This window comes from Ochotona curzoniae, unplaced genomic scaffold (genome assembly GCF_017591425.1).
Source record: "Ochotona curzoniae isolate NIBS_2020 unplaced genomic scaffold, NIBS_Ocur_1.0 contig_1014, whole genome shotgun sequence".
In the NCBI taxonomy this organism is placed as follows: domain Eukaryota; kingdom Metazoa; phylum Chordata; class Mammalia; order Lagomorpha; family Ochotonidae; genus Ochotona; species Ochotona curzoniae.
Genome location: NW_024464920.1, coordinates 24570126 through 24858483, shown reverse-complemented (window position 1 = coordinate 24858483; position 288358 = coordinate 24570126). Strand labels below are relative to the sequence as shown.

The following is a 288358-nucleotide window of genomic DNA, read 5'->3' as shown; positions in this document are numbered from 1 at the left end:
TATATTTACCTTCAAGTGACAAAGTTATAAACCCTTTCAAGTAATTCCCACTATGAGAATGTCACTTCTTTTATATCATAGAGGGTCACGACTAAACAATTCTATAATAATTCAAACATTTACTGCTAGTCACTGCCAGCATGCAATTCAGAGATGTCTTTAGAAGAGGCTCAAATAGTTTCCATGCTGCTGTTCTTACTTTATTTATTGTTTGTTTTTTTAATCCACCTTCTCAGGCAAATAATCACAGGAAAATGTGATAAACTTCAAATTAATTATGCAACCTGTATTATCTCTCTCATAAACATTCATTTGAAATATATTTTTTTAGCCTTCTGGAGATTCAAGTATGAGTAAGTGGCTTAATTTTGCTCAATAGACAGTATATAAAACTGACATGTGCTAGGTAGAGATTAAAACTAATTTCTTCTAGTACTATGCGATTCTCTCTCCCTTGCACAGCGGCACTCACAGTCACATATTAAATAGAGCTACAGGATTTTTCTTGTTGGAAGGAGCTAATTAATCAGCGATAGTTGTCTTATACTTTAAATAGGTGAGAAATGGGTTTCTGCTATGTTAAGCCTTTATGTATTTCTTTTTATAATTACAAGCAAGATGTTTTGGGAGAAAGAATATGAAATAGAATAATTTGTGATAAAAGATATTGACTTACAGTGCTTTATACTCTAACACTCACCGCGGTCTGGCTGCAACACTAGGTGCAGTCTCTAGACAGCCCAGAAACAGGAGCGGGGATCACTGCTGATCCTCTCCTACTCTCTCCTGCTTGTATCTCGCCACTCTGAAGAGCAGCCTGCATTCTAAACGGGTGAGTCCATATGTTTCCTTGTATATCTGTTATATATTTCGAATTGATTTGTATCACCTAACGCATAACCTTTAAAATGTTAAGATTTCTCACCAAATTTTGTGTATATACAAAAAAAAAAAATGAATTTGGGGGAATACACAGCTACAGCCTACACCACAAGATTATTTCCACAACCTATTCTGCTGTCAATGAAACAAATCTGCAACAAATCTTCTGTACCCATGTTGGAAACCTGGACCTGCTCTTTCTATATTGATGGTTAAATTGCCATTTGCAGTGCCAGAATGTTCATTATACTAAAACCAGATTACTATGCTCCTGTTGCAGCTTCCTGCTAATGCACCCGTGAAGGCAACTGAGAACAGCCCAGGTATTTGGGCTCCTCCCACCTATGTGTGAGACCAGGATGGAATTCTTGTCCCTTGGCTTTAGCCTGGTGTAGTCCTGGCTGTTGCATCCATGTAACAAGTATAAGATCATCTTCTTCCACACTCTCTCTTTCTGTTCCTTTCTTGCTCTCACTCTCTCTCTTTCTCTAGATCTATATTTATCATTCATTAGCTAACATTTTGGGCTCTTCATGTTAGCTTAATGGCTGAAGTCCTCACCTTACGTGCACCAGGATCCCACATGGGCACTGGTTCTAATCCCGGCAGCTGCACTTCCCATCCAGCTCCCTGATTGTGGCTTGGGAAAGCAGTGGAGGATGGCCCAAAGCTTTGGGACCCTGCACCCATGTAGGAGACCCAGAAGAGGCTCTGGATTCCTGGCTTTGGATCAGCTCAGCTCCAGATATTGTGGCCGCTTGGGGAGAGAATCAGTTCTTTCTCTCTGTATAACTCACTATTCAATAAAAAAATAATTAGTTAGCATTTTAAAAACTTATTTAAAATGCTACATGGTACACTATCATATTATGATATATCTGTATTGGTACTTGTTCAAGGGGCTTCTAAACTTTTAAATTGACTAATCTGCCAAAAGCCTACAATGTTATCTAAGTTTTTTCTAGGCATACTCAGGAAAACTCAAAACATGATCCTTTCCAAATAAAGACTGCATTCAATATTACAACTTATACTCAACATTACAATTTATTCTCCAATAAATGAATAAATGTTTATAGAATATATTGGGTAAATTAATACAGACATTGATAGTTATTTCACAGATTTCCACTAGATTAAAATAAAGAAAATGAAGTCTCTAACAATCTTGACTGAGACAAGGAACAATTTTAGTTAAATTATTCTGTCTCAGGGATACTTGCAATCAATGAGCACAAAGGAAATTGCATCCATTATGAAGGAGACTTAACTTTCCTAGATGAGGCTAACGTGCATCCTGCCAACCAGAGCTCTACTATACCTCTGATTGCTCACTTGCAAATAATTCATCTAAGATTAAACTTTCACAATATGTTCTTTTATAAATTTTATGCATTAAACTTATTTTTGTGATTTTGGAATTTGCTATTACTATTTCTTTTTCATTTGAAAGGCAGAAAGGAACAGAGACGGAGCGGGAAAGAACCTTCACCTGCTGTTTCACGAATCCCCAAATATCACAACAGGTGGGGTTTGGCCAGGCTGAAGCCGGGAGCCAGGAACTCAATCCACGTTTCCCATGCAAGTGGCTGGAAGCCAAGGACTTGGACCATTGTCTGCCTTCTAGGCTGAGCGTTAGCAGGAAGCTGGAGGGAAAGAGCTGGCACTGGAGCCCAGGCACTCTCCTATACTGAGCTGCAATGTCTCAAGAAGCATCTTCACTACTATGCCAGATGCTTGACCCTTACTTTTGTTTATAGAAGACCATGAATATACCAACTTCTTGTTTTGATTCCATGATACACATATTAATTCTTTTAATATGCCACTGTTTTCTTTACAAAATTCAAAGATGCCATCTTGATTGCAATCACATTTCATTGAGATAATCAGAGATTGCAATTTTTTCATCCACCACATTTCAATGCATATTGAGATATGTGTTGAGAGAAAAAGACCATCTTACTAAAACAAATTTTATAAAAGTAAAAATAAGCTCTTAAGTTTTTGAGAGAGATTTATCGTGTGTAAGCTATAGTCAGCATATTGACTGGGAATACAAGACAATGACATAGTCTCATCCCCAAAACTATTTAAAAATCAACATTATTATTAGGAACTATTTACTGAGATCTAAATCTTCCATATAAAGATAATATTTAAGAGAATAACTTAAAACTTTGTTTCCTTCTTTTCCTATTTTAATCTATCATGTTTATGTGCCCTCTGCATCAGCCAATCCATTTATGTACACTGGCCCTTCAAGTCAAGTGAACTAGACCACTTCTATGATATTAAATGCCAGGGTACTGCCTCTAGCAAACACTTTTTATACCTCCAAATCTTTTACTAAGTGTTTGCTAGGACTGTAGTCCTTCAATCCTATTAAGACCTCTAAAGAAATAATCAAAGTTAAGCAGTTGCTTTTCAAGTATTTTTGAGAGTGTTCTTGACATTTTTGGTGGGCAGCGTAATCGCTAAAGTTGAGTTATCTTGCTTCATTTTCTGAGTTGGCCGTGTACTGACTGTCAAACATTTTTGTCATTGTCTAGGAGGTCTGAAGCTCAGTTTCTTCATTTTCACCTTTAAGATTGAAGTGATGACTTTCTCAAAGAATTTAGTGAAAACCTATCACAGTAGGTAGAACACAGCACAAGATTTCATTGCAAATGAAAATTAAGTTACACTGAATGGTTCCTATTATTACTCTTGCTTCACATATTACTATTATTTGCAAACAGTGATTTCAGGTAGTTGGCTCTTTATTCTTGAATGATTAGGGAAAATATTAGGAAGTCACTAATTTTTCCCCTCGTATTTGAATGAATGGATCTGTTTTCAATATATAGTTTTGGGATTCAGAATCAACTGAATTGTCATTTCCAGAGAAAATTCAAAACAATGGTTGTTTATACAGAAAAAAGTTTTTTCTTCCATAGCAGAGGTCAATAGGTCATTATCTGGGAAGAAAAGTTAGAGGAGCTTTATGTCTAGATTTTAGTGACTCACCTAAAAACAAACATCGGTCAGTCTCAGTATCAGAAACTAGAATAATGTCCATAACAAGATCAAATGTAGCCCTCTAATCTTTAATTGGTATTTTTCCAATAATTTTATTTTTACTTTATCATAGTCTTTCAGAAGCACTTAAAAAAACTAATAGAGAGACAAGGAAACAGAGAGGCAGAGAGCGCTCCCACGTGCTGGTCTGTTCCCAAAGGTGCACAATGACCAAGTCTGGGACAGGCCAAGGTGAAGGTGAAGACAAGAAACATAGAAGCTGGAAATACAATGCAGATTTACCGTATCATTTGAGTCACTGCCATTGGCTCCCAGGTTGTACATTAACAAGAAGCTAAACTCACAGCCAGAAACTGTCCCTAGGCATTTGGGAATGAGAAATAAATATTTTAACAGCTAGGCAAAACACCTGTGGCAGTGCCTTTTTTTTTTTTTTTTTTGATTTATATATTTTGAAGAGAGAGAGAGAAAGAGAGAGAGATAGTTTCCCTCTGCTGGTTCACTCTCCAGATGGCCCCAGTAGCCTAGAGATGGGCCAGGCCCATGCCAGGAGACTGGAGGTCTCCCATGTGCATAGCAGGGGCTTAGGGACATGGACCATCTTTGGCCTCATCCCAGACAAGGAGATGGAGCAGAGGTGAAGTAGCCTGGGCTTGAATTGGTGCCTATGTGGGTTGCAGACATTTCAAATAACAACTACACCAGCTATACCATGCCAGTTCCTGGAATGAAGATTTCTGAGGGAAAAGGTAAAATGAAAATCCTGAAGCAATTTGACGACAGGAGATGTGAATGTCTGAAGAAATATCTGAAAATTTCCATTCAATCATTTATCATGTGTTCATTCATGATGAATATGCTATTGCAGTACTTTTTGTTTTTTCCTTTCCTGAACCTTGTTTACAGTGAACATAATGCATGCACACACAGACTCATCTGGCTTTACATTGACCTGATATCACTAAAAAATTAGTTTTTCCCAGGGGAAAGATGACTTGAGGAGAATTTTCTGTCGCAGATGCAATTTTAAACTAAACATGTGTTTATGTGTTTTCCGGTAAGGCTTTTAGCAGAAAGAAATGTGATTTGATTGTTTCCAACTAAAGCTAGAGAAGATATGGTATTTAAGAAATTGAAATTCAATGCAAAATGTAATTGAAACAATGCATTCTAACAAACAGAGGGCATTTTTATTCCAGTTTTCTAGGTATATTGCTTGTTTTTTTAATGACTGGAAAGATATTTAGTTGGCTTTGGACATACAGAAACTTAACCAAATTGTTTTGAGTTAAATTTTTATTATTTTGAATATTGTGAGCTCTAAGTTAAAAATGATTGTAATCACTATATTAACATATTTTCAGACTTTAAGTACTTTAGGATAATTTTCCTCTCTTCATGGGGAATCTACATGATAAGTATAATATTGATGCTAAACGTTATGATAATGTAACAGCCATTTGTCTTTCAGCATATTGGCCACATGAGCTGAAATAACGACAAAAACAAAGCTTTAAAAATCAAAAATTCATTCTAATTGCCCTTGCCTGATCACTCAAAAGCAATTAAGAAAATACAATAGAAGCATTTTAATAGGAATCTTAGTTCTAGTGAATGAAAAGTCTGCTCTACCATGTTACATGCCACACAGTATGTAAAATTCATACATTCTCTCTACATTCTCTATTGATGATAGAAGCATTTTTGACAACAGTTGATTCACTGTTTATTCACAGCTTATTCACAGAAATAGTTTTACTAACTTGTTGAGCAAATCTAAGCAAATGGCATAAACACAAGCAACAATGTAATCATTTGTAGCATGAAATTTATACTGCTAGAACTGTGTGATTTAGCGTTGGATTTGCTGCCATGTAATGCATTTAATCAATATGAATACATTTTTCTCACTTGACAAGAAAACTAGAGACAGATAGTCCAGGGCCATCAGCATCGGGGCCCACTTCTATTTGCTGTTTATATCATCCTTAACAAGTTGTTTTCACCGCTGTGGTTTCACATCTGTTCCACTTCAGTCGTTATGTCTGCACTCCAGCATGAAAGAACAGAGAGAAATAGATTCCTGTTCTTTCTTTTTTTCTTTTTTCTTTCTTTTTTTCTTTTTTCTTTCTCTTTTTTTGGCAAAAGTATGACCCTATAATCCGTATTGTTCTTTAATTGCTTTTTCTATATTAAAAACATAACACAAAATGCCAGGATATCATTCTACGTTAGTATATGGGAACTTACCACATCAAAAAAAGCAGAGTATTGTAGGACATGAACTTTCAAAGCATTGTCAAGGCTATGGATAATGTGGCAAAGAATATACTGCGTAAATCTACTTATTTACTTGAACACACAAAGAGAAAAGGAGAGAGAGAAAAAGGAAAGGCTTTGTCCTCTGGTTCATTCACCAATCCCTACCACAGTCAAGGCTGGCTCTGGCTGACGTCAGAAGTGTGGCACTTCAGGTGAATCTCCCATATACATTTGACAGGAGTCCAAGTTTTTCAGTCACCGTGTTCGGACCCGCACAGTGAACGTTAGCAGTAAGCTGCATCACAAGCAGGAAGTAAGAACTTGACTGCTTTAAATGAGAGCCTGTGTCCTAATTGGTACATTACCTTATTGTGTTATAATGCCCATCCTACTTTTTAAAATTTGAAAGACGTTACTAAAATAGCCTAGGAATACTGTGTCGATTCCAAATTATAATAGCAAAATTAAGTGTTTTATTAGTTTATGTATATTTCAGTCCTTTTTTTAAACTTGTTACTCTTGGTAATTTTATAGATTTAGGAGTGGAATTTATAGTTTTAGCTCTAATTTCTTTCATTTTAAGTGGATTGAGTGTCAAATGTTTCAGAGCAATTTGCATATTTCCTTCGTATATCATAGACTGATTTATAATTAAAATATTATTTATATATATTTATAATTAAAATATTATGGAGTAAGCACATTTTAAAAATATAAGTTGAAATTATTTATGTATTTAACACAATAATTCATCTTCATTAGATACATAAAAAAGGTAGCTCAGTTACAGCATTTCATTGTTCCATTGAAATCTAGGCACTTAATTTACATTGTCCCAAATCAAAATCTGCTCAATAAAATCATTACTAATGCCATCATGTCAGATATTTACATAGATAACCAGGTAGCATAGATTCTATATATCAGAGAGACTTAAAAATATGATATATTGGTGAGTTAGAAAAAATTTGAGTGATCTACCTCCCAGGTTTATTTGATGATTAAACATTGGAAAAAATAATGTAGCTACTGACAGTTTTGTATCAAAACTTCTAGACAAATGTAAAATGCCATGGTATTATCAATATAAGCATATTACAGAAAAGAAGCTGCATTCCCCCCCCCACACACACACAGAATAAAACTCTTGAATGTTTACTCAAAATTAACATGTAAGACATCATAAAGGGATGGTGTGGTGAGGCAATCATGGACTTTGGGTAAACTAGGTGACATCAAATCCGATCTTAATCATGAATTACCTCTGTAATAAGGGGAATTTAATTTTCACTTGATCTTTACTTGTACTAGACTTTCTGGCCAACAAAAAGTTATAGGCAGATTTGTGTAAAAATAATTAAAAATCATTCTTGTTTATCCGAATTCTTGTTATTTGAATATTAGAAACATTACAAACATATTAATAAAATAGAATCTTAGCACTTGTATTTTATACCACTTTCAGTATGTTCTTTGGTCATTAGACACAATAGTTTCCAGTTGGCTCCTTTTTGGTAGTCTGCTGCCTTGTTTCAAAGCCCATCCTCTCAATTTTCTGTTTCCAGTCAATTTGCTGGTTGTTCACTGCATTGTTATAATCATTACATACTTTGAGAAAAGAGCTGCCACTCTTAGAAGCCACACAAAGCTATTAGAATTTGCATTTGAAATATACACCAAAATAAATTAATAACTAAAAAAACCCTTACTGGCAAGCACTATCAATCGGCCTTAGAATATTGCTACTCTTAGTTCTAAACTTTTGAGTTCATGAGTGGTATCATTCATAGGTCAATGAGTTGCTTATACACATCCTTACCTATGCTTTGAAAACCAAAGGCACTGCATCCAAATGTTAGGAAGGTCTATGGTTCATAGATGCTGAAGTGAAGTTAGAATTCAAGCAGTGGTTCCTTATGTGAGCAAAAATGAATTCGTATACTTGTCAAAATTTTCCTTTTCAGATGCCTTTTTTGGAATGTATTTTTGCATCACAAAGTTCTATTTCTCAGAATAACCCAGCATCTAATTTCTGCCACTTCTTTATATTCCAGCTTCTTTTGTGGGCTTCTCTTAAAACCCTTAAATAACTATTGTCTACTGTTATTATTTCTCTGCTGTGACGCTGGTTCATTTTGTTTGTTGGTTTCTTACTTGCTGGAGACAGCCTGAAGCCTGAAAGTATTTGTGTTATATTTGTACACACTAGCACAAAGATGAAGTTGAATACATATGCAGTGGTTTGAATGAGTGTGTCTCTCCAAAACTCACACAGGAATGGAGGGATCTGCCTTCATGATTGGGATTAGTTCTATAGAGGCTTACAGAAACCCTTTGGCCTTCCAGCACTTCAGGGCACCACTGTAAGACATCTTCTACAAAGGAGAAAACCTTCCCCAGACACTGACTGTCTTGGTAATCATCATGGTATCTCGGGGCCTTTATACATTATGGACTGAGATATCACAGAAATAAATCTGTTACAGCTATTCACACATTTAAAGGTTGGATTCGTGAAAAAAGTTAAAACTTACAAAGTCAGTGCCTGTCTGCATACTTACAAAGTAATCTTATATATTGAATTTTATAATAAGCACAGCAAGCTTTTTTAGAACAGTGATATCATTTAAACATCAATTCTGTCACATAATAATGAATATTTTATTTTGGTTTTTATGACATTTTTTTCCTGCAAGAATGAACCACAGCAAAAGTTACAACAGCTAATGTCTTACAGACTTAGATATCCTCAGGGTTCATGTCAAATAATTATTAATGAGATAAGGAAACGTTAATCTACTATATTGCTACATGTAAATGATGCTTTCTTTTGATTGATAAATCTAAGATAATTTAAATTAATGTATTACAGAAATAGAAAAAGTTTACTATTGATTGCATTAAATATTAAAAGGTTTTCCCTTAGAATAAACAAATCATAGTCTAATGAAATATAACATCTATCCTTGATGTCTTCTTTAGCTCTTGATTATGAAAACTAATGATGAATCTCATCAGTTGCTAATTTTTGATAAATCACTTAATAGCTCAAAACAAAATCATAAACAGAGCATATTTTGGTGCTATCACTTCTTTCATGTGAAATAAAAGTAATTATTGAGTATTGCAAAATCACTGACTTTGCTTCTTCTTTCACTAATTTTTCTTCAGTCTCTTTTTTGGCTTTAATGATAATCTTCAATTGGAACCATTTGTATAGTGCTCTGTATTTCTGTTATACAGCTCAGCAGGGACTTTCAACACAACTTGTAGGCACCTAATGGGAAATATCAATTTGTTCCTCTGATAAAATAACACATCCATTACTTTATTCTACACTATTCTATATTGTCTTCCTGCATCATTGTTTAAACCATGTCACTCAGTGATGAAAAGAAGCTTTCAGTTAAGGGTCATATAAAATCACATCATTAATATAGATTGCTTAATGTCTTTATGTAATAATGCAAGGTCAATATTTTTTTGAAATTTCTTTTTCTCCATACAAGTAGTGTTCAGGGAGTATTTTCTTAAATTTTATTGAAATATCAAAGTTACCTGTGGCCTTTCTTTCAATTTTAGAAAGAGTTGATGACCTAAAGATCCTATGTGATACATTTGGGTTAAGAAATTTTCAATAGATTGCAATAACTGAAATAGTGTAATGGACCATCATACATCATGTCCTGATGATGCATTTCTTCTATAGCCTACTCTTGCGCTCCATAATCTGAAAAGATTAGATGCAAGAAAGCCCAAGGATTATATCATTTCATCTGTGTTTGTCCCAGTGGGCATGTCAAAAAGAAAATAAGATACATGTACAAGCAAAACTCAGAACTCAGTCTAGATGTGATCCAATCAAGTTGGAATTTTTCCATCACACCAACACTTCACATGTCTGATTTTTCAAAAGCAATCTCTCTCTTTGCCATCCAATCCTCACAACCATGGGTTAATTTTGAATTCCTACTTTTACATTTCCCAGAATGCTTCATGGTTGTTAAAACTAAATTGAAAATCATTTGATTGTATGCTTTGAAGCATGACAGTAATTTAAAAAGTTTGTGGGGAAAACAGAATCAAAAGACTGGTAATTTCATGAAATCTGTGTATAAATTTTACTAGTAACATTTCCATGAGATCGTTGAAGACTCTTTGTATTTCTGCATCTTTTACTCTGTGAGAGTGAGCTTAGGCATTTTACTACTAAGCTCACGTTGTCATTGTAATATTATGTGGTTAACTCAGGTTTCACGCTGATTGTACAACTTTCTCAAACCAGCAATAAAGATAGAGCTTTCTTGGATTTCTTGGGATTGCTTTAATCTTACTTGTTAAATGGGGTAAAATGAACATTTTAACAATATTTTATTTTCCGGCTTATGAATGTAGTGTGCAATTCTACTGATTTAGGCTTCTGCTATTTCTATCATGGAAGTTTACTTACCAGTACACAAACACTGCGTGTCTTAAGTGTACACATACTATTGCATATGACTTATTTTCATTTCAATTATTTGTTGGTATTCAACAAATTTAAGGCTTACTTATTTTTTTGTAATGTTGCCAAGTGCTTTTTTTACTTAATAGTTAACTTTTTTTATATTATTTGGCTTCTTCTATGTGGATAATGATGTCATGAGCAAATAAAGAAAGTTCTTTCTAGAATCTATGTACTTGTTTTACCAGATTGACTGGAGACTCCATTATAATATTGAATAAGATTGAAAGTGGTGGATAGCCTCTCTTTTTTCCCTCACTTTTATTAAAAAAATTATCTAGACTTTTATCACTTTATATAGGACCTAAACTGCAAAACTGTTTTAAAAGTGAAGAATCCTCCTTATACTCCTCTTTAGTCTCCTTTAGTTTTATTTTGTTGGAAGATTTTATCAGAAGGAAATGTGATTTTATTTTTTCCTTAAGGTACTGAGATGAAAGTAATCTTATTTCTTCTTGCTTAGTCTGTTGATAAGGAACATTACACTGATTAACTTTGCAAGATTTTTAATCAACTTTGCATTCATTGGACAAACTTAGTTTGTCTTTTAATCACTGATGTAATACATCAATGTTTCAGTATGGGTTATTAAGTGTATATTTCTAAATGATAAATATTATTATTTTTTCTTCTAATCTTGGACTGGTTTACATCTAGATAATATTAACAACATGGAATGTGTTGGAAAATATTCTTTATTCTTTAATTTTGGGAGAAGTGTATTTATGCAATATTTAGAAGAATTTTCCAGCAATGCCAACTATGTCTTTTTAAAGTTCTTTGCATGATTTATACGAATTTGTTACTGTAATAGATCTAGAACTACCCAGCTTGTTGTTTCTTTGTGAGTGCCTTGTAAATTTATGTACGTAATTGTTATTCTGCGTTTCTTTGTAATATCTGCAGGAGGTGAGAATTTAATTCTGTATTAAAATGTTCAGCTGCTTTCCAAAGCACCTTTCTATTTCAAGAGTAATTTTAAGCTTGCCACCAGAAATAATTTTTTGGATTTTAATTATTTTTCATTTATAATTCTGTTACATATGTTCTATTTGGTTTTTTTACATGTTTTAAAATTAAACTCTTGTATTTTCAACAATAGCTATTTTGAAGATTATTTTTCTTTCTAAACCTCATGAACATTTTTTTCAGAGCACTATGTATTCATGTATTTATTCATTTAATTGAAAAACAGAGAAACTGCTGTTTGGCGTGGGAGAAAGAGCATGCGCATGCGCGTGAGAGATTATCCACTGGTTCATTCGCCCAGATGGTGGTCAGGTTCAGGTCAGACTGAAGCCAAGAACTAAGCACTCCATTCTGGTCTTCTATAAGTCTTCCTAGCAGGAACCTGGATTGGAAGCACAGAAACGTGAACTAGAACTGGTATTTGGATATAATCCAATGTCCTGTTAATATATACTGTATGATGTTAATGTATACTGTATAATAAATATGATGTATAATGAATATCCTAGGTGGTAACAAGTGATGGCTCAGGTATATAAGTCCCCCAAACCACCGGGCTACCTGGATGGAGGTGCAGGCTCCCAGCTTCTGTTAAGCCCAAACCTGCTTGTTGTGGCTATTTGGGGAGCAAACCAGAGGATAGAAGAGTTCTGTCTCTACTCTATGTTCTATTTCTCTTACTCTGCCTTTTAAATTAATAAATAATAATCCTAGTTGTCCTGTTTTCCTCTGATTACTTGTAACATGTTTCTTTTTCGTATATTTTGTAATTTTCAATTGTCTGTTAAACAATATACGTCACATTTCTGAATGCTTGGGTTCATTATCTTCTTTCAAAAAAGTGCTGTAATTTATTTTTGACAAACTAATCTTATATGTTGAAGCAATCGCTTGTTTACTCAGGCTTCATTGTGTTAGTCTAGAGTCATCTTTAGGACTATTACAAAAATTTGCATTATTTCCGAACAGTCTGCTGAATGTCAGTGTTCACCAATATGACTCTTCTGGATGATAGAAACTCAAATGTTTTGCAGATCTTGGAATTGTTCCATGTAGTATTATCCCTGCAGTTTTGATATGTTCAAATGCTGACTGGTATTCACACAATTTAAGGTGCACAATGCAGATTCTTAAGACTATTTCTCTTCATAGTCTCTTACACATACTCATCCTTACAATTTCCTTGTTTTAGCCTCTTAGAGATTGTTTTGTTGACCCTATTTCTTGAAGAAGCTGAGTGAGCCACCTGATTTCTGCCTGAATTTCACTGCCCCAAATTACAGGAATTTCAGTTCTCTGTCAAGTAACAGACTGTGGTAAATGTGTGTTTAGCATGTTTATGTGTCTCATTGACTGTATCTCAAAAATGTTTTAGGGAAAATCTTGTCAAAAAATGAAGTAAATCACTTTTAAATTCTGGATATTGTTTAATTCAATTAATGCTTAAGATTAGGGATTATTTTTTGCATCTCCTTATGTTTTAAGCTTGTATGACTTACATGCATTCGTACATATCACAATTAAATTAAGACTACTAGCATACGTGATAGTAGACCTTGTCAGAGTATTTTATCTGAGGACTGTTTCATAATTCCTTGAAGCGTAGTGCTGACATTCCAGAAAATCTATGCTTGGTACTCTGAAATACTGAAAAATATTTACCTAAATGAGAGAAATATTTGCTTTAAGTTTCACTGTTGTTCCACCAAAAATGTTTACTTTCAGACATGTACACATTTTCTGTCCACTTTCATAAAGGGTAATGAGGACAGAAACCTGTGCACATAAGTAAATCCTAATTCTAGTATAGGGAAGAATGAAATAATTGCACAATAGAAATATATTTAATTTCCCTTACAGGGCAGGGAATGTATATACAGTTCAAATAGGAGATGAGAGATCTAAACTACCACTAAATATGAGACTATAAAGAGATCAATTGATTTGAATAATAAATAAGGGATATGCTTTACTATCTTGAATTCTGAAAGGAGTGCTCATTACAAAATGGTTTGTTGTCATTAATGTATACTAATCCCAAAATAGGACAAAAAATGAAAAACCTGTCAGTTACTTCAAAGGAAAGTGAAACATTGATTAATCCCTTGAAGGTCTCTTAGAAAGTCAAAACAGGCTAACTTTGAACTGATTATGTATCTGAAATAGCAAAAGTTCAAGTAGGAGAAAAAACCTTGACAGTTTCACAAACATCTGGCTATTTTTTTGTGCATTGAGTAATTACATGAAGATATTAAATTTAGAGAGGTACAAATTGATGACTATATTTGTAAAGATATCCATGGAAATGACAATACATTTGCTAACTCAATCACTTCTTTTGCTAATAGAAATGTTAACTGCAGAATAAGGCAATCTTCCAAGTTTTCGTTTGTTTCTGTCATCTTTAATTAAATTACTACCATGTTGATAATTGTTTCAGCTAGCTGTGAAAGGACCAATGGGTGATTCCGTGTTTCTCAGTTTCCTTTCTTCCGTCTGTTTGAGACTATGTGATTAACTATGAACCAAAAAAATGTGCATTTTCATATCTGGCCTCTCAAGTATTCTGTGACAACCTCTGACCCCAATTACCTCCATAGGCAAATGCAGAAGACTTCTTGGGAAGCCTTAAGGACCTACAAAACAGAAGGAACATGGGTCCCTAAATGGAAGGAGCATGGAATCTGACTGTCAACATTGGATTGGATTGACTTTCAATGAAAAATAAAGCTCTGAATTTTAATTTGATTGATCTGGTTTAATTTGAAATTGAATTTGATTTGGGAGTTGTCTGCTTCAACAATGGTATGCTCTGATTCCATTAAAATAAATTTAATATTTTGATTTTTAAAAGTTCAGATTTCAAATAAAATGAATCATAGAGCAAATGCAGAACAAGAAGCTTTCAGGTTTTTACAAGAGTTAAATATTTTTGGGCAGTTACTTGAATGCTGACAGTAAAACAAAACCTGGAAACAGAATAGAAAAAGGATTCATACCTAAAGGTGGGAATAAAACAGACACCTTAAGAGAGTGGGATAATGTAATCTGCGGAAAGCAGACAATTATGCATTCTGAAGAACATACAGCTAATATAAAAAGTTTGTTGAAAGTATGAAAGAAGTTTATTTTTATTGGAAAATTTTTTGAAATCTGTGCATATAAGGGTCTATAATGAACTTCTTGGAAATACAAATTATGCATTTCTGCACAGTTTTTCTGTACTTTCCACGAACTGTTTGAAGTGCCCTGGTATATCTTCAATAAATATAGAGTACCATCCATCATTCTTTTACATGTTTTGGGGCTTGTGTCTTTCATCTTGCTGATTATAGACATAGCAGCACAATTCATGGATTAAAATAACTGAAACTTCTTTAAGAAATAGTATGAAGTAACAAATATCAGGGTGAATGTAATAGAAGTTTCATCTAAAAACAATTAAAATTTATGCTTGTGTGAAAATTTTTGTATGGAAATAAGTAATGAACTAAATCAACACAGGGAAAATATTCTTAAATACGTGTATGGAAACAAATCAGTTAACATATAGAGGGCCTGAATCTGATTCACATCTGACCTTTTAGAGAAAGCTACAAGCCACAAGAGAATGGAGTGACATATTTCAGATTCTAAAAGCAAAGTCTAGATGACTAACGTTCATTCTGTAGCATGATAGTTAACTTCATGTTGTAAATTTTCTATTTTCTCTCTGTTGTTGATTTTGTCTTATGACTTTTCATTAAAGGGGATGTATAGTAGCTGTGTAGTAGAGACTATCATATCCAGATGTGAAGACACAAAGCAGCGTGCATCTCTATTTCCAAATCAAACACGGACTCCCAATGAAGTTGTTAAATATGTCCTGACAAAAAAGCTGCTGAACTCTGCCCTTGTCCACACCTACAATGTCAGGACATACTTAAATATCAGAATTACGGACTTATGACTGTTTATGAAGGACTATACTATTGCAAGATAAAAGAGAAATCAGTAGAAGTGCGAGACTTTGGAGGTGGGGAGAGCAGATCCCAAAGACTATGGAACTGTATCATAAAATAATAAAGTAAATAAATAAAAGAACAATAACTAACCTAAATTCTCTGAGAGCAGGGTGTGGCGTGAGGAAGAAATGACTGTATATGTACCCAGTCATCTTATAAAAAATAACATGCATATTATTGTTATGAATTAATAATTAATATTTTTAAAAAGATTTATTTATTTTTATTGGAAAGGCGAATGTACAGAGAGGAGGAGAGACAGAGGAAGATCTTCCATCCGATGATTCACTCCCCAAGTGGCTGCAATGGCTGGAGCTGTGACAATCCCAAACCAGGAGCTTCTTCCAGGTCTCCCATGTGGGTGCAGGGCCCCAGAGTTTTGGACTGTCCTCGACTGTTTTCCCAGGGAACAAGCAGGAAGGTGAGAGGAAAGTGAAGCAGCCGGGATATGAACCAGCATCCATATGGGATGTCAGTGTATGCAAGGTGAGGACTTAGGCCACTAGGTTCTGATGCCAGGCCCCTAATTTTGTTTTGCTCTGTTTTCAAGTCTGTATTTTTTTATTAACTTTTTTTCATTTAGAAAAAATTATTGATGATCTTTACATAGTTGATCAGGGTGGGAAGGGTTGAGGATTAGGGGATAGAGGGTTTGACCCTTGTTTACACATTTTTTGCTTCTTCTCCCATATGGGGAGAGGCGTAGTCAAGAGGAGGAAGCACACCCAGCTTCCCAAGTGCCGCATTACCCCAGGGACTGGGGACTGCCACCCGGTATCATCCCCAGTTCCCCATTGTGGAGCATTTTCTGAGGGTTCTGATCACATATTTTTGATAGTTCTCATATGTTGCTGATATCAACGCTCCAAGGAAGAGGAAATCTTTCTGAGGTCAGTTGGCTGTCATAGTCTGCCTCTGAATCTCCATTGACCCAAAAGTTTTCTGTCAAGTTTCACTGAGGTGTTTGATCAGTTTGTTTTATGCTATATTCTCAGCTGCAGACCAGCCCAACCCTGCGCAACACACACTGGGTTCCCCTGTGCCACAGGGAGAGCTGCAGCCCCTTCAGAGCAATCCCCAATATCCCCCACTGGACTTCCCCCCAGCTCTGGTTCCTGTGTCTGCCAGCATGAACAAATGTGATAAATTTCTATCAGCTAAGCCGGTCAATTATTATTTTGTCAATGCAGTCATTTGTCTTATATGACAATGTGTCTTTTTTTATGGATTAATATCATTCAGTAAATATTGCATATGCAATAACAAATAATTCTGTCTGTATTTACTACATTCCAAGCAATATATGAAGACTAGCACATATACTATCTTGCCTTTTATTTGCACAATAGCCTAATTAGGAAGCTAAATGTGCATGACAGGGAAGCTGAGGCTCCGAGTTGGATGTGACTTGTCTTGTGGAGTGGGCGCTGTTCCAGAGGTGAGAGAGAAAATTGCAGTTTTGTAACATGTATCACAAAAGTAAGCTCAGTTGGCATAACACTGAATTTATACATATGAAATCTGTGGGACATGCTCTTACTAGCAAATAATTGTCCAATGCCATGAGACTATAATCTCAGATTGAAAATGGAGAGTGGAGTAAATTGTAATAAGGATACACTATCTCAGAAGCTGAAATAACTAACATTTCACTCCTTGGTTCAAAGAAATAAAGGCAAATGCTAGTTAATATCTTCTGATATAAACTTAGGTATTTTCAATAATGGTTAAGCCACAATGGAAACTTTGTGTGTGTGTTATCCATTCATACAAGCTGATTATTTTGACAGTGAAAGCAGACCCTTTAATGTCAATATAATCATAATTGTAAAACTTTTTTCTTAATCTTACACTAGTGAAAAAGGAAGATGTATTGCCGATTAAACTTAGAAGTCATACTTGCAATGTGCAGGGACAATCTGACAAGAGGCAGATGTTTTTTCTGAGTGATCAATGAAATGATAAATTACTAGTCCTCCATTAACCTAGAAATCAACAATAGGATCAGATTTTATCCAATTAGGTTGACACCTCTTCGGGTTTCATCTTTCAACCTCTGACGCAGCATATGGGATGCTATTTAAACTTATCTCTAAGTTTCTATAGATGGCTGATATCACAAGAAAATGAATGAAAGACACATAGTAGATTCCTGTGCACAACTGGGCATCCAAATGGCTAAATCAACGGCAAGGTCATGTGCACTGAGATTGGCAGGGACTGAGCAAAGGAGATAATTAAAGACTGAAAATTAAGCCAAATAAGAAAATAGGTGAAAATGAAAAGGATACCATAGAACAGAGGAAATTGAAGAATGGCTTAAAAAATAATGAAGTCCGTTTTAGAAATAATGATACCTGATTTTTTTTTCCAACCAGAAAATAACAACAAAAAAAGGGCCAATTTATAAGACAGATTTAACCTGTAAATTATGAAATGTTCTTCTTCAGACATTTCAACAGTTAAAATTTTTTATGTACAGTTTTATTTTAATTTGAATGACAGAGTAGCACACCCACACATACACACACACATACACACACACTCACAGAGTGGGAGGGGGAGAAACAGGAGGAAGAGATCTTCCTTTTGCTGCTTCAGTCCCCAAGTGGTTGCAGCTGCCAGAACTAGGCCAGGCCGAAGCCAGGGGCACGAAAGTTCATGTAGTTCTCCCACTGGGTGCCAGGGATCCAAATGCTTGGGCCATCTTCTGCTGCTTTCCTAGGCTCACTATCAGGGAGATAATTCAGAAAGGGAACTTTGGGACTCAGTTGAACTGGAACTCCCATATGAGATGCTGGTGTTGCAGGCATTAGTTTAACTTACTACACCACAACGCCAGCCCAAGGTCACATCTGTTTTGAAGATACTCATATAAGCATGCATGCATATCTATGTGTATATGTATATTTGTAGTAATATCAGACAATGTTTTATATGTTCATGAATTATAGTGTATAATGGTTTTAAAGATAGGGAAAAACAGGGCTTGGCGCAGTACCTGGTGACTGAAGTCCTAGCCTTGCATGTACTGGGATCCCATACAGATGCCAGTTCATGTCCAGGCTACTCCACTTCCCATCCAGCTCCCGGCTTGTGGCCTGGGAAAGCAGTCGAGGATGCCCTAAAATTTTGCCCTATACCCACGCTGGAGACCCAGAAGAAGCTCGTGGCTTCTGTTCAGCTTATCTCTGGTCCTTGCAGCCACTTGGGCAGTGAACCAGTGGATGGAAGATTTTCCTCTCTGCCTCTCCTTTTCTTGGTAATTCTGACTTTCCAGTAAAAATCAGTAAATCTTTTTTAAAAACCTTTTAAAATCATAGGTAAAAACAAAAGATTGTTTATCAATCTTCAGCTCAATTATTATTTTTTTAATTTCTTGATGGTTGAACAGGTATGATGGGCTTTTAAAAATCTTCCCTATATCCACTATCTGCAGTACAGATGTTTATTACCTCACTAAGGTGTGAAAAGACACTCATCCAAGTTACAACCAAATGGACACAGTAGTCAGGACTAGCCCAGGCTAAAACCAACAGTTTCATCCGAGTCTCCCCTGTGTGTGGAGGAGGGTACAAGTACATGGGCCATCTCTGGCTGCTTTCCTAGGTGCACAAGCAGGGAGCTGGACTGGAAATGCAGCCAGAACTCAGAGCAGCAGCCCAGTGGGATGCGAGCATCACAGACAATAAGTTCCATGTTATGACTTATACTAGACTCAGTTTATGTTTCTTTAAAAAATGTAAGCTTTACTATGTTAATCATTTTATTATATTCTAGTTTTGATTATCTTATTATTACTAGTATATGCATTGTTTTGTCTTTTAATGAGTTTGCTTTGAATTTTAGAAATATATAAGATTTATAGAGAAGAGAAGAGAAGAGAAGAGAAGAGAAGAGAAGAGATGAGATGCAGCTTCACTCTCCAAATAGTTGCAGTGGCATGAGTTGAGCCAATCTGAAGCCAAGAACCTCTCCTGGGTCTCCCACATGGGTTCAGAGCCCAAGGATTTGAACAATCTTCTACTGTTTCCCACGTCATAGCAGAGAAATGGACAGGAAGTAAAGCAGCTGGGACTCAAATTGACAACTGTATGGGATGCCAGGGCAACAAAAGGAAGCTTATCTCGCTACACCACTGCCCCAGCCTTACTATTTACCATTTTAAGTTTTTAAATTAAAAATTAACATGAAGGTGAAATATTCAGGTGGAGGTAGGTGCTTGGGGTAGTAGTTAAGATGTTCTGTGGGCCTGCTGAGGCCTATATCAGCATGTGGATTCAAGTACCAGCTCGACTTCTGATATCAGTTTCCTACTAGACTTTACTTTGTGAGGTAATAGGTAATGGCCCAAGTGTTTGGGTTGCTGCCACCATTGAGGCAAACCTGCATTGAGTTCTAGAGCCCTGTTCTCTGTCTCAGCCAGCTCTGGTTGTTGGGGGCATCTGAGGAGAGAACTACTGATAGATCTCTCTCTCTCTCTCTTTCAAATAGTAAAAAAGCAAATTTTAAAATTAAATAATAAAAGATTTAAATGACATGTTACTTATTTTTGTTGAATTTGAGCAAGATATATATTTATACAATTTATTCCTAGATTGTCCAGAAATTCAGATACACAAAGAAGAGGAGAGACAGAGGGGAAGTTCTTCTATCCGTTGATTCAGTCCCCATGTGGCCACAATGGCCAGAACTGAGCCAATCCGAAGCTGTACTGATCTGAAGCCAGGATTCCAGACTTCTTCTGGATCTCCCGATGGGTGCAGGATCCTAAGGTCTGAGCCATCCTCAACAGCTTTTCCAGGCCACAAGCAGGGAGCTGGATGGGAAGCAGAGCGAGTGGGATTAGAACCAGTGGCCATATGGAATCCTGGTGAGTGCAAGGTGAGGGCTTTAGCCAGTAGGCTACCGTGCTGGGCCCTAAACTGCTCTTTCCTTCCTTGGCTTTAACACCGCTAAAGGTAACAATCACCTGACACAGTGCAAAAAAACCCAAAAATCAAAAAACAAACAAAAAAAAACCCTCCTTATTCTAATTCTTAACCTTTTTTGTTTGTTTTAAGATTTATTATATTTTTACTGGAAAGGTATATTTACAGAGAAGGAGGGAGAAAGATTTTTCATCCACTGTTTTACTCTCCAAAAGGCTGCAAAAGCTGGTGCTAAAGCAATCTGAAGCCAGGAACCAGGAGCTTTTTTTTGGGTACCTGATGTGGGTGGAAGATCTCACAGACTTGGGTCATTTTCCAATTGTTTTCCAGCCCATACGAAGGGAGTTGGGTGGGAAGTGGAGCACCCAGGACATGAACTGGTGCGCATATGAGATCCCAGTGTTTGCAAAATGAGGATTAGCCAATTGAGCCACTGAGCCAAGCCCTCAATTTTTAACTCTCTGAGAGTGTAACTTTTTTTTCCCTGAACATTTCCCATGCATTTATTCTACATTTCCTTCCATGAAAAGACAATGTATTTTGTCCATTTATCTGTTGAGTTTTCTGTCTTTATCTTGTTAACTTTTGGATGTTCTTTAGACATTCGGAATGCAAGCATCCTTATAATAATATGCAGATATATTCTTCTGGCTTTGTACTTGCCACTTTATTTTCTTTTTCATCTAAATAGTGTCTAATTTATCCCTTTTATTAACTTTAGCTTAGTACATTTGATTCTTTGTTTTAAAGAATCAAAGGAGTGTATATGGGTTTATGTTGATATCCCTTAAAGAAAAATTTAGCCATCTGTCCATAGGAGAGTTTGAAAAAGGCTTTTTAAACAAATGACAAAGGCGAATGTAAATGTTAATGCCATGAGCATCTTCTTCTCTGCCTCCAGGGAAAAAAGATACAGTTCATGGAAATTGGATCTCAAATTAAGTAAGTTGACAAATTAATTTTAGAAAGATGTGAGTTTTAAATACAAACAGATAGTGCTTTGTCTTATCAATGGGACAAAGACCAGGCTGAATTCCACATACGGCACACCCAAGTGCGAGGACTTTCCTATACGCCTACACACACTTGGAGGAAACTGAAACCCTGTCTATTGCAATTTGAGGGTACTTACAAAATTATGTTAAATCACATATCCTATTGCCTCTTTATTCTGCTCCAGTTGTTTAGTTTCCCATGTCTAAGCAAAATAGTAGATGCTGAAAGAGAATTCAGAGCAGTGTTGGAAGTAATATACGTATTTATTGATTGTGGTTGCTTCGAATCAATTCTATTCATCCTTTTGTGGAGTACTATGCAGTGTCACAGTAGTGTCACCGTTGTAGTCAAACTGGTACAGAGCGGATGCTCTTTGATGCAGAGAAAATTTAAAGACAGCAAAGCATAAAGTGATTTATGATGGAGCATTCAGTAATTTTCTGAGTAAAACAAAAATAACTATATTCTGTACCTGTGTGGATTTCTGTGAGTACTACCGAAAGTCTGTGGAAAATGGAATGTCAATACATTTTGAATTTGTTGCAAAATGATTGTAATCCAAGCACAGGATGGGTCTTCTGGAACGTTTGTGGGAAATGCGTATTATGAAAACACTAGGCATCATTTTCAAAAGTGCTTCTGCCAAGAAATAAACTTTACTTTTAATTTTGCTTTTCACAAAATTTTTAAGTAAAATTACATAAGAAACTGGATAGACGGATATTTCTGAAGAAGCAAACTATGCTTTAGCTCTGTTCTTCATTCTTTGAATATCATTTTGTTTGCATGAATTACCTTGGGCAAGAGTGCTCCAAGATGAATGAAGCATTCACTGATGGAAAGATGTGCCCATCTCTGAAGCCATGTCTAAGATGTAAATGTTATCTGAAATAGGCCTAAGATATTTAATGTCAACTGGAAATAATGTCATCTCAAGTTAATGACTCTGCCTGTTTTATAAATACCAAGCCAGATTTGTGGTAAGAATTTTTCAAAATGAACTCATGACTGGTATGCTTAAGTACTTTATGTCTCTTCTGAAGAGGTGTAAGTATCTTCTTTCCCTTGTTTTTAAAACTACAGCTTTGAATGTAGATGCTGAAAAACTAAACAATCAATGGGAATTCAGAAAATATTTATTCTACTTTGTACCTATGCATGCTACTATCATTTTATTCTATATCTTTGTGTGTACAATGCAGTATTTTCATATTTGGGTGTATAGCTCGTGTAACTTGCATCTATTGACTTAACCGTAACAAGAAGCAAGTGTTTAATTTTTGTTGTTGTTACTTTTTAGTTAACAAAGTCATAAAGTAACATATTCCATAGTCAGTGATTCTGCCTCAATGTGACTGGAATTTAGGGATTCTTTACCATGCCTAAATTTATAGCAACTAAACTTGCTTAATCTTTTATATTTATTTACTTGAATATAAAATTACAGATTTGTTCTAAGATATAAATGGTGTACTTCTCACAGTAAAATAAAAGAAGTTGCACAGCGAGCCTCAGATCAGGAGAAAACTCGCTGGTGATTGAAACATTGCCCTTCCATCACTACAACTCAGTAAACAAAACAAAACTAAACAAACAAACAAAAAAAGAACACCTCTCACATAGGAATCAAAATAGCTTAGACGAGGAGCTAGAGGTACAAAACTTCGTTCTTGAAATCCGTGTTATGGATGGGAAGTGAATTCACTGATGGGAAGTGGAGCATCTGGGACACCAACAATGACCATATGGGATACTGGCGCTGCATTGCAGGCAGATCAGCCAGTTGAGCCATACTGCCAGCTTCCCAATCAACTCTTAAATGTTCTTTAACATTTATTTATTCATTTGAGAGGCAAAGCGTTAAAAAAGAATGGAAGGAGGAGGGAAGAACAGAAAGCAGAAAGGGAAGATAGGATGAGGAGGTAAAGAGATTTCATTCCATTGTTCCATTACCCAAAATATCTGCAACAGCCAGAACTGAATCAGGCTGAACCCAGGAACTAGAAACCCCATCTTAGTCATCCACATGGACGGCAGGAGTCAGGCACTTGGGGCATTTTCTGTTGCCTTTCCAGGCACATTAGGAAAAGCTGGATAAGAACTCGAGCATCGGACCCGCCACGATAGCGCAGTGGTTAAGGTCTTCAACTTGCATGTGCCAGGATCCCATAGTGCGCCCGTTCTAATCCGGCGGCCCTGCTTCCCATCCAGCTCCCTGGGAACCCTGCACCTGCGTGGGAGACCCGGAAGAGCTCCTGGCTCCTGGTTTCACATTGCCTCAGCTCCAGCTGTTGCATTCACTTGGGGAGTGAACCATTGGACGGAAGATCTTTTTCTCTGTCTCTCCTCCTTTCTGTATAACTGCCTTTAAAATAAAAAAAATAAATAAATCGAAGAAAAAAAGAAGTCGAGCATCTGGGACGGGACCTAGTACATTGTTTTTGGGTGTTATTCTTGCAGTCAGCTGTTTAACTTGCTTTGCCCTCACACCTACCACATACATGGCCATTAACTTTGTTGATTTTCAATCCATTGAGCCTGATTAGTTGAAATCCACGTGACCCTGCTCTGTTTACATCATATCCTAACTCTCTTCACCAAGTTACTGAAAGGAAACTTTCCACAATAAGCCTTTTTATTGGTAATAGGAGTTCTTGATACTGTGACTTCAATCTTGCCTCTTGTTTTTGCCTAAACACCCTGTTATTACACTGGTCATAAATGCTAGCCAATTGTTTTCAGCATTACCTTATTCCAACATCTTTTAGCTATTTGAGAATGTTTGTTCTAAGAATAGAATCTTAAGAATAGCCTTGAGTGCTTAATATCATTATTAAGTATATGATAGATTAATTAGTTTAAAAGAGGACATTTTGGAGATAAGAGAGTTTTCAATAGTTACATTGTGTTAACGGACCTAAGCTAAAAGTGGCAAAGGCACATTGGGATATATAGTTACTTATCAATATTTCAGAAATTTCTATGCCAAGCCTTAGAAATGATTTTTAATCTCTTCTCACAACTTTGACTAATATGTCATTGCTGCCAGGCAGTGATAAATTGTACTGACATAGCTTTTCATGGACTTTAAAGGACATATCGAATAAACCATCTAACAACCTTCCTGTGTTTTCCTTTTTGATATTAAAATTAAAGTAGTTTATCATCTGTGGTATACATAATAACAGGTGGCCATGCGAACACTTCACTGATCCAGAATATAGACACCTGGGCTCCAGACGACATGGATGCCCAGGCAAGTGGCTTTGCCAGCAGAAGGTAAACTACAGCTCCAGATGGGTAGCTTGAAAATTCAAGCCAATAAAATATACTGGCAAGGGGCTCCCTTGCAAGTCCTTGAAGGAACTTGAACACACTCCAGAAACTGAAATCTCATGCCATTTGAAGGAAATCCTATGCTGGACTGCCAGGATCATGTTTAATGGTCCTCATCTGCCATATTATTTTGTGTTTGCAATTAGTAAGAGAGTTTTTACACTTTCTCACTCATCCATCAAGTATATTTTTGCTTAGAATATACTAGATCTGTCATCAGATTTCAGAGTCGAATATCAGTCTTGGGAAAGTATGACACTTCACATTGTAGTTTTGATCTCTGGCAAAAGCTTATATGAGCATAAAGTTAGACACAAATTCCCCAGGACTAGAGCTTGTGGAAGTTGCTTCTGTCATTTGTGTCAGTCTCTTGCATCAGTTACCTCAGGCAAGTCCAAAATTTCAGAAAGGATTTTGGCGAGAGAAGGTGATAGCACCAAAACAGACACTCCTAATGTGCTTGAGTTTTCCTATCTTAGTGAAAATTATTTAAATTTACCTAATCAAGTCTTAATTCTGTGTCTTGTATCATTCCCCATACCTGTTATCTGAGATTGCCTTTAAGTTCCTGAGCTTTCAAAGTGACATGGTCACAAGATAAAAACAGCGCTATTTCTATATATTCATGATCTCTCAATATTATTATAAAATTCAGATGTGGCTGTTGTGTAACAGGAGGCCCACGTCCCATTCTAGAGTGCATTTTTGAGCTATATAATATTTTCTATTTTATTTAGGTTAACACATCTATTAATCATACGTCATCTTCATCTTAAAACAGAAAATGATTCTATCACATTTTACAATGCATGAAGTTACAGTCTGAATAACGTAATGAGTAACTTAGCTAACAATAGGTTCAGTAGCAGTTCAAGGTTAGAAGGATTTCCTAATCTATACTTTTAACTATGATGGTAAAGAAAGAGGAGCTAAGGAAGACTCAATCCGTGGCCACAATAACAAAGTTATAATTGGGGAGTGAAGGCAGATATGAGAGGAACTCAGAGCGGAAGCCGACTCAGCCGCTGTGAAGCTCAATGCTGTTTTGGGATGAGAGGATGAACAGCAGATCAAGAAAAAACACAGAGAGAAACCATGTTGAAGAAAAAAGAAAACGATGTTTTCCCAAAAACAAAAAAGTGATTCTTCCGGAAAAAAAGGAAGTTATTTTTGTCAGCTGTTTACAAAAGCAGAGCTTGAGGAAATCCAAAGAACATTTGGAAGAGAGAAGAATGCAGGGAAAGCAGCAATGAGGCTCCTTTTCCACATGGTTTCCCTTGATGTGAGAGGAGAAGTTCAGAGCAACTTTTTAACAGAAAATGTGTAATATTTTTCAGGCTGGTGAAGTGACTATGATAAAGTGAAGTCATCATATCAGGAGTTCTTTGGGATCCAACTTCTGCCAACACAGCAGCCTCTGGACAAAAAGAAAATTGCATTTACACACAGAAAATATTAACTCATGTGCGCTGAAATTCCTGGTCTCAATCAACTGTTTTTAAGCCATGGTTAAATGGTAATACCTAAATATTAAATAATAACAGCAGCACAAAGTTGGATGTGAAAATCTGACTTCCTGCCTTTTCCCCACAGATAGTTTAGTACATGCCATTCAAACTGAAGTGTTTTTTGTTTTTGTTCCTCTTCTCAAGGAGAAAGGCATTGTGTCCTGACCTACTAAAGTGAAACAAGCCTAAAAGGAGAAAGAAGTACTGACTGAAGAGGAAAAGACGTTATTCCAGTCTCATTAATACTTGTCACTTAATTGTCTGATCTTGTATCCTTTGAAGGCCCAATAAAGAAATGTGGTTAGTTCATAATCAATAAGAAAAACAAAAAAAACAATAGAAATTGTCATTAAGGGGGATTTTGTGTATATCAATGTGGCAAGGCTTCAACCTATAGTTCTATTAAAGATTTAAAATATTTAATCCATTTAGGTAGATTTCATAATTGGTATCCATTGTCCAATGTGTTATTTAGGGAAAAAAAATATGGTTTTTACACTTAATTGCAAGCGCTTTAGCAAATAGCTTTCTGACTCAAGTTGCTTGATGAACCAGGCATCACTAGCATACACTTCAAAGAACTAGGCTGACAGCAATGTGTTATTCAGCAGCTTTTAAAAGAATGTCAGTTCTAAAGTAAGAATTGAAAAATAAAAGTTAATGTCTTCAAACAAATTAAGAATAGTAAAATGAGTAGTGCTCACTGGAGCCCAAAAGCACATGGGTATTTGTAAAATCTGTTGTTAACCCTTACGTTGGTTGCAATGATATCAATGCCGTCGTATATGCCTGTTTATGACATCGAGCCCATGTACCATGTGTCTGCCCTGTACTTTTGGAATAAACTGCTCTATTTCTCGAAGTAACTATTACATAGCAAAAGATGGCTCAATATATCACTGAGGCACAAGAAAGGAGATGCATTCAACTCAAAGCCATCTGCTATTCCAAATGCAGTTTATTGAGTAAAGATTAATCTGTGGACATCTATAAACTGATCAGCTGAAAGAAAAAAAATGCTAAACGTTAAAACTAATCTTCTCAGGTTGCTGCGGAACAATGTTAAAGAGGTCACCAGGCATAGAGACATATTAGGTCATATATTAATCGCTGGTTTATGTCCAGGTCAAAAAGCATTGGTGGCATGCTGTATATACAATCAATATCATACTCAGATAACACCCCCAGAGATGATTGACAATTATGGTAACAGTAATAGTGATAAAAATCGTAGGCAGAGGTTTCAGATATCTAAGAACTTTCTCTATTATTTTACTTAATCTCCTAAGTTTTATTAGAAAGAAGGTAACTTTACTTTTTAGATGAAATCTAGAAAAATTGATTAGCTACTTAAAAAATAGAAAAATAGAAAATATCACTGACTAAAGGAAAGTTTTAGGACTAAATCAAGATCACATGTTATAAAAATTAGGCCAGGAATATAAACCAGAGTTCTTGGAAAAAATACTGGGAAAAATTTAAGGAGAAATGTCCTCAGAGTTTACTTTGCTGTTTTTATTTGTTTTAATGACAAGAATAAAGCAAGGGAAGGCAGATGCTCAGGACAATATACTTTTATTTTCATCTATTTAAATGGCAGAGGAACAGAGAGAGGTATACAGAAAAGGAGAAGAATGTGTTTCATCTGCTCATTTACTCCCCAAATATCCACAACAGCTAAGTCTTGGCCAGCTTGCAGCCTGGAGTCTAAAAGTCTATCCAGGTCTCATACATGGCAAGGTTTCAAGCAATTGAACCAAGGCCTGCCAGCTCCCAGGGTTTGCACCAGCAGGAAACAGAATTCGAAGCATAAAGCAGGGAATTCAGGTCAAGGTTCCCAATATGGGCTATGGGCATTACAAACAGCAGCTTAATCTCTTACAACACAATGCCTGTCTATGCACAGTATTTATAGCCAAATATTTTTTTTAAAAAATAGATATTAATAGTACTAATATTTTATGGATTTTTAAAATTATTTATATGGTAGAATTTGTCCTCGGATAGGTCCAAAAAATAAAGAGACCACCAATGAAAGAAATGGACCAGACTTGACAACGATGTCTAGTGAGGAATATTGGGCCTTAATTTTGACACCTGCATCGAACTCAGAACAAGTAGGCTAGAAACTACAACATTTGGAAAGAAATGTAACATCAAAGAAACCAAGGAAAGCAAGAGAAAGGGATCTGAACAATTATTTATAAATAATTCTGAGGCTCCTAATTTCCTGTAAGCAAAAGCAAATAAAAAATAGCCTTCATGATATGGCCACAAACAATAGTGGATAAGGACAATCATCTGTGAAGTTGGATCAAGGAAAGTATGAAGAGAAAAATGACAAGGGCATCCTATTTGAAACCTGACCCAATCTCTGGTCAAGCAAGGTCTTCAGTCCAAACGAGGGGATTTCACAGTCTGCTGGGAAAGAGTGTGAGTTCCCACTGACCAGTTGCTTCTTTTTTTTTTTTTTTAAATAATACCTTCAGTATAAGAATATTTTGCCATTATGTTCTCCTGTTCCACTCATTTATAATTGAGTGGTGATAGGAAGAGAGTATGCAAATAGTATGTTTTAAGAAGTTCTTAATTATTTTCCATTTTGATACATAAGATTTTTAAACTTTTTTGTTTTATTTTAAGGTAAGAGAGATAGATACAGAGTCATATAGAGAAGATTTTTATTTGCTGGTTCACTTCTCCCCCCCCCCCCCCCCTCTCTCTCTCTCTCTCTCTCTCTCTCTCTCACACACACACACACACACACACACACACACACGCACATTCAATGCTGGGGAAGATGGAGAATAACATCATGTATTTTCATGTGTTACTGACACAGCAAGAGAGAGTCTATCTCAAAAATACACCCACCAAGAAATTACCGAATGAATGTACCTCCAACTGGTTCTACAAAATAGCAGAGAAAAGTAAGACCAGTAAATGAGCTTAATCTATGCTGTATGAATATAAGGATATGAGCCGTAAAGAAGGGCAGATCTCTGAGTGAGCCAGAGGAGCTCAGGATAAACCCTGATACGAGGCTAATGATGAGTCAATGGGTAAAGTATTTATAGCAGAGTCAGTCCCAGCAAGAGAGAAGCCTGTGCAAACCTTCATTAAAACCTGTATTTCTGTTGGTAGTTACCATGCCAAAAACACCATTGTGAAGTTTCAGTGCAGCAGCTCTGTGAAATATCCTATCCACTGTTCAGATTTTTCAGCATCCATATATGGAATAAGAGTATTAATGTAGTTACATAAACTATCCCATAATTGTTGAAACTACCTAAAGCAAAATTATCAAATAATTTTACCTTTGGATACAAATATGATTTAAAACATTGAACAAAGAGAATTCTTTGGCAAAAGAAGGAAATTAGACTGTGCTTATTAAGATAAAGATAATTAAATAGCAAAATGATTGCCAACTGCTGGTATATCACAAGGACATCATAACAAAGATTATTTTAGCATCCATTTTAGTACAAACATTTCATGGAACAATTTGGAAGCCATGCTTTTTGTTGACTGAGAAAACTTATTTGCCAAAATACATTTAGATATTAAGAAAATAAAACCAGTAAGATTTTGGTTTGTTTATACTGAAGGATGAACATTTTACCTAAAACAGTTATGTGAAAATCAGGCAATCGCAAAGACCACAGCCATACACACATCAGCTTTACTCTACAATGTCGTGTCACGCAGGTGATGTGCAAGCACTCAAAAGCTGGTGTAACGTTGGCCCTTGAAGCAGAGATTTGCAAAAACTAAGATGCACTATAAAGGATTGGCATTGCAGCATTGCCGGTAGGGACTGGTTCAAGTCCCACTGCTTCACTCCTGACATTTGCAGTCATCTGGAAAGTGAAAGTGACCTAGCAAATGGAAGATCTCTCTCACTCTCCTTCTCTGATTATGCCCTTCAAATAAATAAAATAAACTTTTAAAAAAGATGTACCAGGAAAGCTCATCATTGGCCATCATCACTGGAGTTGCTGATTAAACACTTTTATGATTACATTTGAAAATTTCCTAGGTGATACTAATGTCACTATTCTGAGGACTGCACTTGGAGAACCACTGAACTAGAATATTGGATTACAGATGAGAATGTATGACAAGTCCCCTAAGTTAATCACTATCAAAATTTATAAGCTGGTAAGTTTTCTACTTCTTAAGTTATCTTTTCTTGGGATAATTATCATTTGCATCTAATAAATATCAGAAACCTCTCAACTTCCTTAATTTTTAGGTGGTTAAAGATAAGGCAAGCGGGATTTAACATCCTGTAGAGATAACATATTTTAAATAGGAAATTTTTACAATAGCATGAGGATAAAAATACAGAGAGGTACAATCCTATAAAAATTTAAGGGCAGACATTGTGGTGAGTAGTTAAACTGACACTTGGGATACCTGCATCCTATAGCAGAAACCAGTTTACGTCTGACCACCCTGTTTCTGATCCAGCTCCTGATAACGTATCATGGCACACAGTGGAATGGTTCAAGTGCTGGGTCCTTGTCACCACATGGGAGACAGATGGTGCTCTGGGCCTCAGACTGGACATCACTCTGCTGTCAGGTAACTGGAAAAAAGTAAGTAAGGATTCTTTAAAAGAAAATTCTTTTGGGGACTGTCTTATCTTAGTGACATTGTAAAGTAAATTGGGAATACATTATTTTTAAAATTAGTGTAAAAGTAAGAAAGAAAAGAGAGAAGATGAGAGTAAGACAGTGATTGAGAGTGGGATGGGAATGACCAATATGCTTTTAAAAAATGCAAAACATATAAAGTATTATGGATTATTAAATAGTCCATCATTTAATTATAAACCCAAGTTTCTGGCTGAGAAAATAAAGAACTTAGATTTATGGTCAACCACCATCCTCTTTGAGACAGACCCTTGGCATAGCGGTTTAACTGCCACCTGTAATGCCAGCATTTCATGTGGAAGTTCCTGGGTTGAAGTCTTGGCTCCACTCCCATTACCTGCCTGTGTGCCCTGGGAAAAAGCAAAAGATGGCTCAGGTTGGGTCGCTGACACTTGCCTGGAGATGTGGGTTAGGTTTCAGGCTCAGCTTTGGCCTGGCTCAGCCCTGCCATTTGTGGGCATTTGGAGAGTTAACCAGCACACAGAGGCTCTCTCCCTCAGTCCTACTCTCTCCTTTTCAAATAAATAAAATTCAAATTTAGAGAGTAGAAAAACTCAATGTCATGCGCTATAAAGAACTATTCAAAGCAGCCTTGGTAAATGCTGTGTCTTGATAATTGCTCCCCTAGCTGTCCCTCAGGGGAATTAACGGATCCCATTGATCAGCTGTTGCAGACAGTGAGTGTCCATCTCTTTTACTTGATTTTGTTTTGTGGCTTTTCATTTAAGCGGGTGTATAATAACTATGTAATAGAGACTATCATATCCAGATGTGAAGATACAATGCAGCATGAATCTCTACTTCCAAATCAAACATGGACTGTGAATGAAACTGTTAAATACATATTGACAACAGGCTACTAGACTCTCTTCCATTGTCCAGGGTTCAATATCGGCGAACACTCAAATAGCAGAATGATGGACTTATGACTGCTCATGGGGACTATACTATTATAATAATATAGTGCAAGTCAGGAGAAGGGTGGGAATTTGGGAAGAGGGTAAGGGAAATCCCAGAGCCTATGGAACTGTATCATAAAAGAATTAAATAAATACGTTTTAAAACATAATTTTCACATGAAGATTAGTAAAAATAGTGATGCATTTTCAAAGAGGTTTGCAATATTTAGCTATTGATATTTAAATGATTCTCTAATCTTTTTTCACCTTATGATAGTTTGAAAAGTAAGGAAGACATTAAGTGAGAAACTTTCTAGTAAGAAAAATGAAAGACTATTGGGGATTGACTTGACAGAGTTAAACTAGGAAGAAGAACAAGCTACTGGTTTCATAGCCTTCCTGGGTGTACATTGAAACTCACAGAGAATTTGAATGCCATGTATGACCTCTCCACAGGCTTGCCAAAGCAGGGGCAGGGCTGCTGAAGGGATTTCAATACAATGAAAGCATTTGGGGGAATTTTTTTTTGTCTCTACTGAGAACTAAAAAGGCAACTGGGTTCTGAGAGGCCGAGTTATATTTTTTCATCATTATGAAATGCTTTTTAAGATTAAAGGAAATCATCTAAGATTTTGTGTCTAAGAAGGTAGAGGAGGAAGTAGGACACCAAAAAGTACAGCAACTGAACAAAAATAGCAACCCCGAATAAAAACAGATGAAGCTTGAAGTACGAACATATTATTTATTCATTTGACAGTCTCTGGAATCAAACAAGAATTACATGTTCTGAATACATCAAATATTAGAATTTGCCAGGAATTGCACAAGAATAAAAATGAAGAAAGCAGAGGCAATGCTCACTGTGTCCTCAAATGAAATTTAAGGAGGATAGCTATTCTTGAATGGACGCAGCCTACAATTACCTATCTGGGTCTCTAGGTAGTTCAGGACATAGTGATTATACTATCAACATGAACAATTAATTAGATATTATTTGGGTTTTTTCTCAGACTCACAAAGTTTCGATACCATAAAAGCATTATGGCCTTTCTTGATGTGAAAATGAGAGTTAATCTGTATGACTAGGGGCGCAGTGTTTGCACAGCAGGAATGAAGGCTACTGTGTGGAGAATGCCTCCTGCAATTGTTTGCTACAGTTATGCTGGAGGAAGCACCAGCTAGACTGATCAATCCAAGAGAGTGCAGGGAGGGCAATCCTAGGCACAAATCAAAGGCTTAAAGGAAATATGAGATATCCAAAAAAGTGCTGCATAAAAACGTTCAATATTTTAACTTATCAACATTTGGGTAGGTCTCGGCATTTGCCACCATTCTCTATGGCAGTTGCCAAGCCTTGCTGGAGAAGAGACTTAACATTGTGGTAAGCCATAGAACATTATAGTGGTTACAGCATACATATGTACATGTTCATGTCATGAAGCCTTTCAAAATTGTTCCTAATATACTTTGCACCTATTCCACAGGATGTGGCAAAATTGTCAATTCAATGAACCCTGTCATAGTTGCAGTTGGGCTAAGAGTGAGACACATTCTTTGGCATTCTTGTTCCTCTTAGGAGTAGTTCAGGAGCAGGCTCATGAACCATGATGAATCCAATGGACTGATTTGAATTAGTGCTGGATGGAAAGAGGATGAACTAGCACTCACACTCTCTCTCTCTTATTAAGAATTTCACTGAAAAAAACAGTTGAATCCTGTAAAAGTCAGCAGTGCTTCCTTGTGGAGAGCAAAGTCAACAAAAAAGAATGCAAAATCAGGAGAGACAGTGAGAGAGAGAATATCAAATCATATCTTTGGACTCTTGATTGTTTGGATCCTCATACATCCTGCCCAGTTACATGAGCTTAGGAACATTTTGATTGGTTTATGGAGTTAATTACCACTACTTCAGGCCCAAGTGTTTTTGATTCTAATAGTATACTTATTTTCTGAGCTTAAAACTAGGATTCACAGGTCCGGCGTGATGGCTTATTGGCTAAATCCTTAAGATGCAAGTGCCTGCATTACATACAAGCACCAGTTCATGTCCCAGCTGCTCCACTTCCCATCCAGCTCCCTGTTTATGGCATGGGAAAGCAGCTGAGGATGGTCCAAAGCCTTGGGCCCTTGCACCCACGTGGGAGATCCAGAAGAAACTCCTGGCTTCGGATCAGCTCACTTCTGGCCATTGTGGTCATTTGGGGAGTAAACCAGTGGATAGAAGATCTTTCTTCCACCTTCTCTCTGTAAATTTGATCTGTCTTCCAACAAAAATAAGTAAATCTTGAAAAAAATAGGATTCATATGTTAGATATAGCAACATTCCCTATACAATGTAGTCTGACTTGGCATTTCAGATGAGAACCGTTCCTATAACAATTACATAGCTGACACGTACATAGCTGTAATTAGTGTATTTCAGGTACTGTTCACAGCGATTTGCAAATATCAAATCATTTAACTCTCTTCATAACCCTCACTAAAGAGAAAAGAATTAGCCACACATTTAATAACTTTTCCTAGATCATACGAATAGCAGAGCTGCGAAACAAATCTGGGCAGTCTGGCACTAGACTTCTGCTTCCTGTTACCACTGCACACTGAAGGAACAAGGTCAGAGAAATGATCACACCATGATGGGATGGACTTCATCCCACACTAACTGAAACAAGAAGAAATACGGTGTTCTCTGAGGAGACTGAAATTTTCATTTCAAAAGTAAAGTTCCTGTAACCCAGACACTGAAAATTTTGTGATGAGTTGAAATGTTCAGTGTTCTAAAGTGGAAGATCATGGGAGATGATTGACAGCACACAGAAGTGCTATTGATAGACACCAACTGGTGTGTATTGATGGTGCTGCTGCTGATAGCAAAGGACTTAACAGAAATAAAGGGACTGACTGCCTGTGGAGTCCACCCAGAAAGTGGCCTGCTCTATTGTTGAAAACGTTGTGGCATGAGCAGCAACAATAAAGTCCTGAGTGATTAGCAGTTCCTTAAAGAGCTGTCCTTCTATGAAATCAGAATGCTTAAAACCATCAATTCTAAACTCTGACACCAGCCCAGACCAGGGTATGCAGATGTGAAAGTAGAAATTTCCATGTGATCAGCCAAGCTTCATTTTTGTGATCTGTGTTGCATACACTATTGTTATACCATCATCACAGTGCCTTTTGAATGGAAGTGAAGTTCAAAGCATAAACAACCCAAGGACACAGAGACGATGGAATCTCAACCATCTCTCTACCTTCACTGCATCGTAGAGACAATTATTGTGGAAAGTCAAAAAGAGATTTTAGAGAAAGCTAACACATTTGTAGTCCATTGCTTGACACAACCATTCTATGAATAATCTGAAGAGATGAAGAAATTGTCTCACTTGAAAATAAACATGTTTCAAATGGATTAATTAGCACTGTTTGAAATGCAGGACAATTTGTTCAAACACTATAAGTAGCCACTATATTAAACCATAAGACAAAAGACACTTGAAAAACTCCAGAATATAATAAACTTCAAAAGAAAATATATTGTAGGGTTAATGAGAATACCTCTAAATAAAATGGACATTGTGATCATATATGGGCTGATTTAATGAGGAGTATTTTGGTGTAGCTTTAATGTAATTTTGGATTGAAATCTTATGATGTTAAGGAAATACATTCATCAGAGAAACCAAAGCATATGCCTTCTCTGGCATTATTAACAAAATTTTCTCCCTACAAAATTTAGATTTTTGTCCTTACCACTACTGGCTTTTCTCCTTCAACAAGATAATAAAGTAGTTATCTTAAAGGCATCACAAAATATCTTAAGAGGTAATATACAACTATTCAATATTTTAAACTTTCCATTGTCACTTTTTTACTGAAGAGGACTTATTGAAATACTTAATAATCATAAAATAAATATGTCACAAAAATCAATATATCTTCATGAAAACAGCTACTAGAATTTCAGTTTAGAACAATATGTCTAATTCCTTTGGGAAAAAAATGTTATTTTTATACTGATGATGCATTAATGGAAGTTGAGCATTTATATTACTTTCCTGAATATGAGTAAAAAAGAGACATCATTGGAAAACTCAACATGGAAGAGAACTTTGCTGTGTGACTTGGACGTGGGTTGAAAAGCAGAAATAAGCAGGAACCCTGGAGTCTGAAGTTTGTCACATACTCCTTGGGCAGTGCTGTTCTCAGCATTAATGAGATAGAGATAAGAGGGTTATTCCAAAATTCATTGAAACACATTTATGGTAGACCAATACAGAAATTTTTTAAAAAAATGGTCCCAAATGAGTTTATTTCTTACTTTCATTTCATATGAGATTCTGATGTAACCTTGTATGTCATGTGTGTATATATAGCTATAGTTTAAATATATCTCCGGAAGTTCCCTTGTTAAAACTTAATTCCAGTGTACAGCATTATACATTGAACATTGTACATTGTACAACATTGGGAGGAAGAATTTTTAAGATACTTTACAACTACATAAATGTCATTGTCACGTGAGTGGTTCATTATTATAGGTGTTCTAAATGGGTTGGTTCTAAAACGAGTTGTTTTCTCTGCTCTTTCTTCCTGTCTCACCGTCTACCACAAGAGGACTGTGAGAAGGCCCTCACCAGCAGCGGCCCCTTGAACTTAGACTTCCCAGATTTCATAGCTGTAGCAAATAAATCTTCATTGTTCTTTATAAGATATGCAATGTATGGGATTCTGCCATGCATCCTCCCCTCTTTCCTTCTCTTTCCTTCTCTCTCTTCCCTTTCCCTTCCCATACCCTGCTTTCCTTCCTTCTCCCTTCCTCCCCTCCTCTGTCTCTCCACTCAGTGGCCTACATTCCTCTTGCTCTTTTCCCTTCTCTCCCCTCTCTCCTTTCATTTTTGTCTCTCCTAACCTCATTTTGCTTGCCTTTTTTGGATTATCATCATTATGTAAATATTTTACCGAATGGTCTGAGGGGAAAATTGCAGAGCTTCAGGTGTACATAAAACTCTACAACTTCAGAGGAAGATAAGCCTCACTTCTGGGGCTTCTGTGACCCCAAGAGAAGTTCCGAACCTAGCTCATGAAGTTGACTCCCACATAGAAAGTCCTCATTGTGGCCAGGAAGGGATAGCACTCTAGATTAGAAACCAGCATGATGTAGGCACCACCACCACAAGAGCAAGGGGAGTTTCTGATTTCGGGGCCAAAGATGCAATGGGCTGAAGGTGAAGTGATCTCCCTAAGGTAATAAAGAAAGGAAAAAACTTCCCAAATCAGAAGTGACTGTACTAAATCCATTCCAAATCAAATAAGAAAATGAAACAAGTTCTCACAATGGAAAATCTGTTAATATTTACTTCCTGTGTCTTGTTTTTCAAGAGGCCATTGATGAGTGTACTCAAGACAGAAGGAATCAATCAATCAAGATTTTTTAAGAAGGCACAGCACTAAAGCCTAGTGGCTAAAAATGTCACCTTGCAAGCCCCAGAATATGATCCCATATGGGCATCGGTATTAAGCCTAGTTGTTGAACTTCTGATCAAGATCCTTGCTTGTGTTCTGGGAAAGGAGTGGAGGACAACCCAAAGCCGTGGGACTCTGAACCAGTGTGGGAAACCTGGAAGAATCTCCTGGCTCCTGGCTTTGGATCGGTTCAGTTCCTGACATTGGGGCCACTTGGGGAGTGATCCAGCTCACCAAAAATTTTTCTGTCTCTCTTCTTTCTGTAATTCTGACTTTCCAATGAAATAAATAAGTAAATAAATCAGAAAATCTTCATGAGGAATAGGGATTTCTATAAAAGTAAGGTAGCAAGATTATAGCAAACAAAACACAAACCTTCAAAGTTCTATGCTAGCGCCTTCAAAACGTTGGATAAAATTCATGGAGAGTTACAAGGCAAGTTTATAGTATACAACACAACTTGAATAGAATTTTTTAGTTCTACAGGAAATCTTTGAGGTAAACTGATTAAGAAACAGTAAAAATTAAGCAAAAGAAAAATGAAATAATTAATGCATATCAGAAAAAGCAATCATTACCCATGGATAATTCTGAATATTTCACTTTGAATGGTTTTTGTATCACATTTAGTTTGTGTCCTTGTGGGATTTGTGTGCAGCTTTAGAAGAGGATATGGAATGATTAATACTGAATTGAAACTGTAAGTTAAAGAATAAAAGGATCTATATAAAATGAAGATCAGTCACAGGAAAAATAAACCTAATCTTTAGGTGAGTCTTAAATTAAACACCCATTCAATACAGGGATAGAGTTCTTACCCAATCTCACTGCAATAGTTTTTTTTAAAATGGATACCAGAATTCAGCGTAACAGTTAAGATGCTGCTTGGAGACCCTTCTTTATTGGCATGCCGAAATTCTAGTCCCACCTCCACATCTATCCAGATCCCTGCCAGTCCACACTGTGGAAGGCAGTGTCTAAAGAAGCTAAGCCTATCATCCATATAGGAAACCCATGTGTGGGTTGTTCTGGCTCCTAACTTCAGCCTTGCCCAATTCTTGCTGTTGTGGGTATTTGCTCCCTTTCTCAGCCTTTCAAACCAACAAAATAGAATAAATTTTGGGAGGCCTCCATAATAATTCTGGGTCAGTCCTGGGTTAACAAAAGGATTGATCAAAAGTCACTTCCCTTTTTAAAATACATGCAAAGGTGAGCCAACATCATCTCCAGAGAAAGCTTGAGGCAGGTTCATGAGCACAGGGAAGGCCTGAGCAGAGGAGTGAGGCAACATCAACAGCTGGGTACAGACATTTAACAACCCAGGGGACCTGATGAAAGAGATGCAATAGATCATTATTTACCACTATTGCCAATGTAAGAGAAAAAAACTTTAAAAAATACTCAAAATTGTCTTTGTGAACATGGAAGCAGAAGCTATTGAAAATGCCAAATGAATGTAGGACTCCTAGTGAAACATAAATATACCTTTATATTATGATACTAGATTTCCACCTTCTTCCCTACTTGCAATGTCATGAAGCATTTAAACATTAGAAAGTTAAGCTTGTAACTTGTATTAAGGAGCTATAATTTTATGACAATAACAGACAAATGGTAGGAGGGAAAAATGGTGAGGAACTCCTATGCCAACAAAACTGTATCATGGAAACTAATAAATTTTAAAAACACATTAAAAAGAGTAGAGGAAATAGAATTTTAAAAATACATATTGTTTAATTCCTCCTCTAAAATGTTGTGTGTTTATGTGTGTTTAATGTTATTGTCAGTCTTGGGAACTAATTATCTTTCATTTATGCCATTTCCTGCAACTGATGCTGTATATTCACTGAAAAAGCCGACATTACTGCACAGTTGGCTTAAAATTTTCAATGCACCATGGTGTAAATGTTAAAGTTAAGCTCTGTTTCCATAGCAACCACAGTTTAGTCTCTTAAGCATAGTTAGACCTTTTTGTAGTTTTAGCCTACGTGAATGCAGAGAGGCTTGCTAATCTTCAATACACCATTTACAGGGCTTATTGTTATATAAGCCTATGCCTGGGGTTTATTTCTTGCATTGGAAAACTCAGTGACAATTTTCCATATAGTAGCTGTTGAAGAACAGATTGGGTAAAAAGTCATAATCATGAGCAATTGAACATTCAGATATATTTTCTATAATACCCATGACTAGTTTACTAAAAAACATGAGGATTTGACAATTCAGCTGTGAAAACAACTCTTGCTCATTTTTGGACGGCCTTCTGCTTCACAGAGAATTCATACACACATCCTGGAGTAGTGAAGGCTCTCCTTAACCTCCACTGCGGTGTCTCAATGATCTCAGCTGCCGCTATTTGATGCTTACTGTCTAATAGACCAAGGTTTATTTGTACTGCACGTAAGGGTTTTTTTTTAAATTATTCTTCTTTAAATAAGCATGTCTCCTGACTTCCAAAAATTGAATCAACCCTAAAATATTCTGTAGATATATTTCTATGGGGTGAATGTATTTCTATTTTGCGATTTCCGAATGTTAAAGAAGAAATAGAAACAGTGAAGTGAATTGTCCCTGGAGCTTTACCGTGGACACCATACACTCACAGGGGAACAGCCATTTTCTTGACTTGCCAGGGAATTTTAGGAATAGGCTTTTATAAAACTGAGAAGAAGTGATGTTAGGTTGTTCACCGAAATATTAGATTGCTTGCTTTCTTCCATTCTTTTCTGAAAAGGTCTTATGAACAGCTTACATTCAGATTTTATTCACTTTAGGCTTATGGTATTTCATGTTCAGAAGTTTGGGCATTGTGCTGGAGTTAGTTAAAACTAGATTGCATTATTTTTTCCCAGTAATTTTGTTCTCTCTCCAACAATCTTGGCTTTTTATTTACTATTTGGAATTTTTTATTTTGTGTACCCACACATGTAAACATACATACACAGACCTGCAAATATGCAGTTAAATGTGACTTTTCCTAAAGTAATGCAAAATACTGATAAGAGAGTAAGTGAAAAGGGCCCAAGTAATCCTGTTTCTTGCCTAAACACATTTCTTATGCTTTGGACAAGATTATTCAGCATGTTCACTTAGCATACAATTTGTAACTCTAAAAATCATGGTTCATAAATGCACTTGACTTTTCAGAAATCTTAGCTTCTATTTATAACTGTGGTCTTCCACATTACTCAGAGCTAGTATTTAAAGACTTCCCACATGACTCTCTAGTTTTCTAACCTCTTCTCTTCTAGCTTAAAAACATCTTTCCTATTTCATATAAGAAATGTGTGTCACCACATATGGTTGCCCAACACCTACATCTTTTCCCTAACCAACTTCGAATTATTTATTTTTTTTACCACAATTCATTTTCTTTTATTTTTAAAGTAATAACCTACTTATATCTGAAAGTCTGACATGTCTATTCTGGATACTATGCTTGTTACCACTTTAATGATCTTGAGAATTTTCCCCAGCCATCAATCTTGTTTTATATTGACATTCTTGGTCTATACTGCTACTTTCCCCCTTGTAGCTAAAGATAGATTCAAGTGGTTTTCATCTCAAAAATTAAAATCCAACAAGATAATTTTAAAACTTTAGCTTTACCTAGTGTTTCTTATTCCATTTATATTTAAGATGATCAAAAGAATACACTAACTCAGTATCTTTCTTTCATGCATAAATTTTTCCTACTTGTCAGTCTATAATGTTTGGATTTAAAAAGCATTAAATAATAAACTGACCATGATTCCAATAATTCCAACAGGTAAGCCTTGCAATTGTGCTCTGATTGTTAAGTCAAAAATTATTTTCCTATCCTCTTCTTCTTTGACTACAGCTTTCAATTCCAGTTACCACGCTTTCCCTAATCCATCTTTTGATTCCATAATATCATTTTCTTCTCCTTACCTTGTTTTTTCCTGAGATGCTTTGCTAACTTTTTTTGCAAGTCTATTTTGTTATTTTGTTTGTTTATTTATCCTCTGTCATCAGCCATGCTTTCTTTCACTATGGAGTTTCCCCTTTAAAGATCTTACATATACTAATTGGTTAGCAGCTTATGTAAGTAAGAAGCATGACTCCCCCCACTTTTCAACTTATGCAAAAATCAGCTCTAAGTGGAGAAAGACCTAAATTTACACCCAGAAACCATCAAATTATTAGAGGAAAATATAGGAAGCATTTTGCGAGATATAGATATTGGTAAAGTCTTATAAAAGCCACCAAAATCATAGGCAGTCAAAAACAAAATAAGCAAATGGGATTAGATCAAACCAAGAACCTCTGTTTTGCAAAGGAAATGATCAACAAAGCAAAGAAGCAACCAACAAAATGGGAGAAAAAAACCTTGCAAACTACACAACAGCTAGGGGAGTAATATCCAGGATTTTAAACAGAGCATCAGAAACAACAGCAAAACAAACAAATCTGTAAAGAAAAAGCCAAAGGAAGTAAGTAAGCCTTTTTCAAAAGAACAAAAACAAATGGCTAATAGACTTATGGAAAAATGCACAGATTCCCTAGCTATTAGGGAGGCACAAAGGAAAACCACATTGAGGTTTGTATTTTTTTTTTCAGATTTATTTTTATTACAAAGTCAGACATACAGAGAGGAGGAGGCAGAGAGGAAGATCTTCCGTCCGATGATTCACTCCCCAAGTGAGCGCAACGGCTGGTGCTGTGCCGATCCAAAGCCAGGATCTAGGAACTTCCTCCAGGTCTCCCAAGAGGGCGCAGGGTCCCAAAGCACTGGGCCATCTTCAACTGCTTTCCCAGGCCACAAGCAGGGAGCTGGATGGGAAGTGGAAGTGCTGGGATTAGAACCGGTGCCTATATGGGATCCTGGGGCGTTTGAGGCAAGGACTTTAGCCACTAGGTCTATATTCAGAACTCTATTAACAATGCTTGTTGGTGTGGAGGGGAAAAAAAGATACCCTCCTTCATTCTTGGTGGGAATTCAGGCTAATGAAGTCATTATGGAAGTTGAGTGTTAAGGCAACTGAAAACTGGTCCATCACAGGACCCTCCTATCCCGCTCTGTGAGGACATGGGAAAACCCAGATGCTTGTTGAAAGAGCAATGAATAAAGAAAACTGCGGTACTCTTTAGCCATTAAAAGAAATGAAATTCAACCATTTGCAACAAACTGGTCCCAGCTAGAAACGATTATGCTCGGTGAAATAAGCCTACCCTAAGGGACAAATACCATATATTATCTCTGATACAAAGCGACGTTCATACAAAATACAAATCAAGATATAGGTATGCATGTATATATATATATATATATATATATATATATTCTCATAGATGAACTCCATAATGGAGACTAGCATACTGAGAAGTGAAGATGCATTGCAGTGTGCATTTCTACTCCTGAGTGGAAGCAGGGCTCCAAGTGAAATGTCAAATATATCTAGATGATAGAACACTAAACTTTGTGTCATTGCCTGTCCGTACAATGCCATGGTACACTTACACAGCAAAATGTTTGACTTGTGACTGTTTCTGAAGGGCCCTACTATTGTAATAATAAGGGGGGAAACAGTATGGGGAGAAGAATGGAGAGGCAGGAAGATGAGATGGAGAGGTGATTTCCTATGACTATAAAACTAAAACATAAAAATAATATAATTCTTTTAAGAATCAGATTTGAACCAATTACCTTCTCTCTTCCACCTAACAGCATCGATATCTACTTTTATTTTTATTTTGCTCGTTGAAAACAAGAGGTAAATAAAATGCCAAGAGAAAATGCAGAGAGGAACGGTTAATGTCTTAGTTGTTTTTCTAGAACAAAATGCTGTTGTTTTAGCCAAGCTTTTGTATTTTTTCTTTAATAATTCACCTACGCAAGCTCAGTGAGTCTATAGTAGGTACAGAACAAATATCTCCAGAATAAACATTGAACATCAACGATTAAATCAGTTAACTAAAGGTCACATTTAATTAAATGTAACTTTTTTTTCTTTTGCCCTGAGAGCTCACTCATTCACTCGCCTGCTCATTTGACTTAACACACACTAGAAGACAAATAAAAAATGTCTATAGGTTAGTCAGCCCACAGTTTCACGAGAAGAATGAGTAGCAGTTAATGGCCTGTTTTGTCTTACTCAGCAGTAGACGTCCACATTAATTAGTTCTTAATGTGAAACAGAAAATGTCTCTTCCTGAGAGACCAAGAGTCCTCCTAGGATGTCTTCTTTTACTTACATCCTAAGTCCTTCAAAGTTACATGTATGTAATTTCCACTTTTGGAAGAAGGAGAACCAACAAGATCTATTTATTTATTGTCCAATCATGTTTGTATTTGCTTTAGTTTGTTCTGTTTTTGCTAATGTTCTTATTAAATAGTAAACTTACATAGCAAATGATATTTCTCAATTTTATTTCCCTACCTCACCCCAACACTCTGCATTTTTGGTGCAAAATTTTCAGAACATAAGGTCTCTCAAAATGCAAAATTGAATTTGTAATAGTTACATCATGAATTTTATTTTTTTTTAATTTATTTTATTTTTATTGGAAAGGCGGATATACAGAGAAGAGAGACAGAGAGGAAGATCTTCCGTCCGATGATTCACTCCCCAGGCGGCTGCAATGGCTGGAGCTGAGCCTGAAGCCAGGAGCCTCTTCCGGGTCTCCCAGTGGGTGCAGGGTCCCAAAGCTTTGGGCCATCTTCAACTGCTTTCCCAGGCCACAAGCAAGGAGCTGGATGGGAAGTGGAAGTGCAGGGATTAGAACCAGCACCCATATGGGATTCCGTGTGTGCAAGGCGAGGACCTTAACCACTGTGCCATTGCACCGGGCCCATGAATTTTATTTTTAAAACTAGTTAACTTCTACAAATATATAACAATAGATTTTCCAGATGCAATTCTAATTGCATCACAATTTCCTCCCTTCCATCTCTTTTTTTTTCTTTTTAAGATTTAAAGTACCATACATGCATTCAACTTACCTCATAACCATAGGTTGAATGTTCCACTAAATAATCCACAAGCAAAAAGTAGAAAATCACTTTTCTGCAGGAATATGGACAAGGGCTTTAAGCAATAATCAAATTCCAAGTTGTCCATTTCACTAATCTACACAGAGAAAAAGAGAGATCATCTTCCTGCCGTTTCCTACACGGGCCCAAGGGCTTGAGACATCACCTCTTGGCTCTCACAGGAATGTTAGCAGGAAGCTGGATCAGAATCAGGACAGCTAAGACTTGAACCAGTGCCTATGTGGGATGCTGGCATCGCAGGCTGCAGTTTAACTCTATACACCACAACACTAGTCCAATTCCATTCTGTTATATGACTGAGTAGCGTTCTGCCTTGTACAAATGTCATATATTAAGTAAAGAGGGAGCCACAAATATTTGAAAACTGCATCTAATAAAGATTAATATCCAGAATGTCTAAGGAATTAAAGACAGTCAACACTAAATCAGGAGTGAGCACTATGGCTCATCCAGTTAAGTCACTCAGCATTTATGAAGAACAAATAAATATGAAACTGAAAAATATGTAACTTTGACATATGTTTAACTTTTATGCATTTAAAAGTTGGACAATAAATAAAGGGAGTTCAGATAAAACAAAATAGGTAACATTGGGTTTGGATTATTAATTTTGACTAATATACTTACATGAGACGTGATAGAGGAAATGAGATGAGTGGTATTTGGGAACCCAGTTTATCACTACCTCATAATCTTTCTTTTGTACTTTCAAATCTAGTTTGAAACAAATTTTTTTAAAGTGGAAAAAAGTTAAAATGAGCAGGAGTTTCAGTTTTATTATTAATTCTAGGGTTGGGCTTAACAAGATATGAACAGCAACTATGAAAGTAATTACTTTGATCCTCTCCTGGTTTCCCCATCTTCCTTCTTTGGGAAACTTTCAGAGTGTGGGGGGTTTCATTTATTTCCTGGCATCATCCCTGTTACTGTGCAGTCTATGACCACACAGGTCAAAGAGTTTTATGCATGATTTGCTAATGAATACCTTCCTTTGCACTTAGTCTGGCACAAAAACGTGACTCCGTTTGCAACAATATAAGTGAAGGATGATTGGCAGTTAGCCATAATTAATGATTCTTAGTCTCCCAGTGAATCCATTTGCAATTATAACTCATGAAGGATAAATTGAAGAAAGAAGTTAGTGTATTTATTAAAACAAAAAAGGAAAAACAAATGAGCTTTTTCTTTTCTTTATCGTTTCCCACTCTGCATTTAATCAGCTTTTTGGAAAGAAGAAAATATAAGTCAGAATAGTAATTTTAAACATATAAGTAAAAGATGGATTTATAATGTTGATATTACATATATACTTGGTAGGAAAGAGTAGCTGATGCAAAGTCACTGGTAGGATAACAGAGATTAAAATTTCAAATAACAATTCTGAAGCAAGAATAATAGTAAAATATATTATTAAACCTTGCAAGTAGTAAAATAAGCAATAAAAAGAATTTGAAGACAAAATCCATTCTTTTGTGGACTCATTTCCTCCTTTGATGTTCATTTTGTCCTTCAACCTGAAATGAGTCTACCTCTGCATCTGTATTTGTCATCCAGGCATTCCACTCTGTCCTGGACGCAGACTCCCCAAACCTGTACATATGATCACAGATTTTTATTGTTGCTAAGAAATCATGAAATCTAGTGTATTTCTTCTCTAGGCAAACTGCTTCCTTGCCATTTCTTCATATACTGCTTTTCAAATTCTGGCTCACGGCCCCTGGGCCCAAGTAAAATGTTTTTAATTTCACTATCTCAAAATCCTATACAGCTTTATCTGTGAAATTGCAATGGGTTTTGCACAGACTTTTTTCATATTTTATGAGAACTTTCTAAGTATTTGTTTTCTGTAAAATGGAGATAATAGACCACACTCAAACAGTTGTTGAGAAAGTAGATCATGCTTGTATGATATAAAATTTAATAAGTTCTATATTAATGCCATTTTGCCATGATAATAACCTTATATAGTCATTTATATTGTAGGACAGTATATGTCATAAGTCAGCAAATGTTATATAGTCCATTGAATATATGTTGAGTATCCAGTATATTTCTAACAGAAGGAGGAGAGGGAAAAAAAGAAAAGCATTTTATTATTAACCAGCTTGAAAATTGTGGCTGAAAATTCTATCTTCCCTCACAATAAAGCAGATCAACTGCCCAGACTCTCTAATTATCAGAAATTATGTCCCTAAAATGTACAAATTAATAATTACAAAGCATACATACAAATAGACAAACAGTAGTTTAAGATTTGGAACAAATAGCACTTGGAGACACAGACTGTCAGACTTATTTTTTATTAATTATTTTTTATCATTTCAAGAGTAAAAGAGAGAGAGAAACTGAGACAGAGACCAGTAGATTTCCCATGCACTAGTTCATTTCTAAAATGCCCGCAACATCCAGGGTTGGGTCAGCCCAAAGTCAGGACCTAGAAACTCAATGCAAGTCTCCCATGCAGGTGGCAAGGAAGCAGGTGTTTGCGCAATCCATCACCTGCCACCACCCAGGTTGTGCATTGACAAGAAGCTAGACAGAGAGTAAGGTGGGGTGCACTAGCTTAGTGACTACCATTTGCGCCTTGCACCCACCGGGATCCCATATGGGCTCTGATTCATGTCCAGGCTGTTCTACTTTCCATATAACTCTCTGCTTGTGGCCTGGGAAAGCAGTGGAGAATGGCCCAAAGCCTTGGGACCCTGCACCTGCCTGGGAGACCCAACAGAAGCTCCTGTCTTGTGAGTTTGGATAAGCTCAGATCTGGTCCTTGTGGCAGTTTGGCGAGTGAACCAGCAGGGGAAAAATCTTTCTGTCTGTGTTTCCTTCACTCTGTAAATCTGACATTCCAATAAAAATTAATAAATCTTTTTAAAAAAGTAAGAGTAAGGACTCACACACTTGTACTCCAGCATGGGATTCAGGCATTCCAAGCAGCTTCTAAACTAACCCCTGAGCGAAACAGCTGTGCCACAAGGAGGTTTCCATTCTCTACTTTGGCTTAGTCACCTATCTATATCATTTTGGTCAAATTATTTTCCAACATTGCTTTCCCTGCATCCTACTTGCAAAGATGGAAAATACTAACATCCATCATGTGTGTTATGGGCTGAATGTTTGTGTTCCTCACAATTCCTCTACTTAAATCTTGCCCTTCAAGGTGGTAATATTAGCATGGGAATCGTTAGTGTCGTTAAATCACAGCTCTGAATGAATATTATAATACCCTTAAAAGAAGCTGCAGAAAACCACAGTGTCCTTTCCAAAATGTGAAGATACTATTCAAAATTTTGTCTATCCATAACAGTCCCTCACTTTACACCAAATCTGCCCATCTTCAACTTGGATTTCCAGCTTCCAGAATCACAAGAAATCAGATTTCTAATCCTAATTATTTACCTGGTCTAAGATATTCTGTAATAACAATCAGTATGAACTAAAGAATCCTGGAATTTGGGATGAATTCAAGGAACCTGACTGTAACAGCCAAAGCTAGGATCCATGAATTCCATTCTAGTCTCCCATATGAGTAGCAAGGGCAAAAGCACTTCAGCCTTCGTCTCTTACCCTCTGGTGTGTTAGCAAGAAACTAGATTCTAAGCAGAGCAGGCAAGACTCAAATCTGGACTTAAATATGGCATCACAAGTGGTGGGTTAGCTGGCTGTGCCACATCAGTCCTGCAATGTCCTTTTTCACACACTGACATATGTATATAAGCAGACCTCTGTATCCATGAGCTCTAGATCTGTGAACTCAACTGTAATAAAAAATACTAATTCATATGATCATACTGAAATTATAAACTAATTGTTCTTTCTAATGATCCCTTAAGACATAACATTGTTCATAGCCTGACTTGTAGTAATGTATTATTGTGAGGTATCTATGTAGCTGAAAGGACGATTAAGCAACAATAAAACATTCAAAATGGATTTCTTTCATGAAATTAAATTTAATATAATTTCTCTTTAAGAAACTTTATGCAAAAAGAAAGGCAGCCTGACAAAACACTAAATATTACTAGTACGTGTATTCAAGTTCAGATTGCAATTGTCTCAAAATGAAAATACTCACGTATTTCTTCTCTTTCTTGTTGAGAAATAATGTGACAAGTCACACACATATCGTGTGGCTTTATTCAAATTTCCAGACAAATCAAATGAAAAATCAGCCTGGCAGTCATATTAGGCAACCTGATTAGACTGCACTGGGACAAAAGCATATTTACCTGTCAGGGATCCCAAGTAGCAGATTCAGAGACTTTAAGCATTAAAAACATTTGCTGGGGAGAGACTTTTAGGTGAACAGTTCAGAAAGAAATGTTAAAGAAGGAAGACTTAACAGGAGGCTCTGTCCTTCTATGAAGTGCTGGAGCTGAAGTGGCCTTGGAACTGGCCCTTTCTGGTCCAAATGATTCAGGCTGCAGACTTGGTCCATCCCTAAAAGGGCATTAGCTTGAGTAAGTTGTGTCTCTGTGTCTATTCCTGTACAACTAAAAAAGTCAACTGATGGCATTCCTTGTGTGAGCCTTCCAGATTTTTGCACAATGCTGAGGAGTATCCGACACTATGTAGCTAATTTCTTGACCTTTCTGCTTTGCAGTCATATAAATTAATTTCCATATAAATGAGATCATTGTGTGTGCGCAATAATTACTGTTAAAAAAGAATATGGGAACTAATATGACCCAAACATACCGGACAATATTTTCAACCAATATTTTTGAAAGAAACAACCAAATTTGGCAGCCACTCAATTCTTCTAGCCCTTCTTTATGTCAGGGCTTTTATTGTCTCATAGGTGATTTTATTTACAGCTATAAAGTTTGAGCTAGCAGCCATTATTTAGATATTCCAAAGCCCATGAATAGCATTGTAGATGCAACAGAGATTTGTCACAAGATGAACACAGAGAATGAAAGGAATAAACAGAGATTGGAATTGGTTAAAAACACTACGACAGTGCTGCAATCATGTCAGCCTGTTTCTTCCCCCAGCAACTAGAGATTGCAGTTCCTTGAAAATAAAATAAAAAAGAAATACCATTTTTAAAACCTTTGGGAAATGGCTACCTCTTCGCAAAGTAAAGATTTCTGAAGAAACCCTTGAGGCACAATAAGCCTTTTAGAAAAAAACGAATTTGATCCAGTTTCTTCTTCACTGTGAAGAAGAAATGATTCCAACTGCCAACAAATTCAGAGGGCAAACATTTGATAGCAGGTCCCTCAATAACTCTGTGTGTGTGTGTGTGTGTGTGTGTGTGTGTGTGTGTGTGTGCGCGCCTTTCTTTGTTTCTTATGGTAACATTGTGGTAACATGGTGGAATATTTCCCAATATAAACAAAGCTGAAAACTGCTAGTGCTGAGTTTAGAGCTTGTAGAAAATATCAGCTAGTGAAGAACAGCTGCCAGAGTAAGACACTCACAGAGCTTATTTTTCTTACATAAGTTGAAAGAAATTGTAATGATGAATCATAAGTCCTGCTATAAATAAATTATGACTACAAATTGCCAGATACAGAAATATTCTCATTAAAGTCCATTGTCTTCGAAGACAAAATTGCCTCATTTATTATTTCAGTAGACTCAAACCAATTTAGACCAATTAAAGCCTGCATTATCAAACATGCTTGATATGCATTGAAAATACATTAAACCAGACACAGGTGCTGTTCTGAGCTAGTAGGATCAATCACTGACTGTCTACTGTCAGAAGCATACCACTTTATTGTGGAAGCAATTTATAGTATCTACTGAATGAGTACCGATTTCCAATCAGCCAAAGACAATTTAGCATCATCCTATGTCAACTAGGTCATTCATTCATTCAATCACTCAGTCCATCAATTTTCTACATTTCCACTGAACCTATCATCTGGCAGGTAATTAATCAAGCATTATGAAAAATCCAAATATGAGAAAAGTGTAGTCATTTAAACTGATTAAATTTCCTTTTACTTTTTGCCTTTTGAAAGAAAAAGTGACAGAGAGAAGCAGAGGAAGACAGAGATCTTCCAATGCTGAGTCACTCTGAAATGCTGGCAGCAGCAAGGACTGAGCCAGCTAAAAACCAGAATCGAGAGATTTCATCTGAGTTCCTCACATGGGATAAGAGTAATTGGCCTATCCTTTATCAGATGTATTTTTTAAAAGATCTATTTTTATTAGAAAGAGAGAGAGAGAGAGAATCTTCTATCTGATGGTTCACCTTTCAAATGACCACAATGATTGGAACTGAACTGATTTGAACCCAGAAGACAGAAACCTCTTCTGGGTCCCCCACATGGATGCAGAGACCCAAAGACTTGAATCATCCTCCACTGTTTCCCTGAGCTATAAAGAGCTGAATTTGAAGTGAAGGTGTCAGAACATAAAACAGAGCCCATATGTGATATTGCCATAACAAGCAGAGAATTGGGGTACTACATTGCAATGATGGCCACATGATGTGTGTGTTAAAAGGAAAAGTGGATTGGGAGCCATGGCAGAATTAGAACACAGCTATTATGGTCTTGGATGCAGAAATCCCAAGCAGCAGCTTAACTCACTGCACACCAATACAAACCACAGATGTATATTTTCTAAGACATCCAAAATAGTGCATAGTTATATATGAAAATTGAGTTGCACAAGCTAAATTGTGCTCAGAGACACAATCTTTGAGTAATAGCAATATGAAGGTATTTACTTAGGACTACAATATTACTACATTTAGATATTAAAAAAAAAACTCCCCCATGGGACAAAGTGCAAAAATTAACAGAGAGACTAATGGTTAGGTGATTAGTCAATTGAGATCAAGGGAGCATTAAATAAAATCTATGGACTCAGGGAAAAATTAGAAAAGTAGAACAAATTGATCTGTATATATCTGGCACATATCAAGGCACAAATGGCAACATATACATGAACTAAAACTAGAATCATAATGGACATGAATATTCTAGAGTACTTATGAATGGTATAAATACTAAGGCATCCTTTAAAATACATATTTTTTGTATCTATATGCATATGCTCAATTTCTGAGCTAGTGTAGAGGAGTTGGATGTGATGGTAAAAGTGTGTAGTTCATTTAAAAAGTCGAAGAAACAAAAGGACACAACTTTCAAATGTATGTAATTTCAATTGAATTTTAATAAGAATAACAAGCAAAGCTCATGTTTTGGCACAGAGGGAGATGCCACCCTCAACAATGCTAGCATTTCATGAAGATCCAGTTCACATCCTGGCTGCCCTGCTTCTGATCCGTCCGCCTGCTAAGGGTCTGGAGAAAAACAGCACATGATCAAAGAGCTGAGAGCCTCGCCACCCAGACAGGAGGCCTCCACAGAGCTCCTGATGCCTGACTGTGAATGAGCACATGGAATCCCTCTCTCTCTCTTTCTGCCTCTCTCCCTCTTTATAACTCTGACTTACCAATAAATAATTCTTAAGGAGTAACAAAAATATGTAACATAATTGTAGGATGCATTTAACATACTGAAATTAAGTATATGAGAAAATTAACAAAATTTTATACCAATTCAGAAAAATAAATAGCAAACAAAACAGCAAAGTAAATCCGGAGTAAGCCAAAGGAAGAATATTGTAAAATTACATGATGGAAATAGAAAAATGAAAAAAGAAAAAACTAACACATCCAAAAAACCTAATTAAATGACATATATCTGAGCGCTGTGGTAGCCTAGTGGCTAAATCCTCACCTTGCATGCCTGGGGTCCTTTATGGGCACCGGTTCATGTTCCTGTGGCCATAATTCTCTTCTAGCTCCCTGCTTGTGGCCTGGGAAAGCAATTGAAGACAACCCAAAGTCTTGAGACCCTGCACCCTTGTGGGAGACCCAGAAGAGACTCCAGGCTCCTGGCTTCGGATCAGCTTAGCTCTAGCAGTTGTGGCCACTTGGGCACAAACCAGTGGATGGAAAATCTTGCTCTCTGTCTCTCCTCCTCTTTGTACATCTGACTCTCCAATAGAAACTACTAATAAATATATTTATAAATGGCATATAAATGGCATATATCTGGCATGAATGAATAGTAAAAACATGATCAAAGTTTGAAGTAATCAAAGTCAAAGTAGACACAACAGACATAGCTGGAAATGTAGATATTCAATAAAATAATCAAAGAATATTATTGGCAAAAGTAGAAATGTAAATGAAATGGATAAACAAAACTGCATAGAATATAACTCAAATACAAACTTTAACCAACACTAACATGGATAGAAGCAAAATAATAATAATAATAATTCTAAAAGTGTTAAGCCACTGTCTATGACACCAATATCCCATAGAAGGGCTGGTTCAAATACATATTTCTCAGCTTCTGATGCAACTCTCTGCTGATGCAACTGGGATGATAGATAAAATAGCCTGAGCCCTTGGGCCACTGACACTCACATGGAAAAATATCCCATACGGTTTCTGGAACACAAATTCAGATTACACCCACAAATATCATTTGGAATCTCAAATGTTATGTGAATACATAATTGTTTGGTTGCTATTTTGTAGAGTTTTTTTTCTTTTGCTTATTGCTAATTGATTTGTGTATTTAAAAGAAAAAAAATATGTTAAAATACATAAAACAGGGCCCAATGCAATGGCTAAACCCTCATCTTGCAAGTGCCAGGATACCAAATGGGTGCTGGTTCATGTCCTGGCTACTTCACTCCCCATCCAGTTCCCTGATTGTGGCCTGGGGAAGCAGGAGAAGACAACCCAAAGTCTTGGGATCCTGCACCAGTATAGGAGACCAAGAAGCTCGTGGTTCCAGATTGGCTCAGGCATTTGAAAAGTGAACCAGCAGGCAGAAGCTCTTCCTCTCTGTCTCTCCTTCTCCCTATAAATCTGATTATCTTTCCAATAGCAATAAATATTGTTTTCCCCCAAAACAATAAATAAATATTTAAAATAATACAGAAAACATTAAAATGGCTTTAATCATATCCTTAGGGGTCTATATTGATTTCTCTATAAAATAAAACTGTACATGTATTCATCTAGAGGAACTGTAAAATAGAGACTACCACATCAAGAAGCGAAGATACATTGCAGTATGAATCTTCACTCCTGAATAAAAAATGGGCTCCTGATGAAACTGTTAAATATGTCTTTACAATAAGATGCCAGACTTTCTACAATTGCCTATACCTGCTGAAGAACTACACTATTGTAACAATATAGGGAAAATCAGTGGGGAAATGGGTAGAAAAGAAGGAAAAATCCATGAATCTATAGAATTATATCGCAAGAATTAAAAAAAATAAGAGTTCAAAAACAAAGACAGAAAGATACGTACAAAATAAGTGTGCTGGTAGTCTTCCACTTGCAACTATAAGTACCAGTTTGTGTTCTGACTGTTCCACTTTCTATTCAGCTCCCTGTCTATGGCCTGGGAGAGTAGCAGAAGATAACCAATGACTTCGGTCCCACGCACCCTTGTGGGAGACTCAAAATCAAAAGAGGATCATATCTCCTAGCTTCAGATTGACCCAGCTCCAGCCATTGAAGGAATCTGGGGGAGTGATACAGCTGATGGAATATTTCTCTGTCTTTCCTTTACTCTGTTAATCTGCCTTCCAAAAAAAAAATAAATAAATCATTTAGATGCCACTGTATAAATTTATGAAAATCTATGTGATATTTCAAAAAGCCATTTTACCATCATTTTTGTATTTTCTATGTTGAATTTGTGAACAAATAACTATATCACTTTGAAATGAAAATTAATCAGATTAAAAGTAAAATCATATTAGATATCTTTTATAATCACACAAGAAACTCTAGGAAGCATGTCAATAGACAGACACTGAACAACATGTTTCTGAATGAACAGTGAATCACAAAGAAAACCAGAAGGAAATTCAAATGAAGATGAAAACGTGACATATCAAAACTTCAGGGACACAGCGAAAGTAGTATTATGAGGAAAATTTCGAGCAATCAGTGTCATCAAGAAATTAGACAGGCATCAGACAAATGATCTAGCAATGTGTCTCCAGGATCTTGAAAAACAAGAATAAACAAAATAAATAGGAGGAAAGAAATATCAACATTTCAAGAACAAGCAGAACTTTTAAAATATTCAAAAGATCAATGAAATGAAAGATAGTTTTTGGAAAAAAAAAACAAGATTGTTACACAATTGTCCCAACTAACCAAAAAAGTAAACAAAAAGGTTGGGGAGAAGAGCCAACTTAATAAAATATAAGATGAAAATGGAGATGTTATGATCGTTACCACAGAAATCAAGAGAACTGTCAACAAATACTATAACTGTATGCCAGCAAATTGGAAACGCTAGAAGAAATGCATAGATGTCTGGACACATATGTTGACCTAAATTGAAGCATGACAGAAAACCTAAATATATTAATCCTTAAGATGAAGATTGAAACAGTTACAGCCTCCCAACAGAGAAAAACCCAGGTCAAAGGGCCTCACTGCTGATTCCTATCAATTTTTTCAAAAAAGAACTACTCCCCATTGTTTCAAAATTATTGAAAAACAACTGGAAAAAAGGGAATTTTGCTAAATTTCTTCTATGAAATCAGCATCACCTTAATTCCAAAACCTAAAAATACACAACAAAGAAAGTTGAACGTAGTTGCAAAATCCTCAACAAAACAGTGGCTAATGGAATCCAACAGCACCTCATCTGTACAGTGCACCTTCATGGAATGGTAAATAAAAAACACAATTAAATTTATTCCTTTCATATCAATAAAAATACAATAAAGCAAAAAAAAATAGTAAGTAGAAGAAGATATCAGGCTGAGAAATGTTAATGTCTACAATTGATGTATATCCCCCAAATCTTTAGAAATCTCAAACTAGATCTACCATCCCACTCCTGGGAATTCATTTAAATGAAATAAAATCAACATGTAAAAGAATAATTCCTATCCCCATGTTTATAGCAGGTCAAGTTACAATAGCTAAAATAGGGAATCAACTAAAATGTCCATCAAATGATGACTGGATAAATGATGGTGTGCTACTCGGCCATAAAAAGTATGAAACCAGTCAGATGTGCTCTTACAGATAGGGGGAAAACATGCCAGTACTCTAACGTTACTGATTTAGTGATATTTTTAAGACCTCAGATCTTGTCTCCCACCCCACTGTTCACCTTCCTACAGCCTCTAGTAGTATGCAATCTAGTTTAGGTTCTCCATTGGTTTATCTGGGACTAAATCTGAATTCCTTAAGCAGAGAGGAGCAGTGCCAAATGGAGGAATTTGGATAAAAATCCCTTGGAAATGTTTCTGTGATTCCTACATCATGCTCAGTTTTCAACATTATTTTATTCAATTTCCACCCATTGACAAAGACTGAGAATTGGGTTGTCATAATTTTGTGGGTTTTGATAATTTGCAAATTCAAATAAACTCAATAGTGTAAGTAAGCATTTTCCCCACCTTGTAAAAAGTTCTGATTAAGACTATGTTGCTAATAAAATTAAAAGGTGATATGTGTCCTATTTCTTCAGAGAAGCATGGTGAAATATTTCCCTTTCCATCTCTGTCTCCAGTTATTTAGAAGAATCATTAAGTTGCAAAGTTACTTTCCTTAGTGTCCTAAAATCCTTCACCTGTATTAATTTTTACACCTTGGAAATGTGCCATCTGATTCTTTGCCATGCTTAAAATAGAATTGCAATGAAAAGGAACAAACACTGTTACAGTTAATGAGCTATTACTTAGGTATTTGAGCATAAAGAGAAGGGAATGAGGAAAAGGGCATATGAAAACTTTTAGGCACAACGTAATTTTACCTAGTCAAAAGTAGTTTACGAAAGTGGAAGTTTTTCAAACATCCCTTTATTGTTACTTTGAAAACAGAGCATTAACTGTTCTCCAATACATCTTGTACTTTTTCATGTTGAAGTGTATGTCTCCCCATATTGTCAGTAGACTACATATGCAAGAATCATTAAAGATTTATAAAGTAAAAGATAAACATTCACAATGATATTCCCTGCCCCTAAAAATAGTAACCGGCATTTGGCTGGACAAATGAACTCACCAAAATCCATATACCTGAAGAGAAATACTATTAAAGCTAAAATACCTCTCTTATTTCCAGTAATATTACATTCACTTAAATTTGCAAGAAATACATATATATATAAATATATATATATATATTTCAGTACATGTGAATACAAGTCAAAAATATCCTATGTGCTTAGTTTGTCATTAATGATACACTTTTTATTATTTAAAGCAAACAGTTTTTTCTTAGCTTTTGCCTATTCTGCTTGATTCATTGATGTTTCACTGACAATACTTCATTTGCTGGATAAATCATGGTATTTCTAAAGTTTAGCATAGTGTTAATGGTGTCTTCTAAAGACATGTAGTTTCCTTTTTGTAATTAAACTCTTCAGTGTGTCCAGCTGCAACTTTCTAAGCAACTTCAGAAAATATTACCAGTACATGGGGACTACAGGAAAGTCAAGAATAGGTTAGGGTCTGGTACTGTGGCATAGTAGAATCTGTAGGCTTCTGTCTATGTTGCTGAAGTATCTTAATTGGTGCCAGTTTGCTTCCTAACTGCTGTGTTTCTGATCCAGCTTCCTATTTATGATCCAGGAAAACAGTAGAGGATGTCGTTGGGCCCCTGCGTCCACATGGGAAGCCCAGAAGAAGCTGCTGGCTCCTTGCTTCAGATCAGCACAGCTAGAACCACTGAGGCTATTTGGGAAATTGAACCAGCAAATGGAAGATCTTTTTTCTTTACCTCTGTCTTTCAAATAAAAATTTAAAAAAAAATAAATCTTAGAAAAGAAACAACTATCTTCTTATTGTCAAGTACTCAAGATGAGGACTTGCAAGGAAAACTTAAAACTTTTAAAATATAAGTTAAACTTACATATAAAGGTCAACTATGTATTTATTCTTTAGTTCTTAGAAATCTTTATTGTTAGTGATATTTTAAACAGAATTCCTTGAATTCGGCCAACACTCACTCTACCCAGTACAGTTGAAAACAAATATGACTAAAAGCAACTTCTCAATTTCTCATTATTTTTTTCTATTGGTACCTTGTTTAGGCTAAGACATTTTTACATTGCTTTGAGTAGTGATGATGGGATTTCTTTAATTCATAGGCATAACCTCTTCATTGATTTTAGTAGGTCTGAAGAGCCCAAAGACGTCATAACTATGAATGCAATATTGTATTTGACTCTGAGCTGTAACTTTAGTGCCATTCTAACTTCAAAGTGTCATTTATTCCAGCTAAAATGAGCATCAGGGTAATTGCATTGCTACACGATTAAATGAGTTACACTTGCATTTTTGGACAAAAATTTTACAAATTCTCAAAAATTTCCTTTCTGGGTAGTAAGATGTGTTCCAATATATCTTTAGCTAGATTGTTCATTTAATAATTTGTGAGATGAGTCCATATTTGATACTGACAAACCTTACCTGTGAAAGTTGCTCACAGCCACATTTTTATGAGGTCATTTTGCACATGGTTTTTCCTGACATAATTCTATTTCTGTTGTTCTTGTACTGGATCTTTGAGTAGATTCAGAACTGATGCAATCACGCTAAAATATCCAGTCTTTCCCAGGCTTTTCCCTTTTCTACATTGACAGATATTGCTTCACTCTCTGGCAGGATGACAATCTATTTTCAGGCCTTGCAGTCTTTGTTGCCGTCTATCTTTTCCTTCACTTCAAACAGAATGAGAACCTTCCACAGCAGGCTTATGAACCATGGCGTTTCCAAACGCACTGTAATCAGCTGACCTATTTCATCTGCAGGGTTTTCTTTTCTGCAACATTTTCTGTACCAACATGTGGATGTAATTTAACACAGAGATGTTTGTACATGACACTCAGCTTTTTCCCTCCTGATTTATGTAAGTCACATACTTCTCTGAAAGTTATTTGATTACTTTTCAACTTTCTCATCTATGTTTTCTTTTAAATTGAACAGCTTGTTATTTTTCTGAATGTGACCATGATTCTTTCATGCCTCGGTGGTTTTGTTTGCACCATTTCCTCTCCTAAACAAGAATCTTCTGCCATGGTTCCATCAAAGTCCTTTTATCATTTCCAGGCCCATTCTTCATTTCTAGTGTAAAGTGATTCTGATATGGCCCATTAGAATGAACCCATTTCTCCTCTGGGCTCTCTGACACTGTCTTGGCACACCTAAAGCCCATAGTGTATGACTATTTTTTTCTCCACATGGTATCTCTATTTGCAAAAATTTTTGCAAGACATTGCCAAAGAAAAGATACCATTCTATATTTGCAATGGTTTGCAACATAGTATTTATGTCATAAAACAAATTATCCACATTAGGACAAGATGAAGATGATAGTTGCTATCTAAATATTAAAGAAATTGTGTCTTCAGAGGGTTATTCATAGGGTGAGTCAAGATAATTTCTTGCTGAAACTGGAACTTGAAGAGCCAGCACCATGGCTCAATAGGCTAATCATTCATCCTGCAATGCCAGTATCCCATATGGGTGACAATTTGTGTGCTGGCTGCTCCACTTCTTTTTCTTTAAGATTTTTTTTTTAATTGGAAAGGCAGATTTACTGAGAGAAGGATAGACAGAGAAAGGTCAACTACCCACTATGGCCAAGTGGCCACTATGACTGGAGCTGAGCCAATCCGAAGCCAGGATCCAGGAAGCTTCTTCCAGGTCTCCCACAAGGTGCAGGGTCCCAAGGTTTAGGGCTGTCCTCCACTGCTTTTCCAGGCCACAAGCAGGGAGCTGGATGGGAGGTGGAGCTGCCAGGATTAGAACCAGCACCCAAAATAGGATCCCGGTGCGTTCAAGGTGAGGACTTTATTTGCTAGGCCATGCTGCTGGGCCCCACAAACTTTTTTTTTTAATGAAACAAATTGGAGCTTGAGTTGTAATTTTGTATTTAAAAATGGTATAATTCATCTTCTTTGAAGTTTTCTAATGAGTGAAATTGGTTGTAAGGAGATATACAAGGACAGAAGCAAGAGCACACAGCCACTGCATTTCTGCAAAGAATGTGGTCATTATTAGAACAAGCATTTGTGAAGATGCTTTGAATCATCAGCAGCTCTGTAAACAATGCCTTGATTTCTTAACCTAAAGGTAATAAGATTTTGGAACAAAATCTGTGTTTTTATGCAAATGGTGCACATTTATCATCACTAGAGACACTCTAGAAGTTTAAAACGAGTGTTCTTATGCCAGGGCACCTCAGATTAAATTCTATCTTTGCCAAATACTGGCTGTGTATCCTTAAGCACAGTGCCTGCCAAGGCTATACTGGAGTCGGAGACAAAAGGACAAATGTGCATATAGTGTTATGCAAATGTTCTCCTATATTTTGAAGTGAGTGAAAAAAGTTAATGCAAAATCATTTTAGACATACAAATTATATATATACATATATGTATGTATTCCTCATAGCAGCTTTTAACAACATGCATGTATACGCGTATTTTTATATATACATATCTAAATATGCCATATTTACATAGTTTTATGTACATATTTGGGGAAATATCTCTTTATGATAAGGGATACAAAACACATATAGAAGACACGTATGGAGAAATAGACTATATGTACAGGGAGAGAGAGAAATGGAGATATTTATGGATACATATATTACATAAAGGGACATATATATTTTTGCATACATCTTGAATGTGTTCCTTTATATGCAATATCATATATGTATAAAAGCACACACCAATGTACATATACATTAAATCCACATTACTTGCAATTTCACTTCCTTAAATTTTATTTTCCTGTGAAGAATTATATTCATATAATTTTTACTCAGTACATCATTATAATTATTCTGCTAGTATTGCTTATGGAATATTTACAGATGTGTTTATTTGAAGCAGAGTGACAGAGAGAGAAAATGGAAGAGATCTTCCATCTAATGGTTCATTTATCAGATGCTTCTAGGAGTAAGGAAGCACTGAACTACACTAAAGCCAGGAACAGGAATTTCATCAGGGTTTTCCACAGGAACTGCAGGGACCCAACTGTTTGAACCACCATCTGCTACTTTCTCATGTGCATTAGCAGGAAACTGGATTAGAAGTTGAGGAACCAGGATAAAATTCAGCACTCTGACTTGAAATGCAGACCTCCTATGCCTCTTACGATTATCAATAGTCTCTTACTGTGCCTAACTTTAAAAATTTAACTTTGTCGGGCCCGGCGCGGTGGCGCAAGTGGTTAAAGGTCCTCGCCTTGCACGCCCGGGATCCCATATGGGCGCCGGTTCTATCCCGGCAGCCCCACTTCCCTTCCAGCTCCCTGCTTGTGGCCTGGGAAAGCGGTCGAGGACGGCCCAAAGCTTTGGGATCCTGCACCCGTGTGGGAGACCCGGAAGAGGCTCCTGGCTTCGGATCGGCATAGCATCGGCCCGTTGTGCTCACTTGGGGAGCGAATCATCGGACGGAAGATCTTCCTCTCTGTCTCTCCTCTCTGTATATCCGCCTTTCCAATGAAAAAATAATAAAAATAAATCTTTAAAAAAAAAATTTAACTTTGTCATACATGTATATGTGTGGAACATCATAGCACATGGAAGCCTAATACTATCCACAACATTAGGCATCCTCTGGAGAGTCTAAACATATTCCACACTCCCAACATAGAACGAAGGGGGCCCGCGCAATGCCTCAACTGGCTAATTCTCCACCTCAAAGTACCTGCACCCCGTGTGAGTGGTGATTCATGTCCTGATTATTCCACTTCCCACCCGATTCCCTGCTAATGGCCTGGGAGAGCGATGGAAGATGGAGATGGAAAAGACTGTAGAATATTAGATTTTCACCAAAACCCCAGCCAAAGATCCTGGGAATTTATTGGGAAAATAATGTCAAAAAATCAGCCTTTTTTTTTTAACATGCATTCTTCAAAGAGTTGTGTTTTTTTAATATATATAAAAAATATATTGATACAAATCATGATTATCATTATGACGAAGATATTAGAAGTATGACTATAATTAAAAATGACATGTATGAAAAAGATGATCAAAATTGGTGTGTCTCCTCTGTGTGGCTCCCTCTCTGCAAAATAAAATTCTACCACGGGAGTGTAAACCTGCCTTGGTCTTAGTGGATAAATTGAATTTCTAGTCCCCTCTTTGGGGAAAAACAGGTTGTATATTTATGAGATATTTATCAGCATGACAAGAACACTTAGTATCATATCAATAAGATATTATTTTCCAACAGCTATGAACAGGAAAATAAATTATTCTTAAGAATTTAGACAGAAATAAAAGTGTTATTTATTTTTTCTGGCAGATCTTATTTATTTATTTTCTACACTTTATAGCAGAGCTCCTGCTCATGAATATTCTAATCAGGCTGAAGATTACAAATGCCAGTACAAAAGTAAAGCACAAAAACTAATACTTGTCTTTGACATAAGGCTCTGTGTTTCCAGAGCCAGAGCCAGCGCATCCCTGGACGGTTGTAAAGCACAGAGCACTGTCAGGGTTTTCCTTCTCCTTTGCTAGTACATCAAACTCTATTTGATAATTTTTAGCTGTTCTCTAGGTAATTCGTTTATTTAACTATATGAGAAATGTAAATTAGGATTCTACTGTTTCAAAAAGCAGGAAGATGCCTTGTGAATGACTGAATAAATGAATGACCCATTGACAGAAAAAGTATGCATTGTTTGACGTGTTTCCTTAATCTTGACACCCCATTTAATCTTTCTATAGCAATAAAACTCACTCACTGAAAGAGACATTTTTCCCCCCAGTAAAAATAAAATTAATCTAAAATGTCACTGGCACATTTTTGAGCTGGGAAGAAAACATGCTAACGCAAACTTTTTCTGTCAAATATTTGGTTAGGAGAAATGACAGAAATAGCCAATAATAAAATGCTACACATTCTTAATGAATAGAACAAGTTTTAAGAGTACATGAAAATATGTGCGAGATGGTTGTACAATATTAATTATTTTAAATAAACTTCTAGAAAAGCATTTATATTGAGCCCTGTGGAATAACCTAGTGGCTAAAAAGTCCTCACCTTGCATCCCCGGGATCCAATATAAGCACCAGTTCATGTTCTGGCTGCTCCACCTCCCATCCAGCTCCCTGCTTGTGGCCTGGGAAAGCAGTAGAGGATAGTTCCAAGCCTTGGGACGCTGCACCTGTGTGGGAGACCTGGAGAAAGAAACTCCTGGCTCCTGGGTTCAGATCAGCTCAGTTCTGGCCATTGCGGCCACTTGGGGAGTGAACCAGCAGGTTGAAGATCTTTCTGCCTCTTCTTCTCTCTCTGTACTTCTCAATTTTCAGTAAAAATAAATCTTCAGAAAAGGAAAACATTTATATTCAAATCAATACAAATCATAAAAGACATGTCTTCTTGACAATTCTTAATATTATTCTTGCTATTTGAGTTGAGTTGATTTCTACCCTCAATTAATTTATATTTCAGAGGAGACACTTAAGCAATCACAAGGCCACCAGATAAGTGTTGCAATGGCATCAAAGGGTAACCTATCTCAGAGTGAGTAGGACAGGAAAGCTTTCTCGGCACATGCAGTAGCTAGAAGAATAACAACAAATGAGAAATTAATCATAATCCTGCTTTGAAATAGTTCAGAGGACATCCCAATGTGTCAGTTATGGCACCTGTTATAATTGTAGGTTCTTTAGAAGGAGCTGTTTCAACACTTCTTTGATTCACAGCTTAGTTTCACATTGCAGCCCTTTCCTGGACTCTCCTGTTGGCTCCTCCAGTGACTTCCAGGTTGACATCTACAATAGTGCAATAAGACAAGTGCAGGTCTCAGTTCTCTTCAAAAACTAGGCATCAAACATCTGGCAGTTTCAGGAGCAGTTATAAGGTTTCCTGAAAAAATACAAGAAGGTAAAGTAAATGAGAAAAGTAATCAGAAATTGTCAGAAAATAGGCCACAGCAGGGGACTCCTTACACATCCATCAATACACGCTGAAGGGGAGCAAAGAACGTGACGTGGTAAGGGGAGAAGAGCAGCCCTGGAAAGATAATTGCCAAGTCAAATGCCAAAGAAAGCAAATAACTTGGTTCAGGAACTTCAGCTTTGGGCTGAATCTAAGTCCCTTTCTGCCCCTCTGTGAGTTTCACGTGCAGTTTCTGAATTCCCTTCCTCCTCTACTGATCATTGAATGAATCATCCATTAATTAAGGTAATGAGAGAGCATTTCTGCCTAGCAGCCACATAGATCTAACTGCAGCAGCAGTTACCAATCTCCTTTAAAATCCATAGGCACGCACATTAAGAGTCCAGCTATATAATTTGCCCCAGTGAAAACAGTTAAAAGAAGAATAGGAAAGCTTTAAACAATCAAGATGTGGGACTGGATCACAAAGTGTAAACTAAATGAAATTACACAGATTCTGTCTTGTTCAAAAGGGAAGAAGAATAATCATATCTCTTGCTACTATTTGCTACACACCCTGTTATTTAAGTGGATGTGGAAAAGCCATGTGCCTATACTGAGTTCCTGTTCGCTAATTGGAACTGCTGCACATCACTCCGAAAATGGCTCTGCATCGGGGCAATCCATACAACATTACCAATGATCATGGTCAAGTTGCTCTTGGAGCAGATCTTTTCCCTAGACATCTTAAAGTCTTCATTGAATTTCTCACTTAAGCAATCAGAGCCAGACCCACTCTGGCTGCTTCTTTATTTAGCCTGAAAGGATGAGAAGAACAATTGAGTGATTCATGAATCACAAAACTCCCTTCCCAGTCCATGGTAACATGTTTCAGGACCTCCATGAGCATTTGAAACTGTTGGTCATACTAATCCATACTTACACTGGTTCCCTGTATATGCGTCACCTACTATGAAATTCAATACATAAATTTGGCTCAGAAAACTTTATTAGTAGTCCAAAATAAAAATGGAGTGATTACAACACACTGTGACAGAAATTGTGGGAATAAAATCCCCTCTTCTCAAACAATTGACAAATACTAATCAGTATGTACCAATCACTAAGGTTGGATGCAAAAAGCAAAAGTGAAATAGGGGATACTGTTATATACGATGGATCCTCTCACAGATGCTATAATTTAATCCTAACAACCTCCAGGAATTTAGGTTATCCTTCTTATGCAGAAGCCTGGTAGCAGAAATTTAAACTCAGGTGCACCCCTTTCAAATTGTCTCTGCCACATAACCACCCAAGCCTATGGAAAGTCTTTTCATCCTTATGTATTCCTAAACTCCCACAGCTGAGTCTTCTACACTGAGATATTAGAGACAAAGGGACCTCAGGATTCTGGGAGTTGCTAATGTGTCAGACAGGCTGATGAAACTGAAGATGGAACCATTTTTACAAAGACTACCTGGGTCCAGTGCAGTAGCCTAGTGATTATAGTCCTCACATTGCATGCACTGGGATACCATATGGGTACCAGTTCATGTTCTGGCTGCTCCACTTCCCTCCCAGCTCTCTGCTTGTGGCCAGAGAAAGGTGTAAAGGATGGCCCAAGGCTTTGGAACCCTGCACCTGTGTGGGAGACCTGGAAGAAGCTCCTGGCTCCTGGCCTCGGATCAGTTCAGCTCCAGCCACTGCAGCCACTTGCAGAGTAAATCAGATCTTTCTCTCTGTTTCTCCTTCTCTCTGTGTATCTGACTTTCCAATAAAAATAAAATAAATCTTAAAAAAAATCTAACTAATGGCTAGCTGTTCCAGATGGGATATTTAGAAGTGATTTATTAATTTTTTGTAGAAATTCTCATGAACATAAAATACAAGTCAAACAAATCCATATGATCACCAAACATATAATTAGTGAAAAATTTAAACTTCTTTTTAAAATTAAAGACCTACTATGTATCTCTTACTGCATTTTAAAGGGAAAGAAAAATTCTTCTTCTTACTAAATGTACTGTGAAAAAGAATTTTTTACTAACTGAACAATTCAGTTCTCTGATCCAATTTTTTCTCATTTGTAATACATGCTTCACAGAATTTTAATGATTACGTAAACTAAGATCAATAAATTGTCTAACACAGTATCTAGAATGTGTTAGTTTCCTGCTTTCCAAATTAGAGATGATTATGGGTAATATAGTAGTTTAGGTGAGCATTTGTGTGTTTAAGGACAGGAGAAAAAGTTTAAGTAAATTCCTATTCTGTCAATGCCAGCAGCATAGCAGAAATAGAATCTTTCATGCTCCATTTCAGGGAAGTGTAGAATAGTGACGGATGGATTTATTTTGGTACATTGAGAACCTAACTAGTCCACTGACATTTAATGGAAGGAAGAGAAAAACAACTGCGAAATCATTGCAAGAGTAGTAATCACCGGGTTTTAACACACTGCATTAGCTCATGTAAAGTTCTCCTTCCTCTTCTCTTTCCTTATAGTATTTTAATATTTGGTTACAAACCGGTACAAATATTTTGTTGAGATAAGTTAAAGAATGGGAATCCTATTAAAATGAATTTTATATTCTGTAATAATGATCAGAGTACCTTATATGATGTAATTAATAATTAATCCAATAAATCAAAGGATAAATAGAGACAGAATTTTAACAATATAAGTTTTGCCTTTTGTTCTATAATGACTATATTTATTAGTAATTGGTAATAAAATCATTTTAATTTATGCTTTTAAAGGTTGGGTACATGATAAATTTCTTTCTTAAAAGGATATTAAACCTAGAAACTGAATTTTGAATGTCTAAACAGAAGTCAGTTGATGTCATATTAGGAATATTAACATGGTATTGCTCCCTTGCTATAAATCCGATCTTTTTAAGTCTCTGAAAAAGTCACAAGGCATTAAATGCTTTGCCCAATATGAAACTTAAATACCATTCCTGCATTGAAGATACATAAAATAAGACATATTTTAAAACCTACCCTTTAATTTACTTAAAATACTATTGACTTTCCACTAACAAAATTGTTGAGATGTTTGAAATGACTATTTTCCACTTCCAGAAGCACGCTTATAACGAAAATTCAAATGAAATTACACAGAACAGCAGAACGGTATGGCAGAGTTTTCTCTTCGGACTGAATGGTCAGAAACCAGGTCAACTGTACCTGGTAGTTTTGCTCTTGAGTCCAAAGGGAATAACTTTAACTGAATCTGTCACTGTTAGTTTTCATAAATGAAAAATATGCCTGAACAGTTTCCCATTCTGTTGTTGATAAACTATTCAAATTCTGCTAAAACTGTTACAATTGAGTATTTATAAATACATGAATGTTTATAAGGTGAATAACGTATTAGTCTATGTCTTAGAACAAGTAGCACAGTATAAGTGAAAGAAAATCTTACATATTTTGCAACCAAAACACTGTGCAAATCCAACAGCATGGTTATTTTAGGACAATTCCATTTAACAAAACATGCGCTTTTCAAATAATACAAAATTACCTTTCCCTGACTTGATAGAACAAAACTCAACTATTATATTTGCAGATATCAAGAAGAATTATATGTCCCTGAGATTGCTTCCAAAAATCAGTAGAAATACCAAATATTTGTTTTAAAATAAAAATTATAAATGAAAATTTGAAATGAAACACTGTAATCGCTTCTCAGCCTTTTGGCTAAGATCAAGTGTAAATCAATGTAACAAAGAGAGATTGAAGTATGGGGCAGTCTCTGATGAGTTACTAAAATTATCTAGAACATATGTTCTTAAAAATCAGACAACCACTTTGTCAAACTGAAAGATAAGACAATAACAGATTGATAAAAAAAAAAGTATTACTAAGTGATATATTTGATGCTTTGGAGAAACTTGACTGATACATGTAATTCGAACTGTGGGATAGGCCATTACTCCGTGGTGAATTGTTCGGTGCAGATTACAGATCTGCAGGAATTCCAGGAAGAAGAATATTGATCTAGCATAACACAGTTTGGCAAGACTGTAGAGGCTTGACTTCTAAACACTAGAGGATGATTCATTCATATTTCAGAAGAAAAATAGTATCAAGGACAGAGTGTTTACATTTGCCGTAAAGAAAAATTTATATGGATAAAGAGGACAGAGGGAAATAATTTAATTATATGCCATGTCTTGGTTTTCTTATCAATAAAATAAAAATAATTTTATAAAATTGTTGCAAAAAGTTAAGGTGAAGTATATTCAAAAATCAATATTAAGCCTGAAACATTCAGCTAAGAATGTAATTTGTAAAAGATCTATGGGGGCAGATATTTGGCACATTTGTGGGAACACCATTTGGGATTTCCATATCCCATGCAGGAGTGCCTACTTGGAGTCCTAGTTCTGTAGCTTTCCGTTCAGTTTCCTGCGAATGAACACTCTAGAAAGTAGCAGTGGCTGACTCTCAAAATCGAGCTCCTGCCAACCACACAAACGGCTCAGATGCAGCCTCAGATTCCTGCTCTCAGCCTGCCCTGCCCGAGTGTGGCAGGCACGGGGGAGTGCACTTCCTGCCTCTCTCTCCCTTTCAAAGCAAAATGTGTTGAAAGTCCTTAGATAGAAGACGAAGAACTTAAAAGCAATGGTTTACCAAGAATTTGTGAGCTGACGAGGAATCAGTCCAGCAGTTCACTGGTTGCCATGCGTAGTAACTAAAAAGAGAACATTAATTCTGTCAGCATAATTTTCAGTTTCTGGAAGTGATAAAAATTATTCAGTTACTTATTAGCAAGATATGTGAGACACTAGGAGAAAGCTGTATTGGTGAATCTAACCAACCTTCTTGAATTTTATGTCCTTATAGTTAGCATGCAGTTACGTGCGTATGTGGAGTATAATTACTGAGAAATACTGATTCTCTGGACAGGAAGGAATCCACCTTGAGTAAGAAGGAAATAGTTCAGTTTTCAGTTTAATCCTGACTAAGTTTTTATCCAGATCTCCTGTTAAAAATGGGTTTCAAGGTTCTTTCTAGAGACAAATAGTCTAAGAAAAAAAAAATCACCTAATTGAAACTGTCCAAATATATTGCAAAGCTCATCTCAGTGAGCACAGTTAAGTGAGTTACTCAAATACTGGGTAGATAATTGTATTTCACATATTTTTTAAAAGATTTTTTTTTATTGCAAAGGCAGATAAAAGGAGAACAGAGAGGAAGATCTTCTGTCCATTGATTCACCCCCTCCAAAGTGGCTGCAACAGCTGGAGCTGAGCCAATCTGAAACAAAGAGCCCATCCCCTCTGCTAGGTCTCCCAAGCAGGTGCAAGATCCCAAGGCTTTGGGCCATCCTCGACTGCTTTCCCAGGCCACAAGCAGGGAGCTGGTTGGGAAGTGGAGCTGCCAGGATCAGAAACCAGCACACATATGGGATCCCGGCGTATGTAAGAGGAGGACTTTAGCTGCTAGGCTATCTCGTAGGGCCCTTACATAAATCTTCATGAAAAAACCAAAACTGTCAGATTTTATGTTTGTATTGGGTTCTTGTTTTCAAATTTGTCAAGACTTTAATTATAACTCAATAATGTTATTTCAATAAAATATATGTCAATATGCCTTGCTGTGGACTTCCATATTGAGCAAAATATTATATTAAAAGAGATTGCTGTCAAAAGATATAAATTCACTGCTTTTGTTTTTCTACTTAAAAATAAAGTATCTACTTTTCAAAAATATTTATGCATTTAGTTTTTGAAAAGAGGTGAGAGAGAAAAAGAGAGACAACCTCTCTCACTTGTTTTCTTATGAATGTCTTTTCACAGCCAGGCCTGCACAAGGCTGACTCCAAGAGCCAGGAGCTCCATCTGAGCCCCCTGCTTTGGTGGCAGGGTCTCAGGTGCTTGAGCCATCATCTGCTGAGTTCAGGGGAAGCAGGGCTGGAAGAGGTGGTGGAACTGAAACCCAGGCACTGTGATACAGGTAGGATGTAGATACCCCGAGTGGCTGTCTAATGTGCTGCACCATTTTCCTAATAAAACTTTAGCGTATTTTATTATACTATCCAATGATTGAAAACAATAATTGGCCATGGGAAATATTCTAATGAAGAATTTTGCTAACTGTATTTGGAATATATATTAAGAGTTCTGTACACTAGTTATCTGCACAGTTTTCCTTTACTAAGCTCGCTGGTTAACATTGCAGAATCTTTCAGCCATGTGGGCTCTGTTTAACTACTGAACTACAACATAGCCAGTTAGAGAAAACACATAGACATATGGAAGTAGCAATTACATAGATATTACCAAAAAAGCTTCCTTTGCAAAAGGAAATGGTATACCGGATGAATTTGAGCTACAAACCTTATTTAGGCAGCCTGTATTCTAAGAGAGCAACTGAGAATATCACTACAAAATTAAGCAGATTCTCAGATCCCTAACTTTAAAAGTTGTATCTACAAAATCCCACTGTTTTACTTTGGAGGAAAGGTGCTATTTTCAGACACGTGTACACCAATGTCTCAGGCAGACCCCGGTCATAAGCAAAGACTCTCCTTGTTCATTTTTATTCATGGGAAGAGAACAGTTGTATGTATCCTACAGGTACAGCCCAAGAGACAACTGCACTTCCCTTATTCCCCTTGCTCCCTTCCCAGTACCTCTCTTTCTCCTCCCTATCTCCAACTGTATGTGTACAGATATAATTTTAATCTACTCTGTATTCATAGGCTTAATTTGCCACTGATTATAGTGCTCAACAAGCAAAGCAAAGATCATAAGATTTCCACTGGAACATAAACACAGGTTGAAATGACAAGCATACCTCCAGTGAACAATTCATTTCATTGCCGCACTTCTGGTATTTGTTCCATGTTAGCTGCCACACCTCAGAGAAAACGTGCTATCTTCTGAAACTGGCTCCTCTTGCTCAGCATAGTGGTTTCCAGTTTTGAGAAGTAAATGCCGCACCAAGTCTGCAGAAACCTCTCTAGAAACTTCACTTTAACAATTAGACAGCATGGAAGACAGGCACAGCTGCAAAGAATCCGGCAGGCTGGTAATCAGTGGAATGGCTGCTTGTTTTCTTCCAAGACAATAGATGCTAATGTAGTTTTATCCTCCTGTCTTCACACCACACACTAATCTTTATCTTATAATGATCTGTACTGCATATACCACTGCTTAAAAGCCCATGAGAGTCGTATCTTTGAGGATGATTGAATTGTTATAATTTAAATTCTTCATGATGCTAAAAAATATTTTTAAATCCTCTATATTTTACTTTATTTTTCATGATGAGCATCTGTAGTATTTTCCTCTGCACGCTCCAGCATAGAATCAAAGACTGTCCAGGAGCTTGGTGAAAACTTTCTCAGAGGAACAGGCAGAATTTTTATTGTAACTAAAAATGGGGTTTATTTGAATAGAAAATATTGAACAAGCTAAAGAATCTTACCCTGGATAAGAGAAAGCCTCCTGAATTTCTAAGCTTCTGGATTTTGAAATTACTATCATTACATCTTAGAAATATGCTAGCAAATTTTCTGCTACAAATATAACCTATGTTGCCAGTCATTTAGTATTTCAATTAATGGTATGATGCATTTGGTGGAACAAATCTTTCCTAGAATTGAAATGTGGAAATAATATTTGGAATCATTTCTTCATAATCTTGACTCTGTATGGGACCTTTTCATCTTTCATATTCACTTAATCCTATTTTATAAAGTTTGCTTTTACGTGTTTATGCACCACTTATATTCCTTTACTTGGAGATTTAACTTATCAAACAGTGTTTGCTACTATATACTCTGCTAAAGACGTCAGCGTATCTTGAGGAATGCAAGATGACATTCTGTGAAAGCTGCACCTTCAGTAAGGGTGAGTCGGTCAATGAGTCAGTATGTGTGTCTGTGCCTCAGTCAGTTAATGGATCTGTCCTAATTGCCGTCGAGACACTGAGAGAATAATGATGAAAATGACAGAAAGGAGAAATAAAAAGAGAGTACATAGAACTCATGTTTAGTACATTTTCAGCTAGTACTAAATGAAAAAAAATAGGAGTAATATGGCCAAGAATATTAGACACTGTGAAGTATGATGAAAAAAGACTACTTAAGGAGGTTTGATAAGTATTACATTTATAGTGCACCCGTGATATGATCACCTGAAGTGACTCAAAGCAGAGTTCCCAATATCTGTTGCAAAAACTTATAGAATAGACAAAAGGAACTTAAAGTGAGAGGTAATAACAGGCCAAGAAAGGGAGAAACTATGAAGATTATTATTGTGATAGAAAAGGAGATACAAGGTGACACAGATGTTTAGAATAAGCATTCATTGCTGGATGATGGAAATAGACATCTAGTCGATTGGAAGAACAATGTGATAACAGAGGATGAGAGACTCAGGAACCTGTGTACTCGGAGAGCAAGCACGTTTCACTCGAGAGCTACAGGATGTGCTGTGTACTGTGAAGAAAGTGAAGAATAAAGGAACCAATTTCCCTGGGAACACACATGACTGGGGCACATTTTGAAGGTTTGGGGTACTTGACAGCAAAGAAGTTTCAAGGGTTACAAAGAATGACTTCAAGTACAGGATATAGTCACCTTTAATAGGGATTCGAGGAAGAATTCACATGATGTTTTAATGAAAATAAACACATACTAACCATCTCATGGTGACCCCAGTGCTCTGGCATCAGTGTGAAAACGGTTACAGTGCTTGGTACCAAAAAGATTCAGGATTACCATTCTTTATAATTTATTGAAAAACCACTGAAGACATTGGTCAGACACTGCTGTGTTCTAGAAGTTATAAAACAACCAAGAATGATCCCATTCCTCATGAGGCTTATTGTCTAGCAGAAAAATGAAGAATACAGATTTGCTATGTGCATGTAGATTAATCACAATTAATTACATTTAAATTAATAAACTATTATCATGCTACTCTTTGCCCTAAAAGCTCTTATGTTTAATATTTCAGAAAGCACATCCTAGTATAATTATTGTTAGATAGTACAGCATTCTCTGCTAACTTTCAAACTGAGTAATAGCACATATACTATATATAGCCAATGAAGAATGTTATTTATGAGTAATCTGAAGCCATGGACCCTAGGAATTGTTTTGGCACAAAGTTTAAATATACCTGGATCAGGGTTCAAGGACTTTGCATCTTTCTCTCTTTTACATTGCAAGTGTCCCATTACATTATTGCAGGATGGTTTGGTCCCCATTCAGAGCAAACTGGGTAAGGTTGTTTGCTGAAAATCTATGCTGCATGTGTCAGAAGCAGTCAGTTTTTGTCATGCATTTGTTTGATGGCAGATCCAGGTCAGACACACAAAGCTTGGTGAGTACCTTATAAATAATAGCTATGCTGAAGCCTACAGCAATGGCTCTTCACTCACTCCTACTTTCCAAAAATTCTTGCAAAACCAAGAATGATATGGGTACCTAGAAAAGACATGCAGTTCCTACCAAATCTCAATGCCAAAAATTCAATAATAGTTTTAGGTTCTTTATATTTTATCTTCTTTCTCAACAAGCTGAAAACTGTCACTATTAATAGAAAACCATTTTATATTACATAATGCTTTTCTTTAAAGCTTACCAGGCCTCAGTCTAAAGTCTCAGTGCAGTTTTATTCAATGAAATAATCTCATCCCAAAAAAGCTGTGGAAATATCTTTTCTCTTCATTTTATATTATTTACTTCATAGCTTTTAAATTGTAAGCAAAAATATTCTACAGTTGCAGATTTTATTTTGAAAGAGAATCAGTATGAAAGGACTATTATCATTTGGAAAGCAATATTTCATTCCCTAATATCTAAGCATAATTATTTTATATTAAGCATTTGGGCCAAACAAGAGTCTTCCCAAATGTTTGATTGCAGTGATAAAACATCTAGTGTAAATCTAATTTTCAAATTGGAAGAAATAAATATGCAAGGAAGAAGATGTGGTTTTACCTTACACAGTGTGTTGTAGATACTTACGTGCTTATCCAGTAAACTTTCAAACTTCAGTAAAGCTCTGTGCAAATTTCTGTACTTCTTTGTCATAAATGCCTTGTGGCGTTTTTCCTAGGCTTTCCTTCAGCGATTTCATGGCTTTGGGTCTTACATGTAGAAACCTGATCCATTGTGAGTTGATTTTTATTTAGGATGTATGTTGAGGATTTTATTTCACTCTTGTGCATGATACAATTTTCCCAAAAAATTTTGCTAAAGAGACTGTTTTTTTTCCAGAGTGGTTTTAATCAGTTTGTCAAAGATTGTAGACGCATGCATTAATTCCTGGGTTCTCTTGTCTGGTTGCATTGGCTGACAAGTCCATGCTTGTGCCAGAATCAATCTGTTTTAACTATAACTACCCTTTAATATGTCTTGAAATCTAGCATTCTGATGACTCCTGCTTTATTTTTTTATAGTTGGGGATTGAAATAACAAATTGAATAATAAAAATCTCAATGTATGCTTTATTCAAAGTCTTTTGTGAGTCCATATGAATTTTAGGCTCATTTTTGCCCCAGAACTGGGAATCTCTTTAGTATGTGTGTTGCGATCACCTTGAATCCTTACATTGCTTTGAGTAGTATACATATTTTGTTTGTTGCTGAAAAATTGTTCAAGCTCACTGGCCATCAGGAAAATGTAAATAAAGTCACCATGAAATTCAACTTCACCTCAGATAGAATGGCTATCATCCAAAAATCAAACTATAGCAAATTATTTTGAGCATGTGGGGAAAGAGGAACGCTCGTATGCTGTTGGTGGGAAAGTAAAGTAATGTAAACATTATGGGAAACAGCATGGAGATTCCTCCGAATTCTGAAACTAGGGTGATATATGAGTTAGCCATTTCACTCCTGAGAATTTACTCAAAGAAAATAAAGTCAGCATATGAAAGTTATTTGTATCCCCATGCTTGCAACAGTTCAACTCAAAAGAACAGATGCAGAATCAACCGTGATCTCCATCAACTGATGATTAGATCAAGAAAATGCAGTATATAAACAAGATGAAATATTACTCTGCTGTAAAAAAAAGCATCAGAACCTATCTTTTAAACAAAGAGTGCCATTAGAAACCTCTGGCTTAATGAAATAAGTCAATTTCCAAAGGACAGGTAGCAGATATGTTTTCTCTGATTTATTGTAATTAACATGTAAATTACCAAAAAAAGGAATGTATGTGGGTGAAATTGGTATTTTCAAATTTAATTATTGCTTATAGCTCTTGTCTGTGCACATAACAAACTAATATTTATTATCTCTTTATAATTACTTTAAAAAGAAAATTTTAAAACATTTACGTGTTTTCCTTACCTTTGTATCATGTATTTGTTGCAGATTCTAATGAATTCTTTAAAAGTTTATTTTCTTTCTAGGAGATATATGCTAATATGAGATTAATTTCTCCTTTTTAAAAAAGATTTATTTATTTATTTTTAATCTGAAAGGCAGATTTACAGAAAGAAGGAGATACAGAGAGACAGATCTTCCATACACTGAATCACTCCCCAAGTGTCCGCAACAGCTGGAGATAAGTTGATTTGAAGCCAGGAGCCGGGAACTTCTTCCGGTCTCCCACGTGGTTGCAGAGTCCCAAGGCTGTCCTTGACTGCATTCTCAGGACACAAATAGTGAGCTGGATGGAAAACAGAGCAGTGAGAACACAAACTGTGGCCCATATGGGGTCCCAGTGCGTGCCAGACAAAGGCTCTAGCCACTAGGCTACTGCACCAGGCCCTTTTTTCACATCTTGTAGAGTGCTTCTCCAGGCAAACAAAATTTTTCTAATCATCTAATCCCAAACTTTCTTATTTAAAAAGTATGTTTCAGGCAGACAAACGTATTTTACATGAACAATGGGGATAAATTTTAAGTAGTATAAGAAATAGAAGCATTATCAGTAGTTGATCAGCTTCCTCCACCTTTTCACTCTTTGTTTTTGGATAATTACTCTCATGTAAATGTATCTTAGTAGAGGACCAGCTTCTTCACATAGCTAATATTCTTGGGGGAAATTTTCAAGCATAAAACAATTTTTCTGAAGAATTGCATTATAAGAAATATTAAGTTGTATTTTGAGATACATTATGTAAAAGATGATAGTCTACACTTGTGCGTGGTATATTAAAAAAAAATTCTTCCAGGGAGAAATGTCTGCACATAGTTTCAACTTTTGCGTGCACTTTTTCAAGACGGTGACTTAGGAGAACAAATAAGCGAAAGTAGGGATCTTGTTTTCTGATGAGAACCTGTGGTCTTGCCAATTGCAAAATTCTAAAAATATATATCAAACAACTCATCAAACTTTAGACAAAATGTGAATCAGAACACAGTAAGAGACAGTTTGACATACCAAATGTAATTCCTAAAGATGAAACAAAAATATATCTGAAAAAAAGTACTGAATGGATTTTAAATCAGATTCAATACTGCAGAAAAAGAAAGCTTAATGAAACATAAACATAGAAGAAACTATTTTGAAAGAACAAAACCTCAGTGCCATGTACTTTAATATCAAGCAGTCTCAAGTACACATAGCTGAAAAGTAGGAAAAAATTCTTAATTGAAGTAATACTTACTAAAATTTCTACATGCAGAGTAACAGGGGTGAGAATTCCTACTTCTTTTCAAAATCAAGGCTGTATCTCTTCTGCACAAGTGAAAGCAAAGTTGTGCAACTTATCCGAGATCCCATGAACAGGATAAATGAAACTCAGAAGGACACTGTTCTGTGACTCTAAAATCTATAATTGTTTCACTAGATATTGTAGACAGCTAAATGGTTAAAAATGTAGAAACAGAATAATGTATACTAGTAAGTTGCTATACATTATATATTTCAAAAAGACAAGTGGATCCAGAGAAGGAAGAAGTCAGCAAAGACACAGCTAACAAGTGTCAGAAGCAGGGAGTCTAAGCATCTTGATCTGGATTATTTCACATTGAACGTCTAAGAAAATGCAAGAGAACAAACCAGAGTGTATTTCAACACAAGAGACTTTATCTTTTAGAGCAAAACCACAACTGTTACTAAAAATTGTTATACTAAAGAAACAAAATGCTATTATTTGGACTTCTTTAGAGTTTAAAGAAGTAACCTGAATAAACTATATATCGAATTGCTGCTAGCAACTCCAAGAAACATTTTATAAATGCCTGAGTAATGAAATAAATTTATTTATTTGCTCAGGATAAACACCATTACAGCTACTACTAAATATTTTAACAAAATAATATAAACATATCAGAATTAAAGAAAATATCAGAATTCATACCTACATATATGTTTTCTGATATATATTCACTTACCTTATTAATTTATTTTAAGAAGTAGATTAGATGCATGTTAATAGCTTCTGTTAGGCTCACATTAAAGTCACAGATGTACAACAAATCTACTGCCATGGTTCCTTGGAAATTGTAGAATTGATATTTTAAAAATATACACCTCACAAAAATATGTATTTAAATTTTTGTCTGAATGATATTGAGTTTTCTCAATATAGAGTTACAATATCAAACTGTTTTAAAAATACAAGTGGGAGAAGGAAGTGAATATGGGTGTCTTCTTGGAGCTGTACTTCATAGAATGCATCAAATATGTTTAATCAGGAAAGAAAAAAATCATACTCACCAAATCTTTGTCCTCAGTACACATACCAAAGTGTTTCATAATAACAATAATTACAATGTCAAATAATGGTGATCTTCAATAATTGGAAGCAATTATTGTGGTAATATTCTGTGGAAGATAACTTTAAACAGCTAATAGGAAAAACAAAATTATAGAGCCTGAATAATGGTGGTAATCAAACAAGCAGTTTGCTTACTAAAATTGCGTATTTGAAATCAACCTGGCTAATTAATGTTGTCAGTTGCAAATCAATGGAGAAATAAGCATATTAGCTAAAATAAGAAAGAACATCATCCAAAAACAATCGAGAAAACTATTCGTGCATACCAAAGAAGGCCCAATCAATTAATAATTACGTAAATAAATCTTACACATATAAATAAGGAAATGTAGATACAGGATTCAATTATTACTCACAGTACTAATTGATAGATTTTTTTATCCTTTTAAAAGTACAATGTGGTATGAAGCCTCTGTGAAATCTGTGACTTCATAGATTATTTAGTGTTGAATCCAGAGATGTAGCCTCTGATGTATGTTTGGTCTTAGTTATTTGCTAAATATGTGAACTAGCAGAGGAATATTGTTTGCAATGGAAAGATTTCTGGTTGCGTTTTCAATATGTAATGTGCACTTTCTCTTCGTCTCCCTGCTCTTAGTCTACAGGAAGCCAGGGGATTTTCCAAGATACAGGGTCAAAAAGGTAACAACGCTACTAATAAGAACTGAGAATGCTTTTAAACATTTTGCTGCTTCTTAAGTTCCCAAAAGGAACTGGAAAGCTTAACATAGGGATTAAAGTGTTTCTTTCAGTGTCTCACTATGGCACTATACAGTTTTAAGGTCTATGGGTTCCAGGAAAGCAAATGAAAACAGTAATTCAGACTCTACCCTAACTGTCTTTATAATCTCTAAGTTTTGCTCTTACTTATGGCACAGCTATTTGGGAGCTCTTACTACACAATCTAAATTCTTGAATCAACAAAGCAATTGAAGCAGCGAGTTTTTCAATCCATCAAAGAGGTTTGTGTGACAGAGGAAAATAGAAGGGCAAGAACTTATTCTAATTTATTCTCACAGTCTCAGGGCACTTTATCAGGTATCACAAATCCCTGGCTAACACAGCACTCAGAATTCTGATGTTAAAATGGGTCTTAGTTCAAGATTTCATATATAAGCCAAATTTTTGAATATTAAAAAATGGAGGTGAATACCATTGATGATTATTAGATTAAAAGTATTTTCTACAAAGAAGCAGCTCACCCAGGGGTTGGTATCCTGCTTGGGACACATGAATTGCATGTGTGGCCTGCGTTTGAGTTTGAGTTTGAGTTCCCAGATCCACTCTCAATTCTACTTTCTTGCAAATGTGCTCCCAAGGAAGCAGCAGTTGATGAGCCTGGCAGCTGTGTCCCTGACACCATTGTAGGAAACTTGGATGAAATCCTGGGTCCCTGGTTGTGCTGGGACCCAGCCCTGCCTTTGTGAGTAGTTAGAGAGTGAACCAGCTGAAGGAAGGATGCCCCATCTTAACTCATCTCTCTCCATTTCTAATAAAATAAATAAAATTTAAAGTATTTTTAAAGCATTTTATTACAAAACAGTATTCTTAGGGATATTTTGTCTGGGATAAAGACATATATAATCTATACACACGCACTTTTCATTTTTAAAGGCAAGTTAAAGGTAAGATAATGGAAAAGTTAAGAAAAGCCATGATATTGATGCAGGATAGAAGTCTTAGTAAAATGCAAAACAAACAACTGTTAACTTTGGTATTGTGTAACTAACTTGTTGTAGATCATATATGTAAAACTGAGAAACATTTCAGAATAAATGTAATTATATAAAGCCTCGTTCTGTAACTTTAAAATTGTTTAGTATTTTTGAAAAATTCAAATGTATATAAAATGCTGCAAGTTGTAGAATAGGTATAAAGTCAGGATTGAAGTCTGAAAAATGAATCTCAAAAAACATTATCCAGGATATTTAGGAAACTTTTAGGTTGATTGCGTTGCTTTGTTTTTTAGGGGTGTGTGTGTGTGTGTGTGTGTGTGTGTGTGTGTGTGTGTTTTAAAGCAACATTCAAAGTCATGAAATGATTGGAGGGTAGACTACAATGGACATTCTAGCTTTCTGTTCCAGGACTGGTAATGTTGAAGCTCATTCAGGTATTTAATCCTGCCTGCTTCTCAGCATGAACAATGGAATATTCTAAAAAATGCAGCCTTCTTTAAGTTAATGGAAAAGAACACTCAAAGAAAGCAGCCTAGCAGGAAGCAACGCACATTGCTCATTTCTAAGCGGGAATAGTAAGAGACCCAGTGTCCCAGGCTATTACCAAATGTCTCAATGCTGATGCAGGTCCTCTGGGCAAATTAACTTGTTTTTTTTTTTTAAGATTTATTTATTTTTTATTGAAAAGTCATATCTACATAGAGAAGGAGATACAGAGAGAAAGATCTTCCATTGGCTGGTTCATGTCCCACAATGGCTGGAGCTGAGCCAGTATGAAGCCAGGAACCAGGAACCAGGAGCTTCTTCCTGGTCTCTGACACAGGTGCAGGGTCCCAAGGCTTTGGGTGTCCTCTTCTGCTTTCCCAGACCACAAGCAAGGAGCTGGAAAGGAAATGGGGCAGCCAGGATATGAACCAGTGGCTATATGAGATCCCAACATATGCAAGGCCAGGTCTTTAGCCACTAGGTCACTGCACTGTGGCCCAAAATTACTTTTTGTATAAACAAAATATGAACTTCTCTTCTTTCAATTTGTTTGATTCTTCATTACTGTTACAGTGTTGGTATAATGTTAGTATGTTAGAATGTTAGAATATCAGCGTTAGGCAATGTTAGGCCCCTTTGTGCTGAGAAACAGCTTCTTTGCTAGGTCAGGAGGCGTCTGGACTGTGGGAAAACTCCACTTTAATGATAAATCTGTTCTTTGCTCCTCTTGTGAACAGTGTCACAAACCTTATCTATCAACTAACCCAGGTGCAGGAGGGCAGGGGCGCAATTCTCAGGTCCCAGGAACCGGAGGAACCACAAAGATAAGGGTGTGAGAATGGAATGAGCCATAAAAATAATGAGTGTAGAAACAGAGTAAAAATTGACATGTCTGAAGTTTGCTACTTTTTAAGTTAACTTTGATGTATGTTATAGCCAAAAAGTTGCCTTTATAATCTCTAGCCTTTTTGCTAGTTTGGGGTCCCACCTAGGCTTGGCTGGCCTTTGTGCCCCAAGAACGGTCTGGCCCCAGCATGCTGGCACAGTAAACTCTGCCTGCTTTTGCATTGCCATCGAAATGCTTCGTTGTTTCTAGGGGGTTGGCAAAAATGGATCCTAGCATTACAACTTTTTGAAACATAATAAGCCCCCACCACCAACACCACAGTTGTTGAGACATTAAAGAACATTTCCTGGATCTTCAAAGACTAGGAATTTATTATTGAGGATGCTCCACAGTTCAGTTCAGAAAATAATATCAGCTTATACCCAGCATCCTTAAGGCATTAAAAATTCCTGTCTCAACTCAAGCAGGAGCAGGCAAGGGGAGAGAATGTCTTATTAGAATTCCTAAATGACACCCCAAATTTTAGCTTCTTAAATAAAAGAATTTTGGTTTTAAGATATTAGAGATAATACAAGTGAAGAGGTTATTATAAAATACAGATTTAGGGAGAAGAGGGAGTGGCTATACTTTCTATGTAAATGATAGATTGTTTCAATACCTTATACATTATCAATAGGTTAAAATTCTGGAAGAAAGAATGCATAAGATGCCTATTTAAATTATTATACTGATCTTATTTCTCATTTTGGAGTAGTCAGAAAAAAACCCAAAATTAATAAAGGAATTGGGGATAGACCCAAGATAGAAAACCCTACTACCGTCCATTTCATTTGCTTATGTTTTTCTCACTGCATACATACAGGAGTGTACATGTGTGTAAGTGGATAAACATCCTCAACACCTCCCTTATTATATTGTGAACTTCTTTGGAGCAGGTTGCATTTTGGGGAGGGCGTCATTGCATCATAGAACCTAACATGGAATAGATACATCATAAATTAATGTTTGTTGTATCAAAGGCACATCTGCTGGAGAGTGAATAAATGCTCTTTTCAAGACAGGGAAAGCAAAACATCAGTTACATTCGCTTTAGCTTTCATTCACAAATACCTTGGTGGAAAAGATAAATTTGTGGATTTCGTAATGGAGTAAATCTTGTGTTTAGGTAAATCATGTTAGTAGCTGGTGTGTATGAAGCTAGAAAAGCAGCTATAGCATGATTGCTGGCAAGATGATTCTACAAGGAAGCTGGTAAGAATCCATTTTCTAACCCAGGTAGAGTTATCTCTTTATTGTGGAATTGATATGATTTAGGACAAAGTATTGACTGCTTCTCTGGCATCTCAGCATCACAGAACAAGTAATAAACTCTGTCCACTTAAATCCAATCAATTTTTACCGTCTTATATCTGCCACTCTCACTCCAAGAGAGAAACCTGAATTAACCTTCTAAAGAGAAAGATGAGCATGAGAGAATGGGGAAAATATGGTGCTGAATGACCTCCTTGTCTGAAATCAGGACAAGGCCACCCAGAGCAAAGATGGTCACTTGATGATGCTGGAAATTTGCCACACTCAATGTAATTGTGCCACTTCCAAGTTGCAAATAGAGAAAACAATATTGCCTACACCAAAACAGGGGCCTTCAGATTGCAAATATCTGACAAACTCTTTTTCCTAGATCTAGTTGATATTATCTCCCATGAAATTTTAAACTTGAATTGTTTTTCAACAGTTATAATTCAGGATATTTCTCAAATAAAATGTAATTCGACATTTCATAAAAAAACTTAAATTTTCAGGAAAATGGAGCTACTACATTGGCCTTATTCTAAGCATTCATGTTGTTTAGATGAAGAGAACACTTGTGTTGGGCCAGTGTGCTCTAAAAGTATCAGCTTTCATTGCAGCTGCTCCACTTCTTCCCCAGCTACCTGCTAATGTGTCTGGAAAAGAAATGAAAGATACCCCAAGTACTTGATCCCTCACCACTACATGGGAGACCTGGATTAAACTGCAGCCTCTGGTTTCAGCCTAGCTTCACCCGACACAATCCAGGCTATGCTAGTCATTTGGAGAGTGAAGCAGCAGATGGGTGATCTCTCCTCTCTCAGTCCCTCTCCCTCACTGGTATCACGATGCCAGATTTAATTCGGCCAGAGTGGGGATATTTACACTATGGAAATGTGCAAATACTGTTAATTAGACGCTCTCCCAAATCTCACCAGACTGACTTAAATATTTTCAGGCAAAGGCAAAATGAAGAGCACATACCCAATGTGAAGAAAATAGCAATTCATGAAGTCTTTCAGAAAAATCTCCAATAAAATATATTGGATTTTTTTTAAAGATTTATTTTTATTATTATTTTTTTTTATTGGAAAGGCAGATATACAGAGAGGAGAGACAGAGAGGAAGATCTTCCGTCCGATGATTCACTCCCCAAGTGAGCACAACGGCCGATGCTATGCCGATCCGAAGCCAGGAGCCTCTTCCCGGTTCTCCCACGCGGGTGCAGGGTCCCAAAGCTTTGGGCTGTCCTCGACTGCTTTCCCGGGCCACAGGCAGGGAGCTGGAAGGGAAGTGGGGCTGCCGGGATAGAACCAGCGCCCATATGGGATCCTGGGCGTGCAAGGCAAGGACCTTAACCACATGCGCCACCGCACCGGGCCCAATATATTGGATGTTTTATAAGTGACCTCTATCTATTTTTTCAAAAGAATAGCACGTGAACTATTCCAGTCACACTGAACTAACTACCGTGTCTGAAATGCTATCTTTTTTCTTTGGTTTCTTTGCAAATATGGTTCTCCTATTCTGGAGTAATATTTCCATATTACCCACAAGATTAATGCTTTCTTGCCCTTTAAGATTAAATTTCCCAACCTGTCTTCTGCTGAGCTGCCTTTTTAACTGGCCACAAAGCATGTCCTCCTAACCTACCTCTCTGCTTCTTACCATGAAACATATTGCCCCAACAGATGCAGGTTTTTTAAAAGGTATCTGAGTACTCTTTTTACTATGCATTGTGCTAGTTTAGAATATGTATTTGTCTCCTATTTGTTTGTGAAGGATGCTTACAGAACGATGCATCATCTATTACCTAGTCAGTATTGAACACAATTTTCTTAATTGTAATACGTATTTTGCATCCAGGAAGATGAAATTGTTTACATTTTGAGACGATATTTGCTTATTCAAATCATAATTACTTTATGTCCCTTGAATGAAATGTGCCTCCCAAGCCTGAAATATATGTAAAAATATGATGAGGAAAAGACATTAAAAAGAGAGAGAGGGAGAGAGAAAGTAAGCATGTGCCAAGGCTCTTGGCAGCTTTAGTCAAAGGCTACTTACAAGAAATCTGGGTGTCTTCCCACTGGATCCCACCCTGCCTTCCCTTTGATTTTTTTAGTCTGTTTCCTCCTGCTTACTTGCCTACTGCTGAAACTTTCAGCTGTTTAAAAGTACAGAAATGTAGCAGCAATCATAAATAGCTGGTTTCATTACTGAGCATTGTAAGTCTCCAAATACAATGCACGTCCATTTTGACCTTTCTTCATATTCTTCAGGGACATCCCTCATCATCACCTTATCATTAAGATTTATTGGAATCATTTCACTTAACAACTGCCCTTTTCATTGTGTATCAGGGCAGATGTTCAATCTGGCATCTTCCCCAGCTGCAATCAATGCATATAATGACACAGCTCCTTGATTGGTTTCTAAACATTTTCCTGTCTACAAATAGAAAGGCAGTTTAAAGTTTCTAATGGTGCATTTCAAGTGCTGCTTCTTAATTCATTTGCAGTTTTCTGTGTCTTGGTTATTTCATACTGTTCTTTTTTTTTTTAAAGATTTATTTTTATTATTTTTTCATTGGAAAGGCGGATATACAGAGAGGAGAGACAGAGAGGAAGATCTTCCGTCCGATGATTCACTCCCCAAGTGAGCGCAACGGCCGGTGCTATGCCGATCCGAAGCCAGGAGCCTCTTCCGGGTCTCCCAGGCGGGTGCAGGGTCCCAAAGCTTTGGGCCGTCCTCGACTGCTTTCCCAGGCCACAGGCAGGGAGCTGGAAGGGAAGTGGGGCTGCCGGGATTAGAACCGGCGCCCATATGGGATCCCGGGCGTGCAAGGCGAGGACCTTTAACCACTGCGCCACCGTGCCGGGCCCCATACTGTTCTTTAAAAATAGATTTCCTGATGTTGTAAGCCAAGAAGTGGTCTTAAAAGATTAAAACCAAGGGTGATGCACTATAGATATCAGGCTTTCTATATCACTAACTGTAAGCAATTAAATAAATGCATTGAAGAAAAGTTTAGATGTGTTGGCATTGAGATGCTAGTTAACCACATATAGGTGAAAATTTTATTCAATTTGATTTTATTTGTTTACTTTAAAAATATTTTATCAATCATAATTATATATACTTAGGCATTAAATTGTTACTTTTAAATGCATACACATAAATATATATAATTGCATTGATTAAATCAGTTTGATGAATATTCCCTCATCTTTGACACTATTTTATAATTGAAGATTTGAAGCTCTTCCAGTTTTTCTCATAAAATACATGCGGCATTATTTTGAGTTTAACGCTGTTCCTAACTAGAAACAATTTTGATAGTAATTATGAGAATAATCGTTTAAATATGAACACTTTTAATACAATTGCCTTATGGATCCTTTTATATGAATGTATGACAAATTACTCCAAATAAATTTGATACAGCAAATGTTATTTATCTGAAACCACTTTCAGTTCCTCAAATAATGTTTTTAAGCCAGTATAAGTTAAATAAAGAATCTGTCTTCATTGGGACTACTTCCTCCTAACTTTTCTTTCCTATAATTGGTATTTTATTTCATTTATTATTATTTATATGTATTTTCTGTCATTGATAAAATCCATACAATGAAGCAAATTTCTTCCAGTTCTCTCTTGAATTGATTCTGCTCTGATTGCCCAAGCTTCTGAAATGAAGAACACCTAAAAATTTTAATTTCATTTCATAAATTCTAGAAATGAGGTACCATTTAAAGTGTCTTTTAAACAAAAATAATAAAATATGCAAGTAATCAGTCTCAGAAAAATTCCTCCAGGTTCTGGAATCCTATTTATTTTGTTCCTTTGTTGTAAACCACTGTGTGTCTTTTCAAGGTAGATTAAAACAACCTATTAAGACATCAAAGAGGCCAGTTCTACACAAATTTATGCTTTTCAATGTAAGGTTATTTAAAATCACTTTTAGAAGTATTTGTATCAGAAAGTGTCTGGGGGAAATCATGAAGGAGGAAGGAGGTGTTTCTCAAAGTGACTAAGACATAGGGAGATGAATCACTTGGTCATTATATTGATCTGAATTCTTAAAGGACATAGATCATAACTTTGAAGGGGAAAGACAATGAATTTCTGCAAATGGTTGGTGCTTAAGTCCCTGAAATGCTGCTGGAAGTATTTGGGGCACCAAAGACTCGGCTTTACCCCAAAACAATTTCATCTTCAGGCTTGGCACATTTCCAAATCCCTGAGACTATCTTCTTAGTTCCAAATGTTTTTATGGACAATGGAGTATTATTCACTGGATACAGAATCACAGGGTTTAGGTTAAAACAAGTACTGTCTTTTACTAACTTTTTTAAAATTCAAGCAAAGAAGTTAATTTAAATATGAATTAACTTATATGTAAAATAGGTTTTCTTTGGGAAAAATCTACAGGGCTCTCAAAGTCAGATGACAAACAACAATGTAATACAGTCTGAAACCAAAAGAGATTCCATTTTCCCCTAGGACTATTTCAGGGGCTGATGAAAAATATTCCACAAAATTATTTGCTAATGCTTATAAACTCTGCTGGTACATTACGTTGTTGTACAAAAAGAACAAAGCATATAGGTTTGGTTTTATTAAAACCATAATTTGTTGTCAGAAGAATCTAGGAAAGACATTTAAAAATACAAAATTTTGAAATTCCTTTCTGTTAAACATGAGATTTTCTTCTTAGCCAAATTACTTTGATCTTTTTTAATGCCTCTGAACTCTTTTTCCCCCTCTGAAGTGGAGACATCAAGCTCAAATCTGACTATATCATGGAGTTATAAAAATATAAAGTAATGCTAAAAACACCTTTATATTATCTAATCATGATCTGTGTACATCTAAAGAAGCCCAAGTGTTTCATAAGCAATTCCTTTACTACCAATCTCAGAGGAGTCATCAGGTATTATATGGCATTCATTTACTCGTTATTTAAGCCTAAACTGTTACATTTCAAAGACTATGCCAGGGTAGACACATAAAACACAATTTTCCAATTTAAAATATTTTGCATTGTTGTAACACAGAGAAGCAATTCATTAATGGTACTTTGAGACAATGAAATAGGGATATTAGAATCTATTGAAATAATGGTCTGGAGTCCAAAAAAAATCTTAATGTTATGAACATGAAGTTTGTGAGTGATTTGCATTGTATTTTGTGATAAAAATTTTGGACAATCAACTCTATTTTAATTTGGGGATCAAAATGCCATATTGTGAGAATATTCTCATTACCACTTGACTGATTAAGGATAGTCAGTGAGAAACACAATGGTTGAACTTATTCATGAGTTGAGGTTTTGCTGGACAGATAAAAGAGCAAGAAGCCAACTAAATTGACCTTTGTTTTGCTATAAGAAACAGTAGATTCTAACTAAATATGAAGATATTTGGGGTGGACATTTGGCACAATGTTTAAGATCTACCTTGATGTCATATATCCCATATGGTTTTGCGGGGTTTTGGTCCTGATTGTCTTTCTATTTTAATGCTCCACTATTGTGTAAATTGATGCAAAGGGCTAGGGGCCTGCCAAATATGTACGTGATCTGGGTTGAGTTTCTAGCTCCTAGGTATTTGAGGAAAGAATCAGCAAAGGAAAGCTATATGCTTTCTGTCAGTCTGTCTGTCTCTGTCCCACTTTGTTTCTGATTTCCAAACTAATACAATAAGTAAATAAATCTTTTACAAATATTTGTGAAATGTTAAAAAATATAAAGGAAGACTGAAGCAGGGTCAGTGGACTCAAGGTTTCAGTGAGGTCTTACAAAAAAAGCAACTGGAATGGGAGAAATTGGAAAGTCTGATGTGCTAGTTCAAGATGGGCTACAAGTGATAGCAAGATAATTCAACAAAAGGAATCAGGAATGTGTCCTACCTTCTCTCCATAACATCACCTTTCAAGTAAAAATAAAACAAATCTTTGAAGACCTTTTTGAAAGATCAAGATCATATGCTATTCCAGAAGCTTTAAACCGCAGATGACAATAAACCCTTTTGGTTCTCTAAGCTTGGGATTTCAGCTCCAAATAATGGCCCATGAGGACTTGATGTTAATTTATTTTTTTTTTTACATTTAAGCAGATATTACCTTCATTTCCCTTTTACTAGACACACACACACACACCAGAAAATACAGCACAGCAGCACAGAAAGTATCTGTTTTGACAGTTTTCATCATCAGGAAGCAAGAAGCGTCGCATGATATTTTCTCACAAGCTGTTGGACAGAGAAAGAAAATGTAATTAAGATGTTGAATAATTTAATGGTGTGTACCCTCCTGAGCATATCTACTTTTACTGCTACTGCTATTTCCAGTACCTGTTTTCCAGTCAGTGATTTTTTTTCATGAGTTGTGATATTCACTTGAAACCTTAATCATTCTCAGAGATCCAGTTCTTAAATGGAAACTAGGGCTTTTCCTCCCTCCTGAAATACACTTGAAAGAACTAGAGCTGCTGTGTCAACTGCTTTCAAGAACGATGGGAGGTAAGACAAGGGAAATGCACAGGCACAATCAAATGTTTTTTAAGGCCACTGGTTAGTCAGACTTCCCTGTGGAGACTTCAGTGCCGAAATTCAGATACCAGGATAAAACACCAGGGATATAGATGACATGACCTGGGAAAGAAGCTCTGAAAAGCATTGTGTGGTCCTGTACTAATTTAATGGACATAAACACTTTCAAAGTCCAAATTCCTAGTTCAAAGGATCCTATTAGTCACTTCTGAACTGACGTTAAAATATTTTAAAGAATTTACATGCTAACTCCTATTTTTGCCCAATACTAGTCACACACCTCACAACTTCTTCTGGCTTTAAAACATAATCGCTGTTCAGTGCCTCTTATTTGCACCATCTGCTTTCCCTTCAGCGTATGGTCGCCTGACTATACCACTGTCTCAGTGTGGTGTTGTTTTTTTTTCATAGTATCCTCAACAATGCCTGCTGAATTTCTTAAATGTTTTCCTTCCCCACACTAAAGTAAGATACAGAAATAAATCACATTCCATCATGGATTTCCAAACTGAAATGCAGAAATATTTTCCTGTAGGTGTTTATAACATAATGATAGATACATTGTGTTACATAGTAAAGGGGGATTTAGTTTGTAATTGGAATTAATTTGTTACTGGCTGACATAAAAAATAGATTTTTCTGTCTTGACCTAGTGAATGTATAGTTATGGTAGTGAAAGAGTGAGGTAGAGGATGGAGATCAGAGATAAAGATGTTACACCTCTTGATTTGAGCACAGAAAAAGACACTCTGAAGTAAAGAATCTGCTAAAAATGGGAGGGGGGGTGAAAGGAAATCATTTTTCCTGGACTTGTTGGAAAGAAGACAGCATTGCCAATTCTCGAGTTCTAGCCCCGTAAGTTCTGCTTTGGAATGTCAACCTCCAAATACTTATATAATAAATGTGTAGTTGGGGAGGGGATAAGGGAAATCCCATGATCTATAGAACTGTATCATAAGTTGATAATAACAAAAAGAAGTAAAATCAAACTAAAAAAAATAAAATGTATAGTTTTAAGCCACTAAGTTTGAGAAAATTTATTACAGCAGCAATAGAAATGCTTTACTCAACTGCCTGTCAGCAGTCTCGGCTTTGTTTTTCTCCTCTTCATTGAAAATGTGCTCTAGCACTGTGTCCCGTAAGTGGTTGTTAGCTTCTTAACAAGCCCACTGCTAACCTATTGCACAGAAGGTATAGTTTTCCATTCCACTGGCAATATTTCATTTTCAAAGAATAAAAAGGAGAATTCCTGTGAAGGAATTATTAGAACTTCCTGTAGCCGTGATCTCAAGCAACATTGCTGAGAGGATCATTTTCTTCAAACTTTACCCACGCTATTCACAAAACTCTATCATCTGTGAGCTGTATTTCCCCTAGTCTCAGATGTCTTTTTCTCTCATTACCAACAGATCTACAAACTCAAACACCTTTGTTTAAATAGTTCTAGAATCTGAGGTATATTATATATATATATACACATAGTATGTATAATAATAATAATATACCACACTTTTGTAATTGCTTATTAAACATCTTTTTTCAATGTACTCTATAACAAATTAAGAAACATGATAATCTTCTAACTTATCTAATGTAATTCCAACCTATCAAATACACAATTTGAATCATTTCTCATAAAAATAATCAGAATTTTTTGTGATAAACCGTTCCTAACTAGAACAATCTATAGTAAAAAACATGATGGCACGTGAAGAAGAGAAATGTTGAAATACAAGGTATAAAATGTAAAGTTTATTTTATGCCAGTCAAGCCAGTATAGAACACAATTATTAAGCATTCAACTTTATTTCTAAAAAAAAAATCAAGGTTATAAATGTATTCATACATATAGATGCTTCCATAGTCCTGGTAATTCTCCTTTAAAAGCTATTCATCTAGGGCCTGGGGCTGTAGTCTAGTGGCTAAAGCCCTCGCCTCGCATGCTCGGGATCCCATATAGGCGCTGGTTCTAATCCCAGCAGCCCCACTTCCCATCCAGTTCCCTGCTTGTGGCCTGGGAAAGCAGTCAAGGATGGCCCAAAGCTTTGGGACCCTGCACCAGCATGGGAGACCTGGAAAAGATTCCTGGCTACTGGTTTTGGATCAGCACAGCTCCAGACATTGCGGACACTTGGTTAGTGAATCATTGGACGGAAGATCTTCCTCTCTGTCTCTCCTCCTGCTGGATATCTGACTTTCCAATAAAAATAAATAAAATCTTTTTAAAAAAGCAATTCATCTAGAATATAAATTAACCAGTTTTTCCAAAATCTTTATTTCTTTAGAAAAAGCTTTGATGTCTGGACCTAGTAATTTCAAAGTATATAATCAATTAATTGAATAAGTTACAATTCATGAGATTGATTGTGTATAGTGCAAATTTCACAGATTTCTATAATCTTTAGTAATTATATTAGATTATGATACCCTTAGGCATAATGCCTTAGTTATAAATATAGGTCATGGTTTGTTAGACACACCCTTTAAACAGTAGCAATGCCAGTATTTTTAACTAGCATTTTTGTCTTGGAGCAAACAAATTCTATATTTTCCAGTTAAACAACATAATACAAAGAGAGAGAGAGAGTTTGCTTTGGGCCTACAAATTATATTGGGTCAGGCAATTCACATTTCAAACTCAACCTGGTTGAGTTTGAGTCCTGCCTCTCGTTTCCTGCTAATGAGGACCCTGTAGCCAACATGAGTTGACCTAAGAAGTTGTGTCCTTGCCATCACTAGGGGACTCACATTGAGTTAAATGATTGGGTCTCTACTATCCATATGGGAGGCGTTTCTAGCTTTGAACTGACCCAACCAGGCCATTGTGGGCCTTTGGAAATTCAACCATAAAAAGAGAGGTCTCTCCTTCTCACTCACTCTTTCTTTCTCTCTTTTCATCCATTCTCCTTTTTCTTTCTTTCATAAGAAAAAAAAAATTGAAGATTGATCCTTTGGTTTGAAAGGCGTAGTGACAGCAGAGACAATCCAAACCCAGGAAACCATGAGACCAGATTTCTATCCAGGTCTCCCACATGTGTGTCAGGAACCAAAGAACTTGGACCATGATCCACTGATTTTCCCAGGTGTGTTAGCAGGGAGCTGGATGAGAAAGGCAGCAATTGGCTATCATCTGCAGTGAACTAATGTGTCATGCCACAAAGCCAGTCCCAAAGGGGGAAAAATTTTAAAGGGAAATAAGGCTGTAATAAAAATGGTTTTTTGAGGAACAATCAGAGAATTATTATCTTGATATGCATCTCAGAGGATTATTTCAAAATTTATTTAAAATAACAAATAATCCAGTCAGAAATAGACTACTTTGGGAAAATGCATTTTTTAAGAAAATTCATTCTAGAGTTCGCAGAAATTAGGAATGCAGTGTACAACATGAAAATAATTATTATTTATTACTTACTTCCAAAAGAAGAGAATATGTTCAATTTTGTTTAATCAGACAAATCGAGAGAAAAAAGATCTTCCAGAGAAACACAATGTTTTCACGCTATTTTCTTCTGGTTGGTAACCTTTGAAAAATCTGACATGTTCAAAGTCATGATGAACAGACAGATCAAATCTGAAACAACAAAATTCAGCAAAAAAAAAAAAAAAAAAAACTCCGTTCATCCTTCTTCTGGAAAGCTCAAGCAAATAATCTCAACTTCAGGAAAGAGCTCTTTATTATAGATAGAAAAATGTTTGAAAGTGGGATTTTTTAAAAATCAACATTAGGTAAACACACTATGATACTCATCATAGCCTTAACACTATTGCCAAGTGTTGGCGAGGAAAAGAGGCAGAACCAGAGCAGCCTGTTGTGAGTACCGCGGTTGCACAGAAGTGGGTTGAAGCAGAATGCACACGTCAGGATTTCCACCTATGTCAAGGTAACTCCACTGGGCCTACTTCAACTTCTCAGCAGGAATAGCTGATGCCCAGTTGCTCATCTTTAACCAGTATCCTTGAAGCCAGTGTTATGGCACAGACAGTAAGGCCACCTCTTCTGATGTTGACATTCCATATGGGCACTGATTTGAGTTCCAGCTGCTCCACTGAAAATCTAGTTCCCTGCTAATGGCCTGGGAAAAGCAGCAACAGACCATGTGCTCCTGTCACCCACGTGGGAGACCTGGAAGACAATGCTGGTTCGTGGCTTCCTTGTGGCCTAGCAATACCCTTTGTGGCCACCCCTGGAATAAACCATAAGGTGAAACAGCACTCTCCTTTGAATAAATAAATATATCTTTATAAGCAAAAATAGTTCCTTTTGCATTCTGTTTGTGGAGCTACAGCATTTGAAAGGCTCTGTGTGTCATTCTGAGTCATTAAGCAATTGACAACAGTTAAGACAGATTTTTTTTTTAAAGATGCATTTATTTGAAAGGCAGAGTTACAGAGAGACAGAGAGAGAGGGAGAGACAGAGAGTTCGAGAGAGATCTTCTATCACTAGTTTACTCACCAAACGGTCACAACAGCTGGGGCTGGGCCAAGCCAGAGCCAGGAGCCAGGAGAATCTTCTAGGTCTCCCCTGTGGGTGCAGGAATCTAAGCACAATAGCAGGGAGCTGGATTGAACATGGAATATCCAGGACTTCAACCGACACCCATGTAGGATGCAGGGATCACAGGCTGTAGCTTCACTGGTATGCCACAGAGCTGTCCCAGTATGTTTTACATAAGCTGTCTTATACCGCAATATTGAGGTAGTCAGGATACCTTAACTTGTTCTTAAATCTAATTCGTATATGCCACACAATATACATGATATTTCATTGTCATCTAATGTTTTCTTCTAAAACTTGGATTGTTATGAAGATAAAATTATTTGAATCAATCGTTAAAGAAAGGCAAGTTCTCTTATTAGATCTACAAAATTTGAATGACCTCAAATCCTTTGATATTTAAATAACCTCCATTTCCAGTATTCTGATTTCATTCTTAAAGGTCAATACCCAGGAAGAAAATTCAACATGTTAAATGTGCTATTCACTCTATTATAAAACAATGCTGTGTCCACATTGTATGTTCAATTACACAACTGGGGAAATTTTTCATAATTTATGAACAAGAAAAGCATTTATAGAAAAGAGGCATAACAGTTAAGAGTAATTTGAATCTAACTGTCTCATCACTAACCCAGAGAGTGAGAAAACTCCAACTTTATTTAAACATGCTTTAATTCCTGGCTCTCAGCTTTGGGAAGCAATTATGTTTATGGATATCCAGTGTTACTAGCAACTTCTACTGAAGGAGTTGTCCTTTATCCAGTATATACTTTGGGCACCTTTCTCAGAAAACAGTTGACTGAAGTAGCAAGTTTGTTTCTGGGAACTCCAATTTGCTCCACTCTTCTCTGTTAAGTGCCAATACCATGTTATTTTGGTTATGATAGCAGTGTAGTATGTTTTAAGGTGAGGTGTTGTGATGTATCCAATTTTCTTCTTTTTGCTCAAGACTTTCTCAACCATTTGGAATCTTAAAGCTTCCCTCTGAGTTTCAGAATTTTCTTTTTAGTTTTACAAAAAACTATCATACTTCTTTTGATGGGGACTGCAATGAATCTGGATAGAAAGAACATTTTACCAATATTAATTCTTCTGATTCAAGAACACAGAATGGTATTCCAGTGCCTTGTTTTTAATTTCTTTTTAAAAATTTGTTTTCTGTTTGGAAATCCGAGTTTTACAAAGAAAGAAGGATAGAGCTCTTTCATTCACTGGTTTATTTCCCCAAATGATGGCAAAGGCCAGAGCTGAGCTGATCCAAAGCTGAGATTCAGAAGCTTCTTTGGGGTCTCCCACAAGAGGGCAAGTTCTCAAGGACTTGGGACATCCTCTGATATGTTCCCAAATCCTAAGCAGGGAGCTTGAGCAGAAGTGGAGCATCCTGGACATGAATTGGCACCCATATGGCATATTAGTGCCACAGGACGAAGGACTAATGTGCTGCATTACCATACAGATTCAGCTGTCTTTCATTCATTAATATTTTGCAATTTTTAACTGTGGACATTTTGCACATTCTTGATTACATTTATTCTTAGATGCTTTTATTTTTCATAACAATTGTGATTAAGATTGATTTTATGATTAATTCTTTTCAGCAAATTTCTTATTGCTGTATTAAAAATGCTGTATTTTAGATATGGTGATTGTGTATCCTGCAACTTCACTAAATACACTTATCCTGTCTTTTGGTGGAGTCTAAACACTATTCTATAAACAGTTCTATACATCTGTGAACAAGCATAAAGTTGACATTTTTCCTACTTATCCCCTTTCCTCCCTCCTTCCCTCCCTCCCTCCCTCCCTCCCTCCCTTCCTTCCTTCCTTCCTTCCTTCCTTCCTTCCTTCCTTCCTTCCTTCCTTCCTTCCTTCCCAACCCTTTCATAATTGTTCCATAATTGTTCTGACTTACATTTCCACAATTACATTCAGTAGTACTATTTTTTAAAGTTGTTTACTTTTTTGAAAGCAGAGCTACACAGAGAGAAGAGAGAATCCCCATCCTCTCCAACAACAGCCAAAGGTTGACCAGACAGAAACCAGGAGCCAGCATCTTCACCTTAACTTCCCATAAGTTTGCTGTGGCCCAAGAGCCTGGGTCATCTTCTGTTGCTTTTCCATGAGCATTAGTGGAGCTAGATCCTAAGTGTCTCAGCCATTTTGCACATATGAAATGCTGATGAATTAGTGGTTTAGTCCACTGCACCACAATGCCCACCTTTACATAATTCTATTTTCAAAATATTTATCTATGTAGTAAGTTAATTTTTTCAATTCCATTTCCTTAGAGCAGTGAAATTGGGCTTCATTTGCTAGTGATAGATCTTAGTGAGAGTTATTTCAATTTATCCTCATGTATTATGATGTTAGTTATGAGACTGTTACATATAGTTTTTATTACTTCATTGTATGTTTCTTTTACACCTAATTTTCCAGGTTTTTAAAGTAATTAACGAATGCTTAATTCATAAGCATTTGCTTTTTCTATTGAGATGAACTATGATTTTGACCTTTTTATAAAATTTATTTTTGTAAAGACAGATTTATGGAGAGGAGACACAGAGAGAACGATCTTCCATCCACTGGTTCACTCCTCAAGTGGTCATAACTGCTGAAGATTAGCTGATTAGAAGCCAGGAACTAAGAGCTTTTTCCAAGTCTCCCAGGTGGGTGCAGAGTCCCAAGGCTGTGAGACATCCTCTACTGCTTTCCCAGGCCACAGCTGAATGAGAAGTGGAGCAACAGGGACATGAACCAGCACACTTATGGGGTCCGGACACATGCAAGGCTAGGACTTTAGCCACTGGGCTACTGCACAAGTTCTAATTAAAACATTTTTATTGGAAATTCCTTGTTAGTATGTGTGTATATATGCGTGTATGTATTTGAACATTTCCTTAAAAATTAAATTTTAGAATTTAGAATTTTCTATCATTAAGCGCCATTTTATATATTTAGACTATATTCTGTCTTTTGTTGTGAACCTACTTTTTGCTTTATTCAAAATTTACAGCTATTTGCCATACACTGAATATTTAATATGTCCCCAAAGTTCACATGGTAAAAACTGACTGCCAAAGATGGACCATTAGTGGGTGAGCAGATCAAGAAGGGAGAGACTTTAGTAATGGAATTCATGGACTTACAAAAGAATTCCAGAGGAATGGCCATGTTCCTCCTACCAAGTGGCACAGAGAAAATGGTTATCTATGAATTAGGCTCTCACCAGACCTAGAATCTGCCATCAGTTTGACCTTGTAAATGCCACCCTCCACAACTGTGAGAAGTAAACCATTACTGTTCATAAGCTGCCCAGAATTTCTCTTACTTATGGCTTTACCTGGTATTTTACTGATCAGTTCCCTATCGTCTTATTTGACTAGATTTCTCCTATCATCCTGTCAGTGATTATTCACAATTTTGGCAATGAATGATTGCCTTGAATTTCACCTTTTTCCTCATTCTTGATCTTTGTTTGATGTACTTCAAATTATGAATCATTCATTCCCTACACAAAGTTCTGCTATGCATCAAAATTTTGACATGCAGTGTCTTCATTGTCATACAGCTGTGAGCATCTTCTATTTTATAAGATCACATTTTACATAAAAATTTTTTATTAGTTTACTTTTTAGTTTCCTGATTTTTTTACTTTCAAGCAATCTTCTCATTATCAATTTTATTTCATTACATAATGAAGAAAATATAGCTTTTGATTTATATATTTATTTTTAAATTTATCTAACTTTCATTGAGGCTTCAAATGCAATTGATCTTTGTTCCTGCATTTGAAAAGACTATGAGACTGCACAGTCAGTATAGTTGAAATAGTCTTGATTCATCATTCCTTTTACCAAATGTGTCCTTTGCATTTATCCCTTTGAAATATTTTAAGTCATTCTAAATTATATTTTTTTCTTTAAAATTTTGGTCCTTTTTGTTTGCGCTCATATTTATTTGGAATATTATTTATCTTTATTTATATATCTGTGCCCCGATTTTTAATTGGCATAAATATGTTTTTTTGTGTTTATTAAGTTAGATGCTACTTCTTTATCTTAGAGTTCCTATAACTTTTGTAAATTGTCTCCTATTTTTACCTTCCTGTCTTGTGATTTTTATTATATTCAATATTTTTATTGTCAAGTGCTTGCTCCTTACTATCAATATTCAGGATTAGACACATTTTTCAGTTTGACAGTTTTGTATCTTATGTCACTAGAAAAATATGCATTACCATTTTTAAATGTTTCCCCACAGCCACTAGCACCTTAGTTTCTCATCATGTTACAATAACTAAATCTAGCTCTGGATCATTTCAAATAGAAAAGTGTGTATGTGAATAAAAAGATGGTAGCTGGCTAGGTAGATTGATATGCAGATACATAAATCATCAATGCATAAATTGAATGTTTAATTCTTATATGTGACGTCATTTACTCATTTACTTGCAATTTTATATCCAATATTCCTGGAATAATTTCCTATTGATTATTTCCTCTAAGAGTGTTTTGAAATAGAACCATGGGCTGATAAAAAAAATCATTGAATATTTTTCCCCTAAGAATGTAATTTCTTTTAAGGTATATGAACTACAGGGCCCGGCGCGGTGGCGCAAGTGGTTAAGTCCTCGCCTTGCACGCCCGGGATCCCATATGGGCGCCGGTTCTAATCCCGGCAGCCCCACTTCCCTTCCAGCTCCCTGCCTGTGGCCTGGGAAAGCAGCTGAGGACGGCCCAAAGCTTTGGGACCCTGCACCCACGTGGGAGACCCGGAAGAGGCTCCTGGCTTCGGATCGGCATAGTATCGGCCCGTTGCGGCTCACTTGGGGAGTGAATCATCGGACGGAAGATCTTCCTCTCTGTATCTCCTCTCTGTATATCCGCCTTTCCAATAAAAAATAATAAAAATAAATCTTTAAAAAAAAAAAAGGTATATGAACTACATAGCTAATATTGTTTAAAATTTCCATTTCTTAAAAACCTTTCTGCTTGGTTACTTTGCATTCAGACATATTGAGAAATTCAATGTCATTCTGATTATTCCTTATTTGCAGATAAGTGACCTTTTTCTCCAGAAGACTTTTAGAAGTGCTTTTATTTTAGTTTTCAATTCTTTGGGCAATCTTAGTCTGAGATATTTCATTTATCTTTATTTCTGATACAGCTGCATTATTTTACTCATGCAAATATTTCCATCCTTAGGTTTTTTTTTATTCCTACAGAAGGATCACTGTAAATATTGAAAATTCTGCTTTTGTTTTTGAAATGTCTTCTTATACTTCTATTTCTTATTTTCTTATTGCTTTGGACACCATCTGTGAAAGTTGTTGAATTTCATCTTCCAATCTATTAACCTTTTAGTGCTATTCACGTTGCTGTAGAAAATTGTTTTGTTGCCCATTCTCATGTTAATCCCTTTCCTACCCAAAGTCTCCCATGGAATGTGGGTGCATCACACATAAGGAACAGATGGGACTGTCAGAGTGGCAGTGGAAGTCACACACCTCCCTGGATCCCAGCCTAACTGGGAACTACTCCAGGCTCTGCTCTTCAGGAGGAGCAATCTCTCACAAACCAGTTGCTTTCAGTCTTCAAGCAGGTGGAAAAAAGTTGAAAGGAGATTAACAATGTAAAAGGGGATTTGCATTTCTTTTTTGTATTTTAAGACTTAATCTCTAGTTATCCTTTTGCTACAGAGCAGTGCCAACTCCAGCTACTGGTTTCTGCCCCTCAATGCAATGGGGTAGGCATGGAATCAAAAGGACTTGGTAAAAACTTTATTCCACAACAGATTTTTAAAGAGTTCCTCATTTTTTCCTTGCACCAGTGATCAAGCTGCTTCTGTCTCTACAGATGCTCCAAACTGTCTACACTAAGCCTAAGACCTAACAAGTCTCTTTCTGGGACATATTTAGCAATAGGTTAACAAGAGGGGTGCAGTCTAAGCTTTCTACCATCCTTTCAAGAGCCAAAGCTAGATTTAGCTTTGCTCAGTTTCTCTTTCTCCTAATATACTTGTATCAGCTCTTATTAGAAGGAATGTAAGCTGTTCATAAACTTTCAATACTATTCTTTTTTTAAATAGTGCTTGTTTCTTTGAAATATTATTTTTGGACTGAAGCTCAGCTATGTGCCAGGAGGTCACAAGGGTTGGTAGATGAATCACATTGTAATTGGTTTGGATTTTAAACTGTTAATGATTATCGCAAAGTGAGAATGGTAAAGATCAGGAACATGATGGGGCATGGAAAGAAAGAGGGAGGGAGAGCATGTTTTTAAGAGATTGTTTTTGCATATGCAACTTGAAAAAAATAACTTTCAAGTTTGAACACTACCAGTTTCATGAAATTAGGCCAAAGTTACTGAATTAAATTTTGCTGCTTCTAACTCAGCAACTTCTACATAATAATATGACATGCTTGTTTATTGTCTACTGTAAGCCAAGCACTGCAACATGCTTCTTCCCTTAGCAAAGTTTTATTATATTAATTGCCCTATCTTATTCTGCAGACTCACAAAAAAAGAAATTATTTGCCAAAGGACCAAATCTTCTCTGTCCAGACTCTTACTATCTTCGCCTAGACTACAGCTTTCATTCTCTGGGTGCAGTTAATTCTGAATACGTCCAGTAATGTAAGTAAGCCTTCATTCAACTTCCTTTCAGTTCCCTCTTTCTGGTTTCTAGCTGCCTAGATACTTTGGGGGCAACTTCCATAGAAATGTCATTTCCACAAACGTTGACATTCATATCCTCAAGGAACCTCACCAATGTCCAATTCCTACAGGTTCTTACTGGATTTCTGCCAAACTAATTGGATTTTGGAGAATTTTTGAAAAGATAATGAATTAATTTGTCTCTCCTCTCAGAGTATTTATATAAATATTAGACAACCTCCAGTGTCTTAACTCAAGGGAATGAAAAATGTAGTAATTTCCATTTTGAATCATTTTGTGTAGGAATGGCAAGAATTGGGCTTCACATAGGTTGAATCATATTGTGTAGGCAGCTTGCCCACACTCCCCACACAACAGACTAAATCTCTGATAGTCAACCTAAAATCACTGGCATTAAATACTCAATTGAAAAAGACAAACAAAAGTGAATACTTCTAGGACTACTGAAAATCATGGACAATTGTACACATTTTTATTTAACATATTTACAAAGCACATTGCTATGAAATTCAGTTTTACACAGCAAATATTTTAAAGACATATTATTAACTTCCTATATTCTGTAATGTATTATAATATCACATGTAAGAGGTCAGTTAATTAGATCAAGAGAACTCATAAGTGTTTTGTTTCTTTTCTCAGTTCCTTCAATCTCACATGCAGACCAGACCTAACTCACCTCTACACCTGTCATAATTTTGCATACTCAGCTCCGAATAAGCTAGCTTCTTGCTGTCCTCTGTTCTCATCATGCTCATGCTCTAGCATTTCTGTCCCCACAAACCAAAGCAGTGTTGTCGCAGATTTCTTCTGGAGCATATATAATGGCACTCATGCTAACAATTACCTTTGCGCACACACCTATTTATTTCATGTCCATTATTATAATTTGATATAGAATTTATTTTGGTATTTTATATCTTTCCTCCATTTAATAAAATTCTGTGCTATCAAGATGTTTGTCTAGCTTGTAGTTATTAAAATGAGTTGGTATAACAATATTTTAATTAATGGAACAGTAGAGTATATACCATATAAATTTTAATAGCAATTACATAATTCTGGAAAAAGTATTATAGCAAATGAAAATGGCATATTGCTTATGAAAATCATTCCAAATATATTTTATATGATGAAAAGATTATTTTTTCTGGATATTAATACTCTCTATAATTGTTAATTCTGGCTTCTAATAATTGAAGGTTTGGAGGACTAAAATTTTTGATCACCTGAATCATACTTGTAAGAATACAATCAAAGATAAAACATCAATAAAACAACAAATATTGGAGGTGGACATTTAGCCTCACAGGTAAGAGGTTTATTAGCCATGTGCCCCAACATCAAAATATCTAGGCTTGATATACTGTTCTGACTCTTACTCCAGCTCCCTAATGCCAACCCTGAGAGGCAGTGATAACTGTTCAGTTTATTGGAACCCTACTATCCAAGTGGAGACTTGGATTGAATTTCCTCCTGGCTTTAGCATAGTACAGTCCAAGCAACTACAGGTATTTAAGGGAGTTCACAAGAAGATGGGAAATCATCTCCTCATACATGCTTTCAATATCCTACAAGCATCATGTTAAAAATGTCCAATCTAGAGTTTCAAATACTTGTTGCAAGTCATGTAGCTAGTAAGGATGAAAACAGTATTCCCGATATTACTTTATCTATAAGACCTGTTTTGTTTAGCATAATTTAAATTCATTTATCTACAAAGCATAATACAATCCAGTTACTCATGCCAATTGGAAGAAACTGGCACCAAAAGAGTAATGTGAATTTCTGTCCCAGGGAATTAATGCTCACATTACTGTTGAGGAAGTTTAAATAAATAAATAAGTTGTAGAATACAGTAATCATAGATAAAATTCTATATGTCAATAGGTTAACTACTCTAGTATCATTGTCTATAGCTAAGGCAGGGCAGAAGGGATCCATTGCTATGAATAAAAGCTGTGTCAGCAATTCATGCAAGTCACTTTGTTAGGCCTTAGAGATTCTAAAAAAAATCTATATATCTATATATCTATATATGTGTGAAACACCTGATTTAAGATAGGGAATAAGGAATCTAATCATTAAATGTATAATGTTCAATTTATAAAAATTTATATTTTATTCTGAGGCTGATAGATTACCAACTAGGTGAGAATGTGGTAAGATATAGAATTGAGGGAAATCAGTTTAGGTAACAATTCAGTTCAACAGAGATCTGTTGAGACTCTTGTACAGTCCTAGGAGAATGCTTTTTGGTAAAGATGGAATAATAAACGTCTCTCAGAAGACTTTAAGGGACAATAGAGAGAGAAAGATCAAGCCTAAGTAGATTGTTTTCTGAAGCCCCTTTCTATTAAAATGAAAAAGTTGAATGATGACAACTTAGTTTACTTATAGCTCCCTAATAATTTACTCATCTAATAGAGAGGGGGCTGATTTTTGCAAAACAGAAAGCAGTGTGAATTTCAAATAACATAATGTTAAAAACTTCTAAAGAATATTTCAAAATAAAGTAGTTTACAGATTGATTAGGATTCATTCTCACACTACTCAATCCCTGTAGATATTTAAAACAAGTTACTTGTGAGTTGTTATAACTTAAAATACATGTAAAGAATTATCAAAGAGAAATTCAATCAAATCAATTAAGCAAGGAAGACTTCTTTGAGACTAATGCAATAGGAGAGACTGAATTCTAATGTGCTAAATCAGGGGAGTGGGAGTGTTTTAAGTGCTGGAATGATCTAGTGGAAAAATACTAGAAAGCATTAATTGGGTGATTGGTCAAGATGAGTTAGTCATCTGTGAGAATTGACACTTACTGATAGAGGCACTTGATCTCCCAAAGAATGTGCAGGAATCAGGAGGCCTATGTTTCTTTATTTTTAAGGTGTGGCTGAGACATGCTGAGAAAGATACTGATGAGCTAAAAAGCTGGCAAGAATATTGAAGAAGACTTAACTCGTCAAGACAGTGTAGGAAAAAATACAAAATGGCAAAATTTTAAGTCAATATTACTGTATGCACACTACAGAAAATTACTATACTTATATCTATGGTTTAACAAAATTGGAGCATTTTAACAATTAAGTTCCAACAGTGGCAAATTGAAGGAGAGAAAATAAGTCTCTTTAGTAAGGAAAAAATTTAGACCATATATTTCAATCATTTTAAACTTCTAGAGATTTCAATATCTACTAGACTCATTTAGCATTAAATGTCATTAAGCATACTTTAAATTCTCCAAAGTTCGTGGTTTGTATAATAGCCTGTTAACATATTCATTGTCTGTCTGGGTTCGTTATGGCTGCTGCAGGAGTCTGTCTTATGATTTATTAAATGAACATCTTCACTTTTCATTCATGACTTTCACTCCTATTTTTTTTTTTTATCTGAACTTGAAGTGAATTACACTTAGGTAAAATGTATCCTTTCTCTTTCTTGAATTATCTTTCATTTCTACAGTGAAACTTGAATTCTGGTATTCTGGTATTGATTCATAAAATATTTCAGCATTTATATTTAGACAGATTTGCTTTTCTGATCTCAGATTTCTGAACTCATTCCCGAACAGTTTTAGACATAGAAAAGATTTTACTGATGCATTGTGGGAAAAGTGTTGGATTTGTTAACCTTATCTGTCTTCACTTAGTCACCTCTTACTCCTGGATGGGTTCATAGATTTTTGTAGGCTAAATTACCTCCATCTCCACAACATAAATGGAATTTCAGCTTTGTGGTATTGCCAAAACAGAGCACTCTTACCCAAAAGTGAGACAAAAGCTTTAATAGGAGAGTATTTACAAGACTAGGTAAATATTTATACCATAAGGAATTACGGCAGAGGAGGCTATGACAAAAAATGGGAAGAACTGATTCTATCTCTATCATCCTTAATAGTGCCTCCAATAAACCGAAGACAAAATAATTTTCTTTCATTATCACTGTGGTGGTTAAATCAGAAACTGTAAGTGAAAATTCAGTATCAATCATAAAACGCCTTATAAATTCCGATCATCATAATATTTAATAAGTTCACCAGGTTAGAGCTGTGAAAAATATCTAAGCAAAGAAATCAAGAGGAACCCCAAGCTGTAGACAGCTGCCTGGTTTCTCTTGTACTTGGGCATGTGTTAACACTGCTGGGAGAAAACAGCCATTAGCTGATGGGCATTCTGGGTTTGGTTAATGCCAAATTTGTGTTAAATATGCCAACATGCCAGCATAGTTCTGCATCCTATTTTCTTTTTTAAGGTAAGTGAGGAAGGTGAGAAATGTTGGACCAGGACATGCCACCCTGACCTCCAGGCATGCCTGGCTGTACTGTCACAGTACCTCCCCACAAGGGTCTGAGCAGGGGGTGGTCCATGACAGGCCGGGCCACAGCACCCACGAGAATATGAGAGAACCAGATCTGCAGACAGATTCTGTAGGGGACTTGTGAGCTCACCTCTGTGGGACCATGGCATCCACTTGTTTATTTGAAGAGCTAGGATAGTGGATTACCTAGCCAGGCTGCACCAGAGAATTCTCCTGGCAGGAACTGCCTTATATTCACAGGACCTGGGGCTGGGAGCAGGCCAGGCAGAAGCACCCGTAGGCACATGCAAAGGTCAGGACTGAGAATAAACACGCCATGCAGGGCTGCTATAGCTGCCAGCATGTGTGTTATCTGGGGATGGGAGCAAACCTTGTAGGGGAATTTGGGGAACTCCCCTATTAGGCTGTAGCTCCTACTGGGGAGCACAAGAGCCAGGTCCGGGAGTTGGGGGCAGACCAGATCAGCAATACTGCAGCATTTGTGTTGGCCTGGTCTGAGTACAAGCCGGGCTAGGCCAGGCTGCAGCACCCACTAGCATTCACAAGAGTCAGGACAACAGTGTGTAGTCAGTGTCAGGACTGGACCTCTTCAATTACTGATGTGTGTGCAGAAGACAGCATGCTCAGAAGCACACAGGGGCATAACCACCAGTTAATCTGGGTCAGCACAAGACATCAAGTGCCTCTGCCTCATTGGAGTAGAAAGCAAACAGGTTGAACCATTCCTCTGGCCAAGGTTTACAATATGTTTTTTGGGACTGTGGATGCACTATGGTGGACCTGTCCAACCAATAGACCTTAGAAAAATATTTTTCAACCCTCATGAAATGAACACAACATCTGAGGATTATCAAAACCACTCAGGTAACACTTTTGGAACACTGTTCCCCACATTAAGGTATCTAAGTCATCCTCAAATGACTCCCTGCATCCCCAGGTGCTGATGTAATTTGACAGAAATGAGTACCCCTCCTTCTCCTCCCCTGGGAACAGAGAAGAAAAAAACAGCTAAAATATTTGTCCAACTCATTTATTCCAAACTTGACCACCCCCACTCTGAATGGACATCAACATGGGTATGTATCCCTCTCAATATGTAAACAATATTAAAAAAGAAAACAAAATTTAAAAAGAAAGCAAGAGGAAGCAAAGGAAGAGGGAAACTGCTAGCTACATAACATAGATTTTAATGGAAATGAGTGGTGTATGTTTTAAAATCCTTTCATTTCAAAGTCTACTATGCGTGAGTGTCTGATAAGGTTTTGTGAAACATAAAAATAGTAAAGGCTATTGAAAACCGCAGCACAAAGACAAACGCCAAGAAAAGAATATGAATAATTTAATCAAATAGGATTCAACTTTATCCCCAGGTTTTTTGCCTTTTATTCTTCATTTCAGTTACATTTTCCATTGGTGTTATATTTCCATTGGTGTTCACCAAGGTTGTGCATGCACCTTGAAATGTTCACAAAAGGATCACAACACAGGGATTTATAATTAGGATCTTTGTTATATTCAGAATCCCAGGGGAACTAATTGATTCCGGAAATAATTGATTATGCAAGAAGAAAATTTCTTATATAGTTTTAACTACAACAGTTTATAGACAAATACAAGCTTCATTTGCACACAAAACTCACAAAATTGATTGAAGAATATCTCTTTTATGCAAAATATACACTTTAGGATATAATTTGATTACTATTCTACTACAGGCTAACATTGTTCCTTGATCATTTAATAAAAAAATACTCTCATTGCCAGAATCTTATTTTTATAGTATTTATAATTGAGGTAACAATGACAAAAGACTTAAATTATAAATAATTTTGGTGAGTTTCTTACAAGTTGTAACAATTTTTCAGAACTGAACAAATACATGAATCAAAGTAGGTCAGTGTTGATAACTAAACACTAAAAACCTTTGTAACGTAATTGACAAGTTGATAATTAAGTCGTTTATAGGAAAATGAGATAGCCAGTGTCCATGGATCCAACCAACAAAGCAAAATAAGAGAAATTAAGACAGACCTATGCTACATCACATCAATGCCTTGTATAATTCACAGCACAGCCTACTACAGGCCCATGATTTGATGTTGGGCCTATCTGGAGCATCAGAGATGTTGATCGTGGATTTGGCCCCCCTTGATGTGAGATGGTCAAAGCTGTTGTGGACCCATGCACACCACCTGTTGGTATTTACAGTTGTTCCATAGACCTTGGCCAGACTTCAGGCAGGCCACTCATATGGGGAGCACCAAATGAGTTCCAGCCACAGTTCTTTGATAAGTTTTAGGTGCTTTGTGAAGATGCAGCAACCTCTTCCAAGTACAATCTGGTCACATAGGGAGACACATTCAGTAGCAGAAATCTCTTTCCAGTATAGTCCTTGGTATGACCAAATTCCATTGTCCCTTTTTCAGCAGTCAAAAATTCATGATAAATTCTGTGCAACACTGCAGTCAATAACAGCAGCACCAGACAGTGTATTAATTCCTTAACCACAGACCTGTGTGTAATGATAACATCCTATATGTGGTATTATATAAAAAAACTCTATCTCTAAATATCATATAGGTGCATCCAGATAAATACATTGCTGTACAAGTATTGTGACATGCAGATCATGCACTAGAACATGGAGATGCCAAATAGTACATATTTAATAGCCAATTATAAAAGTGACAGTTGTCTTCCTAATAAAAAATAAACTTCAGGAATAGGAATTAGCCAATAATCTCAAGGATCCTGAATGACTTAGAAGTATTGTTTATCCCACAGAGTAGATAACGGCATTCTCTTCTCTTACATACTTAACACACCAGATGCACTATTGCTGCTGCATTCATAGAGATGTATAAACAGACTTTTCCCTCACTCAGACGAAGACTCTCCAGGGATTTCACTGAAGTGTAGTAATGAATGCTGGTTGCTAGGTAGTCAAAACTGATACTGCAGCAAGCAACCAAGTGTAATGGTGAAATTGCTGCTTAAATCGTGCTTACCAAAAAGAGTCACAGTGCCAATTTAACATAGGTAGTCTGTAGGGTGTCTTTATTTATACACAAAGGAGGGAGGCTGCTCCATTTAGGAAAAAAGGCAGGGGTGGGAATAGGTTGAGACAACCCATTATTAAAATCACGAATATTTTAGCAAGGCATTTCTGTGCTTCATGGAGACAGATGGCATATACAGTTAAGACAGGGAGCTAAGACAGACAGACAGAAACAACACACAAAACAAAGCACCTCATTAAACAGTGCCTAAAAAAATTTGATAAATCTTTTGATTCAGAGATTTAAGGCTAGTTAAAAAAAATCTTCCTGGTTACACCAATGATCTTTCATGTTGACATAAAATTAATAAGGAAGAGGATACAAAAAAATGACACGGGAGCTTTGGATGGTATTTGGCACTTTGCCTCTGAAAATGATGACAAATTCTGGGGTTAAAAAAAAGTGACCCTGGTACCAAGCAGCAATTCCTGGCTAAGCAACGTAAGCCTGGCTGACAGTTACCTTTCTCTCATGTTTTGTGCCTTTCCCAAGTCATTAAGTAAGAGATCTGGCCTCAGCTTGCATGTAACCAGTAATGACAACCTCTTGGCAGTCATCTGTGTGCAAACAACCAGAGACATTCAGAACTCCAATGCAGCATTTATGAGGAAAAAAAAAATCAAGGAATAAATTAAACTATGTGACACAAATATTTCTTTCAAAGTACAAGAAAAACATTGTCAGAGAAACTTGCCCTTCCTGCCCCATCATTCAACATGCAGAGCAGTGGACCAGTGCTTTCATATCAGCAGGATGGTTGGATGCAAGTACATATATCCCAAACTTTCCACAGTTCCCGTGTTCTGCAACATTGCTTTCAGGTGATAGACAAGATGACCTATGCAAACGAGCAGACCACATTCACATCGTATGCAATCAAGATAGGTTCCCAAACATCTTCAGAATGGTTTAGAGTCACAAGAAATGAAGTTCCAATGACGTGGTTGTCGTTTGGATGTTAAATACATCTCCCTGAAGATATGTTTACTTAGTAGTGTACTGGCCAAAATATGACACTATTCATCTTTGTATCACAAAAGGAGATTAGGGCAATAAACATGAAGAAGCAGTAGCACTGCTTTAGATCATCTTTAAAGCCAGGGTAAGATCTGTTAGCTACCCAAGTGGCATTTCTGACTTCAAAGAGTTGTATCATGCAGGACTTATACTATTTTAATGGAGCCTGGAGTAACTCTACTTTTAATTATTTCCATGATGGGATCAACCATACTTGAATGAATACAATTGAGCTGAATGATGCTGTTTGGTTTACAAGATAGATGGAATGGGAGATCGAGAACGCCTCAGCGGACAGGGAGAGTTGTAGGGTGATGTAACTGGAGAGAGCCTCAGAGCATTGCCTGCCAAGCCCGCTATGTTGTTTAAGCTTCGGGATTTTTCATATCCTTTTATGAAAAAATGCACAGATGTCAGTTGAAGTCAACCAGAAAATAGACAAAACAACAATAGTATGCATTGTAATTGAAACTGCCACTTTGAGGTCAACGCAGAACTTGCTTACGAAGAATTCAATATTAAGATAATATATATCTTAAAAAAAGAATATCACTCTAGCTGTCACAAATTATATTTTTTAATATTTCAAGATATAGTCCATTCCAGATTTAGCAATTCTGGCATAAAAGCTACCAAAACTCTTACAATTAGGCAAAAAAAAAAAAAATGACATAAGATATAAACTTGACCAATATTTTTAAATTTTATAATCTGTTCCTGAAAAGAAGAAATAAATTGGATGTTATTCTTTTTTTAATTTAGTAAAGCATTCTAAACTTTAAGTAAACAACTCTTTTTTTCTTGAATATTTAATCTTCCAGTTTTACAAGTTTAAAAGAAAGATTCTTGAATAATGCCAAAGGAAGTCATTATTCAGGTAATGTACACTGTTATGCTCATTTCTAATATCTTGAATTAAAAAAATCAAAGAATAACAACAAAAGAATGAAATATATATTAAATCATGATTCAGGAAAATAAATTCTGAATTTTAGTACACGATGCTTTGAACTAAGTTCTTCTCTATAACCTTCTTCTTCCAGAAATGAGAAAAATGTTATCTTAATAAACCTTTCATTTCCATCATTTTGTATTGTATTCTTCCACTCATGATACAACGAACTTATAGATTAAATTATTATTTTACAAACACTAGCCCAATACTTTTATTTAACTGCCTAGTAAGTAAATACATAGTAAGGTCATCTTACTTGAGGATTCATATATTGTAATTTGTTTTTTTGATTACAATAAATTAGAGGCAGTTAATTAGGGTGTGGAATTAATTTTAAAGTGAAATGTCTTAAAAGCAGATAATTATCTGGAACAATAATCATATTATACCACTGTAGAAATGAAATACTCTACAGCCCACTGAAGAACTGTTAAACAACAGGAAAATATAAATCTCTTTGGAAAATCAATGTTGAACAAGTAGGCTCCAATGTACATATGTAATCCTTGGACCAGGATTGGCCCTTTAGAGGACTGCAAGGACTGTAGAAGGCAGAAAGAGGATTTTTCTCTTATTTTTCATGTTCCTTCCAGCCACTTCCTTAATTTTATCTTTTCTTAGAACTTTCAGGAAAGAAGTTTTGCCATTCCTCTCTGCTTTAACTGCAGAGAACTAACTTATCTGATTATCTGATTTATGATGGGGCAAGACAGATAAGGACATGCAGTGAAGAAATAGCCGTATTACAGAGTAAACTGGATTGTACAGGGAAGGGGAGTAACAACTCCTCCCCACAGACAACCTTAATTTTCAGAAACATGGTTGTCTTTGAGATTGCATAGATGAAAATTTATGTTGCTTATTAATTATGATAAAGTGCTCCAGAATATAACTCTGATAACTATCTAATAAAAAGAGCATTCTTTCCCAATGTTAGTTTTCTGAAGTGTAAAAGGATAGAGGTGGTACATAGTACATTCTGTACTGATAGATGATGCACAATTAACAGGAGGATGTCTTAAACAATTTTTTTAAATTGAAGGTAATTTACCATTACATAAGGACTTTAATGTGCCTGGAGGGTTAGTTATTACTGCTCCTCTGTAAAGAATCTGAAATTGCACCTTAAGGAATTGTGCAAAAATTAATTTATCCTAGGCAGTAGAAGCTGACTGTGTAACATGAAAATGTAAATTAGACTTTAAACATTGATTGACTTTGATTAAAGGCAAATTAGTGAATATGCATGAACCAAAGGGGCTGTTAATATCTATAAATCATCATGGTGTCAACTTATAACTTAGTACCCTGCAATCTCCAGGCTTGTTATAAAATTTCCAGAAAGCTAAATATCCATTTGGCAGTTTTGTAATGATTATATCAGTAATATGTATTTCTTAGTTAGAATTCTAAATGTTACTCTTTCTCTAAATATTAGTTAATATAAAAATTATCCATTCTGTTTATATCTGCTTATGTTTAATGCCTATAATTTCTGTGTTGATTTAAAAAGGTGTATTTCTTAAATTAGGAAGAAGTATTGCACTAGTAAAATTATATATGTTATTCTTGTTTCTTTATCTTAAATGTTACTTTTAATAGAAGTTTTAATAAAATGTTTTGTTTAGCCAACATTTACTTGAGTGGCTGGAAATATATTTACTTAGCATAAACAAAACTGAAACTAATTTGAATTAACATTGCAATATATAACATAAATTTTATTCAGTGCTTAAGATCATGTAATTATTTCACAGACTACTGAAGATATCTTTCATGATCTAGCCATGATATGTTTTAGCTTTTACACGTTCTCCTTAACACAAATGTAAAAGTAAAAACATTGCTTCTGAATATCAGGAGTTATTCCTCTAGGGAAACCTTAAATCTTCATGTGTGTCATACCAAGTTCTTACTTTGAATAAAAATAAGAACTAAAGGGAAACTTAGCAATTTGTTTATGTGAGGGAGCTTATTTAGAATCCTCATATGAAGTTATTAGAGAAATCAACTTGAAAAGTAAGTGAAAGGACTATCTAGAAAACAGATGTCAAGGCAGAATTAAAAGAACTCTTTTACCAAAATAACTGGAAACAGAGGGAAAAGTGAATGAATTCTAGCCAGTCACGATGACATACTAAAATTATTAAATAAATTTACATAAAAATGTTACCAGAGTAAAAATAAATACAGCAAGGAGTTGATTCTGGGAAAAATGACAAATAACTGAAGGTTCATGGAAAAGTTTTCAAAGATTTTTTTTCATCAATGATGGATATTTGTTTTTGTGAAGTAATAGTGAATATTTAGCTTGTATCAATATTAAATATCTTATTAATTGCTTTGTTAAAGTTTGTGATTTTAGAGTAAACTTTTATAATGACACAGTGGCTATTATTGGCAAAGCTTTTCCTCATCCATGATTTCCTTTGATGGTGTAAAATTCAAAATTCAAAACACATAGACAACATGCTCTAATGAGATCTTAACCACATAATCTTGCCAAATATATTTAGCAATTGCATATTGCATTTCATTAGACAATGCTAAAAACAACTGGAAATTTAAACACATACATATATATGTATGTTATATATAGTAAATTAAGAGATGCAACGCAATTAGAACAGTATGTTCTAGATAAGGTGTTAATGTTTAGTATCACCATTATTTAATGTGTACACATGTATTTTTCTCCACATGGTATTCACTATCTTCACAAAATATTTAAAATGTGTCCTACTGCATATGTAAACATGTAAATGTCAGATTTTAAATAAATAATTGCAGATAGTTCAAACAGGCGATAGTGCAATCAACGGATGCTAACAGCCAAAAGAATTAGAATGCAGAGGCATTAAAAATGGTACTTATGGAAGATTTTTTGCTATCTCTTGAGTTTCAAATGCATAGAATCAGAGAACAATTTAATGTGGTAAGGAAAATTGAAATAAAAATTCATCATGTGATGAAATGTCTCAAAGAAAGGAGGCATCATAAATACATTTTTGGCTTACAATAGTAAAGATTCAGATAGAAATTATAATGAATAAAAAATAAGCAAAGTAGTTTTAAAATGCAATTGCATTAATGTGAAAGTTCAGGAGTGGCTTCTCACTTGAACTGGGCCAATTGACATAAGGAATCATTATAATTCTTTTCTTATTCTGTGAACAAAAGAGACACATAACTAAGATATTAAAGCCCCTCAAATTGTTCAAGAAGGAGATAAGCAAAGAACAGATAAACTTTTAAGCAAAAATGTGTTATAATGATCACAAAGCTATTCTTAAAGAAAAGATGAAGATTTCAATTTTCTTGGTGTCTGTAGAGTTTGCCAAAAGGAGAAACTAGTTAAGGAATCCTTATAGATATTAGCAAAACTGAGGAGAGGAACCAAGAAATAAAGTGGAACTTTAAAATGTGCATTTTTTTTTGTTCCTTAACAAAGACACCTGGCCAACAATTTCAATTCATTCAACAAATACTGAACAAGCATTTGTTAATATGTATGTATCTGGCAATATGCAGTGTCTGTTGAAAAATGCTAACAAAATTATTTTTATTGGTCTTGAAGACAACTTTCCAATGTGCATTTTGTAAGTAAATAAATAACACTTGAAGCAATTAACTATACTGTTCTATGCAGCTGAAAATATTGTTCTTTCACAATATTGAGGTACTCAAATAAACCACTGGCAAAAATTGTCCAAGTATAGGATACTAGAGTTAATCAGACTACTATGTTCCATGTTTTATTTTGAAGTTATAATTATTTTATAGTCATCAATTAGCAATAACATAGGCACAGAGTCAATTAGTGAGTTGTAGTGAGTTGCAGTAAAAAATAATTTTAAAGATGGATGAATACATTACATTAAATAATTGGCTGAATGATAATATTTACATATATCATTACAGCTATGTCCATAGACAAATGACAAGTAAAAAGAAGGATATAGTGCATTTAAGAAATGACAATCAAATAGACTGTTATGTATTCTTAAATATTTATAATGAAAAGATGTGATGGAGAAAGAAAAAGAGCTTACATGCAAGTTTTGAGAAAATGATGAATGAGCATAATACAACACTCCACGTATTGCAAGCACTTAGTTGCTAAGTCACCTGTGACGATCCGGTTCAATGCATGCCTACCTTTCCTGATCCCTCCATCAGAAGCACACGTGTAATCACCTGTCGTCAGTAGGAAACATGTTTCCCCTCTTCTGTTTTTGTCTCTGGTACTAGAGCGTCTGATGGGGAGCCTTTCTGGGGGCGATAGTGGCGGCTCACTTCCTGTACTGTCGTCACCTGATAACACTGGTCACAGCACCATGCCCATGGACAGACAGTGATGGATGAGGAAATGAGACAGCACAAAGAGTTTACACTGAATGCCATAGTCCAATCACTCAGTATACAGAACACAATAATAAACATCACAGTAAGAAAAGGAATTCCCATCACTCATCACAAAAAAACCGATGTATTGATATGAAATGGAAATGTATTGAAAAAGGAATATTCATTGGGAAATTTTAATTCTTGCATTTTTTTCTCTTTTAAGAAATCAACTTTCACACAAATGAAATGAACACAAAATAACTGTGATATTGAAGTAGCACAGAGGTTAGCGTTATGTGCTACTTACGAATGTACTACTAAAATAATGTTTACATAATTTTAGTTACTCTGTCTAGAAGTTGTAAAAGTGAAGACTTCTTAAGGCAAATCTAATTAAATGTGTTTTGGCAAGTTTTTAAGAGACATACTTCTGGGCCCGGCGCGGTGGCGCAGTGGTTAAGGTCCTCGCCTTGCACGCCCAGGATCCCATATGGGCGCTGGTTCTATCCCGGCAGCCCCGCTTCCCTTCCAGCTCCCTGCCTGTGGCCTGGGAAAGCAGTTGAGGATGGCCCAAAGCTTTGGGACCCTGCACCCGCGTGGGAGACCCGGAAGAGGCTCCTGGCTTCGGACTGGCATAGCATCGGCCATTGTGCTCACTTGGGGAATGAATCATCGGACGGAAGATCTTCCTCTCTGTCTCTCCTCTCTGTATATCCGCCTTTCCAATAAAAATGATAAAAATAAATCTTAAAAAAAAAAAGGGACATACTTCTATTTGTCTCTGCTTGTAGTTTTCTTAAAAAAAAAATGAAAACAACGCCAAACAACACAAATTTTTACCCATGTATTCATTTATATGGTAAAATACTTTTGAGCACATGATGAGAAAAGATCAGTGTCTCCAAATGCCCTTGGAATAACTATTTGTTTACTTCTGTATGCTTGCCAAAGAACTTCTCATCCTATCAGCCTAAACACTAGCTTGTCATTACAACATTTATCCAGCAGCAGAATGCCCTCCTTTTTCACGTGCTTCTTCAGGGCTCTGCACAGATCATTTGGAAAATCTGATAAAATTCCAACTTGTCCAAAATACACTTGATGGACTTCAAATATAAAAGTGATCTTCAAAAGAATTCATAAATAATGTATACTGGGAAAAAATCTATACATGGATTCAATTTTTTTTAACCAAAATAAGCTTTTAATTTCATTTCCCATGATTGTTTAAAGGTTCTCTTATGTATTGACAAAAGTCATGGAGCAATCTATATAGGAACTGTGAATGCAATTTTTAAAAAGTTACTTCTAAGCACATTTTTTCCATTAATATACTAAAAATTTCTAGAAGCTAAGAAGGCACTTCTGAAAATGACACTTCCTTTTGTTATTTGCTTGCTTGTTTGCTAATTAGTGTCATTTCTAAACAATTCAAACTAATTCACACGATCTCACCATAAATCATTGTTATATAAGAGAAAGATGATGTGTGTCTGAAGTACAAGGACTTTACCTTGTACAAGACGTAAACGTAAAGTACAAGTACCTTACGTTTCATGGCTGGGTAAAAGCTAATCACATCGTTAAAAACAAAACCATATCATCTGCATGAAACATACTACAAATGATCCTACCATCAATTTGGAAAACTGAATATCAATTTACAAGCAATCCTATGGTAATAGAAGGAAGTAGGGATTCAATTAATCTCAAGCAGTAAATAATTCGAAATTTAGTTCTCTGTGAAGAAACAGAGCTCAATAAATAATGCACAGAAAGGAAAATACACAGAGAAATTCAACTTTGGCCAAAGTAGACCACCTATCTCCTAATAGGGGTTTGTCTTTATTATCTTCCTCTGGTCTCAGAAAAGTGGTAATATTTTGGGGAACCTATTATCAGAACAATGCAAATTTAATCAGCACTATAGAATATTACTAGGGAAGAGCTTTTTATCTAAATCATTATCTTCCATATCACCTCTTTTGTATTGACGCTTTGGAAATGTAAGCATCCATTCTTCTTAAATAACTGCTTTTTGTGAATTAGGCTGAGATGCATGGTACTATGTGGCAGAAGTAAAACTGAGACAAATACACCAAGCCAAACAATATGGTGAGATCAACATTTTGAGGGTGAAGGATGGAAAATGACCAATTTCATACCACCACATCATGCAAGGAAACAAAGAAACATTGGCACAAAAGTAACAAACAGGCAAAAGAAAATATTGGCACCATCAGCAAAAGGCATTCCCACTAAAGCAGGAAAACTCTATAGACCAGCTATGCAGACTTCTATATTTGGGGTTCATTTAACAACAACAAAAAAGAAAGAAAGAAAGAAAAAAGACTATTCTAGCTACCTAAAAGCATGGCACAAACACACATTTTGTGAAGGAATAGGAATGAAAATTCATGAACATTTGATGAAAATGACTACCTTCTGCCTAGGGGACATACTGGTCTATAAAGTATTTTATGGCATGCATTGGAAATTGTGCCTTACCTGATCTGTTATGTTCCAGAAGTCGACTGTCTTTGCCCAGACAGGTGTCACCCTGTGTGCTATTGCAGGCCATGTTCAATTCTGTCTTGCAAAATGTAGGCGAGCTTGCCTGAGGAGCAGGTGGGATGTGCTTCTTTCTCTTCCTTGGTAGTTTCTGCTTCGCCATTGCCAAAGAGTAGTACATTCCAAAATTGTTGACAATGACTGGCACTGGCATGGCTATTGTCAGCACTCCAGCAAGAGCACACAGGGCTCCCACCAGCATCCCTGACCATGTCTGGGGATACATGTCTCCATAGCCCAGAGTAGTCATAGTGACCACAGCCCACCAGAAACCAATGGGAATGTTTTTGAATTGCGTGTGTTCACTAGCTGATGGGTCGTTAGGTTGAGCTCCTACTCTCTCAGCATAGTAGATCATGGTAGCAAATATCAAAACTCCTAGAGCCAGGAAGATTATCAGCAGCAAAAATTCATTCGTACTAGCTCGAAGAGTGTGTCCGAGCACCCTCAGACCCACAAAATGGCGAGTGAGCTTGAATATTCTTAGAATCCTCACAAACCTGACCACTCTAAGGAAGCCGAGCACGTCTTTAGCAGCTTTGGATGACAGCCCGCTGAGTCCCACCTCCAGGTAGAATGGGAGGATGGCCACAAAGTCAATGATATTCAAAAGATTTTTGATGAATTCAAGTTTATTGGGTGAAAAAACAATACGGACTAAAAATTCAAAAGTAAACCAGATCACACACACTCCTTCTACATATGTCAAGGCGGGATCCGTTTCAATTTCATACTGGAGAATGACACTTGAGCCATTGATGACTGGTTCTGTCTTGTTCTTAACAATATTGAAAGCTTCATGTGTCTCCAGACAAAAGGTTGTGATTGAGACAAGGATGAAGAACAAGGAGGCAAAGGCAATAAACTGTAGAAGAAAAGGAAATAATAATATAACATATAATAATAATAATAATAAAACGGTTATTTGAAACACGATGGTCCAACTCTAAGAACATCAATCACTACAAATGAAAAAGAACAACACCCATCTGGAAATTTCACATGGGATCTTACTCAAGTATAAAAAAAAATTATGTGTGTAACACTAATTAGAGTGTATACACAGTGTGATTTGAGCCCTAGTTACAATTTATATAAATCCCACTTTTATGTCATAATGAAACGAATTTTTAAGTCATATATATATGAAATAAAACCTGTGTAGAGGGCATAAAAATCATTTCAAAAGTATTTAAGTGACAACAGACTGAAAAAATAGGTAACAACTCCACACAATGCTTTTGATTCTATAAAACTTTATGTATTATATCAAGTTCTCCATCAATAAAATAAGTTATCTTACACACTGAAGGAGATTGTCAAACCATTCAGACTTGACTGTGTGAGTTTCTTTAAGATTTATTTTTATTTGACAGACAGATTGACAAAGAGAGAAGAAGAAACAGAAAGAGAGAATGCTTCCATGTGCTGGTTCACTCCCCCAAATGGTCACAAAGGCTGCAGCTGAACCAGTCTGAAGCCAGGAGCCTGGAGCTACTTCCAGTTCTCCCAGCTGGGGTACAAGTCTCCAGGAACCTACGCCATCCTCTTCTGCTTTCCCAGGAACATTAGCAGACTGCTGAATCAGAAGTGGAGCAGCCAAATTTGAACCAATACCCATATGAGATCCAGCACCACAGGCAGAAGCTTAATGCACTATGCCATAGCACTGGCTCTTGTAGGTCTTTTTTTAGTTATAAACAAAATATTCAGTGTATCATGAAGTATTAAAATGGAATATATTTTTAATTTAATTGTCAATTTAAGTTGGAGATTTATCCAAAAGGAAAAAAATCTAGGAAGGAAAACAGACAATAGGACAGGAAAGAAAGACATTGATTAATAACCAAATTTAATTTTCTTCCCTTATTGAAAAGAAGCTCAAATCTTTAAAAAATATATTAGAATTGTAGTTTAATTCAACCAACTTCATCCCTTCAGTTAATAATATATGAATACACACAACCTACCTTTCATTTATAGTTTTAATTTGCAATACATTATCTTTCGAAAGTTTACATAACTATTTTATATTAACCTACCATCCAATTTTATAGTTCAAAAATTTCAGGTACGGAGATGTTTAAATCATGTTTTAAAGTTTCTATTATCAAAGTATGACACTAACCTGCCAAGTTAAGCTCTGAATTCTTCTTCCTTACCAATTTCTGGAATGTACAATAAAAGTAGATTGAAAACATTTTTTTTCAGGCTGCTAACATATATTTACTATTAAAGATCTTAAAATTTGTGACCCAGAACTTTTCAGCATAGAGGATTCTTACAGTTCGAGCCAGAAGGTTTGGGAAAAGCTGACCAGTTTCCTAGTGCTCTCCAACAATGCTATCAGGTTTGACTTACTGAGTCAATGTTCGTATCCTGTTCATTGATCATCTAAATAAAATAACTAATCAGGAGCAGGAGGATGTCAGTGAAACAGAGAAGCCCTTATTTGAAAATAATAGGGTATACCAAAAAACCAAAGTTGTCCGCTTTCATCTGCTTCTCCAGCATGGCGCTGAGAAAGAAGAGCCATGCTCATTAACAGATCAAAACCACTTCCTTTGCAATCTGGTTGATTTCAAGCCAAGGCATCTCAGTCATATCGCACCACAAGGCAAGTCATTTTCATGGCATGGACTTGCTTTCCAACACACCTCTTCCCATCGCTTTCGATTGTGACATTACCATCAGCTTTTACAGACATATTTTAAAGCATTAAGATGGTTTTAATCATGCTTCACCTTGTGCAAATAAACACACAATCACTTTTAATGAACTATTTGAGGTTACACAAGCACTAAGAATCTATAAATTTCTACTGGAAGAACAAAATATATGCTTCATAAACAATCCCTTAATCTAATCCTGGTGTAATGTATACATTTGAGAGTTACATTTGTTTCTGATTCTACCTAAAACTAGTCATTACATCCTTGACAATATGAACAGAAACTCCCTTTCCACCCTTCACTCACATTCCCCAAATACGCACTGTCTTCATAATTTCAGGCTATTAAAAATACGCATATATGATTCTATCTATGAGGCAACTGGAAAGTTAAAGAGAGTTAAAATAAGTGTAATTATATTCTTCTAATGTTCCTCAGTCTTGGTCATCAGTTTTTCGGTCAAAATTGCCACCTCGAACTCTGTCATTATTCATAGAATAGTCAGCTAACTAAGAATTCTCAATATCGTGTTTTTTCCAGAGTATCCTTAATGCATCTGTCCACCCTCATACAACAAAATATTCTTTGGTACACTGTGATGTTTATCAACATAGAGCACTGGAACCTTTCCCATCAGATGCTTTCTTACTCTGCACTCATCCATTCTTTCATTCAACAAATACACATTAAGTACTTCCCTATTGCAGGCTACAGTTCTTGACAGCAGTTAACAAAACACAATCTTGTCTTTGAGGAATTTGTGAGTTGTTCTAGGTATGCATATAGAAGATGAATCACAAAACTGTAATTTCAATTGTGGTAGATGCAGTAAAGACAAATACAGGATTCTTTTAAAGGATCAAAAAGGGGATGCGCTTAGATTGGGAGATCATTAAAAACTGCTGACAAAAAACCTTCAATGACTGAAATGTGTGAGCAATTATCATAACCCTCAATAGGAAGTTTAACTGAAATAAATGGGCTTTTTTGATCCTCTATTCTTAATTGATCTCTTAATTCTAACATCACAAAGACAGCAGGTTTTACAAATATATTTCTGTAGCACCAATCACAATTGCAAACCCAAATTCAGCTCCACAGTTTGGAGATAATGTAAAAACAAGAACCACATATATTAAAATTATTTTCAGATTAAACTACTAGGCAAATGTCAGAAATCATTCTGTACATTTTAGCACACTTTTGAAAACATATACATTAACTCAGTATGAACTATTGCAGCCTAATGCTTGTGCTCATTAGATGAGTTATGTTCTCAGCAAAAGGTCAACAGAGTCTTTAGACACTACACTATGGTGCTTGGAATAAAAGGAACATGAATCGTCTTGTACTTGAAAATCATTTAAATTACCCATCTGTAATCCTAGGAGTGCAAGTATAAAGAGTACATTAACTGGAACATACCCTGGAAGCTAACTCCAGTCAGAATTCCTTATCCCAGTGTAGACCTCAGGCACCAAGCCTCTCGTGTGAATATGAGTAATATGAATATGTGAATTAGATGATTTTTACACATACAGAATTTTAAAATAATGATTCCAGAGTGTTTGTTTTTAACACATTGTCACTATGCACAAGTTATCAAATGAGTTGGAACAGGTTTCAAATACAAGCATTTTTAGAGTCTTAAAAATATCTTAATAATAACAGTTCGTTATATCCAAATGTGTGTGGGGGATGTATTCATTTAATCCTGGCTTCTAGACTAATATTCATGAGCAAATACATTTCTGGAATGTCTGGAAACACACAGTTTTAAGACCAAAACTTTAGAAACCAAAATATATGTTTGCAATTTTCAGTGGTGTGATAGTGCTCTTTAAAGTTTCACATCAGGATTTTGTGTACGCCTGGGTTTTTGGATTTTTTTTGCTACGTTTATAGCTCTGGGTATCTTTGGTTGTTCAGTACTTTGCCTGTCTGCTGCAGTGTGATATTATTACAATAGGAAAAAAAAAAGAGCATAAAACAAAGACACAAACTTTAATATTCTAAGGAGGAGACAACATTCTTCTCAGAGATAATCATTTTGCTAGGAAAAAAAAAAAAAACCACAGCTAGATAAGCCAGTTATTTACTTTGTAAAAACTAAAGACATTAATTATAATATAGAATGGGAGACTTCTAAAAGAAAACAGAACAATGCTTCCTAATTACATGAATGGAATCAACCTGAAAGTGGGCAAGAAGAATTTAAAGTCTTCAAAGAATGAGAAGGGGAAAGTCCCCAAGGATAAGGAGCAAGAGTTCATGATGTGAAGTCAAGCAAGTGAGAAATCCTTCCGTAGGTGTGTGGGCAATAGTTCAGGACAGTAATGAAGAATATGTTAACATAATGCTTTCCTTATTGCACTTTCAACAAAATCTTGTACAAAAACCGCTTAACAATGATGTTGTTTTAAATAAAAAAGATATTAGACCAAGGCAAAATATGGACTTCTCAGCATGGAAGGACAAGTACACACACATTTCAAAAAAGCAGAAAAAATAGTAAACTATGGTGAAAAGTAATCAGAAGAAATTTAGCATATAGGAAAATGTTTGAGGATATTGGCTGGGTACATAGCTTCCCATGGAATGAAAGAAACAGATTATCAGAAATTAAGTATGAGAATCAAATGTGTAGAGTGACCCAGGAACTGGAATTATCCACTTGGATTGCATTGTCAAAGCCTTGGTGCATTTTACTTAAGTCGAAGTCTAAGCTCTTTGGTTACAGAACGTGTCTTGTTTTCTGCCTTACTAAATAGGGCTGAAATGAGTACATATGAAGTAAGATTGAATATTAATAAGAAGCTGAAAAGGAAAGAAATGGGAGAAAGGGATATTTTATTTATCTTTCCTCTTCACTTAGCTGAGAACTTTTTAAAGGCTGGCATGATGTCATACTCAATTTTCTTTAAATCTCCTGCACCCACACAGATTTTCTACTTAGTAGGTCAGGAAAGATGAATAGCAGGATGAAAAAAAAAATAAATAGCAAAAGAAATAGGCCAACCATGTTGCCAAAGGAATTTAAACTGCATGATTGAAAGAGAGATAAAGATTAAACAGTGGAGTCTGAATATTGAAGTAAAACAGCAGAGGCACGTTAAGCTGATGCATTGATCCAGACACTGTCAGGAGTACCCTCCATTCCATACATTCGTGCAGCTTGTATCTCAGAGAGGACTTAGGGGAGACAATTAGGGGCTTTCTTTTCCCCTGTGAAAAGACAACAAAATCTTACAGGCATACATAAATATTAAATTAGACATGCTTAATATATCAGAGGTTAGCCATCCAGAGAAGGTACTTTATACTGACTAAATTCATAGAACAGATGGCATCATATCAGGGAGTTTCCAAATGGAAACATCTTGTTAGAGTTTTGTTTTGTGGGACTAATAAATTGGGACTTTTCTCTTTAAGTGCCTGTTTTGGCTTCAGACAGTGCCCAGTATTTTCATCCCTCCGAACCAACATCTTATCTACCCATTAACCGCTGTGGGCAACATGTGTTTAGAATCCAGGTTCTATACGGAGGGAATGACCGTCAACCTATCTCAAAGCAAAGGTTTAGGGGCACAAGAGTTTATGCCTCTGCCTGCAATGGCAACATCCCATGTGAGCATCAGAACAAGTCCCAACTGTTCCACTTCCAATCTAGTACCTTTCTAATGTATCTGGGAAAACAGTGGAAGGTGGCTTGAGCACTGGAGATCCTGTATCCCATGGAAGAAACCTGGTTGGAATTCCAGGATCCTGGTTTTATCAGTCTAGTCCAACCTTGGATGTTGTGGCCAATTGGAGAATGAACCACTGGATGGAAGACCCTCTCTTTTTCTTTCTCCCTTACTCTCTTTCTGTATCTCTGCCTTTAAAGTAAATAAATGGGGCCCGGCGCGGTGGCGCAGTGGTTGAGGTCCTCGCCTTGCACGCCCAGGATCCCATATGGGTGCCGGTTGTATCCTGGCAGCCCCGCTTCCCTTCCAGCTCCCTGCCTGTGGCCCTGGAAAGCAGTCCAGGACGGCCCAAAGCTTTGGGACCCTGCACCCGTGAGGGAGACCCGCAAGAGGCTCCTGGCTTTGGATCGGCATAGCATCGGCCGTTGTGCTCACTTGGGGAGTGAATCATTGGACGGAAGATCTTCCTCTCTGTCTCTCCTCTCTGTATATCCGTGTATATCCGCCCTTCCAATAAAAATAAAATAAATCTTTAAAAACAAAAAGTGCCCAGAGTGGTGGCCTAGCAGACAAAGTCCTCGTCTTGAATGCGCTAGGATCCCATATGGGCACCAGTTCTAAATCTGGTGATCCTGGTTCCCATCCAGCTCCCTGTTTGTGGCCTGGGAAAGCAGTTTAGGATGGCCCAATGCCCTGGAACCCTGCACCCACATGGGAGACCCAGGAGGGTCTCCAGGCTTCCGGCTCTGGATGTTGCAGTCACTTGGGGAGTGAATCATCGAACAGAAGATCTTCCTCTCTGTCTCTCCTCCTCTCTGTATATCTGACTTTGCAGTAAAAATAAATAAATCTTAAAAGAAACCTGAAAATAATTTTTTATAATGCTGAAATACACAAAGTTCAGGGAATACTTTGACCTGGGAATCCCACTTTTAGAAACGCATTCTAGTATGTTTATATAAAAATATAAGCACAGAGGCAAAAGCACAATCAATTAACTAAACCAGTATTTGTACTTATGAAACAGATATGTTCATGAGTCAATGGTGTGTCCATAATATAGCACTACCAATAATGAGGTAGCCCAATGTTTACTAGTAAGGAATTACTTCCATATGGGATCCTGAAGTATGCAAGGCTAGGATTTTAGCCGCTAGGCTACCATGCCAGGCCCCAAATAAGTTTTTATAATTACTCCATTAGATTAAAGAAAACTTCTACAAGTCTCAATCATAAGATTGATTTAAAAAACAATGCAAAGTAGCATGAGGACAAGTATTAGAACTGTAATTTCTAAATTCCATGGTAATTTGTCTCCTCTAAATCTTCATATCTAATGTACTTAATAAATTCATGTTTTAAATGATTCCATTGTTTTGGAATCATATGAAGCATTTTGCCACCATCTAGTGTTACAGGCAAAGTCAGAGAGAGGAAACACAGAGAGAAAGATCTTCCATTCACTAGCTCAGTTCCCAGATGGCCACAATGGTCAGAGATGAGCCAATCCAAAAGTCAGAAGCCAGGAACCAGTAGCTTTTTCCATGCCTCCGACAGGGGTGTAGGGTCCCCAGACCTTGGGTCATCCTCAACTGCTTTCCCAGGCCAAAGCAGGGAGCTGGATGGGAAGTAGAATAGCTGAGACATGAACCAGTGCCAGCATGGGTGGTGAATAAATAGCCTGTAATGCCATCACATTGACCCCCTACTGAGTTAATTATTTTAGAAACATCATAACTCAAATTACTTCATGTTCAAAATAACTAAATTTACAGAATTTTGGAATAATCAGAAACATCTATACCGTACACACTATAATCTCTTAAAATCTGGTGATCATATGTACTTCCATGGATCTAACTGCCATTAATGCATCAGTGACAACCAAGTGACAATCTCCAGTATATGCCATTCCCTTAAGATTCACAATCATAGGAGCTGGTGCAAGCTGAAGAGCATAGTATATTAAGTCAACATCTATGGTACTGGCATCCCATATGGGTGCCAGTTTATGTCCCACCTGCTCTACTTCTAATCCAGCTCCCTGTTCATAGCCTGGAAAAGCAATGGAGAATGTCCCAAGGCCTTATGCCCCTGCATCCACTTGGGAGACCTGGTAGAAGATCCTGACTTTTGATTGGTCCAAATCCAGCCATTGTGGCAATTTGACAAGGGAATCAACTGATGGAAGATGTCTCTCTTTGTGGTGTTTCTCCTTTTCTCTGTAAATCTGCCTTTCCAATAAAAATATTTTTAAAAAAATTGTTTAAGGATTAATTCTATTTGAAAGTTAGATTTACAGAGAGAAGGACATACAGAGAGAAAGATAGTCTGTCTACCGGTTCACTCCCCAAATGAACCAGTATGGCTACAATGACCAGAGATATGCTGATCCAAAGTCAAGAACCAAGAGCTTCTTCTGGGTCCCCCACATGACTATAGAGTCTAAAGGCTTTGTGTCATCCTTTACTGCCTTCCCAGTCCACAAGCAGGAGCTGCATGGGAAGTGGGGCAGCCAGAACATGAACTGGCACCCATATGGGATCCCAATGTATCCAAGGGAAGATTAAGCCACCAGCCTATTGTGCTGGGCCCAATTTTTTTTTTAAACTTCATAATCTAGGTCCCAAATTCACAAGAGTCTCCAGGCTTAATTAAGGAATCAACAAAATGAAAGCAGACAAAATAAGACCCATAACATGTCTTACTGAAATTATCAGAGACACTTCACATTCCACATACAAATATATTGCTCAAACCTGATCTTCCTGTTACATATTTCAATGATTTCATGGATATTTTAGGTTTTATGTTTTTGTTTCTTTGCAATGCACAATAACAAAGGAAACTGTGTGCCGGTTCACTCCCCAAACTGCTGCAATAACTTGAGCTCAGCAAGGCTGTAGTCAGCAATCAGTTACTCCGTCTGGGGCTCCCACATGGGTGGTAGGAACCCAAATTCTTAGGTCAGCACTTTTTGCCTCCCAGGTGTATTAGCAGAAAGCCAGATCAAAGGTGGATGTGGGACTCAATCTTGAGCACCCCAATATGGCACCCCAAGCAGCACCTTCATTCACTGGGCAACAATGCCCATGTCTATCTCTATATAGTTAACCATCCTCAACTACTTAGCCAACATGATACAAACTCTATTATCTTCCCTAATATCTTCTCTGTTGAATCACCCAAAACCTGTACATTCTCAGACGCTAAATATTTCCAGTATGTTTATCCCTTTACTCCATTCCTAGTGCTAATGATTTTGTTTTTAATTCCACTTTAACTAGCTTTTCTCATGGCTTAACAGAAATAAACACTACTTTAAAGGAACAAGTATGATTATGGCATTCATTTGCTTAAATGCTTTAATGGTCTCTAATTCCTTAGTAACATCAGTGTTTTTAATGTGCTTCTAAGGATGTGTCCTCATGTGGACCTTGCTTACCTTCCCTACCATAGCAATCATCATATTTTCTGATGCTTAGGCTTTTTAAATCTTGCACCTTTGTGCAAGTAGTTTCTTCTCTAGGGATGATATTCTTTATTTTTGTGTGAGGACTACTCAGTATTTAAAATTAAAACCAGAAGTCAGTTCACTCTTGAAAAACATCCTGAAATCTCAGCAATAAAATTGAGTGTTTTCACATCAGTGTCCTCTTCGTGTCTCTACCAAAGAATATATCATTTTTACAATAGTATATGTTTCTTCCTGCTTTCCCAGACAATAAGCAGGGAGCACATTGGATCAGAAATGGTATAGATTAGTTTACTATGCCACCAAGTTAGCTTCTATTATGTTAGTTGTTTCAAAAACATCATGAGTGAAATTAACTGTAAGCAATTTCACAGAATTGTGAAATACTCAGAAGTGTCTATATATATTCATAGAAAATAAACTGTAATAGCAGGTATTTTGTGCATATTTTATGCTAATGGCACTGAATTGATGGATAGTAAGAGTTGAAGAATAATAATGACAGACTATGGCCACATCAACTGTAAGTCTAAACTGAGTCTTGGTTCATTTATTTACTATAATCAACCACTTCTTCCAAAAGCATCTTTAAGGAGTCTAGCATAGATAGAAGCAATGGAGTAGGAAAAAAAAGCATAAGCTGAGACAAATAAAAGAATATATTTTCCATTTGAGTCACAAGAGCAAATTAATGTTAAAGAAGTAAAGGAAAGGGAATACTTTAAGAAGTAGGGATTAACAATGTCAATTTTAGAATTCAAAGAAAAGAATGTCTATCTGATGAGATAATTAGTCCATTAAAAGTTTCCTTCAAAGCAATAATTTCAGACAAGAAATATCAAAATGTCCAGAATTGAAGAAATTGATGAAATACTGTTCATTGAAAAGTGTGAGTGGCAAGCATGCACAAACATGTGCACACACACTACTTCTGCTTCAAGGCACATATTTCTTCCTTTTTCATGTAAGACTGGGGAGAAAAATAGGAAAAAGTTCCCACCTATTGGGTCATTCTCCAAATCTCTTCAATAGACCCAGTTAGATCAAGAATTTAAATGCTGTCTAAAATGATAGGCGGAGTACATCACTCCCCGCCCCCATTTCACACATCGTGTTTTTTGAATGTTCATAAAAAGTAAATAACAAAAGATGATACAAAATTTAATCTGGAAACACAAGATTGCACAAATAGCCAAAGCTTTCCTGAAGTACAAAAATAAAACTAGAGTAATTACAACTCCTCAAGACTTACTACAGGGCAGTGGTCATCAAAACAGATCAATGGAAAAGATTAGAAACTACAAAGGGAACCCACACACGTGCAACCAACTAATCTTGAACTGAAAATAATACCGGGAAAAACTTTGGTCTCTTCAATAAAGTCTGTTGGGACAATGGGATAGCATCCTGAAGAAGTAAGAAGCAAGACCTTCACCTGTCAACTTATATAAAAATTAGCTCTAAATGGGTCAAAGAATCTGCACCCAGAAACCATCAATTATTAGAAGAAAATGTATGAAGCAAAAGTTACAGGCATTGGTAAAGACTTCTTAGAAAAGTCACCAAAAGCACAGCCAGTGAAAGACAAAATAAACAAATGAGATTTATCAAACTAAGAAGTTTCTTTAAAGCAAATGATCAACAAAGCAAAGAAGCAACCAACAGAATGAGAGAAAATCTTTGCACATGAAAAAACAGAAAGGGGAGTAATATCCAGGATTTAAACAGTTTCAGAAGCTCAACAATAGTCAAACAAACCTATGGAAAAAAATGGACAAAGGAAATGAGCTGAACAGGCATTTCTCAAAACAACAAATTCAAATGACAGACTTATGAAAAAAAATACACAGGCTCTCTAGCTCTTCAGCAAATACAAACAAAAACATTACTGAGGTTCAACCTAACTACAACTCCTGCCAGCATTAATGTGGGAAGAAAGGTACCCTTTTCCACGGCTGGTAGGAATGTAGCCTAATCCAACCACTCGAGAAGTCAGTATGGAGAGTGTTAAGACAACTGAAATTGATCTATCCTATCCCACTTCTGGAAATATATATGACCCTCCTGTCCTATTTCTGGGAATATATCAAAAGGAATTGAACTCTGCATATTAAAAAGTGACCTGCAATCCTGTATTTTAGCAGCACAATCCACATTAGCAAAATATGGAAACAACCTAGATCTCCACTGCAAGAAGAATGGGTAAAGAAACTACAGTACAGAGATAAAAGGAAGAACCTATATCTGCACAACCATATTATAGAAAATAATAATAATAAAAAATCACAGTGTGCTCTATAAAAAGGGGGGCCTCTGACCCTGCACAGTAGCCTACTGGTTAACGCCCTTGCCTTACACTCACAGGGATCCCATACGGGTGCCAGTTTGTGTCCCAACTGCTCTATTTCCACATCCAGCTCCCTGCTTGTGGCCTGGGAAGACAATCAAGGATGCCTCCAAGCCTTCAGACCCTACACCCACGTGGGAGACTAAAAGAAGCTCCTGACTCTTGGCTTTCGATCAGCTCAGCTCTGGCCATTGCAGCCACTAGGGGAGTGAATCAGAGGACAGAAGATCTTTCTCTCTGTAAATCTAACTTTGCAATAAAAAGGGGTGGGGGAGAAGGGAGCTTGAAGAGGTGACCATTTTTCTCTCATCGTTTGAAGACAAATAACAAGATCCTATCTTTTCTAAAAATATACAGAAATGTCCTGATTTCTTTCTACCAACTTAAGGACAATTTGGAGTAACACTGCTTCTTAGCTGACACCTACTTAGCATCAAGACCTGGACCATGTGAATTCCACCACTTTGTGATGGGATGGGATTTCTGGTGAGAAATCTGATGATGAATTAGAAGGGAAATGATTATAAAAGATGTAATAACCTCTGTAGAGGTGAAAAAAATACCTCGTGGCATCTTGGGTAACTGAAGATCATATCACAGTAACATGATGCCAGTGAAATTGTGTCATCATTTGAGACCTATCTTTTAGTGGTTAAAGGAATGTGCACAGAAAGTGTAGACATTAAGAGGTTTTAGAAAACAGTTACTTTCACTGTTCAAATGAGAGATGAAAAAGCTTTTGACACACTCTATTGTCTTTCCCAAATAAGAAACATCAAGCTCTATCTATGAAAATGGCTCCCCCTGGAGTTGTGAGTTGCAGACTCAAGCGCAGCATTGGGCCCAGGACTTGTGGGATAAAAGAGAAGCAAGGTGTAAAGCAATCCCTGATTTGTGGGGTTGGACGTGGGTGGGGAGATTTCAGCTCTATTTTCAAGGAATCAGTATACTAAGGAAAACTGCAACTTGCAGGAAGTGGTAGCATAGAATTTCTGGATATCAGGCTGCTCCTAGACAGGTCTCAGGTTCCATGATATTGAATTTTCCTACTGACTAGAAAGATTTGGACTAGAACGGGTCTCCTAGACTCCTGGCTCCACTTCCCTGGGGCAGGATGTGAAAAGCCAGGAGCACAGCCCACCCTGGAAGAAGAGCTCAGACCTGTCCCCAGCCTCCAGGTATAGTCTGGCTGTGTTGTGCCAGGCACTAGCACTCCTGGACTGCAGGGAGTAAGGAGCAAGCATGACCTGCCCACCTGTGAGCTGCTGTCATCTGAGTCTCCATCAACAGCCCCAGTCATCCAATAGAGGTTCCATGCTTCCCTCTCCTCTAGCTGGCCAGAGAGGACCCACAGTCTCAGTCCAGCCTGGAGCCAGTCCCTGTGGCCTACCTCACCCTCATCAGCAGCAGTGTAGACTGGGTGGTGACCCAGAACCCAGCTTCTCTTCCTGAGGAGCCTGGGACCTCAGCCGCTGTTTCTGTCCAAAGCAAAGGCCAGCAAGGGCTGTGTAGGAGAATTGGCAGAATTGTCAGGCTCTGCTGAGAGCCTGCTGCAGCATGCCATACCTAGACCCTAGCCCTGGGATCCACAGCAGAAAAGTGGCCCTAAAGTAGGTTAACTTGGGACAGCCAAAGAACAGGGGGTGCTCCAAACAGAGCTTCCTGAGTTTTCTTTTATTTGAGTCTTATGTAGATGTCTCAGAAACAAAAATCATAACTGGAAAAAAAAACATAAATACTAATTCTACAAAAGAAAAGAGAATTCAGCAAACTGGCTTTGGCCTAAAAAGTGTGCACTTATAATTTGAAAAAAAAGCTAACTATACATTTGAAACCAAAACATCTAGAAAATCGTGAAACACACATGAATAAACACATATGAGTAGAGTTCTTCTTTCCCCTTGATATATTTATTGCTTAATCTCACTTCATTTTAGCTAGAGAAAGAAATGATTGTTTTCATAGGTTATTTAGCTCATTTTAGAGCTTTCAAACAAGGTTTACGGGACTTGCCCTTGATATAGAGACAACAGAAGGAAAGCTGATGAATATTTAATAGAGCTAGAAAATACTACATTTAATATTCTCTTGAGCTTGCACAGTGCTGACTGAGAAGGAAATCCAAAAGTGCCTCTTTTCCACATACTGAATGTTAAAAATGTAGTCATCAGATAATTCTCTGAAATGATACCCATGATATATATATATATATTTTAAAAACATGCACTGAAAGCTCTTGCTTATTTGGAAAAATATAAATATGAACTGTGCCATAGAGTTTAACCCCTGTCCTAGTATTTGAAAAAGCAAAATCATTTGAAAAGCAGAGACAAACAAATAGAACTCCCATCTGCCACTTTATTCCCTAATTGCCTCTAACAGCCTCCAGCTGGGCCACACCTAAGTCAAAGCCAGGAGCCAGGAATTCAATCCAATTCTCCCATATGGATGGCAAGACCCAACTCCCTGAGCACTCCCACTGCAGTCTGGGCTGTGTATTACCAGGAAGCTGGAGTCAGTTCCATAGGCTCGGGGAGTTCCTTTATCCCCTTATCCCAATCTCCTCCCTCCATACACTGATTTCCCCTGTATTATTGCTGTAGCATAGTTGTCATAAATAGTCATAAATCCATCATTATGGGCATGGACAATGACAGAGAGTCTAGCCTCCTATTATCAAGATAAATTTAACAGTTTCAATGGGAGTCCATCTTTGATCTAGAAGTACAGATACATACTGCATTGTATTCTCACATCTGGATATGAAAGTCTGTACTACAAAGTTACTATACATCCCCTTAAATAAAAAACCACAAAACAAAATCAATAGCAGGAAGAAAAATAGAAATTTACAACTCTGTGAGGTTAAATAACATGCTACTGAATGACTAGTATGTCTGTGAAGAACTGAAAATCAAGAACCATCCCCTATGATTTTTCCTGTTTTCCATTACAAATTACATCATAGACTGAATAATAGTCTGTTATTCAATGCAATAAAAATTTGTTGTACTCCTTTTAAGCTGAAGGTGCTCTGTATGCTTCTGGAGGAATCAACATGAGTTCCCTGCATGGCATGAATTTAAAGAAATGTCTCAAATAAAGGAAATACATGGTCCACTTCACAATAGCAAGGTAGTAGAACTTAGACCCTGTGTTAGTTCACTTTCATTCATATTTCTCGCCCTATGTTCTCGCTCTTGATGAGGTCCATCAGTTGCTACTCGGTTGACATCCAATGTGGAAGTGAACATGTTTATGTTCCTACTCTTATATTGGTAAATGTTTCAAGAGGGGTATATCCCTTCATTGATCTATTTCCAAGACACCTTGCTCTGATTTTCTTTCTAATTCTCTGATCAATATTTCTCATTTTTTTAGGTCACTTCCTCCATACAGTCTTCAAATAGTAGAGAACTTGACTCCAGATTCCTTTTGCCATACAGATGGCCTAATTTTGTCCAATTATTAAAACATATTCTATCTGCCAGTAATTCCAAATTTAAGTCTCCAACCCAATCCTCCCAGCTTTTGACTGCTTTCCTGCTCAGTTGGTTTCTGTTCATTGACACAAATATTTGATGTAAAACACACTTATCATTTTTTATTTCATTTCTCTGAAATCTATTCCTTCCACACACACTGTCACTCAAGCCCAAACTGAGAAGTCACTGCTGCTCCTCTTTTCCTTCTCAGATTAGTGTCTAAATTACTAACTGACCCAAAGCTAAGCAATAATCAACTCTTCGGGTAATCACCCTTGCATCCAATTTAGTTCTTTGCTCACATGCTTTGGACATTAAGGTCATTCATTATCTATTGCTTTGTAAATATTCTTCTAAAGCACAGCAAGGTACAATAATACATGTTCATTATTCTAGTTTTCAGATCAGTAAGATTAATGTATCTGGTTTAGAGCCTCTCACAAGATTACAGCCAAAATGTTGGCCAGGAATTAGGGTCATTTGAAGGCTTAAATAAGGCCAGAAGAACTGCTTTCAAGTTGGATCAGTCACACTCTGTTGGCTGCAGATCTCATATTCCTTTGTACCTGTTAAGAAAATTTCAGTTTCGGACCAGGTGTCCTCAGTCCTCAGCTAAAGTCCTCAGCTTGCACGCGCCTAGATCCCATGTGGGTGCCGGTTCATATCCTGGCTGCTCCACTTCCCATCCAGCTCCCTGCTTCTGGCCTGGGAAAGTAGTAGGGACACTAAGCCTTGGGACCCCTGCACCTGCATTGGAAACCTGGAAGATCCCAGTTCCTTGCATCAGATCAACTCATCTCTGGCTGTTGTGGCCACTTTTGGAATGAACTAGAGGATGGAAGATCTTCCTCTCAGTCTCCCCTTCTCTCTGTAAATCTACCTTCCAATAAAAATAATAAATAAATCCTTAAAAAAAGGTTCAGTTTCTTGCAATGTGCCTCTGTCCATAGAACTTTATATTAACAGATTCTCCTGATAAATAGAACCAATAGCATATATCTATATATCTACACACATGCATAGACTTATCTGTAGATATAGATGATAACTAGAGATAATACACACATAGATAAATTATGAGGTTTGGGCTCATGCAATTGCAAGGAGTAAGAAATCCTATGATAACCCCTTTGCAACTTAGAGAATTGGAGAGGGCTGTCGTGTAGTTCTAAGGACCAACAAGTGGAGAGCTAAGGGTATAGATTCAGTCCAAGTCTGCAGGCCTGAGTTCCAAGAGTACTAAGGACAGAAGAAAATGGAAAACATGGAACTGTCAGACACAGAATAAACTAAACTTTCAGCCCCCCACCTTTTTTTTAAATTAGGTGCCCGAAGTATTAGATGTTACCACCCACCTGAGCTGAAAGTGTGGTGGGGTTTCTGCTTTATAGAGTTCACTAATTAAAATGCTAGTCTCTTCTAGAAATACATACAACATGTTAATAACAATAGGTTGAGTAAAAATAAATAACTCATTAAATAAATAATTAAATAAATTTGGATTATATAAATGTCATAGTCTATGACTAAAACACCTATCCAGGTTATTTGAGTCTTTTGGATAACCTTGCTGCTCAGTTGAAACGCTATTTGCATATGAAAATTAAAGAGTTGGGTAATAAATAAATGAAAGAAGTAATTGAATTTCAATTAATTTTACTTTAATAATTACTGCTTTATTGCTACTGAAATACGTACATATTTTAAGACTTATTTTTTAAAGATTTATTTTTATTAGAAAGGCAGATACACAGAAAAGACAGAAATATCTTCCATCTGCTAGCTCACTCCCCAAATGACCACAACAGCCGAGACTGGGCCTATCAGAAACCAGAAGCCAGAAATCTCCTCCAAGCAAATGTCCCATACAGATGCAGGTTCAAAAGACTTGAGCCATCTTCTGTTGCTTTCCTAGGCCATAAGTAGGGAACTGGATGGGAAGTGGACTCAAACTAGTGCCCATATGGGACCCTAGCACTTGAAAAGGGGGAGGATTAAGCCATTGTGCTGGGCCCAAGACCTATTTTTATTTGAAAGGCAGACTTATACATAGAGGAGGAAAGATAGAGACAGAAAGAGAGAGAGAGATCATTCATTTGCTGGTTCACTTCCCAATGGCCACATCAGCTGGAGCTGAACTCGTCTAAAGGCAGAAACCAAGATCCAGGAATCTCCTCTGGTTTTCCGACAGAGGTGCAGGGTCCTAAGGCTTTGATCCCCTGTTGTTTTTCCAAGCCATAAGAAGGAAGTGGATCAGAATTGGAGCAGCCAGAACTTGAATCAAAGTCAAAATAGGATGCCTGCACCGGAGGTGGAAACTTAAACCACTATCCCACAGCCCTGGCACTAATAGTTATATTAAATAGACTGACCTTAAGTCAGGTGTTCTTATCATTCATTATTTAATGAATGAAAATTAAATGATAATATAATGAAACCCAACATATTTTGAATCTGGATTGATTTGTCTGTTCTTATTAATTACAAAGAAAAATCTTAACATTTTAAAAATGTAGTTTTAAAGTAATAATTGTTACTTTTAATATACTGAATAAATGTGTTTCAACTAATTTTTATTTGCAATAAAGAAGGAATTTTAGACCTCTAAAGCATCCACGAACATAGGTCACATATTTAGAGAAGCTAAGATGGCTCTTGGTAATGTGTAATCCATCATGATATGCTCTTAAAAGTCTACTGTAAATTTTACAAACAAACGAAATAGGATGATTTCTGCCTCAGAAATGCATTGCACATGTAATTATCCAACATTTACTGGACATCTAACAATTCAATTATATTATTAACAAATAAGTGAGCATGACAGATATACACAGAGGTCTATGAGCATAGCAAAAAGAGAGAAAGAAAGAGAGAGAGACAGGGAGAAAACAAAAGGAAGAATGAAAGAAAAAAGGAAAGAAAGAACGAAGGAAAAAGAACAGGGAGAAAAAAAGGAAAAAGTTAATAAACAGCATCTAATTGATTCCTCTGCAACAAACCTTCTGAGAAATTGGAAATTTCTCTCTGGCTTCTTTATTTGTTAATGTTAGCAAACAATAGCTACGATACACATATTATGTTAGGAAAATGCACATAATGAGAAAATGACTAAATAAAATATTATTTGGCTCATTTATACAGCATAATACAGTGAACGTTTTGATACTACATTCTTAGGCACAAAATATCTCTCTTAATCGCAAAAGTAAAATATTAAAAGTTGCAAAAGCAACTTCTTTCAAGGAGAATTAAATGTTCAGAGGAAAATCCTTATCTAGACTGATCTGTGAATTGCCATTTCATCTCAGTATTCACGATGATTTATTTCAATATAAGTGTTTTTAAAATACCATACATATTCTCAGATATAATTCCTTTAAATAATACCTAAATGTATAAATACATAACAGTATGTCTCTGTATAAAATATATGTCCCCCTGTACAAGTTATGTCTTAATTTAGTGTAATGAAATAATAATCATGCAAATGTAGAATAAAACATTACTTGTGAGGAATCAACAAAAGGAATAGGTATTCTGAAGAACTACTTATCTAGATGAAGAGTCTAAAATAAGTCTGTTGTGTGTATACTTGCATAAGCAAAATACTATGCATTAAAACACAGGCCTTAGAGTTCATAGTCTATTTTCTTAGCTTCAAGCTGACTTTTGATATTAAATGTTATAGTTATTTTGTTCAATTCTTTTGTTTCATCTTTCTCATGATGTTCTGTACAAAATTACATTTTCATGGTACAGTAGAAACAAATTTTACAGAATTGGAGTTGAATCATCGCACCACCATTTCTATTCATATAACTCGAGGCAATTTACTTAGCTTATTTGTGTCCCATTTGATAGGCAGAGATAACGGAACTCTTTATATAGTTACTATTTTATCCTCAGAATGACTTCAAGTGTGTAAAAGGCATCATGTAATGCTTGCATGATTGCTAGCATAAAACATGGCGTGTTGGAAAATCACAGGAAAAGAAAGTAAACCAAGCTCTACATCTTAGCCCTTCAGATTATTTGAAGAATTATTCAGCAGTTTTGTGTCTCATCTTTTTTTCCCTAGATAGGTTTATAAAGAAAGCAATGTCCTAGATATTGAGAAAATTTGTCTTCACAATGTTATTTTCTCACTGTAAACAATCCAGGAAGTAACCTATTATTCATGATCTTAGATGACTAAGTATAGAGATTATACTTAGAGGAAATTATTTTGTATACTCTATGCTTGTTGCATAAATTTCAAAGAAGTAGAAAAAAATGAAACTATGCTCTTACTACAACTTTAACCCTTTGGGTAATTCTTTTTGTCATTCAGAGGACAATTTAGTATGTTTCTTCAAAGCCATCATCCCGAGAAAAAATTAAGGAATAGCAGTGCAAAGAAAGAGTTTATCTATGTAAATATTTTGATAAAACCCCTCAAATATAACCCTTTAATATGGAGTCAAATGAATATATATACAAATATATATATATACATATATATTCATAAAACATTTTGTTGGTAGAGAATTAATATATGACGCAGCTCCCTGGGACATTACATTGGACTCTATTGTTCTTGTTTACTTCAACTGTCGCAGCTCACACTTGTCATTAAACCTGAGTTCCTCAAAGGGGAGAACTTAAGCAACTTTCATGGTTGTGAGTACTCTGGCAAAATAAATATAATATTTCATTTGATTCAATTAATATTTTAGAAGATGCCGAGCACTGGTAAGTAAATTCAACATGATTCACACTGCTATTTAAAGACATAAAAATATATGATGATGAAAAGAAAGCTTTCTCTAATTTTAAGATAAATGGCAATTTAGAGCTCCATGTGCAGTTCAAGGGGTTCTATCTTTAAATGTATGCACTAAACATGCTGAATTTGTCTACATAACTGAAGCTTTTAAGTGGTAAAAAATGATATCAAATGTTAAAAGATTTGAAACAAGAATATGATAATTCAAAGATATCAAAAGATTTTTAAAAGAAAAAAAATCAATAGAAAAATCAAGCAACTCATACATACAAAAGGTAATTTATGATCAGCTTTTCAGAAATTCTATAGAACTCAACTTTTTCTGTGGAACTTGCTGAGTTCTGAGAATGACAATTGAAGCTTGCAATTTTCTTTCCCTTGTCAGTTTAAATCAGACCTTTAATGCTATTTCAGTAAAGGTTTTTGAACTAAAGATCTTGAAACGGCTTTGATCTGACATGATTTTAAGACACAAATCTGTCAGAATTGCCAAATAAATAAACCTTTCAGACTATTATGGAGTTTAGACTCTCTTGATAAGACAGTTCCTACTGAAGTGGGTAGAATGATGCCCATTTAAAGAAATGGAAATGTATTTATTGTTTAAAAAAAGGCTGTGGGTGTCAAAAAAAGTATTACGTACATCGTAGCAATGTGAATTGAGACTTGCAGGCCTGATTCCCTGGCTTCAGAATTCCACACAAAAGCTTGTTTTAGCTTTTGTGATCTAACTCATAATATGCTAATCATTGTTTTATTATTTAGGCTACAGTATAAAATGGTAAAATTTTTGCACTGCTTTAAAATAAACTTCACTGCATAGTAGTAACAGTAAAAGTGATAAAAGTTTATGATAAATTCTGCTGAAAAGAAAGTTCAATATGTAAGAAATACAAGAAAAAGACAAAAGCAGTATTTCTATGCTATTTCATGAAATCCATTTTCTTCATTGTTTTGTTTCTTTTCACTTTTTATAGGGTAAGATTTTTCATGAAATTAACATTAAAAAAGAATCCTATGGAGGAGTATCAATATGTTTATTAAAAAAATTGTCTTTCTAGAGTGTAATATTATATTAGTTTTAGATAGATACAAATTGATTTTAATGTCTCATTTGTATTCTTTGTAAAAGCCTGCACCTAAATGCAGGAGGTTATAAATCATTCATATAAATTACATACAATTAAGGTATCTGTTTAGGGGGCAGGTATGTAGCCTGTCAATTAAGATGCCAGTTAGAATGCTAGTGTCCAAACCAAATGTTTTGGTTTCATTCCTGAATCTGGCTCCTGACTTCAGCTTCCCTCTAAAGCAGATGGAAACAACAGCAATAGCTCAAATAAGTAAGGTTCTGCCATTTGTGTGAGACTTGAATTGAGTTCCTGGCTCATGATTTCAGCACTGGCTGGTCCAGGAACATCCACGCAGGAATTTGAAGAGTGAACTAGCAAAAGAGACCACTCAATCAATCAATCAATATCTCTCTCTCTCAATTTTTTTTTTTTAAAGATTTATTTTTATTATTTTTTCATTGGAAAGGCGGATATACAGAGAGGAGAGACAGAGAGGAAGATCTTCCGTCCGATGATTCACTCCCCAAGTGAGCGCAACGGGCCGATACTATGCCGATCCGAAGCCAGGAGCCTCTTCCGGGTCTCCCACGCGGGTGCAGGTCCCCAAAGCTTTGGGCCGTCCTCGACTGCTTTCCCAGGCCACAGGCAGGGAGCTGGAAGGGAAGCGGGGCTGCCGGGATTAGAACCGGCGCCCATATGGGATCCCGGGCGTGCAAGGCGAGGACCTTTAACCACTTGCGCCACCGCGCCGGGCCCTCTCTCTCAATTTTTAAATACAATTTGCCCACTTACAGGGAGAGAAATATAAAATTTCAAACAAACAAACTTTATTTTTAGTCCTTCAAGTTTTAATAAGCTTCTTTCTGTCTGTAGTGAAAAATTTAACCTCTCCAAATATTAAGTCAAAAATCTCAGGTCTGCAAAATATAGTTGTACTACAGCATGTAAACTTTCCAACCTGTTTAAGGAAAAAGAATCATTGGAAAGTTCTTCAGACAAAGCACATTACTGGTCTTGGATCTCCTATTGTTGGTTGTAAGGCAAATGGCAACCATGGTTTGATTATGTATTTCAAAATATTAGGATTCTTTCCCTCCCTGCTTAGAATTTTAACTTTACAATTTATGGAATAAGTACAATCTTAGTTGCATTCATGCTTAAATAAAATAATTAACGTCCCATTACTCAAATTTGCTCAACAAGTATACTGGAAAGCAATAATGTGTTTCAATTTCTTCAATATACTCCTATTAACCTCAAAAAATTAACCTCAACAGATTGACTAATTCCTTCCTTAACAATGACAATCATTCTATTTAACCTTTGAAAAAAATCTAATATGCAGCAGGGAAGGTTTCTAATATCTAAATTACCAGTTCAAATAGCCTTCAGAAAGAAATGCTATACATCAAGGTTATTTCAACTATTTCTCAGTTTTTGGAGATACTATAATGTTTCATGTACACAGAATGAGAGAGAGAGAGGGAAAGAGAGAGAGAGAAAGAGAGATGGGGCAAGCAAGGGGAGGAAAGAGAAACCCAGAATGATCTTATGAAAGATGCTCAAATAGAAAAACTAATAAACATGTCAGTATTTTAACTCTCTCTCAGTTGGAATAGACTAAAAACAAACTTTATAATCAATACCATTTTTTTCTTAAACAGTGGCAAAGGCTTTTAAATATAGAGCAAATTTCATTCAACTTACTCTTCTTTATTAAAAAAAAAAAGTAGCATTATTATTATTGGTTAGTATTACTAAGATATTTTACTCATGTTGAAATTAACTTTCAGATGAGATAATTAACACTCATTTTAATTACCCTAATTTCCAGGAGAAAAGTTCTTGATTTTCTGTTGTTTTTAATATTTTGTTTTGCATGTAACTATATCTCTGTCTTCTTATACAGGTATGTTATAAGCATTATGTATGTATTTAAATCAAGTTTGAAAGGAAAATTTCTGGATGCAAGTATTTCAAAATTTAATTCAATCAATGTAATAAAACATAAACCCATTTATAAAACTTCGGTTTTTATCAAATTTCAGTAACAAATTTAAAACATTAATAAAACATTAATGAGTACAACTTGTTAGGTCATAGCTTATTTTACTAATATTTGCTATTGAAAATTACTTCAGACATTAAAACACTATTGTTATATGAAAAATCCCATTAAAACCAGTCAATATTATAAGATTCAATAATCTGTTTAATGGGATATTACATAGATTCAAGGACCCATATTTGAAAAAAAAAGATAAAGTTTTCAATGTAAATCATCTTCTTGGCATTAATGATGTTTTCTTTGGTTATTTGGATCATTATAGTTTTTTAAAGATTTGTTTATTTTTATTGGAAAGGCAGATCTACAGAGAGAAGGAGAGATAGAGAGAAAGATGTTTCTTCTGTTGGTTCACTTCCCAAGAGGTCTCAATGGTCAGAGCTAAGCTGATCCAAAGACAGGAGCCAGAAGCTTCTTTCAGGTCTCCCACAAAGCTGCAGGGTCCTAAGACTTTGGGTCATCCTCTACTGCTTTCCCACCCCAGAAGCAAGGAGCTGGGTAAGAAGTGGGGAAGCTGGGATAGGAACCGGTGCCCATAGGGAATCCTGAATGTGCAAGGCGAGGATTTAGCCACTAGGCTATATCGCCGGTCTGGATCATTATAGCTTTTAAAGACAAAAGTTTCTTTCCTTCTGAAAAACTCCAAGATCTTAATGTTTAATTATGGATCAGTCAACTCTCTGGTAACAAACCTAGCACCATTAGAATGTCAGGAAGGAGTGTTAGGCAATGGTCATTTAATAAGACACTTAAATCGTTAGAGATGAAGACCTCAAAAGTATATTATACAAACACACATGTGATGGACAAAATACTTTTAATAATTTTGAGAAGAATAGAGGCTAAAGAGTGGGGCATTTCTTTGTAGAAACACACAGGATGTGGGGACTCAAGTATATTAGTATCAAAAAAAAGATCAAATATAACATATTTGGTCATCCCTGAGTTACAGAAAGATATTCCTTTTGTCATAATCATCACATTTTCCTTCCTACTTTATAGCCCAAACTCATTGACATCTCTTTTCATGCTTTCAGTTGCTACCCTTAAACTTTTACTATAATAATAAAATACAGCAATTTTGTTCATTAGGAAAGTGGGTGAAGTTAAGAGAACCATAAACTGAATAAACTCAGGACAGAAGTAGTCTTTAATAAAGACTGAAGGATGATAAGAGTGTTCCTTCAAGGTGGCAGCAGAACACAGTAATGCTAACCTGGCATGTGTATCGTGTTATTAATTAGGATTTTAGGATCCCACAAGTAGTTTAACAACCAGATTTGTTCATAATCAGATATTTGAACACATAGTTCAATGTTTCTTTTGTAAACTGCATGGCTTTCAAAACTAGAACTAAAGAAGAAAATACAAAAAGAACTGTTGAATCTAATTGTTTCCATCAGTAAGTTCTGTTTTCACCATCATAACATTTAGCATTTAGAGAGAAGCTTTACTAGACTCTAGGTGATTACAGCATGCTTTTTATTTTTTCATTTTATAAGTGAGGAAAGTGAAATAAAGGTTACATCCTTATGCAAGTACACAAAGGGGAGCTGGAATTCCAGTTCAGTCAGGTCAGTCTTCATCCAGATTAAATAGGAGAGTGAATAAGTAAAGTGAATCTCCACTGGTTCACTCACAGACTATCACAATGACCAGGGCTGAATCAAGTCGAAGTCAGAAATTAGGTTTTTCTATCAGGTCTTCCACACAAGTAGTTGGAGCCCAAACACTTGGTCCATATCCCCTGCATTTTCTGGTGCAGTAACAGGGAGCTGCATTGGAAGTGGGGCAGTCATTACCCAGTATGCCATAATGCCAACACTAGAGAAAATTTTTGAGTCTTTAAGATAATTGACAATCAGAGATGGAAAGAACCCTTCACTCATTGATTCACTCTACAAATGTAAAGCCAAGAGTAATGAATGCAATACATAGATGACAATAACTCAATTCCTTGAGCCTCTACTCTTCCTCTCAGAGTCCGCATTGGCATGAAACTGGCACTGAAAACTGGAGGAAGATATAGAACCAGGAAGCTCCGATACGGGGGCAGAATGTGGGTATACCAACTAGTAACTTAAATGCTAGGCTAAACATTCACATGTGAGACTGTTTTTAATCATTTGAGAAATAGAAAGAAAAATGTAGCATTTCCTTTGGGCATAAAAAGACACCCTTCAAGATGGAGATGTAATACGTGCTTCTTTGCTCTTGTCTCCAAGACTTTGCACAGAATGTACATCAAAGAACACGAACAGTCCTGAATGAAACATGGAATCTCACAGACTCAGGAAGGGTCTTGGATGCTTCCCTGAAAACCTTCTTCCACCCAATTTAATTTTATAGGAAACTTCACTATGTTCAAAGCATATCATTTTGTCCTTCCTTGCTAAATCTCATGATCAGTTTGCTTGGAAATGAACCATTCTTCCAAATAACATGAATTTCACTGAAAATATTTTAATTAAAAATAAAAAAGTACTTGAATAATGCAAGACAAAGCAGATGCACTGCTCATAGAATTCTTCATAGAATTTTTATACAAAATGTGGGAATAGAAGCTGATTTGTGTTGAGTATATGTGAGGGATAAAGTAAGTACTGACAATAATGTGTAAACTACACCTCAGGTCATAATATAGAAGGAAAAACACCTTGGTAATACAAGAAGGAAAAAATGCATTGAAATCATCTCTTGGAATAAACCAATAGCTTCACCTAAAGACAATATAGAATTCAGTCTAACATCAGAGCTTTATCTTCCCAAAGAAGACAATAAAGCATTATTGAAAGTGCATGAAATCTCACTAAATGATACACCACAGACCAATTTTCAAGACCTGATGATTGTCCTCTGGGGATTAACTCAAGGGCTGAATCTACAACGAAGTCTTCCTTGTTCTTATACTCCTTCTCTACCCTCAAGAAATGACCCATTCAATGCTTATGCTCCCTCATCTATTACCTACTTCATATAGACTTCTGTATATATTGTGATATACTTATACTAGAATTTAATTTTAGTTCACTATTTCTATGATCGCCACATAACAGTGCAACCCCCACTACATAGCGCAGAGCTGAGGATTAAGTAGCAATCCTATATTACTGGCCAACCCTGGTAGGTCTAATAATGGTTTCTTAATATTTTTATGGAAAAGGCTTTCTGGAAATAGTAATATACTGCAATAAATGATAAAACTTGTGATTTTCAGAATGCTTTCCTATTTATTATAGTTTGTTTGTAGAGTCCCCATTATCCTGCATACCCATTACATTCTTGATAGTCATCCTGTTAGAACAGGCTTGGTGATCACTCTTTCCCAGTTGCAGTTCTGTGTTCAAATGATGCAAGTCTTATACTAGAGAACATTTACTCATCAGAGTACTGGCATTTCAACACGTTTTATTTATTAATCAGTGTATTTTATTCACATTCAGTTCCTATGCAACAGTTCATTTATAATACCATGTTCCTACTAGAATAATGTATAACCATTACTTTTTTCACTACTACTCTTTAAAACTTTCACTATGACCTTAGAAGTTCCCTTGGTTGAAGACTGGTTTCATAGACTCCATGAAGTATAATAATGAGACTTCAAACTGACATGACCAACCACAGAATACCTTTGTCATATAGACTTATTGTTGTTATTTAACAATAATTTGGCTATTGTGGACAGCTTGCTAAATATTTTATCTACAAACATCCTGATTTATTTCTTGTACTATTTTTTCAGCTGCCATGCAAAAATGTTAGTAATAAAACTGTTCATTCCTGGAAATACAGTCATGTCTACACAATAGTTTAAAAATACAAGAAGTGTTTGTGCCTCACAAAAGAGAATCAAAAACGCTTCAATGGGAACACAGAGAAATTGGATATCATGATAAGCTTCACTATCTAAAATTTAGAAAACAAATATAACCTGCATTGTTAGACACCCTGTGATGAAACAGAAACCTATAGCAAACCAAAACCAGGCCTATTTCGGCCTGTGGACAGATTTCAAATTACAGCAAAATGTCTTCACAATGATTGCTTATGGCATTAAAGACTGGTTTCAGTTTAACAGACGCATGCATTTTCATAGGCTCTCTTGAGATAGAAGTTTTGTTTAAGTTTTAGCTAGCTGCTTTTTGCGGTTTTCAGAATACAGCCAAAAGGCACAATAATACCTATTTCTACTATTATATTTCTACTATTATACGGATGGCATGAAGACCAATTAAAGCACCATTTGCTGACAACTTTGAAAAGTGTTCCATAAATACAAGGCCTTGCAGTATACATATAATGCATATGGGATGCTGGTACCAAAAATGGCAGCTCATCTGCCATACCAGAAACCTACAGTACTTTTAGAAGATGAAATATTAGCCAATGATTATAAACTATGAATTCACAACAGAAGAAACACACTTATGTGTATTATAATGTTTAGAATCATTAATGAAAAATAAGTATGCCTTTAAAAATTTTAAAAAGATATTTGCTATCTGTTATCAATTAATGTGTTATACAATCCAGTGTTGATAAAACACCAATGTGTTTTCTACTGACTGGAGAGTAATTGGCAAAGAATTTCAGAAGATTAACTTAGTAATATGACCCCAAAATCTTAAACCTGTAAATTATATATACTCCACAAAGGAGTTAATCATAATTAGGTTTAAAAATTTAGCTACGAAAGTGTTCATTATAGTGTGTTTCATGACAAAAATAAGGAAGCAATCTCAATATTCATATAATAAAGAATAATTTAGGTGGATTTATGTGTATAAGTAGAATTACTTAGTGACCAATTAAAATGATGTAAAAAATATTCAATAGTATGGAAAGAAGCCCATAAATTATATGAAAACATCAAAAGAATAGTTAGGATGATTCTGTTCACATATATGTGTATGTATATGCACACATGCACATATGATAACATTCATTCTATTTTTGCAAATAAATAAAGACGGAGCTGTCTCTATGGATAGCCAGGGAAGGTGAACACCTGGCCTTTGGGTCATGGACAACACACAGATTTATTTGGTCTGGCCCTGTCAAGGCAATTGCAGGCAGGAATTGAAAATCAGTAAGTCTGTAGGAGCATAATTTTGAATTTATAATGTTGTATGGCCCACAAATGATGTTATAAATGACATTATAAATATAGGTCCTTGGCAGAAAAGTTTCCTCATCCTTGGCTCTGCAAAAATATAGTTCAAACTAATTTTACTATTCAGCAAATACAGTTCTGTGAAATGTTTCCTAAAATTCTCCAAATGTAAATTTCTTTTATAAAATGGGGTTCAAACTAACTCGCCTTCTGCTTTAACACAGACATCGAAATATTGACCTTAATTTGCATAAAAATCTAATGAAGCATTACAATTAAATTATTATTATTATCATTATAGGAAGTTGGGAAATTGGCAACTCAAGTTAATTATTATATAGTAGATTAGAGAATAATTTTACAGTTCAATTTAACAGCTAAGCTTTTAAAATATTTTTATAAAGACATAAGATTTTATGTTTTCTTACACAGTGGTTTCCATAAATTAGAAACACACTATTCTATAGCTAGCAAAAAAATAGGAAATAAAGTAACATTTAGTTAAATTTAAGGAATAAATATATTCATTTGCATTCCTCCCTTTCCAGAATCTTGAATGAAATAGGATATCAGTGATGTAAAGACTTAGGTTCCTGAATTAATTCATTCTTTTCATTACACTCTCTGATTATTTTTTTATTTGACAGCTCTGCACTTTCTTGAAGTATACCAGAATTAAACCACTTCAAATGTACTTGTGAAGAAAGTTGAAAAATCTGGAGGTCAAATAAATTAATTTATCTCCAAGGTGTCTAAAGAGCATCTCCTGTTACAAGAAAAATAAAAAATACAGAAAAATTTCTCTAGAGACTCACAATCGAGCTGTTTTACAAATGCCTAAATACAGATTCACACATAAACACATACAAACAAGACACAAATTCCCATATTCTCTAATTGATTAAGCACTGCTCTGCTATAATCAATACAAATTCTTGGGAGTGTGTTAGTATTTATTCTGCAGTATTTGCTCTTTTTAACCACCTTTCATGAAGAGGTTTAACTATCAGTTTAGACCCTGCAATTACATGGATGCCTATTTGAAAGGATTTCAAGCTATTCCAAGTACATTGATTACATGATAACCTTGCATTACACATCTTATATCAAGGTATCCTTCTAATGTTCATGTTGCATTACTATATCCCTACCACCACTGCTATTTCAATAAACAAGAGGAAGTAGGTGAACAGAACTGTGACAATGACCATAGACCAATGCTTATACTTTGAATTTTATATCATTCATTTCATTTAGTATTTACAAAGCTATGTTGGAGGTATTCTTGGCTCCATTTTATAGGGTAGCAAATTAAGTAAAACTCCTCAATCAGAAAGAGGAAGACCCAGGATTAGAATTTTGGTCATTTGAATCCAAGTCCATATCCTTCACCACTATAGAGTGGGGCTGACATAATACTCTGGGAAACAGATTCCATTTAAATTAGTATGTTTTACCTAGCAGCTTTCCAAAGAAAAGATCATCTCTCAGAACAAAAATCATAGAATTAGAAAATTAAAGGTGACTTAAGAGTTACATCATTAATGCAATAGTGTTGAAAGAATAGTGCATTAAAATTCAAAGCACTTGATTTCCCACTACAGACATTTGTCAAAATGTTTCTTAATGTAGGAATCTGACCCACATCCATTCTAAATGCAAAATACCTAGTTTAATATATTTCATTTGATTTGGATAAATATATTTTTTGCTCATCATCATAAGTTTATGTTCTAGAAAAGATTTAGAATGCAGGAAAGACTACTCTAAAATTCCACTACTCTCAAATTAAGAAGAGCTCTGAAATCACTTAAAAAGGTTAGGGAAGGTGTGAACAGGTCAGACATTCAGCCATTCAAAGAAAAAAACTTGCTCCAAATTTATTCACTACAAACTGTTCGTGACTACTGGGCTGGCTCTAGTTCATGTCATTTCTCAGGTGAGTCATTTCAGCTAAAGTGCAAGAGCATCCATAGCAAAAGAACAATGAAAAACATTTAGCTGAGAAAAGAAATAGGATAAGTTTTCTACCTCAATTTTCTCAATACATTGTATATTCTTGTTCTGCCTTCCCAGGAAATACTAAAATGCATATGACTCAGTGAGATCTTTCTAATTTGTACTCAACCTACATTTGGTCACGTAGTAGACAAGCTGGGTGAGTCAGCACCTAGCTTCAGGGCTAAGAGGTATTTTTAGTTCACCTTCAAACAAGTATGATATTGTCTCTAAAAGTAGGTTCACTAAACAAACAAAAAATACAGTTTAAGATAAACAATGAAGGCACAGTTCAAGAAACAAAACAAAAACGAACATTTCAAATTTTCCATATTAAGCATGACATTAAAAGCAAAGGGTACAGCACATTCTTAATGAAATGAGCTTATTTAGTATCTGAATCAAACAGTGAACTGGAGTTTAATAACTGTAAAACATATATTTTATAATCCATGTCCTGTCCAAAAATACTTTTAAACTCATTTTATTTCATTCAAGTAGTCATTGAACAACCACAAAAACATCAAAATAAATCCTATGTGATGGGTTCTATGCTTGGTATCTAAGACAAGAACAAATAACACTCTGTTAGGCCTGTACTGATGGACTGAGAAGTGGATAAAGAAGATACATAAAGAAATAAACATTACTCGGTGTGAGAAATATCAAAATGAAGGAGTGCTCAAAATGTTGGATTATTTTGCAATCATCACAATTTTACAAGCTGAAAGAGTTGTTACTTATATCTCTATAGGAAAAGTAGATTGGGACTAAGGGTCTAGCTTCAATCCTTTCAGGGCTAATTGAAAGAAAGTTTGGGATAGGTCTTCTCAACTCTAATCAATTATCCTGATATTAGTACAGGCTATCTTTTCCAATTTGTCAAGATGGCATTATAAATCCTTTGCTGTCATCCAGCAGTTCATAAGGTTGCTCAGTTCAGTAACATTTGAATGTCTAACAATCTTGTGAGATGTGATGCATTCTTTAATTTCTTCACTTTATTCATTGTTTTGAGGTTGATGGTTTTTATCATTTAAAGAAATAACTATTTGACTTTTCTTTTGTGTTCCCTTGACCTTAGTTCCACTTGTTCACATTAATGTCATTCAGTTAAATCTTGGACAATTCTAGGCCAACACTAATGGTTAATTTGCATATCCCTATATGCATAGCATTGTGAAAAATAAAAAAGCAAAGCCAGCGCACAGATTCTGATAAGCTAGACACTAACTCATGGACACAGACTGGGGGAATTTAGACACATCGACTCATGTATTTCAAAAGAATACTTCAGTTCACAGTGCTCTTCCCTTCTCTGGCTGTAAATTTTTGACTTTTCCAAATGACACAGTCATAAGTTTCATGGTAGCAGATATTGGTTCTGACCTTCATCTAGGAACCAAATTGTATCAAATGTACAAAAATTAAGTCCCAAGTTTTATTTGCTATATGTAAAATGAAACTAAAGACAATTAATGAATAAGCTTGTTGAGAAAGTTTGATGAAGTCATGGATATGAGTAATGAAGCTTGGTATCTGGTTTATGCTACATGCACCATAAATTTAAACTGTAGCATGCTGAACAAAGTAACACCAGAAGCTCCCTGAAACTCCAACTAATTGACTAATGTGACTAACCAAAGCTCATATTCTCCATGCAAAATATATGAATTTATGTCTAAAGCATCTGAGCGTCATATTTAATAATTTCTTCAACTTAGGGTCACCATAGACTTAGGTTTGTCCAGGCCAGTCAAAATTTTGTCCTGTTTCACGCTCCAAAGTATCTAAGGTCAGGTGGGAAGTTATATGCTCATTCTGCAAACAAATCAGAGATCTCTGCATTGGCCTGAAGTTTTATATGTTTACCAAGTTCCTCTGTATGTGTTCCCCATGGTGTTTTTGCAGTTACACTTATTGCAATATCATAAACTCAATGTTAGTTTACATAAATTGATAAAATTCCATGGAATTGTATGCCATTTGATTAAGGACTTACAACAACTAAGGAAAAAAAATTCTATAACATAATGGAAAATTTTGAAGAACGAAGAATAGAGCTACAAGTACTGGATTATTGAATTTCTGCATTCATATTCCTTTCCAAGTTCCTTTAGATTCTTGCTTTGATTCAGAGAAAAAGTAAAAGTAATATGGAAGGAAAATATGAAAACTTAGGCAGTATATTCACAATACATGTACCAAACCTCAAATAATAACACTAAAGTCTACCAGTCTATTTAAAAAGGAAATAATTCATTCAAGTCCACTGATCTACAAAACAGCAATGCTGAATCAAAAACTCAAATGTACCTTAAACAGAATTCTTTGTTCTCAGTTTCTTTTGCTCAGTGAGAGCCCACACATTACAAAATGAATAGATAACACAAAGTCCAAAATAACCAAAGAACATACCATCTGCTTTCAATATTAAGCCCCCCAAATTAAGAGTCAACTAGAAGACTGGCTACAAATTTTTAAATAAAAGAGCAGTACGAGTTAAGAATGGATTTTTATACCTTTATGTCAGTACTACATTTACAAAACTGTGTATGTGTGTAATACACAAAACCATAAAACTTCTAAAACCTAATGCAAAGTCAAAAGGAAAAATTTACTTTCTTATAAATATAATTTTGAAGTCATAATGTTTTTTTACCAAAATCATTTATTTATTTTTATTGGAAAAGCAGATTTACAGAGAGAAGGAGAAAGACAGAAATGTCTTCCATCCACTGGTTCACTCACCAAGTGTTTGTCTCTCCTCCATGTCTTCCACATGGTTGTTGGGTTCCAACGTTTTGGGTAAACCTCCACTGCTTTCCAGACAACAAGCAGGGAGCTGGATGGGAAGTAGAACAGCCGGAACATAATTCAGGGCCCATATAAGATGCCATTGCTTGAGCATTCATGCTGGGCCCCCATTTCGTTTTTTTAATAATGTGAATTTTCTATGAATTACATGCATTTTTTAAGAACTTGTGTGTATATGTATTTTTAATTGTAAAGAAGAAAACTGAAATTAAGTACATTCTGATGATTTATTTTGTTTATACTCTACTGAATATTAACTACCTATATAATTCTACTGTAATACACTAAGGAATGTATTTAATCTGCAGTCAATCAAAACATAAAATTCATGTTAATAAGAACTGGTTTTTGCAGGCTTAACATTCTCTGTTTAATATTTCTAAATCGTGAGCTCTTAGAATACTGGGTAATGTAACTATGAAGTAGATTTCTTTTCCATCAATAATTGAGCCAGGCTCTTTTTTGAATTATTATTTTAATCATAGTGAAACCAGCAAAAAAAATGCAATCTAGTTATATTTAAAATACAACTCATGAATTTTAAAATATTGAACATTGCTTTACTCACATGTTCCATTAATATTAATAAGAAATAAGCAGATAAAACAACACACAACATTCAATAATTTGCTACTTAACCAATCACATTTTGGGGGACTCCCAGTCCTTACTTCAACAACCTAAATGACATCTCTACCACAAGTTTCTATATACCCTCCAATAATTTATGTCAGAAACTCTACTGATCTTCCACACATTGGTCTCCAAAGTTGCTATTTGCTGCCTCCCTACTCTATGGCACGATTGTCTACACAGCCATCTCAATGTAAATCTTCAGAATTGTGCTATTTTCAGGCCCAGTGCTATAATCTATTGGCTAAAGTCCTTGCCTTGCAACTACCAGGATCCAATATGGACAACGATTCCTGTCCCAGCAACCCTGTTTCCCATCCAGTTATGATTGTGGCCTTTGAAAGCAGTAGAAGATGGCCCAAAACCTTGGAACCCTGCACCGTGTGGGAGACCCTGAGAAAGCTGCTGGCTTCAGATCAGTTCAGCTCTGGCCATTGCAGCCACTTGGGGAGTGAATCAGCGGATGGAAGATCTTCCTCTCTGTCTCTCCTCCTCTCTGTATATCTGACTTTTCAATAAAAATAACTAAAATCTTAGAAAATAATGGTGGTATTGTCTTTTTCCTCTTCCTCTGTTTATATCTGCAAAATATTCCACCATACTTTTTTTTAACTTTTCCTCATTTTTCACATTGTTACATTTCCTCATATTTTATTTCCCTCACTTTCATCTATCTTCCAAGAAAAAAATCCATAGCAGCTTTCCTACAGCATAGGTAAAATAAAAGATCTAACTACAAAATGAAGTGAGAACTCCTTAATGTAGCATTAAGAGACTTCACAATCCTTTACATCTTAGCAAGACCTGAAAGTATAATCTTGGTAGTTACTTCTTAATTTTTAAAGAATCTCAACAAACCAGTTTTAAGGACTTTTCCAAATACCTAAATGTAAAGATCTAATAGTTTCTAATTTTTTGAGTCTCATTTCTTCCATTTATAAAGTAAGGGAATTAATTTTTATGTTCAGGATAGAGATGAATTAAAACAAGAGGCATATTTCGCAGTTCATATTATCACCACCAGCAGCAGCTGTCTGAAAACAACCTCCATGTCTCTACTTGCCATTTCAACAATATATACCTAGACAAACTGGTAACATCCCTATATTTCATTTCACTGACAGGAAAATTGGTCAGACCATGGTCCATCCAACCACCATGCCCAACTAAATCAAGAACAAACAGCTTTAGGATTTTGCTTCTCATTGCCATTATATATTACTCAATGGCTTCTGCAAGATTCTTGAATTTAGGGCAAGAATTTGCAATATATTTCTTCTACTTCATGGTATGAAGATTCCATCTGTAAGTTTATGTACCTTATTGCCCAGACATATTACAGCACAAAGGCTATCAACTATTTTGTAGATCGTTTCACTGGTTGTGTTTTTCCATTGCTGTTAAATCAAATAATTGAAATATTGCTAATTTTCATTTTCAGCTTTTTTTTTTCCATTTCAACTCCTGATCTGCTGGAAATTTAGGAATAGTCCTCCATTAAATTAGCTGCCATTTGGTTTATAAATACAATTTTGTAACAAAAGTATGTATTTGCTATATGAGTATAACAGCTTTCTGAGACAATGATAGCAAATTAATTCCCTCTTTTGAATTTCATCTTTATTTATTCACAGTTATGTTTCCCATGAAAAATAGAGGAAGAGATAAGTACTATACTGTTGTAATTAGGAGGCCTTCAGTTTATATGATGAAAATTATGCTTTCAGCTGGTTTCATTTTGTTTTTAAAGTTGCTTGGAAGTTATTAGAATAAGTAACTTATTCTCACTGATGGCAAACTTGTTAATGTTTCTCAAAAATAGCCTACAAGTGTGTAGGTTCCTATAGTGTTATGTAAAAATACACATATAGAAAACAGGATACCAGGCCCAGCACGATAGCATAATGGTTAAAGTCCTCGCCTTGAATGCCCAGGATCCCATACGGGTGCCAGTTCTAATCCCAGCACCTCCACTTCCCATCCAGCTCCCTGCTTGTGGCCTGAGGAAGCAGTCAAGGACAGCACAAAGCCTTGGGACCCTGCACCCGCATGGGAGACCCAGAAGAAGTTCCTGGCTCCTGGCTATGGATTGGCACAGCACCAGTCATTGCAGCCACTTGGGGAGTTAATCATCAGATGGAAGATCTTCCTCTCTGTCTCTCCTCCTTTCTGTACATCTGCCTTTCCAATAAAATAAACAAATCTTTACCAAGAAAAAGAAGAAAACAGGATACCATAAATTGCCAGAAAAAATATATATACATATATTGTCTATTTGATATTTACCATATACGTTATGCATAAAGGATATATATGTAATTTAAGATATATATGAAAATACTATAAATTTAGTTGATTGACTATAATTTATAATATCTCAATTATTTTATGATTTGTGATAAGTGATCAAGAATTGAATTATGATCAGTAGTTGATTGAAATATTCTTATATATGTAAGTGTATGCATGTGTGTGTGCGTGTTTACATGATTTCTTTTAAGCACTTACATTATTCTACTATAATCATGTGTCTCAAAATGTGACCCATGGACCGACATCATCAGATCCAACTGTGACACTTTTGTACAGAATATTCCAGGAAGTAGAACTTAAAATGCAAACTACAGCATCCCCAAGTAGCTTCTAAAGGCTCAAATCTTTTAAAGCATCACAATACATTATTTGAAATGAAGACAGTTCAATGGCAAGGAAATGAGAAAAAAGGAACCACGTGAAATTCTCCATTTTTACTCCAAAAATCATACAGAAAAAACTCTCACTTTTGATGTACAAAAAGTATGGTCAGTCTGTATAATCCCATTTTAGCATAATTAATATGTTTTTCAAATTTTGTTGAAAAAGTTTTCATACTTAAATAGAAAAAATAAACTAGCACTTATATAAATAAAATTTTGTTTTTTCAAATGTCTTAGACTATCACTGTCCTGGGGATAAAAGGCTCTCTTTCTTCAACTTACAAGCATATTCAAATACATTTTGCTGAAGTTTTCATTAAAATTCATTGATGACAACTTGCATAAATATCTTCAGGCAAATTGAACAGAGATCTCCCTTGGCAAGTGATAATTATGACACTCAGCTGTACAAAATCCTTAACACACAAAAAGTGAAAAAAGTATAATTAAGAAAAATAAATGAATAATCGTCAATCATCTCTCTCCCCTCCCCTCCAAATTTACACCACTTTGTAATACAAAAAGGAAATCATACCAATTATAACATTTTTTGAATAAAAGCAAAGTTTTACTAAAAGTTAAACCTAATATTTAGACAAGTCTATCACATGCCAATAAAATAATTCTTGCATATATTTGTTAAATTAGCTCATAAATCTTGATGACAGAATTAAAAAGTAAATCAACCCAACGAGTAACTATAATATGACCTTTAGATATTTAATTGGGTTAATAGCTCTGTTCCTTTTGTTTAAAATTTGTTGCAAGAGAATTGCCAAAGATAGTGATAATGGACTGTGTGTTTTCTCTAAGAAAAAATATTAGGGAAAAGGGACTTAAATATTTTTGCATAAAAACAGTCTATATTTGAAAATATAAGATGTATCTACCCTGGCTGGACGGTAGTCATTGTATTCATGCATGGAAATATCACATATCTGATAAATACATGCAATAGTCACATGTCAGCCAAAAGTATAAATAAATAAAGTCTATCAAGGGAATGAGCATAGAACATATACAGAAAACAACAGAGCAGTTGAAACTGTCTCTTCTTCATTTCATGAGATCACAAAACCAAAATACTCCAGCAATTGTAAACACAAAATTTATATGAAAATATTCAATCCAGGAAAGCCTTTTCCTAATGTCTGTTCTCTCTCTCTCTCTCTCTCTCTATTGTTTTTTTTTTTTTTTTTTACGCTGAGAATGGTTTCAGCAGTATCAACTCTGAATTATAAGATAAATTTACTTCCATTAAAGGAAAAAGGTACGTTGCAACATGTTCCTATCCATGTATAATTGTGAAAAGTCACCCGTGGGACCACCAAACCTGATTTTCCCAGATTCAACACCCTCAATTTAAGGAAACCTTGACTGATCATCTGTGGACCCACACAGTTAGATGTAGGTTCACTGCTTGGGCAAGTATAATTTCCTGCTTGTTTAGAGCAAAATCAAATAGTTCTGCTTTAAAATGTTCTCTCAATTAAACAGCTACATAACATTTAAACATGCACATGGTACATATTAACAAAAATTATCTGCACTAAAATAGTTAAAGTATCCAACAGTAAGATGTTCTAGAATTATTTAAATATCAACAATTATAAAATATTATTATATCAGACAATACACAGTTGAATGAGTTGTCATTCTAATAACAATGTGACAGCCTGATTTAATAAAAATGAGACAGCAATATAATAAAATTATCCTGTTCTTTTATGCTTATTAAAAAATGTTTCCATGTTTTTCACCTACCTTCAAAGCTGAATGCAAACATCAAAAATTTCCCCACCTCCTCAAAATCATGCTTTCATTTACATCAACTGGTAAATATAATCACTCTCCTACTCAGGGAAATTTCTTACTTGTAATGTCCTTGATTCTATTTAACAGGAATTTTGACCTAACAGCAAGGTTTCCATAAGGCAATTCCAGCAGATATTGAAAAGTTTCCAGGATTTTAATTGAATCATAACTGATACAGATTAATTAGCTACATCTGTCCTCATGGCAGTGCTGATGTGGGAACAACAATAGAATCAAAGTTCTGTCAACAGAAATTGGCAGTAATAGACTTACTGCATGTCCTCAAACCCAAATTCCCAGTGAAAAGGCTACAATAAAATGAAATAAAAGTTTCATGACACACTGTGCTTAGAAACAGACTGGAGAATTCTAGGAACATTTAGATGCAAAAGCAATAAGAGGTACAAACAGAAATTGACAACTCTGAATATATTCTTGATCCTAAAAAAGGTTTCAATACATTCTGCTTCACACAGAGAAGACACACAGTATCAGCATATTGTATTGTAAGGGATGGAAATTTGTGTTTATTCATCATAGTTTTATAGATAACATAAGAATTACGAGGATGGAGAAATGTAGGCTTTGAGATTTGTTTATATCTGGTTTTTCATACAAAAATGCTCAAACATATTCACCTGTCGCATTTATGATCATGGTTCCCAAAGTGAATCCTCAATACTGGCAGTAATTCTACTGTATTCTCTTAGGTTAAGATACACTAATGCACTTGTACATGAGCAGCCTTATTGCTTGGTTTAATACTCTACACTGTCACTGTCTTGAAATGTTAAATTTTCAACAGTAGTGTCACCTTATTCATGGGACGCAGAGCCTACGTGCCACATTCTTATTCTAATAACTCATAATCTTCCTCTCTGCCAAATACTACGTCTTCTTTTCTTTCACAACTTCATTGTTCCCTCCCTTCATTTTGTACTCAGTTTAACGTTTCAGGCATATTATATTATGGAGAAATTGGAAACAATCAAAACAGAACACCCAACCACTCTTACAACAATGTTTAATATCATCATATCTATAATCATATAAAACTTCATTTTGCCCTGAAAAATTAAATAAATGGTTCTTGCTTTTCTCTAAAGCCACCTAAAACATAGAAAACATGATTGGACTCAATCTCTGTTCCATTTGACCTTAAAGTTAGGCAATTAATCAATTTAATTCTGGAATAGAGTGTTAGGGTAAAAAGTACATTGTTCTCAAATCTGAGCGACAGACCCCATTTGCAAATGTATTGCCACTGGAAGTAATATTTCTGAATCTCCATCTGTTAATTGTCTTATATTTCAGCAAATAAGTTACTGATAGCTATCCTGTAAAGGCTTCAAGAAAAATCACTTAACAAATATTTACAATGAATGTATAAATATTATTTATGTATTCATGAATATCGAGAAACACATTCAATATGTTAACTTAATCTACTAAATAATCTCAAATATTTTTTAACCTTTGTTACCATAATTATGATCTTGTTCTAAGACAGAGTAATGTGGTTAAATACTTTATTTGCGGTTTCACCAAGTACAGGAATCTATTTCAAGAAAAACAGATGACAGTGGCCAGATTAGTTTCCTCATGAATGTAAGTTAGAAAGGCTCTGGTAAATGGTGACCTTATTCATGACTTCATAGGATCCAGGTTTCACCCCTTCTATCTCATGGGCCATTCTGAATGAAGTCCTCAATGTTCTCAACATTGCACGATAAATAAGTTTACAATTACATGTGCATTATGACACTTTGAATCAATTCTACTGAAAACAACAGTTCAACAATACTTTTTGGAAATCAATCTCCCCATATCTACAGAAAATTAAATTTACAAATGAATTCAGAAACAAATGAATTGGCTTTTTGCCAGTTGTTTCCCACAATATTTTAAGTTTTTTAAAATATCATGAAACAACCTCAGGGAAAATAGGGAAAACAGAATGAATCCTTGTGGATAACCCTCTTTCTACCAGAGTACACCAACATTTGTCTTCTTTGCTCATTAAGCATTCTCAGAATATTCTAAGTAAAATAATCTTCAAGTAGAAATTACCTATCCTCCCTTACAGTTCTAGCTTTCTAAATAAAAGTTTAGATTTAGTATAAAAAAAGGCATATGATCAATTTGCTATTCAAAGAATCTGTGTCAAAGGGAAAACAGTATGCTTATTCAGAAGAAAAACTGGGTGACAGTAAAAAGCAAGTAATTAGGCAATTAGAGGACAAAGAGAGTAATTAATAAATAATAATAAGCAAAACCATTGAACAAAACACTCTCATCCCTACAATATCAAACAAAGGAGGTGATTAATAAATAATAGAAGAAAAGAAAAAGCATTGAAAAACATTCTCACATTATACTGATATCCATAAGCTTACCCACATTTAAATCATGAGAATATACCCTGAAACATGTAGCTCAAGGCAGAACGCTTACAACTGAGCACAACTTGCAATCAGTAGCACATCAATAATATTATTTTTACACCTTATTGTTTTTACACCTTTAAAGAATTTCTACTTTATACTCATGAGCATTCAACTATAGAAACATTACTTTTATTTCTTAACACTGATTCATCTTTTACTAATGTAAATACAACATTAACAGAAAAAGAACATTCTATGCAGTTCAGATGCAATTATAAGAATATAGGGAAACTTCCTTTTCATTCTTCCCTCACTTCTTTCTCGCACTCATTTTCTCTACCATGTTTCCTCCATCCTTCCTATCTTCTTTTCTTCCTTCCTTCATTATCTATCAGAATCTTACTTGTTTGAAAAAGGAATAAATATTTATAACAAATGGAAACTTCATATGAATGTTATAGCCGCTTTATGACAATTGCTGAGACTTGAAAGCAACCACGGTATTTTCTGATATACAAGTAGGTAAATTATGGTCCACAGATACAACGGAATAGGACACATTGATGAATAAAACTGCACTACGAAGGCACAAAAAAATGTAGAAGTACTGGGGATGGGGGATCCAGCAGGATTCAGGTTGCCTGGCCTGAGTCCCTGTGCCTGCCCGCAAGAACATGTCCTCCTCAATGAAAAAGGCAGAGTAGTGGATACAGACCCTGATGCAAATGGAGACTATGGCAGCTCATTTGGTATCATAGCAGAAGAAGGAGAACAGAAGGAATTGGACAACTGCCCCAACCAAATGATGGCAGCAAAAAATCTTGGTGAGTGGAGATTTGAGTTAAACTATGTCAGTCAATGGACATCAGGAGGTTTGCATCATCCGTGGATCAGTGAAATCGATAGCATTTCAGAATTATCCAAATCCCTGGGGCAGAACCCTCAGAACATGCACACCTCGGGACCCTGAGTTGGTATCAGTTGGCAGTTCCCCATCCCTGGGTACTGGGACATTTGGAAAGTCAGATTGTGTCTTTCACATTTATTTCTCCCCTTCCTCCAGAAACAGGAGGAAGAAAGAGCAAATTTGGAAACAATGAGTTCACTCACTCTTTCCTAAACCTTGACCTTCCCAGCCTGATCAACCATGTAATCATCATAAAAAAAAAAACAAATTATTTTTTAAAAATGAGTTTTATTGCAAGGCCAAAGTGAGGTGTGTATTCAGCACAGCTCGGCATGGATAAGTAATTATAAGATTAAAACTTGCTATTTCCAAGGGGAGGTGAAGGGGAGAAGTGCCTTAAATGCATATTTTTCAAGGAGAAACCAAACTGAAAGGATACATACTATGTGATTCCAAGTAAATGACATAATGCAACACACAAAATTATTTAAAGAATAAGATCCAAAGTCATCCTTGCTCCAAAGAAGTGAAGAAGAGGCAGATCACAGATTTTTACACTATAATTAGATACATGTCATTAGACATTCGTAAAAACTCAGAGAATCAACACTAACAATGCACACCAAGGCAAAAAAAAAAAAAATAGACTTCAGTGGCTAATAATGTAGCAATACTGGGCCATAAATTCTAACAAAAGTATCACAGTAATGTAAGATGCTAAAAAGAGAGATAAATAGATTGAGACATGAGTGCATATATAGAATTCTCTCTCAGTTTTTCTATACTTCTAAACTTCTCAAAAATAGTGAATACTGTTTCTTAACTCCATCAGAAATATTTAGTATACTTTTTTAATGCCAAGGACTTTGACAACAAATAGACCAGCATATCAATTAAAGCATTGTGGCCTAACAAATTTTTTAATCTTTGGGGAAAAACAACTTCTATGTCTCAAAGCCTAGAAATAATTGTACTATGTCCCTATTGTTTGCTTTTCTCAATTTGAAATATTTTGAAATCAGTGATATTCTGGTATTTACTCTTAGTCAAAGAAGATCAATATTAAGTTATGAAATGGTAATGACAGAACCTATTTACATTAATATAAATATGAATAAGAACATTTGCCCATTTTCAAGCCCTAAAAATGATCAACTTATTACAATAAGTCTCCAATCTGAAGCTTTTTATGTTGGCACTATTTTTATTTAAATAAGAGTGACTTAGGCACATGAATATTTGTGTTAAATATTTTATATCAAAAATACTTCATTTTATGGAAGAAAAGTTGCCTTCTGTTTTGCTTAATAAACACGAGCAGGCCTTTAAGGGCTCACATGTCTTACAGGGCACTGTCTTACTGTACCATCTGTTACTATTTGCAAAATATTTATTTCACATTACTTTGGTTGATAGATTCAGCTTTTATTTCCACAGAGAACTCAAAGAAGCTTTTCAAACATTCTAAACCTATCTGAAATCCCCTGTCTCTGTAGAATTCTTAAATTGTGTTGGCCTGGGAAGAGGAATTATTGCTCAGGAAATCATACTGGAAGAACTCTGAAGCCACACAAAATCAGACACATAGCGTGGTCTGAGAAAGAAATGTTACACCCTTACACAGAAGACATGCTGACGCAGAGTGGGGCTCTGCCCCGAAGGAACTAGATTCTGTTAGTGACTGCAGACTCACTGCTTGACCTTGCTCAAGGACTCTCATGTCACTGCATGTGGCAGATGAGAAATAAGTGTCAATGTCTTCTATATGCCTTAATGGCAATCTATGAACTAATAATATTTTCTTAGACAAAAATATTAAAAGGAATGTTGTTAATAAACGCAAGGCATCACTGTTATTTATGCAAAACATGAACAGAAAGCTGAAATGTACTAATTTGAAAAACTGTGAGTACTATCTAAAGGGCTGGCACAAATGCAAGCAACCATTTGTTCTGAGATAAATTTGCTTTCTAAGATTTAAATGAGAGAAAGATATTGAATATAACAGACACAAACCCTGACCTGTACAATGCATTCAAGGGTTTTGGAGTTGAATTCAGTTCACTTTTAGATAAAGCTCTATTCTCACACACTTTTGTTTTGCCCATGAAAGGCCCAGCTGCTTACCCAGCTGTCTGTCGGTCATTCTCAATTGTAGCATTAGCAGTAGTCTTTACTTTTGCTGTTTCCTTTGGAACTAAAAATAGTGGACATATTTTCTTCATTTGAAGGTCATATAGTAAACCTATTCTGTTAAAACAATGATCATAAAGGAGACACTATTTGGAAATTCTTATGCAAACATACGGTGTTTATAAGATCTTGATTCTGACTGAGTTCTCAGGGCTTCATTACATAGATGCTGAGTGATCAGTCATCCACAAATTGAGAGTTGGGTGCTTGCTCAAATACAGCTTTCTATTATTCCCATTTCAATCTCATTTATTAAGTAACTGCAAATTAAAAAGAACAAAGCATATCCAAAAAGAAAATAATGTAACAAATCTAAGACATAACTCAGAAGGACTATAAGATGTGGAATAACAGAGAACTAGACAGGAGTTAGCAGAGCTCTCTCTGCTAACAAACATAATGTGAATTTGGGAAAGTACATGGGAGATCATCCCTGGATTTCTGCCTGCTTCCTGGCATGCATGACCCATAGCCTGCAGCTGTGAGTGTTGTGTGTGACCTGTCGCATGATTGGAGGGTCTGGAGAGACAGACACGCCTTCCAGCTAATTATAGTGCCATTGTTGGGTGGGAGGACTAGTGGGAGATGACACCACCCCAACACCTTACCCCTTTCTTAATCTATATAAACTTATGCTTGCATTAGAATAGACAGACATGCTTGATCAAATCATCTCTGGTTATTCTTGCTGCAAAATAACACCTTTGCCTCACAACCTTGTTGGTTTCAGAGGCCTACTGGCAGGAAAACCTCTCAGACATCTAGGCCTCCATTTATACACACAAAGCAAAGGGAATGGGCAAGATTAAAGATTTTTTTCAATGAGACTACAAAATCTCTGGATTCTATTCAGTCACTTTAGGGAAAGTCAAGCAGAAACAGAAAAGAAAGTTGGATGACTGAAACTGACTGGTTTCCGCTACAATTAACTAAACAAACTTTCTTATTTTTCAAGTTCATCCTAAGACTTGGTTTTTAAAAATTTCTTTTCTAAGAACACTTTAAACCATTCAGTAGTATTTGTTGTTCTTTGTATATACTAGAGCTTTATTGGAAAAAAAAATTTTAACTCAAGATCAGTCTTAGTTGATCTGTTCCTCATCAGAGACTTACTCCTACAACTACAGGTTATTTCTCTTTATCATGGCATGACATATTTTTCACATTTCAGTATTTCACACAGCAAACCCTACTCTGGTAGTCTAAGTCAAACAGCAGTGGCAATAAAAATAGTGTAAGTAAATGAATAATTATGACTAAAATAAAAAGTTGTTTCCTTAAATATAATATAAACTAAATATATGTATACATATAATATTGCATAAGAAATAAAAACAAAAAATTATTTACAAATAATAGAACAATTATATAGACACACAACACTAAGTACTCTAATTGGAAGGGCATAGTGACAGACACTGAATGAGGGAGAAATCTTTCATCCAATGATTCAATCCCAAATTCTGTATAAAACTCAGTTTTTGCCAGGCTGAAGTCCGGAACCAAGAATTCCACTGAGGTCCCCCAGGAGTGGCAAAAACTCAGTATTTGAGCTATTCTCTGCTATTTCCCAGGTACAGTTGTAGAAAACTGAATCAGAAGCAGAGGAGCAAGCAGGACTCTAACATGCATATTCTGATAAAGGAGATGGGTATTGCAAGTGATACCTGAATCTGCTGTGCAAAAATTCCCACTCTTGGGCCCAGCACAATAGCATAGTGGTTAAACTCCTTGCCTTGCACATGCCCAGGATCCCATATGGGCACCAGTCTAATCCCGACAGCTCCACTTCCCATCTAGCTTCCTGCCTGTGGCCTGGGAAAGCAGTTGAGGACAGCCCAAAGCCTTGGGACCCTGTACCTGCGTGGGAGACCCAGAAGAAGCTCCTGGCTCCTGCATTCGGATTGGCTCAAATCCAGTCATTGTGGCTACTTGGGGAGTGAAGTATCCGATGGAAGATCTTCCTCTCTGTCTCTCCTCCTCTCTGTATATTTGCCTTTCCAGTAAAAATAAATCTTTAAAAAAAATCCCACTGTTTTTTTCATTTATTTTGTTTTGCAATAAATTGTATTGCTTCATCATTTCATGCTCCTCATTTCTTGACTGAACAATGAGACCATACATTTAGAAAATCTTATTGTAACATGCTGACAATGAGTGATAACAAATACAGACTTACAGTACAGAAGCTGGAGAGCACATTTTTTTAAGCACATTTTTGTCTTAAAACAAACCTGTCCCAGGTCTGGAACACTGTGGTCTAGTAGCTAAGGTCCTCACCTTGCACACACCAGGATCCCATATGGGTACTAATTCTAATCCTGGCAGCCCCACTTCCCAACCAGCTCTCTGCTTGCGGCCTGGGAAAGCAATAGAGGACAGCCCAAAGCCTTGGGACCCTGCACCTGTGCAGGGGACCAGGAAAGAAGCTACTGTCTCCTGGTTTTGGATTGGCTTGACTCTGTCCATTGCGGCCACTTTGGAAGTGAATCATCAGACAAAAGATCTATCTCTCTGTCTTTCCTCCTCTCTGTATATCTGACTTTCCAATAAAAATAGAATAAATCTTTAAAAAAAAAAGCTGTCCTATGTTTAACAGCAATATTCCTTGTTCCATACATGATAAATTAGAACCTCTGTGCATTAAAGTGAAATTAGAGGCTTAAATAATCAGGTTTCAAGAAACAAACAATACAAGCCATAGAATAGTAGTAATTAAACAAGCAACAAAAATGATTAAATAAAACTGCCTCTCAAGCACCAAATGCATCAGCCCCATCCACACCACAGAACTACACACAAGCCCTAAACACCGAAACTTCTAGGAGGAAAAGAAATAGAAAGAAGTCTTGGTGAAATTAGCTTAGGTAATTCTTTTCAAGTTGTACACAGAAATTAGCTGTCAAAAAATCAAAACCACATTGCATTTGACATTATCAGAAATAAAATCTTAGAGCAACCTTTGGGTATAGTAGTTTGGATCAGCACTTCAGATATCTGAATCTATACTGGAATGTCACATTTGAACCCCAGCTATTTGACTTCAGATCCATCTTCCCTGCCACCCATCTGAGAGACCTGGATGAGATACTGGGTTCCTGGCTTAGCCTCGTCCAGCCCTGATTGTTGTAAGCACCTGGAAAATGAATCAGAGGATGAAAGACAACTCTCTGATTCTGTGCCTTCCAAGTAAAAAGAAAACAAATGAAAATAAAGCAAAATCTATTTATTTATTTTTCTTAATAGAAACAGAACAGATTTTACGCATTCTGCAGTTACAATCCAAGAAGACAATCACAAACCCCTCCCTTCTCTGCTCCCTCTGCTAGTATCCCTCCCTCTCTCCTACCTCTTCAGCAGCATTTGCACAGTCATAACCTTAATCAACCCTATATTCACAAGTTAATCTGTCACTGATCATACTATTTAACAGTATAAAGTAAAAAGATCACAAGATCATACTTTCACTAGAGTGTAAGCATGGGATAAAAATGACAATCCTGTCACAAAGTGATCATTTCATCCCTACACTTTTTTATGTGCTCAGTACTAGCTTCCATGTGTCAAAAAAGGAAATAATGTTTGTCTCTTTAAGGCTGACTTATTTTACTAAGCATAACAGTTGTCAGTTACATACATTGTGTTGCAAAACACAGAATTTCAATCTTTTTTATGGCTGAGTAGTAGTCCATTATCCACAGTCTATCAGTGGTTGACTAAATTAAAAAATCTGGTTTTATTTTTGCATTAATGACACAGTAAGGTGAAAATTTTTCACAAATTACCTTATCATATACAGGACCCATATCCACAGTATGTAAATAAGTCATATAACTCAATCATGAGAGCCAACAAATCATATTGGCTCAATTTTATTTAGCCCAATAAAATATTTCAGAGAAGGATTTTTGTAGATGCTTCCCCAAAGAAAAAATAAATACAACAAATGGGCACAATTAAGGATGTCCAATGTCATTAACCTTTAGAGGAATGTGAATTAAACTTCAATTAAACACAGCTTTAAAACTACCAGCACAGCTAAGAATAGTATAATTCTGGAATGGCCAAAGATATCTGTAACAAGAACACAAAAGAGAAAAGAACATGGTTTCTCATTTTATCTTGGCATACACACATGCACAAGGACAGAATAGTTTTGGGGCTAGATAATTTGGATAATTTTATATTCATCATTAATATGGTTTTACAAATGATTTGGACAAAAAAGAAACATTCATTCTAGAAAATTATGAGCAATGTCAGTCTGACAGAACACTTTCGTCACAGTAGCATATAACCAAAAATCAATTATTAATGAAATAGTCTTAAAGCTTGAATAACATCATATTTAATTTGCAAGTCAACATGCACATTTTTTCTGAAACATTTGCCGTCTCAATACTTTGCATTCAGTCCTCATCTTCTTCTTATTTATGGGTATGGTAACCTTGGGTCTGGCCACCATGAAAATAATATGGAAACAATTTTAAATGAGGTTTAGGAGTCCTAGGTCCTTAACAATTCTGCAAATCTTCCTAAGTCAATTAATCATAATGGCACTCAATTTTTTAAGGTTTCTTTAAATGTTAAAATATCTAATGCTATTGGATGACATATGAGGAGGAAAATACAGTTCTCCAAGCCACTTATTCCAAGACATTGAGTTTAAATGATTACTAGTAAAAATTTTAAAACATTAAAATCTAACTTTTTAAAAGGCTTCCTAAATGCTGCATTTTAATCAAAAGTTACTATTTGGATATTTTAATTTCACATATGTTTCAATGTGGTTTGCTAGTGAAAACTATATTCTTATATAAAAATGTAACTCATTAGCAAGACCATACTAAATAATATTTTAAGAATATAATTATATGTATATTATCAATATAGAATGATTTGCTTATGATGCTGGTATCCCATATGGGTATCAGTTCCTGCCCCAGCTATTTCACTTCATATCCATCTCCCTGCTAATGGCCAGGGGAAACTTAGTGGAGGATGGGCCAGGTGCTTGATCCCCTGTCACCCAGGAGGGAGACCTCGATGAAGCTTTTGGCTCCTGACAGCAGTCTGGTCCAGCACTGGCTTTTACAGCAATCTGGGGAGGGATATAGAAGACAGAATATCTCTCTTCTTCTCCCTTTCTCTCTATAACTCTGCCTTTCAAATAATTAAATAAATAAGTTTTTAAAATGAAGAATATTTAACCATATTCTCCTAAGTATATAACAAACAATTTCCTGTCATATTAAATCAGGAAATCAACTTCTGATCTAAAATCATATCTGATAAATTTACATATCACAAGATTGGTATAGAGAACAAGTTATATTCAAAATGTGGGATACTGGGACTTGCCCAGTGGCATAGCAAACTAATCTCCTGTGGCATCCGACATGGGCACTGGTTCCTGACCTAACTACTGACAGAGCCTCCTGCTGGTAGCTAAAAAAAGCAGCCAAGGATGGCCCAAGTTTCTGAGCCCCTGCTCCCAGCTTCAAACTGACTCAGCTTGGTCCACTGCAGCCATCTGGGGAGGGAACCAGCAGTTGGAAGATCTTGGCCTCTGTTTCATTCTCTCTCAATATATATGATATCTATTATATATGGATATATAATTTTATATCTCTCTCTACTTCTCAAACATTATCTATATCTACCTACCTATCTTTCTCTATCTATATTTAGATATAGATAGCTATAATTCTGACTTTGAAATAAATACTTAAAAAAGGTCAGAGGTTTCCTCTCTACCATTAGAAATATATTGATAACTTTCAATTAATAAAATTTTGATTGTGACTTGTTAATTTCATTGCAGATTTCCATGCCATTTTAAATGAGACTTTTCATATGCATTCAGCTTCCATGTGTTGAGATTACTTATCTTTACACATACTATAGAAAATTTAAAGTCAAACTTTGTAATGAAAGGGATTTGTAATTCATGTTCCAAATATTGACGTAGAAACCCCAAGGAGACACTTTATGTAACAAATGACCAGTAAAACTGAAATTTTTTTCCAACTTTGATGAGAACAATTTAATTTTATGTTACACAGTACTCGGAGACATTCTAATTCATCCCTGGTTAGCTTCACTGTGTCAAACAGTTCTGGGAATACCTAAAGGAAGCTTAGATTTATTTTACCAGGAAGCCACATCATGCTGGACTCTGCTGTTTAGTCTGATGCATACACTGAAGATGCAGCACTGACAGTAACACAGCAACAGAAAGCATTAGTCAACGTCAATGCTTTAAAAAAATCCTTGAGGTTCACAAAATAAAAATTCAAAGATCTCAAAGATGACTTTTCCTTCTCAAAAGCTAGATAGTGTAAACATATTTCTTACTAAAAGAATGATAAATCTATACCGTCCACTTTAATGCAGATTTTAAAAACTTAAATGTAGTACTAGGAAACCTTCAGGTGTAACACCAGAAATACTGAGTTTAGTTCTTCCTTCTCTCAGCAGCAAAGTGAAAAATGAGAGTTAAAAAAAAAAAGAAAAAGAAAAACTGCACATTTATTCCTCTGTGTCCAAATTGAACAAGGCTTGAAATTGTTAGAAAATGAAATTTCATCCAAAAGAGAAGGATGACATTTAAATCACCAAGTCATTAACTGCAAACTCTAGATCTTCCCCATGCAAACTGACAGAATATGTGCACACATAATCAAATGGGATAGTGTAGTAATAGTACATCTCAAAGACTGCCCAGCACAGAGAGCCAACAGCCCAAGGGATACGTCAGGAATAATTCCTTCACTTGCACTGCTCTCATGCTGTGCTCTGTCACAGAGCCATTTCATCAATGGAGAGTTTATGAAGCTCTCAGGCAACAAAACTGGGTCTTCATTCTCTGCCAGCTCCTAGCTCCTTCATTAATGGAGAAGGAATCAGGTCATTTCCCCGAAATGAGCCAATGGTGAGAACTTTTTCTAACCATTCATATCTCTGTGTATGCATAAGAATCAGCAGGAAAGGCAAATGTGCCATTTCCAAAAGCAAGTAAGGGCAACAAGGGAATTATGTAGTGAAACAGACTTGACTCACGTGTTCATTTAGCTTTCCTTTTCAAAAGAAGATTCCTTCATTTCAAATATCTTTTCAAGCATAATCATGAGAGGCAAATCAGAAGAGTAAGGTGACATCTGCACTGGTCATCTACCTCTAATTTTGGATAGGCCCAGCAGCACTATTTCAAGAAAGAAAACATGCCAAAGGCCAAAATGGCCCTCAGTAAAAAGCCACAGCAGTCTGTTTTGTTAAGAATTCTCTCCAAAGACACCATTTGTACTTGTATATTTAAGCATGCAGATTTTGATTTAGCATACACATGCATGCATATTCACATCTATTTGTATAGCGATATTTTATATGTGTATAAATATCTACTTTCTACTGTTGCTTTAATCAGTTATATGTCAATGGAGATGATTAGAGAAAGAAGGGTAAACATACTGCATTACTAACATAACAGGTTCGCAGAGGGTTTTAGAAAGTGACATTGCCCTTGGGACATATTGTCTCCCCAACAAGTTTATTGCTAATGGACCTTTAAAATAGAACAATATCCTTAGCTTTAAAATAAGACAACTTGTTTGATGTTGAAATAGGTATAATGAGATATTTTGTTCGAACTTCCTAAAGGACATTCAAAATTCTAACTAAAGTTTTCCTAAAAGTTGGTCTTCACACTCAGAAGAAGGACATTAGCAATAGGCACATGAATGAAAAGGGGATGCCAGGAGTGGGTAGTGGGAATGTTGAGATCAGTTTCCAGATTTCTATAAGAGGGTACTGAATTGCTTCATCTCTCCAAGAACAATTTAAAAGCGATCCAGTTGAGGATAATTAAACTGACCATATCTAACTTACCTGAAAAAAAAAATGTGATGACTATAACTGGAAATTTCCAATGATGAGTCAGACTTGACCTGCCAGTTTATCATACCTACTATTAGCATTCCCAAATGTATAGAATTTTTCCCGCTATTTTTAAAATTTAATTATTAAGGAACACTCATGAGATGTCCTTAGCCATTGTCTTGAAATCTGAAAAATTCAACCGTTGATAAAAAGTTCAATAGTGACCTAATCTAGGGTACAAAAATAATAGCAATGATTAAATGCCTTGAGGCTAGATCTCTATTCTTTGCTGGGGTAACTGAATCATTAATTTACTATCAACCATTCTATAGAAAACTCTTGACACTTTATTTGTCTTTATTGGTGCATAAATACTCCCTAATTTAAGATGAGGTGAATAAAATTTGACATTAGCAAGTATAAACACAGAGAAAATAGGAGAACTGGGGCAAAAATTGGATTAAAACAGTGAGAATGCGATAAGGGTGAGCAGCAAGGTAAGGTAGCAAGATAATCCTCCACTTGAAGTGTGAGAAATTCATAGAGATGCCAGTTCCAGTCATGGCTACTCCACCTCCAACTCAACATCCTGATAATGAACTAGCAAAGTTGAGGATGACCTACATTTTGAGCCCTGCACCCACCTAGAGGATCCTGAAGAATCTCCCGGCTCCCACATGTGAACCATCCCAGCTTTGGCCATGGTGGCCATTTGGGGAGCAAATCAGCAGATGGAAGAAGCTCCCTCTATTTACCCATCCCTCACCCACCTGTAAAGCCATGAAACTATGACTTTCAAGTTTAAAAAAAAATTAGGACAGCTACCATGGTATATTAGAGTGAGTCTCCACCTAAGAAACTGGCATCCCATATAGGTACAGATAACTGTCCTGGCTGCTCCACCTCCAATCTAGCCCCAAATTTTGGGACCCTTCACCCATATGGGAGAACAGAAGGAATCTCTTGGCTCCTGGCATGAATCAAACCAGCTCTGACCATTTGGAATGCGAAGCAACAGATGGAATATCTCCCCCTCTCTTTCTTGCTTTCTCTCTCTCCCTCTCCGATACTCTTTCAAATAAAAATAGCTAGTCTTTAAAAAATAAAACAAGTCTAGGATCATTCTACAAGGTGACATTCAGCTACAACCATCAGGATAGTATGTTCCATCTCAAAAGAGTATCTGAAGTAAAGAGTATTAGTTATTGAGTAACTTCAAACCAGTTAAGTAGTCACCAATCTGTTTTACTTCACAACAGTTTTAAAATATGCCTTGTTCACATGTTAATTTAATCAAAGTCAGAGCAAATTTCCCAGCATTTATTTCTTCCAGATCCTATTATAAATACCCCCAAAGATGAATTTTTTCCTTAAAATATCTCTTGTCATAGTTAGATACACATAACAAAATTAACACAAGAGAAAGTTTAATTATCTTGTCCAAGGTCACATAGTCAAATCAACAATAGACTCAAGATTCCAGTCCAGGAAGTATGGCTCCAGAATCAGGAGCATTACTGCTAAGAAGAACTCTTACAGCAATCAAAAACTGACATTAGTGGAAATTGTGAATTTCATTTATTGGACAAATATTTTAAGGCCCGCACCATATGTCAGGCACTGATGATGTACTTGAAATTAAGGATCAAAATAAAGAGCAAAAGCAAGGTAAAACGCATAAAGCCTTTCACTTTAAGGGACATTGTATTCTGGTGGGAAATTCAATATAAATCAGTAATACAGATCAACAGGTACAACCTGTGGTATGTCATTTCTTTGGAGAGAAGTGGAAGCAAAATAACTGGAATTAGAGTGACTGGGGGATGAACGTTTGGCCTAGTGAACAAGATGCCTGGGTGGTTTTTAACTCACTTTGCCACAATTCTCATCCTCTGAATTTAAATTTCTTAGACTGGAGAATAACTCTTCACAGAGGGAAGGAGAGAGAAAAGGTTTTTTTTTTTTTGAGAATGCAACTCCTGAAAAAATTTATTTGGACACTGAAGAAGGAAGAAACAGGAAGAGACTGAGATGGAGCCAATGGAAGGTAAAGAGAAACCCAGACGACAGAGAAAATAAACATTTCCAGTATGATGGGATAACCAGATGGGTTCTGCGCTGCTGATAAATCTCAATGTTGTGGAGCTTTGATGTTTAGAAACCTAGTGCTGACTGGTGAACCTGCAAAGGGCAATTTCAATAAAAAGGAGAAACAAAAAGCTGAGAATATAACTGGAGGCAAAGAGAACACAGAAAAGGAATATGGACAAATCTTTTGGGGAGTTTTTTCCATAAAAGAAAGCAAAAAAATATGTGGTGGTCAGAAGAAATATATTACGGCTGTGTTCTGGTAAGAATTATCCTTGTGGTTTGTGAAAACGAAGTAATCTGCAAGCAAGAAGGGAGAATTCCTGGAGGATTGTCACTACAGAAGTGAGATAAATGTCATTCATGGAAAAGAGAAAGAAAGCAGAGGGTGAAGGCCAGCAGATGAAGGGTATTGAAGGCAGGTTTCTTTCAGATTGTTACTATTTGGTCAAGGATACATGGATAACAACAGTAATATCACTAACACTGACAATGAACTAGGAAAGGGCTCCATGGTAACTCTGTAAGTTGTTTCCCCTCACAACTGGATACAGTGCCTACATTGCTTCTGAGAAAGCAGATATCAGCGATGGCATCATTCATTTGTCTAATTCCAAGAACAGCTTAAATTGAGCATGTGATAGGGAATGAAACACCTATGCATATTAACTTATTGGCAGCAGATTAATTACTTTTTCCTTTACATAAATATTAGTTAAAAATATATAAAGCAGGACTATGAATACAGTTTTAAAAAGAGAGATATATATTCATTATAGCAAACATAAAAGTCGTTATAAAACCAAATACCATGGAAATGAAGTAATTTTTTTTAAATTTTGTATTGTCTTTAGTTTACTTTTATTAACCTTTATCAGAAAAAGGGAAATTTTCAAGCTCAATTTTTGCTTAATGACACAATCTTCCCACAATCTTTTAGTGTATAGTTTCAACCAAAAAGCATTAAAAATAAAATGCATTAGATTATGTGAATGAATTGGTTGCAAATAGTTTCAAGTAATGCAGCTATAATTTTAAGCTGAGAAATCAGAAGATTAAAAATAATGTGAGGCATCAACCACAGTTATACAAATTTTGGACTGGAAGAGAAAATATTCAGGAACAAATACAAAAGAATTACTTTCACTTAATGCATACTAAAATGCAGAGCAATAGAAACATTCCTACTTCTTGAAAGTAACCAGTAGAACCCTGCATGTAAATCTAAATTACTTTAAAATTGTGTTTATATCATCAAAGTGAAGGACAGCGGGGCAGGAACCCACAGGAAAAGAAAAAAAATAAATAATTGCAGAGTTTAAAAATAGAAAGTCACTGAAGTCACCCTTGAGCCTCTGACCTTTGGGGAACTGACAAATGACTTCAATCAATAGTAAGAGAGTGTGCTTGCTGAATACATACACAAATAAATAACAAACACCCAGCTTGCACGACATTTGCATTGTTTTCTAACTATCTCTATAAATCAAGTTTTTAGAAGCTAGCCAAACATATCCAAGATAAATTAATTAACATCATGGACTTTTTTTTTAAAGGCTTACTTATTTGAAAGACAGAATTACACACAGAGGGAAGACAGGAAAGGAGGGAGAAAGAGAGCACACTTGCACTCCCCAGATGGTCATAATCCCAAGGGCTGGACCAGGTGGAAGCCAGGAGATGGGAACTTCATTTTGGTTTACCATGTGTGCAGCATGGACAGGAGTTCTTGATTCATCTTCCAGGGTTTTCCCTGGGATTAATAGATAAATAGATAGAAAGTGGAGAAGCCAGAATTTGAACTAGCTCTCATATGGAATGCTGGTGTCAAAGCAGCAGCTTAACCCACCATACCTCAATGATAGCCCCAACAGCATGATTTTTAACTCAGAATGTCTACTGTATATATAACAGACATAATGCAACATACTAATGCAATTTGAAGGAAACTATTTAATATTTGTGATCTTCAGTTTCTATTTCCACAGAATAGGAAAACCGTTTTTTATTCAATGAGCTACTGCAGTACAGCTTCTGATAATATACATCAGGCAAATGGTAAGGGGTCTGGGACAACATAAATGAAATAACTCCAACCATGATCATTCCCATACCTGAACTGCCTTTTCTAACCTCAGTATAGATGTGTATTTCTTCTCCTTACTTCAAAATTACTAGGGCTCAGAGACATCCACGCCCATTCTTCATCCATTCCATTTCCCCTAAACTTTGAGTTTCTTATTATTTTATTGCAGTGAGTTTAAGGGCAAATTTCAATTAAAATTAGAATGAATGAGGTGATAAAAATTTGGTCCTGACTATAGATGTATAAAATATATATTTATATTTGCATATTCATATTTAATCTAGCTTACTCGTATCTAAATAACTGAAGGCTATTTAGCAGTAGGAGAAAAAGACCCTGCCATCTTCCTCCCTTTAAATCTCCACAAGGTCTAGACCAATTTCGCTAATACTGTTATATAATCATTCACCTAGAAGCAATTATTTTTAAAAATAAGTTGAAAATGAGGACTACTGTTACCACGACTAATCCTTTAATTGTCCTTATCCATTCTAAGACAGCTGCTGAGTTTCATAAGCCCAGTAATTACTGCTTGCATCCCACAAGCCCCTCACAGCTTCTTGTAAAAGAATTTTTTTGCCATTAAATTCATCTTAAATCAAACAGAAAGAACTGTGTTCATAAACCCAGTGTGGTGACTTCAAGGCTCAGATTGTTTTGTAGGGATATTTAAGCACTTTTTTCTAAGCTGTTCAACTGAAATTCAAATAAGACACAGAAATTCAATTTTACAGAATCTACCAGTGTTTTCAAATGTAAGGGCGAGTACTGTGGTTCAGTGAGTTAGGCTGCGGCTTGCAATGTCTGCATTCTGTACTGAAATTCCAGCTTGTCGTGGCTGCTCATTTTCCAATGCAGCTTCATACCACTGCATCCAGGGAGGTAACAGATGATGGTCCAGGTGCTACCCATGGGAGATACAAATGGAGCGTCAGACTGTTTGCTCTGACCAGACTCAGCCCTGACTGCTGTGTTCATTTTGGAAGCAAACCAATTTTCTTTCTCAGTTATTCTGCCTTTCAAATAAATAAAAATATGCAAACAAAAAAATCCTACATGTATGCTAGCAGGAGAAAAAGGAACTTTACAGCAATGTTTGCAATTTCTCTAAAATCAAATTCAGACTTGGTTGGAAAATAAGAAAATTACATACTAAAACCATGCAAATAAAATTTTGAGTCCAAACAAAAAGAATTTTTAAATCTTGGCTATGAATTTAACTCCAGGAATGTGACTTTTTAAATCTATGCTTAAGTTTGTTCGCTTCAAACTGAGCATCTATATATCTAAAGAGATTAATATGATTACTTAAGTAGATACTGCTGAATACATAGTAAACTCATAAAATGGCACTATCTTTCATGTATAAGATATCACAAATTTGGAAGATTCTGGAACAACAACATGGTCTGAATGTAAACCTTATCATCACTGCCATCCCCACTGTCATGATCTGTGGTTCCACACATTAACCAAAGAAGAAAAACCAGATGTTCATTTTTTTTACCCTGTACCTGGCAGAGGTCCAAAAATCAGTACCTATCCTGTAACTAAAGAAACTAGATTGTAAAGATCGTAAGATACTGCAGGAAAGTTGTAGTTTGGAGTGGTTTGAGAATCTGCCTGGGGGATAGTACTGAGGCCATAATATGTCTATCCACCTTTGAAGTGTGGCAAATATTCAGAGTTGCATTCACTCTGGCAGCTCACGAAGCATCAGAGATGCTCTTTCACAGTGCCTTCTGAGCTATTCACTAAAGACCCAGAGGAACAAAAATCTGTTGGCCTTAGATTTTACCCCTGGTTGACCAACATTTACAGAGGCCTACAATCCTGACTTGGTGCCTGCCACAAACTACAGTGTTCCAAACTAAAGCCATCAAAATTAAGATGTTTACTTTAAAATGTTCACTAGAAAAGTCTGACAATAACTAGAAATGAAAAGCAATATGACTATAATGTTATTTTTAGATCTTAAAAACAATCTAGAGTTTTTTTAATCAGTAGGGAAAATGAAAGAAAAGTATCATGAATTGGCACAGATCAATATATAGGGGATGTCTCACTACACTGAGGGAAAAAACACAAAACTACAAAAATATCAGAGAAATCAATTGTATGAAGGAAAATACAGAAGTTTGATATGCAAATAATAAGAATTTCAGATGAAGGAAAAGAAACAGATGGAAGAAAGAATAATGAAGCCAACAATAGACAAAATGTTTTCTGAACTGAGAAAACACATGAGTTACAGATTGAAAAGGTTCACTATGTCCCAGAATAGACTAATGGGGGAAAAAAGTCATCACATTTTTATTTGTATGCTAGTAGCATATTCTGAATTCCTAAGATGAGGCAAACTTCTTGAAGCTTCTATGCAAAGTAAATAGCTTTTGAAAGAAAAGGAATTAAAGAAAACAAACTAATTGAATATATATGAAATTGCAAACAATAAAAGTTAATATTCCCAGAGATTATACTGAGCATCTCCACTTTCATTATCCATTCATCAGCTGATAGATATGTTATTTCTTAGCTAGCATGAGTAGTGTTGCAAAAGACATGGTAGTATAGATGTGGTATATTGCTTTCAGTTCCTTGAGAAATGTACCCAGTATATATTAAACATTGCCAGATGCCCCATGAATATGTACAACTTTTATGCATCAATTAATTTTTTAAAAATAAAGAAATTCATACTTGGAATAGATGTTTATCACTTGGGATGCACATCTGGATGTGCAGAGATTATGAGAATATGTAAGAATCACCCACATATTTCCATCTGAGGAAAGCACATCAGAAGATACCAAGCAGCCACTGAGTAAGACTAGAAATAGGATAAGATGCAGAGGAAAGAGCAGTGAGCCAAGTGCCTTGCAAAGCACAAGGATTGATCTAAATAGTTGATTTCCAGGAATGGACGGGCAATTGACATGTGATGCTCTACTTGGAAATTATTAATTTCAATTTTGTAATCTAATGTGTTACATATATAAAATAAATAATGATAAGAAAATAAATGTGCATGAGCCAATAACATGACTTCTTCAACATTGTAGATCTAGACTGATTTCTATGTCTCACTACACCAGTAGCAGTCATATCCCACTTTTTTGGCTTTTCTGAATGTATGTTTTACTTTCCAACCATGTGTATATTTCTATATAGTATATTTCTCAGTTTTCTTTTTGTGACTTACAAAAAATTATATTTGGATGACATGCAAATTTTTCAAATTTAATATTTTATGCTACAATATGCTCCAAAAAACCATCCATGTCTTTATGTAGATGAATCATTTTTTACTTCAAGATAATAATCTATTTCATCAACTCATTTTCCCAATTGAGAATGGTGGTTTAATCAATAACAAAGAGCACTGCTAGAAGCAATTTTATATGCATTTCTTGATTAAAAAATCATTTCTCTAAGAAATATACTAAAGTTTACAATTATATCTATCAAATTATTGTCTTTTAATAAATATGAATTATATAAAGTAATGAAAAATATGTATTTTTAAATGATTTTTAAAAATTTTTATTATCACCAGAAATCTATAAGTTCCCACCAAAAGTTGTCAGAATGTGGCATTGTAATTTAGTAAGGATTCTTAAAATATAAAGTAGTACATTAAAATAGTTTAATATGCCTGTAATTAAAAATGTTAAATGAGCTCCCCGAAATTCAGAAATTAGAACACAGCTAATGGATGCTAAGAAATATTACTTTCAAGGACCCGGCGGTGTGGCCTAGCAGATATAGTCCTCGCCCTGAATGCCCGGGATCCCATATGGGCACTGGTTCTAATCCTGGCAGCTCCACTTCTCATCCAGCTCCCTGCTTGTGGCATGGGAAAGCAGTCGAGAACGGCCCAAAGCCTTGGGACCCTGTACCTGTGAGGGAGACCTGGAGGAGGTTGCTGGCTTCAGATGGGCGCAGTACCGGTTATTGGGGTCACTTGGGGAGTGAATCATCGCACAGAATATCTTCCTCTCTGTCTTTCCTCCTCTGTGTAGATCTGACTTTCCAATAAAAATAAATATTTCTTAAAAAAAAAATATTACATACTAAAACATCTTCAACCTTTTTGTACTAAAGAGCACTATGATTACCTCTGTTTAATAATTACCATGATATATAACCTTGAAAACCAAAGCTATAAATAGCAAGGTAAGAACTAGCAGAATGCAAAGATAGTCTAAAACTCTAAAATTATAGGGAAGGAAAGAGAGAAAACAACTAGAAAAATCCAGGAAGGAAAAATAAAACTATGCGGCAAAGCTATCATTAGTTATACTAAATTGACTGATTTGACTGATTTCCCCTATTAAAGAACTGAGGCCGCTACTGAAAAACAGAACAAACAAGCCACCAGGCTTAACTGTTTCCTCAATGACACACAGCATAAGACAAAGAAGGTAAAATGACTGTTAGTTATTGTTATACATAAGTACAAATAGAAGCAAAACAGAAGTGACAATACTAATTTTTAAAAGGCCTAAGATTTACAGATACTATAATTATAAAAAAACACAATTGAAAAATATCATCTAAACAAAGTCAAACTAACTAAAAGAATGACGGGATCCAGTGCAGTGACCTATCAGCTAAAGTCCTCACCTTGAATGCACCGGGAACCCATATGTGTGCTGGTTCTAATCCCAACAGCCCTGCTTCCCATCCAACACCCTGCTTGTGGCCTGGGAAAGCAGTCAAGCACAGCCCAAAGCCTTGGGACCTTGCACCTGCGTGGAAGACCCAGAAGAAGCTCCTTGCTTCAGATTGGCTCAACTCCTTGTGGTTGTGACCACTTGGGGAGTGAACCAACAGATGGAAGATCTTCATCCCTGTCTCTACTCCTCTCTGTATATCTGACTTTCCAATAAAAATAAATAAATATATCTTTAAAAAAAATGACGACCTTAGTGATTATGCCATCACTATACAATATGCTAATCTATCTTTCTGAATTTGAAGAATACAAAGCAAAAACTTTTCTTAAAGAATTTGTCTCTAGCCAACAAAACTAACAAGCTCTGTTACATCTATATTTTTGACACATTACTGTAGCTATCTAATTGTCTTATAAATTCTGAATTTCCATTCATGTCTAATGACCAATTAATATTATTAAGGTCAACTTTGTATTTATCACTCAAAAACATCAATATCAGTTAAGATTCATTATAACTCTTTTAAAAGATTAATTTTATTGGATGGAAGATTTAGAGAAGAGAGAGAGAAAGATCTTCCATCTGCTGATTCACTTTCCAGATAGTCACAATGGTTGTAGCTAAGCCGATCTGAAACCTGGAACCAAAAGCTTCTTCCAGGTCTCTCACGCAGGTGCAGGGTCTCAAGGCTTTGTGCTATCCTCTCCTGCTTTACCAGGCCACAAACAGGGAGCTTCATGGGAAGCAGAATAGTTGGGTCAGGAACCAGTGCTCATTTGGGAGACTGGTGCATTCGAAGCGAGAATTTAGCGACTGAGTCATCATGCCGGGCCCCTTTTAATAACTTTTTAATTCCTCATAATTTATTAGAGTGGACAAGTTTTAAGGATGGGGTAGCATGCTAAGCACCTGCAGCACTGGCTTCGTATATGGGTGTCAGTTCGTGTTCAGTGTTCCATTTTCAATCCAGTTCCCTGGTTAGGTCTGCAAAAGCAACAGATGATGGCTCAAACTCGGAATTCTGCTTCCACGTGGGAGACTCAGAAAAAGCTGCTGCTTCCTGGCTTTGGATTAATTCAGTTCTGGCTATTGAGGCCACTGTGGGAGTGAACCAGCAAATGAAAACTATCTCTCACTAGCTCTTTTTTTGTTTCTCTCTACAAATCTGCCTTTCAAATAAAAATAATTTAGAAAAAAGTAAGAGTTTGAAATTTAAACAAGCCATAAGTCCTATATTTGGAAACAATTTAAAGGTTACTGGAATGTCTAATATCATACTACTTTATAAATTCCTTCCTAATTCCTGGGTCACAGAAATCAACACAACTAAGTCTACAAAACATATTTATTTTAAAAAGAGGTTTGGCTTGAATACATGTACTAAAATAGATTCACTTAGATGAATACCCCTACACAAGCATTATCTGTATTGATACGTCAACATTGCTTCTTTTAAGAGCCTAGAAAACTAGCAGGGTGGTATGTAGCACAACAGGTTAAGGCACCATCTGCAAACACAATATACTGTGAGCTCAAATTCCAGTCCTGGCTGCTCCACTTTCGATCAACCTCCCTGCTAACATGATTTGGAAAGCAGCAAAGTATGGCCCAAACGTGTGCACTAACACCCAGCAAAAGACCTGGATGACCACTGTGTTTGGCCTGGCCCAGTGCCTGCCACTGAGGCCATTAGGCAGTAAAACAGGGAGGGAAAATCTTTCTGCCTCTGTGTTTCTCTCTTCCCCTCCCTATAACACTGGCTCTCAAAAAAAAAAAAAAAAAAAAAAAAAATTAAAGTCAAATTACTCCAGAAAAAAAAAAACGACTGGAAAACTTTTAGATTTTTTTTTTAATTGTTATTACAAAGCCAGATATACAGAGAGGAGGAGGGACAGAGAGGAAGATCCCCCTCCAATGATCCACTCCCCAAGTGACCGCAACGGCTGGTGCTGTGCCAATCCAAAGCCAGGAACCAGGAATCACTTCCAGGTCTCCCACACAGGAGCAGAGTCCCAACGCTTTGGGCCGTTCTCGACTGCTTTCCCAGGCCACAAGCAGGAAGCTAGCTGGGAAGTGAAGATGCTGGGATTAGAACTGGCGCCCATATGGGATCCCGGGCATTCAAGGGGGGGGACTTTAGCCGCTAGGCCACGGAGGCAGGCCTGAGACTGGAAAACTTTAAAAATCTAAAAAACAATGAAACTTATAATTACTAAAAATAATACAAAGTTAAAATATAACAAGAAATTTTTACTTTCTTCTTGCTGCTTTACCATCAATATTCATTAATCACATTTTAGAACAAGTTTTCACAACACATTCATAGTAGCAGAGTGCTTGAAGTTCTTAGGATAAAGGTCAGGATGACAATTTAAAATTGTTAATTTTGCTCTCAGTAAAAGAGGTCACACACTCAAGTGCCTAAAATTGACATCAATAAGCATGTTGAGACTGGTGAGGTATAATGGGGGACAGAGACACTCAGCTGCTAATGGAACATACAGGCCCCTCTCAAGGGCCCACCACCAGCTCCATATGGGAGTTTGCCACAGCATAATCACATTTCCAATTTTTCAAAACATTCCCATTGAGTCTATTTTGCTCTGCTTTATTTCTTGGTTATATTATTTGCCAATGAACTGAAATTTTTTTAAATGCCACCAGGAGCTCCATTATATAAACAAAAACCAAGTGGCCCAATAAAACAAATTTACAGACAGACTTGGGTCAGACTTACAGAGAGAGAGCTCAGATGAGGGCTGAGGTAGATAGTCAGGGACCAGAAGGGCCAAAAAGAGAAGATTCAAGCCTGACCTGCCAGCTTGTGGTTCAGAAAGACCAGCCTGGAACAAAACGCTAAATACACTAAAAACAAATGTAAAGTGGTTACAGTGGGAGCTGTCCAGCTCCAGGTACAAATTCCCCAAGAACCAGAAGGTCATTAGTGACTAAGCATAGATTTGCAAAACTTCCCCTAGCCCAAAGGTTCTAAAACCATAAGCAACTTCCCTTAAGAGATTTCTGCTCATGAACCCTCTCCCTCATTGCTGCCGTCAACTTGCTCTTTTAGTTTGGCACTCTGCTATACTTTGGTTTCTCTTCAGATCGTATAAATCTTTCGCCTTTTACTAGTTTTACACTCTGCTTCAGCTTAATTAAGCTTTCCTTTCTGTTTACCCTTCCTTGCCTGTGCTCCTTGATTGTCTTGGTCATGGGACGTGAACCCAGCTGGCTAAAACTGCAGACTCCTGCAACAAGCACACAATTGTTTTCACCCTCTACCTCAAACCCAAACTCCAGTGCTCTAAGAGCATCACAACATACACATCAACAGCTAACACAGTGGTATTTCCATCCATAACCTTCAATTCAAAATCCCTACCAATTTTACATATTAATTTATAATTAGAATGTATCTGAACTGATATATGTAATCCTGAACCTTATGAATAAGCAGTATCTTCAGATGGAAATCCAGCACAAGCTTCTCAAAATATAAGAAACCTTCAAAATCCATGCTGATACTAATTATAATGTTTCAATTCAAGAGATTTCGTTCAGTAAGGTTAAGCATATTTTAGTTTCATAATAAAAGACTCCAATACTCTTTTCAAAATTGAATTCACAGCCTTGATCCAAATACAACAGTCATTCAGATATACAGGTTCTAACTATCAGCTTTATTTTTAAAGTTTCTTTTTTCTTCTGTTTCTTTCTTTCATCTCTCATTCTAAAGAGGCAGGCAGAGTGAGCAAATAATATTTGTCTATTGGTTCATTACCCAAATGCCTATGACAGCCAAAGCTGAAGCCAGGGACCAAGATTCCAGGTCTCCCACAAGAATGAAGGGAACCAAAGTACTTCAGTCATCCTCAGCTGAGTACCAGGGTGCACATCAGCAGAAGCTGAACTGGAAGAGGAATGCAGGGATTCCAATCAGTACTTTAATCTAGGATGCAGGCATCCCAAGCAATAAGGTAACCACTTCGCTAAATGCCCACCTTTAACAATCAGAATTTTAAAACACTATGATTTTTGAGAGAGGGATAATTCAGTATAAACTTCCAATATATTACTGCATTTGATATTTTGTTTATAAAAGAATCACACCACCTTCCTCCAACAATCTTGGCCTGGAAACTTCCCCACACTGCTACCCAACCTCCTCACCAACAGCTCCAAATGTCATAACACCCTCTCTTCAAATGGAATTTAGAGTGACTAAAAACAAATGGGCTGCCCACCATCAATCTATAAGATCATGTTAAAACACAGAGTTTCTGGCCTTTTTACATCTTTCTATGAAAGATACTGTTTTATTAAAGTATCATCAGAATCCTGTTTGGTAAGGCTCATTCATTTTTAAACTAAAGTTTTCTTGCCTAAAGACAGACACACACACACACACACAATAATTTATGAGTTTAATTTCATTAGCTATGGCTTAAGATAAAGCAAAAATAAAAGTCAGAAAATTAAAAAAAAATAAAATCAGAAAATTTAGTTAGTTGAATTTACATTTTTAACTTCATGCAATTATGTTTTTAATTTGAAGCAGAATAATCCTTAAAATTTGATGGAATGACATATAAAACATTTAGCCAAATTAAAGTGTTTCTGAGTTTCTGACGTAGGAAATTCAAAAACAATTGTCAGTAGATTCTACGTTGGCCTTTTGGCACTCTTGATTCAGCCTCTGATGTGGACTTCATTGCAGATGGCATCATAGCAGGAGTGCACCCAAAGGAAAGTTCACATAAAACCAGGAGACCGGATTTTGGGGGCAAGGGCTGGCTAATTCTCTGATAGCAACCTTAATCCCTTTGTGATCTAAGAATCTCTGTGACCTAAGAATCTGCTAGAAGGTCTCAAATCTGAACACCACCACACTAGGAATCAAATTCTCAGCACAAGAACTCTTGTGTACTAAGGTAAAACATATTCAAAGCACAGCAGGTACATTTTAATAGAAGTTAAATGAGAAAACAAACAAGAAAATCCAAAGTTAACTATTACATTTTGGAAAACTGCCAGATTTGACCCTCCCTCCTTTTGTGTCTTACAGCAAATCTGTGTTCTCAAGTATTTCATAGAAATTATCCATTTATTCCACACAGAGTTAGGATATCTCATAAATATGATATTATTCTAGTAGCAGAGATACCATGATAGACAAAATGGATTGCTTTGCATTCTCAAGCATGTGCTTTATACTGTTTTGCTAATATAAATGCTGCCAAGAAAATTAAGTCAAGTCAAGGAAATGCTAGAGATTTTCACTTCAGTTACTGGAACAACAATTCAAAGAGGTATGAAGTGATCAAACCCAACTGATGTGAGACTTACTTTCTCCATAAATGTTCAAGGAACTTAGAGTTCTCTATGTTCTAAAAACTGATGTTTATAAAACTTCTATTATGAACCAGGATCTCCAACAGTGACTTCCCACACATTATCTCATTGGATATTTAGGATACTTCTAAAAGGGGGCTTTGCTGCTTGATTGTACGGATGAGGAGACAAAATAGAGATATTTTGAGTCCTTATCTAGTATATGAAAAAAAAAAAACCTATGTTCAGTTTTATATAACTTTACAGTTCAAATATTTCATTTTATTTGCTTGGTAAATTACTGACTTACATGCACTACTGCATTTTTTGAAAGCACAGGGTTTTGCCTATCTTTGTTTCCAACTTTGAGAGGGAGATGAGTTTCAGTGCTGTTGCCTGGAATTGTGCTCATTCCCTCTGTATTGTAAATTTACGAAGGCCAGGAATGTTTCTTTTCCCAGTTAGCTCAGTTCATACTTACGTCTTTTCGCTAAACTCCTGCAATACTTGGAATTAGAATTTCCCACGTGAATACCTATTTATCTCTCTATCTACTTATATGACTTTTCGGAAGTCTTTTTTTAAAAAAAAAACAAAATTGGGCCCAGCGCGGTGGCGCAAGTGGTTAAGGTCCTCGCCTTGCACGCCCGGGATCCCATATGGGTGCCGGTTCTATCCCGGCAGCCCCGCTTCCCTTCCAGCTCCCTGTCTGTGGCCCGGGAAAGCAGTTGAGGACGGCCCAAAGCTTTGGGACCCTGCACCCGTGTGGGAGACCTGGAAGAGGCTCCTGGCTTCGGATCAGCATAGTATCGGCCCGTTGCGCTCACTTGGGGAGTGAATCATCGGACGGAAGTTCTTCCTCTCTGTCTCTTCTCTCTGTATATCCGCCTTTCCAATAAAAAATAATAAAAATAAATCTTTAAAAAAAAAACAAAATTACTCAAAGATTTAAAGAGAGCCCTGGATATTCTCCCCAGGAAAATAATGAGTATAATTATAATAGTATACATACCTGAAACTCATCATTGGACTCTCTGCTTTGAGTGAATTTATTTAAACTAGCAAAGAAAATTACATATTCCTTGGGAGCATCAACTATAATTTTGTTTTATTTTATTGGAGCTCCTGGTAGTGCCTGGCATAGTGCTGCATAAATACTAATCAATGGGCCTATCAGAGCAGCTTAGGCTTTAGATTAAACTGATAGATTTTCATCATAAACCCCATTTCACTAAATAAAAATGTAGGATGTATTTCACAGAACCCAAGGCCAGGGAATTACCGCTTTAAGAAGGCGTGTACCATAGTTCAACTCTGTTGTTTCAGGATCCTTGTAGAAAGAATTCCAAATCTGAATGCTGAATCCAGATGTGCCTTTTTCAATGGAGTGTTTGGAGGAAACTTCTGAGGGGTGTGTTTCACCATTGCTGGGACTCACACTACCTTAAAAGAAATAGCAAGGAAATTTCCTTCTAGTGATATTATTGGACTGTCTCATTACAGAATGAATCATGAGTTATTAGAGATATCAGGTTTCAGAAAGACTATAAATCAAGCTCTAAAGACCACTGTTATGAATTCTTCCAACTCACATACCATCCTTCTCTGATTCACATTCCAATGAAGTGAACATTCCCAGAGAACTAAGTATGCATGCTCTAATATAGGAAAGTACTATAAGAGCAAACTAACATTCAAACACAGCCAAATAGAAGTCGTGGGAAACAGAAAACACTCCATTTTAATCAAGTCTCTAGACATCAAGAGAACATTTAAAAGTGCAAGCAACAGAGGAGAGGGAGCAGGGTGGTGGGGAAAGGAAGGATATTAGGTGGTATCGCTCAGTGGCTACTTGCCTTGCAAGCACCGGGATCCCAGACAGACACTGGTTTATGTCCCAGCTGCTCCACTTCACATCTAGTTCCCACTGCTTCAGGCCTGGGAAAGCAGTGGAGGATGGCTCAAGGCCTTGGAACCCTGCACCTACATGAGAGACCCAGAAGGAGCTCCTGGCTCCTGGCTGTAGATCAGCTCAGCTCCAGCAGTTTATGACAACCTGGAGCGTGAACCAGTGGTCAGATCTTTCTTGCTCTCTTCTAAATCTGCCTTTCCAATAAAAGTAAATAAATCTTAAAAAAAATAAAAAAAGTACAACAAATGGACATCTTATATCAACTATATTAGTGCTTTCAGCCTTATCCCAGGACCCACCCTCCTTAGAAGACATGTGCTGTCACCCCCACCTCAAGCACATGTCTACAAGATCTGCAGGTCAAGGCCAGAAGCCACCTCCAGAGAAATGTCTGACTTGAAGGAGTGGCATCTCCTTTGCTATAGCTATAATTTGCAGTCTCATATAAAAAATCCTCCCTTAAAATTGTTTCTTCTACAATTCCATTCACTTAGCAACACATTTTTCCTTCCACTTTGAGCACAGCTACTCCCTGACTCTCATTATCACCAGTAATTGGGCTTTTTTTTTCCCACATTGCAGTTAAAAAAAAATAGGGGAAAAAATGGAAAGACAAAAAAGAACTTCCAGATTTAATTACACATTTGTCTCTCTACATTGAGAAGTTCCTGGACTTAAAGACTTAATGTTTTTTTATGCTATCTGGTGCTCCGCGAAGGTTTGTTTGAATTCATTTTGTCTGCTCCTTTCAAAATATATAAAGGAGAATCTGGGGAAAATGCAAGCTGCACTGTCAACAGACTATCCCTGCATTGCTTTTATTATTTTGACTGCAGCTACGAATAGGATGGCAGAAAATTTACATAAATTAGCCATTAAAATTTTCTCCCAAAAAAAGAAGGCTTTTTTTTTTCCAGGCAGTTGGAAACCTGGAGAAGTCTTGGAAAAGTCAGTTAAATTTTATGTGTAAACACTTTTCCATACATTCCACATCACTCCAGTTGTGTTCCTTGACAATGGCAATACCAAATAACGTTCAGGAAATAATTTTTGAAATATTAAATTAAATTTTTTTAGAATATTAAAGCCCTGTAGATCCTAGGTTTGAAAGGATAAAACAAAAAAGACGATGAAATTTAAATTCATAAAATACATAGAGAGATAACATAATATATTTTAACATTTATAATGATTAATAAATATGGAAATTTAAGTGCCTTCTAATGTTTTTAATGTACATGAGTTAATACTAAAACTGCCTAGCACAGCACATGTGCTTTCAGCTGAGAAGTTAAGATGCCAATTAGGATGTGTATGTTCCATTATCAGATTACCTAGAAGTAATACTTAACTCTGGGTACTGACTCCAACTTTTAGCCAGTGTGCACACTGGCATACAGTGAATCAGATAGATACTATGCCCTGAATAAAGCTTTCAAAAAGAATTTCCCATTCATGTACAATCAATAAAAGACTGGAATTTAAGCATAATAAACATTAACTGAATAAAACAAAAAGCTAATGATCTCACAAACTTCGATTTAATAGTTCTAGCTCTCTGCATTGAAGGTACGTAAAGAACAATTCATTTCACATTATCCTCAAAACACTACCATTGTAATATTGCAGAGAGCACACAATACAACAGCAGTGTCCTATCTGTATCCACCATTGATTCATGTTGCAATAGAGACCAAACATTCCTGGACTTTCTGGTTATGTAGCTTGGCAGATAGCCTCCTGCCCTGGTTTTCCACCAGAAGCAACAGCCTCTCCCTGATGACATCCTATAGACCTATCTGCTAAAACAAGCAGGATTTATTGCTGGCATTTCATGTAGCAGCACTTTTTTATAATGCCATTTCTAGAGCCTTGCTAGTTCTTCACGTGCTTGGAAAAAATCCATATGCCATTTCCTAAATCCTAGGGACTAGCATCTTTTAGAGCTGCTAAAGCTGCGTGAGTTGGGGACACAAATGAGGCTAAAGCCACCAAAAGAATATCCTGACCTGACAGATGTGTTAACGTTAATTAGAAACTAACAAAAGATTGTTTGTCACATAGCTATCAGTAACTCTCCAGGAAAGGCTGCTGGTATGCCTAAGAAAGTGTTTTCTTAAGAAGAGATGGAAAGGCTGGGGCAGGGCCAGGGTTGTGGCAAAGGTGGTTAAGTCACACCTGTGGTACAGGCATCCCATATAGACACTGGTTTGAGTCTCAGCTGCTTCATTTCTGATCCATGTCCTTGCTAATACACCTGGAAAAGCAGTGAAAGATAATCAAGTGCTTGAGACCCTGACACACAGTGATGGACTCAAATGAAATTCTTGGCTCCTGAGCTCAGCATGACCCAATCCTAGTCAGTGCAGTCATTTGGGGAATAGCCCAGTCAATCCCAACCCAATTTGTCTTGTCCTCTCAATCTGTAACTCTGTCTTTCAAATGAAAAAAAAGCTGTGCAGAAAGAAAGAAAGACCAGTGACATAAAAATTGCTCAAGAGGGGATCCACTGTATGTATTTCCAGAAGATCTTGAAATAACCGGTATTTGTATCTTTTATTTCTTTTTAACTACTGCATTTTTTTCCTTAAGTACTATCTTTGTGTATGAACCTACAAAGGCTTATCCATGGATATTTAAACAGTGGATGATGCTTTACAGTGCCCTATTGACTACTCTCTGCAGCTACTATGGGTAGCTCTCCTCAGCAGCCTCTGTAGAGTGTCTGTCTTGTACCCTCTTTAGTCCTTTATGTACAGCTGTCTCTAAGCCATGTGCATGAAAAAGCAAAGACTGGCTTTGATTCTTTCTCTACTATTATTAGCTTTCACATTGTCTCCAGCCTTAATTCATGTCATCTCTAATTCCTAACACTATAGATCTCCATTGCCAGTGCTATTGGCTTCCTTTCTTGGCTGTTAAATGCTCTATCTGGTTTCAATAGGTTTTCTATTAATTATACCAATTTTGTTTCCAAAATTCCTCCTTTGAGGTCTTATTAAAAAAGCCAAGCACTCACTTTACCATTTTTAGCTATTTCAAGATAATTTTCTCAAATGTCCCCCTTTTTATGATATATTTAGTTAGCAAGTACATGGCCAGATTTAGTGTAAGTCAGTAAGGACATAACAGGGAAAAAAACAGACATGATTTGTGCCATAAGAATAAGGTTCAAAAGCAATCACACACAGAATTAGAAAATGTAAGTTGTCATATGTGTTAGCAAAAAAGTATAGGGGTGGAAGAGTCAGGGAAGGTTCCCTGGGAAGGTGATTGCCTTTGTCACAGGACTATAATCACTCTTCTTTATATCATTGCAGTTTTTGATTAGGGATTAAACAGAAAAGGCTCTATTGGTTGGATTAATATTCAGCATATGATTCAGTTACTCAGCACAGCTATGCCTGGAAGGCTTTGTCCTGCTTCCTCTGGAATTTCCTATAAAACAGAGCAAGCAATCTCATGGGCATATTTGAAGGATTAAAGTGAGTTTTTCATTTATTAGCTCAATTATAAGGTCAGATAAAAAATTCTCCACTCTATTTCTGATGTTCAACATGATCCTTGACTACTTACACCTTACAGAGAACAAGAGTGAGGCTTTCAGTGTTATATGAGTTCAGGTAAAGATCTCTGCAAGTTCATGAAAAGAAAATCTCAGGACACAAAAATCTAAATTAACAGCTTCATCAATTCTGACTGTCAATGGTGAGTGATCCGAATCGCCATATGGATGTCACTGGTGACACCTCTTACGGGTTAGACTTCGCATGGTCCCAGCCTGTTAAAGTGCTAGTAAAATGGTGCAGGGGAGGGAAAGATGATTTGGGGGAACTCACAGTGAGACCTACCTTCACAAAGACAAAAACATCACTCCTCTTATGAAAAGAAGTCCCTGTCCCCAAGACTCACGGACACCAAAATTTATTTGTTACGGTTAGGGAGGAGAAGAAACAGGACTTGCTTTGTAGAAATCCTAACAAGAGGCCCCCATGCAAATTTCATGAAATCCCATGGCAAGACACACAACTTTAGATTCTCAGACACAGAGACTGAGTCCCAGAGTCATTTACACCGTGCCACGAGACAAGGCTCCTTTGATAACTCACATAGGTTAAAACATCAGAATAGAGATGTGGTAAAACAATAGCCAAACAATAGCCAAACTAAGATCAAAATTCAATGCCAGACTCCTCCCATGTGTGACTGTTTGATCTTATTCATTTATTTAGTCCTGATGAACAGATTAGCAATTCTTTTTTTTAAAGGTTTATTTTATTTTTATTGGAAAGGCAGATATACAGAGAGGAGGACAGACAGAGAGGAAGCTCTTCGCCTGATGATTCACTCCCCAAGTGGCCTCAACAACTGAGCTGTGCTGAGCCAACAGAAGCCAGGAGCCCAGAGCCTCTTCCAGGTCTCCCGTGCGGGTGCAGGGTCCCAAGGCTTTGGGCTGTCCTCGACCGGTTTCCCATGTCACAAGCAAGGAGCTGTAAGGAAAGTGGGAAGCCAGGATGCAACTGGTGCCCATATGGGATCCTGGTGCATGCCAGGCAAGGACTTTAGCCAACAGGCTATCGCGCAGGTGCCTAAAGTATTATATTTTTTTAATTGGCCTTTTAGAAGGTTCTGAGTGAAATAAAATATCTATCTATTAGAACCATCAGTTATAGTAAATGAAATATGTTTCCTTAAAAAATGAGTACAAATTTAATAGGAAAAAGATTAAAGACTGGCATATAGGCCTTGCTCATTTTTAGAAAAAATGATTCTTCTGTCAAATGTTATTATATGAATTTAGGGTGCCACTTAAGGATAAGATTTCAACTTCAAATATGGGTACTGAAAAGACATACATGACAAAATATCCTGTTTTTCAAAGCAGTTCCTACTGCATAGATTAAGCCTCAAGAATAAGCTTATTTTAATTGGCTTGGAATCAATGATATGTAAATCTAAGTAGAGTATTGCTTGAAACCAATTCTATTCTTAATAGCACAAAAATAGATATAATGAAATGCTTCTCTTCTAATTAAATGTTTTAAAAATACACTTAAGAAGAGCAAAACAAACAGCTTGGTATCCACCCACACTCCTAAACAATTACCTTTCTGAAATATTTTCTTTAGGGCTGAACAGGCAGTCTGTGACCCTGAGTTCTGCATGAAATTCCTTTGCCTAATCATTCATTCGGCCAAGGAAACCAATATAGCAACATTCCCTCTTCTTTCTCATAAGGGAACATCCTAAATATGTCTGAGAATAAGCTCTTGGTTTTAGGCCAATCGCATCAAATTCAACACAGCCCAAGTATACTCTGCCTCTGGGGTTTGCACCAGCCTTTTTGTCTCCTCCAATTCTTTTCTACCATGATAAAAACTTTGGGGATGTCATTCTTTTAAGGGTGGTGGGAGTCAACCAACATCACTCAAAATTGCATAAAGCAGAAAAACCTTCAAAGTCAATCAGAATGCAATACATGGGTCACAAAAGAAGCTAACTTAGGGAGATTCCAAATGTTAAATTACAAATGTCCAAGGAAGATTAATGTATAATTCCACAATAAAGTTCAAAGGTTTCAAATATTGCCACATGAAAGTTGATCTTCTGTGTTTAGGGTTTGGTTCAGTATACCGCTAAACCATCCTGCTTCTCCCAAAACCATTTTAATATTGCATATAACTGCAGGGAAAAAAATAATCTGTCCTGTGCTGATCGATTTCTATGCTTTAAAAAAGAAACAGAAATAGGATTATTTCAACTAACCAAAACATATTCAGGGTATACATATGGATTTATTTATATATAAATATCTATAGCTGTAAATATTTTAAGTTGGAAAACTAGAAATTTAGTTTATAATACTTTTCAGCTCTTTGAAGATTCACTCTATAACAGGTCGCTGTTTTATAACTTTACTAAAAGTTACAAAACAAAAGATTAAATTTCAATAAAGACTTTTTTATGAGACATACATTCAAATTATTAGGAAATGGGTTTTTAAAGATATTTTAACATTTTATTAAGGATTGACTTTCTGAGATGGTTTAAATATTTAATCACACAGCAAAACAAATAATGAGCTGTAGTTCTCCCATTCAGACCTAAAATATGCATAAATGAACCAGGACACAGGGGAGTATTTGCAGATAAAGATGTCTGCTGCATGTTAAATAAGCATCAAGATATAGATTCCTAATGTATTATGATAAAATCCCTATTTCCTACTGAACTCAAAAAAAACCTATAAAAATTTTTAACATATTATGTTTTGTTTTATGATACAGTTCCATAAGTTCTGGATTTGCCTGTGCTCTTCCCCAAGGTCCCTCTGCATTGATTTCCCCTCTAGTTTTACAATGAATGTCCTTCACAAACAGTCAAAAGTCCATCATGTTGCTGAAGTATTTCCCAACAATGTAGGCATGGACATTGTCAGCGAGGCCCTCATCTTACTGTCAGGATAGATTCAATTCTTTCACTGGGAGTCCATCTCTGGTCTGTATGCATAGAGACACACAGCACTTTATCTCCATATCTGAATATATCAGTCTCTGCTACACTTCCATTATATATCCCTTAAAATACAGAACCAGTGAGCACAGTCCACAACAGGGTGAGAATAATAAGTTTTCATCAATGTGAAGTCAACAATCATGCTACTAAAATTAAAATGCATCACACGAGTGGTGAAAATAGGAATCAAAAAACTTCTTCTGTGAATAAATGCCAGTGCGTGACTCTTGTTATATAGCAGAACAGTGTTGAAATGGACATTTACAATCTCAAGTGTTCACATGCAATCCATCTTTTATGGATGATCAACTGATGAATCACAAGAACTTATTGGGAGAGATACAGATAAATAGGAAATGCAAAAAAGATAAGATTCGCCACAAAAATAATTAGATTTGTCTCTATAAAACTGCATATTGAAACAAGAAAGAGCCATTCCATAGGAAGATAAACAAAACAACTTCTAACAATACTAGCATTGAGATGTTTGATGGACGTTATCTTATATTAGAGCAAACATGTGGTATCTGACCTTTTAGGATTGACTCATTTCCTAATGTATTATGAAGAAATCCTTTTCTCCTACTGAACTCATAAAACTTACAATTTTTTTTAAATTTTTATCTCACAATTACATTTTACAAAAATTAATTATCTCCCTACTCAAATTCACCAAACTTCCTATCCATGTCATTACTCCAATTGAGTAAATCTTACCCAGAATGTAACAATGATGGTGAGCAAAAATGACAGCCAATATAAGAAAGAGCTTAAAATAAAGTCAAGAGACTTATCTATGTCCTGTTATGATGGGAAATTTGAAAACTCATGGAGCTGGCACTGTCCTATAACAATTTATCACAATTGTGGATATTAAGTGCCTCAACAAATATACAAAAGTACAACTGTCACTTGAATATTTTTTAAATAATCTCTATATCTAACTTGGACCAAAATTTAACCAGTCGATTTTTATTAAAGGATTAAATTTGAGACCACATGCTTGTGGTCTTTCTTACTAATAAAAACTTTTGAGTTTGTCCACAACACAATCAACTATTTTCTCAGTATAAAAGTCAAATCAAGCAGGAAAACAGAAGAATAAATCAGATTCTTAACTGCACTTTTGACATCTTTTTGGGTCTTTCTGCTTCAAAATGTACTAACTCTGAACATAATCAGTGGCACTATCATTTTTATTTAATTGTCATTTTTTGTAATACGTTAGCCAAGACAAGTAGAATGTGTAGTCAGTCATATGAATTTTGAAGTGGGAAATTATATGTACACTGCCATTTTGTGTGTCAAGCATCCCTTTGAAATTTCACTTCCCATTTTTTTTCTACACAACTATTAAACCTACACTGGCTATACCTTGAAACTAAAGTTGTCTCTTCATTGTTCCTAATCAGAATTCTGAGCTCTTATTCTAGATCCATGCATTAGAGGATCAAGTTTTAAAATACAAAATTCTATTTTTGTATTAGCCTTTGGATTTTGAAACCCCTTGGAAAAATATCTCAGAGGTGGAATGATAGATAGAGTGAGATGAACAGAATCACTAGTCAAATGCTCACCATCGGTATGGACTAGAAGCAAGCTGAATGCTAGGAACTCAACTCCTCCATACAGGAGGTTGGAAGAGATTCTCCAAAACCTTACAGTGTAATTTAACGAATGCAGTCTATTTTGTAGAATGTAGTAGTTGGCCATGAATGAGAGGATGCTTGGGATCTTAGTGTCTTATGTATAAGATACAGGTAGAAACTGTGTTGTGGTATGTAGGAAACCACAGGACATGCAGAATAGCTCTGGATTATATGTAAGACAAATAAGATGAGTCTTAGGCATTAAATTTAACACTGAATTCTATTTTGAATGCTATAGGGAGCCATCAGATGAGTTTAAGGAAGAAGGTTAACGATAAGATTTTAAATATAAACAGAACACTAGCAGTAAGAAAATTTAGAAGGAAAAAAAAAAAGCCTTATTGGGCACTTGTAGCAGGAAGGACCTCCAAGAGTATTTAAATCACATGGTAGAGAGCTAATGCTTTTATCTATAACTTCCAAAGAATGACCCTGGAAAATTACAAGAGAAACTGATGTACAATAACCAAGCATTTCAAAAAGCTTTTCATCATGCCCACTAAAACAGCACAGTGTGAAACATGGCCTACATTAGTTAATGCATTATATATTTTGAGGAATTTTTGCTTCCTAGTTTGTTGGTGTTTTGAGTTAGCATTTGTCTCAAAGACTAATGAATGAGAACTCACAGTGGAAATTACAGAATATAGGTACCAATCCTGCCTGTGTTTTGGCAAGAACCACATTTTAACAAAGTGAGAATTAGTAGCTACATGACAAATGCTAACTGAAAATGCAGCTCAAACTAAATTCAAGCAATATTGAAAATTATAGGATCTCTCACTTGCTTTCTGAGAAAAAGGTCAGTTCTCCAACTGTTGACAAGAAGAGAAAAAGGAACTTGATATTTAGGGGAAATTGCCTATGGCTTTATGAAACCATAGAGAACACTGACAGTTTCAGCAGTCTCTTTTATGCAACTCTGGTGACAGGAATTAAAAATTGAGTTTGTCAATTGGAAAATACAGAGAAAAATGAATGGGAAGGAAATTGAATATCTCTTTATCAGATAATCAACACACGGATTTTCATCCCAAAGCTAAAAACCTCACAGAAGACCATGAGACAATGGTTTTGCCTTAAGCAATTATAATAATAGACTAGACAAGGCAGAAGATTAAGAGTAGCACAAGGTGTTTCTCTAAAATGAGGAAAGAGGAAGAACAGAAAATTTTCTGCTTAACGAAAGAAAGCAAAGCAAATGACAGCATATTTGGAAAATAAATGTATTTAGAGGAAGATTGAGCCCATCAAACAAAAATACAAGGGAATCTTATCTATTTCACAACTCAATGTAACTTTTCAAATAAGTTGTCAATTATGAAATTGCTAATGGAATTCTCATCATCTTAAGGAAAGTCATAGATGTCTCTTAGGTTTACCTATAAAAGAACAAAACCAGTATGCATCTCAAAATACAAAATTAAGGTTACAGGTTTTTCCAAATTAAAAATGGAAACAATAAACTATAACAATTATCAACGATGATGATGGAGATTTTAAAAATAACAATGAGATAGTAATGAGAATATATGACAATGTTATAAGATATATATAATGTCCAATTTTTAAAAATAGTATTGGAAAATTCTTATCATCACACTGTTTCCATAATCTGTTATTACTTTTTTCCTAATCAATTATTTTCCTTTCTATAATATCTCAATTTTGAAAATATTCACATGGTAAATTTTAAATGAGAATGGGAGTGATGAGAGACTTTCTCATATAATAATCTCAAAATGAGCCAATGGAGAATAATAACTCAAATTACGTTTTATTCTTTAAAGCCCACAATGGAAATCTATTCTATTATATTCTTTCATCAGAAATATATTTAGCATAAAATTACATGCATATAAATGTTTAAAATGCCCTTATTATTCCAGAAAACCATCCATAATCAAAGCAGGTGTAGCTTCTAATAGGCTAGATTCAGAGCCACTGTGGTTTAAAAACATGCCAGGGTAGAACAAGAAGGTTGTATTAGCATAAATGGAACTCTCAAAATTTCTCACAATTCCATAATTCCAGCACCTGATTTACAAAATGAGTTAAAACAGCACATCAAAAAAAAATCTTCTCAGTAATTACATGCTGTCTAAATTCTTAGAGAATGCAAAGTCATGGCATAAGCACCAACTCAAAGAAAGAACTATAAAGACATGTTTTAACCAAAGAGAGAAATCCCATTTGCACATCAGAACTTTTAGACATTTATATTCATGCAAGTCATACTCATCCCTTTTCTTTATCAGAAGAAAGGAGGGTCATGCAAAAACTCTTGAAAAATTCATAGAAATGTGTGCATATTATAATAAAACTATGTATGGGTTTCAAATTGGTTATGCATCAAAAACGTGTATCTTAACTCCATTTTGCTACAGAATGTTTAAAGTATTTTTATGTATAGGATTTTGTCCTTCAAATTTTACCAGAGGAAAAAAATAGACATTCAAATCATAGAAAGGTTTCCACTGCCTGATTATGTTGATATTTTTGAAAAGTTAAACTTTAAGCCCAACAATCCCATACAGAAGACATGAGGAAAAACATACAATTGGATAGTAACCAGTGAAGAGTCAAAGTCTTCAATCTATTAATTTGTGATTTTTAAATTTCTATCTTTTCTCTTTTTTTAATTTCATTTTGTGACACAGTTTCATCGGCTCTGAGATTACCCCAACACCTCCCCCATGGCCTCCGCCCATGTTGTAATGCTCCACATTGTTGCAGTAGTACAGTTCATATCCAGTCATGATTCGCTCATTGCGAGCATACACCATACATATAGTTCAGCATCTTATTGTCCAGATAAGTTCAACAGTTTCATTGGGAGACCATCCCTGGTCCGAAAGTAGGGCTGGCAGAATATCATCCCCTCCAATGAAGAGCCACAACACAACATCAACAATTTACAACATTATGGAGTTAATTGGCAGGGTATTGAGTGATTAATATGTTAGAAAATGCAAGTTCTTAACCTCATCCTGTGATTACTTCATTGACATTTCAAGTTTAGTTTATTCTCAACCAGCTGCTATACACCCTAAAATGCTTATAGGGTATTATTCACCTGTCACGTGTCTATTTTCATTTTTATATTTAGCAGCTTATAGTATTGAAGCATGATTTTTACTGAACTTAGCAAAACTACAAATATATACAGGCGGAATCAAGAGTGATCCTGACAACCTCTGAACAGGAGGTCATATGCACAGGGCAGGTGGGGACCCCAAAGCAGGAAAACAGGACGAGGCTTGTATCCCAACCCTGGAGACTCCCAGATCCTCACCTAGGACCATTAGCACGGGCACCAAGGGCTATACCCCAACTGCCAAGCAGACTACTGGGAAATGGAATGCCCTCGTAGGCCAAGAACTCTGAGGTCATCCACTTCCTTTTGGAACTCCCACATGGGATGGAAGAAGCCCAGATATTTCCTCACAGGATCTAATATCATCAGAACAACAGCCAGGAGCCCTGAGCATTCCACAGAAACAGAACAGTAAACTTCCTTTGGGACTAGGGAGAGGAGCTTTCTCTGGTCCTTACTTAGTTCCAACTTTGGATCCCCACCCTCTTTTGTAATGACCGGAGCCCCCGCCCATGCCCCCCCAAATTAGATTAGATAGACAGAGACCAATAAAGAAAGCTTAGAACAGACAGGAAACAGTCAGCTTGGACTCACATATACCTTACTAAGTAGGACACACAGATTAGTTATTCCTCACTAAAGTACTGAAGATTTCTCTGCATACCCCTCTTAAAACTCTTTTGTGCCGCGATCATTAACATATGCCTTGTTAGAGTTATAAGCTTATATTTTCTCTTAAAAAATAGAATTTGTCTTTCTCATGCTAGTCAGATTCATGACTTCACAACTCTCAACATTTCAATTGATAATTTTTCATGAATTATTCAGGTTGTCAACAAATGCAGGTATGAATATCTTCTTTGCAGAGCAAGTTTCTTTCATGTTGGAAAAGCAAGCTGAATAGTCATCTCAAAATCCTTTTCAAGAGTTGTTTACACTTGCCTTTATCATGGTTATATGCTTCATCTCTAACTCCTGCAAACCAGCTTCTTGGGGTCATTGACCCTGAAAGCAAATAAAGAAATATTGACAGCAAACCCAAGTATAATAACACCACCAGATGAAAAACTCAAATGAAAGTCGCAGTCAAGGAGCCAGGACCCTAACATACTATGGAAGAGCTGATCCCTGCCCTAACCATTTTACCTTGATATTACTGTGGGTACGGAGTAGTTAAACACAAATGTTCAGTGATTTTTAATGACTTATATTAGATCCATCCTTCCCGCCACTCACTTTACACATGCTAAATGTTAATAGTGTGCTTTTATGTGATTTCTCTCTCTCTCTCTCTATCTGTCTATCTTCCTTCCTCTCTCCTTCGCTCTCCTCCTTCAACCATCCCTTCTTAGAAGCTGAGAAATGTGTCCTTACTTTCTGTTGGTTTCCAATGCATGTCACAGGGTTTTGCACACAAGAAAAGTTCAATACTTAGAGTTGAAATAGAATAAAAATGAGAACAGAATGCAGTAAAAGGACTTGTGGTGGTGGGTAAATAAAATGATTTTCTGTAATCTCTGCCATGATGTGGATATTATGCAGAAAAAAATGGAGATGGAAAATGATTTCCAGAGACAAAATAACCTGAATGTCATGATAGTCAGTATGCCTATAATATATTTATAGAATGACATGATGCTTAGAAGCCTGTTATACTTTAGCACATTTCAGAAGTAGTACTTTATGTGTTTGCTTGAATTGATAAATATATGAAGATTAATAAAGTCTATGTAATAATATTTAAATTCTATGCAGTAAACATTATATGTCAATAGACATAGTCCAAACCACAAAATAGGTGTTTTATGTCTATTTCCTAAGCGTATCTTCCATAATTTTTAATGTGTATAAATATAACTGGCCCTAAGTTGTCCCCAAATAAGTACTAAACAGCACCCTAAAATATTATATACTTACCCATATAGAAATCTAATTGCCTACTTATGCATTTTGAAATTAATTCTTATAATTACAGGAGCAGGGACATACATACAAACCATATTTATATATCTTTGAAGTCTACAGTCTCAATTACATTTGCCCAGAATGTGTAACTGTGTAATAACCATTTCCTTACTTGTTATTCTGTTCAATTTATTCATAAACTTTTTGAAGAATGCTTCCTGACGCAGCGTGGTAACCTAATGGCTATAGTCCTCTCCTTGAACACGCCCTTGGATCCCATATGGATGACAGTTCTAATTCCAGCTGCTCCACTTCCCTTCCAGCTCCCTGACTGTGGGCTATGAAGGCAGATGATGTCCCAAAGCCTTGGGACCCTGCATACATGTGGGAGATCTGGAAGAAGCTCCTGGCTCTGGCTTTGGATAAGCTCAGTTTTGGCTATTGTGGCCCCTTGGGGCGTGAACCAGTGGATAGATCTTTCTCTCTGTATCTCCTTCTCTCTGTATAGCTGCCTTTTCAATAAAAATTTTAAAATCTGTAAAAAAAAGAATCTGTTTTCTGTGAATCTGTCTCCCCAGTGCCTAAATTAGATTAATACAGCATATGACCATGATACATCTATGTAAAGTAAGATAATAAATAATGAAATCAACCATGTAAACAGAAAAACAAATAAGTGCTTGCTTTGCACTAAAACCAATATTAAGAAATATTAGAAGTATAAAGATTAATTAGATCTTAGTTATACACTGAACAAGAATATAAAGAAAAAACACAGAAAGTGATGGATAGGAAATTAACAAAGTGTGGGGCCCGGCGTGGTGGCGCAAGTGGTTAAGGTCCTCGCCTTACACGCCCAGGATCCCATATGGGCGCCAGTTCTATCCCAGCAGCCCCACTTCCCTTCCAGCTCCCTGCCTGTGGCCCTGGAAAGCAGTCCAGGACGGCCCAAAGCTTTGGGATCCTGCACCCGTGTGGGAGACCCGGAGGAGTCTCCTGGCTTTGGATCGGCATAGCATCGGCCGTTGCGCTCACTTGGGGAGTGAATCATTGGACGGAAGATCTTCCTCTCTGTCTCTCCTCTCTGTATATCTGCCTTTCTAATAAAAAAAATAATAAAAATAAATCTTTAAAAAAGAAATTAACAAAGTGTGGTTAAGACCTAACTCATTCAAACCAGTATGGATGTTGAATGAGCACCTTATCCAGACTTAGGACAACAGAGAGTCTTTATTTCACTTTGGCACTTGCACCTTTTAAATTATACAAGGTTTTTCAACTCTTGTGAAAAATTTCTGAGTGACAAACATAAAGCATATACTGGCATGATAAAATGAAGCAAACAAAGAAAGATAGAAAAGCCTACATTTACTCAACCTATATTAACTCACTGGCAATCCTGATGTAATAGCAAACATCTGCCATTCACAAATATATCCAATCTGTTATGCCTCTTGATTCACCTTTATTTGCATCAATGCAATGATGTATAAAATACTCTTCAAGATAGAATAAACATCTTATAAAAGGCCTATACTTGGAAGCAGTCATGAAACTTTCTACACTACTCACCAAAATAAGCAAAGCCAGGTGAATATAAGTTTTCAGACACATAATGGAAAGACCCAGCTAAAATTCCTCAAACACAAGTAAATAATTGCATAAATAAAGGGATATTTCATATGAAAAGTTACTTTAGTTTTTAACTGATGCATTGATACATTTGGTTTTCAAAATTTACCCAGAAATCAAACAGAACATAGAAGCCTTATGACAATGTATTACAGATCTTATTATCAAATATTAATTGTATAACTGTTTTTATTTACTCTTAGCAAAAGTATGTTTTTAGAAATTACTGGGTGTATACACATTTATCCTCGCAAGTACAATACCAAACTCCCACATGGGAACATGGTTTGATAACTGCCTCTGGCTCCTGATCCCAGGTTCCTGCTACTGTAGACCCAGAGAAGCAGCGATAATGATTCAAATAATTTAGCTCTTTCTACCATGTGGGAGACAAGGATTGTATTTCTATCGCACAACTTCAGCTCTCACCCAGTACTGGCCAGGGCAGACATTTGTACAGTAAACTATCACAAAAGAACACTTTCTTTCTCTCTCTCTCTCTCTCTCTCTCAAACAATAAACTTTAAAAATTTAAAAGTAGCAACTGGCACCAAGGCATAATGGCCTAATCACCAGCATTTCAGATGGGTATGCATTTGTATCCTGGTAGCTACACTTCTGTTCCAAATCCCTGCTTATGGCCTAGGAAAGCAGCAAAGGATGGCCCAATGCTTTGGCCAGCACTTGCCTCCTCCTGCAATTGCAGCCAACTGGCGAGTGATCCAGCAGATGAAAGATCTCTCTCTCTCTATCTCCCCTTCTCTCTCTGTAACTCCACCTTTCCAAAAAATAATTAAATCTTTTTTTAAAGTAGCAGTCCACGGTGATCATTGAGTAATCAAAAGTATGTTTTTGAAACACAAGACCACTGAAAGCAGTGGTTCATAACTATGATCACTCTAGGCAGAATGACTCCACCTCCACTAAAGTGTTCAGAGTTTTGTGTTTGTAATATTTCTTGGCAAAGGGGACTTTGCAAATATAAATAAGGTTATGTACCTTAAAACAGGGAGATTTGGTGAATTCAGTCTAATCACACAAACCTAAAGAAGCTGTTTTTTGTGCTGAATGTAGAGAGCTGATGCATAAGGAGAAATTAGGGGAATTCAACATATGAAAAGAAATCAATGACTGCTGGAGAAGTTAGTCATGCACTGTCAGGGAGCAATGCCACACTTCTGAGTGACAGGCAGAAAAGTAATTGGGACCTCTGCTCTAAAGCCTCAAAAAAAGTGATCCTACGCAAAATGTGAACGTATCTAGAGGCAGAATTTTCTGCCAGACATAGGAATAGCCCACGTCATGAGACACTTCATCATAGACTTCTGGTCAATGAAATCAAAGTAGCAAAGGCATGTTATTTAAAGTTGCTGAGATTGTGGTAAGTTGTTGTTACAGTAGCAGGAGAAAATATTATAGAAGTTTTGTCTCTGGAATAATTCTAGTTTCAAATCTCAGAGCCAGTGCAGATGTCATCCAAACAAGTTGGTCAATGACTACAGCTCAGTATAACCTTTGGAAAGTGGTGTCTCCACTCTTAACACTCCATATGCTTATTTGCAAAGTTCAATGATTAAAGACAGTATCTTGGGGCAACCATTTAGCTCATTGGATCAGCGATATCTTGTGATACTGCATCACATACTGGAGTACCTGGCTCAAGTCCCAGCTCCTCATTTCTGATCTACCTTTCCATTAATGCACATCCTGAAATGTGGTAGACAATGGGTCAGTACTTTGATTCCTGTCACTCACTTGAGTGGTCCAGAACAAGTTACGAGTTTCTTGATCAGGCTTACCCAACCCTGGGTGTTACCAGTATTCTGGGAAGCAAATCAACAGATGAAACTTTCTCTCTCTGCTTTTCCAAGTGAAGTAAAAACTAAATTAAAACACACACACACACAGGTTGGCCCCATGACATACAGGAACTCTAATCCTCAGTCTGCAGCACCAGCATTCCGTATGGGAGTTGGTTCATGTCCCGGTTGTTTCACATCAGTCCACCTTCCTGCTTATGGCCTGGTAGACAATGGTCCAAATCCTTTTGCCCCTGATCCCACATGGGAGACTCAGAAGAAGCTCCTGGTTCCTGGCTTCAGACTGGCTCAGCTCCAGCTACTGTGGCAATCTGGGGAGAGAACCAGTAGTTGGAAACTCTGTCTGTTTCTCTTTTTCTCTGCAACTCTTTCAAACAATAATAAATAAACTTTAAAAAACCTCAAATCTCTCATAGTTATTTTCATGCTATCACAGATACTGCAAGTAATATGCTTAGCATAGTGTTTCCTGTGTAAAATTTATAATAAATATTTCAAATATTAATTATTTCCATCTAAAAGAAAATATATGTATCAGTATATTTAGTAGGGTTTGTAAGAACGTATGCAGTTTTGCTAGAAATATGTCAAGGGCAGGCATTTGACTCAACAGTTAAACTGCCTCTTAGGATGGCTGCCTCCCATTTCAGAATTACTCAATCCAAGTATTGGCTCTGCTTTAGATCCAGTTCCCACTAATTTATTTCTTGGGAAGCAACAGATGATGGCTCAATTTCTTGGGTCCCTGCGAAATTTCTAGGAGGGTCAGACTGAGTTCCGGGTTCCTGGTTTCAGCCAGGCTGTGCCTTGGGTCTTGCAAGCTTTGTGGAAGTGGACCAGCAAATACACTCCATCGGGGTCTACCATGTAGCTAATCAGCAGAGAGCTCCATATAATGAAAAGCCAGGACTCGAGTCAATACTGCAATATGGATGCAGCAGTCTCAAGCTCCCACACTGCCATTCATAATCTCAGCTAATTAATTAGTACGAGATGCTTCTTTGAGTCTTGAACCTCTAAATTTTAGATTACTGATAATAAATGCACTGCAAAGGTTGATTGTAAATCTTATCAAATGTATTCTATATTTATTCATATCTAGAAACAAAAAATCTTAATAGTACTTCTTTTAAATATTAGCTATTTGTGTCCCAGAGTTTTAGCTTAATAGCTTTAGCTTAAGGATTCTGAAAATGAGAGTACCTTAGTATGATCATAATCCTCAAGATCAGAGCATATATAAAATTTCACCAAGTTAGCCATTACTTAACAATGGCTCTTACAAGTACAAAATAGCAAAATGCTTGCAGTTATCTCATACATAATTTTTGAAATTTAGTGCCGAGAAATATAGAATCTAGGTCTTTCATGCAACTGAAATATACAGTAAAGATCAAAATGTTGGAAATATTCAAATAGTTTAATATCCATATGCTAATTATAAAAGTCACTCTATATTATACTTGTGTTCCACAAGAATGGATAGAAGAATAGAATACCTGCACTGTAAAAGTAAGTCAAAATGAAGAGACGTAAAACCATAAAATTTTCAAATGTGTTATTTATTTTGATTGACACATAATAGTTTCTAACAATAACTCTCAGGATAATAGTCAGCAAATCGAGTTTTAGTGTAAGCCAATAAAAAAAAATGTGTATGTACTTCTTTCAAGGTACATGGAGAAAACTAATTTAATTTCACATTTTTCTAACTCATTTATAATAAATTACCAGCTTCCTCACATGACTGGAGGAAATGATATTTCCAGTGTTCATAGCACAGCAATTATGATTGATTACTCACTAAAGTTACTCCAAACATGCATTCACCCAGTCAGCTAAAATGTTAAAAAAAAAAAATTCACCCAAGATACTGTTCATGTCAGTATAATTAAAGAGGTGTTGTGAAAATTCACTGATTCTACAATAATCAACCTGGTCACAATGAACAGGAATAGCCTATAAGGATGTAAAGGGAAAAACACCTTAATAATCTGTTGGTTGGAATATAAACTATGGCAATAATTATGAAAGACAGTATGGAGATTCCTCAAAAATCTGAATATTATGCCAACAAATTTATCTTTTCAAATCTCTAAAACAGAGATGACAATTTTATACTTGATATACTAAGTTGTAGTGTAAACGATGGACTATTATACAAAACAGAAGATGAATCCTGAAGCAAGGTGGAAATTGTGGAAACAGTGAAAGATTGAATTTAAACGTAACTCTAGAAATAGCAAATTTGCAGAATAATAAAGTGGTAGCCAATGCTAATGGAAAAAGTCTTTTCCAAGATATTGACAAAGATAAGAATTATGTGGGAACACGTGGGTAATACATTATTGGTAATATTTTGTTAACTGAACAAATGAAGACCCTGAAAGTCAATTTCTATTTCAGAGAAGTCCTAAAATTCAAACAACTGCCCTGATCTACATTTCTTTTCCCTCTATCATAGGAAAAGTGAGTTCAACTTACATTTAAACTGATGTTCAAAAATATGTCTTTCTAATTAATCAACTGTTCATTTCTGATTACAAGGCTCCTTTGGAGGTTTACAAAATGTCGATGGCCCATGGAGATATTCCTCCACAGATAATGAGCTTTTAAACAAATGAGAATTTCAGCAATACTGCATTATTGATATCCAATATGAATTTTTTAATGTTTGTTATTTTTTCTATTTAACTAGCTTTTGTTTCCTTCATGAGCTCCTACTAGCTGGAGGAATATAAACATTCATTTGAACCTATAAATGATTTCCTGATTTTATCTAGCATTGAAGCAATATCTATCTGTACTTGTTTTCTGTGATAACTATTAAATGAATCCTTTCTTGTTTAATGTAAATGCAAGACTTACTAACTTCAAATAAAATATCTGGCATTATTTAAAAACTAGTAAATAGATTTTTGTCTAATAATCATTTATGATTTGAAAAACATACAACTTTGGGCTGCCAGGTATGATGTAAATTAATATGTGACTTACTGATTTGTTAAATGTAATATTGATAAAACATTGGTAATGTAACAGAATTCGTAAAAGCTTAAAGACTCAGAGGAATTACTTCCTCATAACTTGAGATAAACATTCACTGAATTTCTAACTATTTTTACAAAATGAACACTTTTAAGAATATCCTAATTGACTCTAAAATTTACATTAAAAATATTTTCAGAAAACGTAATTCATGGATTTGTCCATATTTTTTTCCTTGAAATGTTTCTGTATAAATATGTGTGCATCCAGGGCTGGGCCAAGCTGAAGTCAGGATCCTGTAACTCAATCAAGGTCTCTAATGTGAGTGCTTGAACCATCACCTGTAGCTTCTCAGCATGTACATCAGCAGAAAGCTGGATGGGTAGCAGACACTGCGATAATGCAGGAATCTCAGAGAGCATCCAGTGATATTCAACAGTATTCCCTCTTTGTAAGAGTTTTTCAATGATCGAAAATTAGCTAAGGGTTTGTTGTTGTGTTCCAGTGGGGAAAGTCTCAAATTCCAACACTGACATCCCATATTGCTGTGCCAGTTCAAGTCCTGGCTACTTCGCTTCTCATTCAGCTTCCTATTAATGTGCTTGGCAAGGCTGCAGATGTCCCAGGGACGTGGGCCTCAATCCTTCTGGAGGGTGATCCATATGAAGTTCCTGGCTCCTGGCTTCAGCTTGGCAAAAGCATTAGTTTTGTGGCTATTTGGGGAGTTCGCTAATAAATGGATGATCTCGCTCTTCCTCTGTCTCTCCCTGTCTCTCTTTTGCTCTGCCTTTAAGATAAACAAATCTTTTCTTATAAAAGATCAGTTCACCTCCACATGTATATTTAGGTAAGCATATGGAGTAATCCTACAGCAGGCTAAAACAGTTTGGGAAGTGGTGGAGAGCAAACATAATATTGGAAGTCTTTAAAAGAACTGTGGTTCTGCCTCTCAATAAAATTCATAATATTCTTATTTGCTGATAGCTGGTTCTTTGATATAATAATGATTCCCTCATCTGATCAGTGCTATAGAGCAAATACCCAAGAAACTAAACTGGAAAATAGCAATAGAAGGATGAAATAATCAGATATGATTCTTTTTTAAACACATTCATAGGGCTAGAGACAGTTATTTAGGATAGTATTTAAAGTGTCTGCATCAGATATCAGGGAGTACCTGGGTTCGGTAATAACCTTTCATGTTTTGAATACATTCACGAGCTGGCTGCCAGGAACATACAGACCAAGAAATGTGAAATGGAATGATTTATCAAATCTGATATTGACTGAACAGTGCTTGTATTTGTGGGGCTGTAAAACTTAAATGTTGAAAGCAGTTACTTTTCCATCTTTTACGACATATAAGCACTCACTGAATTTCTTAAGATTTTTAATAAAATTTTTATAAAATGTAAGTTTACAGGTTACCTTACCTCACCACCAGTTCCAGTTGCTTGCTAATGTGCACCACTGGGTAGCTGTGAGGGCTAGGCCCTTGGAATGCCTTCAGGTGGCTCAAATGGAGTTACAGCTACCAGCTACCAGCTACCAGCTTTGGCCCTAATATTCCCTGCCGCAGGGCATGGAAGGGGAATAAACCTGCAAAAGGGAGCTTGCTATCTCCCAACCCTTAAACCTGCTAAAATCATTTTATCCTGGAAATTCCTTTCCCAAGTTCACTGGTGATCACTACTTGCTAAATTATTTAATACGCTCACTCCTTTGAGCCTATTCTTCTCTTTATCCCTCAAAATATTGTCAATCTAGTTCTATGCTCTCTTGTTGAGCATTTCTTTTTTCTCCATTAAATTACTATTTCTACTTTGTATCTTCCAAATAACAATTCTTCACAGAGCTCATCCATGCTTTTCATACTCCACACACTCCTTCTGGAAAATATAGTATAACTTACTATTTTATTTTAACTACTATTTATATGTAAAACAAAGACTGTGCAAGCAGATCTATGTTCCTCGCTTCTTTCTAAAGTATCAGGATCATATACACCATGTAAATCAATGCATATGTGTATATGTATTTATTTTCTATAAGTAAATTCTTTGTTATACAAAAAATCATATTTCTGAAAAAGCAAGATGAATGAAAGAAATGATGACACAATTATATCTATGAAAGGCACTAGAAATGATGACACAATTATATCTATGAAAGGCACTAGGATTATTATTAATGTTTTGTTTCAATGCCCAGTTCACACATTTATCTTAATGCAGAAACCTTTCTTCACAGATCATCACCTTAAATTAATGCTTATGCATATTAGTTAGAATTATTCTGACAAGAGACAGTCTTTTAAAAAATTATCCATATTTCTGAGTAAGAAAAAGTTTATGGACCTGTGACACAATAAAAAATGATATAAACAAGATATAAAGTTGGCTCAAATTCTGTTTCTCAGTTTAAATTCTCATAAACAAGTATTCATCATCATCAAACATTCTTAAGTCTTTGACCCGGGAAGGAACACAACACCAACACCTGTGATTTAACCTTGATATACAAAACTATGCCTTGAGCAGATCCCGTTTTTAATAGTTGACAAGTGGAAATGCAACATTGACTTCTTTTCCTAAAGAGATAAAATTGATTAAGATTATTAATAATACTGAAAGCCCACGAAGGGAATTTAGCTGCTGCTCAGAATGGAGTCTTATTAATCAACCATCCCTATGCAATGTTCTCACATGGACTGACTCACTGCATGAATAGAACTGTGAAAATTTTGCTTTTAAAGGACCATTTTTATCTACAGTAGTTTCTAATACCAGAGCATATAAACAAATTAAATATTTTGCAGTTGCATTTTGGTTTTGCCAAAAGAGAAAATCCACTCAAAATAAAACCATTTGCTTGTCTTGTTCCAAACAAAAATCTCTATCAATAGTCATTCTCATTTTTAATTTCCCTTCTGAAAATACATGTCTGTGAATGAATAATGACAACTGGAAGAAAAAGATAACAGTACCAGTAGACCTGACATTACAAAGCATGATTTTAGGCCATCTGCTACAAAACCACCTATAGGCGTGTTCTAAAAACTAACCTAGGGGCCAGTGTTCAGTGCCACTGATTATCCCTGCATCCCATTTTACAGTCCCTGGTTCAAGACTCAGCACTGCTCTTTCCCTTACACTTACTATTGATATTCACCTTAGAAATCAGCAGGCAGTAGTTTAAGTAGTAGGGTCACTGCCACCCTCATCGGTCGTTCACACTGAATTTCTCCTGGCTTTGCCCTGGGCCAGTCCTCCTGGCTGTTCTGTAATTTAGGAAGAGGATCAGTAGATGAAATGGACTTTTCTGTCTCCCTTGTCCTCTTTTTTTCCCTCTCTCTCTTCCTCTCTCTTCCTCTTTCTCCCTTTATCTTTTTCATTCTCTCTCTCTTCCTCTCTCCCTCTCTCATTCTCCCTCTCTCTTCCTTTTAATTAAATGAGTAAAAAGATGAAGTAATTAATACATTTTAAATGGACTTTTGTATATGTCATAAAATCCATTAATGAAATATTGAAGGTGGACCAAAGATCTTTGTTTTAGTAGGGTTCAAAGGAAATCTTTATGAACATTAAAGTTAGAAGACAAGATACATTATGATTGCTTTGACAATTGATTTTGAGCAAGAAATCAGAAGCTGGAATTGAAAGCAAAGGAGGTAATCAAGAATATTTTCCTTTCAAGAAAATGGGATGTCAGAGTTCAAGATGTCCAACAGTGCTACTCACAGGAGAAAATACCAAAGAAATGAATGCATTCTGGCATGATGTCTTAGACATCATAAATCACATTATTTACTATCTCCTTCTTTGGGAACAGTTTAAGTTGCTCTATTTCCTTTAGAATTAAAATAACCAACTCAGATGACTTCATTCTGTTGCTGCTACAAAAAAAAAAAGAAAAAAAGAAAAGAAAAATGTTTCAAGCATCCAGGCTGGCCCAGATATAGCACTGTTATGCTTTATGAAGGAAATGAAGAATATCAAAACATAAACAAAATTTTACTTCTGCACAATTGAAATTGTGACTTGTGGTTATAGAAAATTGACACTCTGCAATGAAAACAATAACAAGTAAAATAGAATTTGACAACCAGGAATAAGGCAAGACTCCCTAAAAAGAGTAATATTTTCTCAGATGAAAGGATTCAATCTACTATTCAATAGTCTTACATATTACCTGCATTCAGTATTTCTCTGTTCCTCTAAGTGTGTTTATCTGATGACTGCTATTATAAATCTACTAACATTGAAGAAATGTATTACTAAAAATATGGCAATATTATCTTGATAAAATTTATCTATATAAAAGAAAATAATACTTTGGGAACATAATCCATATTTTGACAGAATTTGTTACAATTTTTATGAAATTTTGTGAGAATTATACTTTGAGAGTCCCATATTTCTCATGTGTAAAACTGAAACAACACTCTCTTTATGTATTTCACTGTGTTAGTTGATAGAATAATCAAATTGCAATATACTGTGACATAACAAATCACTCTAAAGTGCAGAGGTTTAATATTCAAAAATGTATTAACTAGAAATCAGCTGAAGGATTGTTCTAGTAGGCTTCAATGTGATAACTCGTGAGTAAAACCTACTGAGTACGGATAACCCAGCTTGGTCCACTACAATCTCATTCAGATGTCTGGTGAATAGCTAAAGTACTTCTGTTCTGTTCCTGTCCTATTCCAAGAAGGCAAGCCATAAAGTATAATCACTCACTAAGCTTCAGGTTACTAATACCTGCATCATGGTTATATCACTTTTACTCGTATCCAACTGACCAAATCTAGATTCATTGCAAGGGGACTATACAATATTGTAGATGAACGGCAGGATTCATCATGAACCACAGTATACTAAAAATGTATCCTAATTACTTTATAAGCATTTAAAAATCAAGTAAATAAAAATTAATTGTGAAAAAGTTATAAAATGTCTTGTTTGCTCCCAGGTCAAGTTTCAGCACTTTAAAAGACAACCTCTGAGATACATATCAATGGAGACACATGTGGGAGAAATGTCTCTTCAGGATTAAATTGAAGGACCAAAAGGATGACAGAAGAATATAGATAGCTGACGTGTAATAGTAAAACAGACTAATAAAAAATCTCAAAGCTAATGAAATAAAGATTTGAAGAATCACATACTTTTTATAATTTATAATTAATGCCTTAGTCTCAAAAAGATGAAAAGAAATTGAGATATGATTAATGTCTTGGTTTCAAAAAGATGAAAAGAAATTGAGAGGTTCTTTATTTCCTCCACAACATAATTTAATACCACTCTAAAAAAATTCATTTGGCCATTTCTTAAATTAACTCCATTCCACAGTCAACAATTATCACTGGAAGTAAGAGCTTTCTTCTGTTAGACAACCTTGAAAAAAACTGGCTAACTTATGCAAGAGAAGACATGAGAAATGAACAACCATGAAAAACACATTTTGATTGCTTGTACTAATGTGCAGAACAACTGATACAATATTTATGGTTACTTCCACAAAATTACATAGCTTTTGGGCCCGGCGCGGTGGCACAGTGGTTAAGGTCCTCACCTTGCACACCTGGAATCCCATATGGGCGCCGGTTCTATCCCGGCAGCCCCGCTTCCCTTCCAGCTCCCTGCCTGTGGCCCGGGAAAGCAGTCGAGGACAGCCCAAAGCTTTGGGACCCTACATCCATGTGGGAGACCCGGAAAAGTCTCCTGGCTCCGGATTGGCATAGTATCAGCCGCTGCACTCACTTGGGGAGTGAATCATCAGACAGAAGATCTTCCTCTCTGTCTCTCCTCTCTGTATATCCGCCTTTCCAATAAAAAATAATAAAAATAAATCTTTAAAAAAAATTACATAGCTTTCATCCACTTGAAGACCATTTCTATAACATCTTTAATTTTCTTCTTTGGATTATATTGCATTTTTCTAGATTGCCCCTCAATTGTTTATGTTTCACAAACTTCCACCACTTTCACTGCAATTTTCTAATTCAAAGAAGTCAATACCCATCTGTATATGTAAGGTTTCTTCATCCTACATTAAAATTAACCAGAGAAAACTAAGTACAAAATTAGCCTATTCAATATTAGATTGTTTTTAAGTTCAAAAATTAAAATATTTACTGAACACAAGCTTAAAATAATCATACCAAATATTATAAGCAGTAGTTTAATAGCAGAAATAAGTCATTTGATATATTGCTAAATATTCTTAGGTGCAGACACTTATACTAACAACATTCTTAACTAGTACATAGCTGCTTTATTTACCCACCATGAGTACTAGCTCTTCTTCACCACTATTCATAAAGAACCCATGATTTTTCACTTAAGAGTTCACTTCTTAAATAGATTCATTTACTGAAGTCATTCAAAATTTGACTGTATCTTCCCAATTTCAAAGCAATCCTTTGATGTTTGGGTAAGATCATAACTAATATAAATGTATTATAGTGAATTTGATAAACTGTGTGGTCCTGAAAAGGGCTTGGGAGAAGAATAGTACTCATTAATGAGTATTAATATGAATGTTTAGGAGAGTCATCTGATTTCAGTCATATAATAATAACACAATATATAGAGAAAGCATATACTATGTACCCTGTAACATTGAGTAAATTTTATGTGGTGTTTTTCACAAACATACCATGCTTTAGTAGGTATTCCTGCTGTTCTGATTTCATATATGCAAAAATTCGGTTTTAGAAAGGTTGAGTGACTTGTATAAAGTTACAAAACCAAATTAATATCAATTTCTGAATTCAAACCCAGATCAGACTCCAAATGCTGAGTATCCAATCTTAAAGTAACCATCCCATACCATCTCTACCAAAAAAATCATGTAACAGAATTATTGGCTCTATTTCACTGGTGAAGAAATTAAAACTAGAAATGTTAAGTAACTTGTCTAAGAGTCAACAATCTGGGGATTTGGCACAACAGTCAGGTTGCCATTCTGTGGAATGCCTGATTCAAGTCCTAGCTACTGCACTTATGATTCAGCTTCCTGTTAATGTGCATCTTGGGAGGTGGCAGGTGACGACTCAAGTGCATGCATGTAGCAGATTCAGATTCAGTTCCACGCACCAGAATTTGACCTGGCCCAGATGTCCTGCTGTTATAGGCATCTGGGGAATGAACAAGGGGATGAAAAATTTCTTTCTCCCTCCACCTTTCAAAAAAAATTTAAGATGAACAAAGTAACTTTTTATTTTTATTAAAACAGACAAATTCTAATATCAATAGCAAATTTAATGCTTTGACAGATAGTGGTTTGACTTCAGGATTAAACAAAAAAGTAGTAAGACAGTTTTGGTGCCAGAAAGCACAAATATGTAAATGTGAAATTTGGTTGAACTTTTATATAGATTTGTCATTCACAAGTCTAGAATAAACTATCAGGCAGAAAATAACAAAAAGCCTCTTGAATATATGGCCTTAATAACAGCCATGAGTCAAGCTAGCAACCACGAAGTAAGCAAGCTTAAATGCCATAATAAACCACTTCCAAACGTCAATGGCTTAAAAACAATAGCAAGCTGATTTTTTCGTAGATCTGTGGTTTGACAAGGCACAAATCACTTCTGATTCATGTAGCATATACTGTTGAAACTTTGAATGAGAAAACCACATAGAAACTGCACTGTATTTACAACAGTCTGGAAAAATCACACAATGACACTTTGCTATAGTCACAAGTCCACTTGCCTCAATTCAAAAGAGAGAAACTCAGATGCCACTTTTTGGGGAGAAAAATGTCAATGTGATAAAGCAATTACCTCTCTGCACTTCTTTTACTTCTAAACCTGTAGCACAATTGTCAAATTTAATAACTCCAGATTAATTCCCAATTCTTGAGTCTCAGAGGATACACTGGGCACTTATCTGACAGTTCAGTAACTTCACAGTGAGTCAGTCTTGCAGGTTTATGGAAATGATGTTATTGGAAGAATGTTATCCTGGAAGTTGGAATATCCAAGATCTAACTCAGGAGATTCCACAAACTTGTTATTGATTAAAACCCCCACATATTAAAATATATTCAGCATTAAGAGTAACACAATTCCTAGGGTTTTGCTTATTGTATATTCTTTCCAATAGTACAGCATTTGTGTTCTTCTAAGTTTAGCTCTTGCTTTGGTTGTTTTCAATTAGGAAATATTTTAAAATACAGAAAAGTACTGAACACAATAAAATGAGTATTTATGCACCTATCCTGAATTAGCATCTATTGAGTCAAGTTTGTTTCAGATATTTTAATGTTGCTTCCTCTAAAACATCTTTTTCTATTTGAAAGACATTCGAAGGAAAGAAGAAAGGGGGGAAATGGGGAAGCAGGTAGAAAGCGAAGAAGGGACAAAAATTAGGAGGGAGGGAAGGAAAGAGAGATAAAGAAAGAAGAGGGATAGAGATGGAAGGAGGGAAGGAAGGGGAGAGAAAAAGAATCTGACATCTGTTATTCCACTCCCAATATGTCCACAAAGTCCAGAGCTGGACAAATCTGAATGCAGGAGCCTGGAACTACATTCAGATCTCTTATAGGGATGACAGGGACCCATCTGCCAATGCTTTCCTTAGATGTGTTGAGAGCTTGATAAAAAAGGAAGTACAGGTCATCTTCCAACGCTTTCATAGTTATATTAAAAAAGAGCTTGATCAAAACTTGAGCACGCAGAACTCAAACCATTCTCAGAATTTATGGGAAAAGGCAACACTAGGGCCCAGGGGCTTATCTCTCAGCATGTAGGCATTCCTTTTTCCAGGCTCTGGCCCTGAAGTGACCCAACCAACCAAGTTTTGAGATAACCAAGGCTCACAGCAATTCATGCGACAAGGCTAAAACAAGCAATATCTCTACACAAACTACCTAGAATTTAGTGTTTGAAGAATAAAAAGTAAATGAGAAATGGCAAAAATCTTGAAAGATCAATCTTTAGGCCAAACTGCAATAATCCCTTAAATAACAAGTTTAGAAATTTGGACTTGATTATCACAATTTTTTTAAAAGAATTGCCAAATCTTATTTTGGAATAAAAACGCTAAAGAACACAGGTACTAATTAGGTACCTAACATAAATAAAAAATAGCACAACATTCCCCCTTCCCCAGTGCAGCCTCTTACAATGTAAACATTGATCAAAATAGTATCTTGTACCCCATAAATATATATAATTATCAGCTATCAATTAATAATGAAATGAAGTCTTAAAAAGCACAATATTCTCCAGTATTCTCTTTGTACAATGTAAACATCAAACAAAACAGTATTTTGTACCCCATAAATGTATACAATTATCACCTATCAATTAGGAATAAAAGTTTTAACAAGCACAATATTCTTCAAAAGACATAATGACTCATTGTATGATTGATTTCACATGTAATATTAACAAAGTAGTCCTATGGCCACTAAAAGTAAATGATACAACTTCCATGCACACCTGCTAAAGTGCCTAGGTTTTCCTTGGTTGACACGCAGTGAGCAGCAGCTATTCACTTAAAATGGGTTCTCAGGAAATACTCCCTCTCTGCCTCCTAATTTTTGTCAGACTATTCATGCTTAGAAAATCTGGCCTGCCTGACCAATATCATAATGATGAGAGAGTACAAATGCTTTATCTTTTTTTCCCTGCATTTATCTCCCTATTTTTATTATCTCATTGCAATCACTTGAATAAGACTTACTTGATGGCTATGGTTTTTCTATACTTCTTCAAAGATTAAAAGAAAAAGATATCTAATATCTAATGTGTATTTTATGCTGCATTTTATAGGTAAAATAAAAGTTCATTGTTTTTATCAAAAGCAATACAATTTCATTGTTAAGCCTTACTAGACTTTATAGTTTCCCATTAAACCTTGGCCCAATTTGTTCAAAGAACATTAAAAATCTTTTTGTGGTGTAATATTCCCTAAAATAAATCTAAGAAAGAAAGAATTATCAAGCAATTCCAATTTTCAGCTTTCTCCTTTTTTTTTTTTTTTTTTGGCCTCAATTCTAACCTAATACTGAGAATGTATCCATCTGGCAATGAAAGCATTTCTTAAGTTAGCATTATTTCTTACTTTTTATGTCACATTGCATTTCATGAAGTACATGAGTAAATCTTTTTGACAACTGATGCAATAACAAGAAAAGAATCTTGGCAAAAATTAAAAGATGATATCATCTTATCACTGTCTACCAGAACATTACAATGTGAAACACAAGTAATGAATGGCCCAAATCAGTAACTCCATGAATCAAGACTTCATTTGAAGCGAGCCATTGGAAATAGTAACAGCATATAAAAGTTGGAGAAACTCTCAGTTTATGCGTGTGTGTCTGTTTGGCAAATATGCAATTCATTTTGTTGTTTTCTCATTTACGTGGCTTCTTGCATTGGAAACATTAATGTGCAAAAGCATGTGAGTAATGGTTTCACAAGTTTTCATTCACAAATCAAGAATGCATGTTGAAAGCTGTTCCACTTGCAATCTTGCTCCTTCCTAATGGCCTGGAAAAAGCTATGGAAGATGGCACAAGTGTTTGGCTTCCAGTACCCTCACGGGAGACCTGGAAGAATTTCTTGGCTTCTGCCTGGCCCAACTCTACCATTGAAGCCATTTAGGGATATTTCAGTCTTCTAAGACTATATATTTGCTGTTCCTCAAAAAAAGTTCAGAAAATATTATACCATTATAAACATAAAATACTTCATGTTTGTTGGCTATAATCTTCATCAATATAGAAAAATTCCTTGCCTTCTTAAAGAGGGCACATTAATGAAAAACAGTCCAAATACATGACTCATCCTGTCACATTCTACTTTAGACATCCTATTAGGCATCATTCATCTTCAGTAGTGCTTCACATTTATAAATTAAATAGCCAATGTCTGCTTTCGTTTGTGTTCTGAACTATGTCCTAGAATTTAAAATATTGTTAAAAGGAAGTTACTTGCTTCAAAGAAATGGGGGAAATCATCGTATAATATGAAAAGAAAATAACAAATCAAAACATACATTATCACTAAATTTGAATGGAAAATTGGATTTAAAAAAATCACACTTTTCTTCTCAAATCCTTGGGTTCTTAACTAAGTGCTGTTGTGGAGGACTATTCAAATAGTATGAATTGCAATTTTACTTAATTCAAAGTGTCAGTACTTAAAAAAAAATTGAGCATCTTTAGGTTCTCTATGGATATGCCAGTTTGTAAAGGGTTCATCATTCTCTGATGTCTTCCTGTGAGCCATTGCCCGTGGCCTCACTTATGCTCAAGGTGTTCAGTTACACAACTTCTAACATGAACTGTTATTCCATATTTACACCCAAAGTCCACTGTGTTCTTTCCTTAGTGATATCAGCACAAAACACAAAAAGCAAATAACTATCAGAAGTCTAATCCAAAATGAGATCCCATCATGGACTGCTGCTTTTTGATCACAGGATCGAGTTTTTCGTAGGTAAGAACAATGCCTTGAAGTTTAGGCACTTCATTCCCTGAACATCTGCCAAACATTACAATAAAGCATATGGTTTTCCCTGAACTTTTTTCTTGTATTATAAAGTGTGGTCTCTACCCTGTCTCTCTCTCCCAACCTGTCCAATTTCTGTACAAAAGCTCCCAAGTATCTGGCTTCAACCAAGGAATTCACACATCTTAAAATCTGTGCAGGTTACATAATTTACCGTTCTAATGGGAACAGATATCTTGAGTGCAAATTTAAGAACTCAAAGTTCAGGGAAAATCATAAATTTTATTGTAAGATTTTGAAGTTTATGTTTGACATAGCTGAATTCTTGGAATGGCATATATTTTATTATTGCAATCAAAGAAAAATATTGCTACTCATAGGGCACGATTTATTAAAATAAAATCATAAAATATTGATTTACCATTTATATTAAGCATAATCATGAAATTGCTAAAATATTTGGGGCCAGTGTAAACTGGTATCCCATATAGGCACTGGTTCATGTACCAGGTGCTCCACTTCCCATACAACTCCCTGCTAATATGCCTGGAAAAGCACTGGAAGATGGCCCAAGTAACTGGACTTCAGCATTCACATGGGAGGATTGAAACAAGCCCCTGGTTCCTGGCTTTGATATGAATGCTTCCTGAATGTTGCTGCAATTTCAGGAAATGACCATCAGGTGGAAAAGCTCTAAATCGGTCTCTCCCTCAGTAGCCCTGCCTTTCAAATAAATGCATATAGTAAAATAAAATAAAGGGGTCATATACTTTTTTCTGAAAGCTTTATTTTTATAATATGCACATGCAGGCATATGTCTGGGATAACATTATTCTGATGGACTACCAGTCTGGTAAATGAATATCTAAGCAATTAAATCACTACAGTATAGCCTTGGAGAAGTATTTACGGTGCTTAATGCAAAAATCAATTCAGGTTGCCTGTAGGAGAGCAGGAATTCATGAGTGGTCTTGACATTTGCGTATGTAAAGTTATGGTAGTGGGCCCATTGTGATGTCTCAATGGCTAAATTCTCAAATTGCAAGTGCCAGGATCTCATGGGGCACTAGTTTATGTCTCTTGTTTTACTAAGAGAAATTTTTGTCAACACTATATTCAAGTCTTTTTTAATAGCAATAATTGAGAAAATATTACAATGAGTCCCACTAAAATAATTTTTATTATATACTTCAAGCAGAAGCAAAATGTTCCATATATAAGACCTGAGACAGAAAAAAGAATGGTAAAAACACATTGGCAAGTACGTTGGTAAACTTAAAGAAGCACAAAGATATAAATAATCAGTAAGAATGACTAATTTATGATGATATCAAGTGAGAAGTAAATTAGATAGAATTAAAATATTGAAAACTAATAACCTACAAATTGCTAGAGGCCATCTATTTTTAAAATTTTTTTCATATCTAATTGTGGCAGAGAAAGTGCAGACGGGTCCCAGAATTTGAAAACCCTGAGTACAGTATGCACATAATACCCTATGTATACATTTTTTAGTGCTACAGATAATTAAATCATGAACATTAGGGCTAATGTAACAACTAAAAAAATAGTTGCATCTGATACAGCTTTCAGAAATTACAAAAGAAATACAATGTGAGAAAAGTACATTTGAGAATACAATGTATCCAAAACAGAAAAATTGAAACAAATGGAGAGTGAGAAAAATAATAATATACATGATTTAATTTGGGGGCCAGTGCTGCAATGTGGAAGATAAAGCCACCAACTGTAGTGTTAGCATTTATATGGACACTAGTCTGAGTCCTGACTGCTTCACTTTGGATCCAGCTTCCTACTAATGCACCTTGCAAAAAACTATTTTGCTTGTTCACTTGTTCAAAACTAAACCATGTGTTGTTTCAGAACATGTTTAAAGAATGCACCCACAACATCTTGGAGACAACGGCTCAAATATTCACACCCTTCCTGTGGGAAACCCAAATTTTGTTCCTGGGCTCCTGGCCTAGATCCAGTCATTGTGGGTATTCAGGAAATGGACTAGCAGATGGGATTTCTTTCTCGCCATCTCTCTCTCTCTGTTCTTGCCCCCCTCCCTTCACTCCTTCTCTTTTTCTCTCCCTGTCTCCCTCTCTATGCTTCTCAAATTTTTAAAAGTTAAAAAACAGTACCTGCCATAAAAGGAGCATGTTGAAATAGACGCCTCCTTAGAGTCCCTCCTGTTCCCAATATGTAATTACTAAGCAAAACATATAATTTCTACATCCGTCATCTTGGGAGAAATGATTGTGCATGATTTCAAAGGAAGAATCTGTAGCAAGCAGTATGCTTTCAACAAAACTGCCTTTCACAGAATGAGCAGCTAAGATTTGAGAAACTTTAGTAAAGGTCTACTTTACAGGAATCATCACACCTATTCTCATAGTTATAGGTTTCCAGACTCACAGGTTGCTAACCTCCCAGAGATTCTGTGAATGTCATCTTGTGCAGCCTTTACACCTTGGCAGATGTGGGTCATCTATGACTGGCATGTGTGACATACGGAAGATTAGCTACAATAAAATCCTGATGGACTAAATTCCTCAATGACTTCTGGTACCTCTGCAGCAAAGATGAATGTAATCATGGTTTTAAAAGAAATCCAACTGGTAAGACTATGTCTTGAGTAATGTATTGTATGAGTTGTCCCCCAAATAAGTAGGACAGGAAAAATCACACAATCTTTTATACTTAAGAATTGTTTTCACTTGATGTAATTTCATAAATGATATAATATTGGTGCTTTAAAACAACCTAGATAGCATAAATAGATCATAGGAAAGACCCGTCACTTTCTATAATAGCTACAAAATGATAATCATCATAAGAGATTTCCTTCACATTTTAAGCATCTTGAAAATTAAATTCATTTTTATTGTTGGTCCTATCTCCATTGGTCCTATTACAAAGTAACTTTTAGCTTTCAATATAATTTTTATGATAGCTAATTAAGGAAGAAAACTTTATAACTATCACCTAACAGTCTGGTCCTTGCATAAATTTAGAAAAAAGGAAAATGCTAGATTCAATTCTGTCTTCCAATTCTCTTTCCCAAAGCAGGCACCCTCTCTTTGTTATGTCTCTTCATTTTGATCAAGACAATGCAGTAAAGATAATCAATGCACAATCTGGATTATGGACAGGTTAAATAAACTGAGGAAATTGTATATTTAGGAAGGCAGTAATGAAGTGAGGGTATCTAATGCAGTCTACTACTTAACATTTGCTCAGCAAAACAAGCTGGAAACAAAGAACACCAGAAATAGCAATAATTTTCTTACCAATAGCCAGTCTCAAAAACAAGTTATATTTAATTATCTGGAATGTAAAACGAAAAAAGTAACTCACAAACATTAAAAAGAAAGAGGTAAGTATATACACAATAATATATGATTGTATTAACAAGGCCTTCACTCCAGGCCCTACTGACAATATCTTAATTCACAGCATCTCTGACTTAGGAGCTTGAAATCTGTGTGCTGCAAATCTATAATAAAATTACATTTTCACTTAGACATTTTAAATAGAAACTTCAGGCTTCATAAACCTTTGACTTACCTATTCCATTGGAGACATTTTCCCCTGGAAATATTAGCCTATAATGGTGGGCAGGTTTTATTGATATAAAGTTCATTTAAGTAGTATCTCATTCAGGCAACTTCCATTCAAGCTTAATTTGTGCTTGGCAGACATTTGGCATTAATCTAATCCAAGGGATCTTATTTACACAATTCACTTTTGCCATCAATAGAAGCCAATAAGAGGAAACCTTTTTGCTTTCTCATAGTATTCAGTAATGGATATATAAATTTTTTCAAGCTTTTAGTTTGCCAATTTGTTATCTGAATAAGTCTTCATCCACGAAACTTAAACCATGAAATACAATAGTAACAGAATATGTATTTTTGCTTTGTGATTAAAAAAAAAGTTGTTCTAACTTTTAAAATTAAAGGAATCTAACCTTAGTTAAAAAGGAGATGTGAGGGCCCAGCGAGGTAGTGTAGCGGCTGATGTCCTTGCCTTGTACTGGGACCCCATATGCGTACCGGTTTTAATCCCAACAGCCCCTTTTCCCATCCAGCTCCCTGCTTGTGGCCTGCGAAAGCAGTCAAGGATGGTCCAAAGCCTTGGGACCCTGCACCTGCGTGGGAGACCCAGAATAGGTTCCTAGCTTTGGATTGGCTCAGCTCCAGCCATGTGGCCACTTGGGGAGTTAATCATCAGATGGAAGATCTTCCTCACTGTCTCTCTTCTTCTCTGTATATATGACTTTGCAATGAAAATAAATATATCTTTATTTTTTTTAAAAAAAGAGATGTGATTGATACTGATACTGATTAAGCTGTTTGCTAACTACTTATATAAGAAGGAAACCATACCTATACTTGGAGACTATTCATTAAATCAGTGAGTGTGATATTTTTTAGAAGTTCATCAGATAAAAGAAGAAAAGCAGTCACCACTGTTGTTGAAAAGCACAGCAATAGGCCACATCCACATATCTTTACATTGAGTGAAACTTTGGCTTCTCTCTATCAAGGGGCCCTGATGCTTTGAAATCCAAAGCAAGGCTTTTTCATGGTTATGACATTTCCCATGACATTTACTCAAAAAAAAAAAAAATCAATCTGCCTTTTAAAGTAGTGGAATAAGGTCTTGTTAAATGAGGAAACCATAACAAGGCTTCAGCCAACAAAGTTACTTTGATTTTTTTTCCCAAAAAAAGCCTTCTGAAAAGTTTTATCTGAAAATGGATCTGGGTAGCTGAACTTCAAGGGCAGAGGCCATCCAAGAGCTGTTTTTATGAACAGCAGGGTCATCTTCTTCCAGAGATTATATATTAGTCCCTTGAGACTTCAAATGTAATCAGAAAGTCAACACTGAGCAAAAAGCTAATTCTTCTTACCCTAATCAGACTCAAGTTCTATTTTATTAAGTGACAAAAAACTCCTATGTAAAAGTCTTGGAGGGTCAAGGTAAAAATATGACCTTACAAGGACAAAAGAACAGCTAAAGATTGATGCAACACTCTTGAGAAGAACCTCGGCTCTGAGTCACAAAGCAATGTGGATTCTGCTTTAGTTTTGAGGGTTTTTTTTTACTAGTAAAGTCCCTTAAATTCAGGGATAGCTTAAATATTCTGATGGCATTGGGAATTGCTGTCAATGCATTCTTAATTCATAAGAACCCAAAACAAATGATTTAAGATTACCTTACTAACGAATTGATACTCACCCTCTAGTCCAGATTTGTTAGAGATGAAGTTTCAGAGTGTCGTAACACTACTGTTTGAGTAATGGGTGGGATGGAACATTCTTCTTTCATTTCTCTCACACTAACACATCATTAATTCGTGCACAAATTATCACGTGAAGTTTTTCTTGTTCAGAGCATCTGGTGAGAAATATCATTTAGTTTCCTGGTAGCTTTCTGATTTGGGCAGTGCATTGAAAGTTGTTGCATACCCTGAATTATTGTTTGCCCATGTCCTGGCTGAAATACCATGACTGATTAAGGAAGGAATTTTTAGTGAAGCTGGCTGGAGTTGGCTTGAAAATATAATAAAAATTAAAATAATTAATCAAGTCTGAAAAAATATATGTAAGAAAAAACTAGTTAAGTATGTAAATTTTGAGATTTATGTATTTTAGATTTTGAGATGAGGGAACATACTTAATGGTTCTTATGCTGCCTATTCAACTTCAGAAAGCTTCTCTCATTTCTTGGCTTCACTTTGGCAGAGGATAACTTCACCCCATTCATATTCACAGGTTAGGGGAGGGAACTTTTCAGGTTCTGTGAACAATATCTATTTGAGACATTCACATGCTCAGGGTGCTTTTCTACAGATTTTAAAAGGCAAAGCCATGACCTTTTTATTTCACTTACTAAAACACAGGAGGATCTTTCCCTCTTCTAAGTTGCCCTTCCTAAGCAGATCTACTGGACTGAATAACAGGGAGGATAAGCAGATCCAGACATTTCTCTCATCAAGGAGAAGGTCAAGCATATGAGTCAGGGTTTGGTGTAAAGGAGGAAGACATGCTCCATCAACTCTGAATCCCACGGCCAGTGCTGGGGCTTCCCAGAGAACATTTCAAGGAGATGAAGAAGGGAAAAAGGAGGACAGGAATGGTGAAAGACGAAAACAGAATATTGTTATTATCATGCACTTTTCTATTAACTAATGAAGCTGATATTTTATTTCTCTTTTATCTGTCATTATTATGCATAGCTCCCCTAGCCAAGAACTTGGAGGGAAACAGACTGATTAGGTTATCTTTAGCTAACAGATTTCTGTGAAATCCTGCAGAATGAACAGAGTTTTTTGGAGAAAGCTATGGCTTGAAGTAAATTTCTGAGCTTAAAGTCAACCAGAACATGGATAAAAATGCTTTTCATGTGGAACAAATGGATGTAAGTTTCTGCACATTAATGATTTAGAGTAGTGGTGACATAATCTTGAATTCAAGCTTAGAAAATAGGACCACCATACTGGGAGCTAACGTCAATTATTTAAAATACATATGTTAGGTAACAGAAAAAGTGAATTATTTCCCGAACCCTGAATATTTGAAAGGCTATGTGTTGGTGTAAAATGCTCACTGTTTTGCTAGACATCCTTTGAAATAGGCTTCTCTTAACCGTGACCCCATTTCAAAACTGCCAGGAAACACAGTGCAGTTTTCTATAGCTACTGTGAAACAAACCCCAGGTGTTCTTAAAACATCATGGAGAAAATCCCACACTTCCCTTTTCTGAGATTTTCAGAAAACTGTCTTAAAGACATTAAAATCATACCTGGACTCAGATTCAAAGCCCTTTTCAAAGAGTTGCCTTTAATACATAACTGAAGCTCCTTGTTACATGACTTTGATCATTTGAGGAAAATAGAACCAATGTCAGAGCAGCATTAGCCTCATGTCTTTGATGTTGTTGTACCCTTTCCTATGTATTTGTAGTGGGAAAAATAGTTTGGACATTATGTAGTTCTCAAGTGCATGGACTGTCCCTGCCCACATCCACTCTGAGCAGCTCATCCACCACAGAAAGCCAAATTTGACTTACTTCATCTTTTTACACATTAAACCAGCACTTGCTATTAAGAATTTTTTGGTTTCCTTACCATAGGAATACTTATTGATGTCGCAAGCCAAAACAGGCCTTCAGATCCACATGTAGCATAACATGCTATATGTACCTAACTTAAAAAAACTCCAATTCTTAGAAACTGTTGGTTGTTCTGATTTTTGAAAGTGTCCAACATCCCTTCAGGCTTTCATGTAATGTAGTTGGGCATAACTATTGATTCTTAACTGGAGTGCATGCTTCTAGACTAAACTGCTGCCAAATAGAATTTTGGAAATGGACATATTGAATATCTGTAAGGAGACATGAGTGTTCCCTCAGTAAATAAATCTTGGGTCCTAAATACCAAACTCTGTAACGGCTGTTTTGTTTCCCCCTTTCAAACCTGCTTTTCTATGAGGCTAGTCAATGGTGTGATATCAAGAATTTCCCATACAGTGACCATAGGCAAACAGACAAGAGAAAAACAAGACAGGAAAAATTGAATAACCTAAAAGTTAATTTTTTCAAAGGACCAATAGAATAAAACTAACTTAGACTTATGGGGTTGATGGGAGAGAAAGAAAGGACGGATTCAAATTACTAAAAATTGGAATGAGACAACACTATAGAAATAAAGATTATAAAGGAATCTTTCATCATCATAACTAACCAAAATAAAGGAATTTGGTAGAACACGATAACATTTCATGAATAACAATCACTAAAAACAAAAACTAGGAAGGCAGGCATAGAAAAGGAACTTTCTCAGCTTAATAAAGGATAAGTATAAAACATTCTAGGGCCAGCACTGTGGTTCAATTGGCTAATCCTTCATCTATAAGCACCCACATTCCACAGGGGAGCCAGTTCAGTTCCTATCCCAGCTGCTCTGCATCCCATCCAGCTCCATGATTGTGTCCTGGAAAGGAAGAAGATGGCCCTAGACCCCTTGGGAGCCTGCACCTACCAGGAAGACCTGGATAGCCCCTAGCTTTAATTGGCCCTGCTTCGGCCATTTCAGCCACTTAGGCAGCAAATTGGCAGATAGAATACCCTTGTCTCTCTGTCTCTCTTTCTTTCTGGATATCTGCCTTTCTGATAAAAATAAATCTTAAAAAAAAATAACAGAACAAAACACCCTTATATGAGACATCATATTTAACGGCAAAAGACAAGGATTGGGAACCAAGTTAAGTATCAGGAATCACAGAAAGGTGTGCTTCCTGCCACTTCTAGTCAACAGTGCATGCGAACTTATCACAGAAACACAGGAGAGCCAAGGAAAGCCACTCCTTCCTCTTCTATCTATGTTCTCTCTGGCAAGGAAAGAATGCACATTTAAGATATAATGAAAACCCCAAACTAGAAATCAATGAACGTAGTATATAAGAAGAAAACCATAAGAAATCACATGATGTCAAAGGTAAGAAACTGTACAAATAATTTAAAGGTAAATCTATAAAAATAACCAGAAAGTTTTAAAAAATAATCATTAGAGCACACTGAACAGTGAGCTCCAGCCTTTGTTGTAACTGACACAGTGGGTTTAGACATCTTCATGTTTTGGTTCTTAATCAATTAATTTGTTACTTGTACAGTGCTTCTTTAAAGCTTAAAGGTTAGAATAATCATAAATATGTCATAGTAACTTAACAATATTCTCAATCATACAGCTACTTAGGATTGTCTTTGTTCAGATCATCATACTCCTTCCCAAATCAAGCTTTTATTCTAGCATATGGAACAATTTCTTGCACATGTGAACACTGAATAGAGATATTTTTGAATGAATGTATCTATCATTGACAATCAGAAGACAGATATCAAATTGCAGCAACTCTGAAACTAGCTGAATTGGTAATAATCAATACAACAGTCTAAATACTCAAAAAGCATAAGATTTTTTCAATGATGCTGCATTACTAGTGATAAGAATATTTAATTAAAGTTATTAAGTCAAAAGAGTTGCAGAAAGATTGTTACATCATGCTACTAGATCCCAGAGGACATTTTTATTCAATGCCTATAAATGTAAAACTTTACTTCTTGTTTAGATAACATTGTTCTGCTTATTCTGCTTTAAAGCTAACATCAAATTTGAGATGATCATTGTCATGCAGTGGGTTAAGTCACCACCTATAATGTCCATACAGGTGACAATTCAAGTCCTAACTACTCCACTTTGGATTCCCTGCTCATGGGCCTAGGAAGGCAGCAGGTTACATCTGGTTATCTAATATCAGCAATCTGGAAACTCTGTGACTAGTTGCTTAGAAAGAACTGAACTTTTTTTTAAGATTTATTTTTATTTGAAAGTTATACATCGGCCGTTGTGCTCACTTGGGGAGTGAATCATCGGACGGAAGATCTTCCTCTCTGTCTCTCTTCTCTGTATATCCGCCTTTCCAATAAAAAAAAATAATAAAAATAAGCCTTTAAAAAAAAAGAAAAGAAAGTTATACATAAAGAGAGAAAGAGATACAAGGAAAGATCTTCCAATCACTGATTCACTCCCCAAATGACAGCCCACAACAGCCGGAGCTAAGCTTATGTCCTCCGGGTCTCTCACGTGGATACAGCGTCCCAAGGCTTTGTACCATCCTTTACTGCTTTCCCAGGTCACAAAGAGGGAGCTGACTGGAAAGTAGAGCAGCTAGGACATGAACCGGCATGCATATCAGATCCTGGCACACACAAGGTGAGGACTTTAGCCACTAGGCTATCATACCAGGCCAAGGCCCAGACTTGGACAATCATACCTGTGGCTGGAATAAAAGTAACAATGCCTCAACCAAGTTTAGGTTTTGATTCTGATAAATTACAGCTTTTCTTTCCTTATAAACCTCAAAACACCAATTCAGAGTTTTCTAGTATCTTGATGGGAGCCAACTTTGACAAAGGTGGAATTGCCACAACGCAGACTCATAAGAAAAGAAAACCGATATGATTACTAAACCCTTCCAGAGATGCCATATTGAGCAGAAAACCATTGAAAAATTAAACTCAAATATTCTATCACATACCATGTAACTCTATTATATGTTAAGCATACTACTAAATACCTACTTATGCTTTCATAGCAATGACTATAATCCCTTTGAACATGTTACAGATGTAATTTTATATTTGGTTATGAAAATATTTACTAAATCTATATTCTATTCCCAATTAATATTTACACTTTCATTTATTTTATCAACAGCAAAAAAAAAAATCACAAGTCAAAAATCAAACCCTTTTCTAAAAGTTCCACTAGACTAGCTAAATCTTACTCCATTCTAGCTCCATGATTCCTTATTCCTGCCCTTCTACCTCTGACATAAAAGAATCATTTCAGAGTAGAGTGCTTCTGAGGCCTAAATATATAATTGAAAGTGATTCTCAAGAGTTCTCATGGAAAACAAAGAGAGCTACAAATGAACCATTTTGGCTTCTACATTTGTGCCTCTAAATCACACTTTCTGATTCCCCATAGTACTTTATTCTTTCACAATAAGTTTCCGCAGGGGATGGTTGGGAGGGAGTAAGATAAGGAGAGAATGGACAGAAAGGACATTACATTCTTTATTAATCTACTTCTTTCTTTTCATATTGCCACAAGCCTAGCTTTCCTCACCACAGGATCCCCATGCCAACGATCACCTTCATTCTGAAACTACACAATTACATAGCCTTTTACAAACACAAACATTTTAAAGTAAGATTTATAAGGTGAATTTTAAAACTGATTTTTAATATAAAGTTCATTACAATGAAAGAGTGCCATAAGACGCAAAACTAAGCTTGAATTAAAGATGCAAAAAATTACATAAGGCCATTATTGCAATATTCATCATGTTATTTAAATATTTAACTATTTCCAAAGCTCTACAGTTCAAATATGCATAAAGTTCTATTCCATATTTTGGTCCTATGACATTATCACTCTAAGTAATTTTCTCAATTAACCAAACTTTGTACTTTCTCTTTTCAGAGCAGCAATGTAGAAAACCAGTTCAGAAAAAAATTTTAACCAACATACCTAATTCAAGGCACATTTCCCCATATTCTGAACTGAATTCAGCATACAATGTATTTTATCCTTCCCAACTCAAAAATGTTATTTTAAAGACAGTAGGTTATTTGATATGGATTCCCCACAGGTTGAATATTTTTTAAAGTGAATTCTCAATTTTAATTCGAATACACAAATAACAGCAACCATAAATATTCTGTCATTAAACTTGATCCAAATTCCTTAATATTACTATATATATGATTAAATGTCATAAAAATGAACTCTGGTATATGAAAGTAATTTTCAAAAGTTCTAAATGGTATTCTATATAACATATTCATTTGCTTAGGGCATACAAAACAAAGTAACAACAACAACAAAAAAGATTTCTGTTATTTTATTTTATTGTCACCAAGAATGAGTTGGAAGATTTACAACCATGTTGTACAGTTTCAATGTTTAGATACAGATTACTTATTTTGCATTTAACATCTCTGATCCAACTTTTTTCAGTTATGAGAGTGTTGTTTTGATGTAGAGCCCATTGGGAGAGTTAAAACACTCCTTTTAAAAAGTATCATTCCCAATCATCATATTTATCACATACGTAGGAAAAATAACTCTATACCTTGTTAAATATACCCCAAAATTTTTGAAAGATACCTCATTTAATTAAGTAACACGTTATTATTAGGATATTATATTGAATCAATTTTGGTTGAGCACATGTTTGTCTGCATGCACACCCATGTATCAAGGAAAAAAAATCACTAAAAAGAATGGTAATATTCTTGAACCAATCAAGCTCACAACTCTATCTGGGCTAGGATCAGCTTCATATAGAGAAATATCTCAATAAAAAAGAGAATGATACAGTAGGGATTTGACTCCAGAGTTGGGACCCCACTCGAGATACCTATATAATATACAGAAATCGATGGTTTCAACCTTGCTTCACATTCCAGCTTCCAATCAACACACACTCCAGGAGCTAAAAGGTTATGATTCAGGTGCTTGGATCTCTGCCATCCATATGGAGACTGCAGTGCAACCCCTGGCTCCCAGCTTTGGCTTTACCCTACCCCAGCTGCTTTCAGCATTTAGGAAGTGACCAAAAGATAGAAAATCTCTCAAGCTCTCTCTCTCCCCCCTTTGCTATCTATTTGCCTCTGTTTCTCTACCTGTCAAAGCATAAAATATAAATAATATTTATTTTAAAGAGAAAATGATGGTACCCACAAAAATTCTGAAATTATTTTGTCAAGAAGATAAATTGAGTCTGTAGGTAAACAGTCATAGTCTCTGTTTTACATATTAACTTAAAAGTGGTATCAAAACTGCTTAAATACCTTACCAAAGAATTAGGTGCCCAATGTGAATACCAATTAATCCTTCCATCTTTCATGAAGTAGTCTCCAGAAACATGCTGAAGATATGGCCCAGGCATGCAATATTACTGAAACAGTCAAGAGACTCTACATTCACTTAGAGTGAGTCATTGCCTGACTCATACTATGCCATCCATATCTATATTTAGGGAGGCATTTCCACTATAGTTCCATTTTCGTTTCCATGAAAATATGGAATTAGATCATGGATAGGAAATAAACTTGAAAATTTCTCCACTTTATTATTTGTGACAGCAAGGTCACTGTTGCTGCTGAAGGCAATGCAGGAAATGTTTCTTTACATTGAGTAATTGATTTCAAAAAATCATCTTGAATGGCCAATATTGTGGCATAATGGGTAAGATTATTTCCCGAATTCTGGCATCCAATATGGGTGCTGGCTTGTATCCAGCTGCTCCACTGTCCATCCAGCACTGTGCTGATATTCTGGGAAAAGCAGCAGAAGATGGCTCAGGTGTTTGGATACCTACCACACATGGGGGAGATCAAGATGAAGCTCCAAGATCCTGGCCTCACCATGGTCCTGCACCTGACATTGTGGCCATTGAGGGAGTGAAATAGAGGATGGGAGATCTATCTCTGTCTCTATCGTTTTCTCTATCTCTATCTGTCTCTCTCTATAGCTATCTTTTCTTAGTCTCCCTCACTCTCTGCAGCTGTGACTTTCAAAGTAAACAATATTTTTAAAAATATCTTAAGGACTTCATTGTAGAGTAGAAAGAAAAATCCTGGATTTGGAACCAGAAATCCCATTTGGAAACTTAATTTTCAGTTTATCAACTACGTAAACATGCAACTATTCTGAATGCAACAACCCTCTGGTGGTGATTAAATCAAACAAGTCAACAGCAATGACAAACACACACACACACACACACACACACACACACACACACACACACACACACACACAAAGTACTCAGAAGGTTACAATGCAGAAAATAAGAATACTTAAAAGACTTCAGAATACAAGTCTAGCAAAGAGATTTCTGCCTCTAATCAGAAGAATCCATATTACCTGTGTGAAACAAATAGCCCAGAGTGAAGAACTACCATTTTATAAGGACACAAGAGTAAATATCTTTACAAGGTTAAATATGAAAACAAAAATATACTAAGAGGGAAATAGATATTAAAGGAATTATAATGCTGTATCACTATGAAAATTTTACCCATCTGTTTATAATATTTGATGCACAAACTGATATAATTAAGTAGTTCAATTCTAAGGTTGAATCAGTGCATTTGAAAAATGTAGGCTTTGTACAGGGAAAGACAAAGTATTTTACTTATTTACAAACACTGAAAGCAAGGGATTTTTAGAAATGAAAATTAATTGTGCTTCTAAATATGTATCATCTTCACCTATCTCAATGTTTTATCTATTTCAATTTTGCCAAAAATTACAAAGGAGTTTGTTTAAGAAAAAAAATACCTTCTCATTTTGATTAGCTCCTTAAAGCTCCTCCTTCTGCAGTTGGCTACACTGGCCACAACTGCAGTCAGTGCTTTTCAAGGACTTTCCAGCAGTGTGCGCAAGGTAAGTTAGCCACAGCACATAGCAACTTATTTTTCAAAAAAAATGGGAAGCCAATATCGCAATCTTTTCCCAAATGGTTACAATGATAATTCTGTCAAGGCACAGCTATTAAGTACTTTATATCCTCTGAGGGACCACCATTATTAGTCTGTTAGGGAAAGTCCATTGCTATTATTATCTTCTATTTTCAGATGAAAAAATGGAAGAAAAGGATCGTGACCAGGGCCTCACGTAATGCCTCAGTATCTAAATCATTACCTTGCAAGTGCCGAGATCTCATATGGGCACCTGTTCATGTCCCAGCTACTCAACTTCCCATCCAGCTCCCTGCCTGTCGCCCAGAAAACAGTAAAAGGTGGCCCAAGGTTTGGGGACCTGCATACATATAGGAGACCCCCCCAAAGGTATTCCAGGCTCCTGGCTTCAGGTTGGCTCGGCTCTGGCATTTGCAGCCATTTGAGGACTGAATCAGCAGATGGAAGATCTTTCTCTCTGTCTCTCCATAAATCTGATCTGACTTTCCAATAAAAATACATTTTTTTTAATAAAAAAGTGGGGGAGGGTCATGACCAAAGAAACATGGGTGATTAAGTCACAGTGCTGGAACTGTAAGCTGGCCCCTGGAGCAACGGGGTATGCTCTTATGCCTGCTTTATGCAAATGATGTATATAGGGCCTGTCCTTCTGACATGGCAGGTTAAGCATTCCACATGTTGGCACTGGTTTTGAATTCTGGCTGCACTATTTCTGATTCAGCTCCCTGCTAATGTGCCTGGGAAAGCAGCAAAAGATGGCCCAAAGTTCATGGACCCCCACACTTACTTAGGAGACTTACAGACTAAGCTCCTAGTTCCTTGCTTTCAGACCATTGCAGTCATTTGTAGAGTGAACTACCAGATGGAAGATTTTTTCTCTCTCTTTATGTCTCTCCCTCTTTGTGTGTCTATAACTCTGTCTTTCAAATAAAGCAGTAAATCTTGAAAAAGAAATAAATAATTAAAAAGAACATGATGTCTAAACTGCACAGCCCAATGCCTGGCTATTGGCAAGCACAGAATACATCATATTTTCTGAGGTCTTCAATCTTGTATGCAAAGCCCCCAAAGCTGGATGTGTTTCAAAATTCCAAAATCTTACATTTTAGGAAGAAAATATAGTAGCTTTAACTTGTGTTATGTAATGCTTTCAGGAGGCTCTGGGGCAGCACCCCATAATCAAGCACATTAATATTTCTGTAGCAATCAAAACATTCACACTAAATGGGATAAATAAAAAAGAATATAAATAGCCTCACCTCACTTCAGGACAAATTTTGCTCAAATCAGTTACTTTAAAATGTGCTATTTTCAGAGCTTTCTTGGATTTTGAAAACAAGGGCCAGAGATCACGAGGTTCTTTGTACCATGCGCTATACTAGGAGCCAAGAACATGAGAAGGACACAGCACAGAGAGCCTAATAGCAGAGCAGGACAGATAAAGTGAGCACATTATCATCCACACCTTTGTTTCCAAACAAATGGTTCTTGCTTTTTACCTCTTTCAGATCTTCCTCCACGGAGTGGTTGGTAACAAAATCACTAACAAATTTTTGGAAGTGTCATACAAGTTTAGAAGAGGGGTGACCCTCTCAAGAAAGAAATCTGCATGTTCCCAGAGACATTCTGAAGTCACAGTCCATTAGTTTAAAGGAGTGACTGCAGTGCCAGAGCTGTTGGCATCAGAACAACATAGCACCGTGCTGAGATGTTGGAGTCTTCAGAGAAAGATTCCCCAAGTAAACATGAAATGTGACACAATCTCTGTGCTAGACAAGCAGGGGCTTTTATGACGAGGATAATTTTTAAAGCAAATGATAGTGTATTAGAGAAGATAACCACAATAAAAAAATAATAATAATTAACTAAACTCCTTTCAATGTCCAGCCACCCCCCCCAAAAAAAACTGACAAACCAAAACACTGTCTAAGGCATCAAAATTATATTCAGGAGTGAAAAAATAAGCTCCTGAAATGACCTGAGAATGACAAAACCCTAGAGGTGAAAGCAAATTCTACATTTGAAATTTTTGTAAGTTTTTGATGTGCCTTTGAAGTTTTATCTACATATGTTGGGAATTTTTACATAGTCATCATTCTTCTATTCAAGCGCAGCTGAATGATAAGTCTGTCCTCTCACTACAATAAGGACATGAGAATATGAAATTTTGGCTCCAACTGAAACAGCCCAAATCCTTAATATTAGCAATCTGTTTTACTAGAGTAAAATTTAAAAATATTCTTACCCTTAGGATATTTTGTAGATCAAAGATAATTGAAGTTGCTCTTTTACTTCTGCAAGAAAAAGTAAAGTTTAGACTCTCTAGTAAAAAGTTGCTTTATCTTTTAAAACATCTGTTTCTTTCCTAGACAGTTGGATTGACAGAGAAGGAAATATGCTGACAGAAAGGGATATTTGACTCACTGGTTCCTGCCCCAGGAGTCCCATCAGGCAGAAGCCAGGAGCCAGGAGCTTCTTCTATGTCTCCCACATGAGTGGCAGAGCCACAAACATTTAAACCATCATGTTCCTTGCTTAACTCTGAGCATCAGGATCTTCAATATTGAAGGCTATCTGTCCAGTAAGACTTTTTTAAAAGTACTTATCTTGAAGTATCGTTTTTACTAAAGGCAAAATGCTTCAGAACAATTTTACTATGCAAACTAATCATGAAATTGTGGAGAAAATGAAGTTTCTTGTAAAAAAAAAATGATCAAAAAAGCATCTATCTTTAAAAGATATTGAAAGATTCTTCATTGCTTTTTGTAGGCCATCTGCTGAGGAACTGCCTTGGAAATGGAGCAGCCAGGACAAAAACTGGCCCCATATGGAATGCTAGCATTGCAGGCAGGAATTTATCTGCAGTGCCATAATGCCAGGCCCAAAAGTTATTTTGTTTTTACAGAATCTGTGGTTGTTTGTTATTCACTATCTGCCTTTCTATATAAACAAAAACCATATAGAACATATACTAAGATGTTCAACTGGAATCCTAAGTGAGTGTGATGTCCATTTATCTGGTTGCTCCACTTCTTTTCTTGGTCTCCTATCATTTCTGAAGTTTAACTTTGTCTGTAACTTCTCATTGCTTTGAAGATAAACCCAAACTCTTAAACAGTTTACTAAGCCCTGCATAATCTCCATCTCACTTTCCACATTAACCCTAGGATTCACAGAGCACCCATTTAACTCAATTTTATCCACTTTCTGCAGAGCACCACACACTCTGATCCTCCTAATACCCTCATCTCACAACCAGACCTAATCTCTGCCTGTAGCTATTTCTCCAGCATTATCCCTAATGCTCCTTCAAGAATTTCTGTAAACTTCAGTTACAGTAGATTTTCTACAATTGCTTTGCCCTGGTTAGAGAACCTTTCCATGTGTTCCTTGTGTATTCACTACTATAACATTAACTCTTAGTGTAGTGCCTAGTTCAACTTTTCCGAGATGCAAGTTCTGTAAGGATTTGTGTAGTGGCTGTGTAGCTCTGTTAACTGAGCTTTCCATTTTGTAGAAACACAAAGAATGAAATAATTTTGACAAGGATACATGCCTTTCTAGGATCTGAATAAACAATCATCTAAGAGCAGATACATGTCAATCATCTAGTTGGGTTTACATAAGTGTAAGTTGTCTTGATAAGGAAATCTGTGATAATAGACCTAACTAGAATCATTAATAATAATATCAACCATTGAATGAGCATCTTCTATGTAGGGGCAATTTACATATTTTTTAAACTTTATTGTTTAATAATGATTACATGGCTGATAAGGGTGGGAAGGATCAAGGTTTAAGGAAAATTGGGTGAACTTATTGCGTCCAAATTTGTTATTTCTTCTTATTGTTCCTGGGGGAAGGGGAGAAACAAAGCGGGAATCCACTCATGACTTTCCACACATCCCAATACCCAGGGATGAGGAACCACCACCTTAGATCAAGCCAGAGTCTCAATGTGGGCATATTCCGAGAGTTCTGTCCAAGTGGTTTGGAAGGTTCTGAAATGCTGCCTTTTTCACTGATCCAAGGATGATGTCATCTTCCCAATGTCCATTGGCTCCATTAGCCAAGATTTTTTGCTGTCATCATTTGTTTGGGGAAGTTGTCTGTTCTGTTTTCCTTCTTCTGCTACAGCACCAAATGTGCTGTCATATTCTCCATTTACATCAGGGCCTGTGTCCATTGCTCCACCTTTTTCATTAAGTAGGACATGTTCTTGCAGGTGAGTCCAAGTACCTGGGGCAGGCATCCTAAGCATTGCCGGATCCCCTTCTTCCCTGGGGCTCACAAACCTACCCACCTAGTAGGCAGGCCCCAGGACCTGGGACAGGAGACCCAACCTCCACCAGATCCCCCACCACTGAGACCATAAACCCAGCACCCACCTCACAGATAGGCCCCAGGAGCCAGGCCAGGCAACCTAAGCCCTGCCGAATCCCCCACCCCAGGAGCTCATGAATCTGATACCCACCCTAAAAGTTGGGCTTCCGGACCCAGGTCAGGTGACCTGAGCCCCACCGAATCCTGCACCCCTCGGGCTCACAAACGCACCTATTGAGGCAGGCCCCAGGATATAAGTAAAGCGACTCAAACCCCAACAGTTCCCCCATCCGTTGGGCCCAGGAACCCAGCCCACACCACACAGGTAGGCCTCAGTACCTGCAAATATATATATAAATTTATACATATTTTTTATTTAACTCTTACAATGACTTTCTTTTCAACAAGGAAAGGAGGAATTTCGTGAAACCACCAATTTCATTAACAGGGCTAATTTGTGAAATCAAGTCTAAATTCCCCTAGGTTATTTTTCATTGTTTGATTAAACATGTGGCCATATATTATTTCTTTCCTAAATTAGGGAAAGCTAGGGGTCACTGATCACAATAACCTGTTCTAATTATCTCTTAGCATCTGAGAAAGATTATATGCAAAATATTCATCTATTTTTGCAATGACAAATTGATTGAAGAGCTTCTCAAGCACCAGAGTGCCTGCTCGTGAAATGATCTGTGACTCCATGAAGATATAATAGATTAAAAGACTGTGGTGGTTACATAGCCAACCCTTACTATTCTGAACCAGGATTGAGCCTGATTATGAGAAGAGATATTCTCATAGGAGAATTTTAGTGTTTGAGCATTGTTTAATGGCCTTTTGATTGCATGTCTTCCTAACGGGAACAAAGGATCAACAGAATTAAGGGTGTAATGTTAGTAGATTTCACAACCAAAAGGATTTAAGGCCTACTGTTATTTTCTCATTTTAAAAAAAAGGATAATCAAAAGTTTAAAAACAACTTCAAAACCTTTATATAAAATATAACAGGTGTCATGTTTAATCAGGCAATGTTTATAAAAAATATTTGGGCTATAACCATAATGAGCTAAGTGTATATGTGGATTAACTTATACACTTAATCAATTTATGTATATTTCAAAAAAATTTTCATAATGCTATGATTTGAGTATATCCCACAAGGATCACATATCAGATATTTGATTTTGAACACCAACAGTGTTCAGCGTTAGAGCCCAGTGTTATTAATTTAGGTCATGTGGTCACTATCCTTAGAAGTGATTTATTGATATTTCAATGGAAGTCAGTTCCTTATAAAAAGGCTAATTTTTCCTGCCCCCCAGCAGATGGAAGATCTTTCTCTCTGTCAGTCCTTCTCTCTGTAAATCTGACTTTCCAATAAAAATAAATAAATCTTTACAGAAGAAGAAGCAGCAGCAGCTCTTTGCCCCTGGTTTTGGCCTGGCACAGTTCTAACCCTTGCAGTCATATGGGCAGTGAACCAGAAGACTGAAGATCTCAATCTCTTTTTTGCTCTCTCTTGCCCGTCTCTCTGTTACTACCTTTTCTATCTCCCTCTCTCTGTGTTTCCATCCTTCCAATAAACAAATTATTTATTTTTAAAAAGACTCATCTAAAGTATCACCTTAGTTAGACATTGATTTCATAAGGCTTTTTAATTTAAAAAAATTATTGAAAAGGCAGAGTAATATATAGAGAGATAGAAAGAGCTTTCATCCACTGGTTCACTCCCAAAATGACCACAATGCTGTAGCTAAGCCAATCCGAAGCTAAAAGCCAGGAGCTTCTGCTGGGTCTCCCATTGAGTGCAGAGTCTTAAGGTTTTGGGCCATCCTCACCTTCTTTCCCAGACCATAATTAGGAAGCTCTATGGGAGGTAGAGCAGCCAGGACATGAATTAGCACCCATAAGGAATACTGGCGCTTGCAAGAGAAGGGTTAGCCAACAGTCATTGTGCTTGTGCTGTGCCCTCATTCCTTAAGTTCTTAAGATATTTCCATGAACTTATAAACTATTAACAGTCTGTGGCACTGTCAAATTCCAATTGGACTGTATTCCTCAGGGCCACCATCAATGATAATTAAACACCAATTCACTAAAATTATAACAATATCAAATAAAGAAAATTTGAGTTCCTTAGGGTAATATTTTAGAATAAATATTTTCTAAGCTATATCATTGTTTCATATTTTATATAACAATATATTATAAAAATATGTTGTATAAATATTTTATATGACTATTCTTTAAATGGATCATAATTTACATATATTTCCCATCTTCTGTTGGAAATTAAACTTATTATTACAAAATACTACTACAATTATTTAAGAAATGCTTTTCTGTAAAAATAGGCTTCCTCATATCTGATATGCTCTATCACTATCAATTTCTAAAATTAAAAGTACTAGAGAAATATATATATTGAGAAATATGTTTTTGCTGATTAAAAGCTAACAGGATCTCACATCTACCCCATATCTAAATGAAGACATTTTCATGTTTGTTTTTGTTTGCTCTCATTGCTTCAGTTCATGGTCCCTGGGTATATTACTGTATCATGTACTATCCTTAATGTTGCCTTAAATGGTGGCCACATTGAAAAGCAAACTGCTGAACTAAGTTTTTACTTCATGTAATTGATGTCTTCCCATCACAGTCCAATAGTTTTACATAGAAAAGTGAGAATCACAAGTGTATTTTTTCTCTGATGACTTAACAGCTACAACATGACATAGAGCAATGACTCTAACAGGATACACTTCAAAAATAAGATAAACAATTGCATGATTTCTTCCTTCTTAAAGTGCACCAACAATGGTATTTTTACAAAACATATTGCATAAAATTGCCAGTTTGCAGAAAAACAAAACAATTTGAAAAATAAACACCTTTCTCTTTTGTTTTAACTGATATTTCTTCGAGGCTTTGAAACACAATTTCATTGTGAATCTACAAGTGAAGGTGGAGTATGACTCATTCCCAAACAGAATTTGTTTTTCATGAATAACCTCTCAAAGGACTTGTATACTGAAAAACACATTTCTGCCCTGGGAGATTATGCCCTTAGCATGACATTGCTACTGTTTAAAATATTTTTGGAAGTTCTCTATTAGAAATGACTTCAAAAGATCGTTTACCAAGCACTACAATATAAGTACCCCGGAAGAATAGTCATAAGATATGCTCTTTTGTTCCAATGTTTATCTTTGTCCCACTTTTCTCAGAACATTCATTCCTTCACCTGCTTGCTCCTCATTTCCTGAGTCATGGGGAACTTACAATAGGGCACCCTGGCTCTGCTGCAGAAAGAGGTGTTTGCATAAGAGACATAGTGAAGCCAAAGCGAGTCACTGTGCGAACAATTAAAGGCATAGGCAAGACATAACTTTACCCAAAAATAGCACTGAGCACACTCCTTAATTAAAGTTTAATTGCCCACTGGGAATTTCATAACAACATAAATAAAATAATGAAAATACTATAAATGAAAATTACAAAACTTCAAATTCCCAGAAGTATCTGCATGTACCCATGTATTTATTATAGCTGCAATAAAAAGATATATTTCTATTACAGCTCATAGGAAGTTACGGAGTTTTCCTCAATTTTGTGTTTATGTGCAATTACTTAATGTGAAACAAACGTTTTGTAAAAGTTATACATTCTTGAGAAAAATATTTAAAATGAGAATGGTGAACTTTGGCCAAGATTAAATGACTTTTAAAATGCCCTTGACACTAAATTTACACCTGGTAAAGCTATTAATTTTGTCTAGGAAAATCATCACCAAGAAGCACTCTACCAATCACCTTTCAGTAGTCGGAGCTCCTTCACAAAGGAACAACTATTTCTGCAGCAAGAATTTTCTCATTCGTTCTTTTAACAGTTTAATAAGAGAAAGAAATAATTCTGTAAAACCAGAATTATTGTGCCTGTTCTTTTCTCCTGACAGTCGTTCCAGGGAGTTAAGAGAAGAAACGGTTGCCTCTGACTGAAGATACACCTGCAAGCTGAAGCAGTAGAAGCCTTTGGAGTATTGCATGCTGGAAGTGAACTCGGTCAAGTCCAGAAAATGCTTCTTTGCATGTTTACTGGGTGCCAGCCTGCGCTAGGCCTCACTAACTCAGACGCAAAAGCGACCGCTGTCTCTGCTCTACCACTTGGCCATGCATTCCTTAACTTCATTCAGAGAAGTAGGCAGTGGTATTTGCGATATTTTCATTTCTACCAACAGCTCCTAATTAATGTGTTTGTGATCAAGACAACGATAGAGAATTTTCATCTGTGCTTCGCAACTAATGATAAAAAAATACAATTATTTTCCCAACTGTTTTCTACAACCTCTAGATTCTCTACATAGGAGCAGTAAATAGCCTGCCCTTTGCCCATGCCCAGAGACCCATAACAAGCATGAGGTAGACTTCACTAGTTACTAGACTACAGACTTTGCACATAAATCTGCTTTTATAAAGCTTTCATTCACAGAAAACTCACCTTCTCTAAGGTTATGCACATAAAATATATTATTCAAGTCTCACAATTGAACTCTTAAGGTACTCACTTTATGGAAATTTTTTATTGCCAAAAAAAAAAAAGAAATTGAACTCATCCAAGGTCAAGAAACTAATAGATGGTACCAAACCTAGGTCTGTGTGATGGATTTATATTCTAAGTCATCACAATGCCTTTCAATATTGAGGGTATGCTTTAACATAAATGTATTGTGAAGAAATTCAAGGCCATTTTGAATCCTGACCTGAATCCAACACGAAAGCCATCTGTAAGTGTGAGAAGGGAAGACTGAAGGAGGAACACCAGAGGAACCAACGAATACGAGGTCATTTAGAAGACACTCCGTTTCCACAGTCAAAGCCTTCTTTTAACACTACCTGCTTCAAGTTTTACATAAACATAACTAGATATTAATTCACAAAACAGAAGCAAGTATTAAAAAATAAAAATAGACTTATAAAAGATCAGAAGTTATTAAAATGAGAAAAAAACAAGCCATCTAGTAAAAGAATATGTGCAAACCAGAAACATGGTAGAAAATTAAAATATCCATTAGATTTAATTTAAAAATGTCTACTGAGAAAGAAATACTATAAGGAAATGCCGACAACTACTTGGAAATGCTTGCAATAATGTAAACTGAGAAGAAAGACAAAAGTCATAAAAATACAGAATAGAAAACTGAAGGTGAGTTCGTAGCAGAACATAAGTTTTTTTTTCAAACAGGAAGAAGAAAATGAGAGTGGACAGTGGAAACTTCATGATCAAACTGTGTTTCCAGGCACTCTTTTCAAGCAACTCTTCGCTCGAACCTCTGCCCCACGTCACACTCATCTGTGAGTTCTTCCAGCTCACTCTGGTCTCCTCCCTCTAGGCCCTCCTTCCCAGGCGTTCCCATCTTTCATCTCCTTTCTCTATTTGAGCAGAACTCTCTCTATATATGTCTTAGCACTAATGTCCACACTTATTGGGGTTTGCCCATCACCAAGATTGGTTTAGGGCTTCAGCCTGTGCTCACAAAACACATGAATTTGCTTACCTAGTTTTTGTCTGGTACTATAATTTTTGCATATCAGAAAGAAGCAGGTTTTAGCAATCAAAACTATATGTATCCAAAATTATATGCTAACACAAGATAACTTCCATATATAAATGAAACAAAGATTTTCTCAACAATATGAAGATACACAAAAATATATCATGTTCAAGCCACTTCTGAAAGTTTAAAAGCACATGGCATATCACCAAAATTTGTTTCAAAATTCATTTAAAAATTGAAAAGTTAATAGCAAAACAAAACAAAAAAACCCTATAATATTATTAACTAATCAAACAGGCATGAATACATCCGAAAAATACAACCACAAAACTTACAAATTATAGACATGTAACAAAAATTAAAAGGCAATAAATTGTAACTACTACAAACTGAATTATTATTTAAACAGAGTATAGTATGCTTTCGTAAATGGAGATGTCACCATTCTCACCACAATGTATATGTCTGCAGTTAAATTCCTTTCTCAGGCCTGCTATTTGCCAGTTAGCTGAGCTATCTGGACACAACGAAGTTTTAAATGTAACAGGCTTCTGTACTGCCTTGGCTTGATAAAGTATATACAGATAACACAGGGAAAGTCCCCGTTGACATGTTTCTCAATGAACCAAATGTAACATGAACCAAAAGTAACGTGAGTGTGATAAATAGGAATAGAAAAGAAGATCTGTTCTTGTCTAATTTCCTTTCTGCTGCAGCGTTTACCTCTCAGCATCTTTCCTTAATACATTAGTACATTGCTTCCATCAGTAAAGGGCTGGTTTCCCTGTAGTGAGCAGGACAACCAGTGCCATCTATTTTACCAGGCACATGTTTCTTCCCATAATAGGGACCTGGCAGTGTCTCTGTAAAACATGAAAATAAACTAATATGTTAACTTTTTGTTTCAACTTAGTGGTATGCTTTCCAAGATTCACAAATATCTACTGAAGCAACAAATCGTGGGTCTTACAAATGTGTTCTCAGTAGGGAGATAATAATTAAAGTATCTCTATTGTCCAAGTGATCTTCCTCTTCTTCTTCACCACCTTCTTCTTCTTCTTTGATTTATTTATTTTTATTGGAAAGGCAGATTTATAGAGAGGAGGAGAGACAGAGAGGAAGATCTTCCATCCATTAATTCACTCCCCAAGTGGCCACAACAGCCAGAGCTTAGCCAATCTGAAGCCAGGAGCTTCTTCCAGTTTTCCTACACAAATGCAGGATTCCAAAGTCTTGGGCTGTCCTTGACTGTTTTCTCAGGCCATGAGCAGGGAGTTGGATGGGAAGTGGGGATGCTGGGACATAAACCGGTGCCCGTATCGGATCCCGGTGTGTCCAAGGCAAGGACTTTGGCCACTAAGCTATAGCGCCAGGCCCCCAAGTGATCATTTTCAAGAAGTTTTTTAATGTCAGTCTAATGAGCTTCTTATATAAAACCACACATTCTACAACAGCTTGAATTTTCTCACTGGGTTTATTAACATGAAGACCAGAGTAGAATAGAAGTGGTAAAGGGAAGCCTGGCATGGTAGCCAAATGGCTCAAGTACTCATCTTGCACAAGTCAGGATCCCATCTGGGCACTGGCTCAGGTCCCAGCTACTCCAGTTGCCTACTTGTGCCCTGGCAAAGCAGTCAAGAATGGCCCAAAGCCTTGGGACCCTTACACTGTGCGGGAGACCCAGAAGAGACTCCTGGCCTCTTGCTTTGGATTGGCTTAGCTCCATATGGCCACTTGGGGAGTGAACCAGCACATGTAAGAGCTTTTTCTATGTCTCTCCTTCTCTTTGGAAATCTGCCTTTCCAATTTAAAACAATTTTTAAAAAGACTCTTTAAAAAATGTAGTAAAGGGGCTGACACAATAGCATAGTAGGCTAAGCCTCTACCTGTGGTACCAGTATCCCAGATGAGTATGGGTTACGTCCCTGCTACTCCACTTGTGATCCAGCTGCCTGCTGATGGCCTGGGAAGGCAGCAGAGGATGGCCCAAGTCCTTTGGCTCTTGCACGCACATGGGAGACCATTAGAGACCAGACAAAATTCCTGGCTCCTGATTTTGGAACAACTCTTCTTTGGCTGTAGCAGCAGAGAGAAAAGATTCTCTCTCTCTCTCTCTCTCTCTCTCTTTCTCTCTCTCTCTCCTCACTTGCTCTCTTTCTCTGATTCTGATTTTCAAGTAAAATAAAGGAAAAGTAGTAACATACGGTGTTCTCAGAAAAGAGAAGAAACACCCACATTCACACATGCCCCGAACTGCAGACTATGAGGCCCAGCATGGTAGCCTAGCAGCTAAAGTTCTTGCCTTGCACGCGGCCAGGATCTTGTTTGGGTGCCTGTTCTAATCCCAGCTGCCCTGCTTCCCATCCAGCTCCCAGCTTGTGGCCTGGGAAAGCAATCAAGGATGTCCCAAAGCCACGGGACCCTACATCTGCATGGGAGACCTAAAAAGAAGCTCCTGGCTCCTGGCTTCAGATCGGCTCAGTTCCAACCATTGCAGCCACTTGGGGAGTGAATCACTGGATTGAAGATCTTTCCCTCTGTCTCTCCTTCTGTCTGTATATATCTGACTTTCCAATTTAAAAAAAGTCTCTTTAAAAAAAGCCCTCAGATTATGATTTTATTTGAAAGTAGCATATAGGAGTTTATTTATTTGAAAGTAGCATATAGGAGTTATGTCGAAGAAATTAGTTTATATCTGAAGTCATTTTCTTCAAAATTTAATTCTTTGGTAACTGTTTTCATGCATTTTTTTTTTCTTCCTCAACAACTCTTATTTTCCCTGGAGTTTTCTTTAGGTTATACTCTGCTACTTTCCCAGGCCATTAGCAGGGAACTGGGTTGGAAAGTGGAGCAATCAGGACTCAAACCAGCACCCATAAGGGATAACTGGCTTTGCAGGCAGAAGAATTATTTGCCATGCCAGCATATAACCTCCACATCGCCAGAGTTTTTGAAAGTTTTATTTAAAGTCATTTTCCGGGCCTGTCGCAGTGGCCTAGCCGCTAAAATCCTCACCTTAAAGTCATTTTCCAAGGAATATCTTCAACTACGGAAATGTAAAGTCACCTTATTCTATTTCTGTTTCAATTTCTAGCTTTGAAATTCACATGGAAAAATATATTGTCTAGTTAGCTCTATTAATAGAAGTTATGCAAAAAAAAAACCTAGTATTATTTTCTTGGTTTTAAACTGAAACAGTAATAAAGAAATACTATGTTTCTTGTAACTGCATTGCTTGTCTCTCACTGTATCTTATTAAGGTAAGGAAAAACTATTAAAAAAAAAAAACTTTAGGTCTATATTTAGCATCTAATTTTACAACCATAGTATCTATAAAGTATTCTTCTGTAATTGGTCAATTGATTTCAAAATAGGAAAGCAGAAAAACAAACCCAAACATAATATTACTAAATATCAATGAATAGTAACTATTTACAAACCAAATTCCAAAATCATAAACCAGTAAATTTTTAATTGGAAAAAGTCACAGTAGTTCTCCCATTATAAAAAACTAAGGAGTTAATCTTGACTTTTTTTCTCATTTACTTCACCAAATCAGTCAAAACTTTGCACCTTTTATTTTCTCTTTAGTCACAGGCTTATTTCCGGATTAGCCTTCAATGTTGTAACTGTACTGCTATAATAATGGACTAATTTGTATTCAATTTCCACCGCCCAATACACTGTTCAACCACAAAAAATGTTTCAGAATAATATTCCCAGTTACAAATCTGCATAAAATCCTTCAAAATCAGCCCATTAGCAAGAGAGAAAGATGAGACCTTCTCAACAAGCACTTAAAAGAATACCCAGCCAACTTCAGTCTCTTCTTTTTAATATTTATTTATTCTTACTGAAAAGGCAGATTACAGAGAGGAGGAGAGACAGAAAGAGAAAGATCTTCCATCTACAGGTTCACTCCCCAAATGGCCACAATGGCTGGAGCTAAACCAATCCTAAGCCAGCAGCCAGGAGCCAGGAGCTTCCACGTCTCCCACATGAGTGCAGGGTCCCAAGCCTTTGGGCCATCCTCTGCCAAAATCAGGCAGCAGGATTGGAAGTGGAGTAGCCAGAACCTGAGCTGGTGTACAAATGGGATACCAGCATTTGAAGATGGAGGATTAGCATCTTGAGCCATTGTGCTGGCCCCTAATCTGAGCTCCTGTCTCCCACTACATCTTTCTCTATTCCTGGCTTCAGCTGTACTTACTCACTCATAGTATGTTGAACAGGCCTTGCTTTTCTTCTCTTTTGTAACACTGGTTACTGGCCCTCTTCTATTGCTTACAATATTTATCTGCTCTTTATCCTCTACTCCCAACTGAGAGAATTTTCCCCAGGAAGATTTTTTTCAACTGCACTAACACTGTGTTATCATGTAAAACACTCTGATTTTATATCTACTGCAGATATGACACCACACTGTCATCACTGCTTTGTTGCTCTCCTACAAGCATGCTAAGAGCAGGAAATGTGTGCTAATCCTGTCACTCACAAAATGCTGGGTAAATAATACAAACCTGTTGGATATTATTGAAATAAATGACTACTTCATCCTAAATAAATGAATCATTTCTACAACTTTCCAGAGGTCATTAAGTATCTACATGAATGAATACACTCAAAGAAAGACAACTTATATCTTCATGAACATTTTAATAACCAAAATGTCTCTTTAAGGTAGTCTATTACCACAACACCACCTCCACGTTGACTAATACTCACTGTTAGGAAGTAAAAGCAATGATGATGTGGCACAAATGATGTTTATATAACAAAGACCTAGAGTCTCATGAATACGCTCAATCCATCTCTGTCACAATCTACTGTGTAAGATACTATTGTTTTCTCCCTTGTCCAAGTGAGGGGACAAATGCTTGGATGTCTGACACCAGGTAGAAGATGCACACGGAATTCTGGACTCCTGGCTCAGGACTGTTCTTGGGCTATTGAGCACCCTTGGGGAATGAATCAGCAAATCATACCTCTCTATCACTTCCTCTCTTCAAGTAGATGAAAATTAATAAATACATGTTTAAAACAACTGTCAAGCAGCCTGTCCGACTTTTAAATCTTAAAAAGAAATGCAGTTTAGGAATGCTTCATTTTATTCTTACGTATCACGTATTTTGTTTGTGAGTCAGAGAAAGAGACAGATGTCCAACGCACTAGTTCCCTCTCCAAACAAATGTCCTAAACAGCCAAAGATGGGCCAGGAGAAAGTTAAGAACTGGAAATTCAATCACAATCTCCCACATGGATTGCAGGGACCCAACTACTTAAACATCACTAGCCACTTCCATGAATGTAATGTGGCAGGAAGTAGAATCGGGAGAGGAATGCATCCACGGTTCAAACTCAGACACTCTAATATGGAGTGGGTGACATCCCAGGGCTGTCTTAACCACTAGGCTAACTATCCATCCATATCAGTTTAATTTTAAGCTTTTCAAAATCACCATCCATGGAGCCTATCTAAGGGATAATACCTGTTATGCTGCAGAGCCACAGGTCTATTAAACAGTTTTGAAAATATCAATCTAAGCATGATTATACACTTAATTCGCTATTAAACTGTGCTTGCTTTTAGCATTTGTGTCACAATGATGGCATATACTAGGCAAGCAGCCATCTACGGATCAAAACATATTTTCCCAATATTAATCCTATTCAAATCTCACTGAATTGATTTCTCTGAAGACTTGGTAAGTACCTAACAGTCATTACCTAGTAACTCTGAGGGACACCTTAGTTTAGGAACCACTTATTTTTAATGAGATAAAATAGTTGTCCAGTCCTGTTCTGAATGAGGATCTGACATCCCAATAAGAAATTCTATCTGTAAACCCAGAAATCCCTTACATCCCAATGCTACCATCCTTACCCCTTTTTCCTGTCTTTGTCATATTCCTCATCCTCTATTCATTGGATAACAGGATCCAATGTTACATGACCTGATATTCTGTTAGGCTTCCATGTTACCTTTGCCAATCTCCCTTGATTGCCTGAAACTGCCTACTGATATCTTGGGACTAATTAAATGCCATCTCCCCCACGTAGGATTGCTGATCCCTGCCTGGTCTGTGTTTACACTATGCCAATACCTAAGATAGCAGTTGATGCATTACATTATTTATAGCAGCTTTTCTTGGTCTACGGACTAGGAAGGTCCTGAAGATAAATGCTAAATTTGAAAATACATTTGAAGCTCAGTAATTGTCAACTGAATGATTAAAAAACAGTAAAAACTTTGATGGTTGTTTTCAAATTTGTTCAGTTTAAGGGATAATTATACAAACTCCTGGTAGCAACATGCTATTTTATTAGGCAGTTAATGCAAGCCAAGATAGATAAAATGCAAAAGGTGATAGATAAAGAAACCCAGAACTTATGTACACTGAACTTATGAGCACTATGATAACTGCACTTCCAAGAAACAATTCAAAAAAACCACCTAAGATAGCTGGCTCAGAGATAAATAAGGCATATCAGATATAAAATGGAAAAAATACATATTTTGAAAACAATCATTAACTTTAAATATGAAAGAGCTAACAGTTTGTACATATTATAAAATTAAATACATCCACAGAAGAAATTGGGTAAGTTATTTAAAAGCAGCTCTGCTACTGCATCAAAGCTTATCATTTTGAATGTCATTAAAACTGAGTACATTAAAATACGCTTTATTTTTATTAGCTTGAAACCTGTATCAAAAATATTGTAACAGAAGCATCAAAACCATTATGAGCCCAGGAATGCAGCATAAGCTCAACAGTGTTATATAACATGCCAGTTTTATATAGTTATATGGTGTCATATAATTATATGTAGTTATATATAGTTTATATAACATGGTAGTTTTTTGGCTTTGATATATCCACCAATCATTTTATAGGACTGTGATAGGATTATTTGAACTGACAATGAAATTGTTAACAGCTTTCAAAAAGACACAAGCTAGTATTATTTTCGATTCTTTCTGAACAGGTAAAGGATTAGTTATAGCTCTAGTCTGGCTACTTCCTGCTCAACCCTGAAAACAGGTTGAATTAAGCATTTTGTAATAACTTTTACCATTGCCCTTTCATTACTCACTGGGAGAAGTCTAAAGTAGAGAAACAATGGCAATTAAAAGTAAGTTACACTGCAATATCTGTACTGCCATATTTTTAAATGTAAATTTTACTAGTTTTACCCAAAGTTAATGAATCAACATTGGGAAAACTTATTCCTGTTATCATCCTTATGCCACTTTTCTTACACAATTATGAAAAATTCATTTTTAGCAAACAATACTCTGTCCTAAATCAATAAACTAAAAAGTACTAAAATAAGCAGCCCCATGAAATACAAATTATATTTAAGTTGTGGAGAATGTCTTACCATTTCATTAAATGCAATCTGATAAAAATAAGTCTATATTAGTATAATCAGCTTTTGCTTAAGCATCATTTATAAACAAGCTGTCTTGAGTCAACTAATATATTATCAATGTTGCTTTAAATCGTTTAAAATTTTTTTAAGTTTATTTAAATGTCAGAAAAATAGACACACACAGAGAAACACACACAGAATCTATCTGATGGTTCACTCTCCGAATGCCTGCAGCTACGACTGGAGCAAGCTGAAACCAGCGCCTTGAAAACCAATGTGAGTTTCCCACAAGGTTGGCAGAGACCCAACTATCTTATTTAACATATGCTGTCTCTAGCATGTACATTATTGGCAGGAAGTTGGAATTTGGAAGCAAGTGCAAAGCATTCCAATACGGATGTCAGGCATTTTAGGTGGAGTTAACCATGGGACTGAATTCCAACAAAAACATTTTACTTTATTTTTTAAAAAATCATTTTCTGATGTACCAAAAAACTAAAAAAAACTCTGGATAGAATACTGGTATAAAATGATTTTTGTGAATGAAGTTTGAATTTTTTTTATCTCTCCACAAAGTTTTTCACTTCTCTCCATGAAGACAAAGACAAATAACTTTCACTCGTGATATTAATCACAGAACATGTGTCAAGAGAAACTATCGTGGCTTTTGCTCCAGCTTTTAAATCTGTCAACGAGACAGCTACATGAAGCCCAGCAAAGCTCTAAGACCTGATGCCACACTAGTCAGGCTCTTCAGGGACAGAGAAGCCATGACCAAGATGTGTCCGCATGGGATCTGGGGATCTTCAGTACAAAAGGGTCACTAAAGCAGTGTCAAATTACAATGATGCTCTAATCTTCACCGACTTTCAGGAGGAAAGACCAATTAAGTTCTGCTCTTGATTCCTAAGATATATATAATGTATGTATGTATATTATATATATGTATGTGTGTGTGTGTATATATATATTATCCTGAACACTCGAAATTCTGACTGTTGCTTTACATTTCCATCATACTGCCTTTGGCTATCTGTTCGTTTCAAAACAAGTCAAGGTAAAGTGTTTCTCCATTGTATTTATTGACCTCACAACAATATCCAACTTGATTTGCATGCCTGTAAAAGCTCCAAACACATTTCCCTTCCCTAATTCACCAGTTATCCCTATGTAAACATATCATGAGCTGGTTAATTACATTTGAGAAGACAGTGTTCTATAAAACACATTGTCCATTGACAAAAGCTTGAAACAGAATCACATTTTTAAAAACCCAAAGCAATAAAACAAGAGTGGAGAAAATATTATATAAGTATGCATACAAATGGGTCAAGAACGGAGATAAGATACAATTTCTTCATCATCTAAATATCTCCTGAAGCTTACTGCTCCTGAGTTTGGGGCTAAGAGGTTTCTGTAGATAATATTATGGGGACTTCTTACTGAAGGGACAGAGCAGAGAAGTGCATCCCAGCTTAAGATTGAGGGGTTACAGGTATGAATTAGTCTATAAGCTGCAGTATTGGTAGAGAAGGCAGCAATGGGTGTATGCCTTTGGAGGGGAGTCTGGAAATCAGTAAAGCGAATGCCTGAAACAATGGCAGCTTCCTGATTTTTAGCAACAGGGTGTGGGAAAGGTCAGAGCCTACCCTGACTACTGTTTATATGCTGCAGCTTCCGAACAGTTAAAATTGTTCACTTAATGTCAGAGTCTGGACGGAGAGACAGATTAAATGGGAAGATTAACACAGAAGAAGTCAGAGGATCTAGATTCTGAGCCTTACCTACCATTGTCACTAACCACTCATGATAGGAGCATGTCAGTTCGTTCCTCTGTAAACGGGGTAGCTGTCCAAGATGACTGCCAGTGTCCTCCAGTTCTATTCCTCTGTAGCTACCAGCTCGCTACTCCCAGTCACATCAGACCTGCACCCCTACATGATGAGTCAAAACTTTAAACCATATTCCTACAAATATCTTCTCTCTATCCATGTACAAATTTTTTAAACATATGTCTTGAGTATGAGTTTGAAGCAGTGAATATATATTCTTTTTATGTAGACATACAGACCGAAAATAGAGAAACTATCTTTTAAAAACATTAGGAAGTACTACAGAATGAATATACATCATATTTAAAATTACACATCACAGTTTAAAATAATCTTTATTAATTAAGAACATGCAAATATAAACTTATGAAATTGAGTAGATGGCATACTGTTCTCTGCTTATTCTGATAGAGGGGATTATGAAAGATTTAAAACTGAATAATTTGACACTATTTTATAAACACTTAAATGTGCTAGGCATATCTGCAAAATTCACAAATGAATGTGATTTTTCCTTCTGTATATAATATGGTAAGGAGAAGAGGATGTTTTCTTTGGCAAGATACTTTGCCAATGGAAATAAAACAGATTATTTACTCAGTTACCCTGGTGGGATGGATATACATCCTCACTGAATCTTAGGCCTAGCAAATGCCAGAGCTGATCATCTTTATGGATTTCATGACAGAGCTACCGCAAAATGATTTCCTGAGATCAATATGTGGTTAAGAGAAAGCTGTTTTCAATGGAAACAGGAAGCTGGGCGCTAACCTGTTTCTATGGTAACCAGAGCAGCAGCTACCCAACAGCTGTAGGGAAAAGAAGGGCACAAAGTTACAAATGCAAAAAAAAAAAAAAAAGTGTTTTACATTATTAGTATGATGGCACCTAGAATATAGTCAAAAGGAGTGCAGATCCACTGTCCCTCCCTCTTGCTCCAGGATTTCTTCCAGCTGCTGGAAAGAAATTTGGGTATTACCTAATCCACTGTGTCATTCCAGTTTTTCCTTCTATTTTTTTTTTTCAGAGAAGGCAAAGGCTATCAAGACTACTAGAGATAGAATAAATTCTCCAAGGTCCCCCAGCTACTGTTAAAATCAGAGTTAGTACATGGGCCTTCCAAGTCAAGCAATCTTGTCATACAGGAACATCTTGATGACTCTGAAAGTAAAGTGTATCATACGTGGGACACAGTTGAATTACATTTGTACTGTACTGATGACTACAGTTTAGACTATTTTATCACCATACATTCTCTCCTGGAGAGCTGTGTTTATGGTTTTTTTTCTTTTTAAAATTTTATTTTTGATGATGTTTATATAGCTAAGGCAGGAAGGGTCAAGAATTATGTTTAGTGCCCTTCACTGCACAGTGAAACATATTTTATAGGCTGCCATAATAAAAAGAATCTGTGACTCAGAAGTTCAAATGATTGAAAACTCATATTTACTTTATTTACAGCAGTAAAATCTATTTACAGTAGTAAAAATTAATAGTAATGATAATGCATTTTTTAAATAGAAAAGGTTATTCAGCATCTTCATAAAAACTTCCAGGCTCAGTGTGGTAGCCTAGCAGCTAAAGCCCTCACCTTGTGTGTGGGATCCCATAAGGGCACTGGTTCATGTCCTGACAATCTACTTCCCATCCAGCTCCCTGCTTGTGGCCTGGCAAAGCAGTCAAGGATGGCCCAAAGCTTTGGGACCCTGCAACCATGTGGGAGATTTGGAGGAGGCTCCTGGCCCCTGGCTTCAGATTGGCTCAGCTCAGGTCATTGTGGCCACTTAGAGAGTAAACCAACAGACAGAAGATCTTTCTCTCTGTCTCTTTTCCTCTATGTATATCTGACTTGCTGAGAAAAATAAAGTAAATCTTTTTAAAAATTACATCCCCTTGTTTTCAGTTACTTTGAAACTGACCTTGCTGATAGCAAATAATAACATCCTTGTCTCAATCAATTTTGCCAACTCAAGTTTACAAATGAACTCTTAGCACAATATTACCGGAAAAAGGTCAGATTTAATCTGTCCAACTAAATTCACAATTGGCATGCCTAATGCTGAGAGAGAGCATATTGCCTAGTGTGTGATCAAATGCAAGGGAATTTTACAATGTTAATGCAAAAACAGAATTAAAATATAAATTTATTTGGGGGCAGTATGCTGCAATAGCAAGCTATCGAATCCGCCCTTGGTGGCACCAGCATCCCATATGGGTACCAGTTCATGTCCAAGCTGCTCCACTTCTGATGCAACTCCCTGCTTCTGGCCTGGGAGAGCAGCAGACGGTGGCCCAAAACCTGTGACCCTGAACTTACAGGAGGATTCGGAAAAAGCTCCTGGCTCACTGCTACATCAGCCCTGCTCTGGCCGTTGTAACAAGTAGATGGAGGATCTCTCTTTCCATCTCTCCCTCTCTCTCTCTCTCTCTCTCGTAACTCTTCCAAGCAGAAATAGATAAACCTTTGTTTAAAAAAAAAAAAAAAAAGATAAATTTGGGTGCAAAAACATTTGAAACCCATACATCTAAGGATCTTTGAAACATTCACGGAAATGTGCTTTCTGAAAGCCTAGATTTCAGAAGTTTTTGCATCAAAATAAACATTTCTTACAATTTCACTTTTCCATGAATATTTTGAACTACTCCTGTATATTAAGAATAGAATTCACAACTCTGGATACTTAATTTTTAGTGATCTATCAAATAAAGTGCTCTATAATCCTATCCAATGCTCAGAATGTAGACAGAAAATAAAATTTCTTCATGAACTATATAATTAATACCCTGAAAAGATGAAAGGGCAAATACACATTTATATGGTAAATGCAAACACATCAGACTGCTACATCATACTTTTCTCAGTGATGTGAAACTTTAATTTGCAATGCAATATGGCTGATCATGACCTGTAATTAATATGGAGGCCCAACCAACTTTATTATTTAAAGTGTGATCTTCGTCATGTTATAAGGAGAATGTCTCTAAAATGCTTTGAAAATAAAAATAAAAGCATTAAAAAACAGGAAAGTCATGACTGAAAGAGCCTAACATATTTGTAACACAAGATCAATAGCATCACTCCTTCTAAAATACATGTCTTACTGCATGTGACAGGTAAACATTGCTCCTTGAAGATATTTTTTTAGTTATTTGCTTGAGATGGGAAGTAGAGAGACCAAGAAGATGAAGAGGGGAGAAGGGAAGGATAACAGGAGGGGGAAGAAGAAGAAGAGATAATTCAGTCCCCAAAACCCACAACAGCCTAGGGCTGAGGCAGGACACGGAAGAGAGCTAAGCACGAAAGCAGGTCTCGCACACGTGTGCCAGGGACCTGAACAACCTGAACAATGCGCCTGCTGCCCCTTGAGGTCACACATTACCAACCTTGAATCAAGGTGGTCAGGACTCCAGCTACACCCCATCAGATGAGATGCACAGGTCCCAAGTGGCTTCTTGACCACTGTCCCACAAACTCATCATACCCACCCCTAAAAGAGATTTTGAGGAAAATTCACCCTTAATATCTCTGGACTTTTATTATGATTATCTTGTTGTATTTTTTGTTTCTTTTTTAGATACTAAATTTAGGAAATGTTTTATTATAGAGCAGAGAAGCTTATTTAAGTTACTATCTTCTCTAGACATTGTAATATCTCATGTTTTCTAGTTAAGATCGATAACATAATCAATATTCATTTAGCAAACAAGTTTTCTATAATGTTTCAGGAACCACAATAGGTTATAAACAACATATCTGTCCATTAATCCTTCTAGTTGGACTAATGCTTACAAAACAAGAACTAATAAATTTTCTTCCTTTAATCTTAACATATAAAACTCAAATTGCACCTGCCTTATAATATTTAAATTAAGTATTACATTTAATGTCACAAAACAATTATTTAGGCTATCATTTTCCTTCTTTGCTTTGCAGAGTTAGTAAGAGGAAAAAATGGTCAGAAAAAGTAGCTAAAGGTTTCCAAATTTGAAACAAGTTTTACATGTTGAAATGTAAATTTTAACAGTTTTGAATAGCATAGCGCTGTAAGAAATAATCAAAAATATCAATAAAATATATATTCTAGGATTAAAAATATAAAGATGAAGCACTCAAAATCTCTCGTCTAGTGTTTTTTAGTGGGCAGTGTGCTATCTAAGACATCTGGCTCAGTAACCTTATCTTAGAAATTACTGACCAGCCTTCTCCCATTCCTTCTCTCTCTATTCTCCCCTGCCTCAGGTAACCACCATTCTACCCTTTTCTTTAATACTATAACTTTTTTTTTAGAGCCCGCATCAGTGAAATCCTGCAGTAAGCTATCCTCATGTGCTAGATTACTTCACTTCACATCATGATCTCCACTTCCACTGATATTACATCTAACAGAACACCACCCAGTACCCAAAAAGTATGTGCAGCTGTCATACGTCACATAAAAATAAAAATAAAATAAGGCATTAAAAAGACAGATTCACTATCTCAATCCATGTATAATTTAGAATGGTTGTATGATGCATAATAATGGTGTATTACATAAAGAACAGAGGAATGAAAAAAACAATAAGCACAACAGGATAATGTCTTTGAAATGGTTCTGTTCCATGCCAAAAAGCCACCTTCTTGAAGGTGGTTCTCTAGAAGCTATCATTATGGTTTTTTATTTTATTTTTCAAAATGCTACTTTAGGGCCCCAAGCAGTAGCCTAGTGATTAAATCCTCACCTTTCACACACTGGGATCCCATAAGGGCACTGACTCATGTCGTGACAGTCCACTTCCCACCTAGTTCCCTGCTTGTGCCCTGGGAAAGCAGTCAAGGACAGCCCAAACCCTTGGGACCCTGCACCTACATGGAGACCCGGAAAAGGCTCCTGACTCCTGGCTTTGGATTGGCTCAGCTCAGGCCATTGCGACCATCTGGGGAATGAATCATCAGATGGAAGATCTCCCTCTCTGTCTCTCCTCTCTTTATATCTGACTTTCCAATAAAAATAAAGAAACCTTTTAAAAATGCTATTTCAAAGAAAAAAAAAATAGGTTGTGGGTGTTTCACTTAGTGCCTGAGATATCCTATGTCCCATAATGGAGTACTAGTGATCAATACGCAGCTGAGGCTAATAAATCCAGCTTCCTGTTAATAAAGACCATGGGAGGCAGCAGTGATGGCTCAAATAATCATGTGTGAGACCATGATTGAATTTTTTCCCAGGCATCTTCCTATCTTCCTGGCCCAAACAGAGCAGCTCTCGCACTGGGAGACTGAGCAGGGCATGGAGGCTCTGGCTCTGACTCTCTCTCTTCCTCTCTCTTTGTCTCAACCTCTTCTCCCACTTGTGTGTGTGTGCGCGCTTCTCAAGTAAATAAAAGTAAAATCCTTTTAAAGAGCAGAAAAGTTAAAAAAGAAAAAAACCTTCTAGCAAGTAATCAAAAATAAGCTTAAATCACACACAAAAAAACCCCACACATTCTAAAATAAAACAATTCAAACATTTCCCCTACAAATATAAATTAAAAGAAAGGAAAGGAAGAGAAATGGGTAACTGCTCTCATATTGGAAGCAAATTCTATGATTCTTTTATTTTGTTCTTATATTATTTTTTAACTTACAAAAGTTCTAGAAGTTCTAATATCATCATGCTTATGATATGCACCATTATTTATTAGACTAAGCTGGGTATTGAACACTTCATAAAGACTTCAATAAAAGACAAACTAATATTTTTAATAGGTTCTAAAAAGTATGAATTTTTAAGTAATTTCTGTTAAGACTGATTCTAAAGGCAATAAAACCACAAAGAAAAAAAACTTGGCAATTCCCTCATATTTCCTAAAAGCATGTCCAAGCAAAACATAATTTCACCCTGTGGCCTCTCAATATAATTCAATTTATCAAAATAGATAAGACTAAGCCAGGCCATCATCTGAACTAAAAGTGTTCATATAAAATATTCAGTCACTTTTAAATAGAATAATGACTTCAATTACTTTTTTCCTAGGCAAATTCCTAGTACATCTAAAAGTGATTTCCTCGAAAACAATGCCCACAAAGAAAGCAAAACATTATGCATTGACTGGTCAATAAAAAAAAGGAAAAGGAAAAACAGAGTTCATCTTAAGAAATTAATTCAAATTCCTAATTTTTTATTCAAAGGTTGAGTAGTGTGAGGTAAATTTCTATCAGCCAACAGGCTAGAATACGCATATTTTTAAAAAGTGATCTTTCAAAGTTAGGACTTTACTGAATGTCTTAATGCTGCCTTAAATCTCAATAGCAATATGGCCTGTCGAGATTGTACAACCCAGTAGGCTGTAATCAGTGGTTTTGGTGGAGAGCAAATGGGCAGAGTGTCATGAGACCTCTAGCACAATTCTGGCTCTGCTATTAGCTTGATATATGACCTTGGCCATCACTCGATATCTGCAGGCATTTTCTTCTACAAAATGAAGATACTGAGGAGATGACCTCAAAGATTTTCAGGTCTGGTTCTTGGCTCATTCTCTTTCTACTCTCTCTTTGACCTTGTGTTAGTCTCTAATCTCTGTCTTCTCACCTAACATGAGGACAGGTCAAAACTTCAGTGTTATTACAATGAATCATATCTGATTCAAACTTTTCAAGTAAATGATCAACCCTTTTGATCAACTATCAACTGAAGCAAAGAATCAAATTCCACAGTGAGGATAAGAGTTGCATACCTACTTAAAGTTTCTGCTGTATCATCTAGCTATATCATCTAGAAAACAGGATGGCATCATAATGAAAAGTAACACAAAAAGGCATTTGTTTTTATAGTACATGGCCTGGACAAAAGAAAACCCCATGATGAGCCTGTAAACAAACTCAGATTATCTTTTTTTATCCACCAGGTGGAAAGAACACCACAATACTCAGCTGGAAAACAAAACACAGAGATGTAATGACTGCAGCCTGTGATTGAAAACAAATAAACATACACTTTTTTTTTTCTGAGTGTCAACTCACACTGTGGAATAGTTCCAAAAGAATTATCTCAGTGTTGAATTGATGGAATCTGTGTTCTAATATGTGACTGGAGACGCTAGAGTCCATGTATTTAAATGTCAGCTCCAAGAGACCAGCAGCACTTTAAATTGTCTCGTAGCCTATTTCACACAGCAAACAACGCACATCTGCAGATCTCCAAAGTGTAGCGGAAACATAACTGACAAGTTAGATGGACAGCTGTCTAACATCTCAGGAGTAGGGGCTATCACATCCACAAGGGGATAACATGAAACGACAAATCAGAATAAAGCCAGGAGAAGGCTCACTCCGCCCAGGCAGTTTGTCTTCAGGATGGACAACAGAAGGAAACCAGACCCACGCAGGTGCAGAGTTGTAAGTAGAAACTGTACTCTGTTCTCAAATGCAATTAAGTAGCATTCTCAGACTGAGAAATGTCTTGGTTATTTAAAATTATTCTATCCCCTTTAAACTGCAGACACATTCCTGGTTACTTTTATAATCCATTCATGGGATTTGGAAGAATTGGAAACTCGAAAAGAAAAATTCATGTAAAGATCACAATATAAAAAGTTCACTATTGCTACTATCTGAATTGTTCAGATTGTGCGAATCCCTGCTGACCACGTGGCTGGTTCCTATTTGACCTGTAAGGAACACAGGCACAACCCAAGACAAATGCATCAGACGGGAAGCTACAGTGTGCAGAGGAGTTTTTCTGGTCAACCCACTCAGACAAGCTACTCTATTCCGTGTTCTTTCTTCTGGCTTAGAAAATGGACCAAATGGACCTCCAGGCACACACTACCTCCATCCCAGTCACATAGACAGATTGCATTGTCCCTCCCTGGGTCCTCAGATTAGACCCCTAAGGGAAGCCACTGGCCTGGATGAGTCAGACTAAAAGTAGCCAAAGGCCTCACTGAAAGGAGCTAAAAGGGAAAATGTGGATCAAAAGAGCAGGGGAAAATCCCCAGGTTTTAGGACAAGGCTCCAAGGAAGCACTCAGACAAGTTGACCAAAGTAAATCTCAGTTTGTGCCTAGCAGAAAGGAGCTGGGGCATAGGCTGGGTGGCAGGATGGAGGCCAGGTTCTCTAAGCTGCAAGCACCCTACTTGGGACAAAGTACAAACTCACCACCAAACTCAGCTTTCACGCGCCCTCCCTGCCCTCATTTACCCCACCGGCCCAGGCAGGGAAGGGACAAAGTTGGGGAGGGAGCTGGAAGAAGTTGGAGCAGCAAGTCAGGGGCGAGTCTGGCCTTACCCTGGCGGCTCTGGAAGAGTAGGGGTCCTCGAAGAGGGCCCAGATGCGCGGCTGCAGCCTCCTCCAGCGGCCCGACTTGCCGTCGGGGCCCCCTAGCCCCGTCGCATCCTCGATGCCCAGCCTCTTGGCTGCCAGGTCCTCGTCGTCCCCGGGGTCCCCACCGATGAGGTCGGGGGTCTCGAAGATGTCGAGCGCCTCCTCGGCGTCGCGGTGCTGCCGGTAGGTCATCCAGCAGCAGGGCTCCACGTCGGTCTCGTCGATGCCCCAGAAGGCCAGCTCCTCCTCGAAGAGCGGCCCGCACACGTCGGCGGGGCAGTGCAGCTTCCCGGTGCGGTAGTAGTTGAGCACATAGGCGAAGACGCCCGGGTGCCGGTCGAAGAAGAACTCGCGGCCGCCGCTGCCGCCGGGGTGGTGGTCTCCGCCGCCGCCGCCCACGCGGGAGTTGCAGTTGCCCGCGCCGCCCTCCAGGCAGCCGCCGGGGCCGGGGGACAGCGGGGGCGGTCGCGGCGGAGGTGGCGAGAGCGGAGGGGGCAAGGGCTGTCGCTTGTCGCCCGCCGCGGTCGGGCAGTCGCCCTGGGGCTCGGAGGCGGCGAGCAGCGCCAGGCGCGTCCCGGGCAGGGTCTTGAGGGTGCTGCGGTAGGTCTCGTGCCGGGTGCCCCCGACATTGAGGATCACCCTCTCGTTGTTCTCGATCTTGCCCATCTCTGTGGCTCAGACATGACTGGGGAAGGGGGAAGAGGCGAACACAGCGCCGAGTTAAAAGATTTCGGCCGTCACAGGGACGCACCGCGACCCCACCCCCAGAGTCCCAGGATGCAGGCACCCGAGGACGTCCCCAGGAGGAGCCCCCCACGTCCGGCGCTGTCCCCGCCCCTGGCACCACCACACCTTCCCCGGGTCTCCGGACGTCCAAGGCTCTCTGGGTTCGTCCATGACACCTTTCTCTCTCCCAGGGCTCTGAGCTCTCTTCCCTCCTCTCGCGCTCCGTCCCTTTTCCTTGCTAACCCGCTGCTCTCTCCCAGCTCTGTAGCTGCCTCTCCCAAGCCCCTAGGGCTCCTCGCCCCTGGGGTCAGGTCAGTCTGATCCCTCCTTTCAGCACTCGGAAGCCCCCAGACTTCCCCCTCCAGCCATCCCTTTTAGTCCGATTCACTTTTCCCCCAGGCAGGCGAGTTTTCGCACAGGGGGGCGCTGGGTGGGAGCCCCCCAGGAACCCCGAATGCCATCTCACCCCCCGGGCACCCCGACCGGCGGACCGTGCTCCTCAGCACTCAGGGAGTGCCCCGCGCGCGACCCCTTCTGGGACCACCACTCATCTCCCTCAGAAAGGAGACAAAAGTCTCGGCAAAGCAGGTTCCCCCGCTGTGGCCTTTCACCAAGGGGCCCTCTGACTAATCTCCTCAGCCCATTTCCTCTTCGCCTGACTGAAGACTTCCCGTGACTGTTGTTATTATTACTTGAGAATGGAAAAGACTAACTCGGATCCATCTTTGAGAATACAAGTGATGGTTACATGCCCACCCTTCTCCCCTCCCCCTTCCCCAGGAAAGCAAACGCCTCAGGGGTGAGGGTGAGGGGGCTGCCGTGGGCGAGGGGCGAGGCGCGCAGCCGGGGTTCCCAGCCCGAGGTCTGGCTTACGGCGCGCCGGTCCAGCCGCTCGGCCACCTGTCTCCAGGGCTCCCTCCGCACAGCCCCCGTGCGGGGAGGCGAGCGGGGAAGCCTGCCCGCGGGGTCAGCAGCCTTTCCCAGGGAGCCTCTCCCTCTCCGTGCCCTCCTCAGCTGCAGGTACCTTAGCGAGACCGAGAGAAAAAGTCGTGCGGCTTTGGTTTCCAGGTGGACGAGGTTCTCAGGGCAGCGGGAAGGAGTCTTGGCGCCCAGCTGAGCCGCCCGTCTCTGACGAGAAACTACTTGTTGGCGTTCCCCGTGCTCGGGTGGCTGTGCCGCCTCCCTGGGCGCTGGGGTCGGGGAGACAGCCCCCGCGGGCCGGCCGCCTCGCTCCCCGCCTTCATTTTGAGGTCTGTGGGCTCTCCTGTCGCCAGCCTCCGCGCCCAGAGTCACCATCGCGCAGGGCTGAGCAAACCATGGAGCTCAGGGCGGGTCCAGCCGGCGCTGCCCGACCCCGCCGCGAGCGAGCGGGCGAGCGAGCGGGCGGGCGGGAAGACTGTGGGTCGCAGGTCAGGAGCGCTCACCCGCTTGAAGGTGAAGGCGCCCTGTTCCCATTTCCTTCAGCAGGGTTTGGTTTCTCCTCCGCCCAAGCAGCCGCTGCTCGAGCTGTCCCTTCTACACCAGCAGCCGTCAGCCTCCTGCAGCCCCCAAAAGCACGGAGCTCCCGCGGCGAGGAGGGTGGGTGGGTGGGTCTGGGGAAGCTGTGTTGTACCAACCAGGTTCATATATTTGTCTTCCCTGAAGCTCTGTCCCCACCCTCTCAGGAGCTTCTGCCCGCCTTATTTACACCCCACTCTCCACGCCCTTTCTCTCCCCAACGCCTCACCCCTCCCAACAAGTGAGACCAATTGCTGAATTTATTTATTTGTTTGTTTGTTTGTTTATTTATTTATTTATTTATTTATTTATTTATTTATTTATTTATTTATTTTTCCAGTGGCTGCTACTGCTAACAGGAGAGACCAACTACCTACAGGTGAGAATCGAGCTTTTCTTGTGTATGTTATGCAGGTACCACTTGCTCATTTCAGTCCAATGTAGGTCTCCAACCACCACGTCGTTGTTTATATAAACAACGGATGTGCAGTTTATTCCAGGAACATGGCACTTTAGAAAGTAAAACTTCAGGTTCCTTTCTCCGAAGGTAAAAAGAGGAACTACAGTCCTGTGTCCCCAAGAGAGTCTCACAGAAAATCTCTCCCTTTCCCAGGCTTCCGTTGGGTGTTGTTTTTGCTTGCTGGATGGCATAGCAGAGTACCCCCTCCTCCGTGGTTTTGCAGTTCTAGTGGCTAAAAGTCCCTAGTGAATGTGCTGTAGTTGAGCCCTCCTCAGGGTTTTCTCATTGGCTTATGGATTGGCCGTCCTCTGCTTGTGTGTCTTCAGACCATTTTATCTCTGCTCACTGTGTCTCTGTGTCCAAATTTTACTGTTCTTCAAAAAATATATATTATTATTATTATTATTATTTTTTATGTGAAAGGCCCAGGCGCAGGGATTGGAGGAGAGACAGTGAGGATGGGAGGAGGGTCAAAGTCTGCTGGGAAGAGAAAACACCAGGATGTGTGTGGAGTGAGGTGACTTTGTGAAGCACACACTGATACCGCTATTGGGTTTTGGAAAGAGCAAGAGTTATTAATAAGAAGCCTTTAGCATTATAGAGGACTGCAAGCTTGGTTCAGGAGTATTAACAATTCGTTAAATGGAACACTTACAATGACTATCAGATAGTTAAAATGAAGAAATAAAAGTTCCTTGGAAAGTCATTCATATCTAGGAAAATGCAAGAAAAGATTATGTGTGTATATATATCTGGAAAGAAATTACAGGTGGATACTGGACATACAATGGTAATGTAGATAATACTGTGGGTGCAACACCTGAGCTGCTAGCAAGCACAAAAAGGGATAAGGCTTAATACTAAGAGAATGATGTTAATGTTGCACAATTTCTAATCACCAAGACATTTTTAAAAATAATGTTGATGGTGAATTTCAATTGGCAAAAAATTATAAAGAAGCATACTCAAATTGCAAAATATATCCCCTTATTGTCGGTATAATTCTTTATATTATTAAATGTTACAGATTCATTCAGGAAACTAAAAGCCCTATGAATTGCTTTGAAACAAAGTAACAGTAGCAATAGTAGTGGCTGAAGAATTCGTAAGATTATATTTATTGAGATCATATTAAGTGTAAAGCACTTTCTACAAATTTCCCCTTTTAATTTAAGTATAAAGTATTTATATTGAATTCCCAGACTACAGGGCCTGTGTTGTGGCATAGGGGGTTAGGTCACCACGTGAAGCACCAGTGTCCCACGTGGGCACCAGTTTGTGTGCTGGCTATTCCAGTTCTGATTCAGCTCCCGGCTGAATTGCCTAGGAAAAGCAGCAAAAGATGGCCCCAGTGTGTGGAGACTTACCACCCACATGGAAGACAGCTTAAGTGCCTAGCTCCTCTCTTCAGCATAACTCAGCCCTGACCACTGAAGTCACACAGGCAACCAATTATCAAATGCAAGATCCCTCTCTCTCCTGCTCACTAAGATCCCTTATGGGTTCCAGTTCCTGTTTCAGTTACACCATTTCTCATTCAGCTCCCTGCTGATGGCCTGGGAAAGCAGTAGAGAAAGGCCCAAAGCTTTGGACCCTGCGCCCATATAAGAGACCTAGAAAAAGCTCCTGGCTCCTGGCCTTAGATTGGCTCAGCTGCAGTCATTGCAGCTTTTGAGGAGCGAACCAATGGATGGAAGATCTCTATGACTCTCCTTCTTTCTGTAAACCTGCCTTTCCAAGAAAAATAAATAAATCCTCAAAAAAATAATTACAAGACTATAGAAATACATACAGATAACAGAAGGCAACAGAGAAGGTCATCAGTTTCATTAGTGTTAGTCTATAGTGAAATCCAAAGGAAAGGAGGAAATGGGGCAAAGGACTAAGGAGGGAAATGAGAGCTCCAAGACCTAATCAATCAACTTGGGCCCAAATTTATATAAGCTATCTAGGAATAATTATTTCTCGGAAGACTGTGTTTTAGAAGAACTCAGCATTTCTTGGGGTTCATAAAAGTTCAGATTTAAAATTAGGGAACACACCAAGTAAGTTTGAAAATAACGTGGGAAGATAAACTGATGAAATATACATGCCAGTAGATAATTCATACACAAAGCACTGAATGAAATGCTGTCTCTTTTATTTACTTATTTTCTGATCAAAAACATATTTTAAGCCAGGTATCCAGGCTTCATTATGTAAGACAGGAGAGAACAGAAAACCCCTCCAGCTAACTAACTCCACTGATCCTGTGTAAAAGTCAGATAAAAGAGAAAAGAAGCAAAGCTTTGAAAGATGGCAATGTAAAACTGAGAAGGAAAAAAAAACACATATGGTTTTCTTTGTGTCCTGTGTGGAGCAAGGATTTAAAAGACCATGTGGGCATTAGCCCTTGTAGGGAAGCACCTAAAATGCTGCTTCCTTTGTATTCTTGAGATGGCATCAGAGAAAGCTATAGAACCTGAGCACTATATCACCACCAGCAATGTGGATTGATCTCATGAAACCAAAGAGACTGCCAGTATGACATACTTAGAAAAGTTTAACATTTGGACAAATTCCTTCAAAGTCTGATGTAATGGTTTAAACATACTATCTGCCCTCAAAAGTGATATATTCATATTCATAACATATTTTAAAATGATTACAAATTCCTATCCCATAGGGTATTATCTTTATGTGACTTCAATTTCTTCCAACATGTCTGTTTGTGTCACCTTGGCTTTGTAACTTGCTTTCACCAGTGGTTTAAGTGAAAGTGATGATGTACCAATTCCAAGCCTAGGTTTCAAAGGGTTGATATGTTGCAGTTTGCTCTCCCTCTTTCTCTCTCTCTTCCTCTCTCACTCTCTCCCACCATCTCTATCATTCCCTTTCATGCTTGGAATTCAATTCAATTGTGATACAATTGAAACAGTTCAGACTCTTAAATATATATGTATATATATATATATATATATATAATGTACACATTTGGTGCCATAGAAACAATATAGGAACCAATTCAGAGGACTTTATCTAAAATAAATCAAAGGACTCTCAGAACAGCAAATATATTTCAGCCCTACTCCCAGAAAATGGCTGGCTAGTCCCAAAGGCAGAACTGCGTTTTTCTAATTAAACTGTCCAGGAGCACTATGTAGATGAAACCTAGTTCAAACACACTGATACACAGAATCCTAAACTAAATAAAAGGGTTTTTTAAAAATATATATTTATTTTTATTGGAAAGGCAGATATACAGAGAGGAAGAAAGACAGAAAGGAAGACCTTCCATCCTTGATTCACTCCCCAAGTGGCCACAATGGCTGGAGCTGAGCCAATCCGAAGCCAGGAAAAGGAACCTCTTCCAGGTCTCCCAAGCTGGTGCAGGGTTCCAAGGTTTTGAGCCATCCTCAACTGCTTTCCTAGGCCACAAGCAGGGAACTGGATGGAAAGTTGGGCAGCCAGCACCCATATGGGATCCCAGGGCTTACAAGGCCAGTAGGCTGCCATCCTGAGCCCCTAAATAAAAGGTTTTAAGCTGTTAAGTTTCTTGAATGATACTGTGAGAATCCCAATTATTTCATCTTCTAAGTTCCTTTTATCTGAAAAGTGCAGAATAAGAGCTTACTCACCTGCCCTCTTACGAGTTACTAACATGTTTGCCCTATGCTGTGAATTCTGAAAACAGAACCAGGATCTGATATACATCCTCTCAGTTGGTACACTTATGAGAAGCAGTGTTGCACAGCAGTTAACTCCACAGGATTTGGAGGTAAGTGGAGTTAAGTTCATCTTCTGAACAGCCTTCACTAGAAGTTTCAGCTGCAAAAAGTCAGCCTCAATTTTCCCTTTGATAGAAATGGGATGATGGCACACCTTAGTAATTATAATGATTAAGTCACAGAGAGAGCAACTAGGAAAGTTTTTGGCACATTCTAAACATTTAATAATTGGTAGCTTTTGCAGCCAAAAGAGGAAACATTTTAACCCATTATCACATAATTCATAATTGATAGAAGCAAGCCTATAAGCCATGTCTGCTGATTCCAATCCTACCTTCTATTGTATTGCCTTGAAAAGAGAACACAACCAGCGCAGGTACTGTATATTCCATAAAGATGCAGTGAAACTCAAGAGTCCTTGTAATACACCAGTGTGCTTCACCAATTATTTTCACTTAAATATGTGTTAACCATATTTTAGCGACCTATCTCATTGTTTCAGTGCATTTTATCCTTGCATTATATGATAACTGGGGCTGGATAATCTATAAGGAGCAGAAATTTATTCACTCATAGTCTAGTACCTGGGAATTCCAACCTAGCGGCATAAACTTCTGAGAATGCCCTCTCCCTGCATCCTCATATAGCAGACTATCATGAGAAAGGCTCCCTCTCAAATGGTCTGTTTAAGAAAGAATTACTCGCCCCACAGAAGATAGAGTACTGGGGTGGATGTGGAGAGAAAGGTACCCTACTTCCCTGTTGGTGAGACTGAAGGCTGGTACAGCCACTATGGAAGTCAGCATGGAGAGTGCTAGGACAACAGAAAATTCATCCGTGACATGACACAGCTAACACACTTCTGGCAGTATATCCAAAGAACATGAAATCTGCACATAAGAAAGTGACCTGCAATCCTATGTTTACACCAGCCTGATCTCTAATAGCAAAGACATGGAAACAGCTCAGATACCCATTGAAAGAGGAATGGATAAAGAAACCTTGGTATATCTATTCCATGGAATACTACCTAGCCATTAAAAAGAATTAAATTCTACCATTTACAACCAAATGGTCCCATGTAGAGACCATTACACTCAGTGAAATAAGCCATTCCAAAATACAAATATGATAAGTTCTTTCTGATATAAGGCAACTTTCATGCAAAATACAAAACAAATAAATACACAGGTAAACACGCACATACATATATTCTCACAGAACTGTAAAATGGAGACTAGCATACCAGGAAGTGAAGACAGTTTGCAGTAAGCATCTCTACTCTTGAATAAGAAAAGGAGTCCCAATGAAACTGTTAAATATATCTTGAAAATAGGATACTGGACTTGCTACCATTGTCTATAAAACAATGCCATGATACACTTATATAACAGAATGGTGGACTTGTATCTGTTGCTGAATAACTATAATATTGTATTAATATGGAGGAAAACAGATGCAGGAGATTGGGAAGGGTTGAAAGGAAATCCCTGAGGCTATGGGAATATATCATAAAAAAATAAATAATGTATAACAGTTTAAAAATTACACTCCTTCATGACTGAAACACTGTCATAAAGTTTCTGGTGCATGAATTGGGGTACATATGTCCAGAAAATAGCATCTATTCAATATACATTTTTACTACACAAGTTGAATATGTGCGATGATTGTGATAAACCTATTTATCATAAATGCATATATTGCCAATTTTACAATTTGTTCACTTGATCTGTTAGAAATGTGAATTTGAATTGACTGTAAACAGTCAAGGACTATACATAAATACTTATCATAACATAGGTATTTGGCCAATTTGACTTATACACTTGTAAAGTTAATATTCAGGGTGCTAGCAAAAGGAATTTTAGATTTAAGGAAGAAGGGAAAATGACATTAATGTAAGAAGTCATTGACTGATATAGACTGAAAAAGAAACCATGCTTGAAAATAACCTTTTTATGATGCAGACTTCTTACTCTTTGCCTTCTGCTTCAGTTATTCATTTAAATAGATCAAGACAGATAGGAGATATCTCAGACATGTAGATGCAAATGATGACAGATATGTAGATAAACTTTAATAAATGGAGCAGCCCATCATGTTGAGTATTTGAAGTCATTTTAACTTACAAACCGAGTAATAAGCACTAGTTTTTCCTAGGGTGATTGCCTTACTACTAAGGGTTACATAATTGGCAGAGATCTATGAAGTATGGTTACTTTCTTTTTCTTGTTCCTCAGTAGAATTGTGGATGCTAGATAAAAGAGTTGATTAAAATTTTATAATCTGTGTTTTTTATACTTTCCTGTCTTCTTCTATTGCTAATTGTTTGACATGTGGATTAGTAACTCTAGGTCATTACATGCATTTTTAGATACCCTTCTACATCTTCTTCATAACCTCTTTATGGATGAGTTCCATGGTTTGAAGTACTTCAGTTTCCCTTAAAAAGTTATTCAGAATTCTCAGGATTTCAAAAATCAAGATAAACAGCATTATTCTGATATAGTGAATTTTTTTGTGTTTAAAAAATACTTAATGAAACATTGTCTATAGAAGTAAATATTTATAAAAAGATGACATTGGCTGAACATTCCATCTTCGAATATATTGGGAAAGTACAAGCCAGGAGAAACAATTAAAGAGGTGGAGCAAGATGGTGGCTGAGCAAGATGCTCCAGTAGCTATTTCCCCACAGAGATACCATATTATAATCATGTTCTTCAAATTTAAAGATAAAGAGAGGATTTCGAAACTGCAAGAGAAAAGAAGCAAATAACACATAATGAGATCCTAATTATCGTCACTGCAAATGTCTCAGAAAAAATGTCACAGAACGGAAGGGAGTGATATGAGATACTTACAATATTGAAGTGGCAACAAAATGCTAACTAAGAATACGAGACCTAAAACACGGAGAGTCTTAATACTTTATTAATGACAAATTCTGATGCTAGATACTACCTTTAGATGAATATATGTTTTTATGCATTATTGTAAGTCCACTAACCAAATGTTGAAATATTCATTTTTTTCATCATTAGCAAAAGATTATCTGAATCATGAAGGGAAGTGAATTACTGGTTATTATACAAGTTAAATTATGCTTAGGTAATTTAGAGCAAAAGTATCAAGGGTTTTAGAACCTCAATCTATAATTTTGTTTTAAGATTTATTTTTATTATTTTTTTATTGGAAAGGCAGATATACAGAGAGGAGAGACAGAGAGGAAGATCTTCCGTCTAATGATTCACTCCCCAAGTGAGCGCAACGGGCTGATGCTATGCCGATCCGAAGCCAGGAGCCTCTTCCGGGTCTCCCACATGGGTGCAGGGTCCCAAGGCTTTGGGCTGTCCTCTGCTGCTTTCCCGGGCCACAGGCAGGGAGCTAGATGGGAAGTGGGGCTGCCGGGATAGAACCTGTGCCCATATGGGATCCTGGGCGTGCAAGGCGAGGACCTTAACCACTTGCGCCACCGCGCCGGACCCTGTTAATCTATCATTTTTACCAGCAGTTTACTGTGGAGGAGATTGAGACTGAAATTTTTAAATAACATAGCCATTTTACACAGCTAATCAGAGACAGGAGAAAGCATTGGAGTCCACAGTGTTTAATCCCAATGCCTCTATTCTGGTCAAAGAGTAAATGATAGAACCATTAGTCGACTATAAGTAGTATCATGATTTAAATAGGAAACATAAGTTAATAAATAGAACCAATGTCATTTGATATATCCCAATTGTTTAGTGAACTGAAAACTCATCAACAAAATAGCTCATACTTCTATCTCTCTGCTTAGTAATCAGTAGATGATAAAATTGGTAATAAAAATTGTCAAGTAAAGTGAACTTTCATAAAATTTTATGTTTGATTTGTTCGTTAAAAGGAAAAGACAAGACGTCATCAGTCAGAAATGTCATTCAGATAAAGAATAAGAATAATCAGGTTGATTTCCTCAGGAAATAAAAGTGAAATCTCCAGGAATGCAAAGTCTAGAGCAGACTTGAAATAAAGATCAATCATGTGTAAGCACACCAGTTTAGTGTCATTATTTAGAAAGACATCTGGACAGGTAGAAAGCCAGACATTTGAAAAGCTACTGGATGAAGCTTTCAAATGAATTGAGGGAAATAGACATCAGGGCAAAGCAGCAGTTCTAAACAGGAACTAAACTGAGGCAAGCATTATTGAAATTTGTCTTCTCAGACATGGAAATATGCTTTTTAATTTTCATTTTATTTATATTTTAAAGATAATCAGGCTATGAGATAGCATAGAATATATAATTTGGGAAATGAAAATAAAAAATATTATAAAACTGAAATATGTGTTATAAAAAATGTTAAACCACAAACTGAAATATAGTGAATTGTGTCCAGGAGGTATACAATACTTTAAAAGTTTCTACTTTGTATATGCACATACATGAGTTATAATGTTATCTTTAAATATATAATATTATTGTCCTGAATTTGTATTATAAATGAATATGAACATTTAACTAAATATATTCAAGTCTATCTTTAATTGGTCTGAATGTGGAAATATAACTGTCAGTGTGAAATTATTAACAGATTTCGCCTTTAGAAGGTGATTAACTCTTGAATACTAAGCCTTTACAAATGGGGTTAGGATCCCTATAAAGGGGCTTGAAAGGATGGATTTATCTCCCATTCTATGTTCAAATTTCTGTTTAAACATCATTACTTCTCAGGGATTCTTCTGTCCAGCATGCCCCGGTATCACTGAGAGCGAGGCAACAGTGTTCTTCTGCAGCAGAAACACTGGAGACAAACTGGTGGTGAGGGGTGTCTGTTCATTTGAGAGAAATCACAAGCTTATATAGGGTAGAAAAAGGGGGCAACAGAAGCTGGTCCCAACAGCACTGTCACCCAACAATGACATTGTTAGTAGGTATGTCCATCTCTCTGGATCCTCCAATGAAGTTAAAGGTCATGAAGCACAGGAAACTGTGTCTCAAGGCAAACTTGCTACCTGCTGAAAAACAGGATGAATGTAACATTTGACTTCCTAGAGTTATTTACCAATTAAGTCCTAGCACCATTCATTGAAAAGGCAGAGAAGAGAGACTGGGGTGCAGCCCATTACTCTCACTGCATGCCTAGTGAATAGGCCATATTGGGGTCTTGGTTAGCCAAGACTCCTTTCAGGGGATCTCCCAAGGACGAGTGTGCCATGTGCCAATGGCCACTCACATGAGTAGGCAGGGAGAAACCCAGGAGCAATTTCCCACAGTTGCTTCCTCCAAAGCTTTCAAGGTAATCTATAGCATGCTGCATTCTGTTCTGTCCACACCTAACACTCTTTACTCCCTTTATCAGGACAGAAAACAAAGTAGCTATTGTTTGTTTGATTGCTTTTTTTCCATGCTGGGTTATGCATTCTGGAATCAAGTGTATTTGGTCACAATTACATACTTGGTATACAATTAGTATCTAATTTCCAGTGATCTGTGATGAAAATAATGCAGATGATAAAGCTGCACTGGTGATTGTATCCAAATTGTGAGCTCAGTTGTCATTATTGTATATCTACAATCTTATAGTTCCTGTGCTAGATCATTTGCATACATTTTCCCATTTAATTTCTAAAACAAGGCTTCAGTGTGTGAGCCAAGAATATTCCCATTTTAAAGGTTAGGGGAAGTACGTGTAGAAAGGTTACCTGAATTGCCTGAAGTCAAACCCTTAGTAACCTGATGACTTAGCACTCGAATCCAAATGTGTTTCCCACAGGGATTGCCCTTTTCCATAATTATTGTGTTGAATATTTTTTTAATGTTGCACATGATGTGGAAGAAATTGTAGTTTGTGAATTTGAATGTCAGTAACTAAAAATTTGAAATGTTAGATTCTCATTCTGTTGTATTCCCCATGTTACAATGCTACTCATTCACAGTGTAGCCCTACTTTCAAAAAGCTTGCTTCTTTTTTTTCAGAATTCTAAAGGTAGTATTTCTCTGGATACTTAATAAAACATAGTACACAGTAGGTTTTCAAAGCTAAAATATTTCTAACATATTTAGACATATAGAAAAATGTTCCCTTGATTTTTAAATTAATTTTGTGACCTGTGTTTCAGTTAATGCCATGTTATAACATTAGCTGGCCATATTAATAACTAGATAAATATCTGGCTTTGTGATACAGCAGGTTAGTTTACACCTGTGATGCTAGCATACCAAATGAGCACCAATTTAAGTCCTGGCTGCTCCAGTTCCAATTCAGCTACCTACCAATGTGCCTAGAAAATCAGCAGAAAATAGCCCAACTTCTTGGGACCCTAACACCTAGGTGGAGGACCCGAATAGAGTTCCAGGCTTAGCATCATTCAAGCAGTGGTACTTGCAGCCCTTTGGGTAGTGAAGGCCCTTTGGGGCCTTTCTCTTTCTCTCTCCATCTCTTTTCTTCCCATCTTTCTTTCTCTGTCTCCCTCTGTAACTCTGCCTTTCACACAAAAACAAATATTTTTTAAAATTAAATAAGTTGCAAGTCAAAATCTAAGTATAAGATATTCTCGGCCTGCTTTTAACTTGAAGCAGATTGGAAGCCATAGGTTCTTTTCATTTTGTACTTTACCTATTTCAGCCCAAAGTGAAATAATGAATTCCCTTAAAATGTTTATGTATAAAATTATGATTTATTCCATTAAACAATAGACACATTTTTTAGAAATCCTTTTTAAAAACTCATGCAAAAGTTGGCCTTTGAGCAGGCTACTGTGATTTGAAAAATAATCCAATAAACACAAAGAAACAAAAACAACAAAGCCATCTCCTGATAGTTTCACATGTTCTGTTGTTTAGACAGGGAAGGTCTATGAAGCATGCGTATACATTTTTTCCATGGCTACCTTCTAAAGGAAAATGCTTGTGAGATACCCAGTTCTGCGTTCTGCCCATTCTGGGATTTTTAACAACAACAAAAAAAATTCTTACAGCACCATTTGGATCTGATTGTGTTTTTGATATCGCAGTTTTGAGAGTGATTTATTAAAGTTTAATTTTCATTCCCAGTAAGTTCTGACTCAAATAACTTCTCCAAATTCTGTTTAAAAATGTGTGAGTTTTTCTCAGGTGGTTGCCTTCCTCTCACATTTTAGCATGAGCAGCAGCAGCAAAAAAAAAGCCAGTTGTCACTTTCTACCAGCTTCCAGAAAATCTGCGCTGTCAGATCCATGAGTTTCTGAGGTTCGCTTTCTATTTTCCACATTACAGTAGGCAGCAGTATTGTCAGCCTTTTTGCCATTGCCTAACAAAGATCCCTTTGTCAATCCCCAGGAACATTTTCCTCACTGCACAGCAGGAGCAGGCCCCTCCCCGTTTCCAGAAGTCTTCCCAGTTTCAAGTAATAGTCTCCTTGGGATCCAGTCAGCTTTTGGTCCCAAAAACCAATGTCAAATGCTTTAGGGGTTTGCTATAACATCACCACACTTCCAGATCTAAAGTCTTTTACAATTGTAACCGACTAACATAATTACTCCAAAGTTCCATGGCTTCAACTAAAGAGCCAGAGAAACTTCCACAGAATATGTTGAAAAAGCTCATCATTTCATCCATGGCATCAGATGGATGGCATGATTGAAATACCATGGGCTGGCTCACCTGGGATTGACAGGATCTTCCATCTGCATGAAGACCAGGGTCCTTCTATGTCTCCATGGAAAATCTTTAGTATAACGTTTCAGGGCCATTGGACATTACATGGAAGCTAAGGATTTCAAAAGCAATAGATCAAATAGGTTGTGATAGGAAGTGCATTATTCCTATAATATTGCAAATGCAACCTGCAGTTCCAGTTCCAGCTGTTTTAGTTCTACAGTTCAGTGTTCTAAACTAGCTCCTGACTTTGGAGCTATTTTATTCGTGGTTTACTTGGCCTGGACTGTTATTTTAATGATTTTTCTCCTGGATTTCCTTTTACATTGTTCACATCTCTTCTGAGACTTCATATTATGCAGCATGTGGGGCTCAGGGGCAAAGAGGTCACTAAATCAACAAGATGGTAACTAACAGTCAAGGTCAATAGGTTACATATGGTGAGCAAGATGGCGGCCAAGGACAGAGCCCTGGGCATGAACTAGGGCAGGGGTTAAATCGGTTCAAAGAAAGACTGATTGGCCAGAGCCATTTTGCTCACCTGGCCCTGGCCTATGGGACGTGGCTTCCGCAGTCATGCAGGTGACTATTGGCTTCTACTTCTCCCCTCCTAGAATTCTGGGATTCCTGGCCTGGGGCTATTCACTACCCTATATAAGAATTTGTACTCCCAAATAAACCAGAACTGCTTAGACAGAACCCCTGTCTGTCTGTTTGTTTCTTGTGCACTGGGAGGCTGGATGGTGGACAGCAGGCTCACCCCCTCTGGCAACAGGGTACTAGAGGAATCTGTCGGGGGAGACCCCACACAGTGTCTATCCTGACAGAGCCACCGTCTACATCAGTCACCTAGAATCCAGTACTGGATTTCACTTTCCATGGGAATATGGAGGGCTTATAAAGGAAAGGTCCAAAGAAAAGAAGCAAACTCACTTTCACAAATAGTGAGATATTTAAATAATTTTGACTTTTCTTTTATTTAGACGGTAGATAAAAGGTTCAACATAAAGGCATATGCATTTTATGCATTAAAGACATCTTTAAAACTCTTCACTATTTCTCACTGCACAATGTAACATCAAATTAAATGGAAAGGTTAAAAATGTATGATAGTCTTACAGAGAAGTTCTATTTAGTGGTTACAAGGAAGTAAAGTGTGTTGCATTGTGTTAGCAGATACTAAGGGAATTATCAGGAAGCAAAACGTGGATCAACTTAGACCAGTTCTTCCTCTCTGCCATAGAGGGAACTGGAAACATCGCTGTAGTCTTTTCCAGTCTTAGAACTGTGTACTGGAAATCACAAGGGAATATCAATGAACATCAAGTTTCATTGTTTTCACCAAGAGCTAGAAAAAAGCAAGTTAATTTTATATGCATTTTTTTTCTTAGTAAGGAAAATGTCTCTACAGAATTTAACCTCTAGGAATCACACTAGATTCTATTACATAGTGAAAAAAATGGAACAGAAATATCTTTGTGCCATTACTGGACTAAAAAAGCATATATAAGACACAAACCATTAAGAAAGAAAGAGGGCCCAGTACAGTGGCCCAGTGGCTAAAGTCCTCACCTTCTAGGTGCCAGGATTCCATATGGTCACCGGTTCTAATCCTGGCGGTTCTAATCCTAGCATTTAAAATTTGATCATGATTCATTTACACTTCTTTTAAAAAAAAGATTTATTTATTTTTATTGGAAACTGAGATCTATATAAAGAAGTAGAGACAAAAAGAAAGATCTTCCACCTGCTAGTTCACTCTCTAAGTGGCTGCAACAGCCAGAGTTGAACTCTGGGTTTTGCACTTGAGTGCAGGGTCCCAAGGCTTTGAGCCATCCTCTACTGCAAGGCCTTCCCAGGACAGAAGCAGGGAGCTGGAAGGGAAGTGGAGCAGCTGATACAGGAACCACGCCCACATGGGATTCTAGTGTATGCATGGCAAGGACTTTAGCCACTAGGCTGCCACATGGGACCCTCATTTCCATTTGTTTTGATCCTGTCTCACTCACTCCTTAGATTCATGGACTTGAGAAAGTCAGTTGAAGTATCTAATCCTTAATCTCCCCATATGTAAAATCAGTGTTGATTACTAATACATGTCTTTGAAACATTCATGACAAACACACATTATTTCTACCTCCATTATTCCATGAACTTTTTGAAGCCCCTTGTATAATAACTGATGGCTATAAGAGTACTTTTAAATATCTAGACAATGGGATGCTGGACTGTCTAGCATTTTCTGTACCCTCAATGTTGGGGCACACTTCTTAAATATCAGACTGATGGAATTATAACTACTTAAGAAGGACTATACTATTCTAACAATATATTGAAAATAGGGGGTGGAAATTGTTGTGGAGGGAGGGAACCCAGACTCTCCAGAATTGTACTATAGCATTCAAAATTCAAATTAAAAAGGAAAAGAAACTGCAAAAAAGAGTACTTTTAAATATACTTAATGCTTACCTTTTATTTGAATTCCCATAATTCAAAAATATTACAATTATGATACGCAAAGTCTCATACAACATCAACATACCAGGCTGATTTGTATACATTTCTATAATAAGATGATTTATCCTCAATAAGTACAAAATTAGTAAGCTTAAGTGGCAGTAATAGGAAACACTAAGATAATATGACACCCTACCAACTAGCTCTTTTTTCAGGCAGTCCACAGCAAATTTCTAAAATTAGTTGTTTTTATTGCTTTAAAGGGATGCTGACTAGAAGTATAAAGATTTGAGTTTTAACACTGTTCTTTTTAGCACTTAATCGTGGTGAAAATGTCTGGTGGTTGACATGGCACTTAAGTCTAATTTGTACTTGGTGGAGCTCTTTCACCAGTGTGTCTGACTTTAAAGTATCAAGGTCAAACCACATATGACAGTTTTATTTGTTAATGGTTGCTTCTATTTTCAGGGATTAAGAATATTATTGATATTTTTCTTAAGAAAATTTTAGATTGATAAAAACCCATGTGAAATTAAGAAAGAGGCATGGCTAGCATCTCAAGAATGCTTCTGGTATGCTATGTCAATCAGTACCAAATTCTCATTATATGAGCTTCTACTCATATATATATGAGTGTATATATATATATATATATATATGAGCTTCTACTCTTCTTATTTTTGATATTGTGTTTGTCTCCAAGTGCAGCTATAATTCATTCATTTTCATTGATTCCTGGTAGTTATTATGTAGTTACTATAATATATGCATCAATTTTAAATAACATCATTACATTATCTCTAATTTGCGTATATTTTATTAACATTTTTATTTATTGCTGTGGCAAAAATGTTCTGTGTGAGAGTGCTTCAAAAAGTTCAGGGCAGATGAAGTTACGAGACAAGTTCATCTTGGTATATTCACATTTTTTAATCCATGTGTCATTCTTTTTATAATATACAACTTTCATAAATTAAAAAAATTTATTTTCAATGAAAAGTTACACTTACAGAGAAAAGGAGAGACAAAAAAAATCTTCCATACACTGGTTCACTTCTCAAGTGACTACAACGGCCAGAGCTGGGCTGATCTAAAGCCAGGCGCTTTTTCCAGGTCTCCCATGCGAGTGCAGGGTCCCAAAGCTCTGGACTATCCCGTACTGCTTTCCCAGGTCACAAGCAGGGAGCTGGCTGGGAAGTGGAGCAGCTGGCATTAGAACTGGTGCCCATATGGGATCCCAGTGGTTGCAAGGTGAGGACTTCAGCCACTAGGCTACCATCTCAGGCGCAATTTTCATGAATTTCGAAGACCTCTGGTGTGACATTCTTTAGAAGTGTCAATAGGCTTTCTCCTTGGTTTGTTCTCAAGGAATACAATTTCATTACTTTTCAAATAAGTATTATCGTTCTTTAGACATTTCAAACATACCTTTTGACATATTGATGAACTTTTTGTCTATTTTTGTGATCTTAGATATTTATAATCATAATCCATACTTAATATTATGGATGCCTTCTTTGCATCATTGAAATGATCCGAATTACTTCAGCAGTCATTACATAAACTGTTATTTTAGCCTTCGTGTCGTATCATGCAGAGCTGCATTGAAATTAAGTAATCAGTGCTGATATTTGTGACCACATGCTGAGTGGTTATTTTCAGCCTGAGATTTCATAGTTTCCCTTTTGGTATGATTATGTATCTTGTAAGAAAATATGTTAAAATAATATAAATATCCTGTTTGTTCACTATTTTCTAGTAAATAATTGGGCGGGGGATGGCCTTTTAGTTTCAATGCATTGACTGCATCTATTTATCACTTTCTACTCATGTAACCTCTTTTGATTATCCCCCCTTGCCTCTTTAGTAACTACATATATTTCAGTGCTTATGTTTTTCTTCCAACAGGCTAGATGGTCCTTATGAAAGAAATGACAACAGAGGTTCTTAAAGAGGATACAAAGTTTTCTTTAAGATTTTAATTCATACTAGGTATTATCACCATGTACTACATAGAAAGTAATAATATACATGTATAATGGATTTAAATTCTACAAAAGATTATTACTATTCTGTATATTTACTTTTAATTTGTATTACTCACATTTCTTCTATTGTCCTTAATTCATTCTTGCATCTCAGAGTTACCTCTCTAGAACTTTTTTCCCCTCTCACTGAGACCAATCTTCAACTTTTCCTTCAGAAAATGTGCTGATGAAAAATTCTCTAAATTTTGATTTGCTGAGAATATATTGTTTTGGAGATTATATGGTGAATATAGAATTCAAGTTTAACATTTACATTCTTTCATTACTTTGATAATATTATTCTGCTGTTTTCCAGCTACTACTTTATATTTGGAAATGTAATATTATTCTAGTTCAGTTTTTCCAATGTTTGAAAACTTTTTGATAGTTTTATATTTATGGGCTTATATGTGTCTTTTCAAAACTTATTCTTTTTCCTGTGTTGAAAAGTTATCTTGAACTTGTGAGTTAATGTCTTCTATCAGTTTTAGAAAGTTTGAAATAGTGTTTTTCCAACTATAATAGTGTTTTTCCAAATAGTGTTTTGGTGGGGGGATTTGGTTTTGTTTTATTTTGATTTTAATATTAAATATATGTTCCTTATATATTTTTGGTATTAATGACTCACCAGATAGATGGATTGCAAGTATTTCATTTTATAGGTTGCTTTTTCATTTGCCAACATTTTTTCATTTTGTAGTTTGGTGAAGTGTCACTTTCTTCTTTTTGTTTTTGACTTGTGTGTTTTTGGCACTTTATCCAAAAATTCAATGCCAAGGTTAACCTTGGAGATATTGTACTGTATCTTTTTGAGCGAGGGGTGTTTATGCTTTCAGACTTAAGTCTGCAGTTCACTTTGCGTTGATTATTTATGAGTCTGATTTTACCCTTTCACGTAGTGTTTTGTTCCATCATCACTCATTTGGGTCTGTCCATCCCCAGAGTATGTCTTCATGGTACTTTTGTCAAGGACTAGTTGATGATATATGTGCATTCATTTCTATGCTGTCTATTTTGTCTCTTCCATCTATGTGTTTGCTGTTCTTATGCCAGTATCATACTGTTTTGAATGCTGAAACTGTATAACACAGTTTAAAATCAGGAAAGGTGATTTTCTAGCTTTGTATTTTCCCAAGATTGCTTTGGCTATTCATGAGCTTCTATGGTTCCATGAAGATTGTAGGAAAATTTTTATTTCTGCAAAAAAAATAGCTTTGTAAGTTTTATGGATCTTGAACAGAAACTGTATATCGCCTTAGGGGTGTCTACATTTAGGTAATATTGAGTTTCTCAGTATAAGAACATGAGATATCGTCTCATGCATTTGTGTCTTCAGTTTCACTAATGTTGCAAGCTTTTCTTTCTATCTTTATTTTTAAGACTTACAGACTTTTATTTGAAAGGCAGATTTTACGGAGAGATAAGGAGAGATAATGAGAGAATGCCCTAAATCCACTGGTTCACACTACAAATGGCTGTAATGGCCACACCTGAGCTAATCTGAAGCTGGGAGCCAGGAACTACTTTTGGGCCTCATACATGGACATAGGATCCCAAGGACTTGAGCCCTCCAGCACTAAATTCCAAGGCCATAAGCAGTGAGCAGGATTTGGAAGTGGAGTAACCAGGATACAAACTGGCTTCGTGCCACCATGCCAGCCCCACATAGTTTTCAATGTATAGAAATTTGCCTTATCAGTTAGTTAAGTTCTATATTATTTTTATGGTACTATAAGAGAGATCATTTTCTTCCTTTATCAATTATTAGTTGTTGCTGTATAAAATAGGATTGATTTTTATGTGTTGATTTTGTATTCTGCAACATTATTGAATTCATTTTAAAATTCTGCCAGGTTTTTTGAAAATTCCAGTGAATTGTGTGTGCTTATATATAATCATGTCATTTTTTTTCAAATAGTGGACACCCTTTAAACTGGCTATATGTGGTCTTTTTTTATCTTGAGGAACATTTTTTTCCAACCTTACTTGTTGACCTTTTTTAATCATGAAAGAGTATTTTTGATTTAGCAAATATTTTTTTCTGTACCTCCTATTAAAAGAAACACATGTTTTCTACTCTTCATGCTTTTGATTTAGTGTGAAATGTGTATTTATTTGGATAAATTGGCCCAGCCTTAAATCACAGGAGTAAATACTGTTTGGCTTGCTAGTACTTTGTTAAAGATTTTTGTATCTGTGCTCCTAGTCTGACTTTCTTTCATGAAAACAAAAGAATGTTCTTTTGCGGGAAGATAATGTCTTTTGTTTGTACAACTTTTAATGGCTTCCAAAAAATATAATGAACAAATGATCACTGAAATCTAGAATGTGCAGCCATGCCCCCTCACCACCCCACAATACAGGTACTTCATAAAGCTCTCGGAAAATCTGATCAAAACGTAAGTTTCTTTTGGTACAAAAAAATTTAAATCATGCTCACTAGGCTTCTTCCAAAAGCTTATGCAAAAGTATATGTTATGAAAATTTAAGCACAGATTTAAATTTAATAAAAGATATGGTATCCTGCTATCCTGCTTTGATACAGTAGTCATTCTGACATCATAAAATGGATTTTTCAGTGTTTGGTTTAGTTTTTCTTAAAGATTCATTTATTTTTATTGGCAAGTAAGATCTACAGAAAAGAGAGACAGAGAGGAAGATCTTTCGTCCACTGATTCACTCCCTAAGTGGCTGCAACGGCCAGTACTGAGCCAATCCTAAGCTGGGATCCAGGAGCCTCTTCCAGGTCTCCCATGTAACTGCAGGGTCCCAAGGCTTTGGACTTGACTGCTTTCCAAGGCCGCAGCCAGGGACCTATTTGTTGTTTTAGAACCTATTATCTTATCTATAATGGTGAATGTTCTGTGCACACTTGAGAAGAACTTGTATTCTACAATTTATTTGTCTTTTAAGTCATATTGGTCTGTTTTTTAATTCAAGTATACTTATCCTTATGGATTTTTGTAACTGCATGATGTTGAAAGTACGATATCAAAATTCCCTGCTGTTACTGCTTAGTTTTGCCTTCAATTCTTTTTATAATTTCTTCATATATTTAGGCACTCCAATGTAGGGTACCTATGTATTTGACAGTTGTATTGACAAGTCACATTTTATTATGACATATTTACCTTTTGTCTCCTGTAAACAATCTTGAAAGAAAGTCTGTTTTGTCTGATACAGCCACCCTTTATTTCTAAGATTCTATTTGCCTCCTTTAGAGAGAAATCTTTTATTCCTGTATGATCTGTTAGGATTCATGTTTTTTTCTGCTTACTATGTTTCTCCTGCCTGTTACCATTTATGTTCTCATTAATGTAATACAGTAAACACATAAATGAGTCTGCAACTTTAGATTATAACAAGTAAATGGCAAGCAGATAGTAAGAAAGAATGCTCTACCCAGAACATTGGGAGAATAGGGTCCAGGTAGAGGTAACAAGTTAAAGCTTCCCGTGCTGGAGATTAGGGTTAACGTACAGTGTATGAGAAGGGGATTGGTATATGTTAAAGCTTTTTGGGACTGAGCCTGGTGCAGTAGCCTAGTGATTAAATCCTGAGCCCTTGCACACACCAGGATCTTATATGGGTGCCAGTTCATGTCCCGGGTGCTCCAATTCCTGTCCAGCTTCCTGCCTGTGGCCTGGGAAAGCATTCAAAGAATGGTCCACAGTATTGGGACCCTGTACCTGCATAGGAGACCTGGAAGATGCTCCTGGCTCCGGGCTTTGGATCAGACCAGCAGATGGGAGGTCTTCCTCTCTGTCTCTCCTTCTCTCTGAAAATCTGACTTTCCAATAAAGCATAAATAAATCATTTTTTATAAAGCTATTTGGGATCACAGTAACCAGATCATGTAGAAGTTGTAGGCTGTAGAAAGAATAACCCAGCTTTGTTCAATAGCTTTTTAAAAAACAGGATAAAGAGTGAGTTAGGTTGCTGTTTTGCAGGTAAGTTAACTGCCATATTTACCCCTCAAACAACCACAAAAATTGCTCTCAGCCTACTTTATATTAGGAGTACCCTGAACTGTCTAAATAGTAAGTAGATTATTTCTTCTGACAATTTTACCTCTTATAAAGTAGAAGAAGCAGTATAGGAAATTACTACTCTGAACCTAATAATGACCAAGAAAGAAAAATTGGTTGAAAAAGTAGAAGTGACAAGAACCTCAAGGACAGAACTTAGAGTTTAAATTGTAACAGAAGAAAATCCTAGGCACAGTAAGACAGAATTACTCAAGTCTTCAAAGGAAATGTTTCTAATTAGGTTATTTAGGAGTGAAGTGAGAATGGATTCTGGCCAGCAGAACCTAAGAGGGAAATCCATGATGTTTTCATGATGCTACCACAGAAGTTCACACCATTATGGAAGGCATTTGGATGAGAAGGAACAAGGAACAGAAACACAAAGTCATGTATTTCCACAAAGAAAGTTTTCTGATAAATTTAGGATGTCAGAAGACTAACGATAATTTTAAATGGTGGTATTTAAGAATGTCTTCAAGATGAGTATCTGTCCTACAGGTTAAGACAACAATTGGAATTCCTGCACCGAATACAAGAATGCTTGGAGTACAGTTCCAGCCCCTCTCCTGATTCCAGCTTATTGCTAATGTACAGCTAGACTGGTGATGGCTCAAGTGGGCCCATCCCTGCCACCCGCATGGGAGACCTGGATATTGCAGGCATATAGCAGTGAACCCATGGGTGGGAACTCTGTTTCTCAAAAAATGCTTTAAATATAGTTACTAAAAAGAATGGTTCCAAAAAAAACTTATTCATCATGTATTTACTTTAAAATATTAAGGAAAACTAAAGCAATATTTCCCCCAATTACAAAAAACAACCCCAAAAAAGCAAATTCCAAATATATTCATGGGAAAAACAAAGCATAACTATTTTGATTTGTGTTCTCATGCACAGTGAATAACTGTGTTTAAAGAGTAAAACAGATCAGGAAAGAGGGAGTTAAAATATAAGATATTTGAAAGGTACTGTAACATTTCACATTAGGCCAGTTTTCTTAGAATAGATGAATTACCTAAATACTGTTAAGATAATTTGGAAATGTATTTACAGAACATGTATAATGAGCACTAACCTTTTAACATTTCAGGTGCAGTGAAGAGCTATTAGAAATCCAGTGAGAATCTGATATTCCAAGTGACAGAGAAAAAAAGTGACAGATCTGAAGAGTGCTTACATAAAAACACACAAAGGGCATGTTCTAGCAGCCTAGTTTAACAAGCTTTATTTACTGAGGCTATTAATGAAAGGCAGTGTTTTCTAATGACAAGTTGCATAATGTGTATTGTTCTACCACAAAGACCTCACTTTCAATGAAATCCCCAATATGTTGGTGAATAGGTAACTCAGTTTCTTTTACTATCACATCCTTCAATGGAGTGGTTCCATTTGAAATGGGGGCGTTCCCTTGGCGTAATATCCTCACTCTCTTGACTGATACTCCATTAAACCTCGCAGCCTCCATGTAGCTTACGCCATCTATCTTTCAGTCTGAGATTCAACCTTTTCTTATAGAATCTTCCCCAGACATCCCCAACACAAACATAAACATGGCACCAATTCCCCTGGTATAGCTCTGGTCCTTATTTATAACTCTTACAAATAATAATGTATTACTTTGCTGGGTTAATTATCCAGTCAGTATTTATATTTGTCGTCAGAGTGTAACCTCTGTCTACTTTCAGCTGTGAGGAAGGACAGGGAATTTGGGCCACAAAGATTGTGGATGTAGGCAGGGTCTTTAATAGAATCTTCTAGAAAAGATAGAGAAAAATCAGCTGGTTATGGTTCACTTAAAGTGAAAAGCAACCTTGGTTTAAGTGACTGTATCCAAAGAGAGATTAAAGAGAGTCTGCAGACAGTATATATACTGTGTGTTCAGGGTCACATCCCATGATCAATCAGTGGTACATCATTGTTGGTGTGAATAAGAGTCACATTTCTATTTGACAAAAATAACTTGGAGCCTTTATTCCAGCTATTTGAATATGAGAGATTCTCTGCAGTTGCCCCATAGGGAAACCTGCCAAAGAAATTTGTGGTTTTCTGTTGAATTTCTGACTGAAATTTCACAAGGACATTCTTACTTGCATTGATTTTTTCTTTCAAGCATACTCAATTACCAACTACAGAAGTAAAAATACCATCTTGGTCACCTTTCTATTTTTGGCTACTATTTAAATGACAAGCAGGCTAGAATGACAGATTAAAGGAAGCAGCTTACTTAGGAAAATATTACTTCTACCACGGATTTTGTTAAATAAGTCTTTTAGTTACAGCAGCCTTACATTTACAGAAAAAAATTAAGAAGGCAATAATTTCTATAAGTACACACCCCCAGTTTGCATGATTGATACAAGCAGGTATTGATATGATGCAGGTATCATATTAACAGGCCTATGTTGATCATTATTTTTTTTATTTGTTTTCATTTTATACAAAAGGCAGAGAGAGATACAAGAGAAATCTCTCATTCCTTGATTCACTCACCAAATGCTTCCAAACCAATAGAGCTTCACCGAGCTAAACTTGAGGACCCATATGGGTTCCAGTTTGTGTCTGCTGTTCCATTTCCTTTCCAGCCCTTGGTAAAGCAGCTAAGAATGGCCCAAGAGTTTGATCCCCTACCACCTACATTGGAGACGTGGATGAAGCTCCTGACTCCTGGCCCAGCCTTGCCATTGCAATCCTTTGAGCGAATGAACCAGTGGATGGAAGTTTCTGTGTAGGGGAGGGAGGAAGAAGGAAAGAGACTGGGGGAAAAAGGATTGAGTACGGTTTCCTTCTCTCTGTGTAACAACAACAACAACAACAAAATAGATCTTTCAAAAATAGATTTGAGAGGATCTGGCACCATGGCATAGTAGGTTAGGCCTCTACCTCCCCTACTAGCATCCCATATGGGCATCAATTTGTGTCCCAGTTGTTCCACTTCCAGTCCAGCTTCCTGCTAATTTGTCTGGGAAAGCAGCAGAGGATGGCCCAATGCCTTGGGACTCTGCACTCACATGATCCAAAAGAAGCTCCAGGCTCCTGGGTGTTGCCCTGGCCATAAGTAGGGAACTAGGGAAAAAGCTGGGGTAACCGGGACTAGAATTGGCACCCACATGGGATGCTGGTGCTACAGGCAAAGGATCGGCTTGTTGAGCCACTGCACCAATTCCTTATTTTTTTTTTAAATCATTTTATTCATGGGCACAACTGGAAACTATAATGCTAAGGGAAATGAGTGAATCCCAAAAGATTAGATACCACATGTTCGCCTTGATTTAACCTGTAATTTATTGTTTGGTTGTTTGTTATTTTTTGAACGTGTCATTGATGCTGTCTCAACCCAGATGTTTCGAAGAATGGAACTTGCATTATTTTTAACATATTGTTTACCCAATACTATGTCAATTAATTCCATAATGTTGTATATTGATACTGAGGCCTTGTTGGGGCTTTTAACCGACCGGATCTTTACTCTGTTAGACCTATCTTCAGACCATAGAAGGTCTCCCCAGGAGGCCACTGAACTTATCTGGACAATAAGACGCTGAACTTTATGCTAGGCATGTGTTTGCAAGCAATGAATCTCAACTGAACTTGAACTATGGTTATGCAGCAAGGTGGAGGAATCCACCATGGGGGGAGGGGTATGGGGAGGGGTGGGGGGAATCCCCAGCGCCTATAAAACTGTACTACACAATACAGTGTAAGCAACAATAAAAAAAAAAAAAAAAAAAATTATCCTAAAAAAAAAAAAAATCATTTTATTCTATTTTATTTTACTTTATTGGTGGACTGGTGCTCTCTTTCTCCTTTCTTCCCTCTTTCCCTCAATCTTTCTTTCTCTCTCACACACACACGTGTACTCACACAAGCTCTTACCCTTTGTTAACTTCCCAAATGGATGCAACGGAAACAGAGAGCTCAGAACTCAATCCAGGTCTTTGCGGATGACAGGGACTTAACCAACACAGCCATCACCAGCTGCCTCCCAAGGTGTGCATTAGTGGGAAGCTGGACTCAGGAGCAGAGCCAGGACTCTAGTCTGGGTACATGGAAGTGGGACCCCAGGCAGCATCTTAAGCACGAAGCAGAGTGCGTACACACCAGCCTCCTTTCCTGCCTCCTTTCCTGGTTTTTTTTTAAGATGTCTTAATATATTTTTCCAGAATGTTTTTGTTCTCTACTTTCCTCCCTTATTTATTTATTTATATTATCCATATTTAGGCTTTTGTTTTTTAAAATAGATCCTGGCTTCAGATCAGCTCAGCTCTGACCCTTGTGGCTACCTGGGGAGTGAAACAGAGGATGGAACAGCTTTCTCTCTGTCTGAAAATCTGCTTTTCCAATCTCAATAACCAAATCTTTAAAATAATTGTAACTACTTCAGATACATTTGATAATTGAGAGAATCTGTCTTTTCTAATTTTTTCGTCTTTTCTGATTTATTACCTTGAAACTATCGTAAGTCTGACACCTTATAATCTCCTTAATGTATTATTTGTTCATATTGTTATTTGAGTTTATGCCTCTTTTTGTCGGTAAAATTTAATATTACTGGGGCTGGTATTGTGGCATAGTGGGTCAAGATGCTGCTTGTAATGCTAGTGTCCCTTATCAGGGCTAATTTCCTCACTCTGGTGAGGAATGCAAATGTCCCCAGTGACAACTAACTACTGAATCAAATTCCCATCTCTGGTTCTTATCATTTCATAAAGTTCATTTTTTTAAAATATTTCTTACTCTCTGTAATATTTTTTCTGTATTGGAAAATCTCATTTGGGATACCAGATTATGTTTATTTGTTTACTTATTTTGTTTGAAAGTAGAAAACCAGATAAATCCTATATCTCTTGATTCACTCTCAAACACTGGCCACCACTAAACCTATTCCAATTCAAATCCAGGGGCCAGGAGTACAAGTCTCCCATGTGGGCAGTAGGTACCCCAAGCATTGTACCACCACCTGCTACCTCATAGGGTACATTAACAGAAAGCCAAAATGAAAAGTCAGAATAAGGCATTTTCAATTTATGAGATGTTCTTTTCACCTTCCAAATGTACTTGTTTTTTATCAGCATGAAATAGTTTCATGTTTCAGCACTTTTTTCTGGACACTCATATAGAAGGTGAATAAATAAGTTGATAATTTAGAAAGGCCATGTTTTAAATCAAATAAAATTAATGTAATTTAACATTTTTAGTCTTAAAAATGAATATATCTTATTAAAACAACAATAATGTATGAGTCAAATTGCATGTGAGGCAATCTAAGCTACAAGTATTAATTAAATGGAATTTAGAGAATTTTTTGCCAAAAAAGTTTGAAACCTTTGTATGTTTGTTCATAGTATGATTTTCTATCAGACTTTTCAAGATGAGAACTCTTATGCTTATCTCCTATTATGAATTCATCATTTAAGATATAAAACAAAGAAAATTTCAAAGTCCTCATATTGGCTCGTATTGTCTCAGCTCTGTCTGTCATTTGGGGAGTGAACCAGTAGATGGAAGACATCTCTCTTTCTCTCCTTCTCTCAGTAAGGCTTGCTTTCAAATAAAAATAAAGTTGGGGGGAGTGAAAAAGAAAAGATATATTCTGGACAGTGGAAGAAGAGTTAAATCTATGTTTAAATACAGTCTCAATAGTGATGAGATAATAGAAACTATTTCCAAGGTCATTAGAAGGAAGCTGAATCAAGAACAGAGAAGGAGGGATAGATTGAAATCCAGGTTCTCCCATGAGGGATATGGTCATCCCAAAAGGCCACAAAACCCACTGTAACACAATGCCCTTGCCTCTAAAATTGTTTTTGAATATAAAAGTCATCAGAAAGGATATCATTAGGAGCAGGTGAAATAATAATACCAAGGACATCCATGAAAGATCTTTAACAAGCCCATATATCTATTTTAATTTAGTTTGATGCAGATAGCATTGTAAAGTAAAAGTAAAAATGTAAATGATTCAATCAATGTAACAGTTGGATTTATACTTTGAAGGAAAATATGAAAGACCTGTGTGTTTGTATGCTAGTGTGTCCAGGTGTGTAAATTCCAAGTTACTTAATATCACAAAATCAATAAGAGAATATGTATTAATATAGAGAAATTTTTAATTTAAGATGTGAAAGCAAAAGGAAAAACTAGAATATTTTATTGAATACAAATCATAAGACTTTCTAAAACAAAATTTACAAAATAAGTGAAAAACTTTTGAGAAAATTTTACAATGCTTTACAAATATTAGTGTTCAGATCAGAGTTCTTAAAGTTGGTATAAAAACCCATTTAACTAAACAGAAACAACAGAGAGAATATGAATAGGCAGTTCACTGTATAATTATATATGTAGATGTTTAACCTGACTAGTAATAAGAAAAATGCAAAGTGACGAGAATCATTTTTCATAAGAATGGGAAGAATTAAAAAGAGTGATAACATCATCAAGCTTTGGCAAGGATACAAAAAAAATCCTGCTTTCCTACGCTCTTAGTGGGAGTAGAAAATAGAGAAACTATTCTGGAAAGCAAGCTGACTCTCAATCAAAATAAAATTATACATCTCCATTGACTCAGCAGAACTGAGAAGAAAAGCTGAAGAAATGTTCAGAGAGCAGCACAATGCACATGGGAAAATGATTTCTTTGCTTAAAACTGGAAACCAGTATCATCATAAATTATTTTGTAATATTATATGTTACAAAGATACTTAAATTAGTTAGACCTTTATGTGCATGTGCGATTTCTAACCATCAAGATTGGAAATTAAGAGATGTGGAAACTTAAAGCAAAAGTATCAATTTTCACCTGCCTGGATCCTAAAACGAGAAAAAAATGTAAGAAAAAGTAGAGGAAGATATAAGAGTCACATATTTTTCAGGATAAATTGATACATGATCTTGTTTTAAAAGTTTCAGAGTTGAGCAAAAAAGACAGACGAGAGCATGCTTACATATGGAGCAGTAATAATCTAAAAATAGGGAGCACCAATAGAAATTCTGAGTGACCTTCTGAGTCAATTTCTGAAATTCTGAGAGAAAAATATAAGCAATTGTATTTGTCACTGATCTGATGATCCCAAGCAACAGCTTTAAGTAGAAAAATATACCAATATTAATTTAGCATCTAGTAGTTAAAGAATCTATTCAGTAATAGTACTAAAATAACTTTTTCACAAATGGAAAGTGCAATGGAAGCATGATCAACTTTCACAAAAATAAGCTCCTAGAACTGAAAACATATTGTGAAACCAGAATAACAGAATGAACAGAAATTATATTCCTTCATCTCTATGTGTAGAACTCATAAGGACAAAAAGCATTAATTACAAAAGGGAATATCTTAAACAATACTGTACAAAAGTAAAGATTTTCTCAAATAACGGTTCCTTATTTGATGTTAGCCTGAGAAAGGTATCTGCAACAAACCAAACTAGCAGAAAATTAAGATTTAGACTATAAACTTCATCTTATCAATTTCCATATCTATTTTTTTATTCAGATATTTTTGCTTCAGATCCTTTTACTACCTCAAACTCAACATTTGTCAATTAAAACTCATCTTCTACCCCGTAACAGCTCCCCTTGCCAAGCGCGATTTACTCCTCAGGAGACACTGGTATGCCAGTTGATGATTTAAGTTAAAGATAAGTATTATGTATGCTGTAATTTTTTACTTTAAATATGCAACTTTTACTATTTTAAAAATTTTGATATTTTTGAATTTTAATAGATTTTAATATATTAATATAGTTTATCAATACAATTATAACAATACAACATTTCTCCCACCTTTCTACCTTATTATTTGCTTTAATGTTCTCTTTTCTCCATCAATCATATCAATTCCCATGAAGTCACATTATTCCTGTTATAACAAATTACCACAATTACCATCAAACAAGAGAAATTTATTATACTGCTTTTCTGAAAGCCAAAAGTCTAAAGTGTGATTGACTGGACTCAATGCAGACTACATTCCTTTTGGCAGTTTTAGGAAAAATAGTCTTGTCTTTTCCACATTTTTGGCTCTTATCTTTCTATCTTCAAACTCTGTAATAACTGGCAGAATTTTCTCTTGTGTAACTATTTCTCTGCCTTTCCTTCCTCTGTATCTTTCTCCCATTTTAAAGAATCATTGTGACTATATTAATTAATCCAGAGTTACAATACTAATTCAATATTAATATAGACTCTTTGGGGAGCCATTATTCTACCAACCACAATATTCAACTTATATTAAATCTCACCTATGTCTTGGTCACTGCTTTAATTTCCTCATACTGTAGGAACAGTCTTCTGCAAAGCACTTTGCCCCAAACGCTTCTGTGGGTCTCACGCATACTCAATGTGTGTCTCATCTCTTACAATTCCAGCTGTGCTGCTATCCCTCTTTCCTTCTTCCACCTTCTGAGTACAAGTGAGCCCTTTGGTTGCTGATGAAACCTCTGCAAAACTGTCCTCAACCTACACCCATGTTTCACCGGCTACTGCAGCAGTGGCACTCAGATTCCAGAATAGCTAACCTTTGAGTTAGAGGGAAATTATTTTTTCCAATTTTTGACAATGTTCATCAAAAAAGAATAACAGAGCAGTTATTTGCTCTCAGGGACTTTAGCTAACACTTATCTTTTAATTTAAAACACAGGACTGTAGAGGAGACAAATCAGAGTGGCAAAACTGATGTGTGTTTAGTATCACAATTCCCTAATGATAAGATTATCTCTTCTTGGCTCTAATGACTCTCAGATGAGTCCTTTTTATTTTTTAAGCCTTATTTTATTATTAGAAAAATCAGATTTACAGAGAGAAAGATCTTTCATCCCCTGGTTCATTCCTTAACTAGCCACAACAGGTGAAAGCTGAGCTGATCCAAAGCCGGGAGCCAAGAGCTTTTTCTGAGTGTCCCAGGTGGATGCAGGGTCTCAAGGCTTTGAGCCGTCCTTGACTGCTTTCCCAGGCCACAAGTAGAGAGCTGGGAGGGGAGTGGACAGCCAGGACACAAACCAGCACCCATATGGGATCCCAGTGCATGCAAAGTGAAGGCGTTAGCCACTAGGTTATCGTGACAGATCTGATGAGTCCTTTTTCGCTAAGGCTGATTAACAATTGCGAAAGCTCCTAAATTTCCCATTCAAATGCATTCTGGTCGACTTAAACATCGTCATGCCAACTACACATCTCTGATTCCATTAGTGTCTATAATTTGCCCAAAAACAATCAGTTGTAAGCACAGGGTCTCACACTCATTTCTTCTTTACTTTCCCACTTATTACTTGGATAATTACTACAGACAACACTGCCATCCCATTATCTAAGCTCTGTCCGACAAACATGAATGACATCATTAAGATTTCTAAAGTAAAATGACTTTCTATTTGAGAAAGATTACTTTCTGTCAACTTTCAGATAAAATTCTACCATTCAAGATATCATTTATGTATATTCCTTATTCTCATGCTTTCCATTGTTCCCCAAGCTTACCTCTTTTCTTATTATCTGTTACAGTAATAAGTATTCTTTTTGTTGAGCATTTATAAATATCCACTAAAACTTTCTTCTTCCTGTAATAGTTACAAAATTTCCAAATATGGATTTGTTTTCATTTAAAAATTTAGTAAAATATTTGCCAGTTTATATCACATATATGTAGGTGAGAATAGTATCTCTTAAAAATTAAGTGATTCATCCTAATATTTTTTCTTCCTAACTTCTTTTATTTATTTATTTATTTATTTATTTATTTTTCACATTTTAGTATTATTGCTATCATTTTACGATACAGTTCCATATTCCCTTATCCCCTCCCCAATTCCCTTCCCCCCCCCAGTTCCTCTATATCATTATTAACATATAGTTCTTCATACTCAGTCATA

General features: G+C 36.4%; 1 protein-coding gene across 9 annotated transcripts; it reads right to left on the bottom strand.

Moving 5' to 3' along the window:
• Positions 1-63250: 63250 nt before the first annotated feature.
• On the bottom strand, positions 63251-258367 carry KCNC2 (potassium voltage-gated channel subfamily C member 2). Of its 9 annotated transcripts, none has more exons than XR_005884012.1 (5): positions 91304-91458; positions 87461-87588; positions 76975-77105; positions 64027-64147; positions 63251-63317 (listed from the first exon to the last, which is right to left on the bottom strand). XR_005884012.1 is itself a non-coding variant. In XM_040981475.1 (5 exons), exons 2-5 carry the CDS (start codon positions 256633-256635, stop codon positions 105686-105688), a joined length of 1959 nt encoding a protein of 652 aa, XP_040837409.1. In that variant the 5' UTR covers positions 256636-256654; positions 257720-258367; the 3' UTR covers positions 104750-105685. The 9 variants fall into 9 exon arrangements, 5 of the variants coding, with proteins under 5 accessions (XP_040837409.1, XP_040837421.1, XP_040837438.1 ...); XR_005884013.1 differs by lacking the exon at positions 91304-91458 and adding an exon at positions 87691-87773; XM_040981475.1 differs by lacking the exons at positions 63251-63317; positions 64027-64147; positions 76975-77105; positions 87461-87588; positions 91304-91458 and adding exons at positions 104750-105849; positions 112580-112744; positions 115277-116204; positions 255934-256654; positions 257720-258367.
• Between the last annotated feature and the right edge of the window lie 29991 nt (positions 258368-288358).

Coding starts and splice junctions, on each gene's coding strand:
- KCNC2 (XM_040981475.1), bottom strand. CDS start 256,635: ATGGGCAAGATCGAGAACAACGAGAGGGTGATCCTCAATGTCGGGGGC. Junction 116,205..255,933: donor ACTCTTCCAGAGCCGCCAGG/GTAAGGCCAGAC, acceptor TTTCTTCTACAG/TTTATTGCCTTTGCCTCCTT. Junction 112,745..115,276: donor TCTGGAACATAACAGATCAG/GTAAGGCACAAT, acceptor TGCTGTGACCAG/TGTTATCAGGTGACGACAGT.